General features: G+C 41.2%; 2 long non-coding RNA genes and 1 pseudogene across 2 annotated transcripts; 2 read left to right on the forward strand and 1 right to left on the reverse strand.

The window, feature by feature from the left end:
- The first annotated feature begins 4,659 nt into the window (after positions 1-4,659).
- Positions 4,660-190,404, forward strand: LOC138923638 (uncharacterized). Its single transcript, XR_011437548.1, has 3 exons — positions 4,660-4,950; positions 183,435-183,658; positions 184,851-190,404. It is a non-coding gene; the product is annotated as an uncharacterized lncRNA (long non-coding RNA).
- LOC138923635 (cytochrome c oxidase subunit 6B1-like) lies at positions 14,420-14,777 on the forward strand (annotated as a pseudogene).
- LOC138923637 (uncharacterized) lies at positions 100,118-100,702 on the reverse strand. The gene is made up of 2 exons (XR_011437547.1): positions 100,539-100,702; positions 100,118-100,299 (listed from the first exon to the last, which is right to left on the reverse strand). It is a non-coding gene; the product is annotated as an uncharacterized lncRNA (long non-coding RNA).
- Positions 190,405-241,213: the final 50,809 nt, after the last annotated feature.

Below are 241,213 nucleotides of genomic sequence, written 5' to 3' on the forward strand. Positions count from 1 at the left end.
TATTCATTTATTCCGTTTAACACATGGTTATTTTGCCCCAGGTATAGTATCTAGAGTTGGTTTATAAAAATGAGTGGGACAGCAAATGACCTTAAGTGTTTCTGGCCTAGGAGAGGTGATGTGTGATTGATAGAAAGTGCTACAGGAGTGCTTTTGCTGGTTTCCAACCTCAGGGTCATGTGGCTCAATAAGGAGCCCTTAGACAAAGCCTCTTCAGGACAACTTTTGACTTGGTTCTGCCACACACCGACCACAAAATATGGTCTTTGCGACTTATTCTCTATTTTAGAATAAGCAGTTGAGCTTAAATTCCTATGAATGTCAATTAACAGGCCAACTCTGTGATATGAGATACACAGGGTCTCTGGTATGATGCCTGCCCCTCCCCGCTTCATTCAGGATCTTCCTTGCCCAGGTTTTGTTGCGTAGGCGTACCAAGTATCTGCTCTTATAAACCTCTCGTCAAAAGCAAAGCGTCAGGCTGATTGCACTTTTTTTCCCCCAGAGGCGAACAGCATATGATACTCAAATTGGAGTCAAACTTCCCCTAGTCACCCACCTGCTCCCAACTTTCCTGTCCCATTTTCACTCCTTGTCCGTTTCCTCATCCTGCATATTCTATTTTTCTAGAGGCAGAGAATTCAGAACGAGCTATGTATGGGAAATAGGCCTTTAGCCTGTTCAGAGGCTGCTGTAATTCCAACCATTGCCAGTAGAGTGGGCTTAGGTGGGGCTTGGCCATTGGCTCCTCATCCTCTTGTGTGTGTGAATACCCTGAAGAGCCGAGCCTGCACAGGCTGGAGGACCTTGAAAGGACAGTTCTGGGTCTTCTCCCAGGGCCTGGTCGCAACATCAAAAGATTCCTTTTGAGAATCCATCTCTGATTGCCCTGAACTGTTAGCCACCACTGACTTCTCACCTCCCACTAAGCATCACAACAGCATATGCTTGAAATCTGATTGGCGTTTGTTCCAGTCTGCCTTAGATTATTTACACATTAATATCCCTTGTTGAATTCTAATTTCCTTTAGAGCAACTAGTACATTGCCTGATATTGAACATATCATATTGATATGATCTGTACCTTGTTTTAAAGTTTAGAAGAGTTATATTCCTCTGGAGTTCTGAATCAAGTTCTAGATCAATTGAGAAGTAAATATGGGAGTCAGATATTGCTGCTAAAGGGGGAAAGGAGATTGTGGCTTGGAACCAAGGCCAAATTGAGTTTGCTCTTCCTCATTCTAAGTTGAATTTACCCATACGTCACTGACTGCAGGCCTCTCTTCACAGGGGAAGCTCTTCCCTGGGGAGGGGAGCAGTGAGTCCTAATCGTTGCAGCTGTCTGGAGCAAGGCTACAGCCTAGAAAGGACTTAGACCACTTACGTGCAATGGCTTTTTACTAAATCTCACCGCAATTAGGTAACTCCTTCCTCCTCTGATGTGGCGGGGTGGGGGGGCGGGGGGGTGGCGGGAGGAGGGAGGGTGGTGTGAATGGGGAAGCCATGGAGAGAAGGAGGCTTTCTTCCCAACAGTACTTCCCAAGGGGGCAGAATTGATTAGCTGAGGCAAGAATAGGGAGAAGTTCCTGTTCCATAGACCCTGGAACAGCTGTGTTGTTCTGGCATCCACTGGATGGAAGGTGATCTGAATCTGGTCAGACCCTGTAGGCCAAATGTAAATTGCAGAGGATGAGATAAATAATCTCTTCCTGGTATAGATTCTAAAATTGGCCTGACCTCCAGGGATGGTGGGCTGTGGCCCCAGGCGAGACTCGTCTTCCACTCTGTCATCTTGTGAGGCAGTGCTGGCTGGTGTCAGTCTGTGCGCTTTTTTCAGTCAAACTGTGTTGATGTCCTAGGCAAAGAGCAGTATTTATTAGAATTAGTCTATCTCTTTCTTTTGACCTTTTTCTTTGTGAGTTGGTATATTTCTTTGGGATTATTTCATTTTGAAGATTAATGGATTTGTTTAAAGTAATGGAATCATAGACTTTAGAGCTAGAAGACCATATAGTCCAAACACACTAGTTTTGTTTGATCAAACTGAAGCCCAGCAAACTTCGATTTACTTGCCCAAGCTTTCCCTGAAGGCCTGCAAAGGAACAGTTTCTCTTTATTTTCTGCACCATTATCTTGTCTGAGGCTTAGTATGTGTATATGCGTTGGAGGTTAGAATAAATTGGGTTGTCCCTTTTGACAAACATCTACCCAAGACATACAGATCAAGAGAGATGATCTGGGTTGGGGGAAGGGAGACATGAGAAATAGAAGAATGGAAAACATGGAAGAGTAAATAAAAGAGGTATCTTCTCCACGCTGTACTTCTCAATGTCGCAGCTGGGCATCACATTCTAGGTGTATTTGCATATCCAAACATTTGGGCTTCCGGGCTAGTCCAAAATTTCAGGGGAGAGGCCAGAAACAATTCTCAGAGTTACTCAATGTCATGAGTTGTTTATTGTGTGAGGAGCTTGATGTAATAGAAATGGCTTGGACTTTGGAAGCAGAGAGAAAAATTCAAATAATGTCAACCCTAACGCACACTGGTATGTGACTTTGGGTCATTTCTTAACTTCCCAGACGTTTTACTCTTTGTGAAATAGGGATAGTAGTAACAGCCTCATAGGGTCTGTGTTGTGAGGTTTAAATAAGATAAAGCACTAAGTGAGGCCAGCCCGGTGGTGCAGGGGTTAAGTGAGCACGTTCTGCTTCTCTGCGGCCCGGGGTTTGCTGGTTCGGATTCCAGGTGCGGACATGGCACTGCTTGGCAAAAGCCATACTGTGGTAGAGGAAGATGGGCATGGATGTTAGCTCAGGGCCAGTCTTCCTCAGCAAAAAGAGGAGGATTGGCACTAGTTAGCCCAGGGTTAATCTTCCTCTAAATAAATAATAAGTGAATGAATGAATGAATGAATGAATGAATGAGTGAGCGAGCTTAAAAAAAAAAAAGACAAAGCACTAAGGATAGTGCCTGGTGTATGCTGGGCCCTCAGTAGATATTAAGGTTCATACCCTTCCTGTTTGCAGCCTTGAGGTGATCTTCAGCATTTGCTCCCAATGAACTATACCAATGTCCTCCACATCTCCAGTGACTGAAACAGGGTATAGGCCTGCCATTGTCACCTGGGTTCTGACTGCAGGGGGCTTGGTAGTCTGCCTAGGGACAAATGGCCTTAACTGGATTGGGCCTTGCTCCTTGCTGTGCCTAGAGGGCCTCATAGACCATGAAGTTGTTTTAGCACCATACCAGGAAGCTGGTGGTCCTGTTCCATTCAGCCTGCAGCCCAGAGCTCTCCAACTCCGTGGACATCCTCTTATCTTACCCTGACCTGTTTGACTCATTTTTCCACCGAGGAGGACAGCAACTGCTTGCTCTGTCCTTTAGGAGGAAAGGCTTTTTCTCCCCTCCCCCGACGCAGGTTTCTCTTGGCAGGTGAGCCAGTCTTGGGATCTGAGTGACTGCTTAGCTAACTGGTGGATGGTGCATGAAGCAGTCTGGTTGTGGAAACCTTGAACTTGTCTTAGGAGGTACCCATTCTCTTTGTAAAAGCAGCTGACGGATTTTAGTGAGATTGTGATGAGGGACATTACTTTTGGGGCCATTGTAATGCATTTTGATTTCTCAAAAGAACAAATTTGTTCCTAAATTTGGAAGAGAAAAGAAGCTTCTGAACTTCAGAATGGCTTAATTGCAGATGGGGGACTTGGATTACTTCCTAATTTCTCTGTTTAATATGGGCAAGTAATTTTCCTGACAATCAGTTTTCTTTTAGGTAAGAATGATAATACCGAATAATAATTCTTGATACATTTAAAGCCCCGCCTTATTACCAGCCGTAGTTGTTTATTAGGCAGTAGAGCACAGTGGTTAAGGATACAAGCTCTGGAGACAGATTGCTGGGGTTTGTACCTTGGCTCTGCCATTTACGTGCTGTGTGACTTTGGGCAACTTAATTAATCTTTCATAGGTTATTTATCAAGATTAATTTTACTTATGTAAAGGGTTTAGACAGAGATAGCAATATTATGATGTCTCTAATATCTGCTACTTCTTGAGATTCTCTACCTAGCTCCGTTTTCCCTTTCCTACTTATTACCACTCAGCTACACACACTGACTGGATTTTCCTTCTTTGCCTTTAATAACCTGCCTGAATTAAGCCCCATAACTTTCCTCCCCTCTCTGATTTCTGCTTTTTGACTTGGATAAGATGATTGGCTGCCTATGGTACAAGGCTGCTGGAGAATCCTGCAGGGAAAAATGAACCCAGGGTACCTGTAAATTTGGTTTCCTGACAGCAGAGGGTGCCACAATGTTTCTGGTGACAGGAATCTTCTATGAAGAATGATTTTTTTTCCCCCCTACCTGGTACTTAAAAGTAAGAGCTTTTCCAGGATACTGACATTCAGGACTTTTATTGCCTGTTGTATAATAATGACACAAACCAACATCAAGAATGCACAGTCATTGAATAGCTGTAAAATTTAATTAAGCATGTCTATCACCATTGTATTTCTTATCTGCCTGTTTGTATTCCTTGGGTCAGATTTGTAAAGGAGGAGTATTTTCAAGAATATCTGACCAGCGTTATCTGCTAATGTTGTGCCCTTCTGTATTTTGGAATGGGCAAGAGAAGAGGGAGGAGGAACGGTGAGGGTTAAGGTGTAGAGGCGGAAGTCTGGGAGCAGCAGCACCAGTGCTGGAACGATGTGGATTTCGGTGCCATGGGGAGTCTGCAAGCTGAGCAGGACCAGATGGATGACAGTTCTAAGCAGAAAAGTGCTGTTTAGCTTGCTGATAATTGGAAACGGGTCAGAACCACAGAAGCAAATGTGCACACAAAGGGAGATTCAAAGCGTGGCTGATTGAATTTTCCAAGACGGCTGCAACAAGATCTCCATTCTCTGTGCTCCTCTTCAAATGTGACATTGACTCTCCTTCCATCAAGAGGTGGGACCTACTTTTTTCCCCCTTGAATGTGGGTGGCTGGTGACTATGGGTGAAGTGATGTTTCTTAAGCTAGGTCATAAAGGTGATAGACTTGTTACCTGGGATACTATTAGGATGCTAATTTGTGAAACCTCACTACCATGCTGTGAGGAAGCCCGGTCACATGGAGAGCCCATGTGTAGGTGTTCTGGCTGACAGCTTCAGCTGACATCCCAACCAACAGCTAGCGTTGATTGTCAGACTTATGACTGAGGGAGCCTTCAGATGGCTGTAGCCTCAGTCACCTCCTGATTATAACCACGTGACAGATTCTTGAAGAACTGCCCAGCTCACCATTGTGAATCCCCAGAACCATGAGAGATAATAAGAAAATAAGAAAATGATTCTGTTTTTTTTTTTTTTGTGAGGATGATTTGCTCTGAGCTAACACCTGTTGCCAGTCTTCCTCTTTTTTGGCTTGAGGAAGATTAGTCCTGAGCTAACATCTGTGCCAATCTTCCTCTATTTTGTCTGTGGGTCGCTGATGAGTGGTGTACGTCTGCACCTGGGATCCATACCCGGGAACATGGGCTGCTGAAGTGGAGCACACTGGAGTTAACCACTATGCCACGGGGCTGGCCCTGATTGTTATTATTTTAATACACCAAGTTTTGGGGTGATTTGTTACCCAGCAATGGTAACTGAAACACAAAGTTAAGGTCCATCAACCAAAGGCCTGGGATAAGGTTGTTAAGTGAAGGATGCATTTCCAAAGTAAAAGCTAAATAGCAGAAAGCAATTTGAGCACACAAGGAGCATGGGGTAGCCAGCAAGGGAGTCTACAATAAGGCATGACTGGTGAGGGTTCTGTGACATGCCAGACTACGTACTATGTTGCTCTTCTTAAAAGTAAGTCCACAGTTGCAGCCTCCTGCCCACCCCTCAACTTTTTATCATGGAAAATGTCAAACATATGTAAAAGCAGAGCAACACAATACAGTGATCCCCAAATTCACTGCCCAGTTTCAACGTGATCAACTCATGGCCGACCTTATTTATCTAGAGCCCTACCCACTTTCTCCTTTCACATTTTGAAGCAAATCCCAGTCACAATATCATTCTATCCCTACATATTTCAGATATAGCTCTAAAAGATAAGTACTGTTTTAAAAAATATAACCACAATACTCATCACACCTAAAGCAATGGACAAATGAACAATGAAATATATAACAGCTTTTGTGTTTAAATCAGAACGTGAATAATATCAATAATATCAGTACTGTCATAGAAATATAATGCTATTTACCTATGAATTTTTAAATCTAATTAAAAAAGTAAAAGTGAAATGAACTTTAATAATGTTTTATTTTATTTATTTTTATTGAGTTCATAATAGTTTACATCAATGTGGGATTTCAGTTGTACTTTATTTCTTGTCTGTCACCACATAAGTGCTCCCTTTCACCTCCTCTTCCCTACCCCCTTCCCCTGGTAACCACTGAACTGTTTTCTTTGTCCTAGTACTTGTTTATATTCCACATATGAGTGAAATCATCTGGTGTTTGTCTTTCTCAGACTGGCTTATTTTGCTTAGTATAATTCCCTCTAGATCTTTCCATGTTGTTGCAAATGGGATGAATTTATCTTTTTTTCTGGCTGAGTAGTATTCCATTGTGTGTGTGTGTGTGTGTATATATATATATATATATATATACCACATCTTCTTTATCCAATCATCAGTTGATGGGCACTTGGGTTGCTTCCATGTCTTGGCTATTGTGGATAGTGCTGCAATGAACATGGCGGTACATATGTTACTCTGGATTGTTGATTTCAAATTGTTTGGGTAGATACCCAGTAGTGGGATAGCTGGGTCATATGATAGTTCTATTTTTAGTTTTTTGAGGAATCTCCATACTGTTTTCCATAGTGGCTGCACCAGTTTGCATTCCCACCAGCAGTCGATGAGGGTTCCCTTCTCTCCACACCCTCTCCAACATTGGTTCTTTTTAGTCTTAGTGATTATAGCCATTTTAACAGGCATAAGGTGGTATCTTAGTGTAGTTTTGATTTGCATTTCCCTGATGATTAGTGATGTTGAACATCTTTTCATCTGTTTATTGGCCATCTGTATATCTTCTTTGGAAAAGTGTCTGTTCATCTCCTCTGCCCACGTTTTGATCAGGTTCTTTGCTTTCTTATTGTTCAGCTGTGTGAGTTCCTTATATGTTATGGAGATTAACCCCTTGTCAAATATATGATTTGCAAATGTTTTCTCCCAATTGGTGGGTTGTCTTTTTGTTTTGATCCTAGTTTCTTTTGCGTTGCAGAAGCTCTTTAGTTTGATGAGTTCCCACTTGTTTATTTTTTCTTTTGTTTCCCTTGTCTGAGAGGACATGGTATTTGAAAAGATCCTTTTTAGTTCGATGTCAAAGAGTGTACTACCAATATTATCTTCCAGGAGTTTTATAGTTTCAGGATGTATCTTCAAGTCTTTGATCAATTTTGAGTTTATTTTTGTGTATGGTGTAAGATAGTGGTCTACCTTCATTCTTTTGCATGTGGCTGTCCAGTTTTCCCAGCACCATTTGTTGAAGAGACTATCTCTTTTCTCCATTGTATGTTCTTGGCACCTTTGTTGAAGATTAGCTGTCTGTAGATGTGTGGTTTTATTTCTGGGCTTTCATTCTGTTCCATTGATCTGTGTGCCTGTTTTTGTACCAGTACCATGCTGTTTTGGTCACTCTGGCTTTTTTCTTTTTTTTGAGGAAGATTAGCCCTGAGCTAACTGCTGCCAATCCTCCTCTTTTTGCTGAGGAAGACTGGCCCTGAGCTAACATCTGTGCCCATCTTCTTCTACTTTATATGTGGGATGCCTGCCACAGCATGGCTTGCCAAGCGGTGCCATGTCTGCACCTGGGATCCGAACTGGTGAACCCAGGACCGCCGAAGCAGAATGTGCACACTTAACTGCTGCACCACTGGGCTGGCCCCATTCTGGCTTTGTGGTACATTTTGAAGTCAGGGATTGTGATACCTCCAGCTTTGTTCTTTTTTCTCAGGAATGCCTTAGCAATTCGGGGTCTTTGATTGCCCCATATGAATTTTAGTATCCTTTGCTCTATATCCCTGAAGAATGTCATTGGGATTCTGATAGGGATTGCATTGAATCTGTACATAGTATGGACATTTTAACTATGTTTATTCTTCCAATCCATGAGCAAGGAATCTCTTTCCATCTCCTTAAGTCATTGTGAGTTTCTCTCAGTAATGCCTTATAGTTTCCATTGTATAAGTCCTTCATCTCCTTGGTTAAATTTATTCCTAGGTACTTATTTTTTTAGTTGCGATTGCAAATGGAATTATATTCTTGAGTTCTCTTTCTGTAAGTTCATTATTGGAGTATAGAAAAACAACTGATTTTTGTAAGTTGATTCTGTAACCTGCTACTTTACTGTAGTTGTTAATTATTTCTATTAGTTTCCCAAGGGAGTTTTTTGGGTTTTCTACATATAAGATCATGTCATCTGCAAACAATGAGAGTTTCACTTCTTCACTCCCTATTTGGATTCCCTTTATTCCTTTCTCTTGCCTAATTGCTCTGGCCAAAATCTCCAGTACTATGTTGAATAAGAATGGTGATAGTGGGCATCCTTGTCTCATTCCTCTTCTCAGGGGATGGTGCTCAGTTTTTGCACATTGAGTGTGACGTTGGCTGTGAGTTTGTCATATATGGCTTTTATTATGTTGAGGTAATGTCCTTCTATCCCCATTTTGTTCAAAGTTTTTACCATAAATGGCTGTTGGATCTTGTCAAATGCTTTCTCTGCATCTATTGAGATGATCATGTGCTTTTTATTCCTCAGTTTGTTGATGTGGTGTATCACGTTGATTGATTTGCAGATGTTGAACCATCCCTGTGTCCCTGGCATGCATCCACTTGATCGTGATGTATGATCCTTTTGATGAATTGCTGAATTTGGGTTGCCAAAATTTTGTTGAGAATTTTTGCATCTATGTTCATCAGCGATATTGGCCTGTAGTTCTCCTTTTTCGTGCTGTCCTTGTCAGACTTTGCTATCAGGGTGACGTTGGCCTTGTAGAATGTGTTAGGAAGTGTTCCATTCTCCCTAATTTTTTTGGAATAGCTTGAAAAGTATAGGTATAAAATCCTGTCTGAAAGTTTGGTAGAATTCCCCAGGAAAGCCATCTGGTTCTGGGGTTTTATTCTTTGGGATGCTTTTGATTGCTGTTTCAATCTCTTTCCTTGTGACTGGTCTATTCAGATTTTGTGTTTCTTCTTGACTCAGCTTTGGGAGGTTGTGAGAGTCTAAGAATTTATCCATTTCCTCTAGGTTATCCGTTTTGTTGGCATATAGTTTTTTGTAGTGTTCTCTTATAATCCTTTGTAGTTCTGTGGGGTCTGTTGTTATTTCTCCTCTTTCATTTCTGATTTTGTTTATTTGAGCTCTTTCTCTTTTTTCTTTGTAAGTCTGGCTAGGGGTTTGTCAATTTTATTTATCTTCTCAAAGAACCAGCTCTTTGTTTCATTGATCCTTTCTACTGCCTTTTTTTGTTTCAATAGCATTTATTCTGCTCTGATGTTTATTATTTCTCTCCTTCTGCTGACTTTGGGCTTTGTTTGCTCTTCTTTTTCTAATTCAGTTAGGCATAATTTGAGATTGCTTATTTAGAATTTTTCTTGTTTGTTAAGGTATGCCTGTATTGCAATGAATTTCCCTATTAATACAGCTTTTGCTGCACCCCATATGAGTTGGTATGGCATGTTATCATTTGCATTTGTCTCCAGATATTTTTTGATTTCTCCTTTAATGTCTTCATTGATTCATTGCTTGTTCAATAGCATATTATTTAGTCTCCACATCTTTGCTCCTTTCTCAGCTTTTTTCTTGTAATTAATTTCTAGCTTTATAGCATTATGATTGGAGAAGATGCTTGTTGTTATTTCAACTTTTTAAAATTTATAGAGGCTTGCCTTGTTTCCTAACATATGGTCTATCCTTGAGAATGTTCCGTGCACACTTGAGAAGAATATGTATTCTGCTGTTTTTGGATGGAGTGTTCTATATATGCCTATTGTCTAGCTGGTTTAGCTTTTCGTTTAATTCCAGTTTCCTTGTTGATTTTCTGTCTGGATGATCTCTCCAATGATGTGAGTGGAGTGTTCAGGTCCCCTACTATTATTGTGTTATTTTTAATATCTTCGTTTAGGTTTGTTAATAGTTGCTTTATGAACTTTGGTGCTCCTGTGTTGGGTGCATCGATATTTCTAAGCATTATTTCTTCTTGATGTAGTGTCCCTTTGATCATTATATATTGCCGCACTTTGTCTCTCTTTACCTGCCTTATCTTGAAGTCTACTTTGTCTGATAGAAGTATTGCGACACCTGTTTTCTTTTATTTGTCATTAGCTTGGAGTATCGTCTTCCACCCCTGCACTCTGAGCCTGTGTTTGTCTTTGGAGCTGAGATGTGTTTCCTGAGGCAACAAATTGTTGGATCTTGTTCTTTAGTCCTTCTTGCGACTCTGTGTCTTTTTATTGGAGAATTCAATCCCTTTACATTGAGGGTGATTATTGATGTATGAAGGCTTAATGTTGTCATTATATCACTCATTTTTCAGTTTTCCTGCATTTCCTTTGTTCTTCTCCTGTGTGTTTTGGTCTACCCATTGAATTATGCAGTTTTTTTATGTTGTATTTTTTAGTTTTTTCCTTATTTATTTTTGTGTCTCTGTTCTGCTTTTTAGTTTAGTGGCTACCCTGAAGTTTGTATTCAGAATCTCGTGTAGAACATAGTCCATTTTATGATGGCCTCTTATTTCCTTAGTCTAAACTGATTCAGTCCCTATCCTCCTCCCCTCCTAAGTTATTTTTCTCATATCTTGTTCCAACTTGTGTTGTGAGTTTGTGGTTAAAGTGACAAGGTTGTCTTTGTTTTTGGCATTTTCGTTCCCTTTAGCCTAATGCTATAGTTGCATATTTGCTATCCTATTCTGGTTCTATCTGTTTGTCTCCTTACTCTATGTTTTGTGACCCCTTTCTCCCTTTTTTTCTTTTTTCAGGTATGAGGGCCTTCTTGAGGATTTCTTATAGTGGGGGTTCTTGTGGCTACAAAGTCCCTTAGCTTTTGTTTGTCTGGGAAAGATTTAATTTCTCCCTCATATCTGAAGGACATTTTTGCTGGATAGAGTATTCTTGGCTAAAGATTTTTATGTTTAAGAGTTTTGAATATGTCAGTCCATTCTCTCCTGGCTTGTAAGGTTTCTGCAGAGAAATCTGCTGCAAGTCTGATAGCGGTTCCTTTGTAGCCTATTTTCTTCTGCCTTGCTGCCCTGAGTATTCTTTCTTTGTCATTCATTTTTGCCAGTTTCACTACTATATGCCTTGCAGTAGGTCTTTTTACATTGACAAATCCAGGAGATCTGGAAGCTTCCTCCACACATATTTCCCTCTCATTCCCTAGATTTGGGAAGTTCTCTGCTATTATTTCTTTGAACATGCTTTCTGCTCTGTTCTCCTTCTCTTCTCCTTCTTGAATACCTATAATTCTTATGTTGCATTTCCTCATTGAGTCGAATATTTCTCGGAGACTTTCTTCATTTCTTTTTAGTCTCAGTTATCTCTCCTCTCTGTCTGGAGCATTTCAACATGTCTATCTTCGATTATGCTGACACGCTTCTCTATGATATCCACTTGAGTGTTCAGGGAATCCATATTTTGTTTTATCTCTTCCATTGTGTCTTTCGTCTCTAATATTTCTGATTGATTCTTGTTTATACTTTCAATCTCTTTTGTGAAGTAGCTCCTGGACTCATTGAATTGTTTCTCTATATTCCCTTTTACCTCATTGAGTCTTTTGATGATAGCTATTTTGAATTCATTGTCACTTAGTTTACATATTTCTTTGTCCTCAGGGCTGAGTTCTGGGTGCTTGTTGTTTTTCCCTCTGGTGTGGAGATTTGATGAAGTGCCTGATGTTGGAAGGTCGGGTGGTTCTCATTCTGATATTATATGGTTGAAGTTACAGCCTGTTGCCACTGGGTAGGGGTTGAGAGCCATGTATTCTGAGCCCTCTACCTTCAACTGAGTTGGCACAGTGCCTGTCAGGGGAGGGGTGCTTTCTCCTGCATGCAGTCCTGGGTTTCCAATCAGCTCTCGCTATCTGGTCTCCTGGGGTCTTGGCTTGATGAGGTCACCTGTGTGAAAGCTTTCCCCCATTAGAGGGCTTCCCTCTAGGCTGCAAGAGGCCCAGGGAGTCCTGTGTGATCCTGCAGACGTGCGACCCCTCCCCCACTCCTTCCCTCACAGAGCCTCCCGAGGCAGTGACTGTGGTCTTTGGGGGAGGGAGCGAAGTTCTCTCTTACCCCATTCCAGCTCCTCCGAGGGGGGCTCCAGCCTCTCTGCCCTCCGTTGTGTGGCTGCGTGTCTGTCTGAGGATTTTTGTGCTATTAGGGTATTTTCTGTTGGAATATGGTTGCTCCTTTTTGTTGTATGTTGGAGGGGAGAGAGTCCCAGGCAAGCTCACTCTGCCCTGATGCTGATGTCACTCTAATAATGTTTTATTTAATCCAATATATCAAAAATATTACCATTATCATTTCAACATTTGTTAGTATAAAATATTTTAGTAAGATATTTTACATTCTTTTTTTCATGCTAAGTCTTTGAAATCTGGTGTATATTTTATATGCCTCAATTTGGACTAGCTACATGCAGTTAGTGGCTACCAAATTGTACACTGCAGATCTATTCCTTGCAATTGGTCAATGTGTCGCTTATGTGTCTTTTAATCTATAGGATCCCTCCTCTGTATTCTTTTTTTTCCCTTGTAATTTATTTGTTAAATAAACTATGTGGTTTGTGCTATAGAGTTTTTCATATTTTGGATTTTGCTGCTCACATCCCTGTGGTATCATTTATCGTGTTCTTCTAGTCCCTGTGTTTCTTCTAAACAGATCGTTTGATTTAAAAGCTTGATCAGGGCCAGCCCAGTGGTGTAGTGATTAAGTGCGCATGCTCTGCTGTGGTGGCCCAGGGTTCACGGGTTTGGATCCTGGATGCTGACCTACACACCACTCATCAAGCCATGCTCTGGCAGCATACTGCTTACAAAATAGAGGAAAATTGGCACAGATTTTAGCTCAGAGACCATTTCCTCACCAGGAAAAAAGAAGATCCGATTTAAGCTAAATTGTCATCAAGAGTACTTGTAGGCTATGTTGCATTCTTCCATTAGGAGATACACAATGATTGGCAGCCATTGATGATTATTGTCTTAGATCTATTACTTTATTAGGAGTTAAAGATTAATCTATTATTCATTTTTTGTTTATTAGCTGGAATTTACTGTAAGGAGAAAATTCCCCTCATCACCTTGGTAATATAAATAACAATTGTGGCTTGACATTTTTATTTGGTAAATTATTGCTTTAAAATTTTGTGAAAAAGTCCTACTTCTTTGTTATGGTGAGAGTGTTATGCAGATTATAGTTAGTTTTTCTTAAAATAGCCATTTTTGTTTCTTATTATAAGAGCAATGTGTGTTCATGATAGAAAATGAGAAAATGTGGAGAAGTGGAAAGAAGAAGAGAATTAAGTGGCCCTTAACTGTAAAAGCCAAAGACTGCCCTGTGAACATTTTGGTTTATTTCTCCCAATTTCTTCTCTAAGCATTTAAAAAACCCTGTTTGTGATCATAATGTAATACACATTTTTATCCTGCTCTTTTTCATATAATAGAGCAAACATATTCTTGCAATAGTACAATCTCTCTGTAAACATCATTTAAATGTCTTGAACAGTGTTTCAATTTATAGTTGTTAAGCATTTAGAGTGTTATTGATATTTTTCATTTGTAAATGTGCTGTGATGAACAGGGATGTGCATAATGCGTGATCCGTATTTCAGAGGCCATCCTTAGGAATTGCAACTTATTTATTTATTTTTTTTAAAGATTTTATTTTTCTCCTTTTTTCTCCCCAAAGCCCCCCAGTACGTAGTTGTATATTCTTGGTTGTGGGTCCTTCTAGTTGTGGCATGTGGGACACTGCCTCAGCATGGTTTGATGAGCAGTGCCATGTCTGCGCCCAGGATTCGAACCAACAAAACACTGGGCTGCCTGCAGCGGCGCACGCGAACTTAACCACTCGACCACGGGGCCAGCCCCAGGAATTGCAACTTATTTTAAAGAGATATAAAAGGTTAGTATGCAATGTAGCATAACAAAATCAAATAGAAACTCCACAATCTGAGAATTAGTCATTCAATCACCAAATATTTTTTGGACTTCTGCTGTGAAGTTTAGGCACTGGGGATACAGTGGTAAACAAATAGACAAGGGCTCTCCTCTCATGGGGCTTGTATTTTAGTGTGTATATGGGAAATCAGACATTAAGCAAGTAAACAAATAAGATTATTTCAGACACTGATAAATACTATAAAGAAAAAAAACAATGGAGAGACTACTTTAGAAAGAGTAGCTCTTGTCTTTGCTGAGGGTCACATTGAGCTGCAAGCTGCTTCAGGGGCATCTTTAGGAGTCAGCACCATGGCAGAAGACATTAAGACCAAAATCAAGAACTACCAGACTGCTGCTTTTGACAGCCACTTCCCCAACCAGAACCAGACCAGGAACTGCTGGCAGGACTATCTGGACTTCCACCGCTGTGAGAAGGCAATGACTACTAAAGGAGGTGATGTCTCCATGTGCAAATAGTACCGGCATGTGTACAAGTCCCTCTGCCCCGTATCCTGGGTGTCAGCCTGGCATGACTGCCAGGCAGAAGTCACATTTCCTGGGAAGATCTGAACGGGCTCCACTCCACTTCTCCTCTGTCCTCTTTGCTTCTCCCAGGGTGACAAAGGGGGACCTGGGGACATGGTGATCTCCACCCTGGGATCCTGAATCATGGCTTAATAATACATACTCATTGGAAAGATGTAAAAAACAAAAAGAGTAGCTCTTTATGGGGTCTCCGGTGAGATACTAATTTGGAATAGTTGGAAGTATGGGGAACATGGATGAAGGAAGCAGAAAATACAGCACCCAAGTGAGTGAATGTTTTATTGGTAGGAGAGAGAACAAACATTTTAGAATTTAGGGAGTTATTCCAAAGAGAATTCTAAAGCGAGAGGGTCTGCAGATTTAAATCTGCTAGCTACATGATAAGATTCTCATCATCATGACTCATCAGGGAAAAGGGAATCAAAACCACAATGAGATAATACCTCACACCCACTAGGATGGCTATAATAAAAGATAATAACAACTGTTGTTGATGCAAAGACATTGGAACCCTCACATATTGATGAGAATGTAATATGGTGCCACTCCTTTGCAAAACAGTGTAGCAGTTCCTGGAAAGTTTAAACAGAGTTGCCATACTATCCAGCAATTCCACTCCTAGGTATATACCCAAGAAAAATGAAAACGTGTCTGCACAAAAACTTGTACATGAATGTTTGTGGCAGCATTACTTACATTAGCCAAAAAGTAAAAACAACCTACATGTCTATCAACAGATGAATGAATAAACAAAATGTGATATAGCCATATAACGGAGTATTATGCAGTCATGAAAAGGAATGAAGTGATAATACATGCTATGACATAGATGAACCTTGAAAACATTGTGCTAGGTGAAAGAAGTCAGTCGCAGAAGACCACATATTATATGATTCCATTTATATGAAATGTCCACGATATACGAATCCTTTGAGACAGAAAGTTTGGTGTTTGCCAGGGCTGGGGGGAAGGGAGGATGGGTAATGACTGTTAATGGTTATGGAACTTTTTTTTTTTGCTGAGGAAGGTTATCCCTGAGCTAACATATGTGCCAGTTTCCCTCCACTTTATATGTGGGTTGCTGCCACAGCATGGCTGACGAGTGGTGTTGATCTGCACCTGGGATCCACCCCATGAACCCAGGTGGCCAAAGTGGAGCATGTCGAACTCAACCACTATGCCACAGGGCTGGCCCCTGGAACTTCTTTTTTGGGTGATAAAAATGCTTTAAAATTGATTTCGGTAATAATTGTGCAACTCTGTGAATGTACTAAAAACCACTGAACTGCACAGTTAAAATGGATAAATTTTACGGTATGTGAATTATGTCTCAATAACGCTGTTATTAAAAAAGATCTGCTAGCACTTCCCTCAAAAAATGTTTCCAGATGGAATGATACGATATCTTGGATTTGCTTCAAAATAATCCAGTATTGGCAGCTAGGGTTCTAGATGAAACAAGATTGGTCATGATTTGATAATTGTTGAAGCTGAGATATGGGTACAAAGAGTTCATGATACTGTTTCCTCTACTTTTCTCTGTATTTGATATTTTCCATAATAAACATTAACAATGTATTTTTTATTTAAAGACCTTTAGTTCTGGTGTAGTTATTACCAGGTCATGACTAAGAAGGTCTGAATAGCCTGGTTAAGAGCCTGGCCTCTGGAGACAGTCTGCATTTTGTGAATCCTGGCTTTGCTGTCTGATCCTGGGCCAGCTATGTACCTTCTTTATGCCTCAGTTTCCTCATCTGTAAAATGGAGGCATAAAGCACCTACTTCATAGGGAGGTTACATGGATTAAATGAGTTAATTTTCACCAAGTGCTTGAGACACTGTCTGATACCCAGTAAGCATTGTGTGTGTTCACTTTTTCATTTAAAAAAGAGAAAGGGAGGGAGGATGGGAGAGAGAGAGAGAGACTTTGACAAAATGAGAGTACTTGTTAGCAAAAGGGAGAATTCCAAATCAAAGGAGTTTGAAGTCACAAGAGCTTGAGGTAAGTCCTACACTATTCATTTTGGTGAAGCAAGAAAGGGCAGAAAGCATGATCTTCACAGGTGACAAGGCCATCACCTTTCAGCAAGAAAGAAACCTTCAGCTATAAATGCAGACAATTTTGCACATTTTTTTCTTAATCCATGGTATTTATTACCTCAGCATTACTGCCATGGCACAGATGCACACTTTTCAGAGCATCATGCTGTTTATGCAGCTTGACACGCTCTCTCCAGTCCTGCTTCCTGCTTCAATCCTGACTAGCTGAGATGCTCGCCTGCCCCACAGACACCAACAGCCAACGCAAAGAGGGTGTTCTGGGGAGTGTAGGCACGCTTGGATTCCCTCCAGGACAGAGGTGGCAGCACCAGGGATAGAATGGGAAACTTTAAAGTGTGTTTTTAAAATATGTTTTTTGGCCTGGACATTTCACTAAGGAAAGGACCCATAGTGAGTGTGTATGCTTTGCGTAAAGATTAGGATCGCAGAAAGTAAGCTTCTAAGCTTTCAGATGAAATCTCAAAGTTGTTTGCAATGGGAGTTAGTGGTTGCATTTGGGTGGTTTAACATCTTTGTCCTCCTGACCACAGCATTTAAAGTTTTGTGACTTGCAACCACCCAGTAAGAAATACAATTTACATCACAATCCAGTCCAGTACATACGTATGTCTCTATGTGACTGAAACGATACCCTTGCTGTGCTAGCTGTACTCAGATGTCTTCTATTCTTTTCATTATCTCTTTTAAAAAATGCTAGTTGCAACCCATTAAATTGATTTTATGACAAGGAATTCAGTTTCGGCACCATCACTGCTGTCTTGGAGCTTGGCTCCCTCCATCCCCTAATCCATTTCACTTCATATTTCTGGTACCTTGTGCTGTAGGGATGGTGTTACCACCTGCGCCTCCATCCTCTCATTTCCCTCAGGGTGTTTGACCTCAGTGAAATGAAAGATATTAGGAGCCTGGGGACAGAACCGTCTCACTTAAGTGAAACTGTTTTGGTTGAACACACATAGTTGGTCACAGAATGATTTACTCCCTATTTTTAAAGAAAGAACTTTATCTTCCCTCTCCTTCCCTAACTTTTAAATTGAGAATGTGATTTTGCTTTTTAAAAATCCATACTTGCTGCTCATCTGCAGGGAGACAAGTGCTGTTGACATGCCCAAAGGAAAGTGCTACTCAGAGGCTAAAGCAGATCAGGAACCGACGGGCAGCCTGTCCTCCTCAGCCTGCTGTTCCCAGACACTTAGCATCATTTGTCAGATGCTCTGGGAATGTATTCCTATGGAGTATGTTGAAATAGGCAGGTTCCCTCCAGCTGCTGTTCAGTGCTACCTTGCGCTTCCAGCTGACCCTGGCAGCCATTTGCCTGCTTGCAGTGGAGAAGAGGAGAGGAAGAAGAGAGAGGAGATAATTGTGCGTCTCAGCTCATCATTATACTGTGTTTTCTGCTCTGGTGCTTGAAGATTATCTCCCTGCCCTGCAGGCATGCAGTAGCTCCAGTTAGAGGGCCAGGTACAGGTTTCCTTTTCTCTACATCGATGGGTGCATTTGTGGTCTCACATCTGTTCTTGTCAAGGATTTTCCACTGCCTTTTCCTCTGTGGCTGAAGTGTGATTCTTGGTACTGACTCTGGCCTTGGGATAGGTCCTTGGACTACCTTCATGGGGATGTTTTTGACTTTGCAGAAGGAGGCATCAACTTTTCCTTGATATCCACTACCCACCCCTCACTTACTTTCAGCCCCATGAACCCTGGACACTCATCCATTCCTTTATTTGTTCAGTAAGCATTTGTTGATTTTCCACTGCATGCCGAATGTTATACTCAAGTCTTTGGGAACTCCACAAAAATAAAGGAAAGATGAAAGGTGGTTCTCATCTTTGGGGAAAACCAATGATATAGCTGGAGAACTAAAACATATATGCAAAATTTCCACTGCAAATTTTCAGTGTCTTAGAACACTTTTCTTGTTTACACTTATAACACTTACAACATCTTCTATCTTGCACTGTAATTTTCCACGTGCAATAGAAACTTCTCCTGTCCTTTATTCTAATTCTTCCCTTTATTCAAATCCTCCTCTAGGAGAAGCAAACTCTTTACTTTGATGGTCTCGTGGCCTTCACCCACCCTGCCCCACGCCTGCCACATGGCAAGTGTGGTTCCCGTCCCCATTCCCTTCTTCCTCCCTCCCTTCTTTCCTTCTTTCCTTCCCTCCTTCTTTCCTTCTTTGTATTTGGATTGTGGTAAATATTTCACACAAACCATTCATGTACTTGGAGTTCCTCTTTTTAGGTTTATCAGACCAGCACTACTTCATGTTGACTCCCACTTGCATCGTGTCAGGGGCTGGAGAAGCGGGAGATGAGCCTGAAGACACGAGCCAGGCCAGCTGTTGTAGCACTTGACTGGCATAAGAAGAAGTTTGGATTTTATCTAGAAAGCAACAGTAATTAGTCATACATATTTATTGAATATTTTCTATGGGCAAGCACTGTTCTTGGCACTAAGGATATAGCAGGCAGATGGGGTCCCTTCCTTTAAGGGGCTTATATTCTACTGGGGGAAGACAGACAATACACACAGAAATAGGTAGTGATAAGTGTTATGAAGGAAATAAAGCAGAGTATTTTCAGGGAGAGCGCCTGGGGTTGGGGATGGCGGTTCTGACTGGAGTGATCAGATCAGGCGTTTTGGAGGTGGTCACATTTGAGATGAGAACTGAAAAATAGGAGGAAATGCATTCCAAGCATGAGGGACAGCAGATGCAAAGGAGCTGAGATGGAAGCAAGTTTGGCACCTTCAGGGAGAGAGAAAGAGGGCAGAATGGTTGGAGCACAGTGGCAGAGGTACAAACAGAGCCAGATGGACCTGAGAGTTGAAAGAGTGGCTGGTTCACGTTGGGCTTGGAAGGCTGTGGTAAAAGTGTAGATTTTTTTTTTCTGGTTCAGTGGGAAACTTTGCAATGTTTTGAGTAAGCTAGTTCATCTAATTTATAATTTTAAAGAATATTCTCATAGTTGCCTGGAGGATAGACTGCAGTGGGGCAAGACACAGGGGGACCAATTAAGAGTCTGCTGCAGTGCAGGGACAAGATTAGAGTGGCTTGAATTGGGGTCGTAGCAGAGGGTTACATGGCCAGTAGGTGATAGATGGAAACATTCCCCTGACCAGTGCAGAGCAGCAACCTAAGGCCGTGCAAGGACTCAGACAGATGACAGAGAAGAACCGTGTTTACAGCTGGGAGAGAAGCTGCGAAGTTTCCGAGGCTGACTCTCATCTTCTTTTACTGTTTAACTCATGATCATGCAATTTTATTACCACAAATTTGAAAAACTAGAAGGAATGTTTATTTCTCAGAAAAATATAAATAATCAAAATTGAACAAAGAAGAAATGGAAAACTACTATTGATGAGAGTGGAAAAGCGATTCAAAATCTATTGAAAAAGCCCAGAAACAGATGGGCTCAGAGCAATTATCTAATCTTCAAAGAATGAATAATTCCATTGTTTTTAAAATGGTTCTAGGCCATGCAAAAATAGAGATGTTTCTCGAAATGATTTTATGAAATCATCATAACTTTAATACTAAAACCTGAGAAAGATAAGGAAAAACAGACAAATTTCATCTATGGCTATAGATACAAAATTATAAAGTATTAGCAAAAATAATCTGATAATGAGTCAAAAGAATAATACATTTTGATCATGTCTTTTTATTTTAGAAATTTAAGGATAATAAATTGCGAGGACTCTATCAATATAGTTTATTATATCAGCAAATCATATGGTCATTTCAATAGATATGGAAGAGTATTCAATAAAAGTTAAAATCCATTCTCAAGTAAACTATAGGTAAAACAGAACAAAAAGGAATTCTTTGGGGTTGTTCATTTTAGCCGACAACCATTATTTGTCCCATTATTTCAAAAATTGTTTTCTAACTTTTATGATAAAATGTAAATATTCTCATCTTGCTAACCAGCTGAATGTAAACAGCTAGCCAGCTCACCACATGAATTTCAAGAGAACCAGTTAGCCAGACAAGTTCTCCTTTTCCAGTTACCTCCTTTATGTTACAAAATGCTCATGACATTCCCCTCACTCCTGTGATGTGAGATGTTAGGAGACCTCAGTTGTTCATCTGACAGTAGAAAACTGTGCACTGTCCAGACTGAAGGTCAAGGGGCTGAAGGCAGCATAACCTGAGGCTCGCCTCTCCCTTGCAGTCCTCTGTCTTCGTCTACACACTACGTACCAGTGTGGCTGGTTATTTCCAGTTCTGCTACAGAATTCACGAAAATAAAGACTATGTACCAAAATCTGATGGTAAATAGTATCCTAAAATTAAATCATAAGAACTGTTTTTATTAAAATTGGGAACTAATCAGAGATGTCCACTCTCACCATTGTGATTTAACACTGATTGGGTCCTACTAGTGATATAGTTAGACAATAAAATACAATAATTGATATAAATATTAGAAAATAAGAGTGAAAACTATTGCTTTTTGCTGATGATAAGGTTTTATATTTAGAAAACCCAAGACACCAATATATAGAATCACACGAGAATTAATAAGAAAAATTGGTTAAGTGACTGCTACAAGATTCTTGTACAAGAATTGGTCATTTCCTCTATTTTAATATAAGCACTAAGTAAGGAAAATAGAAAAAATAGCATTTATATAAGTGACAAAAACTATAAAGTACCTAGGAATGAGTTATAAGAGAGAGCCACCTGAACTATATGAAGGACATGATAAAATCTTATCGTGCGACATAAAACAAGATTTGAACAAATGGTAAGACAAGGTTTTTAAATAAGAAGGCAATATAATAGAAATATCAATTTCCCCTAAATTAACATAAATTTGATGAAATACCAACAGGGCATTTAGAAAAATCTCTTTGGGACTAGGTAAAATTATCTTAAGCTTTAGGAGTAAGAATCGGCATTTAATATTACTCAAGAAAAGTTTAAATATGTAGACTAGCAAAGGGAGGACTTCCCTATCAGACACTAGAACATATTATGAAGCCATTCATGCCAAAACAATATGGCAGTGACTTAGGAACAGACAGATAGACCAATGGGTCAAAATAGAGAATACAGAAATAGATCGTAGCGTATAGAAAGCTGTTGGGACTATTTAAAATGAAAGAAATTGTTATTTTACTATGCTGGGAAAAGTTAGAATTGTTTAATAAATACTAAATATAGAAGAAATCTAGAAGAAAGCAAGATTTGACCCTTATATTATATAATACAAATATTTTTAAGATTGTTTAATAATGTAAGTGAAGAAAATAAATCATAATGAAAATTCTGCAAAAGAACTGTAGGAAAATAATCTATAATGTGGGCAGGGAAAACATCTCAAATAGTTCAGGAAATCCACAAATTGTTTTGTGTAGTAGAGCTCTTTATCCATGGTTTCACTTCCCATGGTTTCAGTTACCTGAGGTCAACTGTGGTCCCAAATTATTAAATGGAAAATTCTAGAAATTAACAATTTATAAATTTTAAATTGTCCCCCATTCTGAGTAGTGTGATGACATCTCCCGCCATCCTGCTTCCTCCTGCTGGGGAAGGGAATCATCCCTTTGTCCAGTGTCTCCACTCTGTATGTGCTACCTGCCCAATAGTCACTTAGCAGCCATCTCAGTTATCAGATCAACTGTCATGGGACCGCAGTGATTGCATTTGAGTAACCCTTATTTTACTTAATAACACCAAGGAGCTAGAGTAGTGATACTGGCAATTCGGATATGCCAAAGAGAAGCTGGAAAGTGCTTCCTTTAAGTGAGAAGGTGAAAGTTCTTGACTAAATAAGGAAAGAAAAGAAATTGTATGCTAAGATTGCTAAGATCTACAGTAAAAACAAATCTTTTGACGTGAAATTGTGAAGAAGGAAAAAAATTCTAGCTAGTTTTTCTGTCATACCTCAAATTTGCATGCATAGGAAAAAACATAGTATGTATAGGGTTTGGTACTATCCTCAGTTTCAGGAATCCACTGGGCGTCCTGGAACGTAAGGGGGGACTACTGTATGTGTGTGGACGTGTGTGTCTATTTTTTTTCCCAAATGGCAATTATCATGTGAAAGATGGTTGAACTCACAAGCAGTCAGGAAATGCAAATTAAAGTAGCAGTGAGATACCACTTAAAATCTATCATACTGGGAAAAAAAAGTAAAGTCAATAATACTCATTGCTGACAGGGATCTAGAGAAATAAGTAGTCTTATATATTGGGTATTTCAAATAAACAAGGAAATTCTCCTACATACCCACAGTACAACCATCTAATTTATGAAAATAACATTGATATATTACTACCATTCAATCCACAGACTCCATTCATGTTTCACAAATTGTCCCAACAATGTCCTGTATAACAAAAGGGTCTAGTGCATAATCGCGTGCTGCATTTAACGGTCATGCCTCTTTAGTCTAGGGCAGTTCCTTAGTTTCTCCCTGACTGTCATATCATTGGTACTTTTGAAGATTACAGGACAGCTTTTTTTGGTAGAACATCCCTCAGTTTGGATTTGTCTGACGTTTCTTCAGGATTTGATCCAGGTTGTGCATCTTTGGCAGGAACACCGCAGAACTGGTGTTGGGTCCTTCTGCTTGTCTCCCACCAGGTGGCCCAGGAATGATACTTGTCTCATTATTGATGATGTAAACTTTGATTGCTTGATTAATGTGGTGTCTGCCCCACTCCTCCGCTGTGAAGTTACTCTTTCTCCCATTTATTTGATAAATATTTTGTGGAGATACTTTGAAGCTATGCAAATCGTCCATGTCTCATCAAACTTTCAATTTATTTATTTGTTTATATCAGTGAGGACTCATGTTGCCGATTTTATTCAGTGAGATGTAATTTCTCTCTATCATCATTTATTTCGATGTTGAAAATGTGCCCAACTGGTCAGTGGAAGCCCTCTCAAGACAGCGTATGTGCTCTTTTAACATGTTCTCATCATTTTTTGAGTATTTCTTTGCTTTCTGGCACAACAATATGATCTAGGATTGTTTTTCTATTTGCCTTGTCCCAGCTCTGAATCAGCCACTTCTCAAAGATGTCCTGGTTCCTTTTAGCGGAGAATGGCATTATCTGGGTGGTAGGTGTGCCCGTTGATTTTGGGGCAACACTGCTTCCAGTTCGAGTGGACAGTGCTAGGGAATATTTCAACATCTCTCTCTCTCCCTCACACACATGTATCTATTAATTTCTGTATTTATAAATTGAAAATCATAATTTTGCACCAGTATCTTCATTTCTAACTCAATATCACAGGTATAATCTAGTTTTTTTCCCTTTCCATCATCACTTAAAAATTTAATTATTTAAATTTCTTTTACAGTTATTTATTTTTGTGAATTTTGAATAACACACTTTTAACTTTATCCTATTTCAGTCAACACTTGCCATCTTCACTCAGAGACTGAAACAAAAATTTCGAATTAAATATTTATCATTCAAAAGATACAAACCTAAATAAGTGTAGAAGAAATTTAAATGCTCCAACATTCGAATTAATTTTTTGTAAGTTTCTAGAATTTATGGTTCTGAAGTTATTAAAGCTTAAAATTGCACAAAGACTTTTGGGATGGCTTTTATTTAATTATTTGATTAGTTCCCTGTACGTAACTAATTTCTCATCCCTGCCACCATACCCTCGCCTGGGTGGATGTCCTCCTCACTGTACCTGTTATTCCTCCTTGCCATGCCAGAGGGCGCTTGCACAGGGATCCGTTCCCCACCCTGCTGGGGCTCTGACTTCCTGTGCCTTTGGGATGGAGGTGACGCCCCTGCATGGACGCCCTTGTTGGGTCTTCAGACACTAACTCTATGCTCTGGGCCGTGATAGCTCACCCCCTCCTTGTTCCTGTGGTGTGGATGCCTACTTCTCTTGGGTTCATCTAATATGTTTAGGCCTGAATTGTTCAGGAAAGGAAGACAGGAAAAAGAATGGCAAATAAAAGGAAGAAGAAGAGAAAACAGTTAATTTGTTTAAAATCTTCTTTCAATATATTCAAAGATATAAATTTCTCTCTAAGTGCTATTTAGGTGCATCTCACAGATTTTAATATATAGTACTGTCAGTGTCATTCAGTTCTAAGTAGCTTATAATTTCCTCATGATTTTCTGTTTAACCCAAGCGTTATTCATTTATTTAAATAAGATGAGAATTTCAATCAAACTCTGTGTAAAATGGAAAGTTGGAAGTCATTTTACTTGTTTTTTCTAGGCATGTTAAGTGCCAATGATTTCTGTCTTGCTTAACAAGGAAAGTCAGCAAGTATTTATATCTTTAAGATGCCATTTTAAATATTATCACCAGGGCAACATGCTATAAAACGAACAATCAGCATTATAATCCTCTTAGAGAAGAGGAACTGTTTCTCTGGGATATAACAACAGTTTCTGAAGTCTGGATGTCTCACAAATCTTTGTTAGAATTAAAGTTGTCAGGTCAGTTTTGTGATGCAGAATATTCTGGGCTTTTCTGGCAGCTTCACTGGAAAGTGGAAATATTTGCTCCTTATCTCGCAAAGACTTTTCAGCAGAGTTAGAAGAGTCTAGTTTTTCAAGGCTGAATGTTAAAAATGTATGAAAAGAGACAGAGGCAGCTCTGAAAATCTCAAAATTCCCTTTGGAATGGGTTACATAAATTTTACATCTATATTTAGCACATGGTTTTTAGTTTGAGTTTGAGAATTAAATATTCTACATCTTTGCTCTTTTTTTTGTTTTCTCCTCAGGCCATCAGTTTCACAAAATGGTGACTTAAAACTCTCCAAGTAGAAGATTAATGAACTTATTTCATTGTGCTGTCAGTTATTGTTCCATGCATCTTTAAGCCTACAGAATTAAGTACATATATGTTTATGATCATTAAATCTTGGTTCCTTGTTCCTAATATCAATATATATACCTCTGTTTATCTCATGTGATGTTTTTTATTTTATGTATCCTTTTTCGTCTAGTATTAAAATTGCTATACTGAATCTCTTCTGGTTTATATCTAACGAGTTTATCTTTTTTCATCCCTTTTTAAAAATAGTTAAAAAATTTTTTTAGCTCATAATGTGACTCAAGGACTACAACAGTCACAACGACATACTCCATGTGCTTCTTTCCCTGCTCCTTGTCCCCACTCCATGTAGTCTTCTTGGACTTGCTTTCATCACTCAACATTATACTACTCACATTCGTCCATGTTTTGTGTAGCTGCAGTTCATTCATTTTTACTGCTATCAAGTATTTTGCCATTTGAATATATCATCCAATCAAAAATTTTAACATTTTTGCTATTACAAACAGTGCTGCTGTGAACATTCCTGTATGCATCTCCTAGTGCTCGTGGGCAAGGTTCTTTTGGGCGTACACCTCGGGGTGGCACTGCTGAAGCCTTGGCTCTGCAAATGTTCAACTCGACAGGCTGATTTTTGTTTTGTCCTTTATTGTCTATCTATCTATCTATCTATCTATCTGGTCTTTGCTGCATGCAAAAGATTGTATGTAATCATCACTTTATTTTCAATCTTTCCACATCATTTGATTTTAAGTATGGCTCTTGTAAGCAACACTGGCTGGATTTTATTTCTTCTTTTTATGATCCAAACCAAGTGTTTAATTTACATTTTTTATAATTGCTATTATGTAAAACTTATTCTTGCCATTTTATTTCATGTTTTCACTATTTTTTATTTTAGGCCCTCTGATAAGCATGTAGTCATATCTCATTGTGGTTTTAATTAGTATTTTCCTAGTGGCTAATGATATTGAACATCTTTTCATCTGTTTATTTGTCGTATGTATATCTTCTTTGCTGAAATGTCTCTTCATGTCTTTTGCCCATGTTCTAACCGGATACTTTTTTTTACTGTTGAGTTTTGTGTGTTTTTTATATGTCTTAGATACTAGTCCTTTGTCAGATATGTGGTTTTCAAATATTTTCTCCCAATTTGTAGGTTATCTTTGCATCCTCTGAACTGGGTTTTTCACAGAACAAAAGTTTTACTTTTTGATGAAGCAGAATTATCAATTTTTTCTTTGATGAACTATGCTTTTGGTGTCAAGCCTAAGAACTTGTTGTCTAGCCCTAGATTCCAAGGATTTTTTCTATTTTTTTCAAAAAGCTTTATAATTTTTTGTCTTACATTTAAATCTGTGGTCCAGTTTGGTTAACTTTTGTATAACGTGTAAAACTTAGGTCATGATTTATTGTTTTCCTATGAATGTCTAATTGCTCCAGCACCATTTGGTGAGAAGGCTATTGTTTCTTTGTTGAATTGCTTTTGCACCTTTGTCAAAAATCAATTAGACATATTTGTCTGAGTCTATTGCTGGTTACTATGCTCTGTTCCATCAATCCATGTGTCTATCCCTCTGCCAATACCATAGAGTGTTGATTACTGTAGGAGTATAATAGGTCTTGAAATTGGGTAGACTGATTCCTCCCACTTTCTTCTTCTTTTTCAAAATTATTTTAGCTATTCCACTTTCTCTACCTTTGCGTATCAATTTTATAATAATCATGCCTATATCTGTGATAAATCTTGCTAGGATTTTGATTAATGCTAGGAATTACATTAAACTTGTATATCTATTTGGGGAAAATTGAAATCTTTACTAGGTTGAGCTTTCCAATCCATGAAAATGGTATATCTCTACATTTCTTTGAGTCTTATCTGATTTCTTTTATTAGTGTTGTGTAGTTTTCAGCACACAAGTCTCAGACGTGTTTTATTAGATTTATACCTAAATGTTTAATTTTAATTTTTTCTTTCTTTTTTTTTAGTGAGGAAGATTGGCCCTGAGCTAACATCTGTTGCCAATCTTCCTCTTTTTGCTTGAGGAAGATTGTCACTGAGCTAACATCTGTGCCAATCTTCCTCTATTTTATGTGGGATGCCACCACAGCATGGCTTGACAAGTGGTGCCAGGTCTGTGCCCAGGATCCAAACCTGTGAACCCTGGGCTGCCCAAGCAGAGTGCACAAACCCAACCACTGTGCCACTGGGCTGGCCCCTAAATGTTTAATTTTTGAGTGATTGTAAGTGGTATTTTTGAATTTTGGTGTCTATGCATTCGTGCTAGTGTATAGAAATAAAATTGATTTTTGTATGTTTAGCCTGTATTCTGGCACCTTGCTAAAGTAACTCATTAGTTCTAGGAGGTTTTTTTGTTTTTTTAGTCTTGTAGATTCTTTGAGATTTTCTACATAGATAATCATGTCATGTTCAAATAAGACTGTGTTGTTTCCTCTTTTTAAATCTATGTGCCTTTCGGTTCCATTTCTTGCCTTATTACACTGGTCAGAACTTCCAGCACGATGTTGAATAAAAATGGTGAAAGCAAACATTTTTGCCTTGCTCCTGATCTTAGGTGAAAGCATTCAATCTATTACCATTAAGTATATTGTTATCTGTGGCCTTTTTCTTGGATGTTCTTTATCAAGTTGAGGAAGCCCTCCTCTATTTTTATTTTTCTGAGAGTTTTTATCATGAATAGGTGTAGAATTTTGTCAAAAGCCTTTCATACATTGATTGATGTGATCACATGATTTTTCTTCCCTAGCCTGTTAATCTGCTGCTAATCTACACTGATTGAGGTTTAAGTATTAAACCAGGCTTGCATACCTAGAATAAAATCCATCTATTCATGGTATATAATTCTTTTTCAGATGGCTTAACTCTAAATGCTAATATTTTGTTAAGAACTTTCAAGTCTATGTTCATGAGGAAAATTGTTGTCTCGTATTCTTTTTTTGTACTGTTTTTGTCTGGTTTTGGTATTAGGATCATACTTGCTTCCTAAAATGAACTAGGGAGTGTTTCCTCCTCTTCTATATCCCAGAAGAGATTGTATAGAGTTGGTGTTAATTTTTCTTTAAACTTTTGGTAGAATTCTCCAGCAAACCCATGTTTTTTAAATAGACTTTATTTATTTTCAGTAGACTTTATTTTTAAGATCACTGTTAAGTCCCCAGCAATATTGTGCAGAAAGTACAGAGATTTGTCATATACCTCCTGTCACACGCATGTACAGCCTCCCCCATTATCAACCTCCCCTCGCACCACAGTGGTACATTTGTTACAATTGATAAAGCTATATTGACACATCATTGTCACCCAGAGCCCATAGTTTACATTAGAGTTCACTCTTGTGTTGTACATTCTATGGGTTTGGACGAATTTATAATGACATATATGCATCATTATAGTATCACACAGAGTAGTTTTATTGCCCTAAAAGTCCTCTGTGCTTTACCACTTCATCCCCCTCCCCCAAATCCTGGCAACCACTGATCTTTTTACTGTTTCCATAGTTTTACTCTTTCCAGAATGTCATAGAGTTGTACTCGTATAGTATGTTGAGTTTTAAGATATGCTTATTTTACTTAGTAATATGAATTTAAATTTCTTCCATGTACTTTCATGGCTTGATAGCTCATTTCTTTTTAGCACTGAATAATAGTCCATTATCTGGATAGTATCACAGTTTATTTATCCATTCACCTACTGAAGGATACCCTGGTTGCTTCCAAATTTTGACAATTATGAACAAAGCTGCCATAAATATTTGTATGCAGGTTTTTGTGTGGACATAAGTTATTGACTCCTTTGGATAAATACCAAGGAATATAATTGCTGGATAGTATGGTAAGAGTATGTTTAGTTTTGTAAGAAACCACCAAACTGTTTCCAAAGTGGCAGTATTTCTCTTTTGGAAGTTTTAAAAGTATGAATTCAATTTCCTTAATAGTTACAGGGCTATTTAAATTAGTTATTTAATATTGGATGGGTTGCAGTTTCTTCTTTCTCTGTCCCCTTGGTTCTGCTGTGAACCACCGATTGAGCTTTTAATTTTGATTATTATATTTTGTAATTCTAAAACTTCCATTTGTGTTTTCTTTATATTTTCTAAGTTTTTTGTTGAGACACATTTTTGCATTTTTTAAAGCATCTTAGTAACTGCTTGTTGAAGCATATTTATGATGGCTACTTTAAAATCTAACATCGCTGTCAACTTATTGTTGGCATCTATTGATTGATGTTTTTCATTCAATTTGAGATCTTCTTGGTTCTTGATATCACGAATGATTCTCAAACGAGACTTGGACATTTTTGTATTGTTATTCGACCCTGGGTCTCATTTAAACTTCCTGTTTTAGCTGGCTTTTTCTGGCACTGCTCTGGCAGGGGGATCAGGGTACCACTTCGTTACGGCTAGGTAAAGGTAGAAGTCCAGGTTCTTCATCTGGTCTCCATGGACACCAAGGTGGGGAGGGGCTCCTTTACCCCTGGGCGGAGGTGGGAGTTACATCTCCATGGTTTCCACTGACATAATGGTGGGCTATCCTCATTATCAGTGAGTGATGAGGACATTTCTGACTCTCCACTAGGCCTCCTCTGATACCACTCACTGAGGAGGAGAGGGGATGCCTTGTTACTGCCAGGTGGAGTTGGTTGACACACTCCATGATCCCCATTGACACAGTGGGGGTGAAGACTTCTTATTGCCTGGTAGTAATGAAAGCCATGGCTGCCTAGTTGGCCTTCTGCCTGTGGTGTTGGTGTTGGGGTGTCTTGTTACAAACATGCAAGGATGAAAGTCTAGACTTCCCTCTTTACCTTTGTTGGCATGAATGGTGGTGGGGCCACAATATTTTCTGTGGTGTTGGGCTGGACTAAAGTAGTTATTGTCTGAAAGTTTTCTGTTTTGCTAGGCTGCCCCTTTGGCTAGAGTGAGCAAGTTTTTGGTTTTTTTTTTTGGTCTGTGCTTGTTGGTGTTTTCACCATCTTCCCTTCTTCTTCAGCCCCAAGTCTGGGATATATGAGGCAAAAATAAAAACCATGGAATTCAGCACTGTGTCCTTCCTTGGTCTGTCTTCTTCTCTCCACCTTTCAGAGTCTTCTTATGTTAGTTTTATATCTAATGTCCAGAAGTTTCAGTTGTACTTAGTGGGAGGATTAGGGAAAATTATACCTATTCCATCTTCCCAGAAGTGAAGGTCTGGGGTGGGTTTTAACATTCCCATTTTGTGGGAGAAAAATCTGATATTAACAGATGTTAATGAACTTGTCTAAGAACATACAGAAAGTGAGGGATAGGGCAGGAGCAAACTCAGGTCGTGAAGTTCTGAAAGTCAGGGTTGAAGGGCAATCCTTTTGCAGCATCTTTTCTGATGACTTGAATCCTCTCTCCAACATCAAGTTGTCATCACTGAGGCTATGCAAGAAATTTGCGTGACTCCTAATTTCCTGCTTCTTGTACCAAAACATATTCCCTCATGGGTTAGCATAAATCTCAGCTGATTGTATGGGACTATATGTCCTGTTATTTTATTCTCTATAATACTCACACCTATGCTAGGCACATTGCTAATGATCACTTGCTGCTAGTTGACCTTTGTATTTAAAGCCCCACTTGGATAACGCTAGGCAAACACTGTCTGAGATGCCTGAGAAAGAAGGTATTGCCAACTGCACTTTTTCTTTTGCATCATCTCTCCACAGTTCCCAAGTCTTCTCCAATGGAGTGGTTAATGGTGATGCTCTGCTCAGATCCCGGTGGATACCATTTTGCTATTTTTGGGCACCACTTGGTTTTGCTGTGCTTCCCAAAGCTAGTACTTGTAGCCTTTCTCTGGAACTCTCTTGCTCCTGAGGTCTGGTGTTCCAAAAAGGCAAAAAGCTGAAAGTACACAGGAATTACATCCCCTTGGGGTGGCCCTTAACTAATGACAGATGGGCGCAGTCAACTTTGTGGTATAACTTATACTTTGAATTCCCCCATGGGAGTGGGTTGAAGTTACCCTCTGCAAGACAGTGCCTGGCACGACTACTTGGCTTTCTCCCCTTTCCCATCCCACTTCCCTGTTCTTTGCTGGTTTCCCTTGGGAGCACTTCTTCAATAAATAACTTGCACACAAATACTTTTCTCAGGGTCTTTATCTGGTGGACCTGACTAAGATATCCATCAAAGAAGTTCAGAGGTGGACACTTGTCTATCTGGAATGCGAGGGTGTGTAGCATAGTTACTGTGGTCACTGCTGGGGAGGAAGAGGGAGGAGTCATGGCCAAGTTGCTATGGTCTTGTTGTTATGGAGACAGACGTGCCCGGCTTCATCACAAGACTGCTTTCCTCCAGGTATGATGTTGCTGTGGAAACACAGAGCCCAGAGCCTCAAAGAACACTCTGTTCTAATCCCAGCTGCTTTACCCATCTGCTTCACATCTCGTTAGCAGAAGGATCCTAGTGAGACAGAGGCTTTGACCACATCTCTGTTCTCTAGAGAAGGGCCCTACCCCTGGACTTTTTCCTGGGTGAGTGGGAATCTTGGGGGTATTTTTAGGTAAGGTTTGCTAAATTAGATGGAGACGAAATCTTCCTGTGCTGTGTGGTTTTCAGAATGAGTGCTGGGAATCACACTTACCATATATTTATTTCAATCTAAGATCAAGTGGATCCAACTTAGACTTAGCCTTATTTTCAGCCTGTAATTATTTTAGCATTAGCCTCTCTGTTCCCAGAAATGGGAATGATTATGCTAACTCACGGCTCATGTCTTCTGTGGCCAAAGAAGCAAGATTTTAAGTAGAGTAGCTACGGGATGTGTTGATGGTGCATGGTGATGGCAGTGATGCTGGAATCTGAGCATAGTTATCAACGTGGCCCAAGGCTATCTCCCCAAAGGGTGACAGTGGTTCTCAATTACAGTGCAAAGTGGTAGATACAATCTCATGAGCATGGGCTTTGGTGTTAGACGGGTCTTAGTCTGTTTGGACTGCTGTAATAAAATACCATAGACTGAGTGGTTTAAATGACAAACATTTATTTTTCACAATTCTGGAGGCCGGGAAGTCCAAGGTCGAGGTGCTGGCAGATTTGATGTCTGGTGAGGCCCCACTTCCTGGTTGCTGAGGGCCACCTTCTTGCTCTGTTCTCGAGTGACAGAGAGACAGAGGGCTCTGGTCTCTCCCTCTTCCTGAAGGGCACTAACCCCATTATGAGGGCTCCACCCCCATGACCTCATCTAAACCTAATTACCCCCCAAAGGCCCCCCTCTGAATACAATCACTTTGGAGATTAGGGCTTCAATATATGAATTTTGGGGGACAAAAACATTTAGTCCATAGCCGATTATTTTCGGTTGACTCTTCAGCAAGGAGAGAGTCGTGAAAAAGAGGTCTTTTTTACAGTCAAGGGGTGTTTGCCATTTAGAAATGGCAATGACTTCTGCTTTTCATGGTTGTTGTTATTGTTGAAATTAAACTTTGCCAATGAGTTAGAATTTCTAAAATTAATTCCCGACATTTTACTACCTGCATCTCTTAGAGACATCAGTTAGATGTGGGAGTCAAGACCAATTTTCAGAGAAAAGCAGGAATATCAGTCAGGGTTCAGGCAGGAAAATAGAAATCATTCTAGATATTTCAAACAGGGCAAGATTTAATATGGGAAATAAGGTGCCTACAAAAATCATTGAGAGGACTGAAGGAGCAAAGTCAAGAGGACAACCAGAGCTGTGGTCCATCCAAGGAGCCAGAGAGATTCAATGCCTCCTAGAGGTCAGGAACCAATCAGAAACCACTGCTGGCCTCACACCTCCTCTTCAGCACTAAGGGGATGAATGTCATGGGAATATGGAAGCTATTATCAAAAACCCCCGTTTGTGAAGCCCGCATGTCTGCCAAAGCTAGCAGAAGAATTAGAGTAATTCTAAACCTTTTCTGCCTTCTAAATCTTGCATAATTGTATCTACTTGTTGTAGACTAAACCATACCCAGTACCCTGTTGGCAACTGAGTATGTGACATTTAGTTCCCAGGCTTCCAGCCCTTTGATATAAGGGAGAGCAGAGAAGGGGATGGAAGAGTGTGCAGGGCCAATAGACAATATCTGGTTATCGTTCATTTCTCAGCACTCATAATTGTGAATTGGATTGTGATGTGTGTAAACCAGATGTTTCTAACTAGTGTGTTGTAATTATGCTTTTGTCCTTGTGTGGCTGTATATATTGAACAGAGAAAATTCATGATTATATTCACAATAGATCGTGTGATTTTGGGTCAACTAAAAGTCAGCATGTATTTAGTGAAAGCTGAGGACCTGAGACCCGATGATTACAATGCCATTAACTATCTGGGACAGTAGAATAACAATAGCAATAGTAATAATCATGATGATAATAAGGATGGTGATGATAATGATAGTGACTGCTTGTCTCCACTGTGGATCCCTGTTCTAAGGGCTTCACACCTACCAACTCATTGTCCCTCACCACAGTCATGTGTGGGAGATAACATTACTCTCCCCATGTTGCAGATGAAGGCACTGAAATATCAAGTGGTTAAATAAAGTTCCCAATCTCATACAACTAGTATGTGGCAGAACCGGGATTTGAGTCTCAAACTAGCTCTTAAACACTATAAAACACACAGAAATTCTAACCATCATAATAGGATTTTTCATTTGTCACTTTATTCTAAATATGTTGTATTGATTATCACCAAAGTGCAAGTTTTCTCTGACTCTCCCTTCTGTTTACCCCTTGCATTTTGTCATAAAATTAGTGGTTAATATTTATTGAGGGCTTTCTTTGTGCCAAGTACTGTGCTAAAGGGTTAGCAGGTAATATATCACTTAATACTCAAAACAACCTGATGAAGGGGCTGGCCCGGTGGCCGAGTGGTTAAGTTCCCGCGCTCCGCTGCAGGCGGCCCAGTGTTTCGTTGGTTCGAGTCCTGGGCGCGGACATGGCACTGCTCATCGGACCACGCTGAGGCAGCGTCCCACATGTCACAACTGGAAAAACCCACAGCGAAGGATGCACAACTATGTACTCGGGGGCTTTGGGGAGAAAAAGGAAAAAATAAAATCTTTAAAACAAAAAAAAAAAAAAAAAAAAACAACCTGATGAGGCCTGGAGAGGTTAAGTATTCTACCCAACGTCGCTCAGTGTGGAAGTGGCAGAGCCTGGATTCAAGCTCTAGAAGTGCACTGGCCAATACGGTAGCTACGCATCACATGTCACGACTGAGCACTTGAAATGTGACTACTCTGAGTTACGATGTGCTGTAAGTATAAAATACATACCGATTTCAAAGACTTTCCACACTGCGGTGCATCTGGGAGATCCTGTAGTGGGAAGTAAGACTTAAAGCCTCATTTCCAGCCTCGATCTCTTTCTAGGATTTCATCTAAAAGTTATTGAGGCATGTTGGCTACCGTGATTGGAGAAGACTTTATTGAGTGCCGAGTTGAGTTGGGAGTGGGACTCTGAAAGGATAGGATAAAATTGCATTTCTTAGAAATGCCAGCAGCATTTTGCAGTTAGTGAGCAGATCAGTCTTGCTGGAGAGGTGTGTTGTAGTCAAGAAGTATTTATTATAAATCATGCACCCTGGCTTAAGCCAAAGGGGGAATTTGTTGGCTGGATGCAAGTCTGTCTCCTACAACACAGGAAGATAGTCTTAGGTGGGATTGGAACCAGGGCTTTGAAACCTGCCAGGAACAACGGAGGCCACTCTTTCTCTTTCCCTGGAGTTGCCTAGTCCGGCAACTCAGTTTCTCTCTCCGCTTTATTATTCTCTCTCTATGTTGACTGGCTTATTCTGCCTCTCCAAGCACATGGTGGAAAACACTTGATTGATTCGAATTGCTGAGTCCCCATTCAAAATTCCCTGAGGGGGAACCTGATTGGCTGGGCTGTGGTCAAATATTCTCCTCCAGGCCAACTAATGAGTTAAAATATGCAAATTAAACAGTATGACTGCTACAGAAATAACTGCCTCTGTATTTTTGCCTGCTCTTCCATCATACTTAGCTAACCTCCCCAACTCTTTTGCCTCTCAAAATAACTTCTACAACGCTTTTTACTGCTCCGTAATCATACCACAGCTCTTAGCCTAGTAAAGCAATATAGTTAGCTATTCTATTTAGGAGTGCTCCCAATCCAGGTGTCCTCCTGGGTTTGGCCAACATGTATGTTTTACTGTTCCCATCTTTTATGTATGCAACTCAGTTAGACTTGACAGCTTTGTTCTCTCTCTCTCTTTATTTTCCTAATACTTTCTCATCCTACCCACATATATAGTTTTATAATATTTTATCAGTTTGTCTTTAGAGTGGACTATGAAGATCTATAAGGCAAGGTCTGTGTTTTACTTGTCTTTATCTTCCTAATGCTGATGTGTAATACACTCTCATAAACATATGTTGAATGAAAGAAAGAATGAATGGCGCTACATTTTCTATACAAAAAAGAAAAGTTTTGTATTTTGATAATCTCTTCTCCATCACATCTTCTGTAAGGCTTTTCTAACCTACCACTATTGATTTTTAAATAATTTGTGCTTTGGATTGACTTTCGTCGATGAGGAAAATGTTAATTTTTAAATACTCAAAACTCATTTGTGTGAGTGCCAAGACTTGGCAGTTGAATTGCACGTGTCCTCTGGAAGGACTCTTCTCGGCAGGGCTCACTCCTACAGAACGCTCTACAAATGGTTTCTCTGAAGGAAACCCCCAAATCAGAGGACACACTGCGGTCCCCTGGAGCTCTCTATCTCCTGAAAGGTTTCTGAACGGAATCATGCAACCGGCTCTCACAGTCTGATCTGGTTGCTCTGAGCCTTCTTAGCCATGTTCCTGGGCATGAGTATTGTCCAGAAAAATTCGGGATAAAGTGCGCAATTCAAAGTCTGTTGCCAGAGGTCTAGCTACACAAGTGGATGTTTTTGGCCTATTTCACAGTCTACAGGATCAGATTCCCTGGACAGGAGCCAAATCTCCACTCCATGTTAAGATATGGAACTAAAACGCACGAGTAAAATAACACTCCTGCCAATTTTGGAGCTTTGAAACCTTGACAGTAATTATTAAAAACTGATAACAGTCCAAATTCTGTGGCAGTTTAATGCCAAAACTTAAGCCAAACCTTCGGTCGAGAGTTTCTAGTATAATTTCTCTCTCTAGCTTTGTTTGTAAAGGATGAGTTTAACTGATTTACATATTATATGTAAATTAACCAGGTTGGAATTACTATATTATTACTAAAAGAAATTGGCCTATTTTATCCTTAAAATAAGGAAATTTCCTTTTATACCAATAAATTGAATTATTTTCCTGGTTTATACCAAACATACCATATTGATAATTGCCAGTGCTCATTTTATATTGAAAGACATGGCTCAATTATTTACCTAGTGAAAAAAAATAATATAGATAACAGGTGTTGAATGCTTCCTATGAGCTGGAGCTTTACATACTTTATGTTGTTTAACTCACAACAAGATCACCCCCATTTCACAGATGAGGAAACTGATATGCCAAGGCCAACAGCTGGTACTTGAATTCTCATCTGGATGGTTTTAAAACCTTTGCTCTTCCTAATCTCTCAAGTTATTTCCTTTGCCAGTTCTTTGCCCTCCTTTGTTTCTTCAAATTCCTTAAAAATTAAAATATATATATTGAATGTATTTGTGTATGTAGTGAAGCCTAGGGGTAATTTTTTTTGATATGATGAAGATAATGATACATTTACAAAATGTAACTCAAACTACAGTGATAGGAGCCTCCACTGGCTTTATGGTCCAGGTCATAGTGTTCCCACGTCAGTTTGGAGTGTCTTAAGGTTTCCTCCTGTGTTCTTAGGAACAGAGAAGGGGCCACAGGTCCTTCCACCCCATCTCCTGCCCTGTCTCCACAGAGTCTTATCTGTAGCCTAAGTCCCCCTCTGTCCACATCAGGGTGCTGACTTGGGCATGGGAGACCTGTCGAACCTCTGCATTCAGTTTTCTTTGTAGCTCTGCTACCCTTACAGTTAAGTCCATATCTGATTTTCAGCACAAACCGCAGGGCTTAAGGATTTCTTTAAACTCTGCAAGGGAGGCTTCATGACTTTTAGACTGTGCCTCCAATTGCTAGTTAGCTAACCTGAGCCTGTCATTTTCTTTTGTCAAGGTTTCTAAATCTACTAAATAATATCAGACAGCTTCACCATCTTTCTAACTGTCCCGGGCCCACACCATTCAAGGGTCACTGCTGGTGCACACGGCAGTTCTCCTTCTCTCAGGCCACCACAGGCCATCTCAGCGCTTGTGATGATACTGCACGCTGGGGGGCATTACCTCCTCACTTACGAACACCTATGTGCTCCTCTTTCTGTCTGACCATGAGACAGTCAGATCCAGAATCCCGTCTTGCGAGTCTCCTTGGTAGAGCCGCTTTTGGTAACAGCTGTCTTGGCCTAGGTTCTTCCCAAAAGCAGCGCCTGAGACAAGGTCTCACATTCAGGACGTTTATATTGGGAAGCATGAAAGTGGGAAGGGGAGAAACCCAATCCAAAGGGGCATTATGGTCTCCAGTACGGGACACTGGGGCTTTATCCTTCCAAGGTCCCTTTGAGGAGTTGTGTGAAATGTACCCCACAATTGTCTGCCTGAGGGACAGATAGGGGGAGAATTTATCTACTGCCTCTTGTCCCTCATTGGCCAAGGGTTGCTCCTGGTATTAACTCCCTCCTACTTCCAGCCATCCGTGTGCTCAGAAGGGCTGGTCTGCAGGAATCTCACATGGCTTGACAGTGGCAGAGAAGCCTGGAGGCAGAAAGTGGGTGGTATATTTGGGGCAGCTGATGTAATGTGCAGTCAGGTTACATCTAGCACAGTTTGTTGTGTCACTGATGACTGGGTAAAAAGGTGGGCTGAGAGCATGTGAACTGGGGCACAAGAGGTGTCAGATAAAATCTTGTTCTATGGCTCCAACAAATCATTACACAATAGTCAAACAATAGAACATTTCTCAAAGTCTGGAACAGTTGGTCTCAAATTCCACCACAGATAGGGCATTAATGACCCTCTCTTGGTTGGGCTGCTCCAGTTCCTCTTCAGTCCCTCTTATTAAGTATTCACAAATGTTGGGGTACAGACTCAAGGTCACATTAAGCACACAAATATCTGGTGCTTTGTCTAAACTAATACTTAATTACATTCCTGTGGCTAGTGCCACATGCATGAATATGTTTTTGGCATAATACCCACATGGTTGCTGATGTTTTCTGAGGACTGTGGTGGGATAAGAGGTGCTCGTCTCTGGGTCAGGGAAGGCAGAAATAGACTTGATTAAACTCCAAGTTGTGAGAGTCCAGAACAAAGATGTACAGCTCCAATGATGGGGGTGATTTCAGCAGATCCACTTGGGGAGCTTTTCCCATAATATTGTGCTCTTGGTTGGGGGAAATGGGGGATTGAAGAGGAAGAGTGTGCTACTTGGAGATGCTCATCAGGTAATTCTGCAACACCTGCTTGTTTTCCGTTGAGAATACTGAAGGGAGTTAATTGCCCAGCGACCAGCTGGAGTTTCACAGGACTGTTGGCATCTCTCTCACTGTGCTCCATCAGGTTCCTGCAGCAATATCCAAGGCCAAGAGAGGCCATGTGGAATGAGGGCAGCTGTAGACAAAGCTCCTGGAACAAAGAAGTGATGTGATTTGATTAAGAAGCAGGCAGAATACTTGCCCACACTTCAGGGTTACGTCAGCTTTTGAAAACCCACAGCTGCCCTCTTGACCTCTGGGCCACATGTACTAAAGGTCTCCTCAATCCCCACCACTAAAGGGCCTGAAAGTGACTATGTTTTCTTAAACCTGATCTTGAGGCTGGCAACCGGCCGTTTCTACGCCGCGGATCATCTGCATGCATTGGCAGTCACGCCCGCCACCTAGCCAGCCAGGGCGGCCTCCCGGGATGCTTCCCTTGGCAGGAGTGTCTTACAGCTGGGCCGATTATTAGTGAGTTTCTGAATTATTTATGTCAACGTTCCCTTTCATTAGTGTGAATTGTCATGAATTGGTTGTAATCAAAGTGATTTAGGTTTGAGGAACAAAGGAGCGAGCTTCATTTTTTAGTTTAATGTTATAACTTGTTGGGTTTTGTTGTTGCTCTTAAAGCTCCTAACAACACTGTTCGGAGAGGCAGTCTGGTGTGCTGGAAGGGACCCTGGACTTGGAGTCTGGAGACCCTGGTTCCTGGACCTGCTCTCCTGCCCTGGACTCAGCCTTGTGTACTTAATGATGATTGTCTAACATCCTGATACTTCAGTTGAGCAAACTGAAGTTGAGCCCTGGGAGCTTAGTGGTAGAACCAGAATTAGAAGCCAGATGGCTGACTTACCTCATTGCTCTGATCCACATGATCTCATTGACCTATTGGGCATTGATTTAACTTGTGAGGACACAAGCGAGAAGGCAGCTGTCGGCACGTAAGAAGAGAACTTTCACCAGAAACCGACGGGCCTGGCACTCTGATCTTGGAATTCTAGCCTCCCAAACTCTGAGAAAATAAATGTCTTCTGTTTAAGCCATCCAGTCTATGATATTTTATTACGGCAGTCTGAACAGACTAATACAAGGGACTAGAATAGAGAGCATAGATTGTCAGAAGTGGAAAGCAACTCGTCTTAGTTTGAGTTCTTCCGAGAGCAGACCCTGAGATGAGGATTAGAGTGAAAGCAGTTTATTCAGGAAGTGAGTCCAGGAAGCAATGCTGATAGTGTGGGGAAGTGAGACAGAGGGAGATAGGAAAGACAACAGGCGTTATCACAATGGGCAACTGGAGCTCAGCATCCGTAGGGACCCTCTGGAAGACTGTGTGAGATGTGCCTCAGAATTCTCCCATTGAAGGCCAGGAAAACTGTGATGCTCATAAAGCAACCCACTGTCCCCGTGAAGGTGTTAAGTTCCCAGCACTTCTGGCCCACCTGGCACACGCCTGCCTAGCAGCAGGTTTCCTGGGTCAGAGAGCGCCTTGATGGAGAGATGTGCAGTGAGGTGTGCATGAGAGCTGTCTCAGGTCCCCTCCAGGTGGACTGACGAGAGGTGAACGCAGCATAGACAATGTCTACTACAACCGAACTCTCACACATTAAGGTACACACCGAACATCTGAGGGGCTTGTTAAAATAAGGTTCTGATTTGGTAGGTCTGGAGTGGAGCCCAAGATTCTGCATCTCTAACAAGCTCCCTATAATGCTGATATAACTAGTCTGTGGACCTGACTTTGAGTGGATAGAGTTTCATACTGTTTCCTGAGTTCAGCTCAGCTCACCACCTATTTATTGACCTCTTCCTGAGTTGGATCCCGGGGCTCTGCCGTGATTCACGTGGGGATGCCGAGATCAGAATACGGGATCAGGCATTGCATCCGCTTTACAGATGATCTAAGGGTTTAGCCTGCTTTCCTTGTCCAGAGTTGAAAGTGTTCACTACATGTTTATTTGTTTTAAGAAACGGAGTGGGTAGAATTCCTGTCTTGATCTCTTTGGCAGAATTTTAGCCTATAAAAATGGTAGAAATCATTAGCGTAGATCTGTCTCTAGGTATATGTCCCCATGTCTTAGTGACAGCCTCTCTGGGACCATAAGAGGGTTGTCATAAAGCCATTGATCACTTTAACATTTTAAAATTTAAAAAAAATCTAGAGTTGTAATAAAAATAGCAACATTTTTATAGTACTTCATAGCTTACAAAGTGCTTTCCACCACATTATCTCATTATGTCCGTTGCAGGCTTGAGAGAAATAATCTACAAATGGCATTTTAAAATAAATGTGCTGCACATTAGGGCAGGTACATTACACAGCTGGGGACATGATATTCCAGATCCGATGATAGTGAAAAACGACTGTGAAGAAGGCTGCATATAAACATATACTGTGTCCTAAGGCACGCACATAAACTCTGCTTTAGCAGGGAAAAGGCAGTTGAGACTCGTTGTCGTTGGGGTCTCACTTTTAAACTTTCCAGGATAAAAGTTGAAATGTTTCAACAAGAGTCTTATGAACACCTTTGCTCTCTGTCTGGATCTGCCAGTTTGACCACTTGGCTTTCATTCTTTCAAGGGGCTTTGGGTCATCTATATGCCCAGCTCAAGTCAAGCACCGACAGTGTGGCTCATGCACAATGGGCACACCACGTGGCTGCCAGTCTCTTTAGCTGGACAGCCAATGGGTTCAGCTGGTCAGATAAGAAGATGAAAGTGAGTTGGCAAAGACTTTGTTTAGACATTGTAAAATGACCTGGCTGTGATGACCTTCATCTTTATATGCCCACAAACTCTAATTATATCTATCAAATATTATCGATAGAGATTACGAATTATGTCTAATTTATAATTATACCTAAATAAAGGTGAAGATTCTATTTATAAAATTATTCAATACTTTTATTTATAATAACTTTAATAACCTTGAAACATAGAGTGAAAGGGAAGCAAATGGATGTCCTGCATGAATATTTTATCAGTTAAGATGCTTTTTGCTATAAGAATGGAATATTCAATAGAACCTAAAAATAAGAGTGTATTATTTACATAACACAAATCTGGAAATAAGTGCTTCCAAAATTTGTTAATTCAGCAGCACAGTTGATGTCTGGATTCTGGGTCAATTCCTCTGTGATTCTTTTGATTTTCATTTCATGGTCGCAAAATGGCTGCCACAGCTCTAAGCATCATGTCCTCATAGAACTGAATTTAAACAGGAATGAGAATGTTTCCTTTATGCTGCTGCTATTTTTTTTCTTTATCATGGATAAAAATCATTCGAAGTCTCTAGTAAGTGCCTTTCAGGCCCTTTTGACAGAAGTGGGTCATATGCCCACTTGCACACCAATCAGTGGTAGAGAAAAGGAGATTAGCATGACTGGCTCAGCTAATATTGTTTCATCTTTCAGGGCTGGAGTGAGGTCCAAATTTTCTTGAGCACATTGCTTCCTCAAATCTGAACAAAATACATGTTATTAGTAAGGAAAGAGGGAAATGGCTTTTGGAGAGGCAAGCAAAAATATGTCTGATGCACTTATTTTCTATAGCTTCTTTAGAGGTTCTTTGGTTGCCTATTAACTGAAATGGAGACACATTCAGGGGTTGGAATCAAAGTCTGAAATTGAAAACATTAACTCTTTCTGAATTCTACAGAAGTATGAAACTATTTCATGGGACAAGTTGTGTTTCTTGCTCATTTGGGTTCCTTATGAAATGGAAAATTTCCTGTCTAGAGCTCAGCCCCATGTGGTGGCATGTGTCCCCACCATACTGCTGCATGCCTGGGGCCTTTAGAAGGGTAGAAGGAGAAATAGCATGAGGGCTAAAGTTACTGAAAGAGCTTTTTGGAGGAAATTTTCAGAGAAATTTGGAGACTGAGGGGGAGCAGAGTTGTGGGAGGGAAGTAGATATGAGGGGAAGGAGGATTAAACAAGCGTTACTGTGGGCAGGTACCTATCCTCTTTATGTATTAAAAAAAACACGGCTAAGAATGTGGGTTAATCTAGAATTGATATCTGTTTGCAAACCTATATCTCTTTCCAACATTGCTCTGAGAATTGTGTCTTCAGTAGGGCACATTCTCATCATTGATCTCAAGGGCTAGGAGTAGTATTCTCTCCATCAACCCCATTCCCAGCTGAAAAGCCAGTACAGACCTGTGGGAAGGTCCTATGGAAAGGAATCTCCATGCCCAACCTCATCTCAAGTTCCAAGATGGCTGCTCAAGCTTTGGCCAATACATCCACATTCCAGCATGCAGGAAGGAAGAAGAGGGAAGAAGGAGAGGAGGCCAAGGACAGAGCTGGCTAGTTTCTTAAGGATGATCCTTAGTAGCTGCCTCATGATACATCTGTTTACATCACATTAATCAGAATTTAGACATGTGGTCCACCTAGCTATGTAGGAGGCTGGAGATGTAGTCTTTATTTTCAGTGGCCATATACTTAGCTAAAGATTCTATTACTTTGGAAGAAAGGAAGACTGGACATTGGGGGAACAAATAAAAGGAGCCTCTTCCAGACCCATCGCCCTCCCTATGAATGGGAAATGTGCTAGCACTTTCATGACTCTACTTTTGTTCATGTTATTTATTTAGCGTGGAATGTCCTTTATTCCCCCTTGCATCTCACATGTCTCCCTAACTCCTTTCTTGTCTACTGCGATTTTTCAAAGCTTAATTCAATGTCACTTCCTCGAAGGAGTCTCCTTAGATTCTACCAATTCGAATTAAATTCTTCTGTGCTGCCCAGCCCTTTTCTCCTACTTTCATTATAGCAAAGTGTTCTTTCTGTTTCACACTATCAGCAATTGTTTATTTTTTCCTTTAGATTGTAATTTTCCTGAGGGCTGGGTCCTGGATTTAATCATCTGCAAATCCATACAGTGCCTACATGAAAGAGAAGTAAACTCATATCTTGTTTAAGTCAATGTAATTTTGCACTTTTTATCACTCACAGCCAAGGATGATCCTAACTAGTATAAGCTCCTTCCCCCTTCCCTTTACAGAGTTGGACACCACTCTATTTTTGAGCTGATGATTATGCAGATACCACCTAAAAAGGTCTGGAACATTAGCAGATTGTTATTGAATAGACGAAGATTGGGAAATATTCTTAAACTGGTGCTATGTTGTTTTCTCAATTTTCAGTGTTAGAGGGGTTAGCAGGGTGTAGAGGAAGGAGGTGGGCTTTGTAATCTGACATATTAGATTTAAAATCTTGGTTGAGTGACTTATAGGTATGTGACCTCAGGTAAAGAAATTATTCTCCCTAAGCAAGAGTTTCTAGATCTGTAAAATGGAAATGAAAGTGTTTATTTTGCAGGATTGTTTTGAGAATTAGATAAGATGTCTACAAAGAGCCTGGCACTTAGAGGATGTGCATTCCTGGGCATTATCATAATCATCATACTGCAGATTTGGAATGATTAAGGGAAAAGCTCTATGTTGCCCTATCCCAGAGCCACAAAGCTGATTACACATGGGTCAGGGCTTCTTGGAAGGAAATTTGCCACAGAAGGCAAGGAATGTTATTACCGGTAACAGAAATTGAGAGCATATCATTTATACCCTCGTAATTGAGATGAACTTTGGCACATTGACATGGGCAATATCCTCCAACACCCATTTAAAAAGTCTCCAGATGAAAAACTTAGACACATAGTACAAGCACTCATCGATGCTCTTACTAGTCATAGAAACAGGTAGGGTAATAGTAAAAATGATGGAGGTGGCAATTCCACTGAAATGTGGGCCGAAGCATACCTATTAAATTGGATCCATAGTTAAAACAGCTGGGGTTTTTCATAGTTCTCCAAGGAGGAGCAGTTAAACCCCAGATTTTGTCTTTATTGACAGCAATATAGAAGTTATGCACATCACAGCCAAAAAGCCATCAGTGACACAGCTGTCAGAACTTCAAGGTCAGAATAAAAGAGTAGATGCTATAGATGCTAAAATTTTTATAATTTTAAGGGAAATTGGAGAAGTTTACGTGAAGTCTTCGTTAAAAAATGACTTGTGGACTTTCCAGAGCACAGGTGTAACTTCTTTTGACTTTGTACCATGTAACTTCTCCATGAAGTTCTCGTCATACTTTGAGGTTAATACCTAACATGTATTTAGCACTTTTCAGTTTATTAAATGCTTTGACATACCTTAACTCATTTAATTATTGTATTCATTTTCCAATGCTGCATAACAAATTATTACAAACTTAAATGTTTAAAACAGCATACATTTATTCTCTCCCATATTCATTTACTCTGTGCGTCAGAAGTGTGGGCACAACTTAGCTGGGTCCTCTGTTTAGGATCTCACAAGGCTGTAATTAAGGTGTCAACTAAGCTGCATTCCCATGTGGAGGATCGACTGGGAAAGAATCTGCTTTCAAGTTCACCCAGGTTATTGGCAGAATTAATTCCTGTGGTTGTTGGACTGAGAGCCATGGTTTCTTTCTGGGCCCTCAGCTACTGGACACTCAGCTCCTGGAAGCCGCCATCAGTCCCTGGAGGCTGCCCACAGATCCTTGGCACATGGGCTTTCTCAAGTTGCCCATTGACTTCATCAAGCTGGCAAAGAGAGTTTCTAGATAGAGTCTACACACAAGATGGAGCCTTACATAATATTATCACAGAGTGCCTCCTCTAACTTTCACAATGTTCTGTTGGTTAGAGGTAAGTCACATGTTCTGCCCACACTCAAGGGGAGGGGATTAAACAAAGGCATGGACACCAGAAAGAGGAGGGGATCATAGTGGGCCACCTGGAGTCTCTCAGCCACAATTATCAATACAGTCCTTTGAGAGGGCCAGGTAGATGTTTTTACTTCTGTCATACAAATGAAGACACTGATGTTCAATTAGAGAGGTTAAATGAACTGATACTCAAGGCTACACAGTTAATAGGAGGTAAAATTAAACCCAGGATCCCTAAGTCCTAGTTCTATGCTCCAACTATCAGTATCTAGCCATCTTATGTATCTTTGTATCTACCCATCCATCCATTCACTCATCCAACCATCCTGGTCTAGTGTTCTTTGCACTACATCACCATCCTTATTGTATAAATTTCAGTGACAGTCGACGAACTCATCTCTTTGAATCCAGAAGAATTACCTCCTTGTCACCATATTAGATAGGTTAGGTTAGATTCTCTTGTGGTGACAAATAACTCCAAGATCTCAATGGCTTAAAACAACAAAGGTTTATTTCTTGCTCATATCATACGTCCATTGCAGGTCAGCTGAGTGCTTTGCTGCACATTTTCTTACTTGAGGACTCAGGCTGATGTGACAGTCACCATCTTGAATGTCGCCAATCCCCATTCCAGAGGGAAAAGAGAGCACTGGTGAGTTTTGCAATGGCAATCAAGTGCTCTGACCTGGAAGGGAAACATGGCATTTGCTTAAAATTCACGGCTCAGAATGAGTCAAATGGCTCTACCCAACCGTAAGGGAGTCAGAAAGTCCAATTCAACACTATTTCCAGGAGTGGGGAGAACCAGAAATAATGGCATATGATTGGTGAAATAATTACTACTACAGCCATGAAACTAGCCTACCACAAAGTGAGCCCCTGTTACCTTTGCATTGTCCATGACCTTAGTCCAAAATCTCTCCCCTGACCTGTCTAATGCTCTGTTTCTAGACCATTCCCTGGCTGCCTCAGCTTTTGACTCTTGACTTATTTATATCTTGAGAGCTGTATCTCTCCTAAACCCTAATGTTTGCAACTGCTTCTCTAGGTCTGGTTTCCACTTTTCTTCTTGATCACAATTTTTACTTTGTATTCTTAAAGATACTGTTTTCAGCCATTCTGGGTAAATAATTCACCAAATCTTGCTGCCCTCCTGGCACCGGACCTTATAAGCTAACACCTCTGTGAAGTTAAGTCATCGATAATCCCATGACGAATGCCACGTGGGGAGAAGAATATGGTTATATCCTTAAATGTTCCCCTGAGTTCTTGTCTTCAGAGATACTGTAGGCATTGATCTAAATTCAATTAGAAAGTGTCATAAAAAAAGGAAACAACAATGGAAAAAATGGATCAAAGGATTAGACATGACTGAACCCAGTAGGAAAGCAGAGCTGGCCATTCTCCAGGTGAATAATTATCTGAAGAAACATGAACAACAACAACACAACCGATCAGTTGCACTCCCATTTTGGCTCAATTTGAGAGATGCAACAAGTGAGCTAAAATATTAATGCCACAGTAAACTATCTGAGAGGACTGTTGCATTCGTACAACATTCTCAGTGGGTGCCTGCACTGCTGGAACAAGGTACTAAAGAATAAAGAAGCAGCTGGACTAAATAGATGTTCACAGCAGAAGAAACATTTTTCATCCTACAGCCATGTTCTATTTCATCATGTTAAGCGTTTCTGTCAACTCATAGACTAAATTGCTCTCAACCTTGTTGTGCATAAATTTCATTCCACTACAGCGTGCTAAAGAAACTTCCTTGAGAACAAGGAAAATGGTGGATTAGGAGAAGTGAATTCTGGGAAATGTCTCCTTTATTAAGGTAAAGCCCACAACCTCTATGAGTTAGCCCCAAATAGAGTATTTGCTGGTCAGGAGGTGACTGGATCGAGTAATGCTCCTTCTGCCTCTGAGAGGCTCCCATTTTGGTTCTTGTGGCCATAGGCAGAGCGGGCAGCCCTTGAGTCTCTGCAGTAAGTCTGGGTCAGCTTTTAGGCTCCAATTCATCCCTAAGCAAAAGCCCCTACCCTTAGTTTCCCCCAGCACAGCCCAGGTAGTCTGGAACTTAATAAAAGCTCTAAAAGAGCAAAGAGATACACAAATCTTTAGAAGCTATCTTATAAGGAGAGATTTCTGATCTTTTCCATAGCTTGTTCCTTGCTAGGGCTTGTCAGCCCTGTCACCTTGCACTCTCCATCTAGCACTCTTCATCTCAGTTTCCCCAAAAGCAGACCCTGAAACATGGCTCTGAATTTGATTTGATTTGGGAGGTTATCCCAAGAAGCAGAATGAGGGAGATGTGAGGCAGGCAAGGGAGGGAAGCCAAGAGAGTTAAGGAGTGGGTTGCCACAGCGGGCAACTGGGGTTTAATCCCATGGGGACCATCTGAGACAGTGTAGAGCACATCTCAGAATTGTCCTACTGAAGGGAGAGGAAGATGGGATATTTATCCCCTAGCTCCCGTCCTTCAATGTTGAGAGTTGATCCTGGGCATGTTAACTCTTCAGCATTTCCAGCCTGCCCTGCATGTGTTCTGCACACACACACAGAGGAAACCTTCAGGCAGAGAGATGGAGGTGCTTGATGCCGGGGGCCATCAGGAGAGTGAACTCACCACCGAAGCTGCAGGTGACCACCAGGGTGGGCCTAGGGACAAACAGCATCAGCTTCAAGGAGCCCTAACGGGTTAGCACAGCTTCACAGGCTGCTTGTCAAGGTTGTTCACTGCTCTGCTCCTGGTCTCTCTCCTAGCCATCTTCTCTCTCTCACAAGAACTGGATTCTTCTAGCTGTAGTTCTCAATGAATTGTGTATACACACACACACACACACACTCTTTCTCGCGCACACATTCACTCTGTAGAAGTGGTTTATATGACATCGAAATTTTAATTTCTCATAATTTCCCATTTCTTCTGCTGCTGGAAAATGTCTTCGATATGGCTTAGTGATGAAATTTACTCCTGCAAAAACCGCTATCATTGTTTACTTTCTTAAAAATTCACTGTGAATGAAATTATGATAAAATGCCTATAACAGAGAAGCTTTTTGCTTGTAATGTGGTTGCAAATTTTCTCACACTACAGGCATGTGTGTGAAGTAAACAAGTAATTGATCTGAGAACTGGGGAAGCCAATGGTGTAAGTCCCAGGTGGAGTCCAAAAGCCCAAGAAGTGGGGAGGCTGATGTTTGAAGAATCAGTCCGAGTCTGAAGGTCTGAGAACAAGGAGCACCAGTGTCCAAGGGCAGGAGAAGATGGACGTCCCAGCTCAAGCCGAGACCAAATTCGCCCTTCCTCTACCTTTGTGTTCTATTCAGGCCCTCAACGGACTGGATGTTGCCCACTTGCATTGGTGAGGGTGATCTTTTTTACTCAGTCCACTGATTCAAATCTTAATCTTCTCCAGAAACACACTCACAGATACCCAGAAATAATGATGTTCTCCCAGCTATCCAGGCATCCCTTAGTCCAGTTAAGTTGACATAAAGTTAACCATCACACTCACTAAGGAAGTTACTCCACTGTCAGGGCAGGGGTAGCAATTGCTGTCTTATTCTCCAACACACTGTACTGGGTATATTGGGGGCAGCTAACTTGACTTTTAGTTTGGAGGTTTCCAGACCATGAGGAGCTGCATTTAGATCTGACTGAGAAGACTACGCAGCACTCAGAGATCCTAGAGTTTGAGCTGGATGATAACTTGGTAAGATTTTGTGGTTATCCCCTTTGGGGTGCTCAGGGGCTCATGAATATCTGGATGGTCAAGGGCAGACAGATGGATATTGCTAGTTTCCTCTCATTGTTATGGTGCCTGTATAATTGATGGTCTAAGCAGGGACACTTTTGAGAGTGAAAGAGGGTTCTCAAAACGATTAACATTATGTAATTATAATTCATCCAAAATAAAAAAGATCATTACCCAACAATAAAACCAATAGTTGTAGATTTAACCCAAACATTAAATGACAAAATCACTACAGCAAGAGAGTTCAGACCATTCCCTGCACACCCCACACTGAGACTGCTCAGCCTGGTCTTTCCTTCATGTGCATCCTCCCTGACATTTCCCGCTGGCTCCACTCACTGGTGGCCTAGAGGCTTTGTATATCTCACAGCCTGTGGTACAGGTCACAACACAACTGGCTGATCCACGAAGTGGCCCTCAGGGTCAGCAGCATCGAATGCTTGCTCACCATCCCCCAAGACCAGGAGGAGTTGGCTGTTGGGGCTGCTGTTGTCTGAACACACTTTGTTTTATCAACGAGTTGCTTGCATCTAGGCCCTAACAGGGAGGCGTTAGCTCTGTTGCACCTGGAAAGGATGCAGAAAAGAGAAATGGGCTACTGCTAGTTGTCTTCTGAATTTCACCATGTGTTTACGTGGGACTTCACAAGCATCTCACATACTACCAGACAGGTCCATGGCACAGGAGTGAAAGTGGAACTCTACCAAACCCTTCCCAGCTTACTTTAAAACAATATTTGACATACTTAAATTTTATAAAAAATGAAAAATACAGGACAAGTGTTAAACTGTTAAACACAGGGGTAATGAGCAATGGACTACATCTAGGCCAGTCCCAGGCCAACCAGGATGTACAGTGAGACCACCCCACGTCCACTCTCCTCTCACTCGTTAGTAATAGACTCTGTACCTTTTAGCTGAACACATGGTCACCCAGGAAGAATTCTTTCTAGTGGGGTGGCAGCAGAGCCATCTAGTTTCCAGGCTCAGAGTGGCAGTGGCAACAGTGGTGACCTCAAGGGTCCAGTGCAGGGCTATCAGCTGCAGCATCCAGACTTGGCTATATGGCATGATTTTAGCTTTGGTGCTGGTGTCCTTCCTGTTTTCTGAAGCTTATTCTCTGGCTTTCTTGGTAATTCAGTTAGCTTTCTAATATTATTTCAATAAACGTTCTCCTCAAATCAATCTCCTTATTTCTGTCTGTTCAAATAAGAGCATTGACTGCTTTAGGGAGCAGACCTTGCATGACATTTTCTGGTGGGTAACAAAGTTTCCCTAACATTCCCTAAGTCCACTATGTGGACATTTGCTGTTTTGGTCACTTTAGCATCTACATTTCCTTGCCATGTAACCCAGGCCTATCCAATCTCTCATGGCACTCCATTCTCTGGCCACGGAGGTGTGCCTAGGATAAGCATGCGTCTAAGCCAGGCCAACCAAAGTCTTTCCAAGGAATTAGGAATCTCACCCATGAAACTGGGAGAGATGAATGCATGCTCTCTCTCTCTTCTTGGACCAGGAGATGCATGGGGTCTAGACTGTTGGCAGCAAGGTCTCTGCTGGATTGATAAAGACTGTCTGTGGAGTGGACTTTTGATGGAGAGAGAGAGAGAGGGAGGGAAGGAAAAGGAAGAGAGTCGGTTTTTTTTTTGAGGAAGATTAGCCCTGAGCTAACTACTGCCAGTCCTCCTCGTTTTTTGCTGAGGAAGCCTGGCCCTGAGCTAACATCCCTGCCCATCTTCCTCTACTTTATATGTGGGATGCCCGCCACAGCATGGCGTGACAAGCAGTGCCATGTTCGCACCCGGGATCGAACCAGCGAACCCCGGGCTGCCGAGAAGCAGAACGTGAGAACTTAACCGCTGCGCCACCGGGTTGGCCCCAGGAAAGGAGTCTTGACAATCTCATTTGAATCCCTGGGCCCAGCTGAGTCTGAAGCCAGATTCAACCTGTACTTCCTGGTTAGGTGAGCAAATGTTTTACCTTTGTGTCTGCAGCCGTTGGGTTCGGTTTCTGTAATTCACCATGGAAAGAATTCTGATAACTGTAGCTGAACGTGTCTGAGTCCTTGGCTGCATGAGACCCTCTTAGGCCGGGAAGCAGCAGGTGGGAGTGCTAGTAATTAACTAATAATTTTTCTTTCTATCTAATTTATCCATCTGATTTATAATCCTTATTTGTTTAGGGATATATTTTTTGTTTTCTAGTTTTATTAGCATAATTAAGCAGAGGAGATCTTTCCCCTCCCCTTTTAAAAAGAGCTTTTTTGAGATATAATTCACTTACCATACAATTCACCCTTTGAAAGTGTAAATGGTTTTTAGTATATTCAGAGATACGTGCACCCATCAGCATAGTCAATTTTAGAACATTTTAATTATCTCAAAAAAGAAATGCCATACCCTTTAGATATCATCCCTTATCTCTCATCTTCCTTCCCAGGCCTAAGCAGTGACTAATCCAATTTTTGTCTCTATAGAATTGCCTATTCTGGATTTTCATATGAATGGGATCATACAGTGTGTGGTCTTATGTAACTCTTTTCACTTAACACAATGTTTTCAAGGTCCATGTACGTTGTAACGTGTGTAGTACTTCATTTCTTTTTATGACCAAATAATATTCCATGGTGTGGATATACATTTTGTTTTTCCATTCATCTGTTGATGGACATTTGGGTTATTTCCATTTTTTGACTAGTATGAAAAATGATGCCATAAATATTCATGCACAAGTTTTCGTGTGGACATAGATTTTCATTTCTCCAGGGTATACACCTAGGAGTGGAATTGCTGGCTCACATGGTAGTTCTATATTTAATCGTTTGAGGAACTGCCAGCCAGATTGTTTTCCAAATGACTGCATCATTTTACATTCCCATCTGCAGTGTGTAAGAGTTTCAGTTTCTTCACATTCTCGCCAATACTCATTGTTATCTGACTTTTTTGACTCTAGCCATTCTAGTGGATGTGAAGTGATATTTCATTGTGGTTTTGATTTGCATTTTTCTAGACTAGTAATGTTGATGATCATTTCATGTTCTTAGTGGCTATTTGTATATATTCCTTAGAGATATGCCTATTTAGATCCTCTGTCCATTTAAAAATTGGAATATTAGTCTTTTTTATTATTGAGTTGTAAGAGGTTTTTTGTGTGCGTGTGAGGAAGATTGACCCTGAGCTAACATCTGTTGCGAATCTTCCTGTTTTTGCTTGAGGAAGATTGTTGCTGTGCTAATATCTGTGCCAATCTTCCCTATTTTATGTGGGATACCACCACAGCATGGCTTGACAAGCAGTGCTAGGCCTATGCCCAGGATCCAAACTTGCAAACCCTGGGCTGCTGAAGCGGAGTGTGCAAACTCAACCACAATCCACCAGGCTAGCCCCATGTTGAGTTGTAAGATTTTTTTATATATATTCTAGATTCAAGTCTCTTGTCAGATATGTGATTTACAAATATTTTCTCCCATTTTGTGGGTTGACCTTTCACTTAGTGGTGGTGTTTGTTTTCTGGTTCTTATTAGTATAATTAAGCAGAGGAGGTCTTAATGTCCTTTGTTTTGTTTCTTTTTACGTATTTCTCTACCCTTGGAGTCTAGAGTCAAGCAGAGGCCTTTGGATCAAAAAGTACTTAATCATTTTTTTAACTTAGGAGAAGTGTGAAACCTGTAGGACAAGCTTTGGAATAGAAAGACGTTCAACAACTAGAAGGACCCACAACTAAAATATACAACTATGTACTTGGGGGATTCGGGGAAAAAAAGCAGAAAGGAAAAAAAAGAGAGAGAAAGAAAGACGTTCATCCCGGGCTGGTGCTCTGCACAGGCTTCCAGGCTGGGAAGCTAGACAGTAGGGAAAAAAAGCCATTTCTCAGTATCCTTCACATTTCATCATCACAACATGGATACAAATTTGTTTAGAAATTCTCAGAATAGTCAAATCACTTGTATATTAAGTGATATTTGTAAAACTTCTGGATTATTACCAGGTTAGACGATCCGATTGGACAATCATCGCTTGATAGCATGAGCAATGAGGAAAAGGAAAACCACAAACCTCAGGATAAAACTTCAGGACAAAAGAGTAAATCTGATGGCTCTATCAAGTATATGTACCCAATTCAACAATTGATAATGCTAATCAATAACAGATTTGAGCACTGTGATGTGAGAGGCCGTGTTAGCCACTATTGTGGTGGTGGTGGTGGGTGGTGGAAGTGGGGAGGAACACTCAGGAAGGTCTGCCCTTGAGTTGACAGTATATGATAAAGGAAGTCAGAAGAAAATGTAGGCCACCATAGTGGAGGGTCGAATGCTATCAGGGCAAGCCAAGAGGCACAACAACATGGAGTCCCAGCGGTTGGAAACAGCCTATCAGGATGTGGAATCAGGAGAGAGCTCAAGAAGGAAGTTCAGAAAAGACTCAGCATTTTAGCTGAGTCTTGAGGTGGTGTTGGGATTTCTACAGATGGAAATGGAGAGGGAGTACACTGCCAGCATTTGTAGAGTTTGGAGGAGAGGACTGTGTGTTGGCACCGCTGGAGTCCAGGGCCCGCACACAGGAGAGGCTGGAGGAGAGGCTGGAGGAGAGGCTGGAGAAGAGGCTGGAAAGCTGCTGGTACCAGAACAAAAAAGGGCTTAAACATGAGATGAGAGCCCTTGCCCATCATTGAGACAATGAGAAGCCACTGACAGTTGTTGAACAAGGTGCAGTGGGACGCGGGGTGAGTAGAGAGAGCCTGGATGTGGAGAGGCAGTGAAGACTTCTTCAGGGACAGGATGTGCGACCAGTGTGAAATCAGGCTTTGGTTTAAAGGACAGCCTTTGTGGGAAGACAGGCTGCTAAAAACCAGCACCAACAGCTAGAATGTACTCGCTGGCTAGAGTTACCACCGATGTTATCAGGAAGGTGGCAGGTCCAGAAGAAAAGATGACAGCAGATGGAAGCTAGGCAACATCCATCGTCCCCACACTCAAAACTAATCAAATGTATTAAGTCACACAGGAGCTTTACAATCAGTGTCGGGGCTTTGCAAGTGCCAGTTGGCAGAGCACAACAGGTGATGGACTAAAAGATGGCATGCATAAAAGTAAAAGATTGCTCTGCTGAAACAGAGTCATCTCCCAGGAGGAACGTCCCAGGGAAACGAGCAGGGGGTGGTGGTGGGAGGCAGGGGTCTTCCTGCCCTCTGAGCTGCCTACACGTCACATCAAAGCTGCAGGAGTGAAATGCGTCAACTCCAGCAAACTGGATCTCTGGGAGAGGGCCACAGAGCAGAGCCGCAGCTTCTTCACCTGTTAAGTGGCAAGTGTTTTGAGGATTAAATTCAATAATTCACATGCAGCACTTGGCAGAGGGCCTGGAACATAGCGAACTGTTATCACACCCTACGGATGCTCTGGACAGCACGCCTGTGGAGCTGTGGGAGGACTTTTCATTTCAGAGTCACGTGCTTTGTCCCTGGAAGGGGTCGGGACACCTGGTTGTTTTACATTTGAGGTTGTTAGCACAGAGGCAGCCCTGTATATTGACTTGATACCCCTACTTCCTGGTTCTGGCAAAACACTATCAAGCAAGTTTCTTTATCTATTGGATGACTTCCCCTCCCTTCCCCGGCTTGGCCTGACTCTTCCTAAGTGCCTCTGCCCTATTTCCTGGCTCCTCACTCTCTGCTTTCTAGAAACTGCTGGCCTCATGCTGAAGGCTCAGCAATCTGGCAACCTGATCTGGGACTGCTTTTGGTTGCTAATTAGGGGAGAAGAAGAAAGTAGAGAACATAACCATGCTATGTTTGGGAAAGACATGTAAGGTCTATGGAAGCGGTAAAGCAGGGACTGAGTTTATCAGGGGGACTACTCAGGACTTTTGGGCTGCTTGGTGCTAGGTTGCCAGCCAGACTCCTTTCCTTCTCTTGCTCCCCTTCCTCCTTCCTTCCATGATGTAAAGAATCAGGCAGACCTTGCCTGCAGTGAACTGTAAGAGGGAGAAAGACATGCACACAGAGGACCCCAACTGGGAGTGATAGTCTCCTGGAAGAGACTCAGATGTTGTGATCTGTGAGTTCAGCATGGGGACCCATGACTGCTAACTGGAAGGGTTATCGAAGGCTTCAAGGAGGAAGTGGCCATGGGGCTGGGTCTGAGGATTTTTAAGATTTAGACATTTGAAATAAAGGGAGTAGGCAACAGCTCAAAAAAGGTACAGAAAGGAAAAAATTTTGGTTGTATAAAGGATGAATCCTTTGTTTTGGTCAGATTTCTAAGTGTGTGAAGGGAACAGTGGGCCAGATTAGGGAAGAGTTTGGAAACTAGAGTGGGGATCTGGTACTTTAGTCCGTAACATCAAGGAGCAGGTGTGTGATAGCATCAGAACAGCGTTTGGGGAACATTAATCCATCAACATTATGTAGAATGGATGGATGGAGACAGGGGAGCAGGGAGACGGCTTGACAGTATTGCAGCGGTCCAGGAATAGCTACTGCTGTGAGCTCAGTACTGTCAGGGGAGTGAAGAGGAGCTAGAGACGAATAGGACGTGCTATGGAGTTGGAATTAGTAGAAATTGGCAGCTGATTGAATAAAGGGCCTAAACAGGAAAGAGGAATTAAGAATGACTTTTCTGCCTTTTCCCATCTTGAGTTGTCTGATTCCACTTATTCCTTAGGAGTACTGACCCCTCTTGGCTGAACAAATCGTCTTACAAGCTTTTCCTTCTGCATGCTTTGCCCTGCTTGCCTCCTCCATGCCCACCCACCACCCTTTCTGATGATGGTGTGAAAATCTTTCTCCCTTGTCATCATAGCCATATACAAAGAGGTATTCTGGTTTTATAAGGGACCATGGCACTTTTGACTGTCATAGTTCCTGAGGATTTCACATTCAGAAAGCTTTTTACCTTTAGAAGGCTTTCACGATGCATTTACGCTGTAGGAAAAGAATCAGGTTTTCTCCAGAGTCTGCATACCGGTGGATGGGTTATTAGGTTGAGCTTTTATTTTTGGTGGAGAGGGGAGGGGAGGGAAGAGTTTGCTTGGGGATATTGCTGACAAAAGGCTTGCATGTGTGATGATTTTTGTGCTTGTTCATTGTGACATCTCCTTTAGAACCGTAATCAATTAGGCCCGGGGCAGCGGCTGTCCTGATTGAACTGCCTGCCCACTTTCCATTGGAATTCTCCCCTTTTCTCACTCCATCGACCATCTAGGGCTTGTTTGAGTTCATTTGCTGACAGACAATATACCAAACATCCCTCTTCCTTTAAAATTTCTCTTATCATTGATATCCTAAACATTTTCTTCCTTGTGCCCTCTCTTTCTCTCTCTGCCTTCCTCCCCCGTCTTCTCCCACAGGTACGAAGACGTATAAATGTAACATTTCAAACATTTTTGGAGGGGTGCTTAAAACAGCAAAGGTGCATTCTTCAGTCCATGTCACGGCCATGGCTCTGTGAGCTGCCCCCATCTTGGTCTCATGGTGGAGGAAAAAAAAGCAATGATGGATGGACCCATGTAATGGCTTTCAAGTTTCTGCTCAGAGTGGCACATGTCACTTCAAAAAAAGTTTCTTACCACCTATCACCTGATCCCAAAGACAATGCCACATAGTTTAACTTTTTGTTTGTTGTCATAGCAACAGTCTATTTCTTTCTTTGTTAGCCCTTTCTAGGTTATTCTGCAGTGGAAACAACCGCCATGTCTTAGTGGATTACAGCACCAAAGCTCTAATTCCTGCTGCATGCCATGCCACTATGCCAACTCTGGGGCAAAGGCAGCTCTTAGCTTGTGACTCTGCTCAAGTGTCTTCATTCTTGCTTTCAAGCTGCAGGAATAGCCCTCTCTTGGCAGAGAGAAAGACCCTCAAACTTACTTTTTTTTGGGAATAGAACTCTTTGTCCAAAGTGTGGCAGGGCATGGTTTTCTTCCCTTGCTATCCTCTTTCCTTGTGAGATCCATCCTGGAATGCTGGCCAGTACCAGGCTGGGATAACAGAAAACGGTATTTGCCAAAGGTGAAAGGATTTAGAGCCTCCATTGGTGTGATAATGTCTTTAGTTTTGCTACAAAAGTGAGTGATGTCAGCAGAACCAGGTTTGTCTTGTGGACATTTCACTCTGAGTCGGGATGCAGACAATTCTTCACTCTTCCTCCTCTAGCCTCCAGAAGGACTAGATAGGTGGCTCCTTCTTCCAACTCCCCTCCTCCTTTCCCAACCAGAGAGGCTGAGGTCTCTGTCACCCACCGCTGGTGGACTTAGTACCCCGGGAGAGCTAAAGGGCTGTTTTGCCCAGCCTGCATCTCTGTGTGTGTGATTGCCTAGTAGGATGGATTGTGTTTGGAAATGGTTGTACCTTGCTGCCTGTCCAATAGTTAAGACCAGTGGTACATAACCCCGTGCATTACACAGACAATAGTAGGGCCGCTTTGGTGGGGGGTGGTGGAGGACACTACCTTCCCCAACCCAACCACTCTGCAGAACCCTGGGACTCTGAGAAATATGGTTTGAACATCTAAAGGATAAAGTCATACTCCTGTAGTCTAAGATCACAGAACTATTAAAAATGACTTCTAGAAACATGTTAGGGATTTTTTTGTTGTGGTCATTGGATTGCAATTATAACAGCATCTCTTGAAGAATTTTGGAAGAGAGAGGATGTGGGCTGGAAGGCAAGGATTATCTTATATATAATTTATGCTTTGATAAAGATAAGTACTCTACGATGAGAAGATTTTGTTATTGGCCTTATCCAAGGGAACTCTGGCCACTAAAAGGGGTCTAAACACACTTAGTGAGCTCAGAGAGGCAGCTGTCCACAGAGGTGGTGGATTTGGAAAAGAGCTGGGAGGAGACCAATTAGGAAACCGGGCGGAGAGGAGAGGAGAGAAGCCACTATTCCCGGGCGGAGGAAGGCCTCGTGGCAGCTGCAGTGATGAAGCCAGCACTGCTCGCTTGAGCTCGTTTTTATTTATTTATTCATTGATTGATTTTTTAAAGATTTTATTTTTTCCTTTTTCTCCACAACGCCCCCCGGTACATAGTTGTGTATTCTTCGTTGTGGGTTCTTCTAGTTGTGGCATGTGGGACGCTGCCTCAGCGTGGTCCGATGAGCAGTGCCATGTCCGCGCCCAGGATTCGAACCAACGAAACACTGGGCCGCCTGCAGCGGAGCGCGCGAACTTAACCACTCGGCCACGGGGCCAGCCCCTCGCTTGAGCTCGTTTTTGTGGACTTGTCTGTAGTAAGGAAGCGTCATGTTGCAAATAGGTGACTCTGGATCATGAACCCTGAACTTAGGAAAGGTGAATCATCACTCAACTGTGAAGACCTGTCATCCGTCACCTCACGATGGCCCTTGACAAAGTGTGTGGGGAACATGGAACCACAGCCAGGCAGCCTGGAGGGGTGAAGAATTTCTTTTCCTCCTGCCAGCTGCCAACTCTGGGAAAACAGGGCCTCTTCTTTCCCACTGAGTCTTCTTCAGAGAAACGTGTATTTTGTGTTTATAGGAGAAAAAAAAAAGAGCATTCATTTCTATCTCTTACTTCTGCAGAGATGTGTTAACTAGCGAGGAGGAGGGGGTGGCAGCTTTTTATGAGGATTATATTGGCAGCTCAGGGGCAGCACAGGATGAAAGGGATTCACAGGTCTGCTGTCGAAAGCTGCAGATACCCATGCGTACTGTTCCCAGCTGAGAGAAAGCTGGGGCTGGCTGCTGCAAAGGTCAATGCCAAATTTAAATGCATATTTTTTTTAGATCATTTCCATAGCATTTTATTCACAAACATTGAATGACTTTCTGTTTCTCAGGAAATGCAGTCATTAACATTTTTATTTCTCTCATGGGTTATAATTATGTTGTTACAAAAATGGACACTCTAAGGAGATCCTGCTGAGGAAAAATGGGCTTTTCTTTTTTTTGTGATAATGAGAAGAAAACAGGGGTGACTGATCCCACTCAGCAACGATTTCAAACAACTGGCTTTGCACTTGAGGCGGGTAGAAGAAGATTCTGTCCAAGTCCACTTAGTGGTAGTTTTGAGCTGTTAAAAAATGAAGAGTACTTATAGAGCTAAAAGATTGAAGGAAAGTGTCATGACTCAAACTGGTTATAATTGTTTACATGAAGTTTAAGCAGTGAATTGGACACCAAAAAATGGAGAGTCCTTCAAATAAAATCATATGGGAATGGCAGCCATACCAGACAGATGGAGGAGGAGCTGCTGAGTGAAGGGAGGCTGGCTGCCGGGAGCACGTCTTGTTTGTCACCCTCCCTTGACTCCGGAGTGACCACTGAGGCACCTTCGTGGGATCCCTGGAGTTCTGAGGATTCCAGTTTGAACATACTCGGTTGAAGAGCAGGTTTTCTTTGAATCCCAAGCCCATGGTGCTGGGCAGGAGCCTCCAGGTCCCGTTGGGTAACATGAGCCATTTAGGGTCTGGGCACAGCCAGTGTGACCCTTCCTGTCCAGCCTGTGGGAGTCCTGGGGTTCTGGCACAGACTGGGATTCCAGAGCTGAGTGCGGATGTGGAGTGGGACGGATCCACAGTGGTAGTCATGGGGCAAAGGGCAATGGAGACAACCTCCCGGGTGGAGGGCAGGCCAGGTCCACAGGAAATGTCCAAAGTGTAAAGCCCAGAGGGGATTGGCAATGAATCAAGGACTGAGTCTGAAGCAGTGGGTCTGCCACTGAAGTCAGAGGAGACGGGATTAGGGTCTGAGAGTGAGGACAGGAGGCAGAAGCTGGATTTTGGGATACAAGGAGAAAGCCCTTATGGGGTCCTGTGGTCTTGCCTGCGGGAAGGGAGGGAACTGTAAGGGCCCAAGGGGCCTGGAGAGGGCCCTGCAGTAGACGGATGGGAGTTGAGCCTCCTCGCGCTCCAGTCACCATTTGGATCTGAAGACATCGTGAGCCAGCGGCCTTGGGTGCTTCTATCGTGGGCCCATCCTGCCCTCTTCCTTGATCTCACTGACTGAGGACAGGATCTTATCAAAGACGGGCTTCAAGCTTACCTTTGACAAAGATTCAAAGGAATTTCTTCCTAAAATTTAATATAATTTAAAACTCCTGAATAGATCAAACAAACACTTGCACCGTCCATGTGTCTTTCATGTATGCCTGTGTCATTGGGATTTCAGTCTTTTGGCAGTTTTCCTTTCTCTTGTTATTGTGAGGGCTGATTATGGTCCTGGGGCTGTTGAGCAGCCACCCCTCCTACAGCCTAAAGTCACGCGCATCCAAGGGCTTCTCCCAAGGCCTAGGGGAGGGGGCGCTCCTGCTGTGAAGCGTGCAGGCTGGCACTGCCCACCCCATGGTGTGCCCAGGAGGGTCCTCACCTAGGACAGCCAGAAAATGGTTGAACAGGGAGGGACAAAAGCTTAAGAACACTTGTTTCCTTTTTACTTAGGCTTTATGAATTGTTTCCTTTTGAAAATGTCTTTAAAAAGCAGGATCTTCCACTGAGACCCACATGAAAGGCTCTGGGGCGGGTGAAAGCATTAGTCTCTGGAATACAAGCTCAGGCCACTGCGATGAACTCCACCTTCTCTTGATGAGTTCTTTATCCTTCCATGGCTGACATAAAGCTGTGGAGAGAGCCCTACAAGCTGATAAGTCATTTTAACATAAGACTAAAAAACACTAAATAGAATTTTAAATTTAGAGGGAAATTACAGATCTGTTGGCAGATTAGAGAATGGGGGCTCAAAGCGCAGAGCCCGATGTTTCTGTTTTTCGGGCCTGGGGCTATCTGTAGTAGCTATCTGAGTCTTCTGGGGCTGTTTTCTCAGAACCTTCTGGGATGCTAGGGGAGCAGAGTGGTATCTGAATAAGGAGCTAGATTTCTTGGACACGGAGCTGGTTAGGAGGTTTGGCTGGCTTTGACAAGTTGGGTTCACATTTCTGAGGTCTAGCTGCTGTAGGAAAGCTTAGGTAGAGGCCTCAAATCCTATGGCCCCTCTGGAGTTGATTGACACAGATCTGTCCAGAGAGAACCAAGCATGACTGAAAATCATTAAGCTCCAGGAAACTCAGCAGAGACAGGAGTGTTCTGCTGACCCTGATGAAATCTGGATTTCATTCTCAGACCTTGAGGCCACAAAGAGACTTGAGGCAGAATGTCTCAAGGTTATGTGGCGAGTTGGTGGTGGATCAGGTTTGGAGCTCCTAGTTCCTGACTGACTCCCATTTCAGTGATTTTTCATCTCTACGGTGCTACGTCTATCTCCAGCTGGCTCTATTATGTGCCCCAAATCTCCCCTTGCAGGAACCAACCTCCCTCCCTCCATCCCTCAAGCCCATCTTTCCTTCCTTCCTTCCTTCCACCTTTGAACATTTGGTGCTCACCATGTGCCTGGAACTTTGCCATTTTTAGAAAGACAAAAATGAGTAATACTTAGTCCTGCTCCCTTAAAATCTTAAGCATTAATTGTCCATTGATAAAATGCAGAAAACTTCACCGAAGGATTTATGAGATCAAGAGTCTTTCTAGCCAAAAACCCATTATCATTTACCAAAGGTCATATCCAGGAGTCCAGAATCCAGTCTAGAACCAAGCACATATGTATTTGCATATAAGATGGCACTCCTGATAGTGCTGGCCAAGTCTAATCTCAGCCGATGGAAATGTCTCAACAGGAACACTTATTTTACCCACTGGGTGGTGTGAGCTTCTCCTTCACCCACCTATTATCCCAGCCCCAGCAGAAGTAGGTAACTGGCAGAGACAAGGGATGGATGGGGGTTGGAGGCAGGTGAGGGAAGTGGGATGTGGGCAAAAGCCTGTGCAACCACAGGTCAGAGGAGACAAGGTTGGAGCTAGGATGGAGAGTTTCGTGACAGACACTGGGCACCCAGGGCAGAGCATTCTGGATACGGGCTGAGTGTGAATTCAGAAAACACTAAAGAGCAAGTGGGAGCCACAGTTAGAAGCCAAAGAGGAAGCAGAAACCGATGGACACGACAAACCTGGGTCAAAGATAAGTCTGCAGCAGCCACAGTAGTCTCTGAGCCAGAGCAGCCATGCGAGGAAAGATTGGCCTCAGGAAAGGTTTGCATTCTCACCTGTGTCTCAGCCAGATGTGGGGCCTGAAGCCCCTGAGTGGTGGCCCATGGAGCAAAACAGACGGCGCACGCAGGCAGCCTGCAAGCTTTCTGGGGCTCCCTGGAGGTTGTCATGGCTACTGACTTATTAAGAAGGAGATGTGGATGGGGGGTCCGGGAAGGGCATCAGTCTCACGAAGTTGCTTTGTCTTCCCTCCCCGACTGCATGAGGCAAAGAGAAGTCTTTCCATGGGCTTTTCATCAAAGAAATAATTTCAATCCACTTACAGAAGGTGACAGAAGAGCAAATGCATGGCACAGTGACATGCCTGCAATTTGAAAGCTTTATTATAAAAAAGATTATACAGTGTCCTCCTTATAAAATAAACAAATATGTGCACAGGTGGATGTGGTGAGGAAAAAAGCCCATCAGGAGATAGCATGGAAGAAAAGGCATTTTCTTAAGATTTTATTTTTTTTTCCTTTTTCTCCCCAAAGCCCCCCGGTACATAGTTGTGTATTCTTCGTTGTGGGTTCCTCTAGTTGTGGCATGTGGGACGCTGCCTCAGCGTGGTCCGACGAGCAGTGCCATGTCCGCGCCCAGGATTCGAACCGACGAAACACTGGGCCGCCTGCAGCGGAGCGCGCGAACTTAACCACTCGGCCACGGGGCCAGCCCCCAGAAAAGGCATTTTCTTAAAAAAGGTGTTCTCTTAGGTTTGTAACTTGTACTCAGGGTTGAGAGGTGTGGATGACAATGTTCTCCCAGGAGTCTGGGCCTTTGAAACACCATATTCTTTATATTCTTTATATCAGTCTCTGGAGATGGGAACCCAGGAATTCAGAGCCCCAAGTCTAGAGCTGATTTATTTATTTGTTCACTGAACACTAGTTAAGCATCTAACAGCTGGGTGCCAGGAATGCAGAGGTGAATATAGTATGACTCGTGACCTTAAAGAGCATACAATCGAGTCGAAGAGACAGACATGCATTAATAATAAAGATGAGGTATGCGAATCTAGGTAAGCCTGGAGAAGAGGTCTGGGCTAGATAACCTGAGAACATAACAAGAGAAATGCTGGGAAATCCTGGGATGGAGTAGGGAGGCTTCTAGAAGAAGGTGACTTTTGAGCTGAATCTTGAAGAGTGTTAGGCAGACAAAATGGGAACAGTATTCCAGGCATAAGGAAGGGAATTTGCAAAGGCAGATGTGTGGAAAAAGCATATCATTTTCAGAGAGTTTGGTATGACTGGATCCAGGGAAATTGTGAAGGTGGGAGGGGATGTGGCTGGAAAGACAAGCTGAGGGCCACTGGTTAAGTTCTTATGCTCCATGTTGATGTATTTGGATTTTATTCTAATGGTCACACTGTGGACTGAGTTGTGCCCCTCCCCAGATTCAGATGTCGAAGTGCTAACCCCCAGTGTGACGGTATTCGCAAATGGGCCTTTGGGAGGTAATTACGATTAGATGAGGTCATGAGGGTGGGGTCCTCATAGTGGGATTAATACCGTTATAATAAAAGGAAGAGCAGGAGAGAGAGAGAGAGAGCTGTCCTCGATGTGGGGATGCAGGGAGAAGGCAGCCACCTGCAAGCCAGGAAGAACTCTCACCGGAACCTGACCATGTGGGTACCCTGATTTCAGACTTCCAGCTTCCAGAATCGTGAGAGACTAAATTTCTGTTGTTTAAGTCACCCAGCCTATGGTATTTTGTTATGGTAGCCCAAGCGCACTAAGACCAGTGAGCAGCTTAAAAGATTTTTTGGGGGGGTAATTTTTACTTTTTAAAAGCTCTCCCAAAACATGTGCAGAACTCTAATGTACAAATTCATCTTAGACTGTGTGTCTCTCTGTTGTCTAAATTGTTGGTCAAGGCAAGCAGTCTAATAGGGAGAGTAGGAGAATCAGTGCTTTCATCTGTTTGGTAAATCTTTATCAAGTGTCTCTTTTGTGCTGGGCACTGTCTGTAGTCCTGGAGTCACAGTGGTGACTAAGACAGAGCAGCCACTGCCGCCATGTGGCTTACCTCCTAATGGAGAGGTAAGAAGAAAACAAATTAAAGAGCGAGATTATTCCAGGCACTGAAAATACTATGAATAAAATAAAACAGGGTAACATGACAGGCATAGGGGTTAGTTTTCGACAGGCGGTCAGGGAAGGCTTCTCTGAGGAGATACTGATGGAAACAACGACAAAGCTGTCATGTGAGGGCTTGGGGGTAGAGGGGGCTGCAAGTGCCTGAGAATGGGAGTGGGTCAGGAGTGGAGAGGCCGTTTGCCATGGTCTGTGGCAGAGATGAAGGTGCACAGGACTAGGAGCGGAGATGGAGAGGACGTGGGACTAGGAATGCATGGATTCGGGTCTATTTTGAGAGCTAACACATCAGGAAGATTGGTTGAGGGAAAAAGAAAAAGAAGACAAGTAAGACTCCCAAGTTTCTGGCTAAAGGAACTGGATAGATGAAAATGCTGCCACTGAGGGAAGAACAATGAACTGGTTTGATATTATGGGAATAAAAGAACTAGTTGGTACATTCAATGATTTAGAAAATTTCCAAGATTTGTTTAGGTGTTGGGTAGACTTGTTTTTAAGTCTGACCTCCTCTCACGTCTGCAGGCACCATCATCTCCATCCGTAAAAAATAGTGGCTGTCCGGTTCTAAGAGACTAAACTTCGAAGACATATGCTATTAAAGGATCATACAACGGAACAGAACTCTCAAAGATCCCTGGGAGATTCTCAAAAAGAAAGTGCTTGTGGGTTTGCGTTTTGGAAACAGGATGTGCAAAGAAGCTAATTTGGGGAACTCTTGTTATCCAATCCAGTGGGGAAGAGCGTCAGAGTAGATGCATTGTAGGCTGCCACACAGAATCCATCACGCTGATTACAGCTAGGGACCCTGTGCTCTGGTTGTGTCCTTGAGTTGTGTGGCCAGACAGACGGAATCAGATAGACAGGAAAAGACTTGCTGGGGAGTTTCATGGTTAGACCAGGAGGAGGCAGTGGAAATTTCCTCTTTCTCTTAGAGTTGACATATTTGCCTGCCATTTGCCTGTTTTCTCTCAGATCCAATTCCCACCCGTCCCTCACTCTGCTCTGTATCACAGGGAATTGTATTTCCAGAAAGGTTTGGTCAGTGGGAGGCACTGGCAGAAGATTGCAGGGTAGGAGGAGGGGAGAAGTCAGGCATTTCTTCTTCTCTTGCCCTGTCCTGGCTGAGGCTCCTCTCCCATGAGACAGCTTCTTCCGCGACATCCAGCTTCTGAGTGGTAGCCCCTGCCCTGGCCCTAACTTTTCAAAGGACCTACATTCTGGGCTCCAACGATGTCACTTGCTTGTACAATTCCTCCTGTCCCAGGGTGTTAATGGATTCCTTCTGGCCTCGCCATTTCTTCTTTTCCTTCTGGGCTCTTCAATTATCTGTTTGATTAATCCCCCAGATTCAATTTCTTCTATTTTTAAGATCCAGAGTGGTTTCTGGTTTCTAAAGAGGACCCTGACTGGTGTTACCTATTTCATCTGATGGATTCTGAGGACCCCTAGATGAACCCTGGGTGATCAGCTTATAAAGTCCTGCATTTTCTGGCTCTTCTCTAGCGCTCTGATATCCTCACCTGTAACTTTCCCTCTTGCTCGCTCCTTGTTTGCACATTCATCTTCTTTTTGTTCTATGAGAAGCCAAACTCCTTCCCTGTTCAGGGCATTTGTGTCGTGGTCTCTGCTTAGAAAGCTTTGCCCAGATCCACAAGAGGACCCTTATTCATAAATCAACTGCATGTCTAGCTTCACAGATTCAATGCATCTACTCTGATGCTCTTCTCCACTGGATTGGATAACAAGAGCTCCCCAAATTAGCTTCTTTGCACATCCTGTTTCCAAAAAGCACACCCACAAGAACTTTCCTTTTGAGAATCTCCTAGGGATCTTTGAGAGTTCTGTTCCGTTTTATGATCCTTTAATAGCATAGGCCTTTGAAGTTGACACACCAGAAGGAGCTGTCAAATATGCAGGTATTAACTGACCTTGCTCAGTAGTTAAGGAAAAAAAAAATCTCTATTTTGTTTTTGCCTTACAATGTTTTCTGGATGTATTGCAGAATGTTTTGGTTTTGGTTAAATGTCTTAGTCAGAGAAGAGTAAAAACATTTGACACAGCTTTTTTTATAAGTAGGGAAAGCTGTAATTAGAGGAGGCCAGAAAGGCCACTCTGATAGATCATGTTTTGCCTAAGGCTCTGCTACTAGAATTCCATATGTTGGGAATAAGTCATACTCTTAAAATGCAACTGCCCTTTAAAGCAGTCCCGTCAGTCCTTTTCCTGCTGGTGTAGATAGTGCGCTTGACTTTCCCTCTGGCTTCTGGATAGATCAGATTCTGAGGACACTATGAATTTAGAGGGAGTGGTAAATGAAAGCAGGCTTGATTTTTCAGGAACAAGGGTTTATCCAAAGAGGGCTGACCAGGGCATGTTGGGGGTTGTGTGTGTGTGTGTGCTCGTGTGTGTGTGTGTGTGTGTGCGTGTGCGTGTGTGTGTTTGCATTCCCTTTGAGTAAGTGCCAGAAAGGGTGATGGGAATTCAAGGCTTTTCTTTTCCCATTTGCCATGACCTGTCTCTAGAGGATGGCCTTCTTTCTAGATGACTAAACATTCTGGTCTATGGAGCATGTGTTTTATTTTCTTACCTCTTGTCCTCTTATCTCAAATTGAAATACTACTTTGGGAATCCTTAACTTTGATAAGGAGAGGAATAACTTCATGGAAAGAATGAAGTTAAGTTTCTCACCTTGTTTATGAATCTAAAAGAAGATTTACATATTCCAATGAACATTTATGTACATTAAAAAAGTAATTTCTTCAAGTGGTTGAGTGTTAATGAATCATTAATAATAAATATTCAAATCTCATTTCTGAATTTACAGGTGCTGGTGGGAAATAGTGAAGGGCTAACCTTGCCGTCTAGGACAAACCCCTGCTCTCCTATATTTGATGTGCATAAAGAAACTTACATGTGTTTTCTTCCATCTGGGGAAATCAAGATGCTGTGATATTAGCAAGCCCCAGACTAGATGGCTATTTCAATATCCAGCCTGTTTACTTTCGGGAAGGAACAGCTGTTCCTAAAGCAATTTGCATTCAACAAGTGCACCATGGCTCTAACTAATGGATGTGAAAGGTACAGTGGAGATAATCTGAAGAATGCCATTCTGCCATTGCCTCCTGGACCACCCAAGGTTTCTAAAGAAAAGGCCATTTACAAATTACTTTTTAAGATTTTTACATGTTTAATGGCTGTTTGCTTGATTTTCTAGAACTAGGAAATGATTTACATCTAGCTAGCCATCAAGACTGTATTTTTATTTTTCTTACCACCTGTGTAATAGCTGAATGGAGAGTGGAGAATAGGCTTATACATTTTCGGTACTTATCTTCCCTGTTGGATTAATGTGTTTCATATAATTGTTGATTTTTTTATATATTAGGGTTTAGGAGACTCATCATAGTGATTAAAAGGGAATGACAAATGACATTTTGTTGAATAGCTGACATACACCCTGGAATTTGCAACAGGAGATAACAACCACAAGGACAAAATGCCAACATACCATGGATGGTAGAATAAAGGATAGGTTGAGTTTATGCCCTTGATGACACTGTTGAACCACTGAGCTGGCCTGCACTGCATTTTTCCATATTTCATATTGTGGTAATTAAATGTCTGTTGCTTAAACTCTGCTTGTTGAGGTTTTTTCTTGCAGCCAAAGACATTCCTAACTGATCTGATGTCTCAAATCAAACTCCTTCTTTCCCATCTCCCCTCCTGTCTTGTTCCTCCAGTTACTGGCATCCACCCAGTTGCCCAAGTCAGAATCTTGGGGATCTTTCTCAACTCCTTTCTCTTGTTCACACCCCCTCCTTTGATATGGGGACTGTTTCTTGCTCATCTTTTTATCTCCAATCCCTGGTACAGTGCCTGATCCACAGAAGACACTCAAAACACGCTTGCAGAACTAAGTTAAATTAGAGGGACCAGATATTTGATGTCATGGATTAGTACACGGATATTGAGTAAAGTGAAAAGTTTCATCTTGGGGGATATTTTATTCGGGATTTAGTGAGTTTTGATGAACTAGGATTGCCCCTCATCAGAAAATATATCTTTCTACTGACTAAAATTCTTTTGTCTCTCTGATTACATGTTTCTTTCACACGGGCGTTGTTGAATGAGCATTGGCTTATTTTTCTTCTCGGATCCTTGTTTTTAATTTTTCCATGTCGAAATTCCTCTTTCATGACATTTCTGCCCATGAAGTGAATGCTATTGATTAGGCTACAGTCAGTGTTGCTCTTCCTACCTTTAACCTGGCAGACATTCGGCATCTTTAGAATGTCTTCTTCTAATGTCTGCTCTCTTCTTTTAGATTCGTTGATTATATTAACCTTACTCTCAGAATCTTGGGTAAGTTCTCTGTCTTTCTGCATAGAGGTTGAGGATATAATGATAACTGAAGGGGTTCACAGTCTTGTGGGGAAGCGGAGAGAACACCAGATTTGAAGTGGGAAATAACCCTGGGGTTTGTGTAGCAGCAGATCCTGTATGTATGATTTTAATCATCATAAAACCCAATCAATTCTGTCTTCTTACATTTTCAGTGGGAAGCAGAGTTACACCCACCCTGTCCACCTCATAAAACTCATGAAAATCAAGAGTCCTGCAAGTGTAAAGCTTATGTCATGTGTCTATTCCAGGGTGCAGTGACTTGAACTTGAACCACATAGACTGAACAAGATTATTATAGAAGGAGAAGATAGATTCCCATTAGGAGACGTGTTGGGCAAACAATAAATAAACATCCAAAAGAGGTAGCTTATAGAATCCAGGCCTACTGTGAGATCTTTTGTGTTCAAGAAGAATTTCTAGTTTACTCTTTTCTATATGATGTAGAACTTATTAGAAAAAGGAACAGGAGGATAAACTGTTTTCAGAGATATAAAAATCCTTGTTAAAGCTCTAAGTCCTATTTAGATTTTCCCAGGATGGCCACACTTAGCTCCTAACCTCAGAGTCCAAGGAGGGCTTCAAACCAGACCTCAGGTAGAATACTTGGAACTAAAGTGGGACCCTTGTTCAACCTTCTCATGTTACAGTAAAGAAACTGAGATTCAATGAAGGGAAATGACTTGCTTTAGTTCACAGGGCTAATCAATGTATGATCAGGACCTAGAACTCAGGTCTTTCGGCTGCTGGGCTGAGAGATCCAGCCATGTTAGAATCAGTTGCAAGGTATTTCCGAGTAATTCATTACTAATCAGAGTTCAGGCACCAAGATTTTTGAAAGATTGATTTTTGTGTTTTAAAGAAACAAGAGCAAATTCAGGGTTATTCCTACAGTCATGCCCATTTCTCTCAATTACATTCCATCATTCCTTGAAGAGAAGAGAAACTGGTGGAGATTACATTCAACCTTGGCTACATCCATGAGAGTGTTGTGTAGATGTGAGCATCAGCCATATCCCAACAGAAAAAATTTAAATACCACAATGTCAGATCATGTGATGCTCAAGAGAGGATCTGAGTATCTGCCTTCGTGTGATTTTTTCCTTTAAAGGGAAAAAAATGCGACTTGCTTTTCCCTGGACACATTGTTGGATGGAGGAGGACAATATGCCTCTGAACACCCACCACTCAAGAGGCATCGGCTACTTTTTAATCTCCCTTTTTACTTCTGGAGTCTCAGATCTCACTGGATTCTTTTACTATAAACTTCTGCATACTATTTATTTAATTTATTCATACCTTCATATATTAGTAAATATTTAGACAGCCCGTATGTGTCAGACACCAAAAGGTATCAACTACCAAGTAAAGGGATAATTTGCTGATGTTTATACTTCCATACTTTTAGTTTCCAAAAGTGAGTAAAAATGATATTTTTTTTTAAAAAAGTACTGGAACAGTAGTAATACTCTGATGTGCTATTTTTGTGATTAGTCCTGTTTGGCAAGCTCTGCTGTAAGACACGTTAGAGCGTTTGGCGGAGTAGAGTGCATTTAAGTGGGTATTCAATAAAGATTGATAATGATGGTGATGATGATGATGATTGTAGTGACAAGGATGAAGCAACATGGCGCTTTGCAATGTGTGGTGAACAATGGCAATTACATAGCAACTTCTGTTATTGTCTTCCAGACAAGTGCCTGAAAACATTACTTGAGTAGAGAGATTGTTGCAAAGTCTCTTGGTAACGAGCTGCCTTTAATCCAGGCAAACGGGAAATCAGTATTAGCTTGGTGACAATGTCTGGAATAAACCATTAAGTCTATGAATTGCAGTGTTTCATGGTAATTATAAATCTCCAAAGAGGGACTACTTGGGAGATAAATATCTTTGGAGGATTTCAGGGCACGGTCAACGAGGTAATGAGAACTGGATAGGGTTGATGCAGACTTGTTTGATTAGGCTGTGTCTTTGCTGAATCATGATGGCATTGGATCCCAGTGGTCCCATGGCTTTTTTTTGTTGTTGTCAGCTACTCTGAGGCCATGGGTAATTGGTGAAAGGACTGTGAGTCAAGTGCAAAGGCAGAGTAGCTACTCTAATAACATCGCCCTAGAACCTGGATCTGTTGCAAAATCTGGCATTTGTCTGTTCCCATCTCACCTAATTATTTGTTGAAGGGATAGATGAATGCTTGCTTCTCAGATTACTAGGGTAATAGAGTCCTTGGCCAGCCTAATAGACTCAGATTTTATACACAAATCTATAAAATCTTATATAATGTGTCCTGACATGGCATTTTCGCGAAGCCCATTTGCTTTTGTATTCTAAATTATTTTGCACAGGGAGCTACTTTAAATCATATATCAGGAAAACAATCTGTCCTCCCAAGAACCCACTCTCCTCAGATTTGGGCCTTTGGTGGGTTTATTTCAAATGAAGACTTGAATGAAGATGTGAAACATTATCAATATTGTTGTGTTACCTGTCATATCTACCTTCTGTGGGGTTAGCCAGGCCTAGTGAAAGGGAGGTGGGGAGACTGAAGAAGCAGGAAATGATAAGTTTTGTTTGGGGTGGGGGCATGGGGGTGAGGTATGGGCTGAAGTCAGTGTTAGCACAGAGTCAACTCACAGGACCGAGAAGACAATATAAATGGGTCCAGGCTACTATCAGCAGGGAAGGAAGAATGATCTGGCACAAATTACAACGTGATACTTCTGTTCTCAGGAAGAAAATCATTTTACAGTTACACCATGCTTTACCACGGCTCAGGTGCCCAGACCTAACCCAGTCAGCTCCGACAGCTGTCTGGAGAACCCAGCTCATCCTCACAACATTTTAAGGTGGGGAGTTTTCACCTCTTTTCAGAGGTAATAAGAATAGGCAAGATTTCCAAGTGCTTTGAATGAATGATGCAACTCTATTCTATTACCCTCTATACTCCTCAAAACACACCTGTGAGGCAGGTTGCATTACTATCTTCATTTTACACATGGGGAAACTGAGGGTTCGAGATGTTATGTAAATTGCTTGAAGTTTCACAGGCACCCCAAGCAGTCTTCCCTGAGGACCCATGTGTGTCTTGCTGATCCTTTGTTAATCCAGATGAGGAAATGAGATTCAGAGAAATTCAATGAATTGCTCAAGATCACACAGTAAGTAGCAGAGTTAGGATCAATATAGGCCAAATATTTCCAAGTTTGCTGCAGTGGTGTTCTACTTTTTCTCATCCTTACACACTGAAAGGATATGACTTATCACAGGGGTATCAGTGGTGGTGTACTTATCATTTGAAACAGCCCCCTAAGCGAGTCTGATATACACCAACTTTTTCTGCCTATACTCTCTGGAAAACAGAAACTTAGGCAAAGCTTTCATGCTAATGCTTCATTGGAAGGTGCAATTGAAGGATATTTAAAGTAAGGGAAAATGGGACAAGGCATGGAATGAGTCGAGGCAGACACAGCTTTGCGAGAAAACACTACCAGGTACTCGTGTGGCGTGCTTCCAGCCAAGCAAATAAAGGACCAGAGTGCCCCCGAGAAAGGAAGGGAGAATTTTTCTGACAACTCCATCCCATTGTCTGTCTCTTACCTCTCAATGTTGGCCCCAAGGGGCATTAATTCCCTTGCAGTTCTAGGTTTGTCACCTGGTTTCTGAGGGCAGCTCTGGAGAAGCTAGAGCTCTGTGGATCTGGTTGGGTTATATCTGGGCACTTGAGCTGCTGTTGCTTCTAGCAGAGTCTGGGCTTCACCAAGAGGGAGGTCAAGACAGCTAACAGTGCGAGAAGGTGAAGTGGTCGTGGCCCGGGGGGCAGAGGAGGCTGGACAGCTCTGGGGAGATGCGTACACTGTGTCTGATACTCTGCTCAGACCATCCTCTGGGATCCGGCTCTCATGCTGTAGTAGTGGGCCTTCAGTTTTATAGGACCCAAATGCCTTCATTTTGTTCCTAAGGGGGAAGGTACAAAATCAGTTGGTTATAGAATCCACATCACTTGCAATCTCCTAAAAACACTTAGAGTGGGTTAGTGAACTAAGCTGCAGGCCCTATTGCTGTACCTGATCCCAAGAACAGAATTGATATCCACCGTCTCCCCCTTTACCCACCATTTTAGTTTCTTCTCTCTAGGCAAGCACATTGACTGGTCTTGTTTGCTAGTCTGGTAGGAATTCCAGACCTTCCTCCCTAAGTAGTCTGAGCACACGGTTGCTTTGTCTTTGTGGTCTGTAGTAGTTACTGTAACTGCCCATGAATAGTTATCACTAAGCAATGTAAGTATTAAGAGATGCCCTACTGAATCTTCTGGGTTCTATAAATAATCCTTTCTGTCTTACTGTGTCGTAGCAACCAGAATTCCTCATGGTAATTGCTGTTGATTACCTCAGCAGGAAGTAACTTTTCTTTGCCTGCTGGTTCATGGGCATAAGGAGCCCAGAGTGGCCAGGTGGGAATAGTCATAGTTGCCAATTCAATGGAATCCTTATTGTGTTACTTAGTGGAAATGTTTTCTACCTCCCCCCGCTCCTCACTCCAAATAAGAAATAGGAGCTCTAACTTGGCAGAGGTTGACGTTTCAGGACAGGAAATATAAATTCTGCTAGGGAAAGTACCGGTGAGAGGAACTCTTCCTGCTTCCACCCCTTGGTTCCTAGATCCACACAGTCCAGCCAGGAGACCCAGCACTATATGTGGGCCTTTGACTCTATGTATATATTGAATCCTGGAGAACGGTGCCTCAACAGTGAAGCCCAAGCGGGTTCTTTAGCTGAGCCTTCAGTAGGCTCTGTTATTTTTGTAGGCCAGTTGCTTCTGGTAATGGGATACATAGTAGGACCAGTGAATCCTGTAGTCACAGGCCCATTGTCACACCTCCTTTACCTTAAAATGGATTCTTTATTCAAGGTAATATAGTGTGAAATACCATGTTGGTGGATTAGGCATCCTATGAACCTCCAGATGCTGGAGATGGCAGAGGCAATGCAGGCAGGGAAGGTGATCTGGAGTAATATTGATTCTGATAAAGATGAATTGCTGTCTCTTTAAAGTGGAAGGTGTCTAAAGATGAAGGGTGGCATATGGAGGGCTCAGCATTGGTCTCTGCACCTGGAGGATTGAGCACTCAGCAGTGGCAGTAGCTAGATTAGCTTTGGGAGGTGGAGACAGGGTAGGGAATCTATGTTGTTGGGCCCATGCAGAGCTGCTATCCCTTCCACCATCGCCAGTTAGTTCATGGCCTATTGAGGTATCCCTCAGAGGTTGGCTGGCATCTATAGGATGCATCATCCTGTCCGTTTGGTCTTTGAGCTCCTCCTCTGCAGTTGATAATTTCTGGTGAGCATTCACATGAGACACAAACATCCACATTTTGTGCCCCCTCCCGTCTGTCCATCCATAGACCTTTTCACTAGACCTCATTGTAACTGCTCTTTCAGATCTGTTGCCTTCATAGCCCTGAACAGTCAGCCAAACCACTTATTGATGTCCAAGTGCCTGTTTATATCCATGAGTATACTTCTTGGAAATCCACCTGCTGGGAGAATTTCCCCTCAGTGGTTTTTTTCTGGGACCCTCCTGAGTGGGGCTGTAATGTGGCAGCAATATATTTCCAGCAAGCACCAACATATATCATGCTGACTCATCTGTGAGCCAGCTCTAAGTCTTTCTTTACTCTGATGGTTTTTCATAGGGAACTCCTTGTGAAGCCATAAATGCAGACAAAAGAGAAGGATCAGTCCAACAGCGGTAGGAGTCCGTTCACATGAGTTACTCACACCTTCTGGACCTGCCTGAGCCTGGTCCTCAAGTACCACCGACATTGTGACTCAGTGGATCAGACACTGCCTAGCTTATCATGGGCAGCTTAGGTTGTTTCTTCACTTGGTGTCCCACGTGGGTGTTCAGCTTCTAGCCCGTGGAGTGTCAAGACCTGTTTTTCAAACTGAGAGCAGTTCTCTGCCAGAGGTCATGGTCTTGCTCCAGAGCTGTAGGGACCTGCACTGTAGTATCTAGGAATGTATTCCCTCTATCATCCCTCTTTGAATTATCTCCCCCCCCCCCGGTTTTATTGAGAAATAATTGACATAAATCACTGTATAAGTTTAAGGCACACAACATGATTTGATTTACATATGTTGTGAAATGATTACCACAATAGGCTCAGTTAACCTCCATCTTTTCATATAGATATAATATTGAATTATCTTAATTGTGTTTATGATGGGCTTGCTCCTCTGAACATAATGTCATCATCATGTATGACATTACTGTAAATTACTGGAAAAGTCCAGGATCCTTTATTGTTGACCATTTATAGAGTACTGGTACTTTAATTTAGACCAATTTTGTCCATCAAATACATTGAAATAGCCATTTCATTTGGTGGAAACAACATGTTCGCATGCCAATACAAACAGAAAAGGGGAGAGAGGACCGGGAAAGACAGAAAGTGGAAGAGAAGTTTTGCAGTTTATCAAGGTATGATAACAGCCCTTATAACGCTCTTAATCTGGAAGGGTGGGGTGATAGAGTGCCTTTTTGGAGGGAAAGTCTTGTTTTACCAGATCCAGGTGTTGTGCGGGCAGATCTTTACTGCAGGCTAAAGTCAGTGGCCATTGTGTTAAGATCTTTCTTAGGGTAGGGAACTGTGAGTTGTTCGTTTACTTTGTTCAGCTCATTCCACCCCATCCTGAATGTGTGTGGCTCTCTTTCACTAGACAGCATGTGATCCCCAATGCTGCCAACATCTTCCCATCCAGGCCAGGAGTATTCCTTGTGGGTTCCCCCTCTTCATCTTGCTCTACCTTGCCCACCCAAAGCCTCTTCTCATGACCTCAGATCTCACCCCCAATCCCTACTGTATTTTTGGCCCTGAGTATCAGTCATTGAGCTGCATTTGGTTTCCCCTAGGGTGAAGCTGGAATAAGAAAGGATGAATGGAAATGCTACTATTGGTCCAGCCTCAGGATCAGTGTCTACACTATCATTGGATCGTTCATAATCTCAACATGGTTACTGGGTGTTTTTATAGCGAGACAGTATAGTGTAATGATTAAATTGATGAGCTCTGGAACCAGATGGCCTGGGTCCAAATCCCAACTCTACATCTTAGCTCTGTGACCGGGGCAAGCCTTTAATCTCTTTTCCTCAGTTTTCTCACCTATAAAATGAGGAAAATAAATATACCTATATTGAGGGATCTTGTGAGCCTTAATAAATTAATGTGTGTAAAGTGCTTAGAGGGGTGCCTGGCACATCCTAAAAGCTTTATAAATGTTTGCTATTTTGTCTTCTTATTATTACGCTAAAAGTCGATATGTATTTCTCTTTTTTCAGTTGCATTTTAAAAGATCCTCTTCTCCTATTGCACGTGTTATGGAACCAGGCCTTAGAAAGCAGGTGGATAGAGAACATGTCCAAAATGGGGGGTGGAGGGGAGAAAACGAGTCCTATTTATAGAAAAAGCATTGGCAAGTTCAAATGTGAAGTAATAAAAGAGACTATTACACTTTGTTAGGCCCTGGAATGTGAAGACATATTAATTTGCTTAAGAGCACTCATGGATCTAGACAGTCAAGAGTGGACATATAAATGACTTATTTTGGTAAACTTGATCATGAAGGTATTAATCATTTGAATGTTTAATGATTTATGCATTTGAAGAAAGGAAGGCTTGGAGGTCCCAGAACATTGTTAGATTCTTCTCCAATTTTCATCTCTATTGATTGTGTCTATTTTCCAGTAGAGAAAAAAGTCAAGTTACTCTTTTATGTTTGAAGATGATGTGATTGGCATGTTGCAATGGTTGGTTTAGTACATTGTAAAGGTGTGATGACAAGTTAAAAAATCAGGAGAAAAAATTTCCTTTCACTTTATGCGTTTAAAACAAAATTAGGATTTTAGGGGCCCGCCCAGTGGCACAATGGTTAAGTTTGCACGTTCCACTTCAGCAGCCCAGGGTTTGCCAGTTCAGATCCTGGGTGTGGACCTACTCACTGCTTGTCAAGCCATGCTGTGGCAGGCATCCCACATATAAAGTAGAGGAAGATGGGCACGGATGTTAGCTCAGGGCCAGTCTTCCTCAGCAAGAAGAGGAAGATTGGTGGCAGAAGTTATGTCAGGGCCAATCTTCCTCAAAAAAAAAAAAAAAGAATTTTATTTTGTAGTTGTAGTTAAAGAGGAATTGGGGCTGGCCCCATGGCTGAGCGGTTAAGTTTGTGTGCTCCACTTTGGCAGTCCAGGGTTTTGTTGGTTCAGATCCTGGGTATGGACCTAGCATCATGGCTCATCAAGCCGTGGTCAGCATAGCAGAGCCAGAAGGACCTACAACTAGAATATACAACTGTGTACTGGGCAGCTTTGGGGAGAAGACAAAAAAGAAGATTGGCAACAGATGTTAGCTCAGGTGCCAATCTTTAAAAAACAAAATAAATAAAGAGGAATTAAAATTCAAGAATAAGCTCAGCATGTTGCCATAGATGGAAAAGAGTGAGGATCACTCAGCTGGAGGTGATGGTTTTGTCACTTCATGCATTCAGATGTCCTTCCACGAACACACGACTACTAAGAGCTAAAGAATTTATTATTTTCTTTCTAAAAGGCTTCTGTTCAAATAAAGTTTTGAATTTCAAAAGGAAAGAAAAAAGAGAAGCCATTTCATATAATTTAGGCATTTAGTAAGTACTTAAATATTTGTTTGATATTTAAATTTAGGTTAAGATATGTTAACTTAATGCTGTAGATTGTTTACATAAATGCCTGCAATTCTTCTTCCCTATCTGCATGCCCCTTTGCAATGTGACTCTGGGTCTTCTCATCAGGAAGTGGAGTCTATTTCCCCACTCTTTGCATATGAACTGGTCTTGTGATTTGTTTGACCAATAAAATATAGTGGAAATGATGCTGTTCCAGCTGCAAGCCCAGACCTTAAGAAGGCTTCCTCACTGCAGTCTCTTTGGAACCCTCTAACCACCATGTGAAAAGCCAGGCAAGCCTGATGGGGAATAAGTGGCTTACGAAATGCCTCACGGCCCAGTTGCCATGGTGACAGGTAGCCAATTGCCAGATATGTCAATGGAACCATTCTGGATCAGGCATCCTGGAGAAGCAGAATCACCTAAATTTGACCTGTAGCCGTTTGCAGCTGTGAGAGCAAGTCTGGCCAATATCAGAAGAACTATCCTCCTGAGCCTGGGCCAAATTGTCTACCTGCTGAAGAGCGTGATAAGTAAATGGCAGTAGGTATCAGGTTTGGAGCAAGAGCTAACATTTTCTATGTGCCCGGCACCAGTCTAAGTGCTTTCCGATTACTGCCTCTCTTAATCCTCGTAACAAACCTGCAATAGGGCTACAGATGCAGGGAGGAGCCTGAGGCCATCTGTTGGTCACAGGCAGAAGTACCATCTCAACAAAACTCATTAACCAGTTCTCCTTCCCGCTCCTTGCTGACCATGAGACAAAGGCCAACATGGACAAAGCCAAGCCTCTTCCCGGTTCTCGCTGAGGTTTCTCTAGAGTGGAGTTGACTAACTTTTCCTGTAAAGGGCAGATAGTAAATAGTTTAGGTTTTGACAAATAGAAATAGCAAGCAATAGGATATATTGGAGTATATGAGGAAGCCATTTGGTGTAAACATAGTTCGGCCTGACTTTGTTTTTTCCAAAAGGGCCTGACTGTGGCCGTTGAGCACGCATTGCATATCTGTTTTAAAACATTTACTATGGCAAGAACAAATGGCCTTAAGATAAAGGTGCAACTTCCCCTCCCAATGTTGGCATTTCCTTAAGGATTAAGCATCTCTCCTTAGGCTAGGAACTGATTGCTGTGCTCACCTGTGACTGCCCAGCTCAAGACAATAGACTTGCCTCCTGCAACGGCCCGCCAAGATAGCAGACCCACTACCTGCTGTGTCCATCAACCGCTGTGCCGACAGGGCAATCTTGTGACTATTGTGGGAGGGACATTTCAATCATATGTGAAACATCCCGTTTGGGGGTATATAACCACTCTGTATACCTCACTTCTTTGGTGCCCTTTCTTCCTTAGGAAAGAAAGGCCCTGGGCCGTGGTCCTCAGATTTTAGCTCAGAATAAACTCTCCCAAATTTTCATTTATAGATTGGTTATGGATTATTTTCGTTGACATTTCTATGGGCCTTCTCTGTCACAGTTACTCAACTTTGCCTTTGTAGTGTGAAAGAAGCCACAGGCAATATGTAAACAAATGAGCTTGGGTTTCAATAAAACAGGTGAGGGGCTGGATTTGGCTTGTGAGTCATTTTGTGTTGACCCCCACTCTAGAAATTAAGCTCTAATGACATAAGGCATCCATTGAATGTAATAAATTAGCTTATCTCCCATGCATCTAGCATGGTACCTAGCTCTGGATCATTCTTGGGAGAACTAAGAAAACGGTTACACAAGTCATTTTCAGTAAGACTTAATTGTCCCACAGAACTCCAGTTGTGAAAGGCAGCATGGCTGTCAGTTTCATCTTAAATCTGGTTCTTTTTGTGGCTGTGGGGTGACTGCTGTAGCAATGGGTGATATTTTTGCATGTTTGTTTCCAAAGGGAGGGAGAGATCCAGTCCAAGGAGAGTGAGCAGGGACTTTTCCAGAGGCCCTGCAAATTTCTCCTGGTGTCTCAGCTGGAACGTGCCACTTATTCAGTTTGGAGACAAGCCCTAGCGAGAGGATGTGATTGCTCTGATTGGCTGGAACTAATCGGCTGCCACCCATGGAGCTGCAGTCAGATCAACAGTTACTTAACTGCTAACTACAGCATTTTTAATTTGCCCTCTCACTTGAATTATAGTCTTTTTGGAGCTAAAAATAACTTTCCCTTAACACTTTGAGCATATTGCTCCATTGTTTTCTTGCCTCCAGTAGTTTTGATATGAAGTGTAACATTAATCTAATTTTTGTAGGTTAGTTTCTTTTGCCTGGCTGTCCTTAATATTTTCTCCTTGTCGTTGACTTTTGCTAGCTTCACTACTATATGCCGTGGAGTTGGTCTTCTTGCATTGATAAAGTTTGGAGATCTATTGGCTTCTGTCACCTGAAGATCCATCTCCCTCACCAGATTTGGGAAGTTCTCAGCCATTATTTCTTTGAATAGGTTTTCTGCCCCTTTCTCCTTCTCTTCTCCCTCTGGTATACCTATAATCCTTACGTTGCATCTCCTAATTGTGTCTGATAATTCTCGGAGAGTTTCTTCATTTCTTTTAAGTCTTGCTTCTCTCTCCTCCTCTGCCTGCAACAATTCTATATTGCCATCTTCCAAATTGCTAATTCTTTCCTCCATATTATCGGCCCTACTGTTCGGAGCATCTAGATTTTTCTTAATCTCCTCTATTGTGTTCTTCATTTCCAGTATTTCTGTTTGGTTCTTCTTTATCGTATCAAACTCTTTTGTGACATAGCTCCTGAACTCGTTGAGTTGTCGGTCAGAATTCTCTCTTAACTCAGTAAGTATTTTAATGATGGCTGTTTTGAAGACATCATCATTTAGGTTATATATCTCATTTTCTTTGGGATTGTTTTCTGTGTATTTGTTACTTTCTTTCTGTTCTGGAGATTTAATGTATTTTTTCATATTGCTTGATGATGTTGATTTGTGCCTCCGCATGGAGATAGAGTTTAGTTGCTCCTTTCACTTGTTTCAGCTGCTGCGGTGGGGGGAGCAGCTGTTTATACTTCACCAACCAGGAACCCTGTCCGTAGTTGCTAACTGGGCCTGGGCCCCTCTTCGTAGCCACAGTGGCCCTTTGGATTCCCTCCTCTGCCGTGGGGGCCGTCACGGGGGGCTTCAGGCTGCAGGTGCCTATTGTTGTTGCCCACCTAGATGCGCTCTCTCCTTGGGGTCTGCAACGGTGTTATGGGCTTTTCCAGCGGCCAGGGGTGGGATCACTTTTATTTGTCGCTCGGTTGCTGTCGGCACCCACCAAATCTCACTTGTCCTCTATGGGTCGCAGGAGAGCTATTGGCATCTTCTACAGTCTGTGGTTAGTACACCTAGCTATGCTGCTTTTGCCCTGGGGTCTTCCAGCCTTGTGGCTGGCGGCTGGGTGCCTTCTACTGATGCTGTGCAGAGGCTTTCCCTAAGGCTTCTGTGAGCCTGTAGGGTTTCCCCCTAGGCTACTAAGCTGGGTCTCTGGAACTCTCTCCAGCCCCAGTCCTCTCCGAGATCTCCGGCAATCCCTAGCCTCACCGGGTGGGCAACGGCAGCTGGGGGTCGCCCCGCCCTCTGGGCTTCTCTCCGGGCCTCTGCCGGGAGCTCTGAATGCTCAGCGTGGCCCCTCTGCTACCGGCAGACAGAGAGTTTTGTCTGCTGCCTGGCGGAGCTCCGGCGCTTCCCCTCCGGGTTGCCGGACCCGCCTTTGGAAGTTTCCCCGCCCCGGTCCTCTCCGAGATCTCCGGCAATCCCTAGTCCCACGGGGCGGGCAACGGCAGCTGGGGGACGCCCCGCCCTCTGGGCTTCTGTCCGAGCCTCTGCCGGGAGCCCTGAATGCTGGGCGTGGCCCCTCTGCTAATGGCAGACAGAGAGTTTTGTCTGCTGCCCGGGCGGAGCTCCGGCGCTTCTCCACCGGGTCGCCGGACCCGCCTTTGAAAGTTCCCCCGCCCCGGTCCTCTCCAAGATCTCCGACAATCCCTAGTCCCACGGGGCGGGCAACGGCAGCTGGGGGTCGCCCCGCCCTCTGGGCTTCTCTCCGGGTCTCTGCCGGGAGCCCTGAGTGCTCAGCGTGGCCCCTCTGCTACCGGGAGACAGAGAGTTTTGTCTGCTGCCTGGGGGAGCTCCGGCACTTCCCCTCCGGGTCGCCGATCCGGCCTTTGAAAGTTCCCCCGCCCCGGTCCTCTCCGAGATCTCCGGCAATCCCTAGTCCCACGGGGCGGGCAACGGCAGCTGGGGGTCGCCCCGCCCTCTGGGCTTCTGTCCGGGCCTCTGCCGGGAGCCCTGAGTGCTCAGCGTGGCCCCTCTGCTACCGGCAGACAGAGAGTTTTGTCTGCTGCCTGGCGGAGCTCCGGCGCTTCCCCTCCGGGTCGCCGATCCGGCCTTTGAAAGTTCCCCCGCCCCGGTCCTCTCCGAGATCTCCGGCAATCCCTAGTCCCCCGGGGCGGGCAACGGCAGCTGGGGGTCGCCCCGCCCTCTGGGCTTCTCTCCGGGCCTCTGCCGGGAGCCCTGAGTGCTCAGCGTGGCCCCTCTGCTACCGGCAGACAGAGAGTTTTGTCTGCTGCCTGGCGGAGCTCCGGCGCTTCCCCACCGGGTCGCCGGACCCGCCTTTGAAAGTTCCCCCGCCCCGGTCCTCTCCGAGATCTCCGGCAATCCCTAGTCCCCCGGGGCGGGCGTCTCTCTGGGACCCTCCGGGCGCCCCGAGCACCAGGCCGGGTCTCCCCGCCAATGGCAGGGAGAGACTCTCCCCGCGGGCTCAGGTGTGCAACTCCAAAGTTTCCCTCTGCGTTTAGGAGTAATTGCGGGGGGTTTAAGTAGGGTTCTGATCACCTGTTTCCACCGTCGCTCCTCTGTTGTGTTCTCGCTCCTGCCCTAGATGTGTGTGGATCCTCTGGGGGCGTCCGTTGGAAGAAAGCCGCTTGCGGGTACTAGGCTGCCCGTTGGGGTCGGAGAGTTTTCACCTATTTCCACATCCTCCCGGAGGAAAGTCCGTCCGCCTTCCGATGTATAGTCGCGTGGGTGTCTCAGACGTCCTGAGATGCTGTCTGGATATCCTTTGTCAAGCGATAAGTGTCCAAATAATTGTAGACTCGAAGGGCGAGAGACAAAGAGGACTACTCACGGCGCCATCTTGGAATTCTCCCCTAATTTTTGTTGTTTTGAAGTGTAACCTTTATTTTTTATTTTGGATACTTCAAAAATTTTGTCTTTATTCTTATTGTCAAATTTTATCACAATTTGACTAGGAGTTGGTCTGTTTTTATTCATCTTGCCTAGTACTCAATGGATTCTTTCTATATACAGACTTACTTCATTCTTTGGCTCAGGGGAATTTTCTACCATTATTTATTTTTTTACAAATATTTTCATTCCTTAATTCTGTCTCTTCTCACTTACAGAACTTCTACGACATGGATATTAGGACTTCTCTTGTCTTTCTTGGCTGTCGGTGTGCTCTCCTGTGGTTGCACAGTCTCCCCCTGAGCATGCGCACTGCAGGAGGACAGTGATGGGGGTTTGGGGATCATGGAGGTTGGGTGGGGCATGGGGTGGGGGGCACGCAGATGCGCAGCTGGAGGAGCTGGCCCTGAGTGTGCGAATGCCAGTGGGGGTCATCCGTGAGGGGGTCTAGGTGGGCGTCTTATACTTGTGTAGATGCAGAGGCCTGGGCAGTTCGAATCCCCTGCTTTTCTTCCTTGGTCCTACACATCTCTATATGTCTCAGTTTTGCCCATCTGAATGGGGTGAAACCAAAGGGGGACCTTTGTGCAGTGCCTCAAGGGCCGGGGAAGCTGGTTGCTCGCCCTGCTCCCCCTGCTTTTCATTTCCTGGCCAGGGGTACTCTCTCTAGCTGCGAAATTCCCTCTTGGCGCTGAGCAGCGGGATGGATGATGAACGCATAATGAAGCTGTCTTCCCTCCCTTCTTGTTGGGTTATTCTCAGGTATTTGGTTCCGCTGGTTTGCTAAAGTCTCTTACGTGGATTCCAGAGCTCTCCCAGAGCTGTTTTTGTTTGTCAATAGCTGTCTAATTGTTGATCTTTGTAGGGGGAGGGAGGCTGGGGTCTCCTATGTTGGGGTCGTCATTTTGGTGAACATCAGTCCTCTTGGGGCTTTGGTTTTCGTTTTAAATCCAATCTCATTTTACTTTTATCTGTGGATAATACACAGGTAATTTATGGTTCCCCGAGAGTACTTCTATGACAGACAAAATCAACACAAAAGTTTTTCTGTCATTTCTAGGGATTTGGGGCAGACCTGTATATGTACTCAGGCCACCCACCCTCTTAATCCGATCCTCCATTATAATTCTCCACTATGTATTGATCAGTAATAGGTTGAATATAATGTTGATGTTATAATGGGTGTCTTAGTTTCCATTGACAGATGTATCAAATTGCCACAAATTTTGTGACTTGAAACAGCAGAAATTTATTTGCTCACAGTTCTGGAGCCCAGAGGTCTGAAATCAAGGTCCTTCTCCCTCCAAGGGCTCTAGGGAGGAATACTTCCTTGCCTCTTCTGGCTTCTGGTGGCACCAGGTGTTCCTTGGCTTGTGGCTGCGTGTCTACAATCTGTCTCTGTCTTCACGTGGCCTTCTGTTCTTTGTGTATCTGTGTCATATCCTCTTTTCTCTCTTATGAGAACACTTGTCATTAGATTTAGGGTCCTCCTGGATAATCCAGGATGATCTCATCTAAAGAGCTTTAACTTAGTTATACCTGCAAAGACCCCTTTTCCAAATAATACCACATTCACAGGGCCTGAGTGTTAAGACTAGGACATATTTTGGCGGGGGGGGGGGGGGCACCATTCAACCAAGTTGAACATTTGGAAAGCAAGATTGCAAATACTCTATTGTTATAATTTGCAGTATGAGATGTCTACTGGAGCGGGTGACATTAACATTATGTAACATGTAATGAATACCAGCTCCCACAGACTCTTTTATATTTTTCCCTAACTTGTCTCACACTGTTTCCTTATCTGCTAAGGTAGCTTATAAAAAACCAAAGGAGAAGTATACTCACTCACTTACCAGAAATCTTTAACTGCCAGTGTTTGCCGTACCCTTATGTCCTGAGAAGAATAGAGAATAGTAACAAAAAAACTTGTCTTTTCCTTACATGAGCACTAAATCCTGCACCAGCATTCACTCAGTAATCACACATTATTTTCTCGTGTGAGGCTAGGAGGAAAGCCATAAAAGGAATTAAGTAATAGTGAACACGAGTTGGACATTTGCAATGCAGGTGACTCTGTTACAAGTAAGACTTTTCACATTCTTGAGGCAAAATCACGGTGGATAATGCCAAGCTGCCTTTCCACCCCAGTAGCTGATTGTCTCAGCAGCAGCCTCTCTGGGGCTTTGGTTGAACCCTGCTTGGGGGTCATTTCTTCCTTTTGTCAGCATCCTGCTGTGAGAATTTCTTTTGAGTGGCCTGGATTCTCTGCTGTTCTCACATATTATCCCATGAAGTGCTCTTTTCTGTGGGGATGATTGCAGGTAGATGCACTGAGGTGAAGGGATAAGGTGTGAAAGGACTTTACTATAAGAAAACTTCTGGGACATGTGAGGCCCCTTAGCAATTGGAGAGTTGGGTATGGTATGTTCAGACCACCTGGCAGGGTCTGCTTTCCTTCCCAGACACTCATTGAGGTATTCTTCACCCCAAACCTGGGAGGTTTAGATCCCATACTGGATGGAACCTAGCATTTCAGGCCCAACAGCATAGCTAGTTACCTTCTTATAGCCACCACTCCAAAGGTGGTAACCACGTCATGGGACTGGAAGACGAGACCATTTCTGATTAAAGAACCTGTTTTAGCAAGAGTTTGTGGTGCTTCTCTCCTTTCTCCCTCAGGGACACCACCAGGCAGAGGCAAGGAATGCAGGGACTGTGAAGGTGACAGTAGATAAGGTTTGGTAGGAGTTAACACCCTGGAGAAACAGAGAAATTGAGTCTTGGTCTCTTTCATTGCTCAGGGTTCACTGAGCCTTGAATTAGAGGACAGAATCGAAGAGTGAGCTCCTCTGTTTAGGGAGATGATGCAGATCTCATGGAGAAAGCATTATATTCTTGTAATAGGATGTTGAATGAGACTTTTCATCTTGGTTTAGTATTTTAGACAAAGCACAAGGCAGAGAACTTTATAAAAAGGGCCTCCTATGGGCAGGATGTCCTAAGATATGGCATGAGTGGCATAACCACCAGTCACCACCCCACTGTCCCAGCTCAGCCTGTATAAGAAGAGGACTGAGAGAGGGAGTGAGTCATCTGAGAACTGGGTCTTCTGGAGAACGTAGTATTTATGGTGAGAGGTTTAGCATCTCCTAGAAGCTCAGGGGTGGGGACTGTGATAAGAGACTCATTTTTAAAGATTAGGAGGTGCCTGTGAGTGGAAGAGGCTAGTTTTCCATTCTCTATGCATCTGCTTGGGCAGTGGAATTGATGATGTGCCCATGTTGCTACCTGAGTGGAGGAGAAGAGAACTGCAAAGAGATGGCAGGGCCAGATGGGGTGGGGGTGGCTGGAGAGTGGCTGTGCTCACCGCAGTTGGCATGGCAGATGAATGAGGTATCTGTGGGTCATCTGGACCTGGTGCAGGATGCTTGAGCCATTTGCTGGTCTTTACTCACCCAAGAGGTTGCCAGCTGGACTTCCAGAACCCAGCAGCAGAGGCTGCAGGGTGGATCGCTGGTGAGGGGAGTCAAGGAGGAGGGCTTGTGAAAGATTTTGAGGCAGAGCTGGGAACCATGCCAGGGAAGGCCTTGGTTAACATGTGGATATTTACTTTCTGAGAGCATGGTGGGTCAGAGTGATAACTAACAGGAAAGAATAGTGTCCTCTCCCAGTTAGGCAAAGAGACCTTCTCTGGTTCCCCCTGGTCCGCTTTCTTGCCTCAGCACGGAAGAGCTGGAAGCTTTCAAAGGGCAAACAGGAGGTGTGTAAAGAACAGGTCCTGTCCTTTCCGTGTTCCAAGTTCCTGGAGCCACAAGTGCAGCATGCTTTGGGGAAAGGGAAAACCTTGAATTATATTTGAAATTGAAGCTTTCAGTCGGACAGGGCTAAGTTTTAACAAATGAAAATATTCAGAAACAAATGGAATCTGACCAAGATGTCATTAGACTGCCCACAGGGTTAAAAGCTGCGGCTAGAACTCTCCACGTGCAGGTTAAATTGAACAGCTTATTACTTCTGTCCATTTCCAAGTCAAGAGTGGGTTTGAGTCAGGGCTGAGGCTCGTACTCAAAGCTCTTTGGAAAGTACAATGCGCTTTTTAACGTAGCAGTTTCTAATGGATTTCATCTACCTTATGTCTGGGAGGGCGAATAATAATTTGATGCAGGGGGCTAGGATTGTTTTTCACTTGGAGATTGATGTTTAGTAATAATATAGCATTTTCAGAACTCTTCCATGAGTTCTTTGTAGGAAATCATTAAACTGTACTTTAAAATCTGGAGTTCCGGAAACATCTTCTCAAGTAGTACAGGAACACAGGGCTTTATTTTCTATATTGTTTGTATTTTCAAAGATGTAGCTCTTGATCAATTCTACTATTTTACTAATTCATTAATTTCTCCCTTTATGAATTTCTTTCTCTTTTTTTAACATTGATTTTGTTTTTCTTTGCTTCTTCAGTTCAATACTTAATTTGTTATGAGCCATTTTCCTTTAATACAAACTTTCAGTGGTATAAATTTTCTTCAGATAACAGCTTTGGTTGCATTCATACTTTTTAGGGTATAGTGTTATTATTACTATTTAGTATTAAACATTATGGAAGAGCAGATTTTCCTCTTTGACCTAAGAATTACTTAGAAGAACGGCCTTTAAATTTCTAAGAGGTTAAATTTTGTTTGTTTCAATTCAAGTCCCAACTTTATCAGTTATTGCATTGTGAACAGAGAAAGTGACATACAACTTCCACTTTTTGGAATTTATAAAGACTTTCTTTACAGTATATGACAAATTTTTGTATTTTTTTCATGGGCGTTGGAAAATATGTTCTATTCTCTACAGAATTGAGAGGTAGTTACGAGCATTTAAATCAGACCTACTAACGACAGCATTCAGACCTCTGTATCATTATTTTTGCCCAGTAGGTTTGATGAAGGTTAGGATGGTAAGTGAAATCCTTCACTACCATTACACTTATGTTACTTTCTTCTAGCCTTAATAAATATTTTTGCTTTATATAAAGAGGTTTCATGGAAATAATATCCTAATTTGAGTTGTACTCTTTATCAATATAAAATCATTCTATTTTCCCTTGAATTTTTTAAAACCACATATACAGCAGATATTTTATTATAGTAAGTGTTTGTTGTAAAATTTTGAAATAATATAGACTTGCATATGTGGAAGCCAAGATCTTCTTTGTAACTTGCAAGGATTTTATTCCCGATGTACCATCATTAAAAGTTCATCGTATAATCTTCCAGACTTAAAAAAATCCATCCATAGATAATTATCTTTTCATGTTATATTATATAATCTACTTTTGAAATTCAATAATATGATATGGATGGGTGTGTCATTTCTCAATGGCTACCCATTACTGAATTGTATGAATTTACTATAATTTAGCAATTTTCACTTTAATAAGTCTTTAAGTTAGCATTATTTTGCTGTTATAAACAACTTTAGTTCTTGAATTTTGTTTTTGCCTCATAATGATTTTGTGAAACTCTATTGTCTGTTTTCATGAGCCTGATATACTTTTGCGCATCCATTTAGAACATACTGCTTTTGAAACTTAGAAGTATGTTTTTATTAAGTTCTCTGTTCAGATGTCAGTTTATCCATGGGAACTTCCCTAAGCATGCTTTGGAAAACAGCACTCCCCTCCTTCACTCCACCCAGTCTTGATTCTCCTTCCTTGCTGTAATTTTCCATATGGCATTTATCACCATCTGACACTTGCTTGTCTATTTACTCTTATTTTTGTCCCTCCCTGCCCCTCTAAACTAAGATGTAAACTCCATGAGGAGAGGGACATCTATCTGTTTGGTTAACGTCAGCATGCAGCAAGTACTCAATACAAAATTGTTGAATGAGTACATGAATCCTCTTAGTTTTAAACTTTCTCTCTTAGTTTTTGTAGATATTTTATTAAAAATTATTAAGCTTCCAAAGTTTAGCTTTGGCCTCACTATTCAGCTAAAAATGTGCCATTCAAGCTGTGGCTTTGGTCTCAAATTTTAGAAGACCAAATCACCAAATGCCTCCTCCAGTGTCATTTCTGGAATTCCTGAACTGACTGCTCTGGTTTGTTAGCTTGTTGAGAGACGCCTGGATCTCAAACAGCCAATGACATACTAAATCTGATTGAAGGAATATTCTTAGAATGCAAAAGCAATGCAACATCATGTATTGTCGTTGATATTGCAAAAAACATTGGGAAGGTGACTTCGAAGATATGATGTTATGTTCACATCTTTTGCTTGTGTGTTCAGAAAGGAATTATAGCGTGGGGTACCATCATAAGATAACTGGCTGTAAGGTAGTGGGCCACTTATTCTTCCTCAGCCAAAGACAAGCACACTGACATCCAAGAGGTTTTGGAACTGCCTTGTCAGATACTCATACAAAATATTCAAGAAGGATGGAGAAGTAGCTACTACATGTTTAAAAGTCTACCTGAACATGTAATAATACCAACAAGCAGGATTTAGAATCAATGGGCTTCTTGAAGATAACATAGTTCATTTGCTGGGATCTGCTGAAGAAGTATCCTAACTGATGAGCTTGACAGTGCAAGTATTTCTTGCATCATGCCTGCTATAAGTGGATTCATTTCTTATGCTGCTTCAGGGAAGATGCTGAAATTGCTGTGCATCCAATGAAAGCTAAGGCGCAAATGGAAATTCAGAGACTATTTGGTTGTTTTGAAAGTCAGTTATGGTGCTCTATTGCCACATTTCTAGATCCAAGGTTTAGGGGCGAATTAAATTAGTAAGTTCATGCGTAATGTTAAAAATAAAAAATGTAAGTGAGACCAAAAATATTGCCTTTGCTTTTGAAAATATTCAGGAAGGATCTTCAAGCAATGCACAGATTCTCTTTGTGAGGTTGCTTCAATGAAATTGCACAATCCCTAATGACCACAGCTTTAAGTCCAGAAGGTGCAGAAGAAACAAGTCTTGACTTTAATCCAGTTGCTACTAGAGTGGAAGGGCAACATTACAACCAGCAGTAGCCTTTTCTTACTAGAGGTGGCAAAAAATATCTTCCTCTTTTGCTAACCTATTTCATATTGTAAACATGTGGTACATTGACCACACGTAGGAGCAATCTGGCAGTCAACAAGCTGAGAAATGATTATTCCTGCACTGTAATGCCAACTTTAAACTTTTGAGAAGTGATATTTTAAGTAAGAAGATTAAAGTGATGATTCAATTTATTTTCTGAAAAAATTTTCGGATTTATCCTTGTCTCAAGAATTTCATTCTGTGATGGTGACCTTCAGCTTTGTTTTTGACCTCATATGAATATTGTGTTCAAAATTGGTCCTTCAGTATTGGGCCAATGTATTTGTTACATTTCTATTAACTCTTGAATAGGTAGAAAAGAATACTCACAATACAAGAAATATCACTTACCTACCACCTGATTTAAGAAAAAGAAAAGCATACTATTTTTGTTAAGTGCCTTTTCTCATCCCATCCTTTTTCCCCAGAGGTATCCACTCTTCTGAATTTTGCACTTATCAGTTCCTTACTTTTCTTTATCATTTTATGACATGTTTGTATTTCTGAAAAGTATATTTTTAGTTTTTCACGTTTTCAATTTTGTATAAATAGAATCATATTTCTGTTTTTCTGTAACCAGTTTTTTTTAACATTATGTTTGAGATTTATCCATATTGTAACATTCATTTCTATAGCACTATAGCATTTCATTGAACTATTTCATTTCATGGACATTCTACTCTTTATTTATTCATTCTACTTTTTATGGACATGTGTTGTTTCAATTTTTTTAAAATTTTACTCTTATTCACAGTGTTTCTACAAATATTCTTGTGTTAGGTGTCCAAATCTATAAATGCAAGAGCTTCTCTAATGTGTGTTGTGTAGGGCGCAGATAGTGATAGACTGTGAGGTTGGAAGTCAAGTTTCATTTTCCTCATATGGATGCCCAGTTGTGTCAACCATCCTTTTCCATGCCAATGAGTGCCACATCTATAGTACACCAAGTGCCATTTATGAACGAGCCCTTGTCTAGTCCCTCTGTTCTGTTCCTTAGCTTTATTTGTGTGTTGAGGCAACGATACAATACTGAATCTTCCAATCCACGAATATGGGGTATCTCTCCATTTATTTAAGTCTTCCCTACTGTCTCTCAGTGAAGATTTATAAATTTCCCTGTCAGAGGTACTGCACATGTTTTCCCTCTGGCACTAGGAAGACATCAAAAACACTGCTCAATCGCTCAGCTGCCTCTTCCAGATTGGCCACATGCTCTTGGCAAAATGCCAGACTCGTCTGTTTGGGTTTCTATTTTCTTGTAGATCTTGACCTAGTAATTCCATGCTCTCTTTTTAGCTTTTCAATATTTTTAAAAACATGATTTTTATATTTTGCCCAGATATTTTAGTTTCTTTCAGCAAGAGAGTTAGCCCAAATTACCCTGTCTGCCACCAATGGGAGAAAGTCCCTAGATCGTCTTTGTATATACTTGCTTCCTCTAGAACTTTCCATTTCATCTCTCTTCTTTCCGCCTTTTACATGTTTTATCTCTTCTGCACCAATCTTCACTTTATTCTTTGCTTCTTTCTTCCTGTTTGCTTCAAATTTCTTTCGATTTCTCTGATGGCGACTCCTTTTCCCCTTTCTATTTTAATTCAAATATAGCATATTTCATGATCAAGACATACAGAAATGAACTTGGTGGAAGCTAAGACCATTAGTACATCCCTCAAAACAAAACACAACAGCAGTCCCACCCCGATTTGGCCATGAAGCATATTTACTTATCATGTGCATGATTCAGATGAAAACTCAGGGGAAAATCAGGAGGCAGTGTGGGCAGTGTCGAGGGAGCTTGGCTTCAGGTTAAGATAGACTTAAGACTTCAGTCTCCCTCCACCATTTGATAGCTGTGGAAACACAGGCAGATTTAAGCACTGTGATTAATTAATGTAAGTTGACCTCTTTCCCTCCTTTTGGTTAGTTAATATATCTATATTTTGTCTGTCTAAACTGCACAACCATCCTGATGCTCTTTACACTCCACAGTGGACAGAAGCGTTCATTTTTTTTTAAAAAAAGGAAAGATCACTGTAGATACTTTATCTGAGGTCCCAATATGTAAATATTATGTGCTGTCAGATGTTTCAGGTCCTTTCAGTTATTTTGAAGTTTGAATTTTCCAGTTCTCTGGGTTGGCTGATGGCGCCATGTTACCTAATTAAGTAAATGTCTGTCCTTTGGTATTTCTTTGGTTGACACGAGGAAAAAGAATTATGGTTTTGATGTAGGAGACTTCTGGGAGAGCTCAGTGAAGATTAATAACAGAGGATTTAGGGTGGGGAGAAGGAGAGGGATTTTGAGAGATTAACATTTCAGGAATTGGAGAAGATTACAGCCCTTGCCAGAGAGATGTATCTCAATTACACAAAAGATCAAATACTGAAAATTTGTATGTGCATTAACTTTTAATAAGTGTCATAACATTAGAATTTCCCAAAGGGTCTTAGTAAGTAACGAAACCTGGTTGTGAATCCTTTTGTAAAGTGAAAAATGTTCTTTTCTTACTTTTAAAATATCAAATTTTATTAAAATAAATGTTATATGGTCTTGAAATGTTAACTATTAAAAATATACTTGAAGTATAAACATATTATTCATTTACCAAGGAGCAGATTTTTCTAAAATAGATGAGGTTAAAAAGTACCATATTGTCACCTACTTGAATTCTAGCATATGTATTTTTCTAAGGAATATATTTTAAGTTTAAATTTTAGCAGATCAGGTATTTAGGTTTCCTTCTCTCTCTCCGTTTTTCCTTAATTTAGCAGTTAGTTTTCAAAGCTGAGAACTCCCACATTTTGCTTCTTTCACATGTGCAACTGTACACGTGGTGCCATGTACAGATAGCTATACAAGACACAGAGATGTCATTATATTCTTACATAGTATCTTATATTTTTTCTAGTGACTTAATTACTTCTTTCTTCTACTTCCCTAAGATCACTGGGGAATTTTTACAATCTTCAGTAAGTAAAACACAAGGACTTAAAGTATAATTTTGTTATTTTTGGAAACTTCATTTCAACTTCGAACTTGCTATCCCATGTCTTCTTTGGATGGGGCGTGCCAGTCTGCACACTAGCAACTTTTGTTCAGAGCTAAGTTGACAGAGATATGCTCATATAAATTACCTTTCCCATTTCAACTAATACTTTAGGAGGAACATGAGATTATAAGCTAATGGAAATATGAAAAGGGAAATGAGTGTGGGTAAAAGGATGGAGTGGAAGGAATATTTGATATCTTATTAAGACAGGAATACTGATGCTTCAGACTGACTGAATGAAACATTGCCCTTGAAGTTTGCTTTGAAAATTTGAAGCTCTCCAGGAAAGAAAACATAAGCTCTGGAATCCCACTGTGGTGAAATTAACAGATAAAGTTTTGGTCCTCCCTGGTGTTGACAAAGAACAAATATTCATGGTTAATGGCAACTCTCTTTTAGGAGGTCACTTCTCCAGTCCTCTGCCTCCTGGAAAGTGATATTTATCTACAGAAGTTTCATCTCCACAATACCCTGCCTTGTATTGTCAATCTGTTAAATTAGGATTTTCCGTTACAAATCTCTATCAAGAGAAAAAGACAAGGATGATCATGCAGCCAAGAATAATGTTATTTACTTATTTTCTCCATATCCCCAAAGTACTAAATAAATGGGACAAATTAAAGAATGTTGATGATTTCTACATTAACTGCACTTGGTGGTAGATGACAGTTTTATCTGGAGCTCCTTGAAGGCCAGACTATGCAGATTTATCACATCTGGTTGCATTATTTACACCAAATAGTGTCACATAATTTTAGAGGCATTGTAAACTCACTTTTCATACGGCCACATGCAGCTCATTTCTTTGAAGGCAGCATGAAATGCTAGGAAAGAAGGTGTTTCAACTCATAATGAGGATCAGGACACAGGAAGAACACAGTTCCTGCCCGTGATTAGTGGAGCTGACCTCTGAAGTCCTCACCTCCTAGAAACTCAGTGCTCTTCTTGGGTTTGGCTCATAGCAGCAGGTGTTTGGGCCTGAGGGACGGTGTCTTGATTCTCAATGACTGAACTACTCAATGAGAGCACTACTGGGATTTAGCAGGTAAGGGCTAGTGATACTGAACATCCTGCGAAACGGAGGCAGTCTTACAAATGAGGACTTGTTTTGCCTAAAGTGCAAATAACATTCCTCTTGAAAAACACTGCAGGAAAAGTACAGCAAGAACCGCAAAAACACCGTCTACGTATTGTCTTACTTACCAATTCTGTGTTATAAACCACCTTGAAACTTAGTGGATTACAACAACAATGCTTTATTTCTCATAATTCTGTGGGTTGACTGACTCTGCTGGGTGTTCTTCTGCTCTGTTTGTGCAGCTGCATTCAGCTGGGAGCTCAACTAGGCTTGGAACATTCAAGATGTCCTCCCAGTCTCCAGGCTCTCTCTGAATCTGCCTTCTCCTTATTCTATAGTCCAGCTTGAGCTTCCTTATGGCATGGTGGCTGGCTTCCAAGGGGGAGTTTTCCAAAAGTGCAAAAATGGAAGTTACAAGGCCTCTTATAGGCTAACCTTGAAAACCAAACATCACTTTTGCCTCAATCTATTGGACAAAGCAACTCCCAGGGCCAGCCCAGATTCAAAGGGAGGGTAAACAGAAGAGAGGAGCAGCGAAGTCTCACTGCAACAGCCAATGTGGATAGGAGGGTTTCTTGCAGTCTCTTAAGAAACGATCTTCACACATATGATCACACTTCTCTGTGAGGGAGGAATTATTATTAATGCTATTTTACGGAAGATAGAACTGAGGCTTTGAGAGGTTAAGTGTTAGGTTCAAGACCATACCACTGGTAAGTGGTGGGGCTCAAAGCCAGGTTGCCTGATCCCAAATCCTTTTGTCCTCTTATTTTGTTTTCTGTTTTCATTCCTTAGAAGTTATTTCAGGGTTAGGCAAAATGAATGAGGCTTGTGAATTTGGTGAGTGATCCCCTTTCAGTGGCTGTTGAATATCTTCTGGACTTACATCCTAAGATGTCATGCAAATTGCTGATGGCCCCTGTACTGTGGTGTCCCATCTAAGTCCCACTCCATTGGACTGTAGTCTAAGTTTTGAACACTCTCCTCAGTACCTACCCCGATTCAAATGATGACATTCTTTTCCCTGTTGCACTCTCAGCTAAAAGGGACCAGAGAGCAGCTAATAATCTGACTCAAAGTGTCACCCAAGTAGAGCGATTGCCTGATATTTCTGCCAGCATTTTCCCTCCTGGTCACAGAATCTCAGTTTTCCTTGGGGAATTCATTTCTTCCCTTAATTTCACATGGTTCAAATGGCATAGAATGCTGTCCTCGCTCCAGGAGTTGTCAGGCACTGAGGGCTGGCTAATCAGAGGTTTGCATTTCTCTTGTCATAGTCATTGGTTCACAGGTGAGCACATAACCTGAGCAAGGTCAATGACAAGCCACTAAAATTAAATTCAGTACAGGACCTTTGGAGGGGCATATATAGAAGAAACATTTTCTTTTCTACTGGGATTTCCGGGAAAATGAGAGGTAAGCCTGGAGCTGCTGGGAGCCATCTTGTCCCCACAAGGCAAGAGTGTGCAGGAGAATAAAGTCAACAAGGAAGTGGAGGGGAAGCAGTGCTGAGAATGAGCCGGTCCCCATTACATCATTTGATGCTTGGGAAAGGACCAAAGCCAGACTGATCTCTAGACTTTTCAAGATGTTAGTGAATAAGATCACTTTTTTGTTTCAACTAGTTCTAGTAGAGTTTTCTATCAACTACAGTGGAAAGAATCCTGACTGGTAGATCGTCTGTGGTGACCAAAACGACTCTTAGAAAAACACTCACAATAAATATGCCTGTGGAAAAGAAATGACAATTCAGGAGTTTGCAGTGTTTCAGATGCTGGAGATCCTAAGGTAGTATAATGATGAAACTCCAGGTAAGTACAGACAAGCGTGATGTGAGATCAGGAATTCTATTAACAAGAAACAAAACAGCGATAAGTGCTGCTAGGCTGTATTCGTTAGGCAGCTGAGATTATGAACTGTGCATTTTCCTTCTGAATGCAAGATTTCTAGTTCATTGCCCTGTACATGGTAATTACTAAAGAAGTAACAACAACCCTAAACCCCAACCCACTGAACAGAGACTCTTTCCTGAGGAGAAGGCAAATAGGTTTTTTCTCATGTGCCAACTCTGATAATTGCTAGTGCCTTGCTGGGGCACAGCCTGGAGAAGATTTCTGAAGCCTGTTGCAGGCTGTGGGAGAGAGTAAAGGAGTACCGGTGTCTGCTGTGGGTGAGGGAGGGTGTGTGGAAGCAGCGTCTAGTTTCTAACAAATGATGAGGACAAAAAGAGAGAGAACAGAGCTGCTTTTTATTTTTCCTTTCCTACTAGCCTCATACCCTACCAATTGGAGACTCTCTTGTCAGATAATTTGAGTTGACTTCCTTGCTTAGTTACCTTAGGTTCCCAGGGATGTTCAGGGGTCAATGTTTACTTGGGTCATTTGGTATCCCATCTCAAGAGGTCAAACCTACATAACAGAAAAATACTTTCTGCCGTTTTATTTGGTTGGTTTGGGTTAGGTAGAGACCGACTCTCAAGTAACCCATGGAGGCCTGGTATATTCTTGCCAAATCCTTTTCCTCTCCCCTGTGATCTTTAGGGAAGGCAAAGAGTCACGTGCAAGCTTGACCTGGTGGAATTTGTCAGAACCTCACTGGAGTAGTCAGAACAATGCCTCCCCCAAAGACATCCATCTTCTAATCCCTGGGACCCGTGATTATGTCATGTTACATGGCAAAGGGGAATTAAGGTTGCAAATGGAATTAAGATTACTAACCAGCTGACCTTAACATAGAGAGACTATCCTGGATTATCTAGGTGGGCCCAATATGATCATGAGGGTCCTTAAAAATGGAAGAGAAGCAAGTGCGGAGGTTGGAGTGCTGTGATGAGAGAGACTCGGCCTGCCACTGTGGCTTTGAAGATTCAGGAAGGAGGCCCTGAGCCAAGAAGCTGGAAAAGGCAAGGAAATGGATTCTCTTCTAGAGCCTGCAGAAAGGAAGGCAACCCTGCCGAGACCTTGACTTTAACCCAGTGAGACCTGTGTCAGCTTTCTAACCTACAGGATGGCAAGATGATAAATTGGTGTTGTTTTAAGCCATTGAATTGGTGGTAATTTTTATGGCAGCAATAAGAAACTAATATAGATTTCCTTGCAATGAAAGGAAAGTCTATTAAATGCAATTGGAGCTGTAGAATCACATAGTTGAATGGGATCTTGGGGAGCTTTAGCCATGCAGGCATCTCCTCTACCATACTCTTGCTAAATGGTCTTCCAGGCTGTGTCAACATGTCAACACTGGGAACTGCCAGTGTCCAGTGGTGGATTGTTCCATTTTTGTATGGTCTGGACTGTCTGAGTTCTTCCCTACAACAAGCAGAAATGAGCTTCCTGTAGCATTACTTCTTTGGTTCTGGTTTTGTTTTCTAGAGTTGCAGAGAAATTTTGCAAATATCTTGTTCCTAGAAGATAGCCCTTTAGATATTGGAAGATTTAACCATGATTCCTTAAAGGATTCTCTTTTCCTGGCTGAATTTCCTCTGGCTCTTCTTGTGGATTCCACAGCACACAACCCCTGGTGACCAAAACTGCAACAAACACTACAGATGCGGTTTGATCAGGAGAGAGTCTGCAGAGGCTTAATTATCTCCTTCGTTCTGGGTATCATACCTTGATGCTGCATTTGCTTTGTCAGGAGCATCTCCACCACATGCCCAGTGCTGTATAAATACCTCTTTCTCCTACTGTAATGTAAGCTCCCCCTTTTCCCTTCTCCAAAGCTTCGTGTGCTCTAATAGATGCCTGATATGATGTTTATTCTCGAAACATGCTGTGGCTTTCATACCCTTCATTTTCCTGGTCTCATTCCTTATAGATCTGTGCTTGGGGGTGAAGTAGAAGAGAAGATAAAACTGATACGCAGTGTAGAGGAAAGAGCCTGAGTTGTATAGTCAGAGACCTGTGTTCAGATCCTGACTTTATGTTTTCCTGGCTCTGAACTGTGGGCAAGTTTCTCAGCCTCTCGTGAACCTCAGTCCAGAGAACCTCTGGGAAAAGGTGAAGAATAATTCTTACTTACAGGGTTGTGGTGAGGATTAGATGAGATTGCCTATGTAACATGCAAAACATAGTCCTTGGCTTGGTAATTTAGTGTTGCTTCTTTCCTGCTTCTTCCACTGCCTCCCACTTTGTTCCTCCTTCACCTTATACAATTTGAAGAAAAAAAAATTGAGCTGCATGGGCTCAACTAGGAGAGTGTGGGATGGGCGTTGTGGGCTGGAGCGGTAGCAGACTGTGAGGGTAGCAGGGCCTGACCGAACCTGGCAGGTTGGGTGGGAGTGGGCCAAATACAGGAATGGTGAGGAAAGTGGTTCTCTGACTTTGAAAGGGATGTTCCTTTTATAGCAGTCTGAAGATGAAGACAAAGCTCGTAGCATTCCATGTAGGAAGGAACATTTTGTTTACAACTCATTAGTTTTGAAAACTAGCTTAACGGACATGGTTTGACTGCTGGGATGAGACAAACATGGGGAAAAAAAACTCCAAATCCAGCTAAGGTTTAAATTGCCTGGGGCCTGAGCAGGAACTTCATCAAGTATTTGCAAACCAGAAGAGTTCATTTTCTATTTCCTTAGGGCATTTCTTTTTTTTTAACATAGCAGGCCTGTTTTGGTTAATGAAGATCAGACCACTGATGGTCATGTCAACAGGATGCTGGAAAATCAGACTAGTGAACGCTCAGAATGGCCAGGAAAATGGCTTCTGGGAAAGTTCTAGGTTGCTGAGAGAAGCTAGCTTCTACAGGCCTATCAATGTTTAGTTTCTAACCCATTCTCCCAGAACTCATCCTTTTTATATGGCTTGGCAAGCAATTATTTTATTTTTTCCTTATGAAGTCATAATCTGGGACATCCTTTTGGAAGGCATGCCAGTAGCTGTTCTTTGGTCTGTTCTGCCTCCGCTAGTTTTATTTTTAACCCTCTCTTGATTATTTCTAAACCCCTTAATCATGAAATCTCATTTTCTTTTATTAGGAGGAATTTATTCACAAGACTAACAGACCCACATGGCATCCTTTAATGCACAATACTGAATGCTGACACGGTTCTGCAAGCATTGACAAATGCTTGCTGAAGTGAAGTCCTCGTGGATGACATTAGCGCCCTTATAAAAGAGACCCCAGCAAGCTCCCTCGCCCTTCCACTTTGTGAGGACACAGCCAGAAGACAACTGGCTGTAAGCCAGGAAGCAGGCCTTCATCAGACGCCAAATCTGCCAGGGTCTTCGTCTTGGACTTTCCAGCCTCCAGAAGTTGTAAGAAATGAATGTCTGTTGTTTAAAAGTCACCCAGTCTATGGTGCTTTGCTATAGCAGCCAGAATGGACTAAAACAAGCTGCGATGGGGGTCACCTACTTGTAATAAGGTGGTCAACGAAAGCTTCTCTGAAGAGTAACATTTAAACTAAAACCTACAGAGGAGTAGGAGTTTATCTTTCAAAAGTGGGTAGAAGAATATTTAGGGCAGAGAAAATAGCATGTCCAAAGGCCCTGAGGCAGGAAAGAACTTGACATATTCAACGAACTGAGAGAAGGCCGAAGGGGCTGGAGCACGTTGAGAGAGGAAGTAATAAAATTAGGTTGGAGAGATTTCATCAGGTCAATGATCTTTATACTGATTCTACCCCCAATAACGGATGCCACTTTACTTTCCTCCCATCCGTCACTTCCAAATTTTTCTCAACCCTTGCCAAGCTGGAGGAATGAAAGAATCAGCCCACTGCAAATATTGTCAGTCTGCCTGGCTTCTGCCTCTGCCACACAGGATTGAGGTTGTGGAAATTTCATCTATAAATTCAGTGTCATTTCAAAACCTCAGACCAATCTCAGCTTCTGCTAGCAGGGCTTTAAGGAGCAAATTGCCAAGGACTTTGGAACTCAGTCTCATATGTCCATTGGTGGTCTAGCTCTGGTTTTGTGCCTGTGCTCATAAAGAGCTCCTACCCTCTCTTGAAGATCTGGTCCTAAACAATTCTTATAAATGCATTCATTCCTTCAAGTCATTTATTCGGTTTTTGTTGAGGGACTTCCTCTGGGTAAGGCACCGTCTTAGGCCCTGAGGATATAAAGACAAGATGGCTGCCTCCTCTGGGTGCTCACAGGGTAGGAGGCAAGCAGGCAGTGGGTGAGTGCAGCGACAGAGAGCACAGTCTGTGGAGCTCAGGAAAGGCTTCTGAGAAGAGAGACAAAGATAAGGAAACTGAGTCAAGCACAGGGGACAAGTGAGAGGAGCAGAGTAGAGAGTGGGGCAGAGCCTTCTAGGCAGGATCTGAGGAGGCAAGATACGATGTGGTGAGAGTGAAGAACTCTTAGCAGCAACCAGATCCTGGCCACGTGTCTGTCATGCCAGGATCTGGACTTACATTGCTCTTCCCAGGCACCAGCTGTGCACCTGAACTCAGGGCCACTGACCTGTGCAGACTTTCCTCGTGTAGACTTGGTGCCCTTCAGAACCTGCTCTGGGATCCGCCATTGTAGTATTCTGCCCGTTTATTGGGGACATAGTGGCCTGTCATCTGCTGTAGTCTCCTGATCCTGCCCTGCTGTTCCTCCCTGCATTTATGGGCAGGCTTTCTGACTCCTGGAGTGTTCTGTGCTCTTCTTGCTATTGTTAGGTCATCTGGGGGTTGAGTCAGAGGGGCCCTGACCCCGATGGTACCCCAGAGGACATCTTCCTTGGCTCGCTGTGGTGGGAAGAGCACAGCGGGTTGACAGAAGGTTTCCATTGGCTGCCTCATCTCTGCTCTTGGACAGGGTTGTCATCCTTTGAGCATGACGAGGTCAAGAGGAATGAGAGACGAGGAGGACGTGGGCAGTTTGGCAGTGACGGAGATCATCTCTGCCTTTAGGAACGAGACAGGGTTATTGTCTGGAGCTAAGGAAGGAAACTGAAAGGCCAGGATTAGACTACCAGTGCTGCCTATCACTGTGTGAGCTCCCCACCAAACAAACAGGCAAAATGATCCTCCGGGCACGGCCCACTGGGAATAGCGCAGAGATGCAGAGGACAGAAATCCCGAGGACAATTCTGTAGCAAGAGACTTGCACTTTTTTCTTCACAGAAAGGCCCAGGCAAGAGATCCTGGAGAGAAAGCTCTGGAATAATCCCTCTGAAGGCAGCACAACAGGGAGAAGGGCCTAGGACCTCCTGAGAAGGTAGACTTTCAGGCCGGTTTGAGTGAGGAGAGATGTTTTCGCCTCCTTCATTGATGCCTTTGTTTATTCATTAGTCCATGTAACAAAAAATTTACTCATTGACTTTTGTGACAGGCACTATGCTAGGTTTGGGGAATATGTCTGTTAACAAAAGAGCAAGTTTCTTGACCTCATAGTACTGATAGATTGAATGGTGTATGTATGTGTGTGTGTGTGAGAGAGAGAGAGTAGAGGAACAGACATTTGAAAAAATAATGTAAAAGGTGATACATGGCACAAAGAAGCCATGCAATGTTCCTTGGGTGCACATAGCTTGGGCAGCTGACCTTCCCTAGGGGTCAGGGGAAGCGTCAGGGAGCACACAATTTTTAAGCTGAGTCCAGATAGCAAAGTAGCGGTGGGGAAGAGCAGGCAGAGAGAGTATTTTAAACATCAGGCATAGCATGTGCAAAGGCCTGGAAGTGAAGGGATGTGATTCTTCAAGAAGAAGTCATCCTAGGCATTGTAGTTTCTAGTAAGGAAAGTGAAGTTCAGGTATCGTTTACCACCTCTGAGGATCGAACAAGCCAGGAACTGTGAGAGAGCCGTAGGCCCGTGTAGGAAGCACTCAGGCGCCCACATCGAAGCCCCTTAGACTCCCACTGAGTTCAGCCTCAGCTGTGGTAGCCGGCTCCATGGGAGTGCACATTCACCGTGGGCTGCTTGAATCCCACCGCAAGTTCTCAACTTGGGTTTCTCCTCGTTCCAACTCAGGTCCTTCTCCAGCTGCCGCAGGAGCTTGCTGGAGTTAGTGCCCCTGGGGCCAAACTTCAGCCAATGGGGACTGGAAGTGCTCTGCCATATTTTAGGTGGCCCTTTCTAGCAGGCATTCTGTACCCTTCTCAGGAATCCTGGGAGAATTGTGCTCCAGTTGTTCACAGCAGTGACCTTGATAATGAACCTTGGTGTTGGCTTCCCCTCCTTTTCTGACTTTCCCCAATCCCTCTCTCTTGCTTCCTGGGATCACATGGCAAATAAGAGAGCTGTGCCCAAGTCCTTGTCTCAGCTGTGCCTTTGAGGGAGCTTAAACTTGGACAGTTGGCCACCTAAAGTTAAGTGAAATTTTCATCAACTTTTAATTGGGCCCTGTCTTTCTCAAGTGCCTCATCTTAATTGTGTTCCTCAAGTACTTAAGCAGCACCTTCTCTCAGGAATGCTCCGCTGAGCCCCCCGTTTTTGTAGGTGGGGGAAGCTAAGGCTCAGCCCACCTCAAGGGAAGTGCAGGATTGCAGCTCAGGATTTCTGATTTCAAATTAAATACCTTCTGGAATGCTCTATTTTGAGGCATGATACTTCTTCTCAAGGGAATGGCTAATTCTGTGTACCAGTCCCTGAATTTTGTTCAACATCTTTTGTCGGAAGTCATCCCCTCAAAGGAGTAATCCTGTCAAATGTGAAGCATTTGAAAATGCCATCAGGTCCTTATTCCTGATGTTTTGGAGTTATCTGTGTGAACACAAAGCAAAACACACTACTATGTTTTAGAGAACTCTAAACAAGAGTAATCCTCTTGTTTCAGAGATGCTGACTTTCACCACAAAGTCCATGTCCCGAGACACAAGGTCATTGATTGCCATCGCAGAATAAGACTCAGCAGTGGGGTGGTACATTTAACGCACCATGCTCCAGTTTAGAGGGATGCTATAGGTTTCAGATGAGGTCTTTTCTTTTATATTTTTCAGGGGAAATGCGGTAGTTTCCACAATGTCAAAAACATGATAAATTTCCTCCTGGGCTGATTGCAATTTGACTGAGTCTGAGTGGTTCAGCTTCTTGTAAATCCTCATCAGTAGCACAGCAATGAGATACTCGGGGTCTGCTCTCTCCTTTCTCAAGTCTGCCTGAAAGGCCTGATTTATATTGAAGGAAAAGAAAATCCACTGGCCTAACTAGTATATCAGAGAGAAGAATGAAATAGAATTTTTGGCTCTCAGGGCCATTCCACTTTGTCATTTTGTGAAATTAGAGACAGATGGGTGATGTCTGTGTGTTGTGGAAAATTCTGTCCTACATTCCAGCCAATGCTGGGAGCCCTGGAAGAGGACAGAGAGGAGAAAGAGAAAACTGTTTGGACAAGGCAGAATATATGCTAATTCTGTGACAAAAATAGCATCAAATCTGCAAACATTCATTCGAGGCCAGTCTCATTCTTAGCCTGTTTTCTTTCCCTTTTCTAGCTTTCACAGTAGTAAGTGAATTTAAACTGGTTGCTAATGGAAGAGGATTAGAGAGCATCTGGCTTGTCTCTTACTGCAGAATATCGGTTTTCTCCTGAACACTAGGGGTATAAGGGACCACTGTGGTCAAATTATCAGCCTATGTTTCAGGCAGATCATAACTAATTTTGAGGTGGTCAGGTTATTGTTCCAAAAACTCAAGTGGTGGAGGGCATTGGTGGTGGTGTGTGGGAGAGGGGCCATTGTGTGGAAAGAGCTGGAGTTTGGAGAAAAATGGGGTCCACACTCTAGGGGTCCCAAAACCTAGTGAGTCTCTCTACAAATAATCCTATCCCTTCTTATAAGTACTCTGAGACTTCTGTGATCATGTGCTGGGGCTGAGGTTAAAGGATCACTATGTCTGAGTGGAAAAAGATATGGAGAGTGGGGTGCTGGAGGGTAGGTACCTGGACTGGCAGGTACTGAGGACTCTCGAGGAGCATGGGTTCAAAGGGAAGCCCGTGAAAAGGAGCCAGGTACTACACGCTGAGGATTCAGGAGCTTTGGAGTCACTGAGGTGGGGACCAGGACAGCTGGGCATGGTCTCTGCAGGGCAGAAGGCAGTTAGATTTCAGTCGAGAGAGCAAGAAAAGGGGATGAAAACATATCAAGGTTTGAGGAGGCTGTGAGTGCTGACTGAAGGAAAGCAAAAGAGCCTTAGTGGGAAAGACAGAGTCAGTGCAAGGTCACAGTACAGAGAAAGCGGGCCGTTTCCACGGAAGGAAGTGAAATGTAGCTGCGTGTGCTTGGCCAAACCTTTCTTCTTTGAGCCTCAGGTCCTCATTTGTGAAATAGAGATAAAAATTCTTCCTATGTCTCATTGGGAGTGGAAATCAAGTGAGATCATATAGGCAAAAGCATTTTGTAAACAGTAAGAAAAGATGGTTGTTAGGAAGTTTGGTGATGATCTCTCAGAGGGCTGCTTGGCAGGGGACAGGGGACCATTCCTGGGAGGAGCCACACACTTTACGGATTAGGAGACAGAGTCCCCAACCCACCGTAGACCCCAACGGTGCTTATTGGCCACTCTGTAGTTCCCAACATAGGATGCCTTCTTATATTTTTGCTTATTTTCGCTTATTCATATTAATTTTCTTCATATATATCTTATTATAAAGTTAAAAAAATAACTTTTCAAGGATGGGCACTTTCAGAATGGGATAAAAACTGTTGACTCTTTTCCCAGGAAAATACCTAGATAGGGTAGCCCTACTTCACCATCACTGATGCTTAGATTGGGCAAAACCAGGCAAGTAGCCTCCACTGCAGAGTCCTGTCTGGGTGCATTGCTGTCCAGGCTGCCCCGAGTGTGGTGCACAGTGAGCAGACCAAGGAGTGAGCCATTTGGGGTAGGCAGGGTTTGGTTGGCTCCAGCACCCCGCCCTTACAGGAGGAGAATCAGATGGAAGACAAGTGAATTCTAAGTAACTGTTGTGAAACTCCAGCTTCCCTCCTCGGCTACTTGGGAAAGGCCTGACTGCTGGGCGGGAACCACCACAATAAATCATACAGTCTTGAATGATTTGGTAGTTCTTTGAAAAAGACTACTTGTATGTGGAAGGAAATTTTCCTTAATGGGCCGAGTGGGTATAATAGCGGCATGTCATTCTTTCGTGGTGTCTCCCTTGAAATATTTCCCCACTCACTAATTGAAGGATTCTCAGTAGAAAGCAGTACAGATAAAGGTTTTGGTTTTGGCCTATAATTCAAGTGCTAAAGGGGTCCAAATGATACCAAAGGAGCTAGAAACTGCGTCATGCCTGCCCTTCCCGACTTATCTATTCCTTCTTATAGAAAAAGGGGCTTTCTGGAAACTGGTCATTAGTAATCAAAAAGCTTCAAATACATCATAGCTCCTATTACGGATCTGTTTTTTGTTCACAACAATTTCCGACACGGAATGTGTGAGTTTTCCATACCAGGCAATTCTCTGGTTTGCTGTGGACACCAACTGGGTGTCCTATAGTTTAACTCAGTTCTGACGCCATGTACATGGCGTTAGCATGGACCTCATAGCTTGAGGCCTCAGTCACACAAGACTGCCCCTCGCCTCAGACTCCAATCACAAGTAGTGGGCCCCAGGTTACCCAGACTTCTGTCCAACTTGACTACAAATTGGGGGTTTCCATGACCCCTCCTCAGATTTGATAATTTGCTAGAACAGCTCATAGAACTCAGGGAAGCACTTTACTTACTGTTACTGGTTTATTGTAAAGGATATTCTTAAAGGATACAGATGAAGAGGTACATAGAGTGAGGTCCAGAAGGGTCCCAGGTGCAGGAGCTTCTGCTCCCTGGAGTTTGGGGTGCACTACCCTCCTCTCCTGGCACATGGTTGAGTTCACAAACTTGGAAGCTCTCTGAACCCTGTCATTTAGGGTTTTTATGGAGGTTTCATTGGGTAGGGGTGAATGATTAGACCATTGGCCATTGGCGATTAACTCAATCTCCAGCCCCTTCCCCCTCCCCAGAAGTTGGGGGTTGGGCTGAAAGTTCCAACCCTCCAATCACTTGATTGGTTCCTCTGGCAACCAACCCCTATCCTGAAGCTATATAGGGCCCCCCCCAAGAGTCACCTTATTTGAATAAACTCAGGTATGATCCAAAGGAGCTTATGAATAACCACAGACGCTCCTCTCATCTCTACCACCCAGGAAATTACAAAGGTTTAGGACCTCTGCACCAGGAACCAGAGATGAAAATCAACTATATATTTCTTCTTATATTACAGTGTTACAGCTCCCTACTTTAAAAAATTAATTTGTTAGTACATAATTGTTAGTAATTCTTACACAGATTCAAGAGATGTTGACCAGCTTCTACCTGAAGCAACTCCTCTGCAAATGTGTTAGTTTGCTTCAAATATTTCTCCCATTAGGATCCTATCTTTAAAACAGATATTGAAAATCTATGCTAAAATTTAACGTATTTTTGCAAGTGGTTTCTTACCACCAGTTGTTAATACTTTTATTAAGAATTATTTAGTTATATTGGCTTAGAAGGAAAAAAAAACCTAAGAATTTTGATGAGGGAGACTTGTGAGGAAAGGTTTTGAACTTAGCAGGAGACTTCATTGACTTTCTTGCTAAGTCAGTTGTAGGAGAAACTTCATTGATCACTGGTTGATCCATACGCTAGTCATGGGGGTGGGTGAGAGGTTGAGGGCGGGAGAGATAGATGTGTGGGTGTTAAGACAATATGATATGGTTTCTGACTTTAACAAGCTCACGAGCCAGTAGGAGAACTAGACATACAAAGCTATCATTTAAACAACTGTATTTTATTTTAAGCGTATAATTTCAATATAATGTACAACAGGGAAACACATAGACACCAGGTGCTTTGGGAAGTAAAAGGAGGGTCACTCAACCCAGTCTGTGAGTTGGATAGAGTCATGGAAGGCTTCCTGTAGAGATGAGCCTGACCTGAGTTTTTGTTTTTCTGTTTTTTTGGTTTTTTTGTGAGTAAGCTTGGCCCTGAGCTAACATCTGTTGCCAGTCTTCCTCTGTTTTATGTGGGATACCAATGCCACCACAGCATGGCTTGATGAGTGGTGTTAGGTCCAAGCCTGGGATCTGAACCTATGAACTCCAGGCCACCAAAACAGAGTGCTTGAACTTTTTTTTTTTTTTTATTAATGTTATGATAGATTACAACCTTGTGAGATTTCAGTTGTACATTTTTGTTAGTCATGTTGTGGGTACACCTTGAACTTCTTTTTTTAAAGCCAGGTTTATTGAGGTAAAATTTACAGACAGTAAAATTTGTCCTTTTTAGGTGTACAATTTTAAGAATTTTAACAAATGCCTACAGTTATATAACCACCATCACAATCAAGATAAAGAATATTTCCATCACCTAAAATGTTCCCTTAACCACTTTGTAGTCAATCCTTTCCTCTATGCTCAGCCCCTGGCAACCTCTGATCTCACTTCTGTCCCTGCAGTTTTGCCTTCTCCAGAATGTCCTATAAAGGGAACCATAGAGTAGGTAGGCTTTTGTGTCTGGCCTCTTTTTCTCATCATAATACTTTTGAGATTCATCCATGTTGTTGCATGTGTCAGTAGTTTGTTCGTTTTATGGCTGAATAGTGTTCCACTGTATGCAGGTACCAGTTTGCCAGTTTGTTTATTCATTCATCAGGTGAAGGACATTTGGGTTGTTTCCAGTTTGGGGCACTTATTTCTTTTTTCCGAGGAAGATTCGCCCTGAGCTAACATCTGTTGCCAATTTTTCTCTTTTTTGCTGAGGAAGACTGGCCTTGAGCTAACATCTGTTGCCAATCTTCCCTATTTTGTATGTGGGTCACTGCCACAGCATGGCCACAAGTGGTATAGGTCTGCGCCTGGGAACTGAACCCAGGCCGCCAAAGCAGAGGGGGCTGAACTTAACCACTAGGCAACCTGGGCTGGCCCCTCCAGTTTTTGGCTATTATAAATAAAGCTGCTACAAACATTTGTGTCCAAGTCTTTGTGTGGACGTATGCTTTCATTTCTCTTGGATGAATACCTACAAGTGAGATTTCTGGGTCATATGTTATATATTTGTTTATAAGAAATCCTTGTTTTCACCAGCAATGTATGAGAGCCCCCTGCATAACAAAGGGAGTTTATCTTTATTGTGGTACAAAAAGAAGAAGTAGGGAAGATGTTTTTGGCCTAGCACCATTGAAACGGAAACTGAGACTTGATAGAGAGGAGGAGTTAGTCAGGCAAACAGGCTGGGGGACAGCATTGCAGGCAGAAGGATCAGCATGTGCAAAAGTCAGCAAAGAGGCTTTTAAAAATAAGAATGCAAAGTAGCCATCAACGCAAGTCCATCATTGACACGATGAAGATTCCGGTGATATTTGCAAGAGCAGTTTCAGTGGAGTGCTGTGGTGGAAGCAAATTTACTAACGTTGAAGAGTGAATGGGATGTGAGGAAGTGGGGGGAAGTGTCTAGACCATTCTAAAAAATGTTAGCTGTGAGTGGAAGCAGAGAGAGAGGATAGGAGCTAGAAGTGGTCCACAGGGTCCAGGAGAGTTGGTAAGGGTGGGAGAGACCTGAGCAGGATGATGGGCTAGAGAGGAAGAGCTTATAGATGTTAACAAGGGAGGCGGCAAAGAAAGGGCTTGGCCTGGGGGAGAGTGGAGGGAATCAGGACAACCTTTGACCTGGCTGTCTGGCGTCTCCTCCTTGGCATTGTAAGAAAGGGAGCAGGTGTGGAGACAGCAGGCAGCTGAGGGCGTCATGTCTGACCTACTACTACTTTATTATGAAAACTGAGGAATACAAAATAGAAAGAAAAGTGGATCCAGATAGGGAACTTAACATTTCTCTCTCAGCTTCCCCAGAAAAAGGCAGATTCATAGAACTATACAGTAGATTTACATTTAAGCGACTAGTACATGTTTTTGATAAATATATAAATATAATAAAGTACATAAAAATCACTCACAATCCCACAATACATTATAAATATTAGGTTGGCTTCCTTCCAATCATTTATTTATTCATACACTTTTCACATAATTGAGATGCTACTGTGTGTGGGGCTATATGTAAATATCTTTTTGGAGATGCTGCTTTCTTCAATTAGTGTGTCGCTTGTTACTTTATGCACACTAGAATAAAGCTCCACAAGACCAGGGACCATGCAGTCTTGTTAACTATTATATCCTCAGCGTTAACACTGTGGCTTGCACATGTTATATGCTTCATGTATATTTATTAAATTAGTATACTTTTGCTAACATTATAGTGGCAGCATTTCTCCCATGTCATTCATATTATTTAAAGGCATTTTTAATGACTTCATAGTGTTTCTTGGTATATACTATCATTTATTTAATAATTCCTTGTTTGATACTGGCATAATTAAGCCTTTACAGGTGGTCTAATGATGGTAGTTATGGTAGTGATGACTACTATTTATTGAAGACTTGCTGTTCTAACCGTTCTTTACTGTGCTTTATACACATGATTTCATTTTATCTTCCCAATGTCCCAATTAGGTAAGTATTATTACTGTCCCCATTTTACAGCTGAGGAAAATGAAGCTGAGAGGTTTATTTTATTTGTTTATTTATTTTATTTTTAAAGATTTTACTTTTCCTTTTTCTCCCCAAAGTCCCCCAGTACATAGTTGTGTATTTTTAGTTGTGGATCCTTCTAGTTGTGGCATGTGGGATGCTGTCTCAGCATGGCTCGATGAGCGGTGCCATGTCCGTGCCCAGGATCGGAATCAACGAAACCCTGGGCCACCTAAGTGGAGCACGTGAACTTAACCACTGGGCCACGGGACTGGCCTACCTGGATCCAATCCCAGGTCTATTGACATCGAGCCTGTGCTTTGTGATTCTTCTATGCTGCCTCGGGGCAGAGGCTGGCTCTTTCATTCAATCACTGAACATTTACCAAGCACCTACAATGTGTGAGGCAGTGTGGGCATGAGAGGGGTAAAGAGAGAAGTGACAGCAACAGTCCTGGACTACCTTCTGGATGTAGATGGACAAAGATGGAAGGTGCGCACTAGAAAGAGAGAAAACAAGAACTTAATTTCTGCTCCCTAGGAGCTTCAAAAATTCAATTCAATTAATTACGAAAAGTTTACTGGTCATCATTGATGAGCGAGGCACGGCACTAGGCACTGTGGACATCATCGTGAATGAGAGACAGTGCCCTAAACCCATGAAGTCCACAGACTAGTGGAGAAGGGAGCATAAATCAACAAATACAGGTGCAGGGAATTTTAGGGAAGGGCAAGCTCAGTGGACTACAGGAGTACGCAGCAAAGATAATGAACCTCGTCTCAGGGGTTGGGGAGAATCTCTGGAAGCAAGGCTATTTCTGCTGAGATTTGAAGCTAAGTAGGAGTTAGCCAGATGGAAAAGGAGAGGACGCACAGTGGTGGGAGCACATCTGAGGGAAGGCTGGAACCCAGGAGGAGCATGGACAGATAGACTGAGGGACAGAAAGAAGTCCAATGTGACTGGAGCAGAGAGAAGCGGGTGGGCAGGGTGGAGGGAGTGGAATGAAAGAAGAGAGTGTAGGAATAGGAGGGGCCGGCCGGGCCAGAGCCTGAAAGCCTTTGTCTTAAGAGGGGATAGGAATCCATAGGAGGGTAGGAAGTGGGGTACGATGTGGTCAGATGTGTAGAGAAAGTCTGCTCTGTGGCAATGTGGTGAGTTGACCGGGGACGAGTGAGTGAGGGGCTGCTGTGGTAGCTTGGGGGAGGTGTGCTGCTGGCCTGGGCCAGGGCAGGGAGCGGGGAACATTAGATGGGTCCAGGTAGGATATGGGCTAGAATGGACCGAGTGATTGCCTGGAGAAAGGAATATGGGGAGAGAGGGGTTCCTCCCTGACTCCACAACTGAGTGGATTTGGGGTCATTCCCTAAGATGGGGACGAAGAGAGGGTTTGGGAGGATGAATAGGAATTCAGTTCTGGACAGTCTAAATTAGACTAGTCAAAAAGACACATAAACGGAATATCCAGGAGGCTGTTGGCTATACAGGTTCTAGACAAAGATAACTGAGCGAAGAAAAATAGTTGGGAGTTATTGATATATTGATAGGCATTGAATCTCTGAAGTAAGGTGAGTCTGCCTGAAGAGAGGGTGTTGAATAAGGGGAGTAAGGGTCTAGGAGAGAGAGGAAGGGCCAAGAGTTTAAGGGCAGAAACAGCGAAAGAGACTGAAATAAAAATCAGATACACAGGGAGATGTTTTGGAACCAAACTGTTGAGAGTATTTTTCTCATAGAAGGGAGGAATCAAGAGTGTTGCAGGGGCCAGACTGTGGCTGAGTGGTTAAGTTCATGGGCACCACTTTGGTGGTCTGGGGTTCACCGGTTCGGATCCTGGGCGAGGACCTGCACACCGCTCATCAAGCCATGCTGTGCCGGCATCCCATATAGAAGAGCTAGAATGACTTGCAATTAGGATACACAACCATGTGCTGGGGCTTTGGGGAGAAAAAAACATGCTAACTCAGGGCCAATCTTCCTCACCAAAAAACTGAAAAAAAAATTCTTAAAAGAATGTTGCATTTTCCCGAGAGGTCAGAAAAAACTCATGGTTGAAAGTTGTCTGTTGGATTATACAACCTCTACGTAACTGGTGACCCTGGCAAGAGCGGTTTTGGTGTCGTGAGGGCAGAAGCCATCTGGGTGGGTTGGGGAACTGTGGCAGAGTGGGCGCACTGGCCTCCAAGTCCTGGAGAGGCTCACTGGAGTGCGCACCTCACCGAACGTGGGGGAATGGGTGGCTAACGGGTGCAGGCGAACATGAGTTGTGGTGGCTGCAGTCTCGGAGAAGGGCTGTCATGAATTTTCCTGTTCACCATTATAATTTTATGGCGGTAATTTGTTTTGCTTTGTGACTTTTTAAGAACTGGCACTAAAAGAAAAATGAGAGGCTTTCCAGGGGCAGCTTCTTCGACAGCTCAGCAGCACCACACATACCCTGAGAAAGTTCAGGCTTAAAGAGGATGAGAAAAACTTACAGGAAATTTATTAGTTGTGTTTCAAGCTGTGCACAGCACAACAGACTAACACGATATTAATGCCTTCCTGGGAGGCTGCCATGCACCTAGCTCCAGAAATATGGGGATAAAAATGGTCTGTGAAGTGAGAAACTCACTCAGGATATATAGTGGGGCTATTGGAAGAAATGACCCTAACACTCATGACAAGCTTCTGGCTTTTTATTGAGAATCATTCTTCAGAGGGCCCACTCTATTCCTTAAAAGAATTGCTGGGAGCAATGCTGAGGGCTCTGCATAAGAGTCATTGTGCCTCCGTCTCTTCTGAATAAATGGGGATTGCTGACCTGGGAGGTACATATATATATATATTCTAGGAGTAACTATATATGTAGTTTTATAATTAGGAGGACTGAAAATCTCAGATTAATTCTTTTCTTGACTTGGGTATGCACCATGATTTTTCTCTCTTGCATATTTGTATTTCTAATTGTGTTTCCCTCAGCTGAATATTGAAGTCAACTTGCCTTGTCTAAGCACACCTATTTGGATTGAGAAAAAGGCAGCCCAGGAGATCCCTGGGTGATGAGGAGAAGCTGATCTGGGCTAAAGTTTTAATGTTGCTGTAGAGATTCCACAACGTGGAAAATCCGTGGGCAGACGATCTACATTTACTGAGCAATGGGTGGGACAGTCCAGGGGCTACTACAGTGTGTGTCGGGGAGGGGACATAGCTCTCCAGAAGCAGAGACTGAGCTGATAGCTGGGGTACCAGCGTGTGCCCAGATTACGGGCCAGCCAAGTCAATCATTTTGAATGTCTTACTATCAAGGAAGATGACAGGTGATTAATTTAGTCTCGAAATTCGAAAACATGTTCGGTAGGCTCATTCAATGCCCTAGGCTGCAAGTAGCTGCTCTAACTGCAGGGCTTCATGGGCGCCTAGAAATTATTTTAGCATCTGGGAATATGAATTAATACCAAGACACACCAGGTAGGGAAAACCGAGGAGTCTGTTGGGATTGGTTAAGAAATTGGGTGGGGGGGGACTGAGCCTTCTGGCCCCGATTATGAGCAGTCTTAGCTGTGAGGATAAGGACCAACCTCCTAAAAGGCTCTAAAATACTGTCTAGCTGTGGAATTCAGAGAGGGGAGCGAACAACTGGGTGCATTTTCTTCAAAGTGAGTGGTCACTCTTGAGTCTCTTACGTGAAAAACTCCTGACTTTATTCTAAATGCCATCTTCTTAAGTAATTTTTTATGGTTATCCTTTTTAGAACTTTCTTGAGCTCAGACGTTCTGTTGTGCTCAAAGGAACCTCCATGATGGAATTAATTTCAGAATACAAACTTGAAAATGAGTGCTAGATTTAAAATGGAAATATGTTTAGCAGCCCAAGCTATATACGAAGCCTCACCTTACTTTTAACACGTTTTCTTCAAAATCTCTCTCCTTTAAAGCCGAACTCTTAAGAAAAGGAATTTATGTAAATTTGTCAAATGCCTTCAAATTGAAAATCTGATGGGAATCCTAATGGATGCAAAAATGACACCAACTTCCAGGTGAAGCAGCTACCCCAACTCTGAACTATAGTTTTCATTGCTAGGAAATTATCTGATGCTCGTAATTCAATAGTTTTGGGAAACTAATCAAAATCAAATGATATCACTGCTATGTAGTTTGGCTAACTTTGAAATTTGTCTTAAAATTGGGTAACAAATAAGATCTCTCTACTATATATCTAGTTGAATTAAAAATGTAATCCTAAAGAAGCTTGATTCATTCAGAAGCTTATTCAGACACACTTCAAAATTGAGTGTCTTAGTGAGCAACTGGGTTAATCAAGAAGTTAATAAAAATTCTAAAATGCTCTTTATTTTAAAAACTGTTAAAGCTTTTTGTGTCCACATATGAACAAACCTGAGAGAGAGAGGGAGAGGCAGAGGGAGAGGACTCAGATTAGAAAGGAAGTGAGACGGCACCGCAGGTGGAATGGATTCACAGGTGCACATTTAATTGCTGATTTCCTAAATTGTGTTCTTCATCCTATCAAATCATTCAGGCAAACATTCCTTTAGTCCTCCTAGTTTCAGTGACATTAGGATGCATCTTGAGAACCTGCAGGAGATTTGCCTTGTCCCCACTGGTCTTCAGGATAATTGCTTTGGATGATTTTTCTTAATCCTTCTCCTTGGTGATTCTATAAGGTGCCACATCAGGCCTCTTTGCTGACATTCTGCCTGCTCTTTCTGATTGCTTCCTGCTCTGTGCTCCTTTGTCAGAGACCCTGAAGCCAGATGAGGAATAGTAATTGTTACTAATTTCATAACTCACCCTCAGTGAAGGCAGGCTGTAAACAGGCTTCGTATTCAAAATCCTGCATTATGTAGTGTCCTCGGGGTTTAAATACAAGGCATGCTTTCCAAATGGTGGGAATTACGGGAGAATTTGATGTACTCAACAAACACATAGACATTTGAAAAGTTGAGTCATTTTTCAGGGGTGCAGCAGATGTTGTGCAAATAGAAAGAAACGCAGGGGAAGAGAGAGCTGTCAAAATTTTTGCTCTATTAAAAAGATCATTTTCTACTCAAAAATTGTAGGATCTGAGCATCGAAAGGACACTTTTGAGAACACGTCTAAACTCACATCCAATGCTTTAATCCTGTTTTTAAAAGAAGAAGAATACTCTTTAGAACCAAAGTCTTAAAAAACAAACACGAGGGACTGGTCCCGTGGCCTAACAGTTAAGTTTGGTGTGCTCCACTTCAGTGGCCCAGGGTTCGCGGGTTTGGATCCCAGGCATGGACCTACACCACTCGTCAGCCACACTGTGGTGGCATCCCACATATAAAGTAGAGCAAGATTGGCACAGATGTTAGCTCAGGGTGAATCTTTCTCAAGCAAAAAAGAGGAAGATTGGCAACAGATGTTAGGTCAGACAGAATCTTCTTCAGCAAAAAACAAACAAATAAACAAAGACAAAATGCTGTACCTAAAAGTTAGATGTTACAATTTTTTAAAATGAAACTGAAAATCTGGTTTCCTGGAAAGATTGATCAGGAGAATTATTATACACATTTTGCGTGTAACTCTTGAAGAGAACATCCTTTTCCTGTGGGCAATTCAACAGTTCTAAGTATCTGGATTTCTGAATTTTTTCCCCCAGAATCTGAATAACTTAAGAAAGGTAAAGTTTAGCCATTGGTCCTGCTCTAGACCCACTGCTGTTTATTATTTATGGTAATTTTTTCCCTCCTAAACCGTGTTGGGCATTATTAACATTAGTGTCTTGCTTTTATTGGCTTGAAATGCTCCTTTAAGTCTGCATGAACTCATTTTCTTTGATTTGTTTTTAAAGTTTAATGTGTTTACTTAAGAATTCACTTGCTTCCTGAAAAATGTGAATGTAGCTAGGTTTCCACTATCCAGTACTAGTTAAATCTTTTGGTTAACGAGATCAGATTGTGGATTTGATTGTAGATACGGTTTAAGAGGGTCAGAGCAAGAAACATGGCTCGTCCATCTGGCTTAGCTTTGTGTATGCCACCCTGCTCTTCCTCTGGCCTCCAGCCTACACCTCCACACAGGGACGTCCAGACACCATTGGGCACAGCCCTCTGCACACAGGCAATACTTGGTTATTTTTTGCTTTACTCCCTGTCACCTCCCACCACTTCAAAATTTTTGATTTGTCTCTTAGCCGTACAAAGCCTCTTAGCATCACAAGGAGGAAAATGCTATTCATGGTCACAGACCTACCCAAATCTCATCTCATGGTCTCACAATATATGCACTGATCATAAAGAAAAAGGCTCCACAGAGTTTCTCAACCTCAGCACTATTGTCATTTTGGGCTGTTAATTCTTTGTTGTCCGTGTGGGAGTCCTGTGCAGTGTAGAACCTTTAGCAGCATCCCAGGCCTCTACCCACAAGATGCCAGTAACAACCCCTAATCATGTCAACCAAAATTGTCTCCAGATATGGCCAAATGTCCCTTGGAGGGCAAGATCAAACCCCAGTCAAGAACTATTGGGCTAAGAAAATATGATTGGTTTTATGGACCACATCCTCCTCCTGCAAAAACAACATAGCAGGGAACGCTTCTTCACCACTGCATCTCCACCATCTAGAATAGTTCCTGGTACATGATAGGGCTCAGTGATACTATGGGCTTTACCATAAAGAGGATGGAATATGGAGTATCGCGTGATAGTGACCTGTTAGCTTCTATTTTCTGCCTTACAGTAACTGCTCAATTAGTATATTCTTTCAGTGACAATATGATGCATGAATGATTGAATGACTTTCACACCTGAGACTTTAGATCTTGAGAGGAAGGTGGATCTAAGGTGGGCATGGCTATAATTCAATGATTCCTTGAGCTGGGGTGTCACCCTCCTGCTCTCTTTAGAAATGTGCAGGAGCTGTGGCTCTGTTCCTCCTCATGCACCCATGAAGGCAGTTGTCTTTACACTGAGATCTGTGAATTTGGAAATTGGATTCTGAAATTTTGATTTGCTGGTCTTGGTCAGCATTGTTAAAAACAGAAATAGGATAAAACAAAAGGGAAAATATGAGAGTACATACCATGTTGTCAGGGTAAGTATTGTTTCTTAACACTTTGTTTTAGTTATTTTGTGTTTGTTCCAGCTCTGGGGTATAAGGTAAGATATATTTTTTACGGCGGGCCCCTCTCCGAGAGGTTTGAAAGTTACTCGCCTGTGGAGTAGCCCAGGCATGTGAGGACCAGAGCAGAAAACACTGTCTCCCAATAGCTGGGTTGATAAACGAAGGGGAAGAAATGAAAAGGACAGTGTAGAGCAGTAGCATAGAGCCCTGGCCTTTGGGGGCAATGTCAACACCTGTGACAACACGAGGAAGCATGGCTATCTTTCGGAGTGAAGTGGTGGGAGGCGATGGGACACCAAGTCAGATAACCATGGGTTTAAGCCTGGAAATAAATGACTGTTGTTCACTTTGTGTGTACTTTTTTAATGCATAAAAAGAATACAGCTGTTCCGCCTGTAGAATTTTTCTTGGCCCCATGAAAAATGATATCAGCGTATTTTACTGGCCCTCCATTTATCCAAGCTGAAGGAGTCCGGTTTTTCATCAGTCTGATCAAACGTCCCTTATAACAATATTGACTCAGATGATGGCAAATGAAGACATTTCCCCTACGGTAAAAGCCTGTCACTCGTGACATTTAGAACAAGTACCGGCTAGCTGGAAATGCCTCTTTTAACATTGCTAACATGAAGAACAAATGGATTTGGAAAACTTGTGTGCCTTTGGTGGACCCTTTTCCTATGTAAAAGACAATTTATTTTGAATTTGGAAGGTGATTGATTTTATAGACTATAAAATGCTATGATTAAATTGCACAAAACCAAGTACTGGTATATTATTTATAAAAAAGATGATAACCACATTTCTTTTTTCACTTGATTTTAAAAGCCAGAGGGAAAAAGAACTACCAGAAAAAAAAATACAAAATTAACAGCCAGGAACATTACAAAGGAGGTGTCTGAATTAAGCAAAGATACTAAAAAAGGTATTTACTAATTTGAGTATGCTCTCCTGAAAGTGTCTACATAAAGCACTAGCCTTTTTAGAAGTGTGCACAATGCTTCAGAGAGTGCTCAAATCCTTGGTTTTGCACAAGTTTCCAACACCATAACCAGCACCAGATAAACTTAGGCCTCGAGCTTCTGTGCCAGGATCACGGCTTAGTTCTGAAAACACGTTTCCTAACCTGTTTCTTGTTCCCCATCCTAATCTACTCCCAGACCCTCTGTCTTTTTACTTTGTTATTAATCTTTTTCAATACCATACCATCCTCATGCACAGTACTTTCCCTTAACTGAATCTAATTGTATTTTTTCACCGCCTCATGCCCCTTTGAATTTTATTTTTTCCAGATCTATCTACTATATTTCCAGAGACTCTTATATTTAGACAGTATCCTCGTGGATGGTGTCCCTGTAGGACATGCCCTTTTCTCTTGAGCAGAACTTAAACTTAGACAAAAATAAGCATGTTTGCAGCAAGTTTTAAGGCACTGAAGAAAAAACATGGCGTGTGATGAAGGTTGTAAGGTGAAGTAAGAGATAGAAAAGAAATCATGTGGGCTCTTGGTTTGTTTTTACTCTGAGAGCACTTTGGGGCCAGAGAAAGACCAAACCAATGTGAAATCAAAGGAACTATTAAAATGATGAGAATTTAGTAAGGCATTTGTATACAAGATAAAGATGTAAAAATTAATAGTGTTTCTCTTCTCTAGCAAAAATCACCTAAACATGGAAATGGAAATATATCCCATGTTTGATATAGCAACAATATCTAAAAAATACCGAGCAATAAAGATAACAAGATACAGGACTTATGTTAAAGAAAACCATAAAACTGTTGTTGAAAGACATAAAGCAAGAGCTGAAATGGAAAATACACCACACTCTGGGATAGAAGGGCTTCAAATAACAAAATACCAATTTTATCAAATTAATACATAAATCTACAACTCTCAGTAAAATTCCAAAAGAGTTTTTCTTTTTAGAGTTAGATAAAATGAGCTTACAGTTTATATGGAAAGATAAATACTCATGAATAGAGGAGAAATTTTGAAAAAGAAAACTAACCAAAAGTGGCTGTCTTCTCAATCTCAGGGCATCCTATACTGCCACGGTAGGCAAATAAATGGTGTTGGCAAAAGAACAGACTGATAGCTTAGAAGAGCTGAATAGAGAATCAAGACTTAAAACCCAGTACACATGAGAATATGCATATTCATCCAAAATATGTTTATTGCATGCCTATTATATACCGAGTTTTATTCTAGGTAGGGAAGAATTAAGGCTTGCTATTTAGAGGGGGGAAAGGATAGACTATTTAATAAATGGAACAGGCATAGCTGACCATTCATGTGGAGGAAAATAAAATGAAACCTCTCCCACATTAGGTGCAAAAATACATTCCAGTGTTAAAGCACAATTTTTAAAAAGTTAAAAACATGACTCATATGAATATAAATTGAACACAAGGTAAGATTTATTTAACTCATTAATGAGGGAACCAGCAGGATGGTAAAACTGATTCGAAGAGCATTCGGAGAATAGAGATTTATACAATTAGTCAGGAAAGGCAGGCTGGAACAAGCTGTCTAAGTTAGAGATAAAACTGGTTGATGCCCTACTGGGAAATAACACTGTAACTTATTTTCTCTTTTGGAACAGAAGTAATTTGCATCTCTATTGGAGAAAAATCTGCACCATGATTAACAGGAAAAGACCTAGAATCTGGGTCCTAATCAATAGCAAGTAGCAAAGCAAAAATGTACATCTCTTAGTCTCTAGGACAGAATTAAATAAACCTTTAATGGGCCCGTTAATCAATGCTGTAAAATGAAAGGACACGCAATCATTCTTTGGCTGTATTTCCAAGTTTTAGATAAGTTTTCTTCATACTGTATAAAGTAAAACATTAAATGTAGACAATAAAGCAATTAAAAAATGTACCTGCAAGGAAATCTAAGAGTTGTACATTCTGGAGTTGAGAAGATTTTAAACAAGACTGAACATTCGCAAGTTATTTAAAAAAAAAAAAAGACAGATTCTATAAAATTGAAAAAGAAAAAGGCTTTTTTTGTGGGAAAAGGTACTGCTAACAGTCAATAAATAAAAAATAGGAAAAATATTTGTAATGTAGAGGATGAACAGAGGGTTAATGTGAAAAGAACTCTTACAGATTGGCAGGAAGATAAACACTCAATGGAAAAATGGGTAAAGGATATTCAGAAGCAATTCATGAAAGAATAAAGGTGCTCAAACTCAGCATAGGCAGGGCAAATGCAAGGAGATAGATAGCCTCACACCTAACAGAATGCCAGAACTTTCCAGCGTGAGATCCATTGTGGCGGGCATGTGGGGAAAACAGTAGTTCATGCTCTGCTGATGGAAATGGGGATTGTTGTAGCTTTTTGGAAAATTAACTAGAAATAACTATTAAAATTAAAAATACGTATATCCCTCAACCTAGCAAATCTGACTTCTGAGAAACTATTCAAAGAAAAAGCACCAGGACTTAAGAATATATGTTCAAAGATGTTCATTACAGCATTATCGGGCAGAAACTGGAAGAAAATGAGTGCTTATGATGGTGAATAAATTACGGAACATTCATCCCATGTAATGTTATGCATCCATTAAACAAAAAACAATTAGGCCCATACCAGGTGATTGGAAAGGATTTCCATGAGTTATTGTTGCATGAGAAAAGCAAGATACAGAAAAGTCTGTAAAATATGATGTCATCCTTATAAACAAAAATGCATTTGCTGCCACCTTTTATATGCATACAGATGTTTAAATATAATTATTTAAGCATAAAGAGAAATGTAGAAAGACAAGTATCCTAGGTAGTTAACATGGATAACAGTGAGGGGAGGAGGGAGAAGAGAAAGCCAGGTAAAATAGGGAAGGAAAAACTTAAAACGCTGCACAAGGAACTACTCTAGTGCGCTAACATCCATGGATTTATGGAAAATCGTATTGGCGTGTATGTAAAAGGAAATAAAAAAAAAGTTCCAACTCATGAGAGAGAGAGATTCACACAACAGGTATAATTAAAGGAAGAGTGAGGGCTGGCTGAGCAAAGGAGGAAGAGATGAATACCTGTTACTGGGACTGGAAACAGATGCTCTCTGGGCCTCCTCAGAGAGATTCTGCGGAGAAGGACAACTCCTGGTGAACCACCGCATCAAGCCCTCGCAAGCTGTGATTTCAAAGCTTTGGCATACTCTTGGATGTGTAACCTCTCTGCTCTCCCCAGAGTTTAGACCCCAGAAACTGAGGAGGCATGAATCCCTCCGCATAAAGAGATCGAAACTTTAGGAGAGGGAGGTAGGTAGGGATTCTGAAAGGGAGAGGACATAGAGGAAGGCAGACCTATGAGAGAAGACGGCTAAGCAACAGGCAGGGCAGACGAAGGCACAAATACATGGTGCCTCAAACTGATTCTAAATCCGTTTGCTGTAATGCCCCCGCCTCCGACACACATACGTCTGTAAAGACAGCTATGCACCACCAGAAAAAAATGGTGGGAGCAATGGGATGGATAACAACGTCGGGATGTGGAATAGACGAAGTAAGCTGGTGTTTCTGGTCCTTTTATTGTCTGGGAAGTGTCATAGAAAGTCAGGAGCAGGGCATAAAGCAACGTGAGTTCAAATTGCTTTGCATGAAATGGTCTCTTTTTGAAGTTACCGTGCATCAACCTTCCTTTTTTCTTTCTTTCTTTCTTCCTTCCTTCCTTCCTTCCATCCTTCCTCTCTCTCTCTCTCTTTCCTCTCTCCCTCCCTGCCTTCCTCCCTTTCTTCCTTCCTTCCTTCTCCAGATGCTATGACAACACATAATCATAGGACATAATCATGTGATATAGCAAATAGTAAGACATTATGGTTCTTGTCTCCCTGGAGTTTACACCCTGTTGGGAGGAGACAAGTAATTATAGGAACAGCAGGTTATAATTGCGGTGAGTACTGTGAAGAAGTCCAAGGGTCTGTGAGGGTTTCTGACAGGGGAACTGGGTGGAGGTGAGGGGCTGAGCACTGAGGTTGTACTCCATGAACACCTCATGGGTCCTACTTGCCAGCCATTCCACAAAGACCTTAAGAAGATAGGACAAAAGATTGGGAAGATGGGGAGGTGCCAGGGAGGAAATAAATGCATAGAGATGGGGTGCTGAGGTGTTGGGCTGTAGGAATGCTAAAATTAAGTTGCAGTTCTGCCTTGGACCACTCCCTGAGGGAAATGGAAGTGCCTTCAAGGTTCCTGGCTTTCAGTTATTTTTTCTATAGTTGCACTTACTGTCCAAGCCTTTTGCATCCAGGGAAGAGGGAAGCGTGCTGCCACGATTGAGCACCCACGATGTGCTAAGCACTTCATTTAGGTTCCTTTGTCAATTTCTTAAAGACAACTCTATGAAATGGGTATCATCATGACCTATTACACATGTAAAGGATAAAAGAAGACCTCATAAATTATGCATGTTTACAATCCCTTTTTTTGTTTTTTTTTGGCTTGATTGCTTGGTCTGCAATGAACACTTTGTTGTGCTGAGGGCGTGAGACGTGGAGGGGGAATCTGAAGAGGCCCATTGAGTTGCACAATAAAGCATGCAGAGACCTGGGGAAAACACCTCAGAGTGCGGAGGAAAGGCTGGCCAGGGTGGAGGAGAGCCACATTGGATGGGCATTTTGAGGTGAGCACAAGATGAATTGCAACAAATGCAGTTAGGCACGGGGCTTCAGGAGAGAGATGCAAAACAGACTTTTAGGAACTCTGTCTGTGCTCTGCCAGTGGAATGCTCCTTTACCTTTGCTATCATACAAGCTCTACATTATTCTTTAAGGCCTTTGGGTCTGTGTCTCTTTAGGATGCTGAGATGAACCTTATGATGGGGACATGAAGGCCAGTCTTATTTGGGTTTTGGACAGATGAGGAAACTAAGGTTCAGATGTAACGTTAAGTAATATTCCAAAAGTCACTTTGCTTCTCTGACCTTAAGCTTCCTTCCCTGTAAAATGAGGGGTGGGGAGGCGATCTCTATGATTTCTTCCAGCTCCCAGTTCTTTGGGGAGAAGAAGCTGACTTCTTTGCACAGCGGTAGGGCCTACAGCTTCACATCAATCAGGCCTTTGTGCTTTTCAGCTACTTGCTTTCTTGGAAGCTGCCACTGGAGGAGCTGAAAACAACCCTGAGATGCTGAATTAGGGAGGTCTTCCACCACAGGGGGGCTGGGAGCGAGTCCTGCCTCTGCTCTCTTATAGTCAAGGGGACAGCCGCTGTGAACAAGCTCCTTCTTCCTGGGGACCCTGCACCTCCCAGGGGGCCTGACTGGGGCTGGAGGAGGCAGACCCTGCTCTTTACCCTCTCCAGGGTCTCTCAGGGAAAAACTACTAATTGCTGTCAAGGGAACTTGACACATCTCAATTTTTCTTTCCCTCAAAACACAGAATACTCATTTTCCCCTAAAGCTTCTTTAAAAGTAACATTGCTTTTCTGATTTTAAAAGTAAAACATGTTTACTGTAGAATATTTTAAAATTCAGAAAAGTATATTAATGAAAAATTCAAAATTTTCTGTAATTTCACATTGAGAGACCATTGCTTTTAGTATTTGGTGTGTGTAGTTTCTGTCATTTTCTCCACCCAGCTTATTGCAGTCATTCATTCACTGAACAAGTATTCAGTGAGCATCTGTGATGTGCCAGGCACTATGCTCAGATAAAACAGAGAAGTTTCTGCCCTAATCAAGTATATACCAAGTTTACATTTTTATAACATGGTTATCATACCATAGATATATTTAATATCCTGTTATTCTCACTGAATATTGATCACCAGTGCTCTCCAGGATCTCTAACTAGTTTTTATAAATGTCAGTTCTAATGACCTCTTCTGGATGCTCCTTCCTCTAACTCCTTTTGTTGAATGGGTGGTGCCATCTTCTTGCTGATCCACTTCTTGGCCACCGTTGATTTTTCCAGCGATGAGCATCAGAGTCAAGCTGGACCAAATAATGCTTTTCTCCAGAGTTTTTGAATGTGAGACCAGCGAGAGTAACTAGCATTTCCAGTCTGGGAATGGAGATGGGAGACTTTGGAGGGTTCAACAGCTAGGGCTCTTGCCAAGCTGGAGTAGGAGAAAATGAGATTGAAAGACATACATTGGCAGAAGTGTGTGTGTGTGTGTGAGAGAGAGAGAGAGAGAGAGAGAGAAAGCTATGGACTGAATGTGTTCGCCACAAGTCATTTATTGCAGCCCTAACCCCCAATGTGATAGTATTTGGAGGTGGGGCCTTCGGGAGATGATTAGGTTTAGATGAGAACATAATGTCGGCTCTCCTTATGGGATTAGTGCCCTTAGAAGAAGCAGGCACACACACTGAGAAAGACCATGTGAGCACACAGCGAGAACATGGCTGTGACTGTCTGCAAGCCAGGAAGAGGGCTCTTGCAAGAGCCCAGTCATGCTGGCACCCCGATCTCAGACTTCCAGCCTCCAGAACTGTGAGAAAATAAGTGTCTGTTGTTTAAACCACCCAGTCTGTGGTATTTTGTTATGGCAGCCCCAGCTGACAGAGAGAGAGAGATGAGTCCGAGAGGCAGCCCAGAGCCAGGTTGTCAGCTGTCTGCTTAGCCCTCAGCCTGGCTTCCTGGTGGCCCAGCCTGTGAGTACCTGAGCTTGCCAGTATGCACTGTTTTTGCCTAAGTTTAGTGTGACTTTGGGTTTCTCTCACCCACCACCATGAGACTTGGTTTATAATAAAGGAGTACATACTTGGTAATTTATATTTTGGATCTATTGTGAGTTTCATTTGATATAGTTTTGGAGTTTTTGGTAGGAATGTTGGAGGTAAAGGGATAAAAGGAAAGCCAGCAATGAAGTGAACACAGAGGCCACAACGTTTAGGCAGAATTTGTTCTAGTTCATAGGGCTCACCCTGGAGCCAGAAGTTACAGGACTGAGAAATACCTTGGTATAGCCACTTTACCAAACTTTTTAAAACCACGGAACTCTTCGACATAATATCTAATCCTACATAACTCAATTCATGTTAAAAAATAATAGCAATTTGATGAAACCCTTATCCAATCTATTTCCCTAAAAATCTTAGTTCATTAAAAATGAGAAAAGAGCAAGAAATATTATACACTCAAGCAAAATATTGCTCCTGGTAAGAAATAATCGGTTAACCTTCATAGGGCCCCAGTAGACTCTTGCCACACCCATGCTTGAGGGAAGAGAATTTGAAGCACACGGTGAGCAAACCATAGCACTCCCGGATCTGGTCCTGAGCAGAAATCAGCGCCTCTTGATTTCAGGGACTTAATTCTGCTTCTGCTTTGCTCACCCCTCTGCCTGTATACAGAAGGCCATTGCAAAAGAAATGAGTTCTTGGGGCTGGCCCTGTGGCCGAGTGGTTAAGTTCACGCGCTCCGCTGCAGGCGGCCCAGTGTTTCGTTGGTTCGAATCCTGGGCGCGGACATGGCACTGCTCATCGGACCACGCTGAGGCAGCGTCCCACATGCCACAACTGGAAAAACCCACAACGAAGAATGCACAACTATGTACCAGGGGGCTTTGGGGAGAAAAAGGAAAAAATAAAATCTTAAAAAAAAAAGAAATGAGTTCTTATATTTGGCAAGACTGTGTTTTATACGTGCAAAGCCCGAGTGCTCAGATCCTTGTTTCTGTCACAAATTCTGGCTGTAATCCATGTGCATCGGTCACTTTGTAGCAGGTGTTCCCCTGGAAAGCTGTCAGCAAGCACATAGCCATAGGGGATTCAGAAGGTCTATTTCCTTTGTGCTCATCCTATTTCTTTGCATGTAAAATGAAGTTTAGGCTATCAAAGTACTTAATAAGTCATGCAATACATCACTGTTGTTGGAAATCCCTTAATCATGTAGAGTTGTATGACTCTATGGAAATGTAAGGGGGAGAGAAGAAAATTCCCACTGATGTGAGTGGAAAAAAATGACAGGTCCGAAGGTTCTAGGCAGCTGGGAGAAGTAGGCATTTCTAACGTGTAATGGCTTGTGGGAGAGGATAAGGTATCTGATCTTAGTTTCAGAGCAAATATGCAGGAGCAGCTGGTCATGCCAGCATCAAAGGCACACAGGCGCCCGAGACCAGGCTGCACAGGGAATGTCATGGTACCAACGAGTTCCATTTACTCCTAAAAATACATATCAGCCTTCCTTCAAAGCCGAACTATTTGATTTTCTTCTCCCTTCGTCATCAGGGGACTGCGTTTTGTCATGTGGGGAGGGCATGGCGGTTCCCACACCAACTGATGAGCCTGGGGAAGTTTGTTTTCAGTGGCCACTGCATTTCCCACTTCCTATTTTTCCACTGCTCTTCAAGGCCCTGTATGCTGGGTCTGTTATTCCAGGCTTCTTACACCAACAGGGCCAGTGACCCTGGCCCTCATGTTAATGGACACAATCTTGGCTCCCACTTAGTGGCAGAAGAGAGAGTCTACCCTACGTTAGCTCACCATATTCTATATTTTAGGTCCATAACTGGCAATACTCCATTGCCAGGAACCAGTATCTCTATATGTTCAAATTGTTTCAATTGGAAGTTCCAAACCCAACTCAGACTGTTGTAAGCATTTGTTGTTTTATTTTGGTAAAAAGTCCACGGGTAGACTTTCAGTCAAGGCTAAATCCAAGGATAAAAATAATGTCACTAAGGAGACATCACAAGAGTAAGGAGTGGATGCTGGCCAGGCAAAAATAGTTGGGGTCCCTCAGTATCTTCTGTGTGCAACAAAAACACAGTGAACAAGACAGACAGGCAGGAGTTTAGAGTGTAGTGGGATCCACATCAATGTGCAATTGCAATATGGTGTGATAAATGTCAAGATGGAAAATTATAGCATGTTATGAGCACATGGGAGGGGTGCCAAGTATGTCAGAGAGGAGAGCAAGGTCAGCAAAACCTTTTCAGAGTCAAGGATATTTAAGTAAAGTGTGTGTTAGAGGAAGGGGATTAATGAAGGGGGTCAAGGGGAGAGGCAACGAATATCTTCTTTCTCATATGAAACTGCCAGGTCATTCATCTAAAACTGATGATGATTTCTAAATAAGAAATAAGGACACACTGTGTGATACGTGTAAGTATACTTGGAGAGATAAGGACTGTGCCAGGAAATTCAGGATATATAGTCACCATCTCACTTCCCTCTCCTTTGCTATTAAGAAAATACACAGCCAGAGCCAGTGGTGAAAGTTTGGCACTCTCATTTCTTCAGCAGCCTGGGTTCATTTTCTGGGTGCAGAACCACACCACCCATCTGTCAGTTGCCATGCTGTGGCAGTGGCTCACATATAAGAACTAGAATGACTTACAACTAGGATATACGACTAGGCACTGGGGCTTTGGGGAGGAAAAAAAATAAGAGGAAGGTTGGTAACAGATATTAGCTCAGGGAGAAACTTTCCCTGCAAAAAAAAAAAAAAAAGAAAGAAAAAGAAAATACACAGCCAATCTCATGAGTGGGCCCTATTGTTAAAGGGAACTAACATAAACTGAGCACCAACCATGTGTCAGATGCTTTTCTTACATTTGCTCTTTTAATCCTCATTACCATACCATGAGATCAGAACTATCCAATTTATAGACATAAATGAAATGAAATGACAACAACCAAAAACAATCTAGCAAACAAAAAACCCTGAGGACTCAGAGATTTAAGCAACTTATTTAAAGTCACACAGCTAATAGGCATAGAAGCCACAATTCAAACCTAGGTGCACCTGGTTCTGGATACTCGTTCTATTATCCTGACTCTCAGAGAATAATCTAGGTTTTATTGGAGTCTTCCAGAACAGATTCTCCGATCTCCGTTATTCAAGTAACACAAGCTAATAATAAAAATATAAATTCCAGTAGGTGGAGTCATTTTGATGTTTTGGGAAACCAATCAGAAAGATACCCACCTACCGGGTCTAAGTATGGTGAGTAATGTCGCTTTTCGTGATCTCTGACCTCCTAGAGCAGAGATTCTCAACTTGCGTGCCTCTAAATTTGCTCAGTGTGGTAGACTGAATTCTTTACATCTTAACAACAGAACTATACAGCCATGTACTTGCCACGGCTTCATAATGGGGGAAGTGTGCTTCCTCCATGCCCCTTGCCTTGATTTTGGGGATTGACCACATGTCTTGTTTTGGCCATTGAGATGTAGTCAGATGTGACATGAGCAGACGCTTGAAATGTGCTTGTGTGGCTGGGGTTGCTCCTCTGCATTCTGGTGATCCCCCACCAAGAAGAACATGCCCCTTTTCCCTGGGCTCTAAAATACATGTAGAGCAGATCTGCAACTCACGGCTGGGAGCCATGCCTAGCTGACCTGGGACATGAAGTGGAGCTGCTCCACTGAATCTTGCCTAGGTTAGCCAAACCATAGCTGCCCTGCCTTCCCGCGAGCAAGAGAATAAATGCTTGTTATTGTACACTGCTGAGTTTTGGAGTGTACTGTTACACAGCATTATTATAGAAGTAGCTAACTAGCGCAACCAGTGCATAATGTTTCCTTTTGCTGCACCTGAGTTTACTCACTGTCTTGAAGTATCTGTCAGATGTAACCTTGACCTGAGAGGGTTGTGGGTGCACATAGAGGGGAGTACAATTTGCTGTTAGTAAGAGATCAAATGGCATTGAAAAGCCATTGAACGCTTGTCAGAATATGTGAGAACTTTGTCTCATGAGTTTATAAGGGAGCAAATTAAAGGCAATAAAGAATTCTTTTGGAAGAGTGACACTCTGCTATAAGACTGAGTAACTGACTGGATGACCGAGTGAGTTTTCATAAGCCTTGCGAGATGTTTTTCAGTCATAGTCGTGATGGTGTAATTGTTGCAGACTTATTTGGTGTTGCTTTGAGGCTTTGAATTCCTTCTTGTATGTGGACAAAATTCTTGCATTCCTAAGTATGCTGTGAAGACAAAAAGATTACCCCTCTAGTGAAAGGTCTTTACATGTTGTTGCAAGAGCTGTTCTTAGCTGTTTTCCTGATTAAACAGAATTATTTACTTCTTATTTTACCAAAGTAATACAGTAGTGACTGCAAAGGCAAATGTGTCTGTTGCTTGGAATTTAAATATGGAAGCTTTGGGGTGCTCAATTTTCCATTCAGATACCGATTTTTCTTCATTTATAAATACTCCAGGTATTGGCATTTGTTGTTAATTTACCTTGGAATATGTTGAACAGATAGACTTTGTTTTGTTCATTCGTTCAACATGTGCACTGAGTGCCTTCCCTACGCGGAGTACTGGGCCAGGTCCTAGGTATGCAGGGGTGAACAAAATAGCACAGTCCTTGCCTTGGTTTTTAACCCTGATTACCCATTAAAATAACCAAGAGAGCATTAAAAAATGTAGGTGCCTAGGCCCCACCCCAAGAGATTTGGATTTCACTGGATTGGGAGGGGGCCTGGGTACCAGTATTCTAAAAAGCTACCCAGGTTCTAATATGTAGCCGGGGTTGAGAACTGGGGTTTGGCGGGCAGTTAACGTTTCTCGAATGTTACTCTGGACAAAGCACTGTGCTGAGCACTCTATGTGCTGGAACTGACCTCATCCTCACTTGATCCAGAAGGGGCAGGTATTACAATGCCCCCTGTCCTGATGAATGGTTGGATAACTTTTGTAACGCCCACAGAGTGTGTGGCAGAGCCAGGATGCTAACACAGGTCTGTCTTAACCACCGTGCTGCACCGTCTTGAAAATCTAGTTTATGTGGAGCATTTACAAAAAATTAAAATAAAAGTTTACGCAATAAGAGCTTTGAGACATTGAAATCCAATAGAATCAGATAAAGAATTTCTGAAATAATGCTGTAAGTCTATGGAGAAATATGAAGTGATTTCCTAGATTTTGATTTGTACTTAATTTTTCAGAAGTTTTTAAAATCTACTTTGGAAGTTTATACCTTCATTGCAACGTCTTCTTTCCATCCTTTCTTTCTCCCTTCCTTCTTTGCTCTCTCCTTCCCTCCCTCTCTCTGTCCCTCTGGCCCTCTTCTCTTTCTTTCTGTCTGACAGGGAGCCGGTACTGGAGAGAACTGATCAGTTTGTGGTTGATGTTGAGTGACTCGGTGCATGTGCGTGTGTGTGTGTGTGTGAGTGTGTGTGAGTGTGCTCATTCACTTATCAAACTTTGAAAAACTCCCCCACTTAACCTTTATTTGAGAAACTTTTAAGTCACCATATAAATTCTCAGGTTGACATTTGTAAATGTACTAACTCGAATTTAATATTACCTAACCTGATGGCCCCAGGCAAGAACGCCAAGGGTCAAATTTTCCTTTCTTATATATTTCTTTGTTCAAGGAATTGAGAATTTATGGCCTATTTCAAGAACAAAGTAGCCTTAAGCCAAATGCAAAACATCAAACTGCTCTGAAAAATGAGTATAAAAATGCTTTCAAGAAGGCGTTTGTGGGACAGCCAACCTGAGCCATGATCATTCTTTGGTTCTCAGCCCCACACCCTGCCCCATCTGTTGAATAGGATATGTTACTAGCACAGAAGGCGACAAATGGACATATGCTTAAATGCTGACACTGAGCCAAAATCAGATTTTCACCCATATCCTTGTCACTAAGCCTGCCAGACCTACATTTGTAGATGTGTCAAATATACATCAAAGTTGTCATCCAAGATAGAACTGTGTATTTCAAAACACTGTCAATAAATTTTTTCCATCAGCTGCTGGCTAAAAGTTTTGTACCCATGTGCATATGCACAGTCATGGGTACACCGGGACTCACATCCCGGATAAACCACGCTGCAGATGACCTGTGGTCATTGTGACCAGCTTAGAGAGAGATTTTATAGAAATGTAACTTTAAATTCAACCAATAGATCTGCATTATTGGCTGCTTTCGTGTTCCTTTCTATGGAGAGGTAGGTAATTTATAGTTGCACCCTCTTTCTTAAGCTGTACAATTTCATGTGAGATTAAAAAATTCCTGCCTCTTAAGAGAATTGTTTTCCTTTTACTGGGCAGCAAAAACGACACCTAATTTTTCTTGCATTTAATTTCTAGAACAACATGGCTGTTTTTCTTCTTTGTCCTTTTTCGTGGTGACAGTGTGGAGCGGGCATTGGGAGGGATAGCAGTGGAAAGTTGGCCCAGCAGAAGTCAACATCAAAAGCTTTCTACTCCAGTTTCTCCCTTACAGGGAAATGCCACAATAGCAAGTTTTATCCTAGACAGTAGAAGTTGCCACCTGCTTCTGAAGAATCTTTTGAAGCAGCCGCGTACGTTCCTGGCACTGCATGTGCACTGGGGGTCGAGGGTTCACAAAGGTTCTCTGGGAATAGTAGTTGTTCCTTATTTATCTTTCTTCTAGTGCGTCAGTTCATAGCACTTACCAAACTACAGTCTCTCCCACACCAACAATTCTTTTCCTTTCTATATGCCCACCTCTATGCCATAAACCTTTCTTTTATGGCTGGGCATACTTTGACTATTAGTAGTTTCTAAAATTTTTGGCATACCAAGGCAAAAACAGGAGCACCTAGAAAATACCTGGCAAAAAGTGTCACCAATACATTAAAAATCAATCAATTCATTTATTAAGTTGAGGAAGGTGACTGATACGAAAGTACCTCTGGTCAGTAAATGGCATCATATTTGGTCAGTAGGTGCCACTACCAAATACCTGATTGCACTTGTCTCTAAATTCTTTTAATGCTGCAATTTACGTAAATTTAATTTTCTCAACTTAATTATGGAACTTCATAATTAAGGTTATTGAACCTACTTATATTTAGGAATCCCTGTACCAGACCCTCAGGTAGGGGAGAGCATCATTTTAGTCCTACTTTGCACATGCTCTTGCTGCATCTTCATCATCACCATCATCAGTACCACCATCGCTAATTTTGTCATTACTACTAGTCATTGAGCAACTAATATGTCCCAGGCATTATACAAGCACTAATAATGTTTCATTGAATTCTCACTACAAGCCTGTGAAGTCCATATTTTATTATTTTCATTCTACAAGTGAGAATATGGAGCCTTTAAAGGTTAAGCCATATGTCACAAGAAAACATCTAATAAACGGCAGAGTTGGAATTTGAGCAATATCAAAACATTCTCATAGGCCAAACAGCTGCATCAAAGGGGCAAAGTCATGATGGCTGGTCAAAATTACTCTATCCAGCTGCCGGGGTAGCTGTGATATGTGAGATGTGGGCAGGTGTTTCTCATAAGTGCAAAGAAAATGTTTCTGTGATGCTAATTAATTTTAGTTATTATATTTGTGAATTAAGAAATGATTTTTTAGAAGGAATTTGAATACATTACTTGAGATGCAAACTCAAAGAAAGATTAAGGTGCTATTTATATGGATGTTTTTGCAAACTGAAACATTTAATACACTAAATCCTTTTAATGCTATAGCATTATTCACAACAGAGTATAGAAGGAATGATTTATGCCTGTAATAGTCGAAGCAAATCTGGGTATGCATGGAAAGCTAAAATGGTGTTCTTGTTTCAAATGCTGGGCTGGAAATTAATTTTACCAAACATTACACTTCAGCCAAATACTGTGTAACTTCACATTTACTGATATATAAACTAGATGAATTAACTTTAAATTGACACTATTCCAAACTATTTCTTTTTCCTATTATCTTTGTCTATCTGTTGGCATTGGCTACTTTCTAAATAGTTCAATTTACTTTCCAAAATAGTTCAACTTTTAAAGTTAAGCACAGTAATTTATCTTGTATTCTCACATGTACTGCAGTGGAAGAAAATGCTATAAGAAAAATACCTTGTAAAAAATGGATGTATATATGTTAATATAAGAATTTTAAAAGAAACATATAGCAAACTATTAACATTAATAGTAATTATCTCAGAGTGGTATAACTTACATTTTTTAGTATTTGCTTATTCATGTTTTCTATTTTTCTACAATGAATTTAAATTGCTTTCAAAATAAAGAAAACTTACTCCATAAAGATCTTTGGGAATAATTGAATAAAAAGGGAACAATGGACTAGGGAGAGAAATTGGAGCTGATGCAGGTGTTAGAACAAGAGTAGAAGGGTGACCTTTCAGCTTGAACTTAGAGCCCTCTCTACAGGGCCACCTCTGGGTCCTGGGTCTGGGTGGGAAGCACTTATCACTCGGTTTTCCACCTCTTGTCCTTCATTGGAGTAGGTGCCTACCTCTTTGCTGGAAGTGCCTACTTCTCACTATGGAGGTTGAAAATACCAGTGCTTGTTTTCCCTGCCCCCTTGCAGCTTGAGCCTGGCAGTGTGAACTATCCTTGTCAGTGGTCCCTGACGGGAACCTCTGGGAGAGCTCCCAGGGAAAGACTGCTGGGAAAGACTATCCTGGTAAATAGCGATGCGCAAGCAGAAACTGCCTTTTTCTTTTGCCTTTGGATGTGACTGTGATGTAGTCTTCTTGAACCAGGAAGGGACAAGCTTAACATCAAGAGCCAACCAGCTGAGATTATTAGAAAAGAAAGATGGAGAAAACCACGTCTCCTCGATAATGTCATTGAATGACTACACTGATACTTGAATCCCTTTGCCTCTAGACTTCTTGTTAGTTGAATTAATAAGCCCTATTGTTTAAGCCACTTTTGATTGTGTACTGTCGTGTAACCATCTCCTCTTTCTCCTTTATTAGTAAGACAAAAGTCTCCATGTTTATTAGTTCATACAATCATGTGCCCAGGAAGTAGAGTGGGCATCGCTGGCTTTTCCTTCCTGGATTCCTGGTTATTAGTCTTGCTTGTAATTGTTCAGCTAAAGTTTCTCACTGCCATGCCATTGGGTCAGGTTATATGCACCAAATGAGGTAGAAAATTGTCCAGTTAGACCCAGATAGGACACTGGTATACAGATGAGTCAATTTGGGCTGGGGTGAGGGGAGAGTTCAGAAGCAGGAATAGGAGAAATGAAGATTTTTTTCAGCTATGCTCAATAGGGCACATGGAAAGGAAGTTACCTAAAGATTCTCCCACTGCAAGCATTCAAATTACTTGACATTTTCGGCATCATGGTGGAACATGATGGGAGACCATAATGAACCTAAGAAAGTTTGTAATTTAATTACATGTAATGTAGTCAAAAAGATTCCCAACCTTCTCCAGCATTACATCCAAAAATTTCAAGGATACACCCATACCACAGATTATAGGTATATTTTTATCTCTATTGATTGAGAAAATACATAATGACAAGAAGTTACTATTAATATGGTAATGTTCTTATACTAATTTTTATATTAGCTATCACAGCAGTATTTACAGTCATTAGAGAATAGTTCAGAGAGGTGAGAGACAAATTGTGTCTTCAATTTTTGGACAAGACATTGCACATAGTCATCCAACACTCTCTATAGACCGTAGACTAGAAACCTCCATCCTACAGGCATTTTCATAGTCTGCTGTGGATGAGAAAGTAGCATTATAATGGGGAGACTTTAAAAATATTCATTATTAGGTATGGGAGTAGGACAATGAGGCTGAATTCTGGTTTCTTAAGAATATCCTTATTCTTTAATGAAAGGAAGAAAAAAAGAAAAAAAGAAGGAAAGAAAGGAGGGAAGGAAGGAGGGGAAGAAGGAAGGAAGATAACCCAACAAAATCCAGTTTCTATATTTTATGTGTCTGTTCCAACCTCCTCCCATTGTATCACAGGGCTATGGGATTGTATTCCAATATTTGATTTATAAATTACATACAACTGCCTAATAAAAAGAATATAAATAAAAAAGTTCTTTTACTCATGCAACTTAATTCCAATGTTATCTAACACAGGGTTTCTTAACTTTGGCACTACTAAGACTTCAGGCTGTATAATTCTTTGTTATGAGAGGCTATGCTGCACATTGTTGGATGTTTAACAGCATCCCTGGCCCCTACCCACTAGATGCCAGTAGCATCCCCATTGTGACAACCGTAAATGTCTCCAGACATTGCCAAATGTCGCCTGGAGGGCAATCCCTGTTTGAGAACACTGATCTAATGTAAACTCTCTGAAATTATTCTTTAGTTCCTTAAATAAAAAAAATCTTTGTACAACATATGGAAATATTCAGAAATTGTACTCAGCAAAAATAAGTAAATATTTGTTGAATGCATACTATATGCCAGACACTGTGCTAAGTACTTTACATTCATTATTTTATCTAATTTTCACATCAAAACTATGAAATAGGTTATGAATGTATCATAATTTCCTTCTTGTCTTCATTATTTTTAACCAATTGAGGAAACTGAGGCACAGCGAGAGTAAGCCATTTGCTAGAGTATGACGAAGCTAGAATGTGAGTTCAGGCAAATGGACTACAGAGCAATGCTCTTAATGCCTATCATGTATGCCTCCTGAATAATGTATGGCTCAGGGAGTAGTATGTCCTCAGCTATACTACAGTTATACTGCTCCTGGGTGAAGGAGCAGTACCAGGATGTGCAGTAAATTAAACACTTATTTCCTTTCCCTCTTATTTCCTCATAGAAGGACATCTATTTGCTTTCGTCCTCCTCACTTACTCCCTCTCTTGGGAGAAGGAGTGAATTACCTGACTTGGGCATTTGGGATGAGAACCTAGGATGCCCAGCTCTGTCCCTTTCTCTCCTTTTTATCTTTGAAGTCTAGTTGCCAACTAAAAGTATGTGTTCTGCTCCCCTTTGCAATTCCTGCCATAAATTTTACAGGGGCGGGCCCCACACGGCGCTGGGCTCTTGGTGAAGTCTATCTAATCTGGGGTTTGGTTTGGGAGGCCCCTTATCTTTATACACCTGAGTCACGTTTTGTACTCTGAGCTTTATCAGCAATAAAGGTGATGGTTGCTCTGTGTCTTCCTCCTTGTCATTCTGCTAATTTGTTCAGAACTCAGCTGGGGAAGATGGGTGTATGAGTCTCCTATTGCTGCAGTAACAAATTACCACAAACATAGCAGCTTAAGGCAATGTAAATTTATTATCTTACTTTATTATCTCATAAACTTATTACCCCAGGATCAGAAGCCAAAATGGGCCTAACTGGGCTAAAATCAAAGAGTCAGCTGGCTGCATTCCTTCTGGAGGCTCTGGAGGACTTCAGAATCCTTTTCCTTGCCTTTTTTTAGCTTCTAGAGGCTAACGACATGGCCCCTTCCTCCATTTTCAAACCTAGCAGTGTAGCATCTTTAAATCTCTTGCTGACTTTGACCTTCTGCCTCTCTCTTCCATCTTTTTTTTTAGATATGTGGGTTTTTTTCTTTTTTGTTTTTGGTGAGGAAGATTGACCCTGAGCTAACATCTGTTGCCAATCTTCCTCTTTTTTATTTTTCTCTCTAAAGCTCCAGTACATAGTTGTATATCCTAGTTGTAAGTGCTTCTAATTCTTCTATGTGGGATGCTGCCACAGCATGGCTTGATGAGCAGTGCTAGGTCTCTGCCCAAGATCTGAACTGGCGAACCCTGGGCCACTGACATGGAGTGTGCAAACTTAACTTCTATGCCACTGGACTGGTCCTCCTTCTTTCATCTTTTAAGGATTCTTGTGATTACACTGGACCCACCTGGATATTCCAGGATAATTACCCATCTGAAGATCCTTATCAAAGTCTCTTTTGCCACATAGGGTAACATATTCACAGGTTCTCAGAATTAGGACATGGATGTCTTTTGGGGACCATTATTCTGCCTACCACAAAGGGTGTTATTGATTAATCCCTCCTCAACCCTCTGATTATACTTACTTAATAACAGTCTCCCACTGATAAATGGACTCAGACAATTAGATAATGGTTGTTTTACATTTCACTGTAGCTCAGTGTAATCTAGGCTCCAGGCTGAGGCCTGACCTCTGTTTCCTGGTCACTAGTTTGACTTGTGATTATTCGGCTAAAGGTTCTCACTGCCCTGGTGTTGGGCCAGGTTATATGCACCAAATGAAGTAGAAAATTCACAATGACTCAGAAAATCAGTGCTACCTGGTGGAGCCGCCACTCGTGTGTGCTGCATGTTAGACCGTTGACTTCCTTATCTCTTTAATGGCGATTTTTACCCCTTTCCCTTCTCTAGATGCTGCAGGCAGGAGTAGCATAAATAGGAAACGCGCGCGTGTGTGTGAATGAGTATGACCTTTGAAATAAGGAGTTCACCTCATTGTTTTTATCATGTGTTTCTTTCCTGGAGGGGATAATACTCCCCGTGTTCCTCCTCTCGGGAGGTGAAAGGTTCTGACTCGTAATTGCAGTTGTGACTCAACAGCTCCTGCTATACTGCAAAGAGTCATACGAGTTAGCTTGGTCACTATGGCAAGTTCAACAGTCAGGGTGTAGGAAGCGGGTCCGGGGCAGCAATTTGACAGCTTTTCCCTAGAGAGAGCTGTGAACAGTGATAGGAGGATAGGAGAGGTGACCATAATGAGCAGGCAGCTGAAAGAAGTGCTGCTAAGAGTCTTAACCTGAGGCAGGGGTGAACCAGGAGGGCTGGCTACCTGCGATTAGCCACTAGGGAGAGGATGCCAGGAGGGCCACTACTGAAGGTGATGCAAGGATAGGTTGCCAAGGTGAGGAGGCAGGAAGGTAGTCGAAAGGTAGGATGATTGAGGCAAAGAGGAAAATGATGTTATCGCTGAGGCACTTGAAAACTGTTGAGTGACTCTAGATTTAGCCCAGGAACGAAGTGTTTGCTTGTGGTCACTCCATCTGCATGGTGCCTCGTGCTTGTCTTAGAGGAGGAAATGATGCTGAAATGTGCTGTGGTAGATCGTGAGTAGGGAGAATGAAAACAATGAATAGCCCAGGAAAGGAGCTCAGAGAAGAGTCCAAGGGCAATGATATCTGATGTGAAATATTTAGCTACATCCTATGTGGTGTTGTGATAACTCTATATTTTCAGCAAAGCCTTGAGAAATGGAAAGGGTACTGAATCCATGGTTGGGGGAAATATGGCAGGGGATGGGAACAGGTACAAGTGGCGTCGGGTTGGCCTGAGGTGATGCGGAACTGGGCTGGCTGTGAGACGAGACAGGAAATCAGAGGACACTGTTTCTCCCTCTCACTGACCCAAACCTTTGAAAATACTAGGGATCTCCTATAATTTTGTGGGATAGGAGCACAGATTATTTTGTTTGAATAAGAAGAAGGACAGCTGTAGAAGGTGGGGTTCTTGGCAGCATTTGGTTTGTACTAACTTCTCACAGATGAGTGACTGGAATATCGAGCCAATATTCTAGTACAGCAGAACTGCTCACTTGTAATGAATTATAATAGGCAATAATGAAGTAGAATCATAAATTTTACTAGCTTTAAGGGAGTCCCTCTGACCACATTTGCAAAAATATAAGCGTTAAAAAAATGAAAGTAATAGATTATAACATACGGAATCTTAAAAGAATCGTTCAGTTCCATAGTGATTTTTAAAAATAGGGATGGTGTTGGCAGGGTGCAGTAAAGCTCTTCTTTACGAAAGAATGACAGTTAATACATATGGAAGGAATGATTGCATTAGAAAATCATGTTGCTGTGAACATTATAATAATCAAGGCCGGCAAGAGTCATTAATGGATGCTTAAACCTCTAGGTGAAAAATTGTCAGGGAAAAGAATATTCACTATACGGTCCAGCAATTGTGCTCCTTGGTATTCACCCAAAAGAACTGAAAACTATGTCTACACAAAAAGCTGCATATGGATGTTTATGGTAGTTTTGTTCATAATTGCCAAAACTTGGGAACAACCGAGATGTCCTTTAGTAGGTGAGTGGATAAATAAACGGTGATACATCCAGACAATGAAATATCATTCAGTGCTGAAAAGCAATGAACTATCAAGTCATGAAGACATGGAAGAACCTTAAATGCATATTATTAAGTGGAAGAAGCAGATCTGAAAAGGCTGCATACTGTATGATTCCAACTACATGACATTCTGGAAAAGGCAAAACTATGGGAACAGTAAAAAGATCAGCGGTTACCAGGGACTGAGGGAGAGAGAAGGATGCCTAGGTGGAGCACAGAGGATGTTTAGGGCAGTGAAACTACTCTGTATGGTACTATAAGGGTGGACGCATGTTATCATACATTTGTCAAAACGCATAAAGTGTACACAAAGAATGAGCCGTAATGTAAACTGTGCACTTTGAGTGATATGACGTGTCAATGTAGGTTCATCTATTGTAACAAATGTGTGACTCTGGTGGGAGGGGATGTTGAAATGGGGGAGGCTGTGCATGTGTGGGACAGGGAGTATGTGGAAAATCTCTGCAACTTCCTTTCAATTTTGCTGTGAACCTAAAACTCCTCTAAAAATGAAGTTCATATATATATGTAAAATAAACAAAGAATATTCACATCATCTCAAAGTGTCATTTATTATTTATTACAAAGGGCAAAAGTGACTTTACAATGAAAAAATATGGCAGACTCCTTAACCAAGCCATCAGACTTAGCCCCATCAATAACGAGACGTTATATATCTCCTAATGTGATGTAATGGGAATGATACAACATCACTTTCATAATGTTGCCAAAATCTGGCCAAAAATATTTAACCTGAATCGAATCATAGGGAAACAATCAGGCAAACTCAGGTTGTTAAACATTTTACAAAACATCTGACCTGGACTCTTCAAAAACGCCAATGTGATAAAAGACCAAAAAAAAAAAAAAAAAATGGAGTGGAGAGAGAAAGCGACATGATGGGGAGAACTGTTCCAGAGGAAAGGAAACTAGAAAGACATGGCAACAAAACGCAACGTGTCGGCCTTGATTGGATCCTGGATTTAAAAAAAGAAAAACAACTTTAAAGACTTTGTTGGGTCAACTGGAAAAGTTTGAACAAGGACTGTATATTTGGTGATTTTGTATCAAAGTCAAACACTTGAAGTACAATAATGGTATCGCTTATTTAGGAGAATGCTCCTATTATTGAGAGACAGGTGCTAAAATATTTAGCGTCAATGTATCATGATACCTACAATGTATTTTCAAATAGTGCTATACACCCCCACACCCTCCCACACACACACAAACACACACACACTGGGAGAGAGTGAGATAAAGCAAATGATACAAAATGTTTAAAATTGTTGACGCTAGAGGAAAGGTATATGGATGATTTTTATACTGTTTCTTCAATTTTTCTGAAGGTTTGAAAATTTTCAAAGTAACACACTCGGGTATTATCCAGAGTAGGCTATCTGAAACCAGGTGGCTTCAATTAATTTTCAAGATACAATACTAATATCCTGTCAAAAATGTTCCCATCATTCTGCAAGAGCGTCCTGACAGGTATTCTATTACACGCCAGTACCCCCAAAGGGGAAAGTGTAGCAAATGAATTAGTTAATGTCTGCTGAATGCTCTGTGGACACCTCTGTTATGGCTGGTTTGCAAATGCCTGGATTACAGGGTTTAGACAAAAAAATAAATAAATAAGTGAAACTTCATGAATTTAACCCAGTAATGTTATTGACAGCCCCAGCTGCCAAAAGCCCAACCCTAATGAGACTTCCGGGAGGCCATACTGGTGACAGTAGCTTGTGCACAAGGTCTCTTTTGTGTCAGAAGGACAGGTTTCATGCTTTGAGGGGGCCCCATGAAACATATTTATGAAACAAAGGTAGCAAGAGAGAAATAAACAGAAAGCTAATCAAATTGAATAATCTCACTTACAATAGATAAATCATTATTTGCATACTTAGCTGAGATATATATTTTTTCTGTGATGCAAATTCTGAGTGAAGGAAGTTTAAAGAGTTAGGTTGTTTTCGCCTCTGCATTGAGAAAGACTATTTGAACAGCAATTTTATGTATACTCTGAAAACCAGTTCAGAAAATAATAAAGAAATGTAAAATAAGTGAATGCTTTCCGTGTAGGCTGTTATAAACTTACGTAGTCAACTATCCTATATAAAAGTCCCATGAGATCTGATGTAATCCAAAAAAGTATCACTTATTGTGTTTCTGTAGGAATCATCACAGGAAATCTAGCTGGGCCGGAGTGAGCAAGACCAGCTGCACACGACAGCCAGACACTCCCTCTGGACCGGCGGGAAAAGAGATGGTCCATGTGCTTCTCCTTCTGGTCTCTCAAATTTGTCCTTACAAAATTTGTGGGCCTTAACCTTCTCATAAATTTCTCTCTGAAGATCTGGGGCTGTCCTTGATCTGAGAGGATCCTGATGATACATTGTGGGGGATTGGCATAACCCTGTTCAACCAAGTTCTAATTTGGAGATTTGGCTTCAACTCTTGGGCTCCCAGGTGCCAGACCTGCTGTGGAAGGCCTTTTAGGGCCCACCTCTAGTGCACCTGGAGAGAGTTCCAGTGAAGCAGAACGTTTTGACATGGCTGTCTTCAAAGTGGTTCATTAACATGAAAAAATTACACCGTTTTCAAGTTTTTGAATAACTAACTGTGCCGTGCATTCCCCATCCCCGTCTCTCACCTTGGCCTTGAGCCTCACTCACTCTAGTCTCTGTGATGGAGTGAGGGTATTGGTTGCCCAAATTATTTTGTCATTTTTTTAAAAGCTGAAAAAGAAATTTAAATTATGGAATATGTTTAATTTAGAATGGGCAATGAAGGTATACGTGCTTCGTGGAAAAATGATGGGAACTCTATGCAGCAATCCTATCTTTAATTTTTTTTTTTGGAAAAACAGCTTTTTTGAGATATAATTGACTTATAGTAAACTGCACATAATTAAAGCATATAATTTGGAGAAATCCATATGCTGATGTGAGGTTAAATATCAAGACTTGTCTCAAGTCATTGAAATCCATTGGGGAAAACAATGTATGCTAGAGGAGAATTGAGGAAAATTGTGATGGTTGATCAACTCCACTCACCCCCTGAAATCACAATGATTGACTTCCTCAGGAATAACGAAAGAAAGAAGAAAGAATAAAAGGAGAGCAGGAAGAGAAGAAAGCAAAGAGAAAGAAGATATAGGAATGTAACATCTGTGGATGTTTTGAAGTTATTGAACCATGGACTGGAATTAGAATTTCAAAAACTGGTGTATCGATAGGCCACCATATTGCTTATTCCCAACTCAAACATTTAACAGCAAAACCGGATAAAGCCTGGAAAGCTGGAGCCAATGCTGGAGGTGGAGACCAGCTACCCTCACCTTCGATTCCTTTTTCTCTAGAAGGACGGATACTTGGGGTAAAATCTACCTCTTCCACTTTGGTCCTTCAAAGACCATTATAAAAATAAATGCATAGAGAAACACTTTGGCTTCCAGGAGAAAGAGCTTTTAAACCGTGTAACATTACATAGCAATAGAAACCAGCTCTAGCTAATTCCAGCAGAAAGAGGATTTATTATTAGGAAACACCGCAGATGGCCTTAAACAAATGAAATCCCTCCTAATAAGATAAATAAAATTTAAAACTACACTAAGATATAATTTTTCACCTATCAGATTGGCAAAAATCCAAAAGTTGGACAATCTACTCTGTTGGCAAGGCTGTGGGGAAATAGGCATGCAGACGTTGCTGGTAGGGGTGCGAAATGATAAACCGCCATGAAGGGCAAGTTAGCAATATTTATCAGAATTAAAAATGCACTTATCCTTTGACCCAGCAATCCTGTTTCTGGGAATTTCTTCTAAAGGCCCATCTACATACATAAAAAATGGCATACGCAGTACTGTTTACAATAGCAAAAAATTGGAAACAAGCCAAATAAACATCGATAGATACTGGTTAAAATAAACTGTGTACATCCACACAATGGAAATCTATGCCACTGTAAAAGAGAATGAGGATGCTCTCTATGTACTCATCTGGATATTTTGTTATGTGAAAAAAAACCAAGGTGCAAAGGAATGCATAAATACATGGATAGTACGTGTATAGCATGCTACCATTTGTGTAAGAAAGTGGTAAGAATAGTTATTTGTATTACGTCTGCAAAAAGAAGGCTGGAAAGATACAAACTTGTTTTTAACTGAGGTATAATTGACATATAGCATTATATTACTTTCAGGCGTGCAACATAATGATTCAATATTTGTATGTATTGCAAAAGAATCGAAATAAGTCTCGTTAACATCTGTCACCATACATAATTACTAATTTTTTTCTTGTGATGAGAACTTCTAAGATCAAATCTCTTAGCAATTTTAAAATATGCCATCCAGTGCTGTTAACTATAGTCACCATGCCAGATATACAAACTTTGTGGTTACCGAAAGGTTGTGAGGGCCAATGGGATGCAAAGGGAAAAGGAGTGACACTTCTTCTTGCATACTTTGTGGTATTGCTTTGGATTTTGAACACTGTGAACCAATTTAGAACATTCAGTAAAAAGATGATGTCGTTTCCTAGAGGGCCTGGATAACCGGGCTTGGAGGCTGCTCACTGGGAAACAACTGCCCAAGTCACTCGCCAGCTCTGTGAAATAAGCCATGCGTAGTCCATTCTGAGAATGGCAGCAGTGGTGGCCACAATGACATCCAGCTCCCCGAGGCATTGAGGCCGTGGTTCTAGTGGCAGCCGCCCGTGTCCAGTGTTCAGTGTCGTGGATATGGGCAGTACATGCCATGTGTCTATGTCCAGCACTGGTGTCTTCACTGTGCCACACAAATGGATGCCAGTATGCCAAGATACTGACCCCCTCAGCGTTTAGTACTGCAGGTGATACTGGGGCTGGAGCCCCCAAGCTGGTTGTCTGTAGCAGCCAAAAGCCTTAACCATTTGCCCCACTGTGCATTACACATGGTATACTTTTCTATGTACGTTTTCTTTTGAAAAAGCTTGGGAAGCAATGGATTAGCAAATAAGCCTTAAAAGAAAGGCCCTCCCAGTTTGCCTCCTGGAGGCTAATAAATCACAATGATCAAAGCATCCAGATTCGTTAAATTTAAAGACATTTGTTTGTTCTGCTGGCTTAGAGTGGATTTGCGGCTGTTGATGTTCAAGCACTCAATGCTCTGTGCCAGAGGCTGGTTTCCAAGGAAATGAAGGCTCCATTAAAGCTGCTTTCCACAGAAGCATTAGAGTGCTTACCTGAGGGTTTACAATTAGTGAAAGTCTCCATGAGATGTACAAGGGAACTTTGGGAAGGGTGATATTTACTTCTATATTCTCTCACCTAAAGGAACATACAGAAAAAATATGTTTTGAGGGAGGGTGAGGGGAAGACCCAACATAAGGTGCCCCAGAGTGGCCTGTCTCAATGTTTTGTTTGTGTGTGGGTTTTTCTTTTCTTTTTTTTTTGGTGAGGAAGATTGGCCCTAGGCTGACATCTGTTGCCAATCTTCCTCTTTTCGCTTGAGGAAGATTGTTGCTGAGCTAACATCTGTGCCAATCTTCCTCTATTTTTGATATGTGGGACTCTGCCACAGCATGGCTTGATGAACGGTATGTAGGTCCATGCCCAGGATCCAAATCTGCATATGCTGGGGCATGGAAGTGGAGCATGGGAACTTAACTACTATGACACCAGGCCAGCCCCCGTCTCAATGTTTTTTAAGTCCCTTGATGTGGTGTATAGGCCTCCTGGGGCATCAGGTGGGTTGGAGGTGGATGGATATTTGATCTGGAGGGGAAAATGGAAGATATCCAGTACAACCTCTAAAAAATATAGGGCCATGTTAGTCACATACAGTTAGGTTGGCTTATTGAGAGAGAAATGCTATCATTAACCAAATCTTCCCTTGACAATTCTGACTTTTATTCTTTGTTCTTTTACCAGTATGTCAAACGATAGAGAAAGAGCAGGAAGAGGAGTTCTCTGCCCTGACTCCAAACCCATTCTCATGGTCTTGATAGAATTTTTCTGGATTTCACGCATCTGTGCATCTGTCCATCCATCCATCCATCCATCCATCCATCCATCCATCCATCCACACATCTATCCATTCACCTTTCCAAACGTTCATACAACAAGCATATGTTTTTCAAGCATTGGCACAAATTATTTCATACCATGTTCTTTGCTAAGAACTGAGTATGAAGAGGGGAATACGACTACTTTCCAGAATCTTGCAGTCTTATGGAAGACAGACACGCAAATAAACTAATACAATGTGATAAGTGTTAATTATAAACATGCACATACAGATCCTGGAGAAAGGAAGACCTAACCCTTCACAGTGTAGGAAAGGTAATGCTGGAGCTTAGACTCATACTAGAGTAGAAGCTCCTAAATGGTCCCTTTTAATGAAATAGAAAAAGGCACTCTGTCTGAGCAGACAAAATAGACAACGGTGCCCCCTCCAGCTGGACACGGTCTTGGGCCAGACACACGATGGGTGAGTGTAACTTAGGCTGGATTTCACTCCGTTGGTCAGCAGCCTCCATGCATCCCTCAGACTACCCGGCCTTATGGGGCAGTCCTGTCCATCAGACATAGTTATCCAAAGGCTGCTACATCAGAGTCAGGGCTTCTCTTTTGTTGACTTAGTCTAAGACCCACCCAGAGAAAGGGATGAGTGGATGGGTCAAGGTGGTCTAATTGTTATCAGCTCAATTCCCTCCCTTGCTTAGGAAGAAAAAATTTAACCAGAACCAGGAATCAAAAAATTTTTGGAGCCAAGTAGTACTGACCAGTGTTAGATTGTTATTCTTACTGTTGTAAGGGTATGCCAGCACATTATAAATAAGGTGAACTCACTCTCTTTTCCATGTCTTCCCAGCATAGGTAATACCATCACATGTACTTGTATATTTCCTATACAGTAACTATATAAGTGAATTCACAGCTCCGTATTTTTGGTGTTTCTTCTCTTTTGCTTTTTAAAAACGTAGAATAATATCTTCTCTAGCATGAAACAAATTTGCTGTCTTTAATTTATTGCTTTATTGTCAATAAACCATCAGGCAAAAGGAAATCTAAGGTAATTTAAGGGAAGTTATTGACAAGGTCTTGTTGGTAATATGTGATGACATTAAAAAAACCCCAAAACCCAAAAAGCAGCCCCTGTAGTTGTCCATGAGTGACTGCAGTGAGATGCAATTTTCCATTATTTTATTTTGCAGGATGTTAGTGTGTGAATATTGGAGAAGTACTCATCTTACATAAAGTAATAGCACCTTTCATGGTGGCCTGGTCAGGGAACAAAAGCATCGTTTAAATTGTTAGAGTCATTCCTTATGTAATGCACTATCCTTATAGCAGCAAGAAACTCAGACCCACTTGTGAAACTCAGTTTTGCCATAATTAAATGCATATCCGATACCGGTGTTAGTTCAATGCATGACTTCTCTCTACACAATGCCAATAATCATTGTTTTTTATTTGTATTTCTCTCTCATTTTTCCTCTACAGAACTCAAAGGGATTCAAATCAGTTTTCCAGCCTAAAGGGTAGGAGTGGGCTTGCAGAGTGAGGACTGTGGGAACGTGGGGGAGCAGGGAGGCCAAGGGACAGAGATGTGAAGATTCTTACTACCGGCTGCAGTGGCAGCAGACAGCTTCCCTATGGGCAAGTCACATGGACTCTTGAGACTCAGCTGTCTGTAAAATTATCCGCATTATGCTAGAATCCATTGCTTTCTCACTGTCACTGGCTTGATGCCAGTGTCATGCTTGCTCAAGAAATCTGTTTGGGGAAAGCAATATAATAGTCAGTAAACAAATGGTTTCAAATCTGGGACAACAGGATTCTTATTCTTATTTTAGAAGGTCTAATTTCATGTGGCATCCTTAGTATAGCTGGTGTCCATTTACAAATTTTGATGATGGTCTATTAAGATTCATGTTTCTTTTTCGTTAGGGAGGAGTTCTCTCCATACTTTATGACTCTCTCCACTGTACAAGGCACAAATTAGTCATTTACTGGTTTTTGCTCATTATCAATAAACAACAGCTTACATTGACCAGGTGGTAAGTCCACATGGACTAAATTAACTGGATAATTGCAAAGACTCCATTCTCCAGGGGCTGTTAGAAGATGTCTCCTTCACTGTTGATGAGTGGTTGGCCATCTTCAGCACCATGACCTCCATACTGTCTTTGCTGCCTACTTTGACACACCACAGCCCTGCACAGCTGCCTGTTAACCTATCATAAACAAGCACAATTTGAAAAGAGTTAGTGGGAACAGGAGAGTAAATTTTTTCTTTCAGAATCTGTAATTTCTGATTTGGGTTAAAGTTGGTAGGCTTTAAAAAAAGGAGTAATTAATGCATTCAACAAATCTTTATTGAGCCCCACTATGTGCCAGGCACAAGAGGATACAGCAGTATCCTCTTTCAGGCAAGCGTTCAATTCTCATGAAACTTGCAATCTAGAGGAAGAAGATAGACAATAAACAATTATAAAAATAAACAATGCAATTCTAGATAGCAATAAATACCATGAAAAAATAAAATAGACTGATGTGTTGGTGGGAAGCTACTTAGGGTGGGACGGTCAGGGAAAGCCTCTTTGAGGAGGTGAATTTGCTTTCTTAAGGTATGGTTGGTTGAATACTTCCTATGCTGGGCCTGGCCTAATGGTTATAATCTCATTCAATCCACACAGCAACCCAATGAGATAATACAACTGTTTCCTTTCTACAAACGAGGGAACTGAAGGATGGAGCCATTTGGAGACTGGCCCCGGACAGTTTACCACAGATGGTAAATGGTGGAGCCAAATTTGAACCCATGGAGTTTAACTCTAGAATCTGTGCCTTCAGTTACTGCAGATACTCTCTGCCTTCAGCTGAAACCCGAAGAAGCCAGCCATGTAAGGGGTTGGAAGCAGCTGTGTTAGGCAGAGGGAACAGCCAGTGCAAAGTTCTTGAGCTGTAAGGAGTTTGTGGAGTCCCAGGAGCAGACCAGAGACCCTTGTGACTGGAGCAGAGTGAACGAGGGCAGGAGGGGTGATGGGGGCTCACGGGCGGGCAGCAGCCAGACATTGTAAGGCCTTGTGGTCCTTGGGAAGGAGTTAGATCTCATTCTGAGGGAAACCATTGAAAAATTATAAGAAGGGAAGCTTTCTGCCTTTAGGCTGAGTAAGAGGGGACCCTATACTGGGCTCCATGCTTTCATGGGCCCCACACATGTCTTGCGCACACACATGCTTGTGTGCACACCACACATACATGCATGCACACACAAGAAACAGATCCTTCAGGGTCTGGGTATTGCATTATGGTGAAAATCAGATATAAATGGCAACAATTCATACCATAAAATTAAAATATTTTGTCATGCTTTCTGCAATAACAAGAACTATCATATACAACCCCATTAAAATATTTGAACATGATATGTAGAATTTGACTTTTACTTTTGAATCCAAATATTGGTTTAAGAATTTTATTGACAATTCTGGTTGGTACTGTCTCAGCAGGGGAAAATTTCTCCAATTTGAAATTAATTAAAAAACCCTAAGAACTGTAATAACTCAAGAAAGGAATTATAATTTGACATTACTATCAGAATACAAATTATGTGAAAGTCTTGATTGTTAATAATGAAGTTATTGATTTTACTGAAATGAGGGCATGAAAAATAAATTTTATTCCATAAATAGATAATCATTTATGGCTACATATATCTTTATTTCATTACTCATGCAAACACTGCTGGCCCATCAACAGAAGACTCAGATGTGTATAATAATAATTAAATTCAGTCATCTTTGATATTTTGCCAACTTTTACTCTTGTACAAACTACACACTTCTTTTGATTTTTGCTTCTGTGCATTTACATTTGTCAAAGTAGGAGGATGGAATATATTTTATTTGATGGTTTATTTGCTTTAAGTATCAACTGAAAATGTAAATAAACAGTATGTGGCTTCCCTTTGTCCCTCTGCCCAGGTCCTGCAAATGTCAGGAGTGGGCTGTCAGGGAAGCGACATGATCTGATTGATGTTATTAAAGAATGAAAAAAACAGCAAAGCTACACTCAATTCTAAAAGTGATATTATCTGATTTAGGTTTTTAAAACGTAAAAGCTATTGCTATACTCATAGGTAAAAGCTATACTCATTTCTGAAACACAAAAATTTTTAAAAAGAATCTTTCATTCATCAATGTTTTTCCTTCAAGATTGGGCTTCGAGAGCAGTTAGACTAGTGTGGAGAAGAAGACACCGGTATCTTGGATTATTTCTTGTCCCACATCATGTCAAATATGGATTCTTAGGTGTGAAAAGCCCACATCAATCCTCTTTTGTTTCCTAGAGCGGTGGTTCCCAGTGTGGCATCTTAGAAACACTTGTAGAGTTTTTAAAGCAGAACTTTGCCGGGGCTCCACTCCAGAGATATGAGATAATTGGTTTGGGTGGGGCTTTTCAGTCTCTGAGAGGTCCAGGTGATTCTACTGTGAGGTCAGGGCTGAGAGCTGTCGCTTCAGGTTCTCCTTGTTTTATAACACTGCCCTCTTCTCCCTTATTTGGAAATTTCACTGATTTCCCCCACCTTTTCTTTTTTTAGGCTTTTCTGGCAGGTATCATCTCTTTATCTCCCTGGTGATTTTCTTCCTTTAACTGGCTACAAAGGAAATTATTATCACTTTATTGGACTGTGATTTATGTTGCTTAGAAAAATACTAAAGTCACATGAACACATGTGGGTTAAAAATATAGTTGACAATCAGTAGGCAAACTCAGTGGGATTTGAGTCCATAACCTTTTGTACCAGCCTCAGAAAGATGGCATATGATATGATGAAAAATATTACTGGACAGAATAAATATATAGTGTGTATATATAAATCCACAAATATGGATTTACATTACTCATGAGAGCCTGCTCACAGAATCCTGGGACTAAAATGTGGCCGTCCACGCCAAGGTTTCTCTGAATACATTTCATGTTGGACTCAGGACCAAGTTCATTGCTGAGCTTTATGGCTGACTGAGTGATGATGCTACACTGAAGTGCAGAGCACCTGAGCCCATAAACAAGGTGCAACTTAGGGACTGTGGGGCTAGTTGGGAAGGACTTTCACGAGAGAGAATCATAAAACTGCTTGCGAGAGGCCTCTGCTGAAAAATATGGCTGCTGTTAGTGTGGTCATTGACTGGATTCTGGGCTGAGCTGCAGCCTTTTATGATCTGAGGCAGTAAATTCCCTTTATTAACATAAACAGTGAGTCTCCTGAAAGGACAGAGCCAAGCAAACTTCAGATGCCAGAGGTCCTCTGGACAAGGAGTTCTCCTCTGGACCCCAGATTAGCATTTCTGCGGTTATGCTGATTTTTTTTGTTTATAGACCCTTATTAGCAGTTTACATTCTGCTTTTTGGTATTTTTCCATTTCATTGAATCCTTTCACTGTGTGTTGTCTCTTCACGTATGTTGACTTTTATTCTTAAAGTTTTTCCGTCCCTACTACCTCTATGGCAGTCCAGGTTCCCAGCCCCTCCTGCCTGGATTGCTGGGACAGCCTGCACCTGCTCTCCCTCCCTCCTGTCTGTCTTTGATCCCTCTAGCCCCTTCTCTACCTTCCACTATCATGATCTTTCTTAAGACTAAATCTATTATGAACTCCTCCACTTAAAAGCCTCAATTATTCCTCACTACTCTTAGGATAGAATTTGAATCCCCAAGAGGGCTTACAAGGTGCTTCATACCCATCCTTTGCCTGCCTCTGCCACCTCTTCTCCTCTCGCCTGATCCCTACCCTCCTTCTCCCTACTGGTTTAAAGTGATCCCCTAACATCCTGCACCAGAATGACTCTACGATGCTTATTAAGAAATCCAGATCCCTGTCTTCCTTCCAGTGCAGATTGGACAAGAATCCCTGGGAGCTCCCGAGGGAGTCTTCTAAGAGCCGATCTGAGAACCACTGGGTAAACCACTGAAATTGATGAATAGAGATGAAATGCAAGCCCCGTAGACTGCAGTGGGTGAACTCCGCTTCCTTAGCCAGGTCCGCCAGCAGAGGAGGATTTCAAAGGTCAGAGAGGTCTGGTTGGGCAGGAGTATTTCCTCTTCTCTGTGGCTGTTGTGTCTGATGTTAGCACAGTTGGGAATCTGAGAATCCTTCAAATATCCTTGAAAGTCTCCTTTTGAAATATGAAGTATCTTAGAAACTTGCGAAAAGGTTTTAATTCAGACCTTCAGTGGTCTGGGTGACATACAGTGAAAAGAGAGTGGGACTTAGAGTCAGACGACCTGAGTAAGGCTTGAATCTGTTTCCACTGATATTTCAACCTTGCAAATTATTTTAATCTCCTGATTAAATTATGGTTTCCTCATCTGTGAAATGGAACTAACAGTATTGTTAGGTCTAAATGAAGTGAGGAAATGTTTTGTAAACTGTTAATTGCAATCACCCAAGTTGGTAGTTATTCTTTTTCTCTGGTTTTGCTTGAAGAAAGAGGAGAGTAATTGGACCCAGATGAGACACTTAGGATTCAGAAAATATTGTGAAGTGGATTTCAGCGACATCATGATATATCAAAATTTTGGGATACAACTTAGGGGGAAACTTACAGCACTAAAATGGAAAATCTTTGTCCTTCAAAATGAAACTGTTACAAAAATGAAAACACAAAGCATAGAATGGGAAAAACTATCTGTAAAACATATACCTGACAAAGGGCTTGTGTCTAGATTATATAAATAAATCCTAAAACTGCATAATAAGATGACAAATGACCCAATAAAAATGGGGAAAAGATTTGAACAAACATGTAACTAAAGAAAATATATGGATGGCTAATAAGCACATGAAAAGACCTTCAACGTCCTTAGTTATGATGGAAACACAGACTGAAACCGCAATGTGATACAACCACAAATTTAGCCACTAGAATGGCTAAAACTACAAAGATTGACCACACCAAGTGTTGATGAGGATGTGGAGCACCCAGAACTCTTGCCCAGTGCTGGTGGGAACGTAAAACAGTACAACCACTTTGGAACACAGCTTGGCAGTGTGGGGACCCACTTGGAAACCTAGACGGGGTAGAAAGATGATTTGAAGTTGAAGACATTTGGGATTCAACAGATAATGGAAAAAGCTTTCTCAGAGCTTCCTTCATTTGACTGAAAGCAGATATTTCTGAGAAATGAGGATTGCCATAAATCTCTTCTTTGGGGTAATGTCTATTCCCAGGAGAAACCAAGAATAAACCTACCATAAATCCCCTGTCTGGGGGACAATTATAGCAACTGGAAACAAGTAATGATAGCAAAATTTATAATCCACTGAACAAAATAAAAATCCATGAATCCACATTGATATAAACAAGTGAATAAAATAGATACAAATGGAAAGTTTGGTTAAAACCAGATAGTTACATAGTTTCAAAGTAACTTCCCACAAAATATCTATTAATTACAGGGGAAAAGAGAATAACCTCAGGGTGGAAAAGCCTGGCAGACTCACCTTCATCAAATGATCCAACCGAATGTCACCAGCATGAGGACAAATCAAAAATGTGTGGCACTTGATAAGATGTGATGGAAAATATTTCCTTGATATTCCTGTCAAAGATGTGTAACCTGAATCTAATCATCAGACAAAACAAATTAAGGGACATTCCTAAAAAAAAAACCACACACATAATTTGGCTTTTATAACCTTCAAAAGTGTCAAGGTCATGAAAGTCAAAGAAAGTCTGAGGAACTATTCCAGACTGATAGAAACTAAAGAGACATGACGAATACACAACGTGCGATTCTAGGTCTTTTTACGATAAATGACTTAGGAAAATGGTGCAACTTAAAAGGAGTCTGCAGATTAGGCGGTAGCAGTGTCTCAGTGTTAATGTCCTGGTTTTGATGGGAGTATTGTGGTTATATGGGCTAATTCCTGTGTTTGCAGGAAGTGTACACTAAGGTATTCAGGGGTAATGGGTATCATATTGGGAACTTACGCTAAAATGGTCCAGAAAAAAAAGTTCTTTATACTATTCTTGCAACCTTACTATAAATTTGAGATTGTTCAGAGTAAAAATTTGAACAAGTTTATACAAAAGAAGTCATCTTGTATAATGGATTGCTGTGGGGCAGGAGAAGTCAGGACACCAGATAGATGCTTTTGCAGTAGACCACGTACAAAAGACAGTTGTTTCAACCAGAATGGTAACAATGGAAATGGAAAGAAGTAGAGAAATTTTTAATATGTTTAGGACAGGCAAATGATGGTAAGCAGAGGTTGAAAGACAAAGAATTCAAGGATGATTCCTAGGTTTGGGGGCTAAGCACCTGGGTGGTTAGCAATGGCATTTTCTGAGATGGGGAGGACTGGGAAAGGAACTGGTTTGAGAACGACAGCAAGAGTTCTGATCTAGAATTAAGTTGGAGATGTCCACATGAAGATGCTGAGTAAGCAGTTGGAAATGTGAATCTGGCACTTAGGGGTGAGAGATAAATTTTGGAGTCACCAACCCATGCATGGTTTCAGCCGTAGGACTGAATAAGATTGCTGTTTCAAACAGGGTTCTTGGTTGACAACTGGATCTGCTCTAGCATAAAGGTCAAGTAGAGCAGTGTTGGTCCTTCAGCTTTGTTCTTCTCCTTCAAAATTGAGCTGGCTTTTCTGGGTAATGCAACTTTTTTTTTGTCTTTAGAGCAGTAGGTTTTCTCTCAAAGATACCCTCAACTTCAGCATTTGGGGTGTACTCTTTTTCAAACAGAAATCTTTGCATTTTAACAGAAGAGAGTGGAAGAGGATGCTCATTTCTTTTACATTATTTTAAAATCCACAGATATAAATTTCCTGTGACCTGTGATCCTGAGAACATAGGACTCTTGGAAGGGTACCATGAAAAATCCATTCTGTGGTGATATTTCCACTCTTCTCATTTAGTTAGAGACTTCAGTATGAGAAGTATCTCTTAGAAATTCACCTGGGAAATCATTTTTTTCTCTTCTGCTATTTTGCCCCTAAGTGAAGCTACAGTTCTCGTGGGCTGCCGTCAGAGCCATTTCCCTCACCCCTCAGCTGTCAAGGCCTCCAGGAGAATATTATGTGATTTTACGTGTAAATCAGGCAGTGGGAACAGATGAGCTGTTCAGATTCAAAAAGGCGGTTTCCATGAAACTGATAAAAGAAAGACAAGGGGGATATATCTATGATCCCAAAGTATGTTTCATCTATTTACTTATTATTGATTTTATTTTTTCCAAATTATGTTTTAGACCTTTATTTTAACATTTTCAAGATTCTTCGGAGTTGTATCGAGGGTCCCTTGTGTCCACTACTCACCTTTTGAGGCACCTTGAACAATATTTGCCTGATGGCTGTTTCTACCTGTCCTTCATTCTAAAAACTTCTTAAGAAAAGTGGCTGATAGCTTTGTCCTACGTGGTATTTGCCTTTCCTTATGTTGACCTGGGTTTGACTTTTTGAATAAGGACTTTGCCAATCTATCTCTATCTCAAATATTCCCAGTTTCCCCTTGCAGGCAGAAATGATAAGGAAATGATAAGAAACCCACCTTTTCTGCCAAACAGCTCTTTCCGTCTCTCTGTGTCCTTCAATCTGACAGCCTCCTTTTTCCAAAAGAATCAACAGCTCAATTTCAGGTATAAGTGCAGGCTCTGGAGTCAGATCGTCAGAATTTAAACCCTGTTCAAACCCTGTGTGATCGTGGGTAATTCACTTCATCTCTCTAAGTCCCAGTTTCCTCATTTGTTAAAAGAGGATATTGTGAGGATCAAATAAAGTAACTCTTGGAAAGTTTTTAACACAGAGCTGGCATGTGGTATGTGCTAAATACGGTAATTTTATCATTATCTTTATTATTATTCACTTACTGGTCTAAAACCATCCTCCTCAAAGGGCCAGGATTCTGACCATGTAGTAGCTTGAGCTAAGTGTTAATTGAGCTTTTCTGAGCTCCCATAGCACTTTCTGAAGACCTCTGCCGCCATTCTTATCAGGCAGTATTATGGGCTGGGCTGGCCTGTAGCCAGCAGACCCGTGTGCACTGGCCAACGTCCCTTCCAACTGGTTGGTGTCCACAGTACGAGGATAGCTATATATTTTGAATATCTCCCTGATTGTAAATGTATTCTGTCTCCTCTGTTGGATTGAGAGCTCCCAAGGGCAGGGAATGTGCCTAAGCACCGAGCCTAAGCCCGTGCTTGGCACACAGTAGACTCTCTATAACTCTTTGTTGAATCATAATAAATTGTGAGATCTTGAGGTACTGTAGTGGCCTTGAGGTGTTATATAAAAGCTAGCTACCTTTTGGCTGTAATTGTCAAAACAAATGATGTGGAGGAGCTGCGTCTAGGGAAGGAGGTGGCCATGAGCCCCTGTCTCAGGTCAGATCAGTATGAGCACCTCCGACCCGACCGTATTGTGCTCGAGCCTGTAGCAGTGTCCCCATCAGCTTTAACCACAAGTAGGGCATGCACTCAGACTACTGGAGGTTACTGCGTGAGATATTTACTACTTAGCTTCTTTGCGGTGTGGAATGCAAACTGGTCATCAGCTGCTGCTTAATGACACATGAGCTGTTGTCACATGTTCCCTTCTTGCCTTTGTTCCTCCCTCCCTGCAATCATCTCGGACACGTGATTAATTTATGGGTCGCAGACAGCATGTGGGCTCTTTATCTTCCACAACCCCAGTACAGCTGGAGGGTAATAGAGATTCCAAGACAGTTTTCAAAACATAAATAAGGAAGAAATAAAAGACACTCAACGTGTTCATCTGGTTGAAAAAATCCTGCATATAGTCTTTTAGTACTGAGAGGGCTTCCATGTCTAATGAAATATTCCTTTCAATTCCATGGTCCTGCGGTTGGGGTGGGGGTGGGTAGTTTCTAGGCCAGAACCTTCTCAGAGCAGTGGTTTTCATTTTGGAGGTGTGGAAGTAGGGCCTAAATCCACATCCAGTGAAATGTATCAGAAGGGTGGCTGTAAGAAGGACCAGTTAGTTACAGTAAAAGTTAATTCACATCTGAAATGAAAGCACAGACAAAGCATGGGCTCCACTGGATCATAAAAATTAATAATAGAGGCCTGGAGGCAGGCGCAGCGCCAGGATGACCTTTCTGAGACACCTCTGAACCTCAAGACCCACTTTAAAAACCATTGTCAAGGTGATAATGAGACCACCTAAGGCCACATGAATAGAGTTAAAACCCATTAGGGGCAAGTTGTACTGCAGAACCAATTCAGATTCCTGCAAAGGAAGAAAATGTGTGTGTGTGTGTGTATAAAAGAACCAGAGAAAGAGACAAAAAGAAAAACTGAAATATAATTCCTTAAGGCATTTCTTTTCCCCGGGGGAGCAGACTGAATGAATGGAAGGAACCTTGGACCAGGAATCAGGAGACTTGGGTTTGAGGCTGGAGCTTGGTCTCTCTGAGCCTATTGCTTACCTGCCTGAACCTTGGCTCCATAAGCCGTGAGAGACCTCACGGGGTTATTGTGAGATGATAACAGGGGTGCAACCGCCTTGAAAATAAACTTGATAAATAATGCAAGCCATTGTTGCTATTATTACAGAAGTGTAGTACTATAATTAATAATTAACAAAGGGTGATGTCATGAACCTACATGCACCACCCTCGTCAGGACTGTATACACAAAGCCCTTTCTCTCATGACTGAAGCACGTGCCAAGTCTCAAGTCTGCTGAATCGTAACAATAAGGTATAATCATATTGCTAAGATTATACACCAGCAATTCTCTCTTAAAAGGAGGCGGATAAGAGAATTAACTCAGCACTCCAAGAACAACCTGAGAACATTTTAGAAAACACACACTGTAAGACGTCCTGTGACAAAAACTTAATAACAGGAGTTATATTTTCTCCTCCCCCCCCCCCATCTCACTTCACACTCTCTTACTCACTTCTTCAAAGAATAATTGAGCACATCTGCGTGTCATTGTGCTGAGCTCTGGGAGGACTACCAACTAAGTAGGGCATGATCCTTGCCCTCAAGGAGCATCCTGTTTACTCTGGGAAGCTTGGAGGTAGAGAAACTGGTCTTAATAAATAGCTCGTTCCACTGCATGGGCTGGTAGGATGGAATCAGGGCCAGGGCATGGCATGTAATCATGCCTTTGACTGTGTGGTTCTTTCCACCATACATGTCATCCCTTTTCATTATTAGATGGTGAACTCCGTATAGATCAGGTTAAGCATTTGCTCCCCTGAAATGTCTTTCCTGCTCGCTCAGGCAGAGTTAGCCTGCCTCTTTATTTCCACAGTACTTGGAATCACACAGATCCAGGTTTTGATCTGGGCTTAGCCCCTCACCAGCTCTTTACCAGAGGCTGTGGGCAAGTTACTTGACCTCTCTGATCACCACTTACGTTGTCTGTAAAATGAGGCTAATAATGGTCTCCTTGAAGCGGTAGTGTTGTGAAGACTGAATGAGATAATATAATGTAAATGCCTAGAACAGCTGGTGATCCTCAAAACATGGGTTCAGTGGATGAACGGTAGCACTTTTTATAATTCTCTATTAAAAATATTTGTAAGGCTTGACTCCTGCACCAGACTCAGTGCCATGCTTCCTACTTGCATCTCTGAGGTTTTACCCGTAGAAAGTTCTCCATAAATATTTGATGAATGAACAAATGAAAGAATGGATGTAAAGTGGTAGTAGTGGGCAAGTAAAAGAGATGACAGAGTTAATTTACCGATAAGTTTGGGATTAAATTATAATCTTGTGAACTCATTAATAGAGTGGGAACGCAGTGGGAACAAGTAATTGATTTTGTTAGAAAACATAAAGCAAATGTCTCCAACCCAGCAAGGCTGCAGCTACAGCCGACTGTCTTGCCGATTGGAGCGAATCGGCTTCTAGTTGGATACCTCATGGGCCCGAGAAGCTGCCAGAATATTCGGGTCAGGAAGGTAGTTTTTCAAAAACATGGCCCATTGTCATGTCACCAGGTTGTTTTCTCTCCTAATAACAGAACACTTTAATGTTTGGGGCGAGAGTACTTCTCCTGCTATAATGAATTTATAATAGATTAAGATGAGCTGTGCAAATGTGATCATCATAATTACAGTGACTTTGAGCTTATGATTTCCTCTATTAATTATTCTTCAGTGGTTTAGCAGTGCAAGAGTTCAAGATATCAAAAATCACTCAGATTTTATGTATTAACACCTCCTCTTTTTACTTCCTAGGAATAAATGTTTATTAAATAGCTGTACATATATCAAGGTGAAAATGTCCTCATCTTAAGAGCTAGCATCGTAATTTCTCATAGGCAAAGAACTATCTTTGATTAGGAAAATATCTTGATAAATCACTTGGGGGCGAAGTGAGATCTTATGGGTATAGGATGGCAGGAACTAAAGAAACTAAAGAGACAGGAGAATTGGACAGGAAATTGAGGATGGCAGGAAAGAGACTGAGACATGAGAGGGGGTGGGGAAGGACGGAGAGAAGACGGCTGAGCACCAGGGGCAGGATCCAGTGCCCACTGTGTAGGGACTTGTAAAAAGAGAATTGTGTTAAGTTTTGAGTTGTTTCCACTATTGGGCTGTAAACCTTATCTCTGGAAACCTTCAAAAGCTCTCTGGGTGGAAATGAGGGGCAGCCTGAGTCCACTGCTGGGTTGATATGGTCCCAGACAGGTAAAGCAGGAGAACCAGAGGGAACCTGGAGCAGAGAAATGCCCTTTGCGCCCAGGCCCAGTCCCAACCCCAGGATTTCACAGGAAGCCTGAGTAGAGGTTTGAACTTTCCACCATTCTCTGAAAAGATTCATTTTATCTAGATCTTAAAAGAAGGGAGAGTAAAGAAGTGGCTAAGAGTGTGAGTTCAAATCTCTGTTACTATCCCATACTCCCTTTGGCAAGTTACTTAGCTCGTATAAATCTCATTTGTAAAATGAGGTGAATCATAACAATGGCACCTATTTTGCAGGGAGGATTAAATTAGATAAGGCTGGCAAAGTGTTTACAACCGTGCCTGGCACATAGCAAGCATTTCATAAATGTTGGGTAGTAGTATAATTATTGTATATGTGAAAATAATCGATTGCCATTGTGTTTCTGGTCAAAATTACTGTTTTGCTTGGGAGATTCAGGCAGTGAACCTGCCAGAACTCATACCTTCCAAAGCAATGGTGAGAATGGGTTTCATTCTCAGTAGGGTCTTCGTCCTTACTGTCTTTTCAGAGTGCCAATACACAAGCCTTATATGCAGAAAATATCTTCCTTCCTGAGTCCAGGAGCTTTGCCTATGGCACACCAAGCTGTAGTTCCCAACTTTTTGATGGTGACGAAAGTGTTTTGGAAATAGTCCTGGATCATCATACTAATGGTCCCTTCTATCTATGTGACCTTTTAGAGTTTACAAAGGCCATGCATGCCAGCCTTGTGAACAAAGCTGCCCTTATCCTCATTGCAAACGAGAAACTGTGGCTCAGACAGGCTGGTTATCCACATCCCCACATCCAAGGTGGCTGTAAATTAGAACCCAGGCTTTTTGACTTCTGTTTCATTGATTTTTGGGAGTATGAAAGGATGTTCTTTATCATCTAAAGTAGCTCTAATGTCTGCAAACTCCTCCCCAGAGAGAGAAAAACAGAGGAAGATAGTTTTGAGCTATTTTGCATAACAAAGGAGTTTAGCCCTCCCTATTTAAGATCAGAAGTCTATTTGACTATGTTAAATGCAGGCTTCTGGCACTAATCTTATATATTTTCTTTATTTGAATCTCTTTGGAATAAAGTGATACGCTTTAGTCAATCAACTAATTTCATGAAAAGAAAACTATAGACCCTATCCTTGGAGAAATTCTAGCATGGTCTCCTTTATGAACCAAAAGATGCTATTCCCTTGAGTTTTCCACCTCCTCTCTTCTCATAGCTCAAAATACCACCTGGTGCCAGAGTGCGTGCCCTTTTTGAGTTAAAAGGGCAATACCAGGGGCTGCTTCGTCACTCTAAATCTTCTCCCCCTGCTTTTATCTTATCTATGTGATCATGAGATAACAAAGCTATTGTCCATAATGCCTTACAAGACAGGATATTTGGGGAGGAGCAGTTGGCACAAGGAGGGCCGATGAGGGAGAAAAGAAGCCGCATGAGGAAGATAACCAGTAAAGAAGCCTGGGTGGAGGAGAAATGAGGAACTTGCTTTGTAAAATCTCACTCTAAGTATCTGTGAAGGAAACTGCGCCTGAAGCTTGAAAAATTCAAGTGGAGCTAGAAACCCGGGGCTGGGATAAGTATTTGTTGGAATTATTGTCTAACGTTTGGAAAGTGTAGGGTGAGAACGCTGTCCTAGGGAGGATGGCCGCTGGGAAATTGTAATACCTTCGCCCTGGTGATCTGAATCGGTTAAGGCAACTTTGAACAGGTTCCTAAGGTGTCATTTCCATACACTGGAGAATCTGGCTACTTAAAGGCCTAAAGATCGTGATGTGTGTGTGTGTGTGTCAGAGAGAGAGACAGAGAGAGAGAGAGAGAGAGAGAAAGAGTGTGGCAGTCTGGCTCACATTGAAAGAGGGAGTGGCGGTGGGAAAGGGTCAGAAAGGCCTGGTCAATGGGAAGTTCAGGAAAGTTAAATCCCAGAGAGCATTTAACTTCTAAAAAGGAGAGGTTACTTTAAAAAAAAAGTGTATAAATTCCCTTGAGTTCTCATTTAATGCCTTTCCAGGATTTCTCTCTCTAGGGATGTATTAATGTGTAGAGAGTGAGAAACAAGACACTGATGGATAGGGTTTCATGTTGTTGTTGTTGGTCCGTAATTATAAAAGGAACATCTTCTAACTTTGGCATTGCAAACTGATTTGCATAACCCTGCTTTACTATCCCAGCTGATAGGGGGAGAGGAAAAGAGAATGACCCCAGAACAGAATGTTGTTCTGGCGTCTCCTGATTTCAGCAGTACAAAAATGGCTTAATGCCTCAGGATTCTCAGAGTAAACTGAATCTATTCCCATCATTTTGAATATGTAATTCATGACTGCAAAGCCTTTTGCACAAAGAAAGATGGCAATACCTGGCAATGTTAATTAACAATGTATAGATTTGAAATGTGCTCTTCCAAAGCTTTCAAATCAAACGCTAAATGATGCCAAGGGTCTTCAAAAGCAATTAGAGGAAAGAAACACATCAAGTTAACCTTCGTCATCTTCACTAATTAATATTTATTGGGTGTCTAGACATCTTGCTTGGTGTTGAAAAAAAAGGAATCTGGAATTTTATGATGGTTGATGAAATACTTATGAGTTCAGTGACAAGGTAGAAATGGGAATAAATGAACTAGTTGAGCATGATATGAACTATTTGAAGAAGTTTGGAATTTATTGAGATCTTATTAGCAGAATCCTGAATATATCCTCTCAGAACTAATGGGTTATGCCTCTAAAGTATCAACTCACTTCTTTAAGAGGAAATATAGTTAAACTGTGGCAGGATCTTTGACTACTATTTGAGTTTCGGCAACTACCCTTCTCTCTGCTCTCTCTAATTCAATTCAACTCACCTTTAGAATGTGTATCATGTACCAGAGTCCAGTGCTAGACCTTGCCAGAGATAGAAATTCGTAAAGTAAGGTCATCTTGTCAAAGAAAACGTGGTTGAGTGGTTAAGAGACTTGGGTCCTGAGGAGTCTGGCTCCAGGACAAAAATCCACTGTGTGATTTTTCAGGCCCAACCGCGGGCAATAACAAAGGCTCCTCCTGACAGGCTCGTGAGGGAGGGCTGCCCTCCCCACTCTGGACTTGGTGCACAGCCACTGCATCACAGTCTCTGAGGGGAATTGCAATCAAGCTCTCAGGCCCCTCTGCCTGGTCATGCTCTTTGCATATTTGCATTCTTGGCCTAGGCATCTTCTTCCCTAGATCTCTTTAGTTGGGGACTTTGGCTGAGGGTTTCTTCAGATGCCTCTGTCGAGGCCTTCTTATGGAGGTGGGGGAGGTGGAGGAAGCCTTGGAGACACTTCTCCACTTTGACTCAGCACTCAATATTTTCATTCTCCTAGCTCTTCCTACCTCCCCTCAGGCCCTAGGATCCGTAAAACTGCAGGAGTCTTTTGTTTGGGGTCCCTAAATAGGGACATATCTGCACTGATTACCTGACTCTTGACTGGTGTGCCATTCCATGGGGGAAAGTGCAATAGGGGGCAATTGGTACTTTCTTTGATTTTAGCCTCTTGCTTATATTATCATAGCAAGTGATTAAAGGCTTTACTGTTACTTCCATTTTGGCTTATTGGTTTAATTGACTACTTTGACACCTGGCAGTTCAGCAGAGTTCCTGACAAGTACTAGTCCTTGTTCCATCACTTCCTAGCTGAATAAGACTGGGCAAGTAACTGAACTTTCCCAGCCTTCAGTTCTCTTTCTGTAAAATGAATATAATGCAGGACTGGCCCAGTGGCACGGCAGTTAAGTTCGTACTCTCTGCTTTGGCAGCCTGGGGTTCGCTGGTTCAGATCCTGGGCATGGACATACACACTGCTTATCAAGCCATGCTGTGGCGGGCATCCTACATACAAAGTAGAGGAAGACAGGCAAGAATGTTAGCTCAGGGCTAATCTTCCTCAAAAAAAAAAAAAAAAAAAAGTAATGCTGTAATAGTATCTATTCCACAGGTTTGTTGGGAAGATTACATGAGATGATGCATGTGGTCAAATTTTTAATATGTATTAGCTATTATTAATAGTATTAGTAGAAATCTCACAATCTTCTGGAGAGATTGAGACATGAACAATGATTCAATGCACCTTCCACACCTACTCTGTATCAGGCCCTGGTTTTAGAGAGATAAGACGTACTATACTCTCTTGGCTCTCAAAGAGGCTTGGAATCTACCAGGAAGACACATGTGCAGCCACCCACAGCTGAAAAGGAGGAATGTACAAGATGACATGGGAGCTCAGAAAGGCAGTTCATTGATGAGGATATTTTGGCTGAAAGAAATAGAAACCCAACTCAAATTGTCTTAAATAAATTGAAAAAATATTATTGCATGTAACTGAATGTTGAGAGATTCTGTTGCCCAATGATGCCATCAAAGACCCAGATTCTTTCCATCTTTCTGCTCTAATAGAGTTGGCTTCATTCTCAGACTGTGAAGAAGAAGACACAATATCCACGCACATTCAAATACGAAAATGTATAGAAGAAGAAGAGAAAACATTTCTTTCTCTATCTCTTCTTAGGAGTAAACACTTTTTCTGGATGTCCAATAGCCAACATCTTTCTTATTGGCCAGACTTGAGTTATGTGCCTATCCTGTACAAATCACTGCCAAGAAAGAGATTACTTTAGAACCTGGAGCAGGGATGAGTTCAGCTTCTCTCAAAGCATATGGATACACGGGGAAGGATGGAAATCTGAATCAGATCAAGGTTGTGTTAGAAGTGGAGACAGGATGCATGTTTGGCAGGAACCAACCAGGTCCACTGTAAGCACCCAAATGTGTATGAGAGAGTCAAGAAACACACATACATACATACATAAATACTTACACGTGAGTTAGTACCCTGAACTGAGATTTGAAAGAGGTAAACTTTGACAGGTAGATAACAAGAGGGGATTGTTTTTGGTGGTAAAGAGCGTACTAAACAGGGAAGATCAGGTGCAAAGCCAAGGAAACATGAAGCAGCATGGGACCTTTGTTCCTCCCAAGATGGAGTAACAGGAAATAGATTTGCTCTCCCACCTGGAACCAAAAAAAGAAACAGAGAAAATGTGTAAAACAACGGTTTTCAAGACACTGGACATAAGGCAAGGAAGGATTATGATCCTTGAGAGATGGGAAACTAACAAGGTCAGTCATACAATTATACCAACTTACTATTTTGAGAGTTTCCAGGTCATGGCACAGGGAGGATGTGCGATGTTTTTATTTTTATATTTCTGCACAGTTAGGGCTTTCTGAACAAATTTTACTGAAACTTGGAATCTGATCCAAGAGCAAGTCTTAGAAGATAATTTACAACCCTACAGATAGTGAGAACTCCAGAGACATTTACAGAACTCCAGAGATATGTGTTTACATTTCAAGAGGGGATGAATCTGGAGCATGGAAACATCTCTGAGTTGTAAATCTGGAGATACTGGGATTATTTTTCTCTGGAGGGATTTATTTACATCCCAAAAGGTTAGAGCAAGACATTTACAAGGAGACTCTTTCAGATGTGGAAGGGGAGGCAGCTGCCTTTTTCTCTGATATACCAGCACCAAACATTTATTTTGCTGTGTCCTTCACCTATGGGCGAGTGATCTTGTCACTCACAGAGGACAAATTTTCATATCATGTTCTCATCATGCTGCTCTGGAGACTTGGGGGAGTGACAATGCAATGTTACTCTATTGATCTTGCTCTGAGTATAATAAGAAATCTATCTCTGATCCAAAAAACTCAATGTGCATTAAGGACGAAATTAATGAAGATGAATATTAAAAACATAACAGAGGGGGAACCCAGGCAGAGTTTGGCAGTCTCCCCAGGAGATGGAACTGAGAATCTGGGGAAACCAAAGTGGTGGAGTTTGCCAGACAAAGTAACAAAGAAGAGATAGATGCAAAGGAGAACCCTGGAGATTTGTAGAAGCTTCTCTTTTGAATAGTCAGTAGGTTACTGATCAGTAGGTGTATGTGAGAAAACTACTCAAGGGTGGCTGTGTGAAACAATCCAAGAGGATTAGACAACAGTGGCTGGCAAGAATGCTGTTTATTCCCACAAGGCAGACTGGAAAAATTCACAGTTTATGGGGGATTGTGTTGAATACTCAGTAGTGAAGAATAATTAGCCCTAGATGGGAGTACCACTTGGGATCTGCCTAGCAAATCATAAGAGCAAGACCCAATAAGATCCAACTGTTTGTAGGTAACTAAACTGCATCCCAGAACACAGCTCATAAATATTTATAGGAGTGCAAAAAATACCTAGTACTCAGCAAGCTAAAATTCACAATGTCTGTCATTAAAACAAAGATTACCAGGCACACAAAGAAACACAAAACCATGATTTATAATTAGGAGAACAATTAATCAATCAAAATCAACCTGGAACTGACACATTGTAGAATTAGCAGAGAAGTACATAATTAAACACCATAGCTATATTTTATGTTTTCAAAAAGTTAAGTAGAGAAATGGAAGATATAAAAGAGACCCAAATTGAACTTCTAGAGATGAAAACCGGAATGCTTGAGATTAAAAAAAAAAAGTGTGGTATCAACAGCAGGTTATACATGAGAAAAAAATATAAGTGAACTTGAAGACACAGCTATAGAAACTATCCAAAATGAAACCATTTCTGTTTTAAATGAAAAGGGCATCAGTGAGTTGTGGGAGAACTTCAAGTGGTTGATATACATGTAATTGGCGTCCCATAAGACAGAAGGGGATGGGGGTGGAGGACTAAAAACTTTTGAAGAAATAATTGTTGAGATTTTCCAAATTTAATAAAAACTATAAGCAAAATCTAAGCACAAGAAATATGAAGAAGGCTACACCAAGGTATATAATAGTCAAATTGCTCAAAACCAATGATAAAGACCAAAATCTTAAAAGCAGAGAAAAACAATGCATTAAATATAGAGGAACAAAGACAAGAGTGGCAGCAGACTACTTGTCAGAAACAACGAAGGAACATGGTGTTAATATGTTTAGGGGATTATAAGCAACTGGTGTTGGTGATACATATGGGGAGGGCGTGAGAGGACAGGGAGCGGGCTGTAGCAGGAGATACGTCTGCGTAGGTTTGCTGAGATCAGATGATAAAAAATGCTGGTTGCCCTATTACAGATGCTAAAATTTATCCTGGAGGTTATGGAGAACCATTAAAAAATTTGGGGCAGAAAAATGTCATCAGATTTTCATGTTAGAAAGATCACTCTAATGACGTTGATTACACAAATGTGTTAACACAGGGATGGATGAATGAATGAATGGAAGAGAGTGGTTTGGAAGGTTGAAAGACTGGAGGAAGGAAGTGCTACCATGTGGAAGCTATTGTATTCACTTCATTTCATTTGTTTATTTGTTCAGCATATATTTGTTAAGTCCTCCCACGTACCAGACTTTGAACCAGCACCTTAAGATACCACGGTGAGCAAAGTAACTATCTATATAAAAGGCATGCTACTCTGTAAATATGTTGTAGATATCTGTTCACGTCAATATGAGTAGATAGATTTTTTTCTTTATAACAGCTGCATAGTATTCATTAACTCATTCAGCAAGTATTTATTGAATGCCTTTTATGTGCCTGGCTTTGGGTGAGGCACCAAAGATACAATAATGAATAAAAAAAAGTCTCCCTACATTTATGAAGCTTATGTCCTAGTTGGGGGTGAAAATAGAAATATAATAAATACGTAAATGCAAATATATATAAGGGTGCACCAGAGGCCATCCCTTGGTGTGCAGCCAAGATCTACCCTTCATCTTGGACTTCATCGTCAAGGCCAGATAGCTGGAGGCCTACTTCAGTGTCATTCCTGCCACCTCTTAACTTCGTGTGATCAACAACATCGTGATTGTGTATGTTACCATCATGCGTAGTCAGGAAGAGTAAGTAATTCAAGGAGGTATGAATTTCAGATTTATTGTTAATATATAAAATTACTATCAAATATTGGCCAGCATTTTTTTTGGAGGGAAAATTTCAGTGTCTGTTTTGTATGCTGAAAAGTTATCAATTGATTGAAGTATAAATGTACATTTATTATTATAAGAGAAAAAGAATTAGTGGTGGTGGTCAAAGTTGATAATTTTATGTAAAAAGACAAATGTTAAGTATTTTCAAATAGTTTAATAGGGAAAAAGATAGTTAATATAAATGATGAGAGAGTGTGTTATCTACATAATTTTAGAAAATGTATATATTTGCGCTAATAAATGTTTCTAAAAATATAAATAGCAATAATAACATTATTGTGTTACTAATAATAGTAAGTGTAGTAGTAAATGTAATAATGATCAAGATGATTAGGTTGTATCATTATTCTAATCCTGGTAGATTATATGCTAATATTCATAATATTAAGCAAAATAATTTTTAAGAACTATATTTAAATTTTAGTTATTTAATTCCATGTAGGCCATGACTGTTTTATAAAAATGGCTTATTTGGGATTTCTTTACATCTTGTGAGGATGGATTAAAAGTAGAATATTAACTTCAGCACTTCAAAATTTCACAGGGATGAAAGACTCCGTAATCATGTTCAACAACATCCAAGAAAAATGATCTTCGATTAAGACATAATTAAGAATATGAAGAAAGTAAAATGTTAGGGAAAAATGAGATATCTAAAACGCATTTTGTTTCCATAACAAGTCTAGAAACCGACTCTATTAGAATCCTTTCAGAAGATGATTCTTTATAGTTAGGAGTTTATGAAGATTAAACTTTCAATAAAAGAACTGTGAAAATGATTTTTATAGCCTGTCTACAATTTTCAAAAGTTAAAGATGAAGGAATTTTGAGGCATGCACATGAATCTTAGATAAAAGTTCCTTCTAGAAAACACACTGCTGAAAATCTCTTTTTCTGAATTATATCTGCTTTGAACACAAAGGCAGTAACATCGTTAAATGTACTACTTACGTAAATCATACATTAGACATTTGGGCATGCAGAGACAACCAGATGTATTTTTTAAAGTTTGACAGCCTGTGGATTAATGATAAATTCAACTCTGTTTCTGTTTACTAGCTTGCCAAAAGGTGTCAGGTTCCTCACAGCCAACAACGTAGTGAATCTGATTGAAGAAATATTTATTGAACAGAAAATAAGAAAAGGAATTGTCATGTGGTTGACACTGACAATGGAATAGACATGGTGAAGGCTGTATGTGACTCAGGTGTCACAATCGATATTTTGTTCACACCCTTTAGTTGTGTGTTTGGAAAGTAATTATAGCACCAAAGAATATAACAGGATTACTGACCCATAAGCAGGAGGTGGTGGGCCACTGTCAACCTTCTTCTTCAACCAAAGAGAAGTTTCATGACCTACAAAAAAGTTTTGAACTATCTTGTCAAGAACATATACAGGTGTTCAAACAGGATGGAATAAGAACTATTAAATTTTAAAAAAGGCTGCTTAAAAGAAAGACTTAATGTTATATCTGGCAGACAAAAATATCAGTGTGACAGGATTTGCTATCAGTCAAAGGGTTGCTTGAAGAGAAAGTAGTTTGTTTTTAGAACCCACTGAAGAAATGATTGATATCAACTATACTGAATGTGCAAATATTTCTTACATGATTCTCCTAACATTTGACTGCAGAGAAGCTGCAGATATTGGTGCTCATGCAACAAAAACTGAAACACAGATGGAAAGTCAGAGCTAATTTTGCTATCTTAAAAGAAAGTTACATTATTCTGTTGCCATATTTCTAGATCCAAGGTTTAAGGAAAGATTTTTGAAAGTGATTGTGTGAACAGTAAACCCATGTAAAAATATTAGAAATATCGTATATCAGCACAGGCAACAATCTTATAAGATCTTCTGAAAATGGTCAGAAAGCATCTTTCTCAGGCAATGACCAGAGTTTGTAGGATTGGTTCCATGACATATATCACCACCATCAACTGAACAAACCTCAAATCCAGGAGTTGAGGAGATAAGTCTTTACGTGAACTATTATTAGAAAAGAAGAAAGCCTTAGTGGTGACATCACTATCAGCAGCGCCCTAAAATGGAAGAGATTGCCCTCGAATACCACCTTCAGTTAAAAGTGAGATCCTTTTGGTTATGGTGACTGTTAAGAGCCAAGAAATTATAATTCTTGTACTATAAGATCAAAACTTTAAAAATTTGAGTACTAAGTTTTTTAATAACAGAAAAAATTTCTGAGATCAAGTTTCATATTTACTGTTTAGTCCAGCAGTTAATTTTATGTTTGTTTTAGACCTATATTAATTGTAATAGATAAAAATGATGGTGGTTTGGACTGAGATAGTGGCCTTGAAGAGAGTGAGAAATGATTAGGTTTTGAATACATTTCGGAGTAGAACTGATAACATTTGTTGATAATTAGGTATAGGATGTGACAGAAAGAGGGAGTTGGATGACCTGAAGGTTTTTGGCTTGAGCAACTGGCTGAATAGAATTGTCATAACCTGAGAAATAGGACAAAAAAGAGATACTTTGGATTGGAGGTGAGAGATGATGGATCTAAGAGTTTGGTTCTGAATATGTTAAGTTTGAGACTTTTGACTGCCTTCTTAGCATCTTTTCTTGACTGTCTCAACACCTCCAGTACATGTCCCAAATGACACTACTCATCTGCTCCTTAAACTTGCCTTACCTGATGTCTTCTCCATAGCAATTGTTGGCAACTTTATCCTTTTCCAGTGGCTCAGGCTACAAACCTCGCAGTCAGCCTTGAATTCCTTCCTTTCTTCTTTCCTCCCTCCCTCCCTTCCTTTCCTTTCCTTTCCTTTCCTTTCCTTTCTTTCTTTTTTCTTTCTTTCTTTCTTTCTTTCTTTCTTTCTTTCTTTCTTTCTTTCTTTCTTTCTTTCTTTCTTTCTTTCTTTCTTTCTTTCTTTCTTTCTTTCTTCCTTCCTTCCTTCCTTCCTTCCTTCCTTCCTTCCTTTCTTTCTTTCACATGTTCAATCTGTCAAGAAATCTTGTGGCCTCTATATTAGAATTAAATCTATAATTTGATCAATTCTCACCACCTCAGTTGCCAAGCCCTGCTTCCTAGCCACCAACGTCTCTATCCAGAATGTTTCAAAGAACTCCTAACTGGTTTCCTTGCTTCCCTTTTCCTCCTATACAGCCTATTTTCAACATGGTTCATAGAATTCTATTTTCAAAATACTAATTAACCAGATCATATCATTCATGTGCTTAAAATCCTCTAAGGCCTCCCTATTTTACTGAGAGTATAATTGAAATCCTGTTGGTCTACAAGGCCCCACAGAATCTGGCTGCCCTATACCGCTGGGCCCCCCCCCCCCCCGCCCCCCACCTCTCTGACTTCATCTCCTACTTCTTTCCCACTTGCTCCTTGCTGTTCTTCTAATATGCTGGGCACATTCCCACCGTGGGGCCCCATTGCTAGCTGTTTCCTCTGCCAGGAAAATTCTCCCCCCATTTGCGGCCAGATCACTCTTTCACCTCCCTCAAGTCTTTGTTCAGATGTCACCTCCCCAAGCAGCTCTTCCCTGATTGTCCTGTGTAAAATGCAGACTTGCACACACACTCTCGCCCGCCACACACCCCGTCCTCCTTACTCAGTCCTATTTTTAGTGGTATTGTAGCAACTTTTCTTCTTTTTAACATACTTTATAATTTATAACACATTTTTAATTTATCCTGTGTCTCCTTCTACCAAACTGTGGTATAATTCCCAAGGGCAAGGATTTTTGTCTGTGTGTTCACTGATGTATTCCAGGTGCCTGGAAAGGTGTCTGGCACACAGTAGGTACTCTATACGTACTCAATGAATATCCAACATTGGGCCTGACTCTCTCAAATCAGTAATGTCTTCAATCAGGATGACACCAAGCCATGTGGGCAGCCCAGACTAACCATTAATTTGGTTCTCCTTCAAATGGATATTTAAAAAAAATATTTATTCTATGTTGGTTTAGAAGGGAGGCTGAGTTCTGCAGGGTTGTATATGGAAGGACAACAAAACAGGAGTGGGGCTCAAACTTCCCTTTCTTATTCCAGGCAGTTCAGCTCTGGCCCTGAATGGATCTAAAACACTTCAAAAAGAAAGCCGTGCTTCTACGCCCACCCTCCTTAGCACATGCTGTTACTCAGCACACCCTTTGAGGGTCTCACTGAGCCCACTCCAAGCTGGAGTGTATTTGCTCGCCCGTGTCCAGCATCCTCCCTGAGAAGCTGTCTGGCACGTAGAGATTTTTCCATTTTAGAATATTCTCACGGGTATTTTAATGCCTGTTAGAAATTGCTGGCCCAGGCAGCTGGCGGGGCCTCTTAACGTAGCCACATATCTAGTCTTCCAGTGCACCCTGTTCAGTCTGATCATTTGAAAAGCCCTGATTTGCTTTTTCAACATCCTGCTCTGAGACCTCCTGCTATGTTTCTTTACAGGTCTCAGCAGAAAAGTAATAACAGCTGTGAAGAGTGTCACTGTGCTTGAGAAGGAAGACACTCCCTACACCCTGGGTTTTCCTCCATGGCAGAATGCTCCTGTCAGTTTAACTCATCCTTTTGAAAAATATGTATTCCCATTTCTCCTCTCCGAGGAGCTCAAGCTGGGAACTCTTTCTTAACTATTTTACATCAAATCTACTTGACTTCTTCAATAAGTTGTTGCTCCCAGCAAAATTTGAGATGTAATCTCATGTTAACTAGAATGACTTACTAATTGTTTTTCTTTGTAAAAATGGGGCGTTGTGAATACAATTAATGTTCAAACAGTGAAATTGGTTTCATTGTAGGCAGTTGACACATTTTCTTCATTTGTAAAAATGAGGATGAAATCTCATTTGCTGCAGCTCAGAATTTTTTTGAAGCTCACATGAGGTGAAATAGTAGATGGGTCTAATTATAATCTTTCCCATTTCATGGAGGAGATTCTCTACTGACCTGGAAAGAAATCAGTAAAGAGAATAGAAGTGTTAATTCAAAAAGTAGGAATTGAAGAAGAAAAGGAAGCGTGGTCTTAACTCCTTTGTTCCTAGGGAACCTGCCCACTGAGTGTGCAAGGGGATGGGGGGTGGTGGAATAGGGGAGATGTGTGAGATAGGAGTGGGAGAGTGTTGCTTGGACACCCCCGGAAAAGGACAGCCAGAACCCTGGGGCTCCCATGGAGACCCCACCCTATAGCTCCCTGCCACGTGACCAAACCCTACTTTCATCAGGCTGGGCAAGAAGGAGGCTGGTGGGAGGAGGCCAACAAAGGAAATGCTCAGGTTCTTCAGGGTGAAACTCATCATGATCAGCAGGAGAAAAGAGATTCTTAACCCTGCATTCTTTCCTCTCTGCTCATATTGTCTCCAACCTCCTTCTTGTCTCATCAGCCTTAAATCCTGTATGGTTCTCACTAACTCTTTTCTCCTTGTGAATCTTTAACCACACACAATAAATTGAAAGCAGCAGAGGTTTGGGGCTGGTTAAAATCTTTCCAGTTACTTCCCTCTTGGGAGATGACCTCCAGAGAAAATTCTAGTAAACTCCTGTTGTTATCACCATTTTCTATGAATAATCACCCCACCTCCAATTATTGGATTCTTTTTAGAATCCACATTTCACTGGCTCTGGTTTCCAACTGTTAATGCAGGTCATCAACCCCTGTGACAAGAGGAGTATCACAAGCCGTCTTGAACAAATTCTAATCAGCCGTGGCCTGCTGTCTGCCATTTCTTTTCCCTTCTTTTTTGGCACCTTAGAGTTTAAGAATCCTGTCCTTAAGGGTTCACTTACAGGACAGATTCTAGAATACCCTGTTTGGATGGGAACCACAGTTACCCCATGGGGAGAGCCTGAGAGGACGCCAGGGAATGAGTCAGGGGAAAGAGAAAACCTAGAGAAATTTTGTCTTTGGAGTCATTAGAAGCAAGGTTATGATACGGGGAAGTGTGTGTGTGTGTGTCTAAAGTGAACATCATCCCACTGGTCTTAAGGTGTAAGAGGACCAAAAATAAAGAGAGGAGACCCTCCTCCCACACTCACTTAGGATGGGTAGGCTGTGAGGAAGCAATAAGAAGAATATGGAAACTTTGCTGGAACTCCACCTAGGCCTGCTTTGGGAAAACAAAGACCCCGTGTCTTTCTTTTCCGTGTTTCAGAGTTGCTGGGGAAGAAGTGGTGTGCATTTGTTATCTCTAACCCCCTAACCTGGTGGGTCTTCCTCAAATGAGCTGAGGGTGTTGTGCTGAACCTGAGATATGGCTTTGAAAAGTTACTACCCATTTTCTTCCTTGTTTTACTTTAAATTGAGATAATCAGCTTGTGGATTTTGCATCCTTTACTTCCTCATTTGTCTCTCTCTCTTTAGAAAGTCATCATTGATCCCACCCCAGGGCAGAGGGGTCAGCAACAGTGCCATCTTGAAAACCAAATGCTTGAGAATAAGACCAAGTAAAACATCTACTGGATGAAATTATGGAAAAAAGTTATGATGCTTACCCTTGCACTTGGGAATGGTGGAATTAGGGCATCATCCATCCTTTTCCACATCCCCCATTACAGTGCAATGGATAGAGTTTGGCTGGTCATACAGTTATCTTTTTGTTGTTATGATATCAAACATCTCTTTTTTTTTCACTCTAGTGTCCTTTAAAATTGAGATACTACATAAATTCGGTGAAGAGGACAGCAATCCAGAGACCTCTATTTTTGTTTTCTTTATTGGTGAGCTAAGATTGACTATTTAAAATGTTTAAACCTGAAAAAGTACCTTAATGATTTTAGCAAGTGTTATTGCTTTTGATTTTCTGGCTTATCAGGGCACAGTACTAAACCCTCCACAGCCTAGAGTGAGAGAAGATAAAGCCTTCGGTTCTCCTGCAAAGGTGGGGAGTCATGATCTCCCCACTTCTCCGAATTAATCCAAAGCATTTTCCCTGTGTTGTGCTTTCAAGCTTCCTCTCTGGCTTGTGGGATAAATAACTGGGCTCCTCAAAGTAGTTTGATGGCAAAATAATAATAATGATAACACCCTCACATTCCTCATTAGATTTAATTGTTTTTTCTTTTTTTTTTAAAATAGCTGTAGCAAATACTTTATTAGAGAACCTTTTCTCTTTTTTTGCTGGGAAAGATTCATTCTGAACTAACATCTGTTGCCAATCTTCCTATCTTTATTTTATTTTATTCTCCCCAAAGCCCCAGTACATAGATGTATATTTTAGTTGTAAGTCCTTCTAGTTCTTCTACAAGAGCCACTGCCACAGCATGGCTACTGACAGATGAGTGATGTGTGGTTCTGTTCCCTGAGCCAAACTCAGGCTGCTGAAGTGGAGCACACCGAACTTTAATTGCTAGACCATCGATGCTGGCTCAGATTTAATTATTTTATAAGCAATTAATAAATGATTAGGATAATTAATACCTGTACATTCAAAAAATACAAAGGTGTTTTCAATGGAAGGCAGGTTTCCCTCCCACTCCTATTCTTGAAACTGCCTACTTTTCTCTTCTAATGCAACCGCACTTACTAAGGAAAGCAGTTAAAAATATAAATAAAATAAAATTATTTACAATCTTAGCTATTTGATTTAAAATTGGAAATAGCTTCTTTCCCCCTGCATGACAATTGCAGAAATGGGATCAAGTTTCTTGTGTTTGATATCCTCCACCCTCTCTGATATAACTGTCTCTAGTGTCCCTAGCATTCAAAATTACCCCTATTCTGAGATAATCCCTAGAAATTCCTTAAGGGTACTGAGAGTGTCTCCCTCTACCCCAGATGAATCACGAGGCTTTCTTTCTGACTTCAGATCCATGGACAGAAAATTGAACTTCCTAATTCACCCCAAGTTCAAAGCAATTAAGAGCTAAAAAAGGATGAGAATTTTGAGAATCACAGGAGCCCAATTTGACTCTTGCTGTTAGCTAAAAGCGTTTGCAGTAGCCTCTTTCATCCTGACAGTAGAACGTTTCCCCTCGGGTTGAATGGACATCTTACAGTCTCTTTTCTTCTAGAGATTCTAGGGGAAGGAGAGCATGGTTTATAGTATTTTGCAAACAGTTTTTGCCACTAATATTGTTGTTTCTAGAGGTCCCGTGGGTTCAGACTTGCCACTCTGCTCCCTGTTTCTCTTGTTGTCCTGATGCTGTTAAGGGAGGAAGTGATAGCGTTGAAGACAGGAGACGGGATTTCCTGCTCTGAGACCTCTGTCTAATTTGTGCCTAGGCCTGCAGTCAGGCCATAGGAATGGAGGATTGACATCCCTAAAGGAATGTGAGTAGAAAACAAGATAAAGTTCCTGAAATTGGACTTCTGGTTTCCAGTCCAGCATCCAGCATATAAGGAGCTTGGAAATTGTGACTCCTACCTTCATAGAAATGACAAAAATTACTGAAAAAAACCTGAAAGTTGACAACTCTTCTTGGATCCCTCAGAGAATTGTGGTCACAGGGAAAATTGCTGCTCCCAAAATTGGAGCCATAAAGAAGTGGATACAGAGAATCACAACTTACCAGAGCAGAAACTTCTGCAAGAACTAACACCAGCATGGGAAAACCGAAAGGTAATTGGTGAATTACTGGAGGCTCAGTGTGGACAAGTTTGAGAGTTAAAAACTCCAGAGGGTCTAGACTTAGGAGGGTCCCCACACTTTCATGAGTTTTACCTCCACGAGCCGTACCACCTTCTCACAATCCAGATAGGAGAAATTCCCTCACGCTTCAGCAGAGGGACCAGGCATTTTGAAATATTCCTGGAGCATTCTGTTCTTAACAAGGCCTGCCTCAAGGGAAAATGTTTTACCAGAGCCTGACAGACTGGGGTTTCACCAGAGCCTAATCCATCTGGGGGAGGGAAAAAAGCCAATTCCAGCCCTTTGCAACCTTGCTGTCTCACTTAAGGGAGGAAAAAAATAAAACTGAGAAGTGCTTATGAAGGTCCCAGCCCAGGGGCACAAGCTCACTAAAAGCCTGAGACCTAATCATAGCACTACAGACTGCTTTCTCTCCCCTCATACCTCACCACCATATCAATAAGACTCCTGTATAATAACAGAATTACAATGGAAAGAACTGTGTGTCTCAGATCTTATTTAAGGAGAAGTCTCTAGGGAAACCCAGACAACAGGGGCTACAAACCAAAGACACCAGAGAAAATTTTAGCCTCTGGCACCTACAGCTACAGCAAACACTAAACACGACCTAACTCCTAGCTGGATAAACAAAACATCACACGAAAGCCTATTTACTATAGTTCCTTTTACCCAGTACTTCATGGCTAGATTCCAACAAAAATTACAAGGCGTACTAATGGACAACAAAACAAAACAACACACACACATACACAGAGTTTGAAGAGACAGAGCAAGGATCAGAATCAACCTTAGATATGGCAGGGATTTTGGAATGATCAGACCTAGAATTTAAAACAACTGTGATTGATATGCTAAGGACTCTGATGGAAAGAGTGGGCAACATGCAAGAGCAGACGGGTGAAAATAATGTCCAGGGCTGTTAGTTGTACTTAGAGGAAGGGATAGAAAACAGTTTGTCTGTTCCATCTTCTTAGGAAATGGAACTCTTAACTATAACTTAAACAAAAGTTTATTCTATTTCTCTTCACTGTCTTTGTTTCTTCTGAGTTCCTGTTTCTGTATATTTATTTCTATTTTTTCTTTAATATTAAAGACTTTCCTCAGAGGTGTGGCAACCCCTGGCTGTCCCTTCATATTTAAGATTGAGCACTGTAAAACTGGTGAGAAGTTATGTCACAGAGAGGGATGGGACCTGCCGTTCGTTGTAAGATTATAGGGCAGGCCCCTAGCCATTTCTTGGGGGAGAGTGTAAATTTATCGAATGCCAATTTCTAAAGGTCTTTTCTCTTAGGATTGGCAATTTTTTCAGAGCTATCCTCAAATGTCCTGCCGGGGGCTGAGCCTGGCTTTTAGCATTTTAGCAGCTGATGAGGAAGAGAGCTGAATGTCCTGCTGTTCTGTATTCAGACTTCTACTTAATCTCTCTGCTTTTAGTGCAGCTGCACACTCTCTTCCTCTCCAGGGTCTTATGGAGGGCAGAGCCGACGGGGGCAGGGAGCTGTTTTCTGGTCCTTGATGATCAGTCCGCACAGGTCAGAGCTGAGGCATCCATTGTTCCTGTCTACACAGTGTTGGGAAACAATTCTCTACCAATCAGGGGATTTTGTATTCTGCTGCCTTTGAGCAGAGGCACTGACAGCTTTTATTCTGGATGATCTTTTCAAGGATGTTCTGATAGCAAGCAGCCTTGGATGCTGGAGATCGTGTCTCCCTCTGGGTCAGAGAGAGGATTCATTTGCTGCCCAGTAGAATGAAGATGATGTCACCCTCCAGGACAAGGGTTGGGCAGGCTTTCTCGTAACCTTTTTAACGTATCAGGGTATCCTAAGGTTGAGAATCCTCAGCTGTGATGCAAACCCACTGCGTGTGCAGCATGCCCTTGAGTGGCCCCTGTGGGGCTTGACTTGAGGGATAAAGTGAACCAGTGTGAGCATGAAGATTCTGCTGCCTACTGTGCTGAAGTAATCCAGTTCTTTGCCTCTGACCCGGGAGACTTGTGTTTTCTGCCAGCATGAGTGAAACTGTGCGTTTAACTTTTAAGCTTGCAAGTAGAATAAAATCTCAGGCACTCAATTTTGTGATTTTCCTGAGCTACAACACCATGTATGGGACTCAGGAATCTTTATGAGCCTGCTTCTGTTTCTGTCTTTCTACATACCTCATGCAGCGGCTGCAATTTGGGCCTTACTGCCTCCTCCGTATATAACCAGAAGGCTGGGCCGGATCCTGCTGCTGTGGGATCCACAACCTCTCCATTTTTCCTTCCCCGGCTTGGGAGTATCTCTTAAAGATGAGAGAAATTCTTCTTCTTTCATGTTTCTTCAAGCTGCTCCTTCTACTCCCACAAATTCCCATATCCTAAATATTCGGATTTGGCAAAACAAAAGCCAAAACATCTACTACTTTTCTGCCTCCAACTCTATCACTCAGCTCTTCTGAGACAAACAGCAACCTCTGATGTTTGCATGTAGGACAAAAAGGGGAATACAGGGATAAGAAGGCTCACAAGAGTTAGTATCTCAAAATATTATTCAGTCACATTTATTCTGTTTGACAAGGGTCTCCAGTTCTCACTGAAAACTCTTTCTCACATTGCCAGAATCTGAGGAACCCATCCACCTCCTGCCCACTTTTCCGTGGGGGTTTAGCAATTCCGTAGTAACTTTCCAAAGCCTGTAGTAGGGAACCAGAGACAGGAACAGTGCTGAACGCTTTGCCACCCTCCACCCCCAGATTTCTGCAGCCACCCCTTTCCAGCTTTATTTCCACCAATGTTTGTACCAAGAGATAATGCAACTTTCTAGAGATCCACACAGGGCCCAGGGTCAATAAAGTCCGACACAGTCATCAAGCCCCTTCCATGGAGAGCAGAGTCCTCTGAAGCCAAGACAAAGCTAGGATCAGGAAGTGGATGAAGAGCACTTTTTTGGGGGATGGGAAGGCAAACAAAGAATGGAATGAGAAATGGAAAATGAGATATTTGGGTTCATTTGACAGACGGAGGAGGAGAAATATGGGGATGGCATCCGCTGGGCTTGAGAGGTGTGGGACTAGGGATGTTAAAGAGAGAAGAACTACCAATCTTTCATCTGCCCCCTGGGGAGGTGACCTCTGACCCCAATCCAGGGATAAAATGGCAATAGGAAGGTCACGCTTTATAACTCAGCTAGAGCTGGAAAAACAAGCATGCTTGTAATTATGTCATTTTTGTATCTCACCTGGCCCTGTGACTTCCTTGAAGGAATTATCCTGAGTTATCCTATTCTACATTAGGCTTGAAAAAGTAACTTAATGTTTTCCCTATTAAATTTCCATTTGAGGCAGTTAGTAAAGTCACTAAATTTAGACATTTAGTGAAGAATTTTTTTGGTCTATGTTTTGAGAAACGTTATCATTTCAATATTTTGACAGTTAAAATAAACAATTCATCCTGAGCTATTTAACCTGAGTCTCAGTTTCTAGACTGTCCTCATGGCTGTTGGAAGATCATCCTCCCTTAGGGACTGCCGCATATGGAGGTGATCAGATTTCAGTATCTTGAGATATATTAACCTCTGACCTCTAACCCGCGGATGGAAACTGGTGCTCCTTAATTGAGCTTGCCTACGGAGAAATGAGAGGGCTACTACTGGTATATGATCAGGAGGGTAAAATGAATATTTCATGGCTCTAATCTAAATGTCTCCTTTTGACTAAAATCTTTGATTACTTCTCATCTTTTTGATAGATTGTGGGAATATTTTCCAGGTTCGGTTGATGTCTAGTTAGTCTTTTCTCAGTATATGTCCCTGAGAGGAAAGAAGATGTAATTAAAATAGTAATTGGACTTTGGTTCTTGACATTAATCTAACTCTCCGCAGTGGTCTCAGACTCCTGAGGCTCCTTGCTCTCCCGCCTGGCTCTCCTGGGGCTGAGTCTCCTGCTTTCTACCCAGGTCCGTAGTTACGACCTCCGTGGTAGCATAATTCTCATGCATTTTTATGTCAATAAACTATTCCCTTCACTCTCTTCTTACAAGTCCTATTTCCCGCTAGGAATGCTGAAGAGATGAAAGGAAGTGAGTGATTGGGGAAGAAAAATCCTATCTTGCCTCTCTAGAATATCTGGATTTTGTGTATTTTCTCCTGAGTCATACTCAGACAACCTAATGGAAAACCAAGTGCTGGCAGGTAGGAGAGGCTGTGGCAGGGGCAGAAAGAGGAAGAAAGAGATTTTGTTCTTAGAAGGCTATATTAGTTTGCTTGGGCTGCCATAATAAAACACCACACACTGGGGGACTTAAATAACAGGAATTTATTTCTTCACAGTTCTGGAGGCCAGAAGTCCAAGATCAAGGCGTCGGCAGAGTTGGTTTCATTGTGAGGCCTCTCTCCTTGGCTTGTAGATGGCTGTCTTCTCTCTCTGTCTCCACCTGACCTTTTCTCTGTGCATCCACATGTCTGTGTCCTGCTCTCTTCTCTTATAGGGTCATCGGTCATATTAGATCAGGATCTACTGCTATGACCTCATTTTACCTTAATTACTTCTTTAAAGGCCTTCTCTCCAACTACAGTCACATTTTGAGATACTGGGAGGTAGGACTTCAACATATAATTTTGGAGGGTCACAGTTCAGCCTGTAACAAGGGCCTGGGGGTGGGGGTGAGGGAGGAGGCAGCGCTGGGAAAGCCGTGCAGCTTCCTTTGTCTCTTGGTTGGAGAAGAGCAGTGCACCTGTCTGGGGCCTGGAAATGTTTTATCACCTTAAGTTTTATAGTCTTAGCCCTTCTACCAGTACAATTTAAGAGCTTGGGGTTACAATATACTCCCTATACCTTTTTTAAAAAGTATTTGTGGAAGAAAGGTGGGGAGAAGTAAATGTATATCTATCCGAATGGCACCTCCTTAGAAGGAGAAGACTGAGCTGGTAGGTCATTTAGGATGATTTGGGGTGAATTTTTTTCTTACAGTGCTTCAACTATCTTTTTTCTCTACCGTCTCTTAAAATACAGATATCATTGGAGAGCACAATGACATATTTTGGAGGTGAGGAGAATTGACATTGCAATTATTTTAGATCAGTGGTTCTTCCTACCTCTAGAGATTCTTAATTCTCCTAGGAACCCCCTACTCTAGTATTTTAAAAAATCTCCCCTGGTGATTCTAATGAGTAACCTGAATGGAGGACCCAGAAGTAATAGTTCCTTTGATTCTCTGCCTTCAGCTCAGCAGAGGGCAGCTGGAAGCTCTCTAGAATCTGGAATGGGAGAAAATCCCTCCACCAGAACTCCTACAAAGAGAGAGACCCCTGGAGGCCCTGAGAATCCCACGCTTTCTTTCCTTTGTGATGTGCCCAAGGCTCACCTTCGATGTGAGGGACATAAATCTGGTCTTTTTCGGAGTGGGTGTGTGAAAGGAATGGTAAGGATAATTGGGATTTACAAACGTAGCACAGGTTTTCTGTTGCTATTAAACATGTAAAATGTCCCCTTTCCCACTTCATACAGGTTTGTAGAGGTGTTGCTGACTTTATTTTGCTCATGTCTTGGAGGTGGACATTCTCTCCTGTTCTGGCTGAGCCCACCCTGGAGGAAAGAGGGACGGGTGTGAGTGCCCCAGACCTGCGGGGAAGGAAGGCAATAGGAAGTTCCTGTTCCCCAAACATCACCCTCTTTTCTAGCAGGTGAAATGGCAAACAGTTAGCCATTGATGATTAAGTAGCTAATAACTAAAGTGTTTTTTTTTTCCCTTTTTGCAATTACTGATTATAGCCTTTAGTTGTTCACCTGCCCATTGTTAACTGTGCTGCTTAGGCAATATGCTATCTGACTCCCACTAGATTCCCTTAGATGACATCTCCCTGGTGCCTGGGTCACCATGGTAATGGGTGTTTGAGCAGTTTTTCAGGAATTAGGACCCCTTGTCCACTTCAGACCTGTTTAGACTACCCACCCATCAACTGGGCCTGCATAGATGTCTGATAAGTGAACTTTTGACATCAAGAGGCTAAAAACTCCACCCTCAGATCATGCTAATGCCACCATTTTGTGAACATGGGTCCTATGAAGAGGCATGAAATCTGACTATACTTCCGAAGATTGTCCGTCACCTCACCTCCAATCATCTCCCTCCACATTTCACACCACCTTGCTCCCCTACCCCATAAATATCCTGAGTCCCCATTTTCAGGGAGGAGGATTTGAGACTTGTTCTCCTGCTTCCTCACTTGGCTGCCTTGTGATTAAACTCTCTCTCTGATGCAATCTCGTCTTCTTGGTGTTTGGTTTTCTGGGCAACGGGCAGAAATGAACCTGGTTTGGTTACACCAGGGTAAATATTGCATACCTTCCTCCCAAGGTTCTATACAGAAGCTAGGGCTGCCCTGGGCTCTCTGTGTCCACTGAGACCTTGAATAAAACAGATCCAAGAGGGCAGTGGAGTTTGTGGCAAGAGCAGGAAGGGGGTTAGAAGAATTTTGTTTGGGAAAGAACAGATTTGGTGGGACCAGAGAGCTATATGGTTTCTCTGCTTCCAGCAGCACATGGACCTTTAGTTTTGAGAGCTAGAGGGGTTTGAGAGCCTTCCTTGGGGGAGTGAACCATGACCACAGCCCCAAATCTAAGGCCAAGGATATGTTGCAATCAGATATTGCATTCTGAAGGGATATAACATTATTTATTCTTCTTATAAATATGCAAGACAAGATGCTCATTGATATTTGTGGAGGGTGATTTGGGACAAAAGTCATTGGGTGTCTTCTTTCATCCTTTCTCTAGGATAGGAACTTTCTTTGATGCAGAGAGCCAAATAGGCTTCTCCTCGTATCTTTTTTTTTTTGCTTTTAAAAATTATCTTACTTTCACGCCCATTTTCCTTTTTCCCTAGTGTTTTTCAAGACTGAGGTGTCCTTTAAAATTTGTTTTGTTTGAAAAGGCAATTGTTTATAATTCTGAGAATAAATTCGTACTTCAAAATCTAAAGGCCTGGTGTGTTGATGGTGACATATCCCTGATGAGCTCCACCTGAGGCTCCGCAGAGCCCAGCACAGCCCAGCCCGGAGCAGTAGAAACCTCTGCATTTCTCAAAGGAGGGAGCATCGTTCCAGGATGCCTGTGTCCCTGAGGTGTTCCCACCTGAGGGCCAGAGAATTGAAGAAGTGAGATCTTTGAGACAGTTTGAGTGTGAAATGGTGATTACACTTATGTAACTCTGAAATTCTAAAACATTCTGTAAGAATCCAATTTGCATTCAAATGTTTGAAATGGTCCCTTGATCTCTGAATAGCAATGTTGAGATGTTTCTCAGGTAAATTTCTTGCTTATCTTGGGTTTGATGCTCTCTCCTGTTCCTGCTATCACTGCCTGAAATGTTCTTGGGGATGAGCTTACCCAGATCCACTGCAGTGGGGCCTGAAGAGTAGGATTTCCCTCACAGGGAGGTCTGGAGATTTTTCCTCCAGGTTTATGGTAGGAAAAATGCAGTCAAATTGTACAGATGGTACCTGTCCCCTTAATCTACAAAGGTAATTAATTATTTTTAACGTGGCCATTTTGACAAAGCTATCATAACTGATGGGACATTTTAATTTGGCCTAAAACCAAACCATTAAATTTTTAGACATTTTTTTACCCCATTCCTTCCTTAATCCTCTCCAAACTCTAGGCCTTGTATCCTTTCCTTCACTCTATGCTATCACCTCCATGGGTTGTCAAGAAGAAAAGTTTGCATACAGTACTGGTTAATTAAAAAAATTAATCAGTTTAAAATTTAAAAAATGAAGTTTTAACACTTTGACTTGGCTAGTTGGGTAGTGCCAAACTATCTACACTAAATGTCTTGTTTCCATTTTTGCTAGAAACTTCATTCCCTACGAGGGTTTTGCAGGGAGACTTACTTGCCTTCCCTAAGGTCTGCCTCCAGAGTTACAGTCTGTCTGAGATATTCAGCAACAGAAGGATCAACAGCTGTCTGCATGAGCACATAACTCTTAGGGCAGAGAAATGTCAGAAGCAATGAGTAGATGAGAGGAATCTTGATTTTGGAGAAATCCAGAATGGAGTTCATCGGTGGTGGTGGCAGGAGGGTGGGGTGGTGATAAGAGGAGTTTGAACTATTTCTTTTCTCCATCTGCATCATTCCTATGGTTTTTGGTGAAATTGGTGCATAATATGGTAAAGAACACATTCCCTGTTTCCTAATTGGAGAATCACCTCTGATCCTCGACAGAAAAGGGGCCATAAGAAGTGGATCTTCATAGACTTCATTTATGCTCTGGATCTGTTTTGTTTTGTTTTGTTTTTTTTGTGAGGAAGATTAGCCTTGAGCTAACATCTGTTTCAGTCTTCTTCTTTTTGCTCGAGGAAGGTTATCGCTGAACCAACATCTGTTGGCTGTATCACTGAGCCAAAATCTTCCTCTATTTTGTATATGGGACACTGCCATAGCATGGTTTGGTGAGCAGTGTGTAGGTCTGTGCCTGGGATCCAAACCAGCGAGCCCTCGGCCACCAAAGCAGAGCATGTGAACTCAGCCACTATGCCACCACGACAGCCCCCGGATCTGTTTTTCAAAGACTTGCACAGCATTGTAAACCTTCCCTTGCTGTTTTTGGGAAGAATCAGGGAAGAAAGGGTTGAAGCGGATCTCTACTTTCTATAGCTGGTAGGAGCTCCTACAAGGGTGGAGGCTGGGCTACTGAGTGTGACATTTTGACCTCAAAAAGTTAGGGCTGGGTTTTTTTTCCTTGTTTGTTCTTCAGATTAGGACAGTAAATGAATAAAGACAGATAAGCAAAAGTGTCTTTGGTTTTCATTGGGAGGAAATTCATGGTTTCAAATGTTTTAGAATGAAAAGTCCAAGTTAACTCTCCTTGTACTCTTTGTTTTGATTCTCCTCTTTCCAGACTTTCAGAGTAAAGAGTACAGCTTTGAACCTTTCATCACTTGCTATGGAAAAGAATTCTCCCTCAGGGACATCATTCCTGGGAGAAAGAGCACGAGTGACAGGCAGGAGCTTCTGAGCCCGGAGTAAACCCCATCTGTGCTGCATCCAAGCCTGACCCCTGACCACTGGACAAAGAAACGGGCTTTTAATGGATCCCACACATCGAATAGTGGAAGGGCTAATGTAAGTTCAAGATCAATGAGAGAAAATAAAAATTTAGCAGGAGGCCAACCTTGGTTCTTCCCATCGCCTAAAAGTTTTGTAATGAGCTTTTCCCCGTCTTGAAGAGTGGAAGGAAGGTAACCCCTTGCCTTTATAGATCATGGACAGAAGCTCTCAGATTATAAAACAGTAATTTGCAATCACTACTTACCCCAATATATTTGTCTACAACATACCTATCTTTTAGCCTTCCCCTTCCTACCCATTTCAAAAATGGGAGCAGTAAGATTCCCCTATCCTTGTAGGGATTCCAGCTTGGGTGAGGTTTAATCTTAAACCGGACATGTATGCACAGAAGAACATCAAGGTCAAGGATCAAGTGTCTTCTAGTCCCTTATTCTAGATTTCATAGTGAGACATTTCTTTCCTTTAAAACAACACTTATTATGGTTTATAAAATTAAATAACTAAAACATGTTCAACAATAGCAACATTTGAAAAAGTTGAAGGGCACAAAGAGAAAATCTGTCCAGGGAAATCTTCCCAAGAGGTCATCCTGATTATAGGACTAGGTTACAAGCTGAGGCACCTACAGTGGGCAGAGTGCGGTGGAGGCAGAAGCAGCAGTGGGAGAGAGGAATTCTGTCCTTGACTCTGGGCATGGGTAGGGGTGCCCCTAGGGTTTTTCTTGTCGTTGAGTAGAGGACATAGAATTTCAATTCCATGGTCCATGATGGGTTGTGGCTTAGGGAAGAAGAAGGAATATATTCCATTTCTCACTTTCCTTCTGTCTTGGCAGAATAGTAAAAATTTCAGCCTGGGCAAAACGTCAGCTGCATAGCAGGTTTCTGAAGGTGAAATTCATGTGGAACATTGACTGGGCTGGACTCAGGTCTGGACAACCAATAAGTACTTTAAGTCCCTTGGAGATACAGACTTACTTCTGAAGTTGTTATATATATAAATAATATATAATATAAAAGATACCTTTTAGCCTAAAAGTTCAACATATATATTTATTTCTCTCTCTTGTCTTTCTAAAATGAAATGCTTTTCTGTGGAAAAGATAAATAGGTATGTATATATATTTAGAGATTTATCCATATGCATAAATAGAGAGGAGAAATGTTTTACCAATGGGATATTTAGTAATGCCCAAGTTAACACTCTATGTACTGTGCCTTGTAACTTTTCCTTGTTTTGCTTCTTCCAGATCCATAGGATACCTCATGCTTACATAGAAATCCTTTCACTACAGTTCCTACCTCCCTATCCTCAGAATGATTCCCTGAAGGCTGCTCTGTGAGGGACCAAAGCCTGGCCTCTGACCTGTGCTCTGAAAATTGACTCCTTGGTGTTATCTCTGCATACATTATTCACTGGGAAACCCTAAATCTTAAATATTCTCTGTGTAGGAGACCCACGTACATCCCTTCTTATGTCTAGTACATTTTAAATAGTCTGCTTTTCTTCATGTTATTTTGTTTTCCATTATATAGTCCATTTTACCCCGTTTTTATTTGCAATTACTCTATTTTAAATGATCTGACTCTAATGGTCTCAAGGCTTAAGTCTTACAATCTTCAGAGTATAATAAGTTTGTCTCTGTTTTCTAAGTTCCCTGGGATATGTGTGATGAATTTTAGGGATGGAGAAGAAGAGAAGAGAGAGAGAGAGTTGATGTCTGTTAGTTCTTTTTGCTTTAGTCTCAAAATCCAGAATCTATAAAAAGAACCCAAGAAGCAATTTCTTTGCCAAGAGTCACTTCTAAGAATACTTGGATAAAAAGCAGGTGAAAGAAATTTGCATGAAGAAAGGAAGAGTGAGAGGAGGAAGTATTGAGGAAAATTTCAAGGCAGAGGGGGAGCTATATATTCCAGTTTTGGGAGATGGATGGGGAAATGGGTGTCCCCTACAACGTACCTTGCCCTTGGGGTGGGGATAAATGGTACAACCCTGGATGGAATGGTCCTTAAGAAACCCAGTGACTGAGAACAACCCTGGAGTACACCAACTGGACAGGTTGGTGTGAAGGACACCCAGCTATTGTGGTGTGGGTAGAGCCCATGGTCATGAAACTGTTGGGGGATTAACTTGTAGACTTTCTAAAGATATCTGTCTTTGGACAGCTGTTGTTAGAAATACTTGAAGAGACTTCAGAGAACACTTCAATAACAATGATCACACATAGGACCCAGATCTTGGTTTCTAAATATCACTCTCCAGTAAAAGAACTCAGGGCTCCCTGGAGACATTGCTGATGCTGGGCCGGAGGCGGGAAAAGCACAATGTGAACTTGAAACATTTCTTGTACCAAAAAGCAAGGAAGTGCTCAAAGAATGAGGGGGGCATGTGTACAGAATAGAGGAGCCAGCTTGAAGGGGCTTCCACTGGCCAAATCTGGGAAAATTTGAGCATTATAATGACTTTTGATAGTAATGGAGTATAACCCAAAGAATAAGATAAAAATCCTTGAGTCCATACTGATATAAGTAAATAAATGGGGGAGAAGAGAATGTTCTTCCTTACGGCAGAATTCCAATTGAAAAAGACCAAAAGACTCATGGAATGAGAAAATCACGCTTTGGTAGTCACTATCGTAATAGTTGTTTCAGGAAAAAATTACCAATAACTCCCCAAACCAGAGGGTGAAAGTATGATGAAAAACAAGACACTTACATAGTCCCAAAGCATCTCCCCAAAATATACTTATTAATTTCAAAGAAAAAGAATAGTATCTTTACAGTGGAGATACTTGCCACAAATCATCTTAACCACGCGATCAAAGTTAACGTCATCCATAATGGAACACGTGGACATCATGTGTCTCCTGAGAAGGACGTAACAACACTTATACGACATTCCTGACAAAAACACATAACCTGAATCTAATCATGATGGTCTACCAGATGAGCACAAATTAAGGGAAAGTCTACAAAATAACTAGCCTGAACTCTTCAAAGTATTAAGATCATGAAAGACGAAAAAGAATGAAGAACTGTTCCAGGTGAAAGAAGACCAAAGAGACATGACAACCAACTGTAATTTGTGATCCTAGATTTACTTCTGGACCATTCAAAACACATTAGTGGGACAACTGGCAAACTTTGAATAAGATCTGTCTATAAATTAGGTAATGATATTAGTATTAGTAATGGTAATAAAATTACATCAATGTTAATTTCCTGATTTTGGTAATTGCACTGTGATTATGTACGAGAATCTCCTTATTTTTAAGAAATATTCAACTGAAGTATTTAAAGGTAAAGGAGTATCCTAAAACTTACTTTCAAGTGTGTCAGAAGACAAATTACGTATCTATGGATATAAGAGAATGATAAAGCAAATGTGATAAAATGAAAATATTTGACAAATTGGTGTGGTACGTGGGAATTCTTTGTATTATTTTAAAAACTTTCCTAGAAGTCTGAAGTTAACTCAAAATTAAAAGTTATTCTATGAAAGTTTTAGAGAGGCACTTTTAAGAGTGTGGCAGCTCAGAGGCCACAGGTAACTAGCTTTGTGAAAGGTTGGGCAGGAGATTCCAGTGACAGAGGAGACAGGGTTAGGCTCTGAAGCCAGGTTTTCCTGCCCTCTGGGAAAGATTATACTCTTGTATAATAAAAAGCCAAATGATTAAAAAAATAGGATAAAATTTAATCTTCAAGTTTAACAACAACAAAAATATCAAGTTTAACAAAATTTAAAATGTAAATTGTGGATGAAAATGATTTCAAAATGTAAAAATAGTTTGAAGGCATGTATTTGTTATAGATGAGCTCTAACTAATAATAATGTCCAGCTGTACTCATCTTCTTACTGTCATTAGCATGATGTCTGGGGTCTACGGAGTCAGGCATAGATGAGAAATATGTGGAATTCAATCAGATGTCATTTAAATATCTACAAGATTTGTGGTGGGAGCCCACAGCAAAATATGAAAAGTATTCCAAGGAGAACCAGGCAGTAAATGGATTAGTTAAATCTAATCAAGTGCTGAAACAATCTTGGTGGGGATTTGCAGACTCACATCAGATTGAAGAAACAGAAAATGTGTAACTTAAATCCCAGGGGCCATGAAACTGACCTACTTGGAGGGCAAGGGCTTGGAATCCCTCTTGGCAGAGCGGCTCTATAAAAGGGTTGTCCCTTTGTCCATTAGTGGCCTGTGGAGAGTCAGTCGTGGCCAAAGCCTTTGGCCAATAAGCACTATCACAATGCCAAGCCAGTCACTGAGACTCTCTTGAGATGACAAACTCTAACTTGCTTTCTTTAGTATGCAAAATTCATTTCACCCAAGGGAAGCGTAGATTAATCTTAGAGATAATGACTTAAATCAAATCCGTAATATTAACATTTTTCTGTTAATTTAACTATAATAGATGCACATTTGGATTTAAAGGGAATTGAATATATTATAAACACATCAGCCTTGTGATTCCAATTTAAAATATGTAATTCAGTGACTAATTTAGACATGATTCTTAAGTTGAAATGCATAAAATATTTTAGTAAGTTTGTAAACAGTATTGACTGTTTAAGAGAGCTTAGAATTCACTATATATTAAATTTAATATATTGAATTTAGCTGAATATTTAAGTGCTTAGGAAAGTTTTCCCTATAGTGGCATTCAAAAGATACTTTAAAAAGAAAATTATGTTAAATATGTAAATATAGTAAAAAAGTCTGAGATCATATGTTTATGAAAGAAACCAAACAAGTTGAGTTGACCAAAGATTAATCAATTATTTGATTTAACTTCTTAAGAGCAATTGTTAAAGTTTACTATTTTATTTTATTTTAATTTTTTTCCAGTTTTATTGAGATATAATTAACATATAACATTGTATTAGTTTAAGGTGTGGGGGACTGGCATTGGGCGCCCCAAGATATGTCTCTTTGGCATGAGGATTATTTGGGGTTGGTTACTTTTAATAAACTGGGACAAGGAAGGAGGCTCTGAGGAGTGGAACTTGCTTACCCTTTGTTAAGAAACATTTACATGTGTAAGGGAAATCTCCATCTGTAATGTTGTCTCCCTCTCTGTACCAGGAAGAAGGGGGATGACCTTATCTCTAGAAACTCCTATCAATACAGAATGCAAGGACTTAAGTCTGCATAATAATCTTATTCCTGTTTATTGTGCTTGTCTGGTAACTTCTTGTAACTGACCCCCCCCCCCCCATATTCTCCTTTGTCTTTAGCTGGATATGATATTTAAGGTGGGGGCTTCAGCCATTTGGGCGAGTTGCTCAGCTTGCCTGAGCCTCTCCCATGTATACATGTTATAAAGCTTTGTTTAATTTTCTCCTCTTATTCTGTCTCATGTGAATTTAATTCATTCTCTCTCCAGACAAACCCAGAGAGGGTAGAGGAAATGTCTTCCTCCCCTACAAAGGTGTATGATGCAGGCTAGGTGAGTCAAGGAGTTGAAAGAAAGACATCTTGGACTCTCAAGGTCTGGCAGTAGTGCTCTTTTATTCAGAGAATAGCATGGAGTAGCATGGGGACAGAACCCACGGGCAGTGAAGAGCTGCAATGTGTTGAGGGCAAGGCTAAATTTATAAGGCATAGGTATGTGAGTTATTTTTTACAAGACAAAGGAAAGATTATGTAAAAAAAAGTCATTAAAATGGTATCAGTTCAGGTGGGGTCTAATTATTGGGTGGTCCTATAACTTTATATAAGAATCAGATCGGATCAGGTCAGGACATCCTATGCTTCCCAGAGGATGATGCAGATCAGTCTGTAGGGCAGGTCACCTCAGACTTCTCTCCTTGGGCCAGGGGCAGACTTGATCCTCCTCAGTGTACAGCATAATGATTTGATATATGTATGTATTGCAAAATGATTATTTCAATCTATTTACTTAACATTCATCACCTCACATAGTTACAATTTTTTTTCCCTATGATGAGGACTTTTAAGATCTACACTCTTGGCGACTTTCAAATATACAGTACAGCGTTGTTAACTATAGGCACCATGTGGCACATTACATCCCTAAAACTTATTTATCTTACGACTGTAAGTTTGTACCTTTGGATCACCTTCACCAGTATGCGCCACCTCCCACCCCTACCTCTGGCTACCACCAGTCTGTTTTCTGTATCTATAAGTTCAACTCTTTAAAGATTTTACAAATAAGTGAGATCATATAGTATTTGTCTTTCTCTGTCTGACTTATTTCGCTTAGCATAATACCCTCGAGGTCCATCCATATTGTCACAAATGGTGACTTATATAGAGAATAAAACTTGCAAATTGAAATTAAAAGCTTAGGGAAAACTATGTTTTTAACTTGGTAACTTCTAATAAGCTGAATATTAACTAGGAAAAAACCCTCCAGAATTGAAGTAGCAACTCAAAAAAATGCATTGATCCCTACAATATATCTCATATAGATATATTTGAGGAAATTTATCTTTGAAATGGAAAGTGAAATTACAAATAAACATTAACAATAGTGAACTAAAATACCCACTAGGATATTTAAGGATGTACACATATACCAAATGCTCAAATGAAATTTGTTATTAGTGAAACAAGCTATACAACACATGGAAAATATGCATAAATACATCTTTGCTTCTCCAAACCTCGGTGTTATTGCTAAGTAGTCATATCATTGAAAATAAGAAAGAAAGAAGATTATAAAATAGACATAATATATATCATTATCCTTCAGAAGTGTGGAATTCTGGCATAGATAAACTACATGGAAATCATGAAAATGGATGCCAGTAAGTCCAAAGTCCTACACAAATTAATATAGAACATCTGAGAAAAAATTATTCTCTGGCAATGATGTTGCTGCTTTTACATGAAGTAACAAAACACAGCCTTAAGGTGAAATTTATATGCTGTTGAGCGTGCGCTTTAGAGTGGAAACAAAAAAGGATTAGAATCCAGGAAATGTAGCAACTGCTGCATCAGGTTAAATCTAAAGTCAGGACAGAAGTAAATTCCTTCAAAAAGAACACAAAATGGTTGGGTGTACTGGTTAGGAGGCAGATTAAGCTATAAGTGGGAGAGACTTCAAATTACAGTGCATTAAATCCTTCATGTTTTTTCTGATTGATGTACAGTCTGATTTGAGGTGAGGGCTGGTACAGGACCTCTGCTCCATTAGATTCTCCAGAGACCCAGGTTTCTTCTATTTCTTGCTTCTCTGTCTTTCTATCTGGATATTGCTCTCGTCCACATGGTCCAAGTTATCTTGCTACCAAATCCACATTCTAACCTGTAGGTCAGAGGAGGGCAAGAAAAAGGGGCCCTCCCTTTAAGGACACAACTTAGAAGTGGTGTGATGCAGATCACATATACTCATATCCCAGGGCCAGAACTTTGTAACATGGCTACCCCAAACTGGACGAAAAGCTGGGAAATGTAGTCTTCATTCTAGTGGCCACGAGCCCAGATAAAATTCTATTGCAATGGAAGAAAGGAAGCATGGATACTGGGGAGCAATTAGCAGTGTCTGAGACAGTGAGCAATCTGAGACTGAAAAAGGAAGAAAGAACACACCCGGAGAAAGGACGTCCCTTGTGCGTTCCCATCAAGACCACTGGGCTCTGAGATCCATGTTGCCAAATTTCCCAAGGCAGTGCCCTAGATTAGAGGTGGGAATAAAAAGGGGATTTCTGAGAACTTTATGATAATACACATGCTCTTAGAGACAGAATTGTCTTGTAATTCTGCTAAGAAGTGACATCTCTTGTGAGGATTATTTCTAGAAATTTAGAACCATCTCCATCTATAGGAAAGCCTGACTTTTTGAGAGAAAAACTACATTTACAACCTGCATGTGCGGCTGGTATGGGGTTGGACAACTATGGTGTCAACTTTGGGTGTGGTTCTGAGGAACGCAAGAAGGGAAGAAGTTGTAGATGATGAATTTTATTTGATTAGAACCTTCTGAATGAGACTGACAGAGAATAAGAATGTCTTAGCATAAAAGAGTCATTCTTCTGAGATTGTGGAAGGAAGGTTGCTTGGAATGGTAAGACAGCAAACAGTTAATGTATTTTAGGAATTGTTTAGAGGCTTCACATGCACTCATTTAGTTCTCACAACAACAATAAATTAGGTACTATTATTAATTCCATTATGTAGATGGGGAAAATGAGGCACCAAGTTATTAACTAATTTGCTCAAGGTCACATATGTGATTGAAGCTGGGATTTGAACCCAGCATTTTGGCTCCAGTATCTGTGCAGATAACTGCTACACTGTGCTATCTCAGCAGCCTTTTCTTAGGAAGGGAAATTATTTTATGTTAATCCCACATCAGCCTGTGCATAGTTCAATGTTAGGAAACGTGATTGTCGCACTTAAAGCATAGGTTAGAATAAGAACTTGATTATGGGTTAAGAGGGTGAGTGTGAGAGTGAAGGAGTTTAGGAAAAAGCAGTTAAACATGCAGGGTTATAAACTGTATGCCCTGCAGCAAGAAGCACCAAACCAGAGCTCAGAGAACTTGGGCAGCACAGATGTTTCAGCATTTTCTATTTCATTAACAAAGACGTGCTTAGCTCCAACAGCATGCATAGCCAAGTGCTAGAAAATTCTAGTTTTGTAACTTCTCTGTGCCTCAGTCTTTGCTTCTGTAAAATGGAAACACCTCTTCTCCCCAGGGGCATATTTTGGTAGGAATAAATGCTGGAAAGTCTTTGGAGAATTTAAGCATAACATTTCAAGCTGGTACTCCAAGTAGTCACATTAGCTTAGTGGTAAGGAAAGGAGTGCCCAAATAAACACACCTGTGTTTGACAAATTCCAGAGGACCAGGCAATAGCATGCCACAATGAAGTGGAGATGAGTGGAGAAATGTAGAAAGGCATCCTTCTACGACAGGGACTGCTCGTTGTTCAGCGGTTGATGAGGCCCGGAACATGAGCACAGCCTGGCTTCAAACTTTCTGAGCACATAATCAAGATTGATGATAGCTTGCTGGCCCTCACACTTAAGATAACAAAGATGAAGATACCACCACCCCTACCCAGTAGGGCTCTGAGTGTGATAGGACCAACCTCTAGCTTTCTTGAAATTATTGGCACAGAAACATTTGGGTGGTGGTTGGCTTGGGATTGAGGCAATCGCCCATGGTTTAGAGCAGTTTTCTTCTGTGCATAGATATTTAACCATATGTGAGACATAACGTTGCCAAGTGGTGAGCACAGAGATTTGAGATCATTCAGCTTGACCTTGATCTCTGGTTCCTCCCATCAGCCAAGTGACCTTGAGTAAATGACTCTTCCTCTCTAAGCTTCAGTTTCCCTGTCTGTAAAATGAAGATAAGACGCTCTGCCTCTTAGGATTGTTGGAAGGGCTACAGGCGCGTGCGAAGTGCTTAGCACTGTGACGGACACATCATAAGTGCTGAGATCATGTTAGCTATTATTTTTAATATTTTTACTTTTAGGGGAACAAGGGTTGATTTTATTCTCATTAGATTCTAACAAACTTTCTTATCACTTTGGAAATAAGACTGATCTACACGTGAAGAGTGCAGCCCAGGATTTTGGCCTGCCTCCCACCCACTCAGCAAGGGGCTACAATGGCTTTGTGGTAATACTAGCTACCCTTGTGTCTTCCATGACCATTTGTAAAAGTATGATAAATTACCCAAACTATGGCAAAGTCTCTGTATCTGTTGCGAGACCTAGTGATGGGAATGAGTGTTAGCTGAAGCGATCCATAACAATTTTGAAGTTCCTGGCACATGTTGAGGAATTGAGTATCTTGATCCTTCTGAGAAAATTGTGCAAGTGTTCTGCTATAATTGTATGTAAATCTGAGACTTGGCATAAGCATATTTCCGTTTAGCAAATGTGTCTAAATAAATTGATCTGTCTTGTCTAAGACGGAATGAGTATCTCCAAGCATTAGGATTCTTCTGCCACTGAGTTGATTTTTTTTCCAGCCTGGTGTAATTCCAGGCAGCACGCCATTGTCCCAAATGCATTTCTGATTGATTTTCTGCCTAACAACTGACAACTTAACTTTTCAGCAGGAGGTCTGAGCTCAGACCTCCTTCTTAATGCTTCAGAGTGTAATATGATCCTGATGGATGGTTCTGAAGAACAACTGGCTTTTGTGATGGAAAAGAGAGTGTAGAACTTGGTTCCCAAACACACACTGACTTCTTCCATATGGATTACATTACTGCGAATTAGAGAAGGGCAGAGGCGGGGAAGAGGATTGACTGCTTTTATGGGAAAGGTCAGGATTTAATTCTATTATTATCTTCTTGCTTATAATTTAAAGAATTCTGCTCCCACTTGAATTCACTGATTTATGAAAGTGCTTGGTGAAGGTGGTTGCATAATCTGATTCCTTATGTAACTTTACAAAAGGCATTTTAAATCCCATTTTAAAACCTGAGTCTAACCAATTATCAAAAGTCAAATTGCTTAGTGGTCAGTTTTGGTGCTTAATGATACAACTTGTATTTTGTTTTAAACAGATTTGATTCTAATTAAGCAGGCTACTATTGGCTCCTGAGGGTTTCTCCAACAAGCAGATGCATTGGTACTTGCATCTGAGTCATTCCTGAAGGATGGAAACCTCTTTGACAAAACTCCAAGTCAATCAAAAGGATTACCAGGATATTAATCCCAAATATCAACTCCCCAGCTGTTAGTAAAAATGTATGAGCTACGGTTCTAAATGACCACAGTTGAGTGACACTTGAGTTTGATTTTCACAGAGGCTCCTTTTCAGTGGCAGATGGACTTCCAGTTGGTTTGACTATTTACAAGTTTACGGGAGTCTGGGTTCTGCTTAGATGCCAAACTTGGGAGAATCTATATAGTGGAAAACTGATGTAGGGACCTGAAATTGGCCACCCCAAGATATGTCTGTCTCTTTGGCATCAGGATTATTTGAGGCTGATTGCTTTTGATAAACTGGGACAGGGAAGGAGGCTCTGAGGAATGGAACTTGCCCTTTGTTAGGACACATTTACATTTGTAAGGTAAATCTCTATCTGTAAAGGTGCCTCCCTCTCTTTACAAGGAAGAAGAAAGGAGATGACCTTCTCTCTAGAAACTCTTAATCAATACCAAAGGCAAGGACTTAAATCTGCATTTTATTGTGCTTGTCTGGTAACCTCCTGTAAATGACTTCCCTCCCCCTCCCAACATTGGCATTTCCTTAAGGATTAAGCATCTTTCCTTAGGTTAGGAACTGATTGCTGCGCTCACCTGTGACCACCCAGCTCAAGAAAATAGACTTGCCTCCTGCTACCTGCTGTGTCCATCAAGTGCTGTGCCAACAGGGCAACCTCGTGACTATCGTAAAAGGGACATTTCAATCATATGTGAAACACCCTGTTTGGGGGTATATAACCACTCTGTGCACCCCACTTCTTCGGTGCCCTTTCTTCCTTCAGGAAGAAAGGCCCTGGGCCATGGTTCCTCATAAAGCTTTGTTTAATTTTCTCTTGCTATTCTGTCTCATGTGAATTTAATTTGTTCTCCGGCCAGACAAACTCACATTTGAGAAGAGGAAATGTCTTCCTCCCCTACACTGACATCCATGGGTACCAAGGTATATGCATGCCAAGTCTAAAGTTCCATTTCCATGCCCCGTTCATGCTGCTTCCCAGTCTGCACAGCTTTTTCCCATTCTCTTTCCATATCTAAATCCTTCCAAATCTACCTCATAATCTACTGTGAAGTCCTCCTGGTTGCTTTGACCCCAGTGACCTCTTCTATTTTTTACCTCCTAATGCATTTGCGGTCTGTACCATCCAACTCAGTTTAGAATTATATTATGTTTCTTATATTTCTGTTACTAATATGTGTATGTTGGCTCTTCCTCTCTCAACTACAGTTCCTTGAAGGTAGGCACATTATTTCGTACCATCCCTATAACTTCCTTCTCTCCTTGGTGGTGTCCAAGTCAGTGCCACACATCCAAAACTTAACTAAACATTTCTACACCATTTAAAACATAACTATCAAAAGCTTTTAAAAATGTCAATAACTTGAGAGTTTACATTTTAAGCCATGGTCAGCTGACACTGACAAATAAGAATGGCAAGTAATAGGATATATTGGAGTATACGAGGAAGCCATATTGTATAAACCTAATTCAGCCTGACCTTGTCTTTCCAAAAGGGCCTGACCGTGGCTGTTGAGCATGCATTGTATATCTGCTTTAGAGATTCCCCATGGCAAGAACAAAGGCCCTTGAGACAAAGGTGCAACTTCTCTTCCCCTCCCAACATTGGCATTTCTTTAAGGATTAAGCATCTTTCTTTGGGCTAGGAACTGATTGCTTGCAGCGCCTGCCTGTGACCACCCAGCTCAAGAAAATAGATTTGCCTCCTGCTCCGCCCTCCGAGATAGCAGACCACTACCTGCTGTGCCCATCAAGTGCGGTGCCCACAGGGCAATCTTGTGACTATTGTGGGAGGGACATTTCAATCATATGTGAAACACCCTCTTTGAGGGTATGTAACTACCCTGTGTACCCCCACTTCTTTGGAGTGCTCTGTTCCTTTGTGGAAAGACTCTCTTGGGTTATAATCCTCAGATTTCAGCTCAGAATAAACTCACCCAAATTTTCATTTATAGATTGGTTATGGATTATTTTTGTCGTTAATTAGAAATTAACACTTTTGCTGGGTGACTTGCATTTTCATGTAGCAGAAAGGATGGTACAGATAGGGCTGTGGAGAGGGATGGAGAATGGGTTTCATTTACTTCATATTGTTGCCTCCATTTCCCCAAATCTTTTAGAGCAGACAATCAGAGAAAGCAGACACTTCACTTGATATTTCAATAGAGAATTTACCATAAGAAAGTGGTTAAACAACTGTTGGAAAACTGAAAAGCAAAAAAAGGGACAGTAGGATATCACAGAGATAGTAATTGCAGGAAGCACTCCCACCCCTAGCACTGGGTGAATCAAGGGAAGAGGTTGGGGTGATGAGAACCTAGAAGGTGGGAGGAGAGGTCTCATGGATCTGCATTCACACCTCTGAAAGGGCAAGATGGTTCTGAGGATGCCAAAAATGATGCTGGAGGCCGGGACCAGCTGCCTCTGCCAGGGCAAAAAGTCATGGCTGAGGGACCCTGACCAACAGCAAGCAGACAGGGAGGAACAAGAGCCTCTCCTCTCCTCCAACCTTCCAGGCTCACTCTAGCGTCCTCTGTTGGTAAGAAGCTATCAAGAACAGCTGGCAAAGGAAGACAATTGTTTCTAGAATCCTAGCCACAGCACCAGAGTAGAGCAAAGCAACATGGATTTGGAGTTGAGTGTTACTAGCTTTTTTACCAGCACACATAGTAATCATATATATTGTCTTCCTACCTCATGAGAGGATGAGGAGGATGATACAGAAAATAGAAACACACCTGAAGCACAGGTAGAGACAGACAGGCTCTTCCATGTTCGCCAGAACTGAAAGGTGAGCAGGTAGGGGCAGCAGTCACATGGCCTTTTGCTGAGGGCCCAGCCTGGCGACACCAGTCATCAGAGGGAGTTCTGAGCTCCTTTCTTTCCACCTTCTTTTTATTCTTCTAATGAAAATGGCTTTCCATGGCTAATCTTTGGGGCTTCCATTAGGTTTAAAGAATATACTCTCTGTCATTTCACTAGCTTCCGGTGTTTGTGTCGCTCCTTCCACCTTCTGTGGAGAGGAATGCGAGGGAAACAACGAAGGTAACACTTTTGGCGTGTTACACCAATCTGGAGGAGCTTTGGCTGACTAAATCAAATGTCAGTATTCCTTGAAATTCACCTTTTAAAAAGTCCTATTAATAGCTACTCAGGATTGACTCCAACAGGGAAACACACTCAGAGAAGTGTGATTATTTCTTCATTATGATTTACCTGGTTCATACATATCCTGATACCTTTAATAGAGGAAGGAGCTCATTTTACATTAAAATAAGCCCACAGTAAAGAAAACATCTATTGTGAGTATATAAGTAAGATCAAACATGCTACATGAGTTTCTGGGTGGGAATTCTGCAAACAATGAGAAGTTGGGAGCTGTAATACTGTCACAGGGCCTTGCACGTAGTGGGCACAAAAATTAATCAGTGTTCACGGATGTCTTGAATCTATGCTGAGCACACTGCTGCCACTGCAGGCATGCTTTCAGTCAACAAACTACAAATTCATTCACTTTCTGAAGGAATCTTGATGGAAATTCCTTAATAATGGAAGTATACTCCTCCATTGTGAAAAATTACCTCGAATCTCTCTATATTCTGGCGTTGAAATTTTAGTATAATGGCTTTACATTCAGTTGAGTGGTTGCCACGTATACAGCACTGTTTCAGTTCTTCATGGATTACGTCATTTAATTCTCACAACCCTAAGAGAAAGTGTTTTTATTAATCTCCATTTTGCAGCTAAGAAAACTTAAGCAGAGAGTGGTTAAGCAACATTTCCAAGGTCATGCAGTTGGTAGGTGGCAGAGTCAGGATTCAAACCCAGGTGGTATGGCCTGAGAGCCCACAGTCTTACATCTTATGCCAGACTGCCTCAGGGGGCCACCAAGTTCACATTCTCAGCAAGGAGACTGCTACACTAAAAGACACCAGTTATCCTGGCAAAATTTACCAGTTACTCCTGGAGGAATGTTCGATGTGTTCGTGTTTCAGAACACATTGATATTCTCTAAGGTTAGTCTTACATCTAAGAAGAGAAGAGAGGAAGAAGAAATTGAATGATTGAGCACTTACTATGTAAGCAAGTCTGTGTTAGGCATTTTTACAAATCCTATAAATTAGATATTATCAGACCCATTTTTCAAATAAGAGACTTCAAGGTTCAGAGACATTAAGTAACTTGGCCAAATCATTGAACCAATAAGTGACAGAGCTGATGTCTGAGTCTGCAGATCTTGAACACTCATCTTCTAGCCACTATTAACACTTCGAGTTTCTTTCAAGAATTATTTAAACCTTCGGCAATACTTATACTTTGGATAATAAAGATCTTAGAGAATAAGCAAGAGCTTTTAATTTTGTTTCGTATTCATGACATGAGCCGTAACTACTACCCATAACTAAAGCCTGAGCCCCATCTCTCCTCCTTGATATGCTTATTCTAATTAGAATCCACAGAGGTCATTCTTTTGCTATACCTATTAACTTAGGTTTCATTTACAGCAGTGCCCTATTAGAATTGTGAGATTATTAATTTGAATTTCCAAATCAGATTTCCTGCAACTCTGCTCAAGGCAACCTCATTTTCCCAATAGAACAATCATGTATTTTCAGTGAGTGGTCATAAATATTGAAGAGTTAGTTCCTAGCTAATTTAAAATAATAAAGGATGGAACATCCTTCAAATTTCATTCTGATCTAATTTTGGTTGAGTAAGCTGTTTGCAAAGGTCACATCTGAAAACAATGTCACAAAGAGCTCCAAGGGGAGTGTTTACAGGTTTGGCTCTCTGTGTGTGTGTTTGTGTGCATTTCCACATTTGTAAAAGAAATGATAAATTAAGGGATGAGGGCATTGAAATAATCATAGAGAACAAAATGCCCAGTTCCTTTTTTACAGTACTACATGGTGATCATGGATATTCCCATCAATCACCTGAAGATTTACAAGCTTCTGAGGGTTTCTGAATTACCAAAGAAGAAATAAATCTCTCTCCACTTGGTTTTATGGGCAAGTATGCTTTCTTATGGTCACAAGCTCTGTAGGTTAGAGATTATACAAATTTTATAGATCTAGTAATATTATTAACAAGAATATCTTAAAACCTAGATGACCCCATCCTACAACTTTTTTGAATTAAATGAGGTTTATTAAACCATGAATTGAAATAGTGTCATCTAACTTATATGTAATATTCTAACTTTTGTGTCTTTACCATATTGCTGTGGGGCAGGATTTAAATGTTTCTTGCATTTAGCTTTTCCCACATTCCACAGCTACCTACTTAGTCCTAATACTTCTCTGTGTGTGTATGTTTGTGTGTGTGTATGTGTGTGTGTGTTAACTGTAAACAGGCTTCTTGCTAGCACATGCAGTTCCTATGCTGGAATTAGAAAAAGATACCCCTCCGGGTGGACAAATTAGAAAAAGTTGCCCTTTCTCCACTTCCTCTCTCAACTGGGTCTGTTTCTGTAAAATCTGTGCAACTGTATGCATTTGCCTATAGATTGTGAAATATTTATAAGGCCTTAAAATTTATGCCTGTTTAATTAGAAAATGACCTTATAATTGGTCTCCTTGCCTTCATCCTTTTGCCATTCTGATATGTTTCATTATCCTTCATTTTCAAACAGCTTTTGCCAGCTCATCTCCTTATGCAACGCCTTCAGTGTCTCCCTACGGCTGGCGGGATGAAGTGCCAGCATTCACCTGGTGTTCAGAACCCTCCAGAGTCTGGTTCTGTGACCTCTTACTGCAGTCTTAACTCCCACTCCTTATTGGTGTGGACTCTACGCTCTTGCCAGACTGGTTTAGTTAGCATTTAGCAAGCATATCTTGTCATCCCTACCCCTAAAGAGCCATTCTTCTCATGTGGAACACTCCCCTCCTTTTCCTATGTCTAGCTAACTTAAAAGAACAAAGGATGGGTCATCCTTCAAAGTTAAGCAGTGCCAAGCATTCTGGCACCAAGTTTTTATCAATGTACAAAATTAATTTTTGTTACAACTAAGTATACATGTGATTTTAACAATGGGAAAGATTCTGCTGAAGCACATACATCCCTAAGTCAATAATCAAGGAAAGAAGAAAGATTTAGCAGAATGTTAAAGAACTTGGCTTCATGGGAACATTGTCAGGACGATAAATGGGTCTCCGCTAGGAGGGATACCATGCTGAGGGATGAGTGAGGAATAAGGTGATAATTGTTGGTTTTTTCATTTATTGAAACTTGCTTTGCATAGAAAATGGTGTTTCCATTTTCAGCCCTTCAAGTATGCTGGTGAAAAATTCCTGCATTAGAAAGGGAATCATGGATGCAAAAGAGGTTCACTACTTCTATCTGTCTCAGACTTTTGCATCTTTAAAGGACCAGATGAAAGCTTGCCTTCCTTTCCTTTGCCCATGACAATGTCTCTCTCCACTAAGCACCAATATCATGATCTTTTGCATCTCTCTGGAGTACACGATGTCAATACTCTGCCCACATTCTCACCCTAGCCCAGAAGTCACCTCCCTTACACACTGTTGGCTTCCTGCATCTGTCTGCCTGAGGGTGTTCTATCATGTGGGTGCATCTCTGGTCCATGTGCAGGGGATATTGGAAGTGTTGGGGAATTAACATCCCAGGAGCTACCCTCAAAAAGTGAGGGATAGGCATTGACAAACACTGCATTTGTTCACCCTGCAGTGGGAGAGTCTTCTGGTGTGTTCCACACAGTCTCTCAGAGGGCCTCCAGTAGAACGGAGCCTTGGTTACCCACAGGGGTCACCTGCTCAATCACACACCCCTATTGGCTCTCCTTCCACATCTTGCTACCCCACTCCCTCCCCGCACTTCCTGGAGCCATCTTCTAAATAAGTTATTACGCAGTTTCTTGTCGCTGATACCTTCGTTAGTACTGTGTCTTATTTACTTCTTCCTTTCCTTCTTATATGTTTTACCTCCTTGAGGATTATTCCAATCTCAATTCTACAACGCACACCCTTACTGGAGTAACAGAGACACAGTAGATGATAAATAAGTATTTGTTGATCAAATGAATACTGTAGAATGAAGAAAGTCCTATTGGACTTTCCTGGGAATTGATTCCAATGGGACTTTAAATATAAGAGTTTTATTTCTCAAGTACAGGATTTCCTTTTGTATTGCTTTCTAGGAAAGGTTTTTAAATATCAAGTGATTTGATAGATTCTTTTTTTCATACCTGATTGCAACCTCTGCAGTGTGTTATCTGTATCATTTTGATTCAAGGGCCGTTACTAACTCTCTTGCTGTTTATGTATTTCATGCCGCCTCCTGCCTCAGGCAGCAGGCGAGAGTCAGAATGAGTGGGGCTAGGGCATGGTGGGGCACACCAGGTGTCCTTAGCTCTGTGGGCTACGGACCAACAGCCGGGAAAGCCCTCGGACCAGGAACGCTTCTTCTAGAACAGCATTACACCACCACAGATACCTGGCCTCATCCAGAAGATCTGACTAGAAACGCATCCAAGGCAGGTACTTTTCCATTGCATTTCAAGTGCATCTCTTTTGTTACCACAGAGATTTGGCTGGAAGAGGGGCCGGGAGGACAAGTTGCTCAATTGCTGGTCAAGGGTGCAGAAGTGCACAGCCTTGAGGAAAATAAAAGACTGCCTGGGAGCTGTTCTCACTTTGTTCTTTTATGCCTGTTAGATCTTCACGGTGATTTTTAAATTTGCATTTATTTACCTTGTGCTCTTTTCATGAACCCTGGGAAGAAGGTGAAATACGGATTTTGTTATTACTCCCTGGCTGAGGCAATGCCAATCCGTCTCCCTGAGGCAACCTGATGGTGAATGTTTAGTTTCAAATCTCGCATTTCAGTCAGTCTTGTGTACATAACAGTCTCACGTGGTCATCCACCATTTTTAGCGTGCTGACTCATCAGAGCTCCAAACGTGATGTTGTACACTGAACAGTGCTCCCCTGAACGTGGATTTTTCCTTTTCGCACCCCTCAACTCCCCTCTTTTTTTTTAGCTTCTTTAAGGATCAGCTTACAGGAGGCTGCACATCTTACTCCTAGGAGTAAAACTTGAAATGTCTCTCATTATCACTGATTAGACTCTTTCAACTAAGCAGCACAATGGTATCTTGTACATAGTAAGCTCTCAAAAAATATGTTTTTAGGGACCGTCCTGGTGGCGCAGTGGTTAAGTTTGCTCCTTCCTCTTCTCTGCGGCCGGGGTTTCGCCGGTTCGGATCCTGGGTGCAGACGTGGCACCGATTGGTAAAAAGCCATGTTGTGGTAGGCGTCCCACATATAAAGTAGAGGAAGATGGGCACAGATGTTAGCTCAGAGCCAGTCTTCCTCACCAAAAAGAGGAGGATTGGCAGTGAATGTTAGCTCAGGGCTAATCTTCCTCAAAAAAAAAAAAAAATACGTTTTTAATCACTGGAAGAGTGGATCCTGGCAACAAACTGTAAGATAAATACCTACATTTACATAACTGTGCCTTCCACAGCCTCCTACTTTTTGGTGGCTGTAAAACTACAATTGCATTTACCAGTAAAGATTGAGATGGTTACGTTTGAATTTGGAAATCTGAGAATTCCTATCTGAGTTTATGATCAGATATGAAGGACCTAGAGCAACTATTTGGTTTCAGATATGCCCTAAGAAGAAAATTGTGCGTTATACAGATGTCAGGAAAGCTGTGTTCTAGTCCTGGTCCTGTCACTAAAAATCTATGATGGCTTTTGCTTCAGGCACCTTATTTGTACAATGAGGAGATTAACATCAACAATATGTACTGTCTTCCATCAGAGAATCAATGACTTTATGATCTTCTGTAAGGAACAAGAAAAGACAGGCCTTTAAAATTCCTCCCCATGAAAAATATCCAATCTTCTGTAAACAAAAAAGAAGTTACTAATACGCTGTAACCAGGATAGTTCTGCGTTGTTCTTCCATGAGACAGAGGGGTCTTACCAGTCACCTGCAGAAAAAGAATGTGGTTTCTACCCTTGTACTGTTTGCTAATTATATTGAAGAGCTGGGAAGGAGAGAAGAGCAGAAATCCTATTTCCTGAAACAGTTTTTGAGGAGAAAGAGGAAATTGACTTGTTCTGATGCTTTGTTGGGAGGAAAACATTTACTTAATCCCTTCGTCACACACTTTGGTTACTCCTATTCTTTCTCAGCTCCAGATACTCAGATGGAATTTCCAGATGGTTGCCTTCCCTAAGGTATGAAGCTTCTCTCCATAAGCAATCTTTACCCTCCTTCCCTCCCACATACCATATGTTTCCCACATACTTGGCCTTTAAAGTTTTTTCTTTGAAGTTTTAAAAATAATAACTGATGGTTTTGATATGTTCCTTAACTAATACCTGACACTTGTGAGGGGTGTTTTATTTCTGTTTCCCAAGTGCTGCCACCTTCTTGGTGGAAATCTGCTTTTTAGGGGTCGAAAGGGAACGCTCCCATCAGTCAATGCGAGGGCAGTGACGGGGATAAATCCGCCATACTCGTCCTTAACTGTGATTTGGTTAAGACTCCACAGCATGCCTTCATCCCTCTCTTTTTGTGTAACCCAGGTTAGAGAGGCAGCTGTGGCTTCTGATCCAAGCCACAGAATGGGCATATTTTATTCCATTGACTGACGCTGACTGCAGCTCTGAAGTCAGCATATTCCATCTTTTCTTAAAGAATTAAGGGAAGAGATTTGCTGAATGTGCTGAGTGATGTTTATTACAATCTTTCAAAAAGCTTCTGCCGCTGAAATGAAGGTAGGAAAATGGAGTGAAGGCTAACTCCCCTTATGTTATGACTCAGTTTCCCAGCAAGACTTATGCTCTCAGACCCTGATTTTAAAACCCACTGACTCTTCTGTAGACCCACAGCCCACCACCATCACAATCACAGCCACCACTTTCAGTACCAGAACTTCTACCATTTTCAATCTGACAACCATTACCTTTGGCCATGGCATCCTTACCACTCCCTTTTCACCCTACAAACCTGATATCATGTTAATTCAAATTTTCTTGAGGAAGATTCTCCCTGAGCTAGAATCTGTTGCTAATATTCCTCTTTTTGTATGTGAGCTGCTGCCACAGCATGGCCTTTGACAGATGAGTGATGTAGGTCCATGCTTGGGACGTGAACCAGGGCCGCCAAAGTGGAGTGCACCTAACTTAACCACTAGGCAACCAGGGCTGGCCCTCATTAATTCAATTTCTTTCAGTGTCATGACCAAGATTTTGCGATGAAACTGTCAAAAATAACATTTATTAAGTGCTTATGATGTGCCCATAGTGCTTTTCCTAATAGTTTCAGCTGTACATCATAGTGATTTGATATTTGTATCCATTATGAAATGATCACCATGATAAGTCTTGTTACCATTTGTCACCATACAAAGCTATTACAATATTATTGACTATATTCTCTATGCTGGACATTACAGCCCTATTACATATTTATTTTATAACTGAAAGTTTGTACCTCTTAGTCCCCTTCATCTATTTTGCCCACCTATTCCAACCCCTCCCCACTCTGGTAACCCCCAGTTTGTTTCCTGTATCTATAAGACTGTCTCTGTTTTGTTTTATTTGTTTTGTTTCTTAGATGCCACATATAAATGAAATCGTATGGTACTTGTCTTTCTCTGTGTGACTTATTTCACTTAGCATAATACTCTCTAGGTCCATCCATGTTGTTGCAAATAGCAAGATTTCATTCTTTTTATGGCTGAGTAATATTTCATTGTACATATGTACTACATCTTCTTTATCCATTCATCTATTGGTGGACACTTAGGTTGCTTCCATATCTTGGCTATTGTAAATAATGCTACCATGAACATAGGAGTGCATATATCTCTTTGAATAATCTTTTCATTTTCTTCAAATAAACACCCAGAAGTGAAATTGCTGAATTGTATGGTAGTTCTATTTTTAATTGTTTGAGGAACCTCCCTACTGTTTTCCACAGTGGCTGCACCAATCTACATTCCCACCAACAGTGTATGAGGGTTCCCTTTTCTCCACATCCTTGCCAACACTTGCTATTTTTTGTCTTTTTGATAATAGCCATTCTGACAGGTGTGAGGTGGTATCTCACTGTGGTTTTGATTTGCATTTCCCTGATGACTAGTGAAGTTGAGCATCTTTTCATGTGCCTGTTGGCCATCTGTTTGTCTTTGAAAATTGTCTATTCAAGTCATCTGCCCATTTTTTAATTGGGTTGTTTGTTTTTTTGATATTAAGTTGTGCAAGTTCTTTATGTATTTTGGATATTAACCCCTTATTGGATGTATGATGTATGATGCAAATATCTTCTCCCATTCAGTAGACTGCCTTTTCTTTTTGTTGATGGCTTCCTTTGCTGTGCAAAAGGTTTTTAATTTGATGTAATCCCTTTTGTTTATTTTGCTTTTGTTGCCCTGGCCCTTTGCTAACACCAAAGTCAAAGAGCTGACTGTCTATGTTTTCTTCCAGGACTTTTATGGTTTCAGGTCTTACATTCAGGTCTTTAATCCATTTTGAATTTATTTTTGTATATGATTCTTTAGTAGCATGTTGTTTTGTCTCCATGAATTTGTGTTTTTTCCAGTTTTCTTCTTGTAATTGATTTCTAGTTTTATACCATTATGTTTGGGAAAGACGCTTGATATGATTTCAGTCTTCTTAAATTTAATGAGACTCGTTTTGTGGCCTAACATGTGATCTATCCTGGAGAGTGTCTCATGTTGACTTGAAAAGAATGTATATTCTGGGCCGGCCCCATGGCCAAGTGGTTGAGTTCGCACGCTCCGCTTCGGCAGCCCCGGGTTTCACTGGTTCGGATCCTGGGCACAGACATGGCACTGCTCATTGGGCCACGTTGGGGCGGTGTCCCGCATGCCACAGCTAGAAGGACTCACAACTAAAAAAATATACAACTATGTACTTGGGGGATTTGGGGAGAAAAAAGCAGAAAAAAAAAAGAATGTACATTCTGCAGCTTTTGGGTGGGATGTTCTGTATGTATCTATTAAGTCCATCTGGTCTAATGTGTTGTTTAAGACCAGTGTTTCTGTATTGATTTTCTGTCTGGAGGATCTATCCATTGATGTAAGTGGGGTATTGTATTACTTTTAATTTCTCTCTTAAAGAGAGAGGCTGTTAATATTTGCTTTATATATTTAGGTGCTCCTATGTTGGGTGTGTAAGTATTTACAAACATTCTATCCTCTTGTTGGATTGTTCCCTTTATCATTATATAGTGCCCTTCTTTGTCTTTTGTTACAGTCTTTGTTTTAAATTGTTTTGTCTGATATGAATATTGCTATCCCAGTTTTCTTTTCATTTCCATTTTCACGGAATATCTTTTTCCATACCTTCACTTTCAGTCTGTGTGTTTCTTTAGATCTGAAGTGAATCTCTTGTAGGCAGCATATAGATGATTCTTGTTTTTTAATCCATTCAGGGACCCTATGTCTTTGACTGAAGAATTTAGTCCGTTTACATTTAAATTAGTGATTGATATGTATGTACTTACTGCCATTTTGTTAGTTGCTTTCTGGTTATTTTTGCAGTTCTTCTTTGTTCCTTTCTTTTGTGGTCTAATGGTTTTCTTTAGTGTTATGTTGGGTTCCTCTCTCTTTATTTTTTGTGTTTCTATTGTAAGATTTTGGTTTGTGGTTACTGTAGTGTTCACATATATCAACTTGTATATATAGCTGTCTATTTTAAGGTGATGGCTGCTTAAGATCGAATGCATTCTAAAACCACCACATTTTTACTCTCCCTCCTACATTTTATGTTTTTGACATCATACTTTACGTGTTTTTATTTTGTGTATCCCTTAACTACTTATTGAAGTTATAGTTGATTTTACTACTTTTGTCTTTTAACCTTCATTCTAGTTTTATAAGTGGTTGATCCATTGCATTTACTAGATATTTGCCTTTACCATTGAGATTTTTTCTTTCATTTATTTTCTTATTTCTAGTTATGGTCTTTTCTTTTCTGCTCAAAGAAGACCCTTTAACATTTCTTGTAAGGCCAGTTTAGTGGTGATGAATTCCTTTTGTTATTGCTTATCTTTGAAACTCATTATCTCTCAGTCAATTTTGAATGATAATGCTTCCAGTAGAGTATTCTTGGTTGCAGGTTTTTTCTTTTCAGCACTATAAATGTATCCTGCCCCTCTGTTTTAGTCCTTTTAAAGTTTCTGCTGAAAAAGTCAACTGATAGTCTTATGGGAGTTCCCTTGTAAGTGACTAGTTGTTTTTCTCTTGCTGCCTTTAAGATTTTCTCTTTCTCTTTGACTTTTGCCATTTTAATGATAATATGTCTTGGTGTGGATCTTTTTGGGTTCATCTTGTTTGGGACTCTCTGTGCTTCCTGCACCTGGATGTCTGTTTCTTTCCCCAGTTTAGCAAAGTTTTCAGTCATTATTTCTTCAAATAAGATTTTTGGCCCTTTTTCTCTCTCTTCTCCTACTAGGACACTGGTAATGTGAATGTTAATATTTTTGATGTTATCCCAGAGGTTCCTTAAGCTATCCTCATTTAAAAAAATTCTTTTATTGTTTTGCTGTTCTGACTGAGTGATTTCCACTATTTTGTCTTCCAGATTGTTGATCCATTCTTTTGTCTCATCAAATCTACTGTTAATTCCTCTAGTGTATTTTTCATTTCAGTAATATTCTTCAGCTCTGATTAGTTCTTTTTTATATTTTCTAACTCTTTGTTGAAGTCCTCACTGTGTTCCTCCATTCTTCTCCCAAGTTTGGTGAGCATCTTTACAACCATTATTTTGAACTCTTTATCAGGTAAATCACTTATCTTTATTTCTTTATAGTTATTTTTCTGGAGTTTTAGCTTGTTTTCTTGTTTGAAACATATTTTCCTCTGTCTTTTCATTTTGTTTGACCTTCTGTCTGTTTCTATGAACTAAGCAAAACAGCTACCTCTCCTGGTCTTGAAGGAGTGGTCTTGTGTATGAGCATCCCCAGTGTAGCCTACATGTGCCAGAAAGCTTTGGCAGGTCAGCTGGAGCTGGAGTGGGTGTGGGCTGGGGTGCCCTAGGGCTCGCTGCACCACGCCTACCTTGGTGGGACAGTTGGAGTTGGGGTGAGTGTGAGTGAGGGGGCCCAGGACATGCTGCATCATGCACCAGGCTGCTTTGGTGAGACTGCTGGAGCTGGCGTGGGCAAGGGGCCCAGGGCACACTGGGGTGGCCCTGGCAGGCTGGCTTCAGCATCTGGACCATGCTCCCACCATCTCAAGGTTGAGGGGGAACAAAGAATGGTCCTCACCTACACCTCTGGCCCCAGAGAGAGATCCAGCAGTTTCTCACCCATTTCACAGATGCTCTGGGGTTAGTAAATGGATTTTCTTCCCTTATAGTCTATATGCTTTTTAAATTGCTATATATATTTTTTTTTTTGCTGTGCCCCAAGGTGAGAAAGCTTGCCTGGGTGGAGGGGTGCGTTCCTTAGTGATGTCTCTCCCTACTGCAGGTTACCACATGGGGGCTGGGGTTCCCGTTAATACAGTATCTTGATTTCTCCCACCCATTTCTCTATTATCTCTCTATCATCTGTTGTGCAGAAGATGTTCAGTCAGCCCTTAGTTCTTCTTTAGGAGGAATTGCTGTACATGTAGGTGTAGATTCAGTGTGTCCATGGGAATGGATGAGTTCAGGGTCTTCCTACCCCACCATCTTAGACCTACCTCATTGGCCATAGTGCTTTATATGTGTTAACTCATTTAATCCTCACAACAACTTTATAGACTAAGTAATGTTATTAACTGCATTTTGCAGATGTAAAAATTGAGGCTCTTGGAGTTAAGCAACCCAAAGTCATACGGCTAGTAAATGGCAGAACTTGGATTCTAAACCAGACTCAGAATCAGAAGTTTTAGCCACTCTACTGCACAGAGGTTTGTACACTGGGAATACTTGGATTTGAAATTTGAATGAGTCCATCACACACAAACACACAAAAGCACTACTTTGAACAGTAACTAGTAAACGTGTAAAATTTATTTCCCTTTGCATTTGTCAAGTTAGGGTGAATTATCTATGAGGAACAAATGAATACGGAATTATCAGTGGCTAAGTGTTACAAAGGTTTGTTTCTTGCTCACATAGAGTCCAATGCAGATTTCCTGACAATCTAGGGCCCTGCACCATCCTACAGTGGCTCAGGAATCCCGGCTCTCTGCAGGGTTGCTGATGCAAGGGAAGAGTATGGAAAACTCACCAACTTTTAAGTACCTCAAGTGGAGAGTGATACACTGCATGTCTGTTCACAGCCCTTAGCCAGAACCAGGCATAGGGTCCAAACCTAACTATGAGGAGGCTGGGAAGTATAAGGAAGGAAAGCATATGAAATATTTGAGAGCATATTGTCATATTTCTGGAAAAACATAATCCATTCAAGCAAATAATTCAGTCATAAGTTGATATATCCACAGTTGGAATGCCAGGAGACCCTGAACAATCCTACTTCAGGAATCCAAGTCTCTTCTTGACCTGTGGCAATCCTCTTTTCATCTGAAAAACGTATGAACTTGATAATCCTTCAGGGGATATCAGAGTACTGCAAGGCTCGGACTACTGCATTCCTAAGTCATCAATTATATAATTAATGACAAGGGGGAGGAAAGAAGGCATGAAATCTTTATGTCTTGCTCCGTGTGATGTCACTTGCTACCCTTTGATATTTCTAGATATTAGGGAATAGAGGAAGTCCCACCTCTCAGAGCTCCACATGAGAAAAGAAGAGCTGTAATTGGATCTCATCACTGTAATTTACTTTTGGTATAAAAGAGGGAGATATACCATCTAGCCTATAGGGAAGAAGAAATCAGGTCATGTCCGTGGAGCTTGCTGAAGCATAAACCTCTCTTCGTCCAACATTCCTGATATGGTGGAGTGGTCTTCACTGTTCAGACTTTGGAAGCAATTCAAGGAAAGAAATTCACCAGCAAAGGAATGAAAATTGGAGATATTTGATTATTATTTAATATTATTTTGAGTAGAGAATAAAAAGCAAGCAGTTGACTCTAGTCTTTGGGTAAATAAAGGATACTGGAAGTTCTCAGGATATATTTCTAGTCTTTGTGGACAATTCCATGGAAGGTAGAGCTATTGTGCTTACACTCTAGTTGCATGAGTCTCATGGATTACTGGTCTGACCCTCCGTGGAATCTCCCAAGTTCTTAGGCTCTATACCTTCATCAGAGGTGGTCTGCTAAATGAAGAAGGCATGTGCCTCATGCTTTACCCTAGTGTTAGAGCCGCATCTCTTGGTTCAAACTCAGTAACTTTAAACACTGGCATCCCTCCAAAAAAGCTATTGCGTGTTCTCAGACTAAATGTGCCCTGCCTATCTTCTAAACAGAAAGCCCCCAGTTCCACTGCTTTAGATTTTCTGCTATAGTTGTCACCTCCCAAAATTTCTTTCCTGGAGGTGAAGATTCCAAGAATGCATAGTTCCTCATTATCCCTGTTCCTTCTGCTTGTTCCTGTTTGGTTAGCTGGCTAGACCACAAAACTACTTTTTGTGCTGTGAAAACATCTCACAGGACAAACTGTTTTCAGGAAGATAAGTTGCGCACGCCTGGTCACATACTTATACTAGCCTGCTATCTTTGTCTTAAGGCTCTTCTCTCTAGCCATCATATTTACATTGTCTTTTCCAGTTACTCTATAATGGTTTTATTTTCCCTTTTACCACCAATCCCTTCTTCCAGAATTGCACAGAAGAGTCTCTAGTCCTGTCTTATCTGATCTTGACCCATCAAAAGTCAGGTTTATTCTCAAGAGAAGTGCTCTCTGACTATGTCAAACTCTTCTCTATGCAGTGCCTGGCACGTGTGTGTGTATATATTTAATATATAAATATTATATTGGTAAATAATATATATATTTTATCAGTCTTTGTTGTGAGTCAGTCTTGGGTTATACCTGTACATATGACAGAACCACCTGAAAGCTTTAAACACTGTAAGAGGAATGAGGGTGAATAGAAACGGGCTATGTAGCTGGAAAAGGGGGGAGGTCCCCATACATGGGAAGTTGGCTAAATATTATTACCTAGAGATCAATGGCCTAAGTTTGAGAGTAAGGCCCAGGAACTGAAATAGACAGAGGAAACATCCTTCCTTAATGTTCAATGAAACTGAACGTGAAATAGGTTTTTTTTCCTTCAGCTTTGCTGGGGTATAATTCACAAATAAAATTGTAAGATAAAGTGTACAATGTGATGATTTGATATTGAACTCATAGAAACAGAGAGTAGAAAAATGATTGCCAGGGCTGGGGGTTGGGGGAAATGGGGAGAGGTTGGTAAAAGGCTACAAGCTTTCAGTTACAAGAGGCAAAGGTCTGAGGACCTAATGTATAATATTAGACTATGTTGATAACACTGTGTTGTAAATAGAAATAATTTTAATTCAGTTTCAGAATAGGAGTGTGGGAAGAACTGGTGATGGAAATTTGGGATATCTAAGGAGCTGAGCTAAAAAAATACCAGCTTAATTAAGATTGAGACATAAAATAGTAAACTAGTAAAGCCTGATTTAAAAGTTTAGCTGTGTCCAGCTGGTTTAAGTAACAAGACTGGATACTCAACAGTAGCATTTTTTGCAAGTGAGTTAAAATTTTTATTCTGTCACTCTAGTTGCCATTTTTGTTATTCAAAACTTGTCTAAACTGAAGCCCAAGCATCAAATTAAAACAAAGCCTCTCATATAAACTTTAAAGTGGACATGAGGAGAAGTATCAAGCTTGTCTTTCACACATGACTGGGACTGACCACAGGCGGACAAAGCCACGGCCACATGCAAAATTAGCTGGTGAACCAGCCGCTCGATGGCGTGAGTGAGGTCACAGACATTCCTGGATCTCAGCCAGCAGCAAAGCCAAGTAGTTCAGCAGTACTGGTCCATTTGTGAGAAAGTCCCAGTAGGAGGTATTCTTTAGTGACTGCTTTGCCACTCTGTATGTGGATATATCATAAGTACTGTCAAATGAAGTTATTTCACTAATGTCATTATTGTGTTTATGGTTGACCTTTTCACCGGATCTGGTTTTGCATTCCTGTTGGTTTAGGAGTACTGCTAAGCTTCAAAAATGACTCTGGAAGAAGAGAAATTCTCCCTTTTCCTTTGTCATTTCATTTCCCTAAAATTAGGATCTCTTAGTTTACCAACTGGGGATACTTTTTCTACAAGAAGATTAGTTAACTGACTCCGTCATATTTTCCCATAAATGGCAACATGAGCTGTCCTGAGATATATTTTTAGATACTGGATTAATCTTAGAATGTGAGTCCTGCACTGTGGGAAAGAATGACATGACCCCACTAAGATCTGAACTCTGCTTTCTGTCACCATGGTTACTATGTGATCATCCTAACTTGCATACTTGGAATCCAAAGGAACAAATCTAAACAACATCTTCTATAGAAGACAAGAATCAAAATACAAAACACATTGTCATTTATATGAACAAATATCAATCATGTCGAGACTGTAGGACAAAAATGCCTGCAGACAAAAAGAAGCAGAGATATGTTTTGCCAGAAAATGCAAAATTTGGATTGGTCTTTATAATTCATGATTTAGAAAATGTAGGTTGCATAACTACTTAGTAAAAGTAAAATATGATGATAAATGAAGCAGTCCAAATGTTTCACAGGGTGGGCCATATGGAGCAAATTTCACCTGTATCTTGTTGCATTTTTTAAATCTTCTATAGCACCTAGTTCAATATCTTGTTGTTTGAGTGATTGTCTGCACTTGCATCCTATTTCCTTAACATTTCTTTTTAAAAACATCAACCTGAAAATGGAATAAAAATAGACTTTATTAAAAGCTATAAACCTGATCTTAGAATATGCTAGTTCTAAAACCCTTGAAGCATGGTCACCATTTCATAAGAATTCGTGCAGTTCCTACCTTTTGTGAGCATGAATCTATGAACATCAATGGCAAGATTCTTATTCTCTTGAAATTACTTTTCAGTGATTAAATTTCAGGAAAAGAAAAAATTATTATTATTATTATTTTTAAAGATTTTATTTTTTCCTTTTTCTCCCCAAGCCTCCTGGTACATGGTTGTATATTTTTAGTTGTGGGTCCTTCTAGTGTGGCATGTGGGACGCCTCCTCAGCATGGCCTGATGAGCGGTGCCTTGTCCATGCCCAGGATCCAAATGGGTGAAACCCTGGGCCACTGAAGTGAAGTGCGCGAACTTAACCACTCAGCCACGGGGCCAGCCCCAGAAAAACTTATTTTAATACAAAAAGCTCTCCAACAAATACCTATTATAAAGAAACAGTCAAATTTATACCCACACAATAGTTAACGTTGAAAGATCTCTGGCGATCACCTTCTAACATTCTTATTTTACAGAGCAGACCTTACCCCTTAGTGGTAATCGTAACAAAGTTGCATATTTGAATATTTTTTACAGTTTAGGTGCTTCTTTGAACCTATTGAGTAAGCAAGAAGACACGTTGAGAGTATGACTTCTGCTTTCCTGAAAAGGTAAACTTTTAAATTCCTCTAAGTTTCAGAGATGATGAAAGTTCTAGTTGGCAAACAAGTTGAGTAGACTGGCCCCCTTCTGCATCATTTGTCGACTGTGGCATTAGCATGCCTTCATGCACGTGAGGCTGTGGCTCACTATGGGGTTTAGATGAGTAAAGACCTTGCTTTCTCTTGAAGGGAGGAGTTCAGTCCTAGAACACATGTTGGAGGCTGAGCCAGGACTTCCTTTCACTGGGTTTAATGGCTTTCATTCAGGAAGCAGCAGTGCTGGACAGTTCCTTCCCAAACAAACAATGAGTAGCCAGGAGCAGCCCAAGAATTTGAGGGTCAGAATAATAAAAAAGATGATGTTATTGTGGTCTTGGACAATAACTTTCTTCTTCTATTTACTATCCATTTCAAGTTGAAATAACATTTTTTAAATTTTTATTTGACCCTGATTTATTTTTACAACCTCGTTTAGTAATAAAAAATTTGAATTTTAGAATTAGAACTTTTGAAATAGTGCTAGTTTCTGGAGTGGTCAGGCATGGATTTCTCAAACCATGTTCAGGTTGCCCTAATGTACAGAGCACTCAACACACTCAACACACATACACTGCTGGCCTTCTCCAAGGCCTCTGTTCCACCACTCTTTTGCTCTAAGACCATTGTGTGTGTGTGTGTGTGCACACGCACACATGCATGTATGTGTCTAGAAACCTGAATTTTAACAAGCATACTGGATGTTTCCAATGCAAACAGTAACTGAGAAACATTGACATGCAAAGGAAGAGCTTCTATTTATTTATTCTATCAAGGATATTGTTCCATTTGCTATTGCTGTGCAACAAATCACCGCAAAGTATAGTGGCAGAAAGCAGCCATTTTATTATGCCCATGGATTCTGTGGTTCAGAAGTTCAAACAGGGCAATTTTCTCTGTTCCATGAGGTCTGGGGCCTCAGCTAGTGAGATTCGAAGGCTGAATGTAACTGTACTGCTTTGAGCTGGAAACATTTGGAGGCTTCTTCATTCACATGCCTGGTAGTTGATGAAGGCTGTTGGCTAAGACCTCGACTGGGCTGTTGGCTGTAATACCTTTAGGTGACCTCTCCATGTGTCTCTTTGTGTGGGAGAATTTGGGTTTCCTCAAAGCATGGCAGCTGCCTTCCAAGAGTTAGTGCCTCAAGAGAGTAAAATGGGAGGTGGTTATTTTTATAACCTAGCTTGGAAGTCATATAATGTCACTTCTATCAGACTCCATCAGGTTGAGGAAGTTATAGAGATCTGTCCAGGTTCATGGGCTGTCAAGGTGACATTATAAGAAAAGCACATGGGATGGGAATATTGTGGCTATCTTTGGAAGATAAAATCTGCGACGGAGACTAATCATTTAATTGAAAATTGTCACAAAATTAGTAAGGACAACTAGAAGATCAATATGTTTGAAAATATCATAACAGAACACTTTTATTCCTGTAAATGAGTTAAAAATCTCTTCACTCAGCTGAATTATATCCCACACCGCTAAGAAAACTCACAAATCATATCACTGAGACATTTCACCAATATTGAAGAAATATGAAAAATGAGAGACATTGGCACAATGGGAAATTGGTATATTTCATTCTGTCCACAGGAGGAGAAAGATGGACTCTATAAATGGCAGGTTAGATGAGATTCTAGAATCTGGTAAATTAAGAGCTAGATTTTCAAAATACAGGCCAAGGATGACATATGAATATGTTACAAGAATACTACCACTTTCTTATCTTATATACCCATGGAAGACATCACTAAACAATCAGATCATGGCATTCTTGACTGCTATGTTTGGACAGGACCTAGAAACATTGTCAAAAATGCGCTCTAGGCAGCCCCTGCCCGTTAATTGTTATTGACACATGAGTTAAAACCTATTCCTTACTTAAAAGCAAAAAGTGGAGTTTCTTAGATTCCAATATCATTTCAATAAAAATAAATCGTGTCGTACTAATTTCACTTGTTTTTCTTTGTAAAAATTGGCAGACTGACAGAGCAAGGTACTGTGATAAACTTGGTTTTCTGTGGCCTGTATCAAGGAATTTGACACACTCTTGCTCATGGTATTCTTGCAGACAAAATGGGAAACCACTAGTTGAATGTAACAATAATGGAAGAGATCAGTCACCTTCATGACAACCCTTCACAAAGCATAATGACTCCAACTTGCTTGGAACATTCTAGTGTGTCTAACATTTTGTAAAATCAAAGACTTGAAAATTTTAAGGGTATGCTAATGACGTTTATGGATGACGTGAAGTTGGAGGGGAGCAACATGACAAATAAGAATTCAGGAATATCTTGATATATTGCATCCAACAAGTTGAAATTCAACAAGATATATAATCTTACAACTGACTCCCTCAAAAAGTTTAGAACATATAAACTCGACTTTGCAACAGCAAGTATAATGAATACTTTTGTGTTTTAATTGAGTAAAATCAAATCAACTATGTGATGAGATCTCCAAAAAAATCTGCTGTGATTTTAGCATTTGTAGAAGTTCTTTCTAGAACAAGGACTAGGATAGCTCTGTTCTAGAATTCCCTGCCAGATCACAACTGGGAGAGCTATTCACTGGTGAACACTCCAATATGAAGGGGTAGAGAAAAAGCAGATCATTATCCAGGAATTGTGTTCTCTGGAGAAGAGTAAACTCAGGATATTTCATATAAATTACAGTCACAATGTGTGCAAAGCATTGTACTAAGAACTTTATAACCTAAATGAACTCATAGTAATTCTGTAAACTAGGTATTATTATGATTATTTTATAGATGAGGAAACTGAATCACAGTTTCAATAATTTTTCTAAAAGTGCGTACCTATAAAGTAGAAGAGCCAGGATTCTAATACAAGGCTGTGTTCCCCAGAGCCCCTATAGCATCTGTGACAGTGGCTCACAAAATTCTGGTGTGGGTAGGCATCATATGAGAATTTGTATAAAAATGCAGATTTTCAGGCCTAGATATTCTGAGTCAGCAGGTCTTGGGTAATTTTCTTTAAAATACTTCAGCATTGACTGTGTGATATGAACACGTGTGTCTGTGTTAGTTTTAAAATCTACGCCTGTGTTGTATTTAGTTGTCTTAATCAGTAATATACACAAATATATAAGGTGGTTAGGTAGGATTTAATCAAAAGGCCACAACTCAGAGGCATTCAATTATATTCATCTCCAATTAACACGAGAAATTTTGATATTAGAATATTAGAGCTGAACATTAGTAGTTTTCATTGTGTGTGGATTTTCTAGAAATATGGTGGAGACCCACACCACCCTGGCCTACTCAGGGGATAATTACATAGTAGGCGCAGCAGTCTGCCCCCTCAGACATGGCACCCAAAGCTTGCTTCCTCGATGGCCTGTTTTGACTGTTAATTTGGAGAGTTCTTGGTCTCCTGACTAACTAGATAGTTACTAAATCCTGCTGCTAGAATGTTGCTTCCTTTGCCTCCAGTGACCTGTGCGTGGGAAGTTCTGTTGGAGCACCTATAGGGATTGATAGCTGGAACTCCACTGGGTTTTTCCAAACTGGTGGCATGACTATTGCATGTTCGTGAACTAATGCTGGCATGTGTGCCAGGATTCAGTCTGAGACTTGCTTTCAGAGGAGTTGTGGAGAGGAAACCTATCACATTCACCTATAGCTAATTGCTGGAAGTGTCTGTTGTTGACCAGACATCCCGTGAAAATGGCCCCTAACCAAGTTGGGTTAGGTCAGGATCTGAATTATTGGAAGCACCTCAGCTGATTCTGGTTTGAGACACACTGAATTAACTTATATCTTCTTCTCTGTTTAAAAGGAGGATCAGTGAGTATCTGGCAGTGGGACGTGGGAGTGTTTCCAGCACAAGATGAGTGGCCAGATCTTCCTTTAAAAAAAAGGTCATTTATAATATTGAGATTTAATCAATTTTAAAAAGAGATTTAATAAAAAGTATTTGTTCTTGTTAATAAAAAGGAATAAAGCTTTGTGATCCTCAGCATCTGCCTAAAGCCCCATAGCCTGATAAAGTTTTCTGTGAGTACTTCCGACTGAACCACTGCAAGGAGCCCCATCCATGACCCTATGATCGTTGCAAAGTCATGGTAATTTCACAAGCAAACATAACTAGGTGAGTCATATACTTTTTTTTTTGAAAAAATTTCTTCCTTCTCTTAAAGTAGTGTCAGGAAGCTAGGTATATCTAGTGGAAAGTAACGGGTTTCATTAAAATACTATGCTTATAATTCTATTATTATTGTTTGTGTCTGAAATTGAGTTAAGTATGACACTTCGAATATAGTCTAGAAAAAAAATCTTGGCCTAACATTGTTTTTGCAAAATTTCTCATGATGCAAAAGCATTGGAATGTTTTTTGAAATAAATCTTATAGGAATAGATAAACATCAATTCCTGAAATATTTAAGCTTATTGCTTCATACTTAAGCAATTAATGAGGTCAAAATAATGTGCCTTACATGTGATGGGAACTAAATAAACGTCTGTTAGCAAACTTTTTCATTAATATAGAGCAACTGAAGGAAATAGTAAATGTGGCAAAAATTTGAATAGGTACATAGCAATGGTATTACGAAACTCATGTGTGACGCTTCTGAACATAAAGGAGCAGAGAAGCTTCTGAATCTTAAGAAATTAAGGACAGTGAAGAGATTTTAGTGTAGAAGACAAAATCATTAGGGAAAAAAACCCTTCAGCCTTCAGGGGAAAAATAACAGTTGCCGAGGAGGTCACTTTCTGCTTGAGAATTTGTATTGAAGAGAGAATTGGAATCGTTAAATTGAGAGTGAGGATTTAAAAGAATTTTCAAGTGATGCCCTTTGTTTTTCAGAAGATAGCAATAGGCTCCATCAAATCCATCAAGACCACTTGCATCTCGGCTTCATTCAGTAGCAAATGAGGTCATGTCTATCTGAGACAGTGCAAAATTTTATGGTGGGTACCAAGTCATCAAAAGAGGATAAATTCTATTGTGCACAGTTTTAGTAGATGTAATGATAATATATTTGAGTAATTTGGGTATCACAATCCAACGTGGAATCTAGTTGTCATGACTGATGACCCAAACACCACCTTGACTTCTCCAATACTACAGATGTATTGTTTTATTACTGCTTCTTCTACGTGGCTTTCTTTAACAATATTTACTGTTCCTAGAACAAGTGTGCATTGAGGAAGATCTCCTTTTTTTCAGGAATTAGTAAAGGCTGCTAATTTGATATAACAGACTACCCTCCTGGGTTTGTTGCTGTCTTAACAATGATTATACATCTGATGTTAAATTACTCAGCTTAGCTTGTCTGATGAATCAAAGCATGCTGGTTATTTGGTGACATGAAAATCAAACAGCAATTTGATGGAAATTTTCATTTCTTAATCAGTTGCTTGGGTTTTTCCCTTCTAAAATTGTGAGTTATATTAAAGAACTTCCTGTTTCGTCTGTCGTGGTTCCCCAGAGACTACAGCATTAAGAACAAGAATAGTTTAACAATGAAAAGAGACCAGGAAATGAGGGGGCCCTGTGGGGATAGTCTGTGAAGTAAATGGCCGAAATGCTGGTTAGCTTTCTTGGTTTATAGGAAACAAAATATACTGCTTCATAACACTGTTCTATAGAATATTTCTTTTTTTAACCAGTCGTGACTTTAATGATGAGTATACTATTCATTTTAAGTTTTTTTCTCTTTCAAATTATTTGTTTGTATCATTGCATGTTACGTTTAATAGAAACTAGATTTGTGTTTTTTAAAATGGTGTTTATAGAAACTGTGTAAATTCCCCACTCTGCCATGGCAGCCTCATTCTTCAGATAGTCCCTGCTGCCTTAACGGCTGTTGTGGACCCAGAGCAGCTGGAATGGCTCATGCTTGTTATTGGCAGACCCTGAGCTAGACCTTGCTTTTGTCAGTCTCAATACAATAATTTCTTCTTTTTTTTAAAAAACTTTTATTTTCAGATTGTTGTATGTTGACATGCAGGTATAAGAAATAATAGAGATCCCTTGTACCCTTTACCTGGTTTCCCCCACTGGGAAAGATGTTTGCAAGTGGAACATCTTGCAAAACTATAGCACGATGTCACAGCCAGGATGTTGGCATTGAGCCCATCAAGATGTGGATTATTTCTATCCCCACAAGAATCCCTCATGCTGCTCTTTTATAACCACACCCACTTTCTTCCCACCAACCCACTCCTTAACCATTGGCAGCCACTCTAATCTGTTCCCCATTTCTACAATCTTGTTATTTCAAGAATGTTATGTAAATGGAAGTATACAGTATGTAACCTTTGGGGACTGGCTTTTTTTCACTCAGCGTAATGCTCTGGGGGTTCTCTAGACCGTTGCGTGTGTCAGTGAGTTTCTTTACTTGCTCGGTCGTAGGGGTGTGCCACATCAATGCTTTTTGCACCGACTATTTCTGTCCCAGTCTTGGGAACATTTCCACTTTCAACGTTAAGGGACGTAATTATGAAGGAATAGTTGGATTTCAACAACGCTCTCTTTATGTTTGGAGAGACTTAGGAGAGGTAGGCATAAAGACAGCAGAGATCCGGGCAGTAGGAAGGGGATTTTGGTGGTGCTCCAGCTTCCTGTGTTTGGTGGTGAGAGTGGGGCCTTTAGGGAGGGCCTCCAGACTCCAGAGAATGTTTCCCGAGGCGTGTGACTGGAAGAGGGGTCTACTAAACACCACGTCCACCTGAGGGAGTGCCTCAGGAGACCAACATCTCAGCTATGAAACAGGGGGGAAACAATTGCGGATCTCATGTCCATGTCACAAAAGGGATTTGCAGGTGCCAGTTGTCATTACTGACAGCAGAGTGTGGCCAGAAGACATGACCTAGCACCTGTCCACTCTCTAAATGTGCTTGGGGTTTTAATGACCTGAAATCGCTGAGATTTGGCTCCTGCATTAAACCCTAAAGATGGATTCATTAGAAAGGCAAAATGCTTGTAGGTGAAGAATGTGTTTTAATTCTTGAATTAAATCTTAAACAACAGCAGGCTACACGGCATTTGTCATGTGGATGTTTGTAGGTACACTTAGTGTTAAGAAAAACTTCCAGAATTTTGGAACTGTCAATTAGGAGATGAGAGGTCACAAAGCCCTACCCCTCCCCCCTCAGTGTAATTGTGTGCTCTGACCATTTGAAGATGACTTGAAGAGACGTAGCGGGAGGAAGCAGAAATGGCCTAGAGAATATTGGAATTAAATATGGGGTGGGGGGTCACAGTTCTTTGAAGAACTACTAGATAAAAAGATTAAGACTGCAATATGATATGCCTCACAAAGTGTGATAGACAATCTTTAAGAAATGTTCCTTAACGTAAAGCAAGCTACATATGTAGCGTGAACCCTAGAACCCTTGGGAATGAGAGGATGAGGATGTGGAGGGTAGGGGAGAGGGGCTTGTGCAGGAGCATTAGGGCCTCTTAAGGCTTGGTTGATAGATCTCAGGCACTAGAAGGAACTAGAAGGAAGAAAGTACTGATTCATTTAGATTTTTTTTCATATCAGTTTTAATTTGAAGTTGCCTGTCCGAGAATCAGTAATGTAATGTCTTTGTAACGTTGCTAGATTTTCCTGCTAGTGCTGTGAAATCCCTAGTGAAGCTGAAGGGGTAATCAGACTGGTATTAAAAATGAACAGTTTGGAGAGTCCTTTCTGTAACTTCTGAGGTTAGAAATAATTTATAGTTCTCAAGAAAGCTGGGCTGCTGGTGTCTCCCCCTGCTCTGATTTCAGCTACCTGTCCCTATGGTGCAGGCTGGCTTTGAATTTTGCCCACAAGCACTTAGATGTGATTTTTATGTCGTTTGTTCACACCTCTGGTGTCCCTCACTCCAAGAGGCCTGTTCTTGTAAAGGCAACTCCAGTCTTTCTGAAATACAAAGTCACAACATAAGAAGTCATCAAAACATTTGGACTGCTAGTCAACTGGGGCAGCCGGTGAAGTTTCAGGTGAGATTATAACAAGTTCCCTGGCACTTCCCACACTGTATGCTAAGTGTGAAGGTGTGATCCGACCCCCCTCTGGAGGTCCTACTCAAATCATTCTATCCTCCACTCCCCTGTCAGTCCAGTGGGTCACTTCAGGGCTCCTCAGCTGGCTACTGTGGAATTGCTGCTGAATAGTCACACAATTCCTGTCTTCAGGCCTCAGATTTAACAACAAAGCTCATGGTTTGTTAATGCGCCCTAGACAAATCAGCGTCCCCAGAGGTGCACTCTGTGGCAGGTAGGATGGTAAATCTGCCAGGCGAAGGAGAGGGGGGAGATGAGAGTGGAGTGGAATGAATGACTTCTCTGGGGCTGCCTCCAGCACCACCTCCTGGCAGTGCAGGTGCAGAAAGGAATTAGTGCTAGTTTCCCAAAGAGACGGGAACTTGCCCAGTCTCCCAGGTAGGGATGGGAGCCCATGGCTAAAGGTGGTTTTGAATTGATGGATGCTATCTGCTTGAAAGAACAACCCACCCCTTCTGGCACTGACTTTTCACTTTTCCTTGTTCTCACTGTCTTTTTATAGGGAAGAGGGGAATAAAAGAAGCAGCACAGAATAGACATTAAGAGCATAACTCCAATAAACCAGACTGCTTGGGTTTGAAACCAGGTTTTGCCACTTACCTTGGGCAAATCACTTAAACATTCAATGCTCTAGTTTTCTTTAATCTGGAAAGTAGAGATAACAATTCATATTTCACTGAGTTTTTATAAAGAATAAATAATTTTATAAATATATTCCAATGATCTATAATAACTCCAAACTTAGTGTGTTAAAACAACAACAATCATTGCACTATCATTGCTCATTGTTGTAGTAGTTGATTTGGTTCAGCTGGGCCATTCTTATTTGGGGTCTGTTATGCAGCTGCAGTTAGGTGGTGGCTGGGGCTGGAGTCATCTTGACCACAGCTGGGGCTGTTGGTTGGAATACCTCCATCTGGACTCTCCATGTTGTTGGGGCTTCCTCATAGTGTGGAGACTGGGTTCCAAGAGCAAGTGTTCCAACAGAACTATATGGCAGGTGTATCACCTTTTATGAATTAGCCTCAGAAGTCACATGGCGTCACTTCTTCTATATGCTACTGGGTGAAGGACTTGTAAAGGGACACTGTGGTTCAGTGGGAAAGGTCGCAGATCCTACCACTCAATAGGAGGAGTGCCAACATCACTCTGTAAGAAGAGCATATGGGACAGGGTAGGTTGCGGTAGCTGTCTTTGGAAAAGCCAATGTGCCACAGAATGGAGAGGACTTAGAAAGTATCTGTTTCGTGGTAAATGCTCAGCAAGTGTTGCTGATCAATTATTGGATTCCAAGGCTACTGACCTCCAAATGGGACACCTAACCATTTCTTACCCCAGCCTCATTTCTGAGGAAATTTACTCTTAGCTCTGTGGTTTTAAAGATGCTACTAAGACACATCCCTGTGCTTAAGGCTGTGTGAGAAGGAACTCCTGGGTCTGAAGCTGTTGCATCCTTTGGTGGTGAACCTTGAGGTCAAGGACAAGGAAGAAATTCAAACCAGCCTGGAAAATATGCCTGGGTCATAGCATGGTCACAGTAATACTGGAAACCAAGTACATTTCCCTCCATCACAGTTCACCCATGTACTCTCCAAGTGACCCAGCATAATTAATCTCCAGCAGGAGCTGACTAGAGTCCCACCCTCATGTTCACTGAGGCTCAAAAGCTTTGGATAAAATTGAGTAAAATGTTCCTTGGCACGGGGCAGGGTCCCTCTGAAGTTGAATGCCCCTGAGGCCAATCACCTCATGGACATCCTGGGAAGTGCTTGTTTGACTTTGGCGTGACCCTCATTTGAACCTGAATCTCAAAGGCAAATGGATTAGATAGCTTAGTCATGAGAACATCAATCCAAATCCAGAGGTTTAGGGCTTTTGTTGCAAGCAAATGAAACATAGGAAAAGGCTTCTTGTGTGCCATCTGCTTCTTTATAGACCTTATAGCATCAACAGCAGACCTTGGGCCCCGGGCAGTGCTGACTTTCGCCAGATGTGTCTGGAGTTTCCATGACTTTCTTTACCCTTTCCTAGCATAATATCTCCCAACTTAAAAACAAAAGTAAACATTAGCCTTGTTCCTCTTTTTACAGAGTAAGGAATTTATTAGACTCTGAAACAGAAAAACAAAACAATTGAAAACTTCAGAGTGGGCCCCAAAAATATTTAAATGTGAAAATCTCTCAAGGGAGGCTTGTGCTGCCTCTAGATATCTTTCAGCTATGTGTAAATTTACCTAGGGTTTTGTCACTTATGTGTAGCTCTTCTAAAGATCTTAATGGAGATTTGGGGATTAGAGTAAGCCTCCTGTTAAATTTTATGGTAACTCAGTAGTTCCTAGTTAAGTCCTTGTGGATGGATTGCATTGGGTTTGTATTGATAAATAGGGAGAGAGTAAAAGCAAACAGCCCAGACCCCTAGATCAGTCAGAATATCTCATGGCTTGCTCCATCTGCTAACAGCATCGAAAGGAATTGTTTGAAGAACTGCCTTTCTGCAGACTGGCTGAGGAAGAATGAGAGAATCAGAGGAGGTCATGAGTGGGCGAATGATTCAAATTAATTCAAGCTCATAGAGCATGAACAACAAAAGGGGCCACCAAAGGATGAGGGGGAGAAAAGGAATGGAATTAAAAAAATAATAAGGAGTCTTATTGTATGAGATGGCATTGCTGTCTGAAGACTGATAACATCTTGTTATTGTCCTAGGCTGAAGTTGGCTGAAATTTCAGGCTGAAATTCTTATCCCAAACCAAAACAAAGATTAATTATGTAATATTTTCATAGCATCTGTCTCTTGGTTTGGATTCACCCAAGAGCAACACTGAGGTAAGGACTTGGGGGCAAGCAGTTTGTTTGAGAGCCAGTGAGCACAAGTGAGGGAGTAAGGGAAAATCAGTAAAGAGTGTGTTACTCAGTTGCGGGCGTCTAGACCTCAACCCTGATGTGGACCTTTGAGGAACCATGTATAGTATATCTCAGAATTGTTTCACCTAGGGATAGGGAATCTGGAGTATTTAGTCTCTGGTGCCAGTCCGTATTGGTCATGGTTTGCCCTTGAGGATGTCAAATTTCCATTTCTTTCTTCCCTTTGTCCGTCCATCCTTCCTTCCTTCCTTCCCTCTTTCTTTCCTTCCTTCCTTCTCTCTTTCCTTCCTTCCTACTTTCCTTCCTTCCTTCCTTGCTTCCCTCCTTCTTTTCTTCCTTCCTTTCCATCTATCCTTCCTTCCTTTCCTTCCATCCATCCACTCTAGGCTCGCGTGTTAATTGACTAGTCTCTAGTGATAAACCATGCCAACATGAACTTTGATCAAATGTATGTAAATGGTAGATAGATAGGTAGAAAGATACGTGCATGCATATATAGATAAATGTCAATGGAACTGTATTTGGAAAAGTACAGATAGGCTGTCCATACTTTATCTTATGAAACAGTATTATCTATCAGAAAGAAGGGGAGAAGATATTCCACCCCTCTTTCACTGTCTTATCCCTGGACAAAAGTTCCAGAGTTTGTTCAAAAAGATAACTGGCTATTTATTCCCTTACTTCACGGATTTTGCTTTTGAAAGAGCCAACGCACTATGCCTCCCCAAACTCACCCTGCTCTTTCTGGATCCATTCAGAGCCTGAAACTCCTAGAAAAGAACAAGGCAGGATGCATTAGGAGACTGAGACAGTGCATCGTATCCTGAGAGATTTGGTCCCCTGGAATAAGACTAGGGAACTAGGAGAAGAGACCAGGCAGCATTATATCCTCGGTATTGGAATTCAACATACTCTGGTAATTCAGAGCATCAGGCAACAGGGTGAGAAGGTAATTTTAATTCAGTCCAGTAAGGCTGCACATGATGAAGGCCTGCTCAGCACAGGAAATGAAGGAGGGGACTTTGATTATCACTTTGCTTCCCAGGAGTGGATCTAAGAGTCAGCACACAGGAGGACAGGGATTCTGGCAAACACTGACGACTCCTCATTTCATGATGAATACAGAAACAAAAACAAGAACAACAATACAGAGCCTATGGAAAGGTGAGAGAAGGGAAATATTCTGAAGTCTCAGAGAAGGTATATGGCTCCAAGAATGGATACAGTATATAACTAAGAGTATTTAAGGATATTTGAGGATAAAAAACTAGAAGAAGTTTGCTTTTTTCCTTTTGAGGAAGATTAGCCCTGAGCTAACATCTGATGCCCATCCTCCTGTTTTTGCTGAGGAAGACTGGCCTGAGCTAACATCCACGCCCATCTTCCTCTACTTTGTATGTGGGACGCCTACCACAGCGTGGCTTGACAAGCAGTGCCTAGGTCTTCACTTGGGATCCGAACCTGTGAACCCCAGGCTGCTGAAGGAGAACTTGTGAAATTAACTGTTGTGCCACTGGGCTGGCCCCTAGAAGAAATTTTTAAAAGAATATTGAGAAATTCTCAATATAATTAAAAAAGACTCAGACTCTGATATAGAAATAAAAATTCCTAAGGAGAGAACATACAGGTAGGAAGAAAATGCATGTATGGTGAAAATAATATAAGCCCCTCTTTACAAAAGGAAAATATCAAATTGGAAATACGTACCCTTTTTTAAAAAGACAGTCAGTTTTAAGGAAAACTAAAAGGCAAATCTTTTGAACTTAAAATTACCAAGTTTATTTAGATGCTCTGCTGCAAATTCCTTGCCCTGTTTTTAAGGACACTGAGTTTATGAATTAGTAAATTAAAGGGAGCCTTTGTTAGCTGACCAATTTGCGAGACGTAACGTTCTCTACTACTTAACTTTGATTATCTTCTCTTCTTCATCACAGGTGAACAAGTCCTCTATTGTGTCTTCCCGTCACTCAAAGTAAAGCAAAAAGGATGCCCTTGTCAAAGTTATTTTATTAGAGAGCTTGAGTTTATGAGTCTGAAATTTAAACATTATTGTTTTTACAAATGTTCAAGTTGGTGAAACAAGTTTTAGATAGTGGTGAAAAGATGTGGAACTTGGCTAGTGTAGGAGATAGTAACAGTTCATTCACGATGACTATGTAATTCATTTCATATGTAAGAAACTTATATTGAACTTAGTGGATTTTCTCCCTTTCTCCTTTTCTGCTTCTGTCTGGGTTTTTGTTCCCCAATATAGAGATACAGTGTAATTTCTCGAATTTGAGACAACAGATCACTCTTGTCTTTACTCTACCATGGTTTAAAAATAAAAGTGCTTCCGGAAATGCCTAAACCAAAAGTATAATGATCAGACACTGGAAGTTAACAAAGAAACTAAGAATACAACAATAGGAAACAGAATCTCTGCTACAGAAACCTGTTTCAAACGTGAGACCTTTTCTGAGGCTCATGGGGAAAAAAGGTAAATTAAAAAAAAATTATGAAAGTGAATATTATTGACATGGAAATAGAGAATCAGTGATTTATTTTCAGAATCATAGGTGAATCATAGGTGTTCCTTGGGGACAGAAACAAAAACAACTACGACAACAATCATGATCAAAGAAAAATGATTTGGAATTTGAAATAGAGGGAAGGATGCAGAATGATTGGGCTCCCCACATTCAGGCTAAATCAATTCTAAAAACCCAACATAGGCACACATCTAATGGGGGCGTGCTGGGGAAAGCTCATACCAGCTTGCGAGAGCCGATTTTTAAATTTTCAGAATTCTGTGAGCTGGTCATTAAACACAGCCATTATTATACATGACAAGTTGTAAACATATAATTAAGTAAATTACATTAAAAACAAAGATCATAACTCAAAACTTATCACTCCCTAATTATTTTACTATTATCTGTGAGCTTGAAGTTGTTTATATCTATTGTATCTCTATGGAGGAAATACTGTATAACCATGAACTGCCTGCATCTCTTCCCAGCCCTGGGCTCAGTGATGTCACAGAGGTAATTAACAATCAGCCAACGTGGGAATATTTACACCCTTGAAGTCAACAAATGCTACAAATCGGGGGTTGGTTTATTGTTTTGTTGATTGTCTAGACTGCAGAAAGTAGATGGAGAAAACGTTAATAATGGAGAGTAAATTTGAAAGTGTGCTGTGTATTTAGTCATTATATTGTGAATAGCACAAAAAGTAGAAGAAACATTCTTCCAGTGTTGAAAAATCATAAAAGAATTCACTCAGGTCATTGACAGATGAGTGAAGTTCTGACTTAAATCTTTGTGATTTCACTTTCTTCTTACTTGTTAATGTAAAAGAAACTATCAAACAATGTTTATGTTGGAACCACACTCGATCCTTGATTTCAACCATAGGACACCTATTTAACAAGAGTTCGGTAAAGATAAAGGAAATTATTCAGTGAACATCAATTAGCCACATAGGATTTAGAATAAAGAGAATTACATATTTTTTTGTTATTTGTAATTTGTATGCTACGCATCCTATTTATCAGTAAAATTTATAATAAACATACATAGGTATATATATATATTTTTTTTGAGAGCTGGTTTTTAGATATTTACTAGTATCTAACTGCCACATTCTCTTGGTTTTCATGGATTATAAGAACAAGGGAAAAGTAATCCTCAAGCAACAAGGGAGGCAAAACATGATACTAACAAAGGAAACAAAGATGACACCTTTCTTAGATGATTTTCTTTGAAGACACCAAAAGCTAAGAGACAATGAAGGCAGCTACAGGATTTTGGGAGAAAATATTGTGATCCAAGAAGAAACATCCAATCAGGGTGCTTTTTGTATGTGTAGGCCACAGAATGACATTCTGTGATACCCAGGGTCCCCGAAACTATTTCACCATGTTTCCTTCTTGAAAAACTTACTTGACTACATCTTCTAACTGGCCAAGAAAAATCAAAACGAGGAAGTCAAAAATGGGAAAACTTCTAAGAGGAGGCGCTGAAACAAGATAACTATGAAGAATCAATAATTGCTGTGAATTTGGTTACAAGACAAATGCAACTAGAATATTTGAAGAATTCTTGAATTAGAGGATATAATCAAAATAACTTAATTAAAAAGAAGGGAATAGAATAATGATCATAATTTGTTAGTGGTTGTACTGATTTCCTGGCTCGAGATGAGTAAGACATAGAGAGAACCAGGCTTTAGAAACTCTGTAGTTATTTCTTGAATGTTTTAAAAAAGAATTTGTTTTAACTATTCCTTCAGTTTTCTAAGACATATCAATTTTTCTTATCTTGTTCTGCTTGCCATTTCTTACACTTTCGTTAAATGACTTCATTCCCTTCAATGTAGAACCATATTATGGCTCCTATTCTCTTCCATTTCCAAATATATCTATTTTTTTTTTGTTCACCTTGTAGATCATTCAGTACCCTGTTCAGTTATTCCTTTTTAAAAATTTTATTGACTTTATTTTTTTAAAGCAAGTTTTAGGTTCACGGCAACATTGAGCAGAGGGTACAGAGATTTCCTAAATATCCCCTGCCCCACACATGCATAGCCTCCCCCATTATCAACATCACCACCAGATGGGTATGTTTACTACAATCGATGAACCTACATGGACACATCGTGATCACCTAAAGTCCGTAGTTTACATTACAGTTCACTCTTGGTATTATGCACTGTGTGGGTTTGGACAAAGGAAAATGACATGTATCCATCATTATGTTATCATACAGAGTAGTTTCACTGCCCTAAAAATCCTCTGTGCTTTGCCTATTCATCTCCACTCTCCCAGCCCCCCGCAACTACTGATCTTTTTACTGTCTGAATAGTTTTGCCTTTTCTGGAATGTCATATAGTTGGAATCATACAGTATGTAGCCTTTTCAGACTGGCTTCTTTCACTTAGTAATACGCATTTAAGATTCTTCTATGTCTTTTCATGGCTTGATGGCTCTTTTTTTTCGCACTGAATAATGTTCCATTGTCTGGATGTACCACGGTTTATTTACGCATTCACCTACCAAAGGAAATCTTGGTTGCTTCCAAGTTTGGGCAATTATGAATAAAGCTGCTGTAAACATGTGTGTGCAGGTTTTTGTGTGGACATAAGTTTTCAACTCCTTTAAGTAAATACCAAGGAGTATGACTGCTAGATTGTATGGTAAAAGTATGTTTAGTTTTGTTAAGAAATTGTCTTCCAAAGTGGCTGCATGCCATTTTGCATTCCCACCAGTAATGAATGAGAGTTCCTGTTGCCCAACATCCTTAGTATCATTTGTTGTTGTTAGTGTTCCAGATTTTGGCCATTGTAATAGGTGTGCAGTGGTATTTTACTGTTGTTTTAGTTTGCATTTCCCTGATGACATATGATACGGGACATCTTTTCATGTGCTTCTTTGCCGTCTGTATATCTTCTTTGGTAAGGTGTCTGTTAAGGTTTTTGGTTATTGGGTTGTTTGTGTGCTTATTGTTGAGTTTTAAGAGTTCTTTGTACAGTTATATCTATTTTTTTTCTATTCTTCCTTCTTCATCATGTTATCTGTAAGGCCTATTTCCCAAATTTCACTTTTCCTCAATGCCTAAAACCCTGGTAACATCTAATGGGCTCACCACCTCCCAGGTATAATTGGAAGATCTCTTCTCTATAAAGTGTCAGGCAGCATGTTATTCAGGTAAAGGAGATGGTGCAGAGGACCAAACATCACAATGAACTTTGCTAATATCCTTCATTCTGCCAATCAGTGACTATCGACGCAGGAAGAGATCCTAGACCGTAGGTGTCATGCTCTTGCTGTAGAGATGAGAAGATGGAGAGAAAGAATCTTCAAGGGGATCTATTGGTTAATCACAGTTCAAAAGCCAGGACCTAATGCTCCAGACTCTCATTTTACTGGTTAAAAGTTGTGCTTTGGTTTTTTCTTGTAAGTGAGGACTATAATGATGAAGCATGGGTAGACAAGAGGAGGGAGATAGTAAAGGCTAGAAGAGGCCTTCTGATGAGCCCTCTGAGAGCTATGATCTAACCAGTGGCTAAATTATGTCATGTGTACCTCTCCACTTTGTTCATTATCCCTCCACGAAACCCACAGTGCTCTGGCCTGTGTTTTACTATCAGAGCTCCCCTTTCACATAAGTGACTTTCTTAGTATGTGGTGTTTTTACATCCCTTGTAAGGGGCCCCTTGTTTCTCCTGACAATTTCTGTCACTCATTGCTCAGTCTGAGCTGCCTTATGTTCCTCTTAACGAGCTTATCTCCAGAGGGCATTAGCTAGATAAATCTTTGAATGTATGCCACATGCTTTCTTTATTTCTTTTTCTTATTTTGCTTTTTCAGGGTTTATTTTAATCCAGGATTATTACAGGCTCTTCAGATTTAACATCCAATGCTTCTTAGCTTGGGTCTGAATTTTTTTTAACATCTTATCCATTTTTAAACGTACAGTTCAGTAGTGTTAAGTATATTCACATTGTTGTGCAACACATCTCCAGAACGTTTTCATTTTGCAAAACTGAAACTCTGTACCCATGAAACAACAACTTCCCATTCCCCCAAAGGTTTGACCTTACCTTACAGGTTAATGACACTTAACAAGACAGTTCTCTGGACTGTGATCAAAGAAGGAAACAGCTCCCAATTCCTAGGACCTAGTTTTTACGTGAAGATGAGGATGTTAGGATGGTTTTCTTAAAACTAGGGGGAAAAAACTCATCAAAAGAAACTTTCATCTCTTTAAGTGTAATAGTCGTTACGTATCTGTATATAAATACAAGTTGAATGATCCTTGGTCCCTGAATCATCAATATTTTAAATACAAAACAACCATAGCCATGAGTGATATGTGGCACACAGCACCCAGACCTTTGCTGTGGCAATTCTTAAATACATTTGTAGTTACAACACCCACTCCTCTTGGTGTTCTAACTTGATGCAGTTTCTATCTATGAGGCAGCCCTAAATCTTTGCATTCCCAGAGGAAGCCTGCCATCTGTTCATCAAACTTGGAGTTGTTGGAGGGAGCAGCTGCGGTTTCTATCTGAATCTGAATGTGTGTGTGTTAGTCATTAAGAAAAAAATTTGTGCTCATTTGTGTTTTGAGTCATAAGTATGCCATCAGTAGGTCCCAAGAAAACTGTCAATGCCATTCCCAAGGGAGCGAGATCTGGATTCTGTTCCCAGCAATACAGCCCTGGTATATTTGGGCAACTCACATGAAATCTCTCTGCTTTGTCTCCATCTAAAAGTGGAAAATGTTTTTTAAAAACTTATTTTTTTCTCTGGTTGAGAATATAGAGGCAGCTCTTTGGTCTCCTACCTTTTCGTTTCAGAGAGCAGCTTACGTTCAGCTCTGGGAGCAAAGTTCTACTTGAAGAGAGAGTCCAAGCAGCAGTCGTGGCTGAGGGTTGGGAAAGGCCCCTTGGAGAGCAATTGGTCCAGTGCTCTTCAATCTTCAGATTTGCATATGATCTTGCCGATTTTTGCATTATCTTTATATCACCTATTATTTGCTTGATATTTATTTAAATAGAGTTCAGATTGACTCACTTTTAACACTTACTTTATGCTACGTAATAATATTTGTAAATTATAGTTTAGATGTGCCAAATATATTAATCTTACATTATAAACTTAAAAATATAGAATTTATAAATATGTGTTTCTCCCCCAATCACATCAAAATAAACACACAATTCTTAAAATAAAAAATAATACCCCGCGTGCCACCTAAAATCAGTGGTTCACCTATCGTACTCTGGGAAACATTGATCTAAGCCAGCTCCGCCAATTTGTACCTTGTTCCTCTATCGCCTGAGCCCCATAGCCTGGCCCCCTGGTCCCTCAGCCTGCTGCCCTTGGCCCGGGACCAAGCAGCCCCAGGAAAATGGCAAAAATAGGGGTGGAAGGAGCTCGGGCTTTCCCTGCCTGGGATTTCACACGCTCACCCTCCCTAGCACGATTGTGTTTTCTCTGTCAGACAAACGCCTCCCCAACCCCAAGAGCATTCAGTGACCTCTAGCAGGGTCAGGAGCCAGGATCTGTGGGAAAAGGGAGGTAAAGAGACGCTGCACAGCCATGTGGGATCAGCTTGGGTGAGTTCCTGATCTGACCATCGTGGAAACCAATTAGATAAATAATAACTTATTGGGGACATTATAAGGGTTTTTCTAGCCCAAGGGTCAGCATTCTTTTCCTATAAAGGACCACATAGTTAATAATTCAGGCTTAATGGGCCATATGGTCTCTGTCACAGCTATTCAGCTCTGCTGTTCTTGTCACAAAAACAGCCAGAGATAATATGTGAATAAATGAGCATGACTGTGTTCCAGTAAAGTTTTTTTTTTGGTATAGAATGTACAAAATAGAATCTACTGTCTTTACAAAAAAAAGGTTCATTTTGTGTATGGGTGTGTGTAGTCTTTCTCTTAATGAGTTTCTTAGTGTCAGCATTTAATTAAAGTTCTATATAGGACTACTCTGACCCCAAATCCTCTTCATGATTTACCAATTAGTCATTCTATATTTTTTAATTATTATTTAAAATAAATTTTATTCAATTTAAACTTAAAAAAACCCAACCGAGCTTCAGAAATTGTGTCTTCATAAAGTCCCTCAGCTAATTGGGATTCAGGGTTTCTGACTTCCAGTTCAGTTTCCTAAGACATAGAAAGATAAATGGGCAAAGCATTCTGAGTGATAAATTGACCTGGAATTTGGTTAGCGGAGTTTGGGGAGATGAGGTAGCTTGGAGTTAAAGCTTGGGAAAATTGTGGGGGAACTTGGATGTCAGTTGTAGGACTAGAAACTTCTTTCTGGGCTACAAGGTCTTAACCCTGGGATCCAAGGAACCTCTAAAATTGTAGGTAATGTTCAGTGGATTTATGCACATGGGTTTTGGGATGGGGCAAGAAAAGTCTTCCATAAAAAGCTAACAACCACCGCTCTTGGTAATGGGAGCTATTTTGATTTTCAAGTAGGGGAATGAATAAATGTTTTAGAAAGATCACTCTGCTGCGGTATGGGGAAAGGAATGGAACAAAGATAGCCTGAAAGAAAGACAGAAGGAGGTGACTGGGCCGTCCCAGGAAAGGGAGCCTAAACAGGGCTTAGAGAGTCGTTCTTTTAGTGTGGACTTAGATAACAGTGAACCAGAGAGAATGCACATTGGTTTTCCTCATTTATTTTCTGAGGATCCCCCATGGAAACAAACTGTTGAGTGAGGAAGCTACATAATGTAAATATTATTCAAACAACTCCTGATGTTTGTGTGTGGTTGCGGGATGGAGTCGGTCGGGCAAAGGAGGGAGAGGAAAAGCGGTAAAAGGAGGGGCCTCTGCACCATCGGAAAGTTGCTTCTTTGGCAACTAACTGGGGCACATGGGGAGGGATTCTTTCTGTTACTTTTGCTTGAGGGTTAACAATTTTAAAGCAGCTGTTGGCACTTACCTCTCTAGAAGTACTGTAGTGCCCTGTGGGTGAGAAACGTATTTAATTAACAAGGCAGCCCTGTGAGTCAGGCACTATGCTGGGGACTTTTGCAGGTTAGGTCACTTGGTAAGCACAGCTGAAGAGAATGGCTCTTATTGAACACTGAGCAATGCAGAATGAGGATTTTTCCATTCATTTATCAAATGTTTATTGAGCATATGTTATGTTCATGGCACTGATGGGCACTAGGGCCACAGAGAAGGAGAAGTCATAATCCTTGTCCTTAAGAAGCTCACAATCTATTAAGATTAGCATACATTTATCTACATATACATATGGAAACATTCCACAGCAAGTTAAATTAAGAAATAAAAATAATTGTACACGTGATGATTAATTACATGTCATCTTGTGGTAGCTTTTCTAAGGAGGAGTGCCAGTGCTTTTTCCCCCCCAGGCATCATTACCCTAATTTTTTAAGGCAGTTTTATTGAAAACCTGAAAAAATAGACTGTACGAGGGATGACAGAAAAGGGTGAGCACAGAAGGAGAGAGTCATTTGGGGACTTACTGATTAATGACAGAGCCTTCACTTTGAATAAATAGCTTTGCATCTAGCTCAGATTGCTACCGATGGAAAGTCACCACAATTATTATTTAATACTTTGGAGGTGACATCTGTGTTCAAGAGACTGCTTCATAAATAACAGGCCCCCATAAATAATGAAGACCTGGCCTGCTCCAGAAAATTGCAACTGAAAGTCATAAGTGGCTCTGAGTAAAAGAAAATGAATGATGGAATGTTCAGGAAAGCCATTTGTGGGTGGGCTGGCTGGACTTGGGAAGTGCTGATGGAGCAGACAGTAAGCCACAATGGGCAACAGAAAGCTAAGATTGAGACTGGGGAAACTAAGGCAAAAATATAAGCCAGGAGAACAGGAATAGATTTTCTCCTCATATATAAGACATCAAATATCCCAATGAGGCTTTTTGACTTCCCAGCAATACCTTTGATAACTCTTTCATGGGTGTCATTTGCAGCTGATGTTCTTTGTTACCAACCTCATGACTACAGAAACCAGACTTTTTAATGAGAGTAACATGAATAACATCAAGCTCAACCTGTTGATGGCATGTGCATCAGTTAGCTATTGCTACAAAACAAACCAGCCCCAAACTCAGGCTACAAAAACAATCATTTAACATTATGGCTCTTCTGTCTACAGATCAGCTCTGGGTTGAGTGCTCTAGGCTAGGCTTGGCTGGGGTGGCTCTGCTTCATGTGTCTCTCCTCCTCTTGGGACCAGTGAGCTGGCCTGGACATGTACTTCTCACAATGCCAGTGGAGGTCTAACAAGGCAAGCGGAAAACATGCAAGGCCTCTGAGGGCCTTGGCACGCCATTACTTCCCCCTCCTTCTGTTGGCCACAACAAGTCATGTGACCAAACCCGAAGTGAAGGGCTAGGGAAATATACTTCATCTGCATAATGGGAGGAGCTGCAAAGTTACATGCGAAGGGTGTAGATACAGGGATAGTGAAGAATTAGTGAGTATTAATGCAACCACCCTCATTACGCTAAGATGAGAGAGACCTGGCTACAAATTTCAGCTATACTGTTTACTAATTAAATGTCTTAGAGAGACTGCTTAATCTTTCTAAATCTTCATTTACTCATCTCTGAAGCTGAAATAATAAAATGTTCAAATCTTGTTTGTTAAACCTCTGGGACTTAAACTAAATTGATTATATCTTTTTCTTTTTCCTATTCTGTGCATATGGCCATATCTTTGCTATGAAATTCTTGTAGTGATGCCCGTATACGTTCTTTTATGCTCCTTGGGACTGTCTCTATCACCTTTCAAAGATATGTTACTGACAAAAAGGAAAGGAAAAGAGAAGAAGGTGGAATGTTCCTCCAGTGATGTAGTGTCTAACGACACGAACCTGAGTAGGTGAGAACATTCTCTCTTGGTCTTTGGAATGACTATCAACACTGTGTTAGTTTTCTTTCTGGCTCCTGCTCCTGCCAGGAAATCTGAAGGATTTACTTTACCTGAATAACTACTGCTCTCCCGATATAACCCCAATTATTAACATCAGAACACTATCTGATATCAGCATGACAACAATCTAAGCCCTGCTTCCTTGCCCAGCTCACTGTGAGGTTGCCAAGGGAATATGTAACTTCTGCAGAGGATCATTTTATGAGAGTATCCTAGGAAGGCAGTAAAATGCAGTGATTAGGAACATAAGTTAGGTATCTGAATGTGTCACATCCTTTATTTCAATTAATCTCCAAAATAGCTCTGTAAGATACATACCTGTTTTACAGATGTAGACTTCAAGGTTTAGAGGGGTTGGGTAAGTTGCTCAAGGTCATATAACGAGTAAGTTGAGAAGCTGGTCTCAAGTACAGATCTAATTCTAAAGTCTGTATTATTAACCACCCTTTTCTTTTTCTAAAGGGCAACAGTATTATAATTGAGTTTCATATATGATTTGAGGTTTAAAATGAAATAAACCACAGATACAATCTTTGATGTCTAAAAGAAAAATAAAACAACAAAGATATTTAAAATAATGGAAGATATTATTTTATGTTCTATGAAATGTATGCAAATATTGTCATATGTCTCCAACATATTATCGATGATACATATTTTACATAATAATTCAACTCTATAATATATTTGACCTGTGATAAACAGACTAACTCCGATGAGTGTCGTGTAAACATTCAAGTAACAATAATTTTGCTTGCCTTTGAAAAAATTGTCAGGCCTGTTTAGAAATGATTTGAACGGCCCAGTTCTCTTCAAAGCAGGCGAAATCCTCATACTTTCCCTTTTTCTTTGTAAGTTTCCCTGTAGCAAGTGGAGGCCTTCTAAATTATTCGATTGACCTTAGGTTGTATGCCAAATTGAAATCATTCTTTTCCAAAATAGCCATTGCAGCATCTAAAGATTTGAAAGCCTGGCTAAAGGTTTTATTGATGAGAGTCTAGTGGAAGAAATATTCCTCTAAAGTAATTCTCTCTCCCTTTTTTTTGGTCTTTTATTCTTCGCTTTCCAACATCTCTCTTTTAGTTCCTCTCCGGCACCAATTACTCAATCAAAGATGTGACAAAGTTAAACTTGGGGGTCTGGGTGTGGAAGTTACTGGAAGGCAGATTTTATAGCTATGAGCTTTCTCTCAGATCAACTGGCAGGCAGCCCCTTGGGTCTTACCCTCCTTTGCTTTCCTGAGCAAATGCCCACGTGACCTGTGCTGCCTACAACACAACCAGGGGATGAGCAGGCAGAGTTAGTGAAACGCCAACATTTATAGGATAGCAGAGATTGGAGAAATAGTAGTATTCAGAATGTGCCAAACGTGGGGTGAGTTAGTTAACACAATTGAGAACCAGGTAAGTTTCCTAAAAGCAAATGGGGAACACATCGTTTTCTTCTTGGATTTCCTGACACCACTGTCCTATTTGTCCTTGCTCTCTCAGACCACCACTCCTCAGTGTCTTTTTCAGGCTCTCTCTCGACTCTGCCTCAAAAGGTAGTTCTTAGCATTCAGTCCTGGGCTTTCTTTTCAGTTCACTTTACATTTATTTTGTTAGGAAATCTTATCCCCTAACAAGGTTTTACATATAATTTATTTTCCAACAATTTTGTTTTCTATCTCTAGCTTGGATCTTTCTTCTAAACTTTAGATCTGTATAAACTGCCAAGTTGATCGCCCCACCCGGGTGTCTCACAGGCATCTCAGACTCAACATGTTTGAAACCTGTTTACCCCTTTTAATCGGCCCCCTTTAGTCTGTGCTGTCTTAATAAGTACCAACTCCATCTACCTGGTTGCGTGTGCCAGAAATCCAGGAGTCATTCTTTTTATTTTCTCTTTTAAAACAGTAATTTAAAGTTTATTCCAGCTACAGTACAGTTTTCTCTGGCATGCTTCAGAGCCCATTACCAAGACATTCTGTTGTACTTGTCTCTCTGATTTACGGATCTGTGTAATTTCTGGCACTAAGGCATCATCTGAGTTTGGACCAGACAGCAGTGATAAAATGGGTGGAATAACTTTAGAAATAGCAAAAGCAAGAGATTACTGTGATTCTAAGACAAATGCTCTCATTATTATTTAATGTTGGGTGATAAATTAGAATCATTAGCATTTAAATTTTTAAATATTATTTAAAATTTAATATTATGTTAGTATTTGGATGATAAATTCTTGTTGTAAAAGCAGTTGTCAAAAATATGCATTGAAAAGGACTGTCATTAGGGCCTGTAACTGTGGCATGGCAATCTGTCACAGGCCAAATAGTAAAGTTCCTCATTAGTGGTTTTAATGCCATGGTCTGTGCTGTTTTCTTTGGTTTTCCACTCTCTCAGCATGGATGTTTGGCCAAACTCCAGGGCAGTGGGGAGAGGATGTCCTTTTGCCTCAGGCCATCCTGCTGAACACAAGTGCTGAATGGATGGCAGGTTGGAGGGGGGGATGGGTTGAGAGGTGGAACAGGGCTGAGCGCAATGACAGTGAAGTGAAAACTTTTGTACACCGGGGGTCATCTTCATCATCTGCTTCTCTTAGCCCACTCTCCGCATCCAACCCACCACTCGGCCTGACAAAGTAAACTCAAACCCACCAGTCTTCTCCACCCCACCAGCCACTGTTATCTCTCCTTGGACCATATCTCTTTCATTCTTGCCCACCTTGAATCCGTTCCTTACACTGCAGCCAAAGTGAGCATTTTACAAACATAAATCAAACTATCTTTTCCCTTCTTAAAACCCTTGATGGTTTCCCACTGAACTTGTGATACAATCCAAAATTCTTTGTTTTTTTTCTCCGAGGAAGATTCACCCTGAGCTAATATCCGCTGCCAATCTTCCTCTTTTTGCTTGAGGAAGATTCGCCCTGAGCTAAAATCTGTGCCCGTCTTCCTCTATTTTGTATGTGGGTTGTCACCACAGCTTGGCTGCTGACCAGTGTTGTAGGTCTGCAGCCAGGAACTGAACCCACAGGCTGAACTTAACCACGAGACCACAGGGCTGGTGCCCCCAAATTCTTAATGTTTCCTACAAAGCCCTGCATACTTTGCGCCCCCAGACTTCTTTACTAGTGCTCTCCCTTTCCCTCTTTACACTCCAGCCATGTTTTTGTCACCACACTCAGGCTTTCCCACCTCCTGGGGAGGGCACCCTATTCCCTCTGCCAGGATGCTCTTTTCCTGGTCTCTGCAGAGCTAATTAACTCCTCCTCCAGGTCTAGGCTTAAAGGTCACTTCCTCAGAGGGTCGATTCCTAAACTTATTGATCTAAATTGCCATCCCCTTTTATATTCTGACATAATACTTTTTTGTATAATGCTTATCAAAATTTGTAATTTCGCAATTGTTTATGTAATAACTGCCTCCCCTACCAGCCAGTGGCTCCATGGACAGGAGCAGTATCCACTTTGTTATCATTAATACATGGCTATGGGGCCGGCCCCGTGGCCGAGTGGTTAAGTTCAAGTGCTCCGCTGCAGGCGGCCCAGTGTTTCGTTGGTTTGAATCCTGGTCGCGGACATGGCACCACTCATCCAGCCATGCTGAGGCGGCATCCCACATGCCACAACTAGAAGGACCCACAACTAAGAATATACAACTATGTACTGGGGGGCTTTGGGGAGAAAAAGGAAAAAAATAAAATCTTAAAAAAAAAAATACATGGCTAGCATATGGTGGGTTGGCAATAAATATTTGTTGCAATAAAGGTAAAACAATTTTTATCATAAATTAAAATATTTATTTTTTTCTGGACGATCTGACTTTTAGGAGGACCAAATTATTTTTTGAAGAATTTATCACATAAGTCCTCAGATAAAAGACATTATTAAGTAGTACAACAGACAATGTATTCAATTAAGATTTATAAGAGATATGAAAATATTCATTAAATTGATATTACAAATTTAATACAGGCTGGTTTTTAATTCATAAAAAGAAATACTTGTATAACGGCATCTTGAACAGGTAGGACTCTTGGAATATATTCAAAAAGCATATTTATTTTTTATTTCCCACTATCCGTTTAAAATATATTCAATGGAGGAAGTGTTTCTCTGCCCTGGCTTACTTTTACACAATAACAATAAAAAATGATGGCACTATTGTGACCACAGCCCTCTGGGACCAGTCCAAACTGACCCCATCTTATCACCAGAGTAAATGAGTTGTTTTTCAGGAACTAAGGGTTGACCCCTTGTCCAGTTCAGGCCAGCTGAGAACACCAACCCATCAACTGGGCCACACAAGTGCCTGATAAGTGACCCTTTGACCTCAAGAATCCAAAACCTCCACCTTCAGATCATGTTAACACCACCATTTTGTGAACACGCATCTTACGAAGAGCCGTGAAGCTTGACTACGCTTGCGCAGATCATCAGTTACCTCCCTTCCTCTTGCCTCCAATCATCGATCTCCACACTCCAGACCACCCTGTCCCTTTATCCCATAAATTGTGCCCCAAGCCCTGGACCAGGGAGACAAATCTGAGAGCTTTGGCCTCCTGTCTTCTTGCTGGTCGATCTCGCAATAGAGCCTTTTATTTTCCCTCAAAAGCTGATGTTGTCATAATTGGCCTTTTTAATGCACATTGGGCGGAGAACCCCCACTTGCGCGGTAACACAATCACAACCAGAGCTTCAGTTCAGAAAATAAGACATCCACTCCCAAGTAAGGATCCCAACTCTGACCCTGATTGAAAGTTAAATTGTTTCTGCCCCTCTGGGTGGCAGTTTTCCTCAGGCAGGAAGGCAGGGAAGGGGAGGTGGCTGCCTTCTCTCTTTTTTCCCAAATTGGGCTTTCATCCCTCCTTTTTTATCTTGCTAATCGTGGTTTTCCACCCTTACCTGGATTGCCCTCACTTGGGGATGGGTGACAGAGGGAGGAGAAATGAGAGGTCCAGAAAAGTTCTTCCTGGATGGATATTATTGTTACATGGCTGTGTGTTCTTTGTGCTTGGTAGGTGTTACTAATCTCTCTCTCTCTCTTTCCCTCTGGAGGCCCCTTCTGAGAAATGTTGAATGCA

This window comes from Equus caballus, chromosome 3, assembly GCF_041296265.1.
Source record: "Equus caballus isolate H_3958 breed thoroughbred chromosome 3, TB-T2T, whole genome shotgun sequence".
NCBI lineage: Eukaryota > Metazoa > Chordata > Mammalia > Perissodactyla > Equidae > Equus > Equus caballus.